Genomic DNA, 249,271 nt, shown 5'->3' with positions numbered 1-249,271 from the left:
CAAGCTCAGAGTCTATCAGTGTATACATGAAAGTAGGATTTGGTTTCACTTTGAACACCTTTTCTTCTATACTGAATTAGATATGCCATTTTGCTTTCTGATCAGGCAGCCTAAGCAAGTATCTCACCAGTTCTTTAAAGCAGTGATTCATTTTTAAATATTGAGAGTAACTTTACATTATTGGCAAGTATTGTTAACCTTGATTTTTAGTTAGAGGTAGTTAGAGACAGAGGTTAGAAAGCCATGAAACCAGAATTCACCATACCTGAAAACATCTTAGCAGATGCCCCATCTGTGAAAATGTTCCAGGACAGGTTGGATGAGGTTTTAAGCTGCCTTGTCTTGTGGAAATTGTCCCTGCCCATGGCAGGGGAGGTGGAACTGGATGATCTTTAAAGACCCTTCCAGCCCAAACCTTCTTGATGATCCTGTGATTCTCTGTCAGCACAGCAGAAGAAACAGATGCAATGTGAAATTGCTGCAAGGAGACATCCTGACAAAGACAGGGACATGGGCTGCCTCCAATAACCACTGGTTTAACAAGAGAGGCAAAGGACCAGATGCAGTTCTCTGGAACAGATTATGACCACACAGGGTAAAGTGTAGAGCCAAGAAACCTTGCTACTTCTCTTTCTGAGCCTAATTTTAGCAGTGTTTTATTTATCTGTAATAAAATACTATTTCAGGAACCAGCTTCTTGGGAAAAGGGAGGGGAGCTCTGTGTGAAAAAGGATTAACCTTCTTCCAAGAAAACATGTTTCCAGTAAATATTCACAGAGTGGTGGGCGAGGGAAGAGAGACCACCCTAGTTGGGAAGTGGGGGAGGAGCTGTGCTGGCAGCCAAGTACGGTGCAGGAGTGGCCAGGGTGAGCCCAGCTGGTGGCAGCTTTGGGAGCTGGGGAGAAGACCAAGGGTGTGAGGACCTGTGGGGCCAGGGAGTTACAGAGCCCCCGTTCACTCAGAACGCTCTTCTCCCAGGCCAGCTCTTTCTTGCCCTCTAAATTAACACTTGTCTGGCCACAACAGCTGCAAAGCATTATATGGAAAGTATTCAGAAAAACAGCTTTCTGTTAAAGGATTCAGAATTCCAATTTAATGGTTGTTTTTACATTGATTTGCATTAAATTTCATGTCTTCCAGGGGGGATGGGAACAATGTGAGAATTTAAAAGATGGACTTTTTTAGAACAAAGTGCTATTTTTTTTACTTGAAACATCTTTCTGCTTTGAAATATTCTTTATTAAAATGAAGAAGTCAGCTGAAAACAAGTGGATTTGTTTAATATTTTATTTTCTCCTTGACATTTTAACTTCTATCCTTTCATTTGCAGATGAATAATTCCCAAACATTTTCTAGGTGAAAGAAGATGTAGTCTAAACTTATTCTGTGGTTCCATAAAATGCATAATACTGGTCATAAATGCAGCATGTGTAAGTGTGTGTAAGCGCACTGAAGGGCTTTACCAGTACATGTTGTGAAGATCTTGTTTTAGTTATATTAGAAAGTCCTTACAGTAGGTTATTTTTAATTTTTTTAACTTTTTCTACTTGTTCAGAATACCCAAGGACTGGTTTTGTTTTCCTACAAGTCATGCTCCTTCCAGCTGTTACATCCAAGGCCCATTCTGTCCTAAATTCCTTCCATTAGTCTTATAAAGCCCAACTTCCTCTTCATATTAATACTGTAGTATCTTGTGCATTCATGGTTGCAATGGAAAAGAGCACCTCTACACTGGTTTTATGTTTATAAGAACTGGACTTGCTTCTTCAACTGAAAGAGATGTAATCTCCATTTCTCCAGTTCAGAAAGACACATGGATAGTAAGTCATTTTATTCTAGGAAAATTCTTGTAATGCCTTTTGTCTCATTCCAAGGGAAATTAATGCTTAAAATGTTGGAGGTCCTGTCCACAAGCAGCTCTGCACTTACCCTCCAGGTGGACTGACCTCCCCCAGAGGTCCATTGCCTCACTTTGTAAAACTAAGGAAGTTATTCTGACTTTATGGTTGAAGCAGCCTTCTTACAAGTTTAGGAAGTGTCACACAGCTCAGTGGCACCACATAAATCATTAATAGTACTAATACTTAGTAGAACAGCAGCCTGAGAAGTAGCACTGTGCCTGGGCATGCACAGCTTACAAGCATTTGTGTACATTATACAGCTATTTTAAGGCAGTTTTTGAATTGTAATGAAGGCTGAAAATGAATTGTAGTGGGCAGGAGGGGAACAGATCTGGAAAACCAAGCAAGGCTCTGAAGGAGGTTCTGATGGGTGAGCTCTGGTACAGAGTCACATAAGACACAGCACTAACTGTCCCTTGCCATTATTTACTGCTGCTCTTTTAACGTTGTGGGTCCACTGTATCTCTCATTTCTGTATGGGGAAGGTCCTGTGACCCAGTCTAAATGTCCCACAGCAATCAGCTACATGATGGTTGTACTGTTCAATCTACAGTCTATATGAGCCATAAAAAAACTGATGTGATTCTTTAATGCTGTCTGCAGATTAAGTGATGAATATTTGCTGAATTCATAAGAAAGAAACATAGGATTAGAAGGGTAGAAGTTGTCATGTTTTATGATGAAATTAGGTAGCCTTGGTGAGGCAGATTATAGTAAAGACTAATTGGGCAAATCACCCTGGTAGTTAACTAGTCAATTCTAAGAAGAAAAAGTTCCATCTTTTTCATTTACTATGGAAAATGAAATGCCATAAAATTACTTTTCAAATTTAAGCACATTAAGCCCAAAATATTTCTATGCTCTTATTATAGATGTTTTGTATTCCATGTGTCCTTGCTTTCTTCAGGTTATACCATCATACCTTGCTGCCTTGGAATTGCTGCATAGCTGAGAGTTCACAGAGTCAAGAATCATAGAGTGGTCTTGGCTGGAAGAGACTTGAAAGATCACCTGGTTCCAACCTTCCTGCCATGTACTGGGAACCTTCCACTAGACCAGGGCACTCGGGGCCATTCAGTCTGGTCTTGAACACTTCCAGGGATGTGGCCAAACCTCTCTGGGTGATCTGTTCCAGAGCCTTACCACCCCCACAGTAAATAATTTCTTCTTGATATCTAATCTAAATCTGCCTTCTTTCATCTTAAGGCCATTCCCCCTTGTCCTAAGATTTCATCTGTTCCACTCTGTGTGGGCATACGTGTGTGTCCTAATGGTGGCTGATCATGCGCTACAAAACATGCTCTGTACTTTTCCATTCAATTAATCCTTCTTTCTCTTTTCAAACTTGAACAAATTAACCAGTTCTTTAGTTCATGGTAGTACATCACTGTCTCCAGTTTCCCATCTCAGGTTCCTTTGCTGCCAAAATTTTTTTGCTCATAGAATTATTTCTAACAGTAATGCAGCCCAAGAATTGAGACTCTATCCTTTTCAAAGTTGTCAAAGAAATTAAAAGTTTCTGTCTTCTGAGTCTCAACCTCCCTTGCTTATATATTTTTTCTAATCAATCTAATCCTTAGCTACAGAATACCCAAGCTGTTTCAGCTCACTACTACTGTACAATGTATCAGGCTCTCTGGTTGTCTGACTTGTGTTGAAGGCTGAACTCTATTACACTCAACAGTACTTGTGTGTGCATTTTCCTTTTTTTTTTAATGGGAAGATATGATCCAAAAGGAAAGAATGATATATGGGACATAGGAGAAAATATTCCCAGTTGCCTATGTTTTATGTTAGCAGTAACTTTCCAAGTCTCTCAATCTGCCCTCATTTATTCTGTAATGTTCAAATACTCCATCATCGTCATTTTTTTTTGCCTGGCATTTGCAGCTATATTTTATAGCATTATTGAACATCTTTTATTCCTCTAGCTTCCATAAAGGTAGAGTTCTTCAATTTCCCTTTCAGGGACTCTGGTTCTCTGCCTATTTCCCCATTGCTACCAACCTGCAGGTGGGTCCACCAGAGGAAACTCCATGACAAACTTAATAAGTGAAAGAATACAATTACTTTACTTGATCAAAATAAGGGTTATGCCAAATAAAATGGACAAGCATGAGAGAAGTGAATACAGTTCTAGGCTGTATTACAATTAATAGCAAAGGTCAACTATAAATGCTGTAGCATCTTTACTAGGTCATGGAGAAACTTGGCCTTCCTTAGCATGTCCCAAAGAGTTCAGCTCCTCATCCCAAGGATAGTCCTGTTCTTTAGGGATAAAAAGATATGCATATGCTGATCACCTATTCCTTCTTGCCACAGGGCAAATTCATCTAGCTTACTCTCACAGCAGCGTGGCCGTGTAGTGAAGTTTCCATGCCCCAGTCCTCCTAAGGTTTTCTTCACTACCATTTCCTGTAGGCATATCCAATGGGCCCAGCTTTCCCGGTATTCCTCACTTCCTATGTTATGGTTATAATGAAGACAAAGTGGGAAACCACAGGTTTTATACTCATGATTTTAGAAGCATTCCACCTCCTTGAAGAATGCCTTCCAGCTGGAGGTAGGTACAAAGCTGGACTGAGTATGGAATGTTTGGTGAAAAAATGTATGTCAATATTTTCGGGTCAGTCATAAACTCATATATACTTGTTATGGATTATTGTTCACAGTAACAGAGCCCTGGGGGTTGGAGTGGGACAGTTTTCCTCTTGATTGTCCCAGGGTCAGTTAGGAAACCAGTAAAATCATTGATGGTTTTGGACACAAGTCAAAGGGGTAAAAGGTCACAACATCATGCTAAATGTCTTCTACAATAATGCATTTCAGCTTGAAATTTTTCTCTGTGTCCTAAATTTCTGGAAAATCATCATAAATGTTATGAATGCTTTATCAGCCTGAAGAACCTGCCAGGAAAGGTAGCATCTGGGGAAAATGCTACGCATGCATTTCGCTGAAGGAATGCACTCATATATTGTGTAGTTGGGTCCAGTCTCCTGCCTGTCTGAAGCATGGAATAGTTTTGTTCCTTACTTGAGAGGGTCCAGGGCTCTTATTTGAAGTGCTTTGACATTGTTTCAAGGTTGAACTTGTTTGGAAAACAGTCTCTATTCTGATGACAGTACAGACATATCCAGCACTGGATTGCATAGGCCTTCTGCTGCAGAGAGCTCCTGGAGTCATGCTGCCAAGGACAGAAAGTGACATCTTGGCTTCATTAGCTCAGTCTGACTTACCAGCCTGAAGTTACCCTACTGATTTTAACAGACTAGCCAGAGCAAAGGGATTGAAGTTAGACAAAAGTATTTATGATCCCAACGGAGCCTTTTGCAGACCAAGTAAATGTGAATGTAATGGCCCGGTGCAGAAATACAGCTATTTTCCAAATTCTATATGGTTTAAAATGCTAAGAAAATGCTTTTCATCAGCGGAAAATATATAGACCAACAGAAATTCAGACACATAATTCTTCAGAATAAGCTTTCATCTTACAAATTTTAAGAAATGAAGTAATGTGCTCCTTTCCCTTTGCTTCCTTGAGTCACAATGATGTATATAACATAGATAGACATTTTTTGGCTGGACTCAAAAAAATAATTGAAAGAATCTAAGAACCAGATTCCACTTCCACCCTCAAACATATACACCACTACCTGTGGGCTGAATTGCCATTCACTTTGTTCAGAATAGAGTGAATTAACTTTAGACTAAATTAGACTGCAGTCCTGAAATGAAGCACGCATGATTGAAGAGCAGCTATTGAAGAGAAATTGAGTGAAGTCAGCAGGGTCTCAGATGAACACAGGAACCCATCCACACACACTGAGTTCTTGGATAGGCACTTTTTCCTGTGGCCAGAGATGCAGAAAATGAACATTTGCAGAAATGAAAAAGAAGTAGAATATGAATGGGAGCAGAGGCATGTGCCAGAAACACCTCAGGTTTTTTACTCCATTTGAAACAGGGAGCGAAAAATAACTTTGCTGCTTGGTGCCATACAGTGACATTTCAGAAGTTGTTCAGTATACCCTGTCTAGATGAACCCAATGCTAAATGGTTCTAGCATGGACACAGAGCCCACCAAGGCTGCTTCTCTTCTGCAGCTCAAAGGATGCAAAGGTGAGGAGAGCATTCTCTCCTGCATAAGCAAGTGTGGAGGAACACCATCTTTCTCCAGCCCTCTCACAAGCCAGTAGGGCTGTTGGGCTGATCCCATTTACCTGTTCTTCCTCACTGCACTTCCTAGTGAAGCAAGGGCAGCTTGGATTTTTCAGGGACCTGCCACCTGAGGCCTCAAACTGTTTCTTTTCTGTGACATAGACACTTCTAGCTAACATCCGATTGCCCATGCCACATCATTGATGGCATAGAACAATCTGTTCTTCAATTTGTTTCAAAATAAAAATCAAACAAAGTTACAGTCCTTGGCAAGGAATGAGAGAGACAAGAATGGGAAAAAAGAGTGGAAACAGAACACTGGAGAGGGCCTTTTTAAAGGCTCTGGCCTGGAAAAGAATAACTAAGGATTCTTTTCATATCTAAAAGACAGTAAACACAATTAAGGCTTAATTTGCTTCTTTAGTTGCCCAATCTGCATCAAAGTCACATCTGTGCAAGTGGAGTTTGGAGCAGCAAGTAATGACAGTCATATACACATAATTCCTTAACGGATGCAAACCAAGCACAGGCTGCAAACCCCCTGGATGCACACTTTATGCTGAAATGGGTCTGGTCTCTCATTGAGGAGGGTCAGGCTGATGCATTTCATTTTGCTTTACAATATCATTGCATACACACTGTTTGTTTGAATGCTGGTCTGCTTTAAAAGCTGCTTTAAGACCTGGCTGTGAGCATGGGCAGCTCTTTCAGCCTCCTCTTTCCCTTGGCACTGCTGGAACAGTGCAGAGAAGCGTAGTAAATGAGAGCTAACGTGCAAAACTATACCTTAATTGCTAATCTCTGCAGTTTCATTTGACAGCTACACAAATCCCATGCTAGAACTTAGAGCCACACAGCAGACAAAGAATTGCAGGCACTTCTTAGTCTTCTAGACTACAGGGTGGCTTTGTGGTTGTTCAAAGCAATAGCAAATTGACACAGGGGAAATGTGCATAGACATGAAATAAACTCTTGATTTTTTTGGTGTTTCATGGCAAATAATAGTATCACCTAATATTGGAAAACTAAGAGTGTTTTAAAAATTGAACATAAGGCAACAACTATTTTTGCATGTGTTTATGTCATCACAATGCAAAGGCAGAAGTAAAGAGATTTCCAGTTATCCACAGCCTGTCACAGTTTAGTCGCTTTCAGCAGGCACCACTACCAACCTCGAGCTGTATGGGTGAGACTCCCCAGGCTCAGCTCCCTTTGCCTTAAGAAACAAAGTGAGTGAGTTGAAATAGACAATTATCTGATACCTCATATGTCCTTTGCAATCAGGGAAAGGGAGAAGGGATGCCTTGAAGGTGTTCCAAGGTCTTAGGTGAGCTGGGTTACTGTCTGAAGGCTTTCATAATGCAGAGACTATGCATGGATCAGAAATTAACTGGGTACCTAAATCTTTGCTCAGATAAAATGTAGCCAATTTCATTGAATAAATCCAGGCATTGGAGACTGCAGTAGGGCTTATTTATGTGAATACAGTGCTCTTAACTGACTCAGGAGCTGGAACCTAGTGAATATGTTCTGACTTATTCACTGAAGATGTTTAGACAAGGAAAACTCATCACATTTCAAAACACAGACTTGGAGAAGGCTTAACAGGAGTAATGTAGATAACATACATTTAAATGGTGTAAAGAAGAGGAAGCAAAGGTTTCTGGTTTGAAGCAAGTGCTGATGAACATAATTACTGTAATTATCAGGAAAACTATTTAAATAAAAGAAAAACAACTTTTCCTTAGAGATAATTATAATGCTTTTATTTAGCAAATGTACTGAAGAATTGTTTTTCTGTAGAGACATACAGGTATGCCCAAATTCCACAGTTTCCATCTTCTCAAACAGCTATGAATTTTTGAAATTAGTTTAATGAACAGAGGGGAATATATGTGGAGATGTCAAACTTATTTTTGTCATAAACCACATGATTCCATTTACCACTAATCCTCAAATAATTGACCTGGGGCCACCAAGAGCTTGCAGAACCCTTGCTGGTGCTTTATAGAGAACAGGCTGTTCACAAAATTTTAACTGTCCACTTTCTAGCCATTTGAAAAGAAAAAAGACATTAAATACTTCCTTAATACATACTTTTCCATACTGGCAGTTGCTGAGGTTACCACAGGATTGCTTTGGTTCTTTGTATTTTTAAAATTACATATGGAAGGGCAGTGATCTAGGACATTATTTCCCTACTAAGACATGCTTCAAACGATAGAAGACTTTCTTGAAACCCTTGTAAAATGGAGAACAGACCCTAGAGAATTCAGCATTCTACAGCCTACACTTGGCTAAAATGTAAATGGTTTTATTTTCCTGAGAATTGCATTCTGTTCTACTTTGAGTTAAACCCATATTTGCCTTCTACTACTACCTACTAGTGATGTGGCTCTCACTTGGTAAGCACTGACATGATTGTCATTTCCCCACTGTGCCAGAATTGTAAAGCATGGGACAATATAAGGGTCTGCAATAATGATACAGGGGTGTCCCATATTGAGCCATTCTTTGGTTTGGCAGACAGAAATTAAGTCTTTTGCTGAGATCTGCCTTGTATATGTATGTTTGAATGTCCTCATCTTAGGAGAATGTCCAGAGACATCCCTAGCAGCCTGAAATGAAAACTCATTACATGCAAATCAAATTCTGTATAAAAAAAGACCTTAGAAATAAACCTATCACGAGGGCTCTTCTCACCAAAAAATTAATTACAACTTTTCATTACTGAACTCTGATGAACAAAGCATAACATTCCCTCAGATGTGAGTCCCAACTCAAATCACAAAGAAGGAGTACTTATTAAGTACTGATTTTTCTGAGATATTAATTGCTTGCCCTATTCTTTAATCCCTTCTGGTCTGAAAACAATCTTTCCCCAGATGTTTTTGGAATGTTTTGGAAAAAAAAAAAAAAAAGAAAATAAAAAAAGAGAAGATATAAACTTTGGCCCTATTAGGGTTAATGTTTTTGCATAGACATATATGACCATAAACTGGTCAACTAGTAGAGGTCTTCTGCTAACATTGTGACTGAGAACAGGAAGAATACAGCCACAATAATATACAGCTGTCTACTAAAAGTATTGCATATAGACATCTTTGGCCATGCAGTCTCTTGGCCTTCTGGAAATACGTGAGCTGCATTGCTAGCATGACAAAAAAAATAGCAATGTTAAGAATTAGAAAGAGGCGAGTATAAGAAGCTGATATTGATGGGGCACTTCGAGCAGTTGCCACCATCTGTGTCAGCCCTGATCTGCCTTTGATTGACACCCCAGTTTTGTGCTTCACATAAGTGATATCTGCAAAGTCCAGAAGATCTTTCATTTCCTCGTCTTCGTCTACAGGCAACTCTTTTTGTGCCTGAGTCTGTGCCTTTTGTCGCACTTTTCTTTCATTTACCTCAATCTGTGCAAAAATGTCAGGAACGGCATCAACAAATTTGTAGCCTTTGGCTACCTTTCTGTTTTTCTTTGCTCTGCCACGCTGCTGCTGCTGCTGCTGCCTCTGAGAGATTGCAAATATCCTGTCAATGGCCTCCTCTGTCTGTCTCTTATCTGAAAACCTCAGCAGGCGCTCAGCAGTCTTCCTAAAGCTGGCTGTGTTGCGTACACGAGATAGGATCTGCTTCTCAAGCTGCTGGAAGACGGGCTTAAAATGTTGCAAGTTCTTCTCCACAATCCCTACATAGTCCTTCACTTCTGGCACTGTGGAGCTCCTAATGGCAGAGGCTCGGTCAAAGACAATTTTCTGGCGGTCTGCAATAACCTGTGCAAAGGCAGAGCGGGAGCCATCCTCGACGGGCCACAGGTACACGGCGTAGGCATGCTCACCAGTGGTCACAAAAACATCCAGCTGCGGGGAATCTCCACGCACAGTGAAGCTCTGCACGTCCACAGAGGGCCCAATGAAAAGGTAGATGGCCCTCGTGACGGGGTGCCGCAGCAGGGTCGTTACATTCACGTAGTTTGTTCCGTTGTAGGGGTAGCCCCGGGGATACATCCTCGAGGCAATGGTGGCTTTCTCACTGTGGCCGGTGTCATCCATCCAGTACATCTTATATATCCCATCATGGTGCCTAATAAAGGCCCCATGGACATCATCAACAACTGTTTCTTCAAAAGGCACATCCACATTGTGGAAGAAACTGGTTGCTGCCTCCAGAGGGCTGTCATCTTCTAGGTGGATTTGGTCCACTAGCAAGAGAAGCTGGGGATGGAGAAGTATAAGGTTTCGTTGCAATTTTCTTAGCTTCAGTTTAGGGTTGTATGCACCCACTCCTTCTCCCCTGATAAAAACCACCCCGCTTCTCTCTGTGGCGGCAACTACTCGTCCCTGACAGTCGCCAGCCAAGTCATGTTTATATTTAAGCCACTTTGAGGAACAGTCTTCTGTAATCTGCCCTTCCCATGGGGAGAAGCAGCTCTTAGACACAGCAGGGGAAAACATTAATACATTATTTAAAAAAGTATATTTTGGCCCATACAGAGCTTCTGTTATGAAAGGTACGCCATTGGGAGCAAAAGTGAAGGAGTTCTGGTCTGGGTGTTCGTGGCCAGCATTAAAGTTCCTCCACCCCTTGATCCACTCTTTGTACTTGTTCTTATGAACAATATCGTATATTGCACGTCCTCCCAGCTTTCCTGACTTGAAGGAAAGGAAAGGCCTGTTGATTTCAGCTGGCAAAGCACTTCCATAAGTTACCACTCCCCAGTCCTCAAAATAATGCAGCTTAGGAACCCCATAGTCTGGTGGAGGTACAGAGCGTAAACTTGCATCATACCTGCAAAAAAAGATGGGAAAAATGGGGTCAAAAATCACTTGACTGATTCCACTATCAGCACTTGTACAAAACTCAAAAAAACATTCACTAGCTACATCAAGGAGCAAGCCAACAATATAAAGCCCACAGTTACGCTTCCTAATAACATAGATGTAATTATCATTCATCATACTAATCCCTATACAAATTTGTTGTGCGCTTTTTACAGAACAATAGCTGAAAGCATCTGGTCTGCATTTAAAGGAAGCAATCTTTCTACAGTTCAAAAATAAAGAGTACCACTAATTTCTAACTAGCTATATGTTGTCCTAGATAGTCATAAAACTACCAACTATAACACAGATCTTTAAAAAAGTCAGATTAGACCAGGCTGCAGACACTGCCTAGACATCAGCATTTGTGCCTATTTACTGACTACTTAACAAAGAGGAGTATCTGTTTCCCCAAAATGATGATTACAGAAGTCTGTAGTCTTCAAACAGAATAGGCAATAAATTAAAAATTAATGAGAAGGCATTCTGAAAGTTAAATGTTTATTATTTGTGTCAGTTAATGTATATAATTATTTTTCTCCAAACTAGGCTGAAGAAAAATTTTCATGTTTTTTTCTTGTATGAATTGTAAGATATAAGACATTTTGTTTAAAAAGAAGCCTTAATTCCAGAAAAGGTTAAAAATACTACAATTTTATCTATGGAAGTTAAAACAACAAAAATTCAAAACAAAACTTAATCTTCTAGCATTGTTTTTAAGCAACCAAAATAAACAAAACCATATTAAGCCCACTAATATTTCTGTTAGACGGTTCTAGAATCAGATTTATTCTTACAACTAACCAAGAGTTTCTGGCAGGCCCTAAACAATACAAAAATTTCCATGGAGACACAGGAGAAAACAGTGATGGGATGAGGTTGTAGAGGAGAGATTCTGTATTTTGCAAGTAACAAGATGAAGACTGCTTGGAGCCTAACAAAGATGCACTCTAATGTGCACATCATAAGTGCAAACCAACAGATACTCAATAAAATTTTTCTTGCAAGAGAGAAAGAGCTACACTGATTCCTCAAAAATATAGTTGATATCTCCACAAGCAAAGGGAATTAATATGTGGATCTAAAGTTTCTTGAATCTTTTAATTTCTTACTTTAAGAAGATTGACATAGAAGTTAGCATAGCTGAAAATTGCATGGAAAAATATCCATCTAGCCATCTAGCATGGCATATTTTCCAAGCATAACTTGCTAATTAGTGTGCAAATCCTGTTAACACTAGCCTTACTGCTTGGATTATTTAGCTTTTAAAAGAAAGTTTATACTATTTTACAAAACTTTTGAATGAAAACTAAGCTTTAAATATTCACCTAATTCATTATAAAAGAACACAACGGGATTAAACCCCATTAGAACAGACCAAATTAAACAAAGACTACATAGAGGCAAATTTTCAGTTCCTTTGGAATGGCCTATATTCTATGAAAGCAATAGACAGTGGAAAGAAACCATAAAAACAGATGTAGGGCAAGACCAGGGTGTTCCCTGTGGCAACCTGTGCTAAGTGAAGAAGTTCTTCTGTGCCTCATGACCCTGGGTGGCACACGGACAGCCTGAGCCCAGTCTGTATGGTGCACATCTAAAAATAATGAATTATCACTAACAGCAAACAGCTGCCAGGTTCCTTTTGAGCCCACTCATTCCCTTTCATACCAGAGAAATTCAGTGTGGAGAGTGCACCACCTCTGCCCTTTGGATGGTGTGCCTGGGCCCTCCACCACTCGGTTCCTTCTAATCTGCTCTGCCAGCCAGTTCCCACTGCCATTGCGCATGACAAACTTGTCGAGAAACACCAGCTGGCTCTCCGGCCCGTAGAACCAGTTATAGTTGGAATCTGCGATGGCCACAGTTCTCTGGAAGCCTTGGGGAAAAGCGAAAAGGAGAAAGAAAAAATAAGCACACAAAGCTGCTTTTGAAGAGCATGCCGGTGAAGCCAAGCGGTGCAAACAGAAGCAGCCTTTTCTGATGTTTATAGACCTGGTTGTAAATGAGCCATAAATAGGTTACACAGGAGTGGTTTTCTTCTGCTGCAGCTAACTTGAATATTCACCTTTCTTCCTTGGCTTTGGGCTACAGATAGCCAAAGTACTACACAAAATCTAAGATGCAATCCACTTCCTCTCCTCACTCAAGTCTGGCAAAGGTAACTTTTCCCTTTACAGCTTTACTGTTTTTATGGCAACCTATACTCTGCAAAGTAATAAACCAGAGGTGCTCCAAAAGAACAAAATAATCAGCTTCACCTTGAAACCATCATGAGTTCATTTTGCTCTTAGGAACCTCTTCCAAAAGGATCCCTGAGGTCTCACATGGAGACAGCACAATTCCTTATGTACTTGTGCTGGCATACCAAAGCTGCATTCAGCCCCCCTTGCATACATGCATAGATCTGGGGTTCCAAGAGAGTTATCTAAGTTTTTTTAACCTGGAATTTGAGCAATGTAAGTTCCTAATTAAGTATCCTGCAAATAAGCAACACAAGGGGCAACAGCTTTAAACTGAAAGATGGTAGACCTAGTCTAGAAATGAGGAAGAGGTTCTTTCCTGTGGGAACAGTGAGGCATGTGAACAGCTTGTGAAGTTGTGGATGCTCCACTCCTGGCAGTGTTTAAGGATAGGTTGGATGGGGCTTTGAGCAGCCTGTGCTAGTGGAAGTTGTCCCTCATTAATAAGCAGTGATAAACAAGGATGTTACTGTTTTGATAACTGTTGAAGGTAAAACCCAAGGAAATGGTTATTTTGAAAAGAATCTAAGTAGAGTGTTGTTTTAAAATGACCTATTTAAAGTATGAAATTCATTGCTGCTTCAAAAATAAAGAGATTTATCTTCATTCAGCCAAAGGACCTACCAGGCAGGACAGTCCTGTACATAAATGCAAAGTGCTGCTTGAGCCAGGGGTGGCTGAAGTGATTGATGTCAAAATGCCTTTGGACAAGAAACATGTACTGAAACAGTGATCTGGTTGTGTAGCTGCCATAAGCCACCCCTTCATAGAGGGAGCCATCTGTGACCTCCTGCAGCAGGACTACTGACTTCTCCATGATTGCCAACACTTGCTTGGTCCACAAGTAAGCTTCCTGAAGGTAGCCTGAAAGAAAAAGACAATGGCAAAACTAATTACAACACAATAGTTCACAGATGGTGCTGTCTGTACTTCCATAGTGGGGTCCTTCACAACAAGGAATCTGCAGTCCAGAGTCTATAATACAACCTATTGCTGCAGCATCCCTGTACTTCTAAGGTGAAAAATAAAATACTGTATTTAAATGCAGCAAAGCAAGGTCACATGAGCACTGGAAAATCTATCAAACACCTTTTTTTGCCAATAATATGGGGCTATGCTTTACAACTTAAAAAGAAAATTTCCTTAACGCATTCAGGACATGCAAAAAAGGGAAGAGCCAAACCAAGACTATTTATTCCATGTCAAATTAAAGCTGTATGAAAACAAACCAATGGCCCCACTAGAGGGCTCCAATAATGCAACAATTCTCATCATTCTTCTCTGGCAGGATCACCAGCATGGCAAGGAGATCCACAGAGACTAAAAAAGTAAAAAAAGTTCACATTTGAGCTGCAGTTAACTGATATGACGATGAGCGAACTCATGCTCTATTTTAAGACCTGCTCTGTTCTACTTATATTTTCAGTTTGTTGTACAACTTAAAGGGTTATCCGCATAAAAGGTATTTTTGGAAGAGCTTTGCATGGGTAATTCCAAAAGTAGGTTCCTTAATTCCAGAATAAAATTAATCTTCCAAGCAGATAAATTCTCAGCATCCACATATACATGACCTAAGCAATTTCAGTTTTTCTAAACAAAAGCATTTCAGAGATTTTACTGTATTGGTCTGCTCTACACAAATCAGGACCTGGGAAGAAGTCATGAGAAACTTTCTCAGTGCCAGTCTGCTTTCACTAAGCCCAAGCATGAGGGCCTCAGCACCGCATTTATGTATTGCAGAAGTCAGCACATGGAATCCAGCAGAGGAAAGGCTATTTTGGATTGAGTAGCAAGAGAGGTAGGACTAAACAGAAATCAACTGCCTTGTGCTTCTACATGGCAGCTTAGTGTTCTCCCAGTTCAAAGTATCTGGACACAGACTAAACCAGACTTAATTCCACCCTATAGCAAAGCCCAGCTGGCACATGTTACACCCCACTACGTGGTGAAGCAGTGCCTGGCTGAATGAAGCACATGTGCTAAGGGAGTAGGAGCTACATTCAATCCTGTTACTCAGTGTTTCATCTCATTGCCACCAACACTGTATTTACGCTCAGCAGAGTGATGAGTAATTCAGGCATTCTACTAGTCAAGGCTGCCAAATCCTGCTCAGTTAACAGAGACAAAAAAAAAATAGCAGTGTCTAAGCAAAACAGACAACCTGAGTCTATCACTGTAATTTAAATGCCTGGCTGAAGAGAAAACTGTGATGGGGAAGGCCTGAGCAGCAGTGGCAGTGGTACTACTTACTTCCACTTCACTCACAGCTATTAAGACATTCTTTCATTACTCTTCATGGAGCTGGCAGCACAGTGGTCTGTCAGAATCAAATCCCGAATGTTTCCACTCCTGTTTTCCCTTGTGACATAAAAGGGAAGCTATGACTGCCTCAAGAATGTTATTTGCCATGGTTCAGCACAGTGTCTTTACCATTGTAATGCATTAATGTTCTGTTTACTTTGGGTGTATCTATGCTATAATGCTACACTTATAGTACACTAAAAGAATAATTACATTGAAATGAAAAAAATTAAAAGAATCAACACCCTGTCAGGCTACAAGACAAACCAGAAAAAAACTCACCTAAATTTAGAAGTATATAAGCCAGCTATCTATATCTATCAAAGCCTTACTCAAGTTTCTATTTTGAACATCTGAGTGTTTAAGTGCAAAGACTTCGCCATACGCACGTGCTCAGAATTAACTTCAATTAGTTTCATTTTTCATTTCTTTGGCAACATTTGCACTCTTTTAAATTGGCTGTTTAGTCTCTACAGGCTTCAATAGCTGAATTCTGTTTAAACTTACTAGTTGGAATTTAAACCTTCTGTGAGAAAGGTCTGCACTGGGATACATTATTTGCAATTGCTATGTATCTGAAACAGAAGGATAACATGTTCATCCCTTTTCTCCCTTGCTATTTTTTCTCCTTCAGATTATTTTCATTCATATTGGAATTACGGTTTGTTATTTTTTTTTAATTTTAGACTAACAGAAAAACCTCATTTAAGTTGCTATTTAAAAAAAAATTTTTCTCTATATCAAAAGAATAGCATTTTAATTTAGAAATATACAGTCTATTTTGACCTATTTTCATTTGAAATAATACTACTATTTTCAAATTGCTCAAGAATTCATTAGTTTCCTGCTTTTTTTCTTCCTCTTCCCCCCAGACACCAACAATTTAGTGAAAAAAAATATTGGCCAGCTTTGTGATGTTTTCATAATTTTTCACACAGCATACTTATGGTCTATACCTTAATGAAAAGTACAATCATCTCGCAAACTGTCAGCTTTCTGCACCAACAAAGGCTTAGGGAAGGCTGGAATTATATGAAATTTAGCAAAACCACTGAATAAACATAGCTTGAGTCTTCAATTTGTGGAAAGCAAGACAGAAGGATAGGCAATAACTTCCACACATGCTCTTGATACTTTTCAACATATACACATCAGTCAGTGTGTCTGTTTTGACAGGCACTTAGCAAAAAATGACCTTCCAAACCCAGCAGGCGCCAGTTTTTTGTCACATCTCTTTGGGCACTTGAAAGCTCCAGTGATGTGCAGATGTGCCTCTGTTTGGCAGGGCTGAGCAGCTTGGCAACACCATCAGCATCCAGAAACTAGATTTCCTTGACTTGCAGTGTGTAAGTAATTCCATTGGGAATCATGTTTTCAAAATACTTCTAGCACATATAAAATAATCACCTGATAAAGTAAGGATTAATTCTTATAAAAGCAGGAGCTGGCTCCATAACTTCCCTCTCTCAGCTGAAGTACCTCTGGGGTTTAAAGTCAGGATTGCTCACCTGTTTTCTCTCTCTCACTCTGTGACTTGCATTCTCCAGCAGGACAGGGACAGCCCCTCAACAGAGCAGGCAAAAGCTACAGGCCAGGGCATTCACCTTGGAAATGGGAAGGATGGTTTTCTGTCCCCGAAGCAAAGAAGAAGAGGAAACCAGGCACAAATGTTGGTTGTGGGGTGCAATGGCAGAGTTCAAAGGGAAAAAAAGTACAGCATTGCATATCCCCATAGAAAAGGCTGTTGGGAAGAAAGGTCCTAAGCTGTGGCACTTGTAACTTGATAAAGTTACACTTTTGCAGCTCCCCCAGGTGACAGGACAGAAGTCGTGGATGAAATTCCAGGTTATCCTGTTGTCTGGCTCCCAGGTCAGATCACTGGGCATTTCTGACTGCTGACTTTCACGATGCTTTGTGTAAGGAGACCAAGTGCATCATTCTACATTGATAATCTACTCTGAAAGACACTGTCCATGAATCAGGACTGGACAAACTGCATACAAGGGGATTTTTAGCTCTTACAAACTGTGGGGTAAGAATTTCAGAATCACTTAGAAAATTGAATTTATATACACACACATCATGCCTTGTACATCTGCCCAGACTTTTGTTCTATTCAGTAAATTAAATTTTACTAAGCAGCAAAAGAGCAAACCCAATACTGCTGTACAGTAAGAAGCATTTTTATCAAATCCTTAACTTTGCTACATAAGTGGCTGATTTGAGTTGATACACTTCAGAAAAAACATTCCTATGGCTTAGCACATACCTTGATTCATCAGAACCAGGCTTCCAGCCAGCAGGGCCACACAGTTGGTAGGCTGGTGGTTGTGAAGGTACTGGAAGCCCCATCCACGTCTGTATGATGTTTCGTACATGTATCCTGAGGCATTGGCAATTACTTCAAGAAATCTCTCCTGTTGAATCTTGCTAAGGTAGCTGTACAAGAAGTCATAAGCCGTGGCAAAACCAACCAAGGAGTGAGCAAGAGGGACTTCATCCCAGGGGGCATCCTTCACTAGCCTGTCAATAAATAAAGACAGCAATTAATTTTGACCTACTTAGTTTGCCCCCTTACTGTACTGTGATAAGTGTATGACTTAACATCTCCAAAGTTAGATCATTCATGTTGAATTTTAACACAGTAGTAAGCTACTTATCAAGTCTCTGAACTGAACTATTTTTCCCATCCTAAGCATGGACAACATTAATCTTCAAAGCTCAAAAGCTTTATTAGAAAGATTAAGGTGCTAAATATTAGAAAAAATGTCTGAAATATTCTGGGTTTTGCTAGGAGAAAAATAGGGAGAATATTGATTGTACAGAAATGAAATCTATTAATCTGAAGTAAGATTCATATAATTTTTGTGATAAAGTAATATGCAATGGTTTATACTCCTCCAACCTCCTGTAACAAATCTTTTTCCTTTTCCAAATGAGTCAGTTGATGATAAATGGTGCCTATGAGACTAAAGCTGTCTTTAAAGCAAGTCTAATAAAACAACTCACTATACTGTTTTTTCATGTCCCAAATGCACTCAAGGACAGAAGCAGAGAAAAGGAAACTTAGTTTTACTACAGCTTGAATTAACATTCTTAATAAACTCTGGGATTTTTTAACGATAAGATAGAAAAGAGGTAAAATGCTGTCAATACTGAAAAATTATTTTCTAGGAACTACTGGCTCTGTCCAATGATTACACCGAACCCAGCAAAATAGTAAATTTTTACCAAGAAATTTCATAATATAGGTAGTATGGAGCAAATATTCCTCTTAAATCAGGCATACATTGTGTATCAATGACTTTAGTTTTGCAGTACTTACAGTACTTCCAGACCATGGTTCTACAGAAATAAAAATGTGAAGGAATACATAGTGAAAGTAAACTTTTATAAACTGAAAAATCATCAGTTGCTTTCAGGCTTTCATGTTCTCCTCTTTCACTTTTTTTGCAATCGATTATTTATTACAGAAATGAATTTAAATTGTTGACATGAGTGTCTTACTGCAATCAGTAGAAATGTTGGTGTGCTCCTGAAGGCACACACATTGCAGTTTCAGCTACTTTATAACTCGACAAATAGGATTTCATCTTCATTTGTGTAAGTAGCAGTGTGAACAGATGAGAAAAAAATTCCCCAAAGAGTAAGATAAAATGAAAAAAATCTGCTACAGAAGCATTTATTGGCATTCCAAATGCATTAATAAAGCATGTAGAAATTATGACCATCAGCCTAAGGCACTGCAGTGCTGGTAAAAGACACCATGTGCAAGTAAAAAAAAAGACCTTTAATTTTTATTTCAGCATATTTAAATCATTGGAAGAACTCAAGTTTGGGATATTCATACTCTCATGTAAGGAAACTCTCCATATGCTTTTTGATCAGCTGAATTTCCAACAGTTTTAACTGTTCACTTTCTCTCAGCTTTGATTCCATCTTCTGCTTGCAGTGAAGTTAAACATTCTTTTTTCCTTTTTTTAAATGAAATATTTGTCTCACAGATTTAAATTAAATACATCAGTCTGAGTTATCTGGTTATTTGTCAATCTCAATTAATTCTCTATTTTTGCTTCTTCATCTTTCCTTATAATTGAAGGAACTATTAAAATGTTGTTGATCTTATACATAAAACTAAAGTTACATTCTATGCCAATTATATGCAACACTCTGGCACCATGATTCCTGTCAGGAATCCTTTGAGACAGAAAAATTCCTTTGATCAGCTATATCATGAATTCTAATTTCCAAAGTATTTTTAGTTTCATTAAACCTTTGCTTATTCAGAAATCAGAGTACAGGAAATTTCACTTTAAAGGCACCTGCTTGGAACAACTACAAAGAGTTTGATGCTAAACTATACATTAGGGTGGAAGAAAAGTACAATGAAAGAATTTGAGCTAATTTAAAATACTTAATTAAAAGTTCAGTATCCTTTTAACAACACACAAGCTCCTAATTAAATTCTGCTAAACCTATTCTGCTTAAACCTGCTCTTTACCTGACTAAATTTAAAATGGGATTTGCCAGTGGAACTGATTTATTGTAACTTTCACTGTTAAAATGCATGCTTACTTTATGTTTAGTTTCTAACAGAATACCACATCAAATTCTACAGTGTACGAGCATATAGTAGTCTCCATGGCACTGCTTCTGACAAAACAGAAAGCAGTCTTCTACATGGGAGGGGATAAATTGAGAAGTTATAACTGAATTTAGGCTCCTGATCTCTTCCAGAAAAAAAAACAAACAAACAAACCAAAAACGATACCAAAACAAACCCCACAGGCTTTCAGTGTAAAAACCCTTATGTTAGGCTCCCTTATCATACATACTGACATAGTTACCCAGCTTGGGTTAGACAAGCAATTTTGTCATAACTGCCCTCAAATTGCACTTCTGTACAGTTACGTCTTGTACAAAATTTCACAGAGGAGATTTACACAAGTAATAGAGAAAATCAAAGATGATGATTTGAAGATCCTAATTTCTAAACACACAAAGCCACAGTTAACATCTGTTCTTAAGGTGAAGTTGTTTGAAGACACAACTCTTTAGTCGCTATAAATCAGTGCTACCCCCCTTAACTTAGTTTCAAGGGAATCAAGCAATGTACACCAAACATGTGGAATATGATTCACAAGAAGAATGATCAAATAGCATTACATGGATTTGTACCTAAATTACATTCTCATTTTTCAAATGCATCCCCCAGTGTCAGACTTGGTAAATAGCCTGGCTGATAAACTGGGGGAAAGCACATAACCACAGGCATGCACTGAACGTAAGTGAAAAAAGTGTTTTCAGGGCTAATTCTTAACTACTAAGAAAAGTGGTATGTATTTATTCAAAGATAGGTAAAAACAAGCCCACACTTTGCCCTGTACAACAAGCTATTTTCTAAGCCACTCAAGACTAAAACTGAACACCAGAGAGTATGAACTTCAGCTTCACAATTAACTGTGTCTGACGACAGCAAGTAACTTCTACCTCAAGGCTGCATTAACCTTGTCAGTCTTTAAAGGCATCAGGTGTTACAAAAGCAAACAAACAAATCCAAAGTAAATAAAAATATCTATAATGGGTTCTTTTATACAGAACAACTACTTAGTTGCAGACATATGAATTTTGAGCGAAGTCAACTGTTAAAAATTCTAAAATATAGTCTGAATTCTAAAAGATAAAGGCACCCCTACAATACCTTTTTGCACTTATATACCTGTATCTGTAGGAGTAGGTATATTTGGAAGAGATGCCTATCTGGAAACTTTAGAAGATTTTGAAAGAGCAAAAAGTGCTGAAGAGGTTTGCTACTGTCGGAACACAGAATGTCCCTTGGACACTCTTGGATGTTCCGGGCCCAGGTCAAAAGCATTTGAGACCCTGGAATGCAGCCGCAGACCCCTGTGGCTTTGAACCTGTTCCATGGAACAATTTACCAGCTTTGCAGGAAGAACAAGAAATCACAAAACTTTAGATATTATAGTAGAAGTAGTCACAAAGTGAAAGGAAGAATTTTTGAGTGCTGTACAGGGGGGTTTTAGGCCTTGTACAGAGGGGTCTGAGTTTTGTACATGGGAGTCAGAAGTTCTAAGATGGAGGGATTTGGGTGTGCCCTGTCCTCTTTCTTTCTTTTTCCTAACCTCCATGTTCTTGGTGATGTTGGCACTCACAGATTGGTTTAGAGTAGAAAGTCACTGTTCAGTATAGGTGATGGGCATCGGGGAAACCTGTAAACATCTAATACGTAATATAAGATATAAAAGAGGGCACCAGCCCCCTGGGCATCGGAGTGTGCCCTTGCCTGACTGCTGAACGGACTGCAGCAGCTCAGGGAGAAATCTTTTAGATAACATACAAGAAACTACCTTGAGACCAGATGACTGAAGACTACTGAGTCTTTCTTTGGAAGCTCGGGTTGGAGGAGAAATTTTTCCACCTTTCCAGGCCACCCCAATCAGGGAGTGAGACCCAACAACAATGACAGACCCCGCATGCTACCTCATGATCAAATTCCATAAACATCCAAAGCCATATGCATTGTTCTGCACAAAAATTTGCTGTCTGGACAAATCCTGTGAATGGCATAGGATAAATACATGCCTGGGGTGTTCTTTAAAGTTTTTTTCATCTGTGTCCTATAAAATATTTTTGTTACTTTAAATATTTAGAGTTTGATATAAATCCTCCCTGAAGAAACTGGAGAAATAAAGAGATCATGGATAAGGCTGGAATTATGGATAAGTAGCATGGTTTTCCTACATGTGCTGAGAATTTTAGCATGGTGCGATGTGGTTTATCTGTTTTAGATTTGCCACCTTCTACAATGAACAATGAATATGAAGAGGGGGGTTAAGGCCCTGTTTTCCACTGATCAATTGATGGCACCAAGAACTGTCATGCATGAAACTGCATTTGTTCTATGTATACACAACACCTTCATTAAATGCAATGCCAAGCCCTAAAAAAGTATACCATTTGCATAAAATTTTGGATGGAAAGTAAAAATCACTATCACCAACAAAGCCAAGATCACTACAACCTCTCAATTTCTTGACAACATTCCAGATGCTACTACTGCCTCTTCTCTCAGTAGAAACGTGTTTCTTTAATTTCTCACTATTCACTACTAAGTAACTACTTCCTTACTGAAAGCAGGGTCACCTGGGTTGGGGCAGTCCCAGACATGAGAGGGAAAAGAATTCACTGAGAACAGCCCTACAGAGGTGAATTTTGGGGTTCATGTGGATGAAAAGCTGGGCATGGCCCAGTGATGTGCACCTGCAGCCCAGGAAACCAAATGTTCTGGGCTCATCAAAAGCAGCACGGCCAGCAGGGAGATGGAGGGGACTCTGCTCCTCTAGTCAGCCCTGGTGAGACCCCACCTGGAGTGATACAAACTGCTCTGGGCTCCTCAACATAAGAAGGACATGGACCTGCTGGAGCAAGTTCAGAGGAAGCTCAGATGCCTTGAGCACCTCTCCTATGCAGACAGGTTGAGAGAGATGGGGTTGTTCAGCCTGGAAGTCTACAGAAACCTCCTAGTACCTAAAGGGGGAGTGACATATAAAAAAGAGGGTTTTTCCATGGGCAGATAATGGTAAGACATGGGGGAAAGGTTTTAAACTAAAAAAGGAGATTAAGAGTTATGAAGAAGCTCTTGACTGTGAGGGTGGTGAGGCACTGGCACAGGTTGCCCAGAGAAGTTGTGGATACCCCAAACCTGGAAGTGTTCAAGGTTTGGCTGGATGGGGCTTTCAGCAACCTTGACTAGTCCAAGGTGTACCTGCCCAGTGCAAGGGTTTTGGAACTGGAGGATCTTTAATGTCCCTTCCAATGCAAACAATTCTGTTTCTATGATTCTTTTAGTATTTCCCTAGAAATACAAGCCAAGCGGGAAAAAAACACAATCTGGCCAGTTCAAGGAAGGATTTAAATCAAACTCTGCTGCTCAAGTGAGTTCCTTGATCAGAATCTGTGGGATGTTTAGAGTTATCTTTCCTTCACTGTGTATCCAGTTCTTAAAAACAAATTGAAGTAAATAGGAAAATAAATAACCCTCTTTAATCTGAGATTCAGAATACCCTTCCAAGCAGTGTGAGATCTGATTTTTGGCCTCTAGGTCAACAACTAACATGGTATCAGTGCATGCAAAATGAAGAATTAAGCACATCCTGACACATGCATTATACAAATAATCCACATCCTGAATTTTAATGCTCCAAACTTTCCCATGACAAATCACTGCAGAATAACTCCTGGAGGAGGAGATTGAAAGAATAATGCCAGTACTTGCTCCTCAGTACTGAAATTCTCAGTCTCACTAGGTGCATGCAAAAGAAGTGAGTGAGAAGTCTCTTCTAAAGGCTTAGAGGTGAAAATTAGTTCTAAGACAGCCCTGTAGTGCATTTCGATGCCATCTAGCTCAGATATGGTGGCCAACTGTAAGCATGGTTGAGTTTACTGCACACTAAATGTCAAGTGTGGATGCAAACGAGGCACGCAATGGGGCCAAGTGACCTCTTGATCGCTTGTGCAATTGTACAGTCTTCCCAATGCCAAAGGCAATGCCTTGGCATTCTTGCAATTGTCCTGACCCACTTCTGAGAGAAGAAGATACAGCTTTAAACCTCCCACCAGGCATGAGAGAAAAATATTCTTCCGTGGCTAGACAAAGCATACCTATCAAGAGGGAGAACAGCTTTCAAAGGGAATGCGACCACCAATATTCATTTTATAAACCAGACCAAATCTTAAATATTTTTCTTACAAAGTCTCCAAAACAAAGTAATATTTTTTTGATCAAGTGGAATATTTTCTTAATAAATGGAGCAATACTCCACAATTGTAATTTTGGGAAGAAAAAAGAAGACTCTTTGAAAAAAAAACCAACTTCTCAGCTTTTACCCTTCCCATATTTTTCTGGTTGGCTGCCAAAGCAAAAACCCCATTATCTGCCCAACCTTCATGCTTGGTCCTTTGAAAAAAAAAAATTAAAAATTAAAAAACATACTTGAAAAACCAATGATTTATGTTTCTGGTGTCTAAGGTAAAACAGGTTTGCCCCTCTTTCTTTACCAGTCATGTTTCAGCAGCAGCCAATCTCACATGCCTGTGTTCATTGCAGCTTAGTTAACAGAAAGAAAGGCAAAGGAGTGGTTAAATGTAAAAGGCTACATTCATGTCAGTATGGAGAAAAAAGACAACATATAGACAGATGTTTTAAGAGCTTACTATAAAAACAGAGTTGTACTGCTTAGGTGCTATAGGGAGGAAAGTAAACTTTAGTTTCTTGAAAATCTTAATCTACTTTTTAACCTCTTTCCCTCTGTTTCCTCATAGGTCTATGATCATCATTCTGATGCTTCTAAAGCTTCTTTCAGATCTTCTCTCATTTTTGGCTTTGATCACAAGAGAGTCCTTCTCACACAGGGTCTGCTTTTATGATGCTTCTGTGTTGACACATTAATAAATTAGAACTGACTCTGTTTTAGTTGGTCTCAGTATCATATTAAGCAGACACAGAAATTTAATAATGTTATTTTTTTAGGAGATTGCCTCTACTTCTTGTTTTAGAAAATTTTATACCAGTCATGCCACAAAGTGAGCTCCCAGTAGCTACCACAGAATGTCAGCACCAGTTTATCTTCTATATCATTTTGGATATTAAAGAAGCTCTCCAAAATTCAGCTAGCCATTTACTTTCATAGACATGCACAACTTCTATTTTTAAACACTAGAAGATAAAAACAGCATAAGGGTTTGATATTTTACTTACTAACATATATTCCAGATATCAAATTCATCCTCCTACCCTTCCTTTAAATTTTCTTCCTCTCTGTAGGAGACAGTGTATCCTCCAAGCTTCTTTTATACTAACTTTTATTTCACAGTCTTATAAAGCCCCCCTAAGTTTTCTTTGAATGTGATTGCTAGTTGATTATTGGGAGTCAAACAGATGTTAGAAATTTCTGGTGTCAGTACAGAGACTTGCTTTATTTCAACTTGGCATATATGAATTTATTTTAGTTAAATTATTATCCACACATTTAATTATTTACACGTATCTATTTTTACCTTGTAATGTGTACTGTTCAACATCTAGCACTATCTGGACACTAACAGCAAGGGTCCTATAGGATGCTCCCACACTTTTTAATAAGCAGTGACTAACAGAAGGCTACATGATTGCTAGTTTATAAGAAAGCAGCAGAAAGGACACAGATTTGTTATTCCAGAGTCTCCTGTTAGCTTCTACTTAGTTGCTACTATTTCCCTGGAATGTCTGCATGTGCTTGACAGTAATTATCTGCCCTGTGAAACCCACAGAGTCGCTGCTAAATCCCACACCTTACTGCACATTGGTAACATACTTGTCTTTAAAAATGGGGTATGAACTATGTGCAAAAAAACCCCAAAACAAACCCACAGAAATCCCTTTCTGGCCATTGTAAATCAGAACATCTCTCTTGCTACAAGAAAGGTGCAGAATTTGTGAACTTCCAAGGTGTTAGTTTGTAAGGTGGGCTTAGGAAAGAAAGTTTTTTGCTGCTTTGTCCAAACCAGAGAATCTGACTGAATTGCTATTTCTGCACAATGTGTGACTCTGATTACATCATTCCACTTAGTACGGGAAAGGGATGAGCCAGAGGCATATGGAAAGAATCACGAGCACAGATCTTCTTGGCCAAAACACCCTTCTGGTGGGGAGTGCTCTAGGGACCAGTCAGAGATAAAATGCCAGAAAACACATCAATATCCTCTGTTCCCTCTACAAAAAGGTATTACAGTTCAAATATAAGGACAAACTTACCATAAGATTTTAGAAAATATCTAGATATCTAACCCATGGAAAACCAACGGGGTTTATTTAGCTTTTAAATTTACAGGCAAAACTATTAATGCTCACCTACTTCAACTAAAATATTAATGCACATTTGTTTGCTGTTGCTAGTCCCCACAACAGTGTCGTTCCCATATTATTTCGGGTGATTGTTATAGTTAGCTGTTACCCAGTGCCCCTCTGTTTATTTTAAAATGTAAACCTACTCCAGGATGTAGCCATTAGGGATGCTCTGCTAATGAGCAGCATGCCTATCCACATGGGTTGTTATGACAAATGGCTCAACCTCTGTTAGCTGACACAAATGGGAACTCAGTTATGGGTATACTTTATTATGTGACATAAAATTACTACTTTAATAGATGAGAAAGGACCAGAGTTCTTAATTACATGCCCCTTCCATGTATATATCAATTACCAGTAGACTTTCTCATAATTGTATCCTGGGATATTTGGACTATTGAGGATTCCACTAATGTAAAGAAGAAATTTAAAATGTCAGTCTCCTTAATCTCCTAGCATTCTGAAACAAATAACCAGTGACATTTTAAACCATATTTTTTTATTCAACTACTGCACAGGCTAAAAACATACACTTTTTTTTTCTGGTAAGGCTTAAATTTTACTTAACATTGCCACAAAAACTAGAGAAAATTCATTAAGATGATTTTTTTTTAAATTCTAAAGCTATTTTAGAGTCAATGCTATGACAGCAGCAGTCAAAAGAAATCCAGATTATACTGCTGAAAGAATTAAACTGTCAATGCCAGTTCCAACATGTTGATGAATCTGTCAGTGATAAAAAAGATATTTTTCCAGAAAATTTACATGTCAGTCTTGGAACCTACACTACTGAGGAGGTCTAAGGAGAGGCCCATTTTACTTACCTTACGGATACCTCTTTGGAAAAGCCTTCTTTCCTGACGAAATAAAGAGTTATGGCAGATGACTCTCCTAAATTGCAAGGCTCCAAAGTCAGGCAACATCAAGACTGCTCCTTCTTTTCCCCCTCCTGATCAGAACACATGTGCCCTCAAATTATTTAATAAGGACAATAATTATAATATATCACCCAGAATGGTATTTTCCCAAAGTCTGAGGAAAACCAAACATGCCTAGATAGACTGGACAAAAAATTCCACCACCACTCTGACTCTCCTAGAACAGCTCACAGAACAGCCACAACTCCTATTTATAATGTTTATTCTCGTAGTCTAACCCTAAGTGGAGAAGTACATGCAGTAACATTTTCTGGTACTTTTAAATTGAGTTTCTTAGGAAAAACAGATTTACATAATCTGTCTGCCCAGTCCTTCAGCCTGCTAACCCAGCCTATTTGAGCAAAGCCAGACAGTGCAGTACATGCCTCAGAGATGTCACATTCCTACTTTTCTGAAAACCACTGTTGGACAAGGGAGAGACATCTGTTTTTCTGCCACCACTGATGGGGCTATAGCGTAAACTCCATGCTGACAGCATTCAGACATAAGTTCTCAGGAGGGAAACAAAAATGGAAACCAGATTCATGTTTCTGCCACAGCATTTGAGGAGCTGGCCAGCTGGAGGTTATACAAAGGGCAGCTTAGCCCAGCTCTATCACCTATGTTTAAAATTTCCTCCTGCACTTCCACTACTACTAAGCATAGTGCAACCACTTATTTTGCAAAGCAGAAAACCCTGATTAAACTTGATTGATTTCTGAATGGGATGTCTACACCAGAAGGGAAAGATGGGGAAAGCATGGTTTCTCTTTCACCAAAGTAATGTAAGATACTTGCTTGAGAAAAAAACAGTAGTTGGAGGCAAATAAATTACATCAAAGCCAAGTGGAAATGGGATATCTGCTTGGTTCTGATTGGTATCTGGTCAGCTGGGACAATGGAGAGCATTATAACAACGGACAGAACAACCACAATTAATCCAGGGCAGGAATCACAAGGACATAAGGAACTTAAATAAGGTTGAGAGAGAGAGAGTAAGATGTAGGAAACTGAAAAAAACAGACACAAACAAGTCCTCCTACTCAAAATACTGCTTCCCCCTCTTTCTTATTTCATTAAAACAGATGGCCATGTAACTATAGCCTTCCCAAAACAAGTAAAGAAAGAGTGTGAACAGTGAAACTAAGGAGGAAGGTGTTGACTTTGGAGCAGTCTGTCTCCTATTGGAGATGGTCACACATCCTTGCATTCACCTCTGTAAACTATATCTCTCTGTCAGTGTGCCAAGAGAAACTGTCTCCACACTGTCTCCAGAGCTAAGACTGAAGCTTTGTATTGCTATGCTTCAGTGGGAGATTGTGGAAATTACCACCACTGTTGAGACAATGTTTTTCTTCCTAAATCCCGCGTCCTCTCTTCTGTGACATGCAGGCCTGTGTGTCCCTTCTGTCTCCCATCACTTTTTTGCTCTAGCTCATGTACTTCTGTGTCATTCACCATTTTAATACTTAGTGCAGGGGAACCTGAACACTATCATAGCTTTTCAATCATGCCCATCAGGAGGATATAGATCCCAAGTTATGCTAGCTCAAATCCAGTGTAATTCCAGTGATGGCCCATGGAAGGATAACATTTATAGGATACTACTAGTTGGTTACTAGAGGATAAGGGATAGTAGTTTGAGCAATGAATCCTGCTTGAACAGCTAATGCTTCTTTTCCTGTGCTGACTTGAATCTTGACTCACACTTCTGCTGAGCTGCTGTCACCACAGAGCTGTAGAAGAGCAGCTATGACAGAAGGGAGCAGTGCCACATCCAGCTCTATCTTGCTGCCCTGCGCAGATGCCACTATCCTGGCAAAGCCCACATTCCTGCCCTCTGACCTATTCACAGTGACAGCAATCCTGGACCGTAGTCTGCAAGGTGCACCAAGTGGCAGCTGCTGCAGGGAGGTAGGGGAAATGCATCTGCCTGAGCAAGAAGAGGAGATAAATTGCAGGTGGGTATGAAAAGCAGGAGACCTTGGAGTTCCAACTCTAGAATCACTCCTATAATGAGAACATTAACTTCTGTTCCCATAGAATGAGTGTGGCACAGAGAAGACAGAGTAACTTGTAGGGATGACAACTCACATCCAGGGGAAGTTAATCCAGGAGGTGGTCATCAAAATGCCAGTTACTCACGCAGTTCCAGTAATCAGATGGACAACTATCATGTCCTAGTATGTCTTAAGGAGAGGCCCAAGAGCCATGCAGCCAAGTGAAGCTGCCAGCCTGAACTAAAGCTCAGACAGATGTCAGAGCAGACTGCAGAAGCCCAAGAGTGTCATTTTTACCTACACCTAATTATACGTTTTTCATATGTCCCCCTTTCCTAAATTCTTCCTAAGGAATAATTAGTTACCCAAAAGATATGTATGAAACTGGGAAAAAAAAATTAAAAGTAACACTTTTAGCACTTTTTGCCAAAAACCAGATATGAAATGCTTTCTTCTGATTTAGAGTGGGTTTGGATTACTTTTTGTTTTTTTACAGCAAACAGGGTGGTGCATAAAGAATCGTGCTCCTTTCAGTATCAAATTTCAAGAAGATAAGTCCAGTGAAGGTGAAAAGCTGTGTGTCACTGCTGGTCCAGATTAGGGTAAATGCATTCAGCAAGTTAGTCACTGTTAAAATGAATATTAGTACAACTGACATAATTTAAGCAATTCACTTTTCCACTCACTCCTCCAACTGTAAGCAGTTTATACAGTAAGAATAACTTAAAAAAAAAAAAAGACAAAAATCTACCAACTAGGCTGAGCCGCCATCCTCTCCATGTAATCCTTGGCCATATTGATGGCCTCCATGTTTTCAGGGAAGAGCACACAGAACATTGCCAGGGCCCCAAGGTTGTTGCCATATATTTCATTCCAGCGAGCGCTGAACTCCTTTGGGTCCCAGGGAGGAAGGTACTCCAGGGGATTTGACAGCATGGTTTGCACTGCTTCAATCAGACGAGCCGCAATGTGCTGGTGTGTGGTGCTGGCCTGGAGCCGCAGTGTCTCCACGTCCCCCTTGGAGAAGTAGAGCATGGGGTAGCTGTCATAGTTGGCGTTGACAAAAGGAACCATCGTGTCTTGGTCCTCCCTGGCGCCGCAGGCAAAGGCAAAACAAATCGCGTGTATGAAAAACACACTTGGGGCTCCCCGTGTGTGAGTCCTCATTGTGGCATCAGATCTCCAGGTCTCAATGGCAGCCAAACCATCTTTGAATTGTCCTGTGGAAGATGGACATGAAAGAATGAGTTAGAAAACGAATCTGTAAGACACTATCATTCAGGAGCCTTTCTAGGAAATATGATTCCATCTAAAGAACCCCATGTATTCTCCAGGTGACTTTCAAACCATCTCTATTTGAATATGTCAGATGAAACATCTACTGAGCAATTCACGTGAGGCACTTTGAAGAAAGCCCCTTGCTTCCCACACCTTGCCCTCTAGTAGCTGATACCAGCTGAAGGGACACAACAACAGCTCTTGTACTCAAGATTTCAAATAATTGCAATGGTGCCTAATACGAAGCAGCGCTGACTGTACTGGCAAGCGGAGAGGGGCGGGAAGGGAGGAGGAAGGGGGAGAGTGAGGAAGCTGGCGGCAGCCAAGCCTGCGTGCTGCCTTGGCTGATGTTAGCAGCTGGAAAGAGGGAAAGATGAGGAATGCTGGAGGTTTGTGCTGGGGTCACTTTATACAGGGCTCAAGGCCTCCGGTTCTGACACGTCCTCATTTTAAAAAAAGGGATAAAAAGAGCAAGTCAGGAGTCAAAAAGGGAAACAGTAAGTGGCAGAGTCTTAAAAAAACAGCTGAAATACTTTGCCTTCTGGGCATTTAAGGGTTTGCATTATTAGTATTTTTTTCCAAGGGGCTTTCCATTTTACATGGGGAGATTTACTGCCAGTTACCAAGAAGGCTGAGCATTGTATTTAAATGCATATTCTTCTATGCACATTACTTCTTGAAATGTGCTCAAATGGGAAATCTATGCAGAGGCAAATGCAATTTAAACATAGTAAGTTACTTTGTAGAAATTATCAACTATCTGGCCTAAAGTCACAGATAAAACATGGCCAAGATCCCCCTGAGGAAAGCCAGCAAATTCCTAGAATTCTTACGAGGGAAAAGGTTATGGAAAGCAGGCTCAAGTGAGACACTTTTATGTAAATAATGAACAGTAGTTTTCAATTATTAAAAGGAGAAATAGCAGCAAAGAAAACCTAAAAATGGCTACTTTTTTTTCTCCCATGGAAAACCAGTTTCATAGGATTCAGTCATAAAACTTGTAGGAAGTTGAAGTACAAAGCAACCTTTTACTTTACTCCCCACAGGTCCCTATTCCATAGCCAAAATTTTCTAATAGAAACTGAGGCTGCTAAAACCTTATTTAGAGACCCACATCCTGTTTCAACAAAGTCATTAATATGAGAAAACTTTGACAGACAAGTACCCTTCATGACTACTGTGTGCCCAGACCCTCTAGATTTTTGTGCTCAGATACTAAAATTAATTTGTGAGTAAATATCTTTGGCCAAGAAATACGTAATTTTGTTGTGAATTCATACCTACAAATATATTGTACCCTGTAACTGCTTAAATTTATCTCTTACAGTGAGCAGCATAATCGCTAAAACAGAGTGTAAGGGAAGATTACATTTTCATAGTATTTTAATGCATTTTGCAAGTACATTTTGCCCTGTTTTGGATGTAAACCAATTGTTACAGGACACATTATCACAGGCTGGTTTATTTGGTAACACTTCTACATATCTACAGAGTCTCTCCCCACATACACATACAAAAAGACACATGCACCACAGTTTATCCAGACCTACTAAAATCTACTTGTATTCTTCTCTATGCTGAAGGAAACTATACAACAGTATAGTTTGACAGGAAGGAGGTAAAAACCAGCTAAAGCAATACATTATGGTTGAAACATGATGTAATTTTTTTAATTGATAAAAAAATTGCTTTGTCATAATAATAAAAAACCCACTACAGTTTGTTTTTTTTGGTTTTTTTTTAAGCCTCTGTGATCCTTTAGAACCGTGGGCAGAGGAAAGAACGTAAAAAATACCTCAAAAAAGCCAAAAATGCCTGTAGCTTTTTCTATGTTAGCCATTTATTGAAAAAACTTCCTGGTTCACACAAGCAGAAAAAAATCCCAGCTAGCAGTAAGGACTTCATGCATTCTTTCCTTTGGTTTGATTTCTGTAAGTGTTCTGCACATCAATGACAATTAAGAACTTATATAAATTTAGGGATGGTTTTAAGTATTTCCTAAATTAAGTTATTTCTGACCAACCATTAGGGAATATACAGTAAAGTTTCCCAGAACTCCTTTGCAAATCTGAACACACATTTCCCAGCATTACACCATCATCAAACACATCCAGTGTTGCCAAAAAGTCACAGTCTGTACTCTTAAGTATTCAATAGCCTCCCACATTTTCACCCTTTATTCATGTGCACATTTCAGTGAGAAAGTAAACCCTTTTTTTTTACCTTTACATGGGAAGGAACCACTACACCACATTGCTTAGGCTAACAACAGAATAACTGGAAAACCAACCTATTGTATATTTATTCAGAGTCACGATCTGGAAGAAAGTCAATAGGCAGTGACAAAAGCAGGAGTACAAAATCATTTATTCTTGGTTAAATAATACTGACACCCTTCCTATGATATGAAGACAATAACTCTCAGCAACCACAACTCACTAAGGACAGTGAGCCCTGTCCCATAACCTTGAAGGGCTCAGCCTGGTGTGACTGATGGATGGGAGGAGGCAGTGGGAAAGGAGTGCACCTTCTTTCCATGCAAACCTCTGAACCTTGATTAACAGCATAGCTAAGGTGAAGCTGGATCTGTGCAGATAACTTTCCATATAAGCTCCAGCTTAGCAGCTGTGTGTGAACTCCTTACAAGTTTGCCTGATACACAGGGCTTGAAAGAATTGGAGTCTGGGCCTTCTGATCATTTAACGTGCACTCACAATACCATTTTTTAAAGCTAAAGGAATTTCTTACTCTCATATTACACTGCATCATTACCAGCCACATCTTCCAAGAAAAACTTTACTAAGCAACTCAACCTTTTCTGAAAACGAGGGGGTTTTATTCAGTTAGGAAACCATGATCTGATTAAGTATTAAAAATTAAAAGGAGAATGAAGGATGCTTGCCCATGGAAGAAAATGCTATTATCCAGTGTGCTTTGAAAATGTTGTCATTTAGTTCCAGAATGAAAGTGCATTTTGCATGATTTCCACTCCACTGCCAGTAGAAACAAACAGTAAAAAGCATCAATTACTCCAGAAAAAATACAGATAACTTTACCAAATAAACTATTTAAAAGAAAAGAGAGGCCCATTTATTCCTGCCACATGTGCATAGAGACATCGCTTCATCAGTGAGAGCAGAGGAGTGAGAGACAGGCAGAGGAGGAGGGAGAGGAAATGATGGCACTGTTAGGATCACCAGCTTGCACACCTGTCCTTGAAGCAATCTGACCTTCTTGTGGCTGATTGAAAACTAAAAACAGGTAAAGAACTGTGGTTTTCTGTAGTATCAGTTCCGAAGAGCCACTCTGCTTTGTAGCTGCTTTTATCTGGGACCAAACTTGCAATACTTCTTAAAAAGTAGAAGTTGCAGGTGTCTCTGCTGGCATCTCCTACGCTAGCCATGACCCATCTCTGACATGGGCACCTTGTCAACATTTACAGTCAGGAACAAATAAGGTGGGATTTCAGTTGACTAAAACTTCCACAAAACGGAGGCATTACAACACCACAGATTATTCAGGTTTCTGAATAAAAGATCTTCCCAGAGCCCAGGACTGGGACACGAACACATCAGACTCTTTGTCTTCTTTTGGGAAGCTACTATTTTCCACAAAGGCTACAGTTCTCATTATCGTTACCTGAGATACCTGAGAAACAAATGTCTGCCTAAGAAATGTGTTCAAATATTTAAAGGAAAATCTGTTCCACCATACTGACGAAAATCAAATCTTCCAGTTCAGTGTGCAAACTTTTACCTTAGAAAATGATCTCTGAGTCAGCATGGATGTAAATTTCATAAATTATTGACAGTGAAAATGAACTTTTTTACTCCTTTTTTTTCAATGCTTGTAATATTATAACATGCAGTTACATTTTGAACAACAGTGTCACTACAGTTTTGTCACAAATTACATCACAAGAACTGGTATTAAACCTAAAATAAGCAATTTTAGAACCCAGTGCTTAAACAGGTAAGAAAGTCATAGGTATTTCAACAAGAAATGGTCAACCATCAGAAACAGATGATGTCCTACCAAAACTGTGAAATTAATAGATAACAGTGCAATGAGATGTGTGTGGAATATTGTTCCATTAAATGGAGAGGGATGTGCAAATCTTTGACCCAGTGCTGGCAACTGCCAAAATGTAACACAAGAAGCGGTAGGTTAGATCACAGCAGAGAAAAGCAAACTTCTGTAGGATCTCTTTTTTCTGCACTTTGTCCAAATACCTGAAGTATCTTTTCACACACATTACAACTGACTTTGTTGCTGATGAGAAGAGCAGAATCTATAACATGGAACGTATCAATTGGAACTTTTGGTACCATTATATAATGGCAGCATTCTAAAATCATGCTAGTTACACCAACAGAAGAGCTATTTTGTTCAACAAAGTCAGTTTTATCACCAATCTAAATATTTTGCAAACGTATTTAAGAATGGGAGAGCAATTTAGTCTTCTAACTGAATCCAGTGACATTCTGGTACTAAAAAAATGCAGGGTAAGTCCATGAAAACAGAGAGGTGAAAGGGTCAATGGAGAATAATTCCCATATATATATTGTCATTTGGTTCCAGAGAACCACATCCAATACAGCATAATTAGGTGCATGATGGGGCAGAACCAATAAAACTATAAACTTATCTTTGTGCTGTAATAATCACAATCAATCTATTGACTGAAGTCCCATGCTGTATAGCTTCTACATCAACAAGCAGTACTGTTGAGACCCTTTCAAAGCTATGGGGCAGGACACCAGGGTGGGAAACTCCCACGTCCCAAGGGACAGGAGCAGTCAGGAGTCCTTCACCCACGTTTTGACTGATAAGCTAAAACCAGTGACTATATGGCTTTCCAATAAAATCCTGGAAAGGTGTAAAAATCACTGCTTAAAACTTGAAAAACACCTATTACGACCTTTACCACCAGGGGACATTACTTCATTTCTTCCTCTGGTTTTTTTCACTATGAAAAACATGCTACAATTATATAATTTCAAAGGTATTTCAAAACTTAAATACTGAAATCCCAAATATAATTCAGAATTACATCTACCATAAATAAAGTACAGTTCAGGTACCCAGGTGTTAGTACTGCACTTGTTCTGAAATGATCTGAAATACCTTGAAAGAAGTTTCTATCAGCTTTTATATCTGACTAACAGCTGCACTATGAAAATCCCAATGCAACCAGAAACAGCCAGTTCCTATAGGGATTATCAGCATATGCCATCTTGTCAGCAGTCAAGATTTAAACTTGTGTCTGTCCTTTGATCTAACACAAAATTAAACGGATCTGTGCAGAGCAGTACACAGCTGTGTCAGACCATAATTCCAGGAGAATGGAGGGTTGCATTCATTCTCCACCATGCTACAGGTAAGACAGCAACTGCAAAATATTTTTATAAGTTCACAGTAGGATCTGTAAGACATCTGTAATGGAAACTTCATTTGTTAATTCCTTCCAGTTAAAAGCTTATTTGTCTATTTTATCACTGTATATAGAAATTAACAGGGCATATACACACACACTGAATGCATAACCTTCTCTCTGCCTCAAGTGAAAACATGATTTAAATAGTCTGCATGATCTAAAACATTATTTAAATAGTCAATCATAATCTGGGAATTTACAATTTCACTCTATTTTACAATTTATCGTCCTGTAAAAAATGCTTTCCCAGTAATATTTTGGTTGCACTAACACTACTATTCCTAACCCTTAGGATCTTTTATTCCATATCCCACTCTGTAGAATGAGTAAAGAAGTAATTTTGACACCTAGAATCCTGCAGATGATCATTCCCAGCCAGTACAGACATGCCTGTTAAGGCATCCACATTCAGTGAATGAAAGCCCAATCACTTTTAACATTGAAGGCTTAAAACTATAAGCTACCAGAGAAAGATTCCTTCTAGAACACCAGCATTGTATCCTGTGCTGACATAATTTCAAAAGGCCATTTCAATAATTAAAATTAGATTTTGTTTTTTACTTTAGAAGTGTTTTCACAGATGTTAACACTATAGGAAGGTAGTTTGAGAATTTTTATCTAGGTCAAGAAGATATACTCCCTACCTTTGCTCCATTAATATCTCAGAAGCCAAGCAAATCACTCATCCACGTGTTACACTATTACAGCATGTAGGGCACCTCTGGGGTTTAGGACTATGACAGTAACAGGCACTTCAGAAACACAGAACAAAGGCTCCTGCACAATCCAGATGGTGAAACAATATTCCTTTGGCAACGACTGAGAAGTAACTTGTCTTCCTGGCCCTCGCAAAGAGACCCACTGGGGGTCAGTAAGGCTGTGAACCCTTTGGAGTCAGGTATTAGGAACGATGTTTAGGGTTTCCTCTGAGAGCAGCCTACAACGCTAAGGCACAACCACCCGCCACAAGAAGGGAGCAAGGGAACAGAATGCCTGGGGCAGACTGAAGCCTCTGTGTGGATCCAGTGGTACAGTCATGGAGCGCAGGAGGAACTGGAAAAACTTCACATGGCAACGGCAAGGCCCAGGAGGCACCAATAAAGGACAGGAAAAAATAATCCTACATGCAAAGGGTGAAAGCCAATTTAACGCTGCCAGAATTCCTCCTTGTGCCTAACCTGCCCCAGGGAATTGCATGCCGTCCATCTTCCCTCACTTCTGAGGAGGCTGATTACAACACTAGAAACTTCTGATACCAAAACAAGTGTTTTAATTTCAGACTTTAACTTTTATCCTCTTTCCAACTAACTCTATTTTGCTGGCCTTAACCTTTACTCTTCCAAATACTTGTAAATGTTTTAAGTCCCCTCATTTGTTGTTCTTGACCATGTATAATTAACAGTTTTAATATTCCCTGCTTATTGTTTTAATTGTCCTTCAATGGTCTTCAAGATGTTGCAAACAAATGATGTGATTCTGCTGGAATTTTACAAAACCAGTTCTCACTCTCTGTACCTATATCTACAAACTTGAGTAGCTGAAGATATCAAATATTTTTATTTGTAAAGCATTTCCACAGGACTTCATATTTATAGGAATTCTAAAATGCATCATATCCTTCAGTTGCTATGGGATCAAAACTCATTTTAATTATGTTTCCATATTCTTTTATGACTCATTGTTGCACACAAAACTATATTAATAGTTTATTATTATTTTCATTGCAATGGTTTTGGCTAGGGTAGAGTTAATTTTCTTCATAGTAGCTGGTACAGGGCTATGTTTTGGATTTGTGCTGGAAACAGTGTTGATAATTTAGGGATGTTTTAGTTACTGCTGAGCAACATTTATACAGTCAAGAACTTTTCTGCCTCTCCCCCCACCCCACCAGCAAGGGGGCTGAGCATGTATAAGAAATTGGGAGGGGACATTCCAACTGACCACAGGGATATTCCATAACATATGAAGTCATGCTTAGCATACAATATTGGGAAAGAAGAAGAAAGAGAGACTCATTCAGAGTTGTGGCATTTGTCTTCCCAAGTAACCATTCCATGTGACGGAGCCTTGCTTTCCTGGGGATGTCTGAACACCTGCCCACTCATGGGAAGTGGTGAATGAATTCTCTGTTTTGAGTGGCTTTTATCTATTAAACTGATTGTATCTCAATCCACGAGTGTTCTTACTTTAGTTCTTCCAATTATCTTTCTCATCCCACTGAAGGGGGTGAACAAGTGGCTGTGTGGGGCTGAGTTGACAGCTGGGATAAAACCATGCCAATCATATATGTTAAATTATTGTGACAGCATACAGGAGCACCAGCAAAGTCCAAAGATGCTGATGCTAGTCAATTTCTGAACCTAAGGAGTTTGTAATCTAAGCAATTTAAACCAACACTTGCTTTTATATTATCTACAGATAACCTTAGAGTGTGAGTATGCAGACTCCAAATGTGTACTCACACAGAAAAAACACTGGTTCATTTGTTGCAGGATAAACGTCACTGTGGTTGTAGACCTAAATTGTAGCACGCTACCTGGTAGCTGCATCTCTCTACAGATGAGTGTGTTGTTCATTATTATTGATATGATTCTGCTGCTACCTCATTATCTAGGGCTTCTCCACAGAGAGATAGAGCATATAGCTCCTCTCTCTCTATATAGATGTAATATACACATACCCAGATAAACTGCTTTTTTCAGGGTACAAACTGGGATAGACAATAAAACTGTATTGTCCTGTAGTTCCTTCAGGGCTATTATTGTCCTCAGTGCTCCCCAGAATTCCCTTAACAAAAGCCTTGAAAAAAGTGATGATTACATTTTCAAAGGCAGAAGTCTCAACTGCAGATGGAGTTAAACAGCTACATGATTCCTGCAAAATTCACTCACAGAGTGAATGAGCAATCTGTGAGCAGGTGTCAACACAACCATTAAATTATGGGTTAATTTTGAAATGTAGAATCTTATGATCTCATTTCTGACTGTAAGTTGTGCAGGCATGACTCTCATAGCAGAACTAAAACTGGACAGATCATTTTGGTAAAAAGTGTGATGAACCATGATTGCAAGGATATGATTAAAAGGAACATGATATCCATAGAAATGCTTGTGAACAGCTTCTCAAAACACTTTAACAACTCTAGCAGCCACTTCATTAGGAGGCTGAAGAAGGCATACCAGGTTTATATAAAATGTTCAGCATTTTTAATATTTCTGATTTAAAACCCCCACAAAATAAAAGCATAAACCAGGCCAACCATGGTAAAAGAACTTGTAAGTTAAAATTACATTTCTCTTGCACTGAGATACAACACCTACCAAAGTCAAATCACCTACAGTCCTTTGCCCACTCTAAAAAATGCTACTGCTGACTCCTGTTGTATACTCTCAGTCTAAGCAAGGGGGAAAACAGAAAGAAAGGTAATTTCAGACTGTGTACATAATAGTCACATTGTACCTGTGCTTCCACACCTGACCATGTCCCAAGAGTGGATGAAAGTGTCACGCCAGCACCTGATGTGAGAAAATATTTCCAGTGCTCTGTCCTTTGTGTGATTCCCAAAATGACCAGACCCCTTTGGTCAGCTCTCCATTACCAACACTTCACTTCTGCTAAACTTTTACTGCCAAAGCATTCATGAGAGAGATTTCTGGTAGCATTTGCTAAATTTCCTTTTTCCTAGCAGGCTTCTCTGCCCAGTTCTCATCCTGAGCACATAGATGAATCTGCTCAAAGTGCAGTGCAAAACGGTTTAGGGTTTTACTAATGCAGCACTGTTGCACCTCACCCTATCCCAGCTGGGCTAAGAGACATCAGTACAAAGTTTACCCATGTAAACAGAAAACTGGCTCAAAGGGAGTCAAATGCAGAATTATTTATACTAAACTATATATTACTAAATTATTTATACTAAGTATGTGGCTATAGTCTTGAACATGAACTGGCACCATGATTTAACACATTTAGGAGAACACAGTGCTGTAACTAAGCTCTTTGATCTACCTCAGCTGAACAGAGACAGCAAAGAAGGTGAGAACAGCCAGGACAAACTTGCTGCTGAGATGTCATATTTACCAATTAAACACAATTTGCTAAGAAAAAGTCATAACCTCTTTCACTCACCACACCCTTGGATTACCAAGTCTAAGCAAGAAAACAATGGTTGCAGAAAGTTGTTTTTTTTCTTTATTTTTTAATTCCTTCAGCACACCCGTCCCAAAAGGCTTTATTTCTTGCTAAATGTCCAGGAACAATAGCAAGAGTAGCAAGATTTATTTCTGCTCATTGCTATAGTATGCTGTGGGTGCCAGATGTGCAATTTTCCATACACAAACTAAGAATGTGACTGAATTTTAGTTAAATGCAATCACTTCTGAGAGAAGGGACACTTCAGTTTTTTGGACATTTACCTCCTCATTTAACCCTAGTTTTCACTGCTCAGACTGCTGGGTACTGATGAATGTGATCATTTCTCTACTAAGATATAAACTTCCTATGTTCATTCACAACCCAACAGCTGCCTGGTGATATGAACCACTTTTTACTACCTCTGATCTAGGTTTTATTTGGATTCAGTTTTAAAAAAAGCTTATGTACTTGGTGTCATTGTCCTTGAGGAAAAGAAATGGTACACACAGACCTCATGAGCCTTTAAAATGTACCAAACCAAAGATGTCACTCTAAAACCTGCTTTCAGGTACTCATTTTTACTTATAACTGTATGCAACCTATAAAAATTACATCTAACATTTGGCCAGGTAATAAAATGCATTTTCCTCACCACTGTAGTGCAGATATTTACTCACTACCTAGTTACTATAACTAATATACACTGCAATAAAAACTGAGTTTGCCTAGGCAACCAAAATCTATCAACTTTTACCAGAGGCAATCAATGGTTCAGTTTATGCATTTCTTTCTTGCAACATTCTCTATAACCAAAGAACAGGTTGTAAAGGAGACTGTATATCAATGTGTAGTGGAAAATCAGCACCAAGTGTCTTCTGAGGTCAGAGTTCACAGTAGAGAATGCAGATGTGTTTAAAAACTATTCTTATATCTTTCTTTTATCTTAAGAGCACTCAGGTGTTTCTCATGGCAATTCAAAATCATGCAAAACATCACAATACTTCAAACAAAGCAACAAAGGCAAGCTCTTACTTCGAATAACAAGAAAATGACATTTTTTTAAAGGCCCAGTAGCCCTGCCTCATCAAAATTCACTGTGGTTAGTATATTTCAGTTTCACATCTCAGTGAAGTTTACAGAGTGTCAAGACAATCCCAACCCAAAACTGCTACTTTGATGACTTCCCCTAAAAACGTTAATAATTCAGGTCACTTAAAAAAAACACGTATAAGTGATGAGACACAGTAAGGAAACTCTTAGTTGAAATAATACTTAGCACTTCTGTAGAACTACATACCCAAGGATCTACAAGTAGTTATGAAACTAATTAATTAATTAAACTTCTCAACACCCCTGTGAAGCAAGCAAGCACATTTATCTGTTTTATGAGGAAGAAAACAGAGCCATGGAGAGGTGGAGTGACTTGCCCAAGGGTACCCAGCTAGAGTCTTCCAGAGTAATAAACAGCATCTGAATTATTAACTCCCACTGCTGCCCTTCAGCTGAATTGTTCCTTTTTTGAAATACTGCAGTGAGTTATAATAATAGTTGGCATGATAAACATAATGTGGCAATATTTAGGCTGAGATTTTCTTTGTCTTTGTTTTGACTATATTAAAATTTTAGTGTTATTTAAATTGCAGTTGATCTTCTTAGTGTGACTGAAAAATCTCCAGGGTTGAGCAATATTTCTTGTATTTTTTTTCAGTTGTGACTACTTTTTATGTTGCCATTGCTTATGGCAAGCCACTCCAACTTGAAAACACAGAAAAATATCACAGCTTTATACTGCTTTAAGAGGGAGTAACAGAAGAACAGAGAGAGTGGTTACTTTCATTCATACCAAACTGAATTTTAAGAGTTGGCATGAGACACACCAAGTGATGATGCACTGCTTTCATGCAATACTAGCTATAGGAATTGCAACTCGCTGCCTGGGGCTGAGAAGACTGAGCTTCCCGAGTTGACAGCTCTGGTCCTAGGTCACTTAAAACCTTCCCAATTAAAAAAAAAAAAAAAAAAAAAAAAAAAAAAAAAAAAAAGAAGAAGTGCCAGGAAGTTGCATCGGGCAAGTCGCTCTGTTCCTGTCTCTCAGCTTGCCTAGGTGCAAGACAAGGGATGCTGCTGCTTACCTTTCACACGTGCATGTTTGGGAGGCTGAACTCGGTAGCAAAAGGCTCGGCGGCTCCCGCGGTCCCGGTGCTGCGGAGGAGCAGGGCTGTTACCCACGGCGCCCACAGGTGAAGCTTCGCACAGAAAGCGCCACGTCCCCCCCGCCCCCACCTCCTTCGGACTCGCGGGGCCCGTCCTGCGGGTGCCCCGACAGCAGCTCCGTTCCGCCAGGGACAGCCGGGAAAAGCCCGTGCCTGCCTGGGGGTGCTCCCCGCGGGACGCCCCGGCCCCGCTCCCGCTGCTCGGCCCCGCCGGCACCGGGAGCCGCTCCCGCCGCTCCCCCGGGCGCCGCACGGCCCGGGGACCCTGTGCCGGAGACAGCGCTCGGACTGAGCGTCCCTTCCCAAACCCGCCGGCCACCGGCGCCCCCGCCCCGCCCCGGGAGCGCGGCGGAGCGCAGGGGCGGGATGGAGGCGCGGAGCGCTGCCCGCTCCGCACGGGCACTCACCGCCCGCGGCCCCTGCCCGGCGCCGACCGCCTCCCGCCTGCCAGAAAGTTTCTCCTCCGCAGCCCCGGGGGACGGAGCGGGGAGGGGTGTGAGGGGTGCGTTTTTCAACGCAGGAAGAAAGTGACTCCCCACTCCCGCTCCACCTCCCGCTTCCCCGCCCTCCTTCCGTACCTCTCCCCGTCCTCCTCCCCCTCCCGCCGCCGCTCCGCCGGCCCCTCACGCCATGGCGGCACGGCGCGCTGGAACCCGCCCCGCAGCTCCCCCGGCCCGGCCCGGCCCGGCCCGGCCGCTCCGCTCGCTCCGTGCGCGCCCTGTGTTTGTTTATCCCGGGCGCGCACACGGCTTTCCTCCTCCGCCCGTTCCTCCCCGGCTCGAGCTTCAGGGAATGCCCCAGTTCTCCCTTTTAGCGCAGGACTCGTTTCTCCGCAGGGAATGTTTTGGTTCCAACACCAGAGTGCTGGCAGAGGATTCCCTGAAGCTAGAGAGTACGGCAGCGGTACCACGGAGCGGGCAGGGTGGCTGTGGAGGTGACAGCATCCCGGGTGTGCCATTCATATTTATTGTCCATCCCTGGTGCTGTCACCATAATGCATGACAGGAATAAGACCTCCCACCCCAAAGTCCCCTCAAGCCAGCAAAGAAACAAAAAGCCGATTTGTCAATCTGCTCTTGTAAGTATGGTGTGGCTACTTACATAAACGTTTCCCATGTAAAAGAAGAAAAAAAAATAAAAGTGAAACGCCGTGACTGTTCAAGTCAGCCATCCCGACATTTTTCGTAGCCACACATTTTCTTCTGAAATTGAAGATATTTCAGAAAGTAATACAAAAGAGGATAAAATAAATGATCCTTTGGAACATTCTTTTTTCCTTCTCAGTCACTGTAGCCAAGACAAAGTTTGAAGTGAAGAATTCCAAATGTTTGTTGGGTTTTGATAGCTGAGCATATTTTTTCGACTATGTAATGAAAATAAAAATATTTACTTGTGATAGATCAGGATGGTCTCCAATCACCTGAAGCTTATGTCTCACAAAGCGTATTCCTCATTTTATTAATGTTACTGAATCAGTCAGCAGGCTCGTAAGTGCTCAGTTTCCTGTTCTAAAATGCAAAATCTGTATTTTCTGAGGATGGTTTAAAATTTATTCATTGTGGTTTAAAATGTGATTTCCTGCTGTCCTATCAGGACTAATAAACTTTTGGAAGCTAGACAAAACCAGAAACTATTCATTTCCCTTCACCCTTCCATTCCTGTTGTATCTCTCAGCAATATCTATTGACAATCTCAGCCCTAAAGAGTAGGCATCCACATGTTGTTGCTGCAAACTCCAAGAGCAATGCCAGAACCTGGAATGAAGCCTTGCTTTTTTTACCAGTAATGACATGCCTAAAAGCATGAAGTGCTTCAGTTTCAGTCATGCAAACACTAGATTAATCATTAGAAGATATCTTTCTGAACACCTATTTGAATGGTATTAGGATTCACTGAATTGATAGTAGAGTTGTAAAATATTGAGGTCATGATACAAATGAACATGTGAAGAGCTGCAGACCTCACAGTCAGACCAGATGTGGTGGATAGGCTGATTCTACTGGAATTTCTAAAATTACCAGGGTGCCTAAAGTGATCAGGAGGAAGGTGTTTAAGTACTTGTCACATGTCTGCATCATTAGGTATGTAAATATATTCAATAACTGACTCTAAGTTAAATGGAATTAGCCCTTACAATTCTGAAAGGCATCATGTCTGGATGACTTTTGAAATCCTGCCCTTGGCCTGTGCATGGATCTCTCTGTATTGTAGAAAAGCTGCCCTGTGCTGCCCTGCGAGCACAAATACCCAGGCAGAGCACACCATGGCTCTCTTACAGCATGGGCTCTTGGCTTCCTGCCTCCTAAGGGATGAGGCTGGATGTGCTGCTTGGATCTTGCTCTGTTGCGCAGTTAGAACGTGGTGGAGATACCAACAGGGTGGAGAACCACAAATCCCCTCTGCCTTGTGTCCTCTTGTGTAAAACAGGGCTTGTTCTACTTTCCAGTAACTCTGAGTGCTTGTCAGGCTAAATAGATAAATTAATATTTATAGGATGATTTGGCAGTATCTAAGAGAGGCAAGATCTGTCCACACTAGATTAATTTTAGCATTGCCACTGTTAATTTTGAAATTAAAATGGCCCTGAAAAAATTAGCCTCAGGAATAGAAGTTGGCGGAAGATTGCCTTCAGCTATGTAAAAGCTGCTAAAAAGAAGATAATAATCTCTTATCCTCATCCTCTGAAAATAGCATGTAAAATGCAGTAAGAGAAATTTAGGCTAGGTTGTTCCTAGGATAAAGAGTGTTTGTAAGGAGAAGTGAACAGCACGTTTCACCCTGGAGGCTTTTTAAGTGCAAGCTGGACTAATATATTTGACAAGAACAGTTCAGATCTAGAAAGTCTGATGAATATTGCCTCAGAGCAAGGGGTGGACCAGATGACCTGTCAAGGTCCTGTTTTGTGTGATTATATTCAAAATGCTACTTGCACAGGCAAGATTACAGATTGCCTTTGATCTTCTTCTGCCCTTCACTTCTTGAGCCATGGGTATAGCTCCTCTTGCAGAGGTTGAGTTTCTCTCAGTAGTTGGCTGGCCTTGCTGCATGCCAGTGAATTCAGCGCTGACAGCAAGAAGAAAACAATTAAACAATGCAAGAATGTCAATTTGGAGCAGCAGCTTTGGGTGGGATCCATCTAACCTCTGAACATGTCATGCACTTTTGTTCTATACTTGACTGGTAACTACCTCTGATCTAGTCACGTTAGACTCTGTTTATAACCCTGCAGAGAAAAATTAATTCTTTTACAGCAGAATTCATCTGACCTGTTTTAGATGTCTTCATTAGGATGTGTTGAATCACGTCCCTAGGCTAGCTGCTCTTGCCACCAACCATAAAGTAGGTTTAAATGACTGACTCAGTAACATACCATCATATATTTTCCATTCCTCTGGTGCTTCTGTCCCTGAAATCTCGCACTCACTCTCTCCTTTCAAGTATCAAAACCCTAGTTTATTTGTTCATTTTTTTCCTATTATTTAAAAATTAATTTTATTTTATTGGAAAAAGTCCCACTGAGGTTAATAGTTTTTGTAGCTGCCATTTCCCTAAATTGCATCACGTGACACTGATACATACAGCAACCTGACCTTTTGCGTGGCATTGCTCCAGAATGGATTTAGGAAAGGAGCTAAATTTACCTATTGGAGCTAAGACCATTGACTTGGCCAGTTGGGCAGAGTATGTTTCACGGAAATTGTTTGAAAACTGTTCAGGTCAGACAATGTTCTACTCCTATGTCACATGCTCATTATTTTTCCTTGGTCTTTATGGCAAGCCACATTACATGCAATGTTTGGTGTCTGTGTGACTGGGCCAAACATATGTGGGAAATAGGCTCTTTTCCAACAATGGCAATTTTTTTTAGGTCACACTCTGAGAAATCACTGCACACCTAAGTACAGTGCATGTCTTGAAAATGTCATCAGAGATACTGTGAGCAGCCACCTCTGGGTAGCATCTATCCTTTCTTCTTTGAGAAGGAAAAGCTTCCTTCTTTCCAAGAAAGCCCAGTGGTTATCTGGCTTGCAGGGAAGGGAAACACACTTTATTTTCCTGCTGCATTGGCAAGCTGGATCAGGAGGATGTGAAGAGGGAACAAACCCAGATGCCTCAGTAGGACAGCGAGAAAGGAAGGCAGCAGGACCACACAGAGCAAGTGATATAAAGCTCATTCTGGGGCAGACACCAAGTGTCTGCTGGTGCTTCATACCCTTAGAAGCCTTTGATTCTAACTTTTAGGAGTTTGGATGTTTGGAATTTGTTTCTCTTCCTTGCTGATTGAAGATGTTAGCCTAAAGAAGGAAGCTGTATGTCATTCTACCTGTTCCACATATGCAGAGTTGACCATCCTTTTCTTTCTTGCTGTCCAGCCTATGCAATAGCATTTTATTCTTCTTTGAATTTTCTTGTGTTCTTGGGGTCTTTTTATTGTCTTCTTTTGCTTGTTTGATTGATTTTGTTTGTTTTGGTTTGGGTTTTTTATTGTTTTAAGTACCCGCCTCTTACTAAAGACCCCTGTGTTATGTGTTTGGTCTCTAATTTCCATGTAAGAAACACTTCTACAGTTGCCCTTAAGTGACAAAACTCTTCAAATGAAAAGAAGGAGAAACCAAAAATTCTCCAGATTCTTACAGTAATTCTTCAAAACAGTTGTTTTGGTTATGACCATAACCCTTGTGTTTTCTTTGCCTTTTGTCTCCAGCTGTGATTTCTGATCTTAGTGCAGTGAGCTGAAACCTTTAGGACAAGAGCACTAGGCCACTCTTCTTGCAGCTGACCTACAGAACTGCAAATCTGGATACTTGCATATTGTTCACTCTGCCCTTCTTGATCTGAGATGCTCTGCCCAACTCTTCTCCTTGGACTTTATTAGAGCCACATGAAGGCAGCTTTAATTTTCCAGTCTTATCCCTTATATGGGAGAATGTTGGCTATCTCCTATTTTCCAACCAGGGTGTGGACCAGACAGTGTCCTAACTTGGTTGTTCCTGCTATATCCTTCAAGTTTGTGACACTGTTGCATGATTCTTTCAATTTACTACTTGGACATTTGAGGTTCTGGCTCACTGCAGGCAATGGACAGAAATAGTCACAGCTCCAAAACTAGGATGAAAAGAAGTTGCCTGAAATCAGCCTTAAGAATTAGAAAAATTCTGATTCTCAGTGCTTATTTCCATCAAATTTTGGAAATTTGGAAATCTAGTCTAAGCTCATCAGGATACCTGTCTGGTTGGGGCACATTCAGTGTGGCACAAAGCAATTTCCTTCCCAGGAAAATCCTTCATCTACAGACTGGAAACACTTCTCCTTTCCCACAGATGCAGCCTTTTACTCTTGTACTTCGTGGCAGCCAAACTATCAGTAGGGTAGCTGGAAGGGGAAAACACTAGATGTTTCCTAAACAGCTATTCTTTGTATGTAAATGGGACATCTTTCTCTGCTTTACATTTCCTTTCTTTCCCTCATCCTTGCTCTCACCATGTGTTCAGCCTGGTTTAGCCTGAGGCCAGCAGAGAGGAAATCTGATGAAAAAAAAAATCCTGCAGATTTGTTAAAAAATGGGAATCTGCAGCATCAGTAATCAGAGGTAAAACACTGGTGGGTGGAGACAGATTCATGGTCCTGAGACATGTCAGGAAGACAGTAACAATAAAGCAGGTACATAGGCACTTAAATGGGAAATGTCAAGAAATACCTTGATCCAATAAAAAATTACTTCCATTATCTGTTCGGTGCCTTTTAGTAGCAGAATCCATATTACTGCTTTTCCATTGCTGTGGATGTCCACAGGGTTTAGGTTTATCTTCTTCTAGCACCTGTCCATCTGCCTAACAGGCCTGCTTGCTCTTTAGCACATATCCCTTCTTTTCTCTGCTGATGATCAAAACAGGTTGCAGAGGGGCAACTCTCCAGCAGCACGTGGCTTCTCATTTATTTGAATTGGTTGTTACTTTATGTTTTCAAATGTGTGACCTTTCTCAACATGTATGATGAGTGTCAACTTCTTTCCCTCCAAATTTCTTGGATGTTATAATCCAAGCATCATCCCCTGGGAGCACAGACTGTTAATGCTCATACTTCATCAGTGTTCTAGAGCTGACTGCCACAACCTCCCTCTCTGGATGCCAAATATGTCACAATAATGTTTTCCACTTGCAGAATGCTGATTTCAGTGAAATGCATTTTTAATGCTAGAATCCACCAATTTTATGGAGTCACTTGGTATGTGGAAAGCCAAGCAGACAACTAAGCAACTGCTGGAATTAATGAAAATTTTTACAAGTTACCTACTTATCCCCACCCCAGTTCTAAAGTTTCATAGTCCCATGTCTCTCTCCTCTTCCTTACAGTAGAGACATGTGCATGGAAAAGATTTGTCTCAGAGACTGTAGTCGAACTTGTCACTGATTCTCCATTTCTCTTTGCAATCTTCTCCCTCTGATTTACTGCATTCTATTTACTGCAGCCAAGACTCAAGGGTGAGATTAAGCCTATTTTCTTAAATTTGTGTAATCATACTCAGGTAACTTTCCCCTCCCCCCCATTTTGTATATGGATTAATATCAGTAATGTACCAGGTATCTCCAAGTCCTTCACAATAACAAGGGAAATATTAGAGGAAAGAGGAAAATCCCACATAATAGATATATTTTGGTAATTATTATTTCCCATGTCATGGCATCCTAGCCTTTAATTGATGACTGTTCATGTGTATACATTTTCTGGGCAGCTTTGAGGGACAAAACAGGGATAGAAGTTCACTGCTGCTGTCTCCAACATTACTGCAGCTGCTTCAACTGCAGCCCTCCAGTAGGTATTTTTGAGGCCTCTGTCAGAATAAGATAAAGAATTTTTAAGCTCTTAATTTAATAACACATTGTTTCTTTTTCACAAAATTTACAGTAGCATCTTCTTTCTCTGGATTAATGTAATTTACAGGCTGCACCCAGGAGTGCACATTTAATTTTTCATTGTGGGCTAAGGTTATAGGGGATGATATAGAAAGAAAACTGAAAATCTCAGGAGTTATTTTGAGATAAGGCAAGAAAATAATTGCTATATTCACCTGTACTTTTATTCCTCAGAGATTGTGGAGGCTTTAGAAATGAATTGTTTAATATAAATTTATTAGGCACATGGAGTCCCAATTTTTAGAGTTCGTTTAGTGTTGTGACAGAACAAAGTCTACTGAAAGTTAATGGGCTTATTTCCTAAAATACACCCTGAAAACACCCTCATAATACTCTCATAAACTTTGAACAAGAACACCTATTTTTTTCCTATTTTTTCCTGTATACATTGTGAGGTGGTTAATGATTTTCTTCACTCTTAAAAGGAATGTAAGTTCCCAGCCACTCTTAAAAGGAATGTAAGTTCCCAGCCTTTTAAGGGGGAATGAAATGGAGTGTTTAAGTGTTTTTACTCAAAATCTAGTAGTCAGTGGAAAGCAGAAATACCTTTCTGGCTGGAGAATCTGCTCTGGCTGGGCTATTTGAGCTGCTGTGCAGACTGCTGCTCCGTTTGTGCTGCTACCATTTTGTGTCTTGCAACCTCTAATTTGCAGAAGGGGCTGGAAGGCATCACATAATTTTGAAGTGGCTGTGATGGTTTCTCACCCCGTGCAAGTACTTAAAAGTTGTTATGGCCATGTGTGAGAGAGCCACGTGTGCACTGTGGCAGCAGGAGTGGGAGGCATGAGGGATTTTTAGAACAGTTCTGATTAAATCAGTTTAGCTGCAGTGGGACAGAAGTTAAATGTGCTGCTTCAGATGTTTGCCCTTCTGTGAACTGTGACATCTGGCCAGCTGTAAAACCTCTGTGGTCTTGCCATGGCTGCCAGAGAACAGCTGTGAGTACCCACTTCATACTGGAAAGATTTACCTTACACCTCTGTCCCATATTCAGGAAAATGGCCAGCCATGCAGGCCACAGCACTAGTCCTGTAGACAGGAATCCCCAGTTTGCCCTGTAAAGATGCTAGCAAGCTTTTAGAGCTGGAAATCACCAAGTCTGTTTAACTTCCTGGATTCCATCTTATTTTGGCTCTAATCCAGGCTCCGTTTTCCAGTTAAACATTTCTATTTATAATGCTTACCAATAAACAGGATTTGTTTCTTGCACCAAAAGCATTCAAAATAAAACCTCTTTTATTTTTTTTTCTCCTGTGACTCACCAAGGAGGTTTGATGTTCCACTTAGAATTGCAGAAAACAAAATTACAGGCAACTGGATTTATAATGGGATTTAGCCTTTCCCCTGGGGGTTCTGGGTCAGCTATGTGCTCGCTGGAAGGGCTGGTTTCTGGCCAATTGTTAACAATAGATGTCTGTGGCTACACCATTTTAGCCATTATACTATTACCACTGGCACTCTCCACAGAGGTAAGGTTCCTGTAACTTAGCTGTGTGCTTTCCCCCCTAAATCTGATGCCATGAGTCAGCTGAAATGCTATTTGCCTCCAGGCCTATGTACAGAGAGAGGCATATTTTGTTTTAAAAGTCAGTTGCTTAAATGTACTGTAAAACTTGTCTTGCTCCTTCCATGGTGCTGAGGAGGAGCAGGCTGCCCCATGCCATGCTCCCTTCCCAGGGAAGTCTGAAGCAACATCTTCTCGTCAGATCCCTGTGATGAAGCGTGTGATTCTTCTACCTTCTTGCATAGAGGTGGCTTTATTTCTAAACCTTTCTGAGAAGCTGTGCTATATATTGATGTTTCAAGTTTGTGTACGAAAGTGTGTTTTATGCTTACTGTGTTTCTGTTCCCTGTGGTGGAAAAAGGGAAGTTCAGATGTCACTTTCCCGCTGGTGGCATCTCTGCTAAGTAACATATTCTTATGCTCCGCTGTTGTTTACCTTGGCGTGATTTAATGCATACTTGGCCTCAGGAGGAAGGACTTAAACTAGATTTGGGAATGCTGGTTCCTGGTGCCTGTCATCAGAGAAATTTTCCTGGGAATTCCCTTAAGAATTGCTACTGCACTACCACAGAGATGGGACTCAGGTGAGCTGGAGAGCCCCATCAGCCTGGGGAAGGGGCAAATCCTGTGTCCAGCAGTACCCCGTGGTCGGCAAAGATAATCTGCCTGCATTTGTTTATTTAACTTCTCACTGGGGATGAAGAAGCCTTCAGTTCCCATGAAGAAGTTCTAGTCAGGAAACCTGCACTGAACTTTTCTATGCATCAAAGATTACTTCCCTATCAGTATTAAAGGCATTCATTTATTCAAGTTTTTGATAGTTTTATATGTCTTATGCTGAGCAGGTCAAATTTTGTTTTGTTTGAGGCTGTAGCAAAACCTCTCCTTACACTGCTTTGAGACAAGTTTATCTCCTCTTTCTCATTTTGCTGCTCAGCTATAAAGTAAATTCAGAGAACATTTTTTTTTTCAGAAATAAATTCTCTTTATTTTAAAATCCAGACACATGTGCTTTATACCAAAACAGACAGCAAAGGGCACTTGGTATTCATCTCTGGTTTTAAGCAAAACTGTGGCTTTCAGGGCTGTCTAACCAGACACAGTGATTTCAAGGAAACTTTACCACTTTATGTCTCCCTGACGATGCTCATGGTAGTTTTGCAGGCACTTCAGCAATTTTTCTGTCAATGGCCTCTCACAAGAGAATCCAAGAAAATTCAGAGATTTCCAAGGGTTAAAAAAAAAAAAGAAGAAGAGAAACTGAAATAAGGAAAAAGCAAAGATGGTTGGTGTCTTTACAGTGTCATATTAAATATGGCCAGCTCTCTACCAAGTTTCTGCCATGTGCATTTCCTCTCCCTGGTTCTTCATGCCATTTCCAACAGCTCTCCTCTTGCCGCAGCACCGACTGCCTCCTCATTCCTGCATTGCCAATCTCTGCTTTGTAACAGGACCTGTATAATTTTCACAGATTCTTGAAGAGTCTTTAAGTAAGAGGAACTCTACTTTTCGGGCAAGAACATCATATTCTTCCCAAGTCTTCCTGCAGCCACAGACTACAGTGGCACATGGAGTCGTGCTTACAGCAGCTTTCTGTTACCCTCTTCCTTCTCTGCTGCTGTGAGGTCCTTCTGGCAGCAAGTGCAAATGGCTGGTGACAGCCTTTGTCAGAGATGGGCATATGTATTTCTTCTGGTGAGCTTTGTGTTCAGGCTGTCCCTAGAATCTGGCAGCTTTCCATTAAAAAAAATACTGCTTCTACACTGAGACACCAGGACCCAAGGACTTACAAGATTTTTAGTCTGATTTTCTGTAACAATTCAATTAGTTTTCTTTAAAAAAATCAAGAAAAAAATCCCCAACCTAAAAAAATCAGTTCCAAATTCATAACAACAGAAGTGTGAGGGTACAAAATAGGAATCTGGACCATAAATTAATTAGAAATTATTTGCAGAAGATTACTTGACTCAGGCTAGAATTTCAAAGATGCTGTAATAAGGAATCTGAGATTTTAATCTGGGTATCTCTCTCAATACAAATCATAGCACTGTCATGAGCCAGATTTGCTGCTGAAGACATTGATGCCGATTAAAAAATTTCCAAATAAACTCAACTATTACTTTTTTCCTCTTAAGTAAAATATTTTCAGCCTATATTTTATGAGGTGAATGGCACTTTCATTTTCATTCCTCATTCACCTTGTCTTAAAGAAAGCTTTCCTCAGTTTTTTTCCCCATTTATTTTATGTTTCTCTTTCAACAAACCAATGCTTGATGCTAGTTTGGAAATATTGTTTATTACTTGCAAGTATACTGGTTCACAAGAATGTAAAAATAACATTTCACGTAAAGCCGGGGAAAAAATATGCAGACAAGAGGCCAGTATCTCTGAAACGAGGTGGAATGGTGTTTTTGTCTGATTCTGACATAAAATATTATAGCTGGTGAAGCCACGAAGATACAGAGTGAGCTGTGGTGACACAAGTTAAATCCATTCTGGTAATCATCTAGGCCTAAAAAAGTGAGTTCTTTTCTTTGAAAAAATAAAATTAAATTTCTGTTTATTGTTCTTTAATTTTTGAGGGAAGTTTATCCAAAAATCTGCCATCCTAGTGTGACAAAACTGCTGCCAAAACAAATATTTGACATGTCTTTGCATCTGCTAGCCTGTGTCAGTTACTGAGCTCTTCCAATCCTACGTGCTGGAGAACAGGTCTTTGAACCTAAATCCACAGAGAACTGGATTCATGTTTGTTTGAATAAGCAGATAAAAATCACATCTTTTCAGTTCATGCCTTGAGTCTTGCTCCCCTTCTGGCTGAGGCTGTAATTAGCAAAGATGGCTGGTTGCTATACCTTTCCTACTCTTGGGAGGTTTTCTCTGGGAGGTGGAGAATGTGGGTTTGAATCCACTCCATCAGAGAAGGGAAATGTGTGCAGGTTTCCCTCCTTCTGCAGAAGAGATCTGATGCTTGAGGTAATGCAGACTAAAGGAGGAAAAGGCATGTAGGGAACCTTATGGCTGAAGAGTGGTCAAGCATTTTCAGGAATATGAAGTATGATAAAGGTTTTCCGAATTATCAGTCTGCATTTAGTTGCCTAAATCCCATTCAAATCTCTCTTTGAGTATGATGATCTTTCTCTTTGGGACTCAGTCTTTCTTTGTCTCCAAGAACAGTTACAGTGGGAGAATAAATTCCTCAGAGCTTGCAAAACATTGGTGTATGGTGATAACCTGGGATGTTCAAGGCAACTGTTAATTGAAATATGGCTGAGGGTCTGGTTTGTGTCTTTCCCGGGGCTTTTGGTAGAAACAGCATCACCTTACATAGGGAGAGTACCTAAAATGTCCTCAAAAATGTAGAATGCAACTTGGGATGAGCTATTACTATTATATTTCTCTTGAAGGCTCTGGGCAGTACATGGGAAAAGGCAGCAGCACTTTGTGAAAGGTAGTGGTGCATCCTTAGAGAGAAGGATGCATCACTCACCTGTTCCAGCTGGACTAGAGAAACAAGTGAAACACAAATCTACACAGGAATCTGCTTTAATCCATCACTCTATTTTATGAAGCATCACACAGCATTTTCACCAATTAGCATTTGATAGGAGTTCAAGTAAGGGCCATAGGGTTATCTAAGGAAAAAGCTGACAAGCTATTTCATCATCACTGAGTCCTCATTTGGCAGCAGTGCTCTTGGAGGGCTTGGGTAGTACCCAGCAGTTGCTGAACTATTTGAGGAAAATCGTGTAAATCTATAATCCAGTGGTAAATCTGCAAGACAGAAACATACCACATCTGATTAGCAACACAGCCTGTATCACATAAAAACCAAGCTTGTGGTGAATAGCAGTACTTTTTAAAACTTTGAGCTGTTTGCTCACTGGCATCAGCATTCAAGCAGATTGCATGATTACACATTTATTTGACATCTTCAGCTGTTCAATGGATTGACTTTCAGAGTTTATTCAACTGCAGTAAAGGATATTCAGTTCCTTGATTGCTGAAATAATGTTAGTCAGAGAAAATTATTTAATGAATGCTTGAATACAAATCAAAAGTCTTCATTGAGCCTAGATGCAGTTTTTCTCCCAATACACCTTCAAGTTCATTCTTCAATTTGTCACCCCTCTCTTTTATCTCAGCAATCTACTCATAAGAGGGCTATGTTTAAAACAAAGAATCAGTTCTCTTTTTTGTTTTTCATGGCTATTGAAGCAAGATTCCCAAAAAGCACCCACTCTTAGACTTTCTTGCAGTCTAGTGTTAACAACATCATTATGTATCAAGCATTCTTAGAAATCTGCACTTGTAACTTGATGTACTCATCACTTCCAGTCTGTAAAGAATGCTGAATGCATAAAATAACTCTGAACAGTCAAAGTTTTCTTTTCTGTAACTTTTCAAAAGCCTCTGCTGCCAACAGTAACCCACCCACCCTCACAGCCGGAAAACTGATACTTCCTGTGCTCATCTTGTACTCAAAGTTCAAGAAACAAACAAACAAACAAACAAAAAAAAAACATAAATAAAACTATAAAACTTAGTTCAAGAAACAATTCCCTTTCCAATAAATGAAAAGAAAAAAAAAACAACCTACCCCCAAACAGGGTTAGGTTCTTTCCAGGTTGTCTTTTAGAACCAAAGTAAAGCATAAAAGCTATTACTCAGCTCATCTGTAAAATAACTTATGAAATGCAATTTTAAAAATTTAATTTGGAGTAAATTTGGGGAAGTGACATCCTGTCACTACATGCTGCAATTTTTTCCCCCCATCACTCAACAGCTTCTATGAAACAGAAACCCACAATTTTAGTGGTTTCAGCAAAAACAACAGGAAATCCCGTTCTGTCTCACAAGTGATTCGCAGGCAGGCACCAGGACAGCATCCTGGTCTGCAGCTTCAAACTCATATTGAACATAATACAGCAATAAATGAGTACTTAGATCAAGCTGAAAAATCAGATAGAGGCTGGAATAAAGTAGGAATCGGAGGAAAGATAACTGGAAGAGAATTGTTTAAGTGGGTGATTTTAGCTTGTCAAAGAAGTTAATTTTCTCATTTTGTCTGAGTCAGGGAAATCTATGGAGCTAATTGTGAGCATGGCAGACCAGGCAGATGTTTTCCTAATATGCAGAAGGCTTAGTGGATTTACTGGCTGCTGAGTCTATTTATGACACTCAGTTTAACACAAAGGTTTCAAAAATTACAAAATAAATGGAAAAAGAAAGCAAATATTTCGAAATATATTTACGAGCTATAAAAATCAAATGTCATACAGTTACTTTTATAAAAAAGCTTTTACTAGCTTAATAGTCTAGCAGTCTGGAGTTTCCCAAGAGTAGTTTAATCAAAGAACAGCATAAATGGGACAGACTTGCTACAGAGTTGATAATTGCTGAGGAAAAGAATCAGCTGGATCAAAATGGTAATTTCATTGGTATTTCTTGGTAAACTAGCTTTACAAAATCAGCTTAAACACCCAAACCATTCCATAAACAATGCAAAAGGCTCCAAAAGAGAATAATCACATTTTTATATATTCATGCCCCATTTTATCAATTTAAATGTTGCTTTTGTCTCAGCAAGCTGACTTTGGAAGATGACTAGAAAATATCCATATCCATTTTGCAAAAGTATGAAAAAAACCAAAACCATACAGTATTCGATAATAAAGCCAATACTGGGGGAAAAAATAGTTGCTTATTTCCAAGTTGTTGTTTTCCTTGTGTTTTTTCCCAGTAATTTCTTTAGGGTTTGCTGTTGTGCATGCTCACAGCTGCTGCTGTGGTGGTAGACCTTTGCATCTTGGTGCCCACTTCTCACCTAACCCTGATGGAGAGTCATGAATTAGGCAGGGGGCAGATATGTAGACACAGTTGGACAGCAAGGCTCTAATGAGTCCTAACCTGCACTGATAATGAATTCAGCACAAAACTCATCCAATATTGCCACTATCATAAAAAATAGACTTGAACAAACGAAACAGCCTGAGACTGAAAGAAGGAACTAGCTGACTCTACCCAATTGCTTGAGAACCACAGTCCCAGAATTTTTCTATCATTCTTACATAATTCCACCCAGAATAATAATTTTTTTTAACCCAAGACAAACAGAATATTCTCTTTAAGACCCAAAGAGTCCCAGAAATCATATGTGAAGGGTCCCAGAGGAATACAGAATGTCCTAGATCTACATAAATGCCAGTTATCAGATGTATCACCCTGCGTTCCTGTCCCTCTCCTTTCTTTGCTCCCACACCAGCCTGAGTGCAAGTGAGTGATGAATACTGCTTCCCTGATGGTGACCATTCAGTGGTGTTAGCATTTCCCAATGGCTTGGGCAACCCTCACAGGTTACATGGCTTAACTTGAGCTCACAAGAGCTCCTGCCCTGCCCTGCCTTCCTTACAGGCCTCCAGCATCCCTGGTGTGAACAAAATAACAAGGATGATATTTGAACAGTAGTTACTGTCAGTTACTGTGTTCCAGTTATCCAGATCCAGGTATCGTGACATTAAGTACAGCATTGTGTTCTGATGCTTAAGTATACACATGCATGTACTTAGGAGCTATGGATGGATTTATATCATAGTTACAACATCTCACTGGCTCGTGTGCTGTGCACTTGGTGTAGGCCAGCTAAATCAATGCCACAAGCTTTTATCAGAGGAAGACTTGGAGTTCCACCCACAAGCAAGAAGGAGAAACCACAAGAAGAAGGGAAAATGTAATATTCTCAATGAGTGATCAGGAAAGTATTTGAGTAACTGAAGACAATTTTAATTTAAACCAGACACAGGCCTGCTTGATAAACTTACTGCTCTAATTTTTAAAAATTTTCTTGAACAAACCAATGCATTAAAAAAAGAAAATCTTAACTAAGCACTTTAGGTTTTTCAATTAAAAGCACAGTCCAAGACTGAAACAGATTTCTCCCAAAATACACAGCAGAAATGTCAGGAATCATTTTTCAGTATTGACCAACAAAAGCAAAGCCAACATTTTTTCATCATGACACCACAGCAGCATCCCCGGGATGAGAGAGAAGCTCTACAGAAAGCAGAACTCCCCCTCCCACCCTGAGGTCTGCTCCCTGCCAGTGAGCAGGGCTGGTGCCAGATGCTGCAGAAGCCTCCTAGTAAACAGCAGGGTTGTGTTCTTAAGTGAATCCAAATATATCCCCCTGATTATCACCAAGGAAAAGGCATAAGGAAGAGAACTAAAATGTTATTAGTGATACCCAAGTTTGAAAAAAAATCTTTACACTGCTTAATTGTGTCAAATTTCAGCAAACACCGTCACAGTTCTATCTTACATCTCGTCATCTGGGTGAGGTAATTATAGGGGCAGAGGGCAAACCATCAGCTAGTGTAAAATCTTTTCCTATTACAGGATTTTCCATAATTAATGCTGGCTTAGAAGCTTTATCCTGAATCTTTCATTGTATTTCAAAGTCACTGCTGAAAGAAAATATTAATTTCTTAATGATAACAACTTCTAATAATTATTTAGCAGTGGAGTAAGCACAATTGCTGTGGGGGAACTCACCAGTTTGGCTGTGCCTTTGAGTGATCTGGCTTGCCAGTCTGTGGGTAGCCTGTAACAGGTGTTGCTTTTTCTTAAATGTGAAATGTTCTTTTATCTCCTGACCCATCTCTGTTTTGTAACAGTCAAAGCAGGGCTTGCACTAAAAGCTCAGGATGTGAGACAGCATACTAAAGGCAAAAAGAAAAAAATCCCAAGGCCACAAGTAGATTTATCTGATAGCAGTTATTTTTAGAAAAACTTCTAAGGTTCATTTTCCTAAACTGGAGGTCAGATGTTTGCTGTACTGAAGCAAAGCTCCCAAAAGAGTGAAGTCAGCATGAGAAAAGCATTCCTTCTGTCAATTACATGAAAGTCAGTGCTGTTGTCTGCATACTCCATAACTCAGAACTTGGAGAGGAGGAGAGTATCTGGTGGTGTTGAATGGGAAAGGCGGGACTCCTCAATATAGGTTTGCTCCACAGGAGAAAGCTTCTGAGTTTGGATATAGTTACTGCACAAGCCAGTGCAGTTTACCCCTGGCCATGCAGGAATAAAGACTAAAACTACTCTCAGTCAAAGTGCAGGTTTGCTGATTTACCTGCACTTACATGAGAGCTTTAGCCAACACAGGTGTAGTGGCTGGACGTCATGCCTGTGGCACTGCCAGAAGACATCTGAGGCCTGAGCTTGGCCTGAGCAAGAGCTTCAGTGCCATGAGGTTTGTCACTGGTTACTTGTCTGTGGTATCTAACACAGAAGACAGTGCCATTGGAGAAAACCCAAGTGGCAAACTGCAGGGTTATGTGCAGCAGCAGCTTTACTACCAGTTTTGCAGATGGATGAGTGCCTGGGGAAATGGAATGACTGTCCCATCGTGGCTGCTGCGATTGCTTGTGGTGTGCAATTTTACTGTAATTATCTTGGGAATAACAAGTCACATTACTTTGGGTCTACCCTATGGCCAAGGGACCGCTGACCCCTTCCTGAGCAAAACAGCTGTGCACAAGGCGTGCACTAACTCGCAGCTGAGCCTGATAAGGGTCTGCAGTGAAGGAAAGCCTTAGAAATTCCTTTGCTGTTTTGGGTTTTCATGAGAAAACTCATTATTTCTATGTAAGGGAAATGTTTCTCATTTTTGTTGTAGTTGAAACAGTGGTTTTTGAAAGTCCTGTAAGAAAATAGCCCCGTGTGGTTCTTTGCTTGATATGGAACTGATCAGAAGAAAATATTTTACTATAATATTTTTATATATCTAGGTGAAGATTTAATCTAAAGAAAAAAAAAAATCTTGAGAGAATGCCAAGATCCTACCAGGATGTATTAGTCTTTCAGGGATCTGTTAATTAATTTTTGTGTGGGAATGACTCGTTCTGGATCTTAGAGCAGGAGGAAGGGCTTCTGAGGTAGGTCCAAGAAGTTAGCCTGGAAACAAGCAATTGTTTGAGCTGACAGGCATTTCTGGTGGATACAAAAAAAAAAAAAAGAGCTGCATTTTGAGACTGTGAAGAAGTTACATTAAGACAAAGGCAGAGATGATACACCCCTTTACTTTCATTTTGAGGTAAACTCACCAAGATCAATCTTCCTCTCCAAACTCAGGAGATGGGTTAATCTCATCATGCATGTTCCCCACTCTTGTAAAACAAATGTTTTCTTTCATTTTCCCTGATTTTTTCTCTGGAGGTGTGACAAACATTTTTTAACCTTAAAATAAAAATCCACACAGAGACACACAAGAGGACAAGGCCTACATAGTTTTTTGTGTATGTGTGACCATCTTAATCTAGAGGGAATATGTTAGGCACCAATCCAGAGTACACAAATATCTTTCCAGCAATGTTTTTGTTTACATGTGAGGTTGCAGGTCAATTTCAATTTCAACCTGGTCAGACAAGTATTTTCAATACTTGGTGATTAACCTATTTTCACTAGTTTTCACACTCAAAAATTATCAACACTTTGTATTACAACCAGGGTTTATAGAGTGTCAATCTAAACCCACCCCATAAGCCTGCAATGCAGTCAAAACCCAATTATAGTTTTAGTTACAGCCTGCAAATGAAATTATGCTGCCTGAGTTGAAGGATAACTCTATAAAGCAGAAATGACTGAGTGGTTCCCCCTTAATGAGTTGCTCATGAGTTCTCCCTTTAATCTTTTCGGGGTGGCTGTACTTTGACATCTCATAGAGCAGAATAACAATGGCAGGAGCATTTCTGTCAGCTATTGGCTAGGAAGTAATCTTTTGGGTTCTGCATGATTTGACATGGTCTTCAGGGGCACAAGTCAATACACCTTTCTGGAGGAGGAAGGAAAGCCTGACCAAACTGTAATACACTGAATACTGCCCTTTCTGCAATGAAAATCACTATCAAATAGTCAAATCCTGTGGTAAAGATGAAGTCTCAGACCATTTGGGAAGTAACTAGGTCCTGAAGACTTTTTATAAACTAGTCCTGATTTATTGAACAATATTTTTTTATGGTTAAAATGCTGTTTATTTTTGGTTTCAGATGTATTTTTCAGCTGAAAAAATAGATGCCTTATATTTGTTAGTTGTGTTGGGCATACTTTTTCTTTTTTCTTCTAAATGGAGAACATTGAAACTAGTTTCCTGGAACAGATGAATCAGGTTTACATTATCTGATGCTTTTCAACTGACACATAGATCAAAATGCTGTTTATATGCTCAGAACAAATATCTTCTTTCTACTCAGTTATCTTTATTATCTGTTTTTCTTCCTTGTATGAAACCTCAGGGCCAGAAAACCTCGGAAATGTTACTGTCATGTATTTACACCAAATTTCCATCCAGTGTAAGAATACATTTTTTGCATAAAAACTTTAATTATAAAAATGACTCTTTGGCCTTGTAGCAGCAACTATTATTTGTAACAGCAAATTCTTAAGTAGCTTAAATCCTCAAAGCATTTTGATAAACTTAGTGTTTAGATGCTATTATATAGCATCTATAGTAACTTCATATACACTGAAGTTGGCAAGCAAAAGCACAGTTGTAAGATAAGGCATTAAATATGAAAGGTTACTGCTAACTAGCAATGCATAATATAGGTAGTTCTATGTGTTTAAGGGAATGATATATTATTGTATCATTTGAATAAGAGCACAATTTTCAGTCTGGTTACAGCAAGGACTAATTTAATTTTAAAAGGAGTTGGATTTTACTTTAAGTGATGTAATATCAACGAAAAAACATAGAACTAAGGTGCAAAAACATGAAGGATTTTTTGTTTGTTTGTTTCTCTTCAGCAACAATTACAAATGTCGCTGTTCAGGATACAGAAATCAGTATATGGCTGATTAGTGATTAGTATATCACAAGATTAGTGAAATTCATGTCTTCTATGATAACAGCTGATTCCTCCAGGGCATTCACCTTTAAAATACATGTGGAAGATGGTGTGTGAAGTTTGCAATTTGCAGTTGATCTCTGCTGGGCAGACCCATGTATCTGCAACCTGCACATTGCCAGTTCTGGAGCCCCAGACATGGCTGCCTTGAGCTTTCCATTGTGCAGATAATTTGCAGCTCTAAGCAGAAACATGAACTTCTTTGTCATGGTTCACTGGCAATTTTATCATTATATTTATACAGCAAGCAGGCTGACGACTCAAACTCCCACAGAAAGTGGCAGGGATCTGCAGGCATCTTTAAAGAGACAAATTTGGTTAATTATAATGGAGATTTTTTCTCTAGTTCTACCTAATTGAAGTAACAATAAGGCATGAAGAAAAACTTATGCAGCCATATTGGCAAACCCTGATATGATTTCACATTGCACACAAGATTCAAAAAAATGCATTATCCTCATGCATGACACAAGCTTGATTATCAAATCTCCAAAGTGTGAAATGAACTGTCTCCATAAAACATTTACATTTGCACTAATTCTTCTCTGAAATTAAATTATCTTGAGCTGCAACATCACTCAATCTTCTTTTCTTGCTTGCAGTAGTTTTTAATCCTGTGACAAACTTCACCAGTCAGAGCTTATGAGATAAATTTACATTAGGTTAAAAATTATGAAATTAGAAAAAAAAAAGTTTTTTTATGTTGTCCTTATTACACTTTCTTAACCTTTTCTTTGCAATATAGAAAAAAAAAACCTTACAAAAATCCCCTCTATAGCTCTAAAACTCCTCATGGAATTTTTTGAAGTGTGGCTTTTAAAAAAATACCAAATATAGTGAGATTGAAAGGCAAAGCATTAGCTTGAAATATGCATATCATATTTTTGGACCAAAGAACTGTTAATCAAAAGACCTGTCTGAAATGGCATTTTTGAAATTACTGTTGGAATGGCTATATGATGCATTAAATACAATTATTAACATGGTAATCTGGAAACGCGGTCACGTGGTCACAGAGAAGCGGTCATTGTCCTTGAAGGTAAAGTTCAGATTATTCAGGTAGGAAAGATAAGAGTAATCTTCCTCTACTTGGCTCACACTTAACCTTCTGGAGTGGAGAAGGATGTCCTGGAAATTGTGGTTTATGCAGAATGTCATTTTTCAGAGAGACCCCTACACCTTTAATTTCCATGTGGGAGCTCTAAAGTAACATTCCCACAGTAATGGATCCCAGTTTGGAAAATGTGTCTCATTATATCATTGTGCTTTAAAATGCTCAAATCTGTAAGGGAGCTGTAAATGAGGAGCAGAAAAGTGGAGAAACAGATGGATTTGTGAGTGAGGCATGTAGAATAGGAGTAGGGACATTGGCTTCCACTATTTTATTAACCATGTACTGTCAATATAACGTATCTGATTTCCAATCCAAACTGATTGAAGTACACAGAAGGTATTGCAGAAGATCTCCTTTGGGCAATTTTAACAACAAATGAAAGATACTTTTTCAAGCACAAAGAATATGCCAGTTTCTCTTCAGGGAATCTCAGGAGAGTTTAGATGATGAACTGTGGTGCAATAGTCTGCAATTCCAATAATACCTTCCTTGCTAGAGGTAAGATTAAAGTTCAGAACTTCCAATGCATCTTTGAACTGGTATTGAGTAAGTGAGTTAATAGTATTAAGTAACATTGAATAGGCTTTGAAATAATCTTTTTCAATGTGTCTTGAGAAGTAAACCAAGTTGTTCTTTATGCACAGATACTCACTGCAGCCAAACGACGAGAATCAATCTTAAAGTCAGCACTGCAGCCATCTACCACATTTCACTAAATATTTTTGCAGATCACAAGTTGATGGCATCCTGACTTGTACATGGCACTTACTAGTGGCCACGTAGGTGTACAAAAGCCAGGTCAGACATTGTTGATAGAGAAGCCCTTGTCAACCCCCAGCTCACAGGTGGCTGCAGTGCATCTCCAGTGATGTGGCAGCTCATTTGGTTGGGTCAGGGTGAGTGAGGTGCTGCCAAGGCTGAGCCAGCCAGAGTTGAGCTCACACAGTCAGCACAGCGCTGGCTGGGAGCTGGGCTCATGTGGTCAGCATGGTGGCAGCCTGGCTGCACACTTGGGCTCAGGGCATCGTGAGGAAAGGCCTGAGTTTTTGTAGCTTGGCAGTGGAAAGTCCTCTGCTGGTAATTAAAGCAGATGAATGGGAAAGGAAAAGCTGGAGAGCATCAAACTCGCATAACCCATTTCAATCTCTTCTAGCTAGTTATTCCCAAATAGCTGTAGCTAAAATGTGACTTACAACTGCAGCCAAAAACTTCAGGGCTTGGCAGAGCAGGAGTTCTCACAGCTTGCTGTGACAGAGTCAGACAAGGTATTCAAGAGGAGTCAGGAATTCCTTAACATCCATAATAATGAACATCTGCTCTTCCACACAAACAAGAAATACCACTCTCTGTAAGAAAGCAGAGATGTTCTCCCTACCTTCAAATTTGAGTCTGCTGTCTGGTGCACAGCTGCAAGTTTAAAACATTATTTCTCCCCTGTCCTTTAGCTTTTACAGACATGACCCCCTGTCCCAGCACTGGTTCAATGCAGCAAGGGACAGCACACGGCATCCCTCCTCGTGGAGAAGCAGGCTTTGCAAGAGCTCCACAGCTGATGGCAGGCAGCTATCCTACTCACTAACTGCCCAGTTATGCCTTATGGGTTCGCACCCTTTCATCTGCAGCTGGAAAGTTGGCATACATTTGAGGTTGAGAGGCCTTGCTTGTCCTTTAAACTGAGCTGTGGTTAGTGGGGAGCTGGCTGGGAGGCGAGTTTCAGACTGTGGCTGACCATTTTCTCTTGGTCAACACTTCCAAAGCAAACCACAGCATGACCCTGGAAAAGGAATTAGACGGGAGTTTTATGGAAATTATCTCTCTGTTGGCATTTTCCCGTGGTATGTTTGGGCTTTGTGTCTTTAGGCTGAAATAGATTGCAAAATGGCAAATATCAGAGGCATAAATAAATTGTGGCAGTCTGTGATTGTTCTGTTTTGAGATATCCATACATTGGAAGTGCATGTGTAAAAGTGGTTGCAAAGAAAAGGTCTATCACATGTCTTGCTGTAGAAATCACTGCTGGGCAAGCTGAAATGCTCTCTTGCAACAAAACTTTTACTCCTTGATCTTATGCACAAAGCAGGCAAGAGATGCTGAATGGTTAGTAAACAAAATGCTTTGCGTGTTCTTCATTCATTTAATAATTCGTTTATTCCTTTAAGTATGTGTATCAACAAAGTTCAGTACTGCAAAATGATAGATGGAGCACACGGGGGTCCTCATCACCACTTCGTAAACATTGAAATGTACTGCAGCTGCAAAGTTACAGCGAGCTGATAGGGGAAGTGTAACAAGCCAATCGGTGAGAAATATTTTTGTAAGTATAACACTCCCAATTAACTTTGCATGTTGTTTGTTTCGAATGTATCTCACCACTGAAAGTAGAAACAGCAAATCACAGAGGGGAAGTAGGGACTAGTTCAGGAACTAATCTACAGTCTGGTAAATGTTGCATCACATCTCTAACAGCACATCAATTAAACACCTCACATTTGCAAGCACAAGCAAAAACCCTGGTGTATCAGACAACAATTAAAAGCACAAACATCAAACCAATCAATGGCCACTAGTGCTAAGTGTTGCATCATATGAACAGAGTATTTTAAATGTATTTTAGATACATGTAATCTCAAAACCAGATCTACAGAACTACAAACTTACTATGAATACTGCATGTTTATTAGAAAAAAGCCATACATATCTTCCTTACCTGCTATTGCTTCCAGACTAGGGATTGCAATAGTGCTGTAAGTGCTAATACATTTACAGGACCACGTGTGAACTAAAGTCTCCTCTGCGTTTTCCAGGCCTGGCAATCTGTCCACGAAGAAAGAGCCCCACTGTTTAGATACAAAGTAAGGAACTTTGAGCTGATCTTCCTGAAAGAAAAATAAATAAATATGTAAGCTTAAAAAAAATTTTAAATATCTGTTTATCCACAAGCATTAGTTTAGGGAACTCTGGCATTTTTCTGATTGTCTGGGAAGCCTATATTGTATCTCAGGAGCAATGTGGCTTTAAAATATAAAGACAATAACAATACAATAACAATCTTCTTCCCAAAAGTCCCCAAGTTCCTGTTTATACAATTTATGGATTCCCTAGGACATTAAGGTGAACTGCAAATATTTTTTAAACCGTTTAAGAAAACCCCTTCTATTTTCCCTGTTCTTCTGTTTTGGATAGTGTGAATTGCTTGCTGTCCTTCTCTGCTGGATAGGCTGTGTTACAGCTCCAGGGGGAAAAGGAGCTTCCGCATGCTGGGTGGAGTAACTGCAAAGAATGCATCATGCCACCTGTGTTATCTGTTTCTGAGCTGAGGAATGAGTGAAAACAGAGACACAGAATCCATGGAGAGACATTTTTCTAGAAAATTGTGGAATACGAATTTTTTTTAATGTATCTTTTCAGACAACAACATCTAGACTAATTATGTTTTAAAGAAAGCATTAAAGCAGCATTGGGAAAACTGACTTTTTGCAAATTCATCTTGAGACCTGCTATACACTGCCATGAGCAATCAGAAAAAAATGCCAGCACAGAAAGATGAAAAAATGGGAAACAAAACTACACTATAGAAAATCTGTTAAAGTCATTTGTGTGCAAAGTAACTTCTCAGACCTGCAGAGCACAGAACAGATACCAGTTTGTGCCTCCAGGTTTGTGAACTTTTGTATTTTATTTTCCATTTAACCTCTCTCTTAACAGTTTTGAGAATCTGCTGGAATCATTTGTGTTTATGACAGAGGCCTGTATCTTTTGATCAGGAAGTTGTTGAGGCAGCTGAACGGACCACACCAGTAAACACAGAGCCACTCTTCCATGAGTCTGTGCTACAGTTTTTCCTCTGATTATAGATGGGGAGGGGGCGGGAGAGGAAAGTACTGATTTTGACAAATGTAGATATTAATTTCTGTCTTCTGATGTAAATAAACAGAAAAAAACCTTCTCTTTTGTCTCAAAATCAGCATTTACTGAAGTCCTGGGCTTTTTTTTTTTTAATGCCTTACACAAAGGGACAGCATGTTACTTTCTTTTTTCCTCCACTAAAACTTATATTTCCATGCCAATCCCAGGACTTTACATCAGTTATAATTAAGTTTAGATGCTCTGATGAATTAAAATCTGTTTGCCAGCTGGATGACACATGCAGAAAATTCTTAAGGCTGTTACAGCTGCTCAGGTGATTAATCAAAACAACAACCCCAGTACTGGCCCACATAAGCATTTGTAAAAAAGACATGGTCCTGTTTATTGACAAGAGGAAAGATATGAGGGTTCTGCTGTCTGAAGTTAAGGTTAGTTCAGTAGACAATTAAAAATGTAACCTGAGGAAATGAACTGATTTCTACAGATGTTTGAATCTAGAGTGGGATTTTCTTCCTTATTAAGGAGGAGGGAGTTAAGTTTTGGATTTACAACCCAAGCCCTCTGTGAAACCAAACCAGTTATATATGAGACTTGTCATCAAGTCACACAGTGCAAAGCTCCCATCATTTTGCTACTGGTTTATCTACATGTGACAGTGCAGGTGTGGTAGGCTAAATCTCGATTTAAAATCTGGAAAAAGCAGAAACTTTGACCGCATCCCTAGGAAATATCAGACATTGCTCCCCCTTCCATCCCTAACTGATGCCCTGAAGATGTCCTTATCTCACCTGCAGCACACATCATAGCCTGCAGTGAAGGACAGACCACACACCATGAATCTGTACATCTGTGAAACGAGGCCAAAGTCTCCTCTTACCGTGGCTACTCATGTGCCTGGAGGCACATGCCCAGCAGCAGGGCTAATGAGCCCTGGAAGATGCATCAGCCACTCCTGCAGTCCCCAGACACAGAATTTGCTCTCACAGCAGGACAGCAGATCCTGGAAAGTGGGCAATCCCTCTTTCTCATGCAAAAACCCCAGGCATATGTGTTTGCTCTCAGGCATGTTGGTCAGAGAGCAGGAGGTCAGATGTTGATTGTGTCAGTCGAGAGTACAAAGCCTCGAAGAAAACATCTACACTTCAGGGAAATAGGGATGCTCCCAGAAATTCCCAAGTTCCAGGGCCTTCCACAAAGTCAAAACACCTGGAGTACTTGCTACCAATTTTGCTTTGCTAACTCTAGACAAATAGGGCCTGTTAACAGAATAGACAGAATCTGTTAATAGGACCCTTGGGTAACACTGATTTGTCAGCTTATAAATGACCTTTAAAAAATACTAATTAGCAGGGAGCCAAGCTCTGAAGTTTTTCTACATTTGGTAAAGGGATGAAAGAAAGAAAGATATAAAGGAGACAGGAGTGGAAGTTCAAGCCGTTATCATTTTTAAGGGCTTTATTTAGATGATGATTTGCCATTTATGCCATAACAAGCACAGAGCATGAGGAATACTCTACTGCATCCAATATGAGTGATGGTACTGATGATTGTATGCTTTTTCCCAAGGTAGTAATACGCCACTAACTCTTGATGCCAGAAAAAAATCAATGCTCAAAATACAGTTTTTTTGGTGTAACAGTATTTGAGATTTTTCTGTCAGCACAGCTGTGCTGACCACAACAACAGGATGTCCCTGAATCCCACACCCATGCTGGGTGTGCAAATGGACAAGCCAGCCACTGGTCTGAATTCTGCTGCACAGAACCTGCCCTCCTACACATCATGAAAATATAAAACATTTCATACATGAATATTGTACCTAAATTACAACAGGGATCACTATAAGCAAATTTAAAATCAAATGTACTGCACTTCAGGGTATTGCCCTAGGAATATTGCTTTAACTCACCAGGCTTCACAACAGCACATCAGGTTGTTCCTGGAAGTACTGTTAGATTTGTGCCAAAGATAAAGAGACAAACAGAGCCAAAAGACATGAAATAAATAGCTTGTCTACGGTCACACCAAGGGAGTTAATGGAAATTCAGGGGGATATCAGCCCTGACTTCTACAACAAACCAGTCACTTGGCAATATTGTAAAAATTAAGTTTTCCCTTCTAACTACAAAATTATCATCTATATCCATAAATTAATTCTTTAATTTCTGCTCCATTCATTCATATAGCCCAAGGTTTTTACACACTGACAGCTTCTCTGTAATAATTTTCCTCGAAATCCTGGGACAAATTCCAGCTTTCCTTTTGTGTTTTCATTGATGGAACTGATCACACATTTAAAGATTAGAACCAAAGGCTCCAGCCAAACAAACACACCCCCAGTTCTGGGAGGGAGGGAAATCTTGTTTCAACACAATGCCTTGTATTTTTATTCACCCTGCATACTGCAATTTACTTAGGAGCCAAGTAACTGCATAAATAGTTTTTAGTTTGCTATTCTCTTGCTTATTTGGTTATGACTCACATACTTAAAAGAACTGCAGTTGGTACCGTAATTTCACAGTTATGTGTATCTGGCTTATATCATGCATTTAATTAAAGGGAAAAGACAAAAGCTACAAATGAAAATGGAAATCACAAGTCTCCCATTTGGTGTGTGAGAAGGCTGTTTTCTTCCCCTCTCACTGTTAGTGATGAAACACCAGTCAAACAACTAAAACCAGATTTTTGTAATTTCTTTCTGAAAGATGCAATTGCCAATTAAAGTAATACTTTCTTACTTTAATAGTATTTTGTAAAGAGTGATAGCATTGAGAGCTGCATCATGTATTAAATTTTCAGTCCCTCTCTGCACACAGCACATGGCAGGAATATCTACAGTAGTGCTGTATTTTATTGCCAATAAATGCTAAGGCTGATTAACCAGATGAAATCTAATCTGTGACCAATTTTCCAGAAATATGTGACTTTGTACAATCCTTTGAATTGTCTTTTCTCCCTTCTTAACCAAAGGGTTAATGGGAGAAGTTGCTTGGGGGAATGAAAATAAAACTCTCACAGGTTTGTAAAGGGAGTCCCTTTGAACCAGTCCTGTTAAGTTAGTGGTGCCCAGTCAACTGCAGAGATATGGATGTGATCTGTTGTTCAGACTCCAGTGAGCAGCATGGTAATGAAATAACACCACTGACCTGCCACGGCTCCCCTGGTTCAGGTTCCTTTAATCAACACAATTCATTTCTCCCTTGCTTGCTCGCTGTCACTGGTAGCGGATGTAAACGGAACAGGGGTTGTGTGTGGTAGGGGTGGTATCTCCTTGAGATACTGCAATCTCTTGTCAAGAATGCTACAGTGTCAGTGAAATGTCAAGCACCTGTCTAAAAGTCTCAATTTGCTGCTTGACAACTGCTGCGATAGAGAAGATGGATCTTGTGAGCAGTCGAGCAGAGGTGTCGTAACAAGCGAAAACCAAATCATCATCGTGGGCTCAGAAACAAATCAATCCATTACTCTTCGTACTTCCAGGAAAAGAACCACCTTCTATCTCTCTGTTTAAAAATGTGTGCTTCAAAAGCATATATTGAACATGCTTAAGAAAGCACGTTGAACAAATCCCCCAAACTTTAAGTTTTTTATGCAGCAATGCAGCAGAATCTCCAGTCAGAGAATGAACAAATTTATGGAAGATTTCTTTTTAAAGCATTAATTATTTAAATCAAATTGTAGTAACTTGTATGTGCTACTACCTCTTCCTCTCCCACCACTCCTTCCTACTGAGAAACACATTCTCTTGATAGGATATTAAATTTTTTGACTTCATTTTTGTTTATTTACAACTCAGGAAAAAGCCTAAACATTAATGATTACATTTCCTTATTTCAGTGACTGAAATGTCCTCATCTGACTATAGTTTAGAAATCAGGGTAGTGGGGGAAAATATGAGATATGTCTATTAAAAAAATAAGATACAGAGATCACATCTGTATTGTTTTAGTCCCATTGAAGAGTCCCTTTTCTCCGTTAAAACCAGGAGCTTTTGTAACACTTGGATTAAAAACATACCAAGTATAAATGCACCCCTTAGATCTTTTCTATTGGTAAGTTAGCTTTTAATCACAAAGAGTAATTATTTTAAAAGAAAAATAATATTTAGTGCATTAAAAAGAAAAGTGTGAAAAGCATCTGTATTACTCTGCAATTAGAAGAAAATGACGTATTATTTAGTAGCATATGAAATGAAAAGACTCCAGATGGAGAGTGAAGCCTCACTGTAGCTCCTACCTACATGGGACATGCTGGAGGTACAATGCTGCCTCATCACCCATCTCAGTGCTGTTTCCTATCTACTTTGCCCTTTGGCAGCAGAGGAAAGGATAAACCATAGTAACTTCCCACCTTCTGTGGGAGATATAAAGGGTGACAGCAGTGCTAAGGCCCTGCTTCCCAGCTGTGATAAACCTGAAAATCGTATTATTTATCTGAGGTAACTATCAGTAAGTCGGCACTGGGCCAGATTTTGAAGCCATCCCTCTTGTCTGAGCACAGCTGTCACCAAAATAACAACTTGTGAGGGAAGCAGCAAATTAAAATTTCTTTGTATATAAGGAAAGCACAAGCAAACCATATCTCACACAGAGAGAGAGCAACCTTCATAACAATGTAATAAAAATTCCTCCGTGTTTACAGTTGGCCACAACACACAGGGAAATGTCATGAACTCAGCAGAGTTCAGGCCCTGGACTTGCAATAAGAGGGCATGACATTTTTCCTTGTGGGATGGAGGGATCTTGTTACTAAAAAGGTTTGTGCTAAGGGAGAGCACACACAGCAGCTCCTTTTCTGAGATCCATGGTTTAGCTCCAGGTAGAGGTGCTGTGTCACTCATGCATTGCTGAGCTGGGACAGAGCAGCATTCTCCTGGTAAGACAAGAAGGACACATCTATGGGGGATGCTGATGCTGCCAGCACCCTGGTAAGACAAGCAGGTTCATTCTTAATGCAGGTGACATGAGGCTTTTTTGTAATTTAATTTATTCTGTTCCAGGAAACATCTGCAGGAACCCTTACCTCATATTTTCCTTTCTTCTCCAAGGGCTCAGATTCAGCCTTTGCAGGCACTATACCTTTGTCCCCTAGAAGCTCCTCTAAGATGAAGACAGTTTCCCAGTTGCTATAGTGATGAGCTGGGAAAATATCTGAGTGCATACTGTCACCAAAATAAACAACCTGTGAAGGAAGAAGCAGATTAGAAGTTCATTGTATATGAGGAAAACACAAGCAAACTGTATTTCTCGGAGAGAGAAATAGAGCCTTAAAATGACCCAATAAAAATTCCTCCATGTTTACACTTGGTCAAGACATGCAGGGATCCTATTAATGTCAAGTTTGGGGTTTTACCTTCAACCAGCTCCATAGCAGGAAGGCTGGCCCCACACACCCTCCTTGCTCTCACCCTCCAGGGGCATTGGAAAGGGATGCCTAACTGGGACCAGCAAAAGGAAGTGTGAATTTTTTGGCTGACAGAAATAGCTTGACGGGAAGCAGTAGAAAGACTACCAAAAAAATACACTAAACTGGAACAAGTTTTAGACTACACTGTGTCCGAGACTGAGAAGCAGGATGTTTTCTATTGCCATCTGTGTAGCAGTTGTCTTCCGGGCAGTTTTCCTTATCTCCTGTTAATGGGCCCATCAATGTCTTGCCACATGACTCAGAGATAACTCCCTCCAGGAGCCGTTTCTGTGGTACAGGTGATCAAGGACCCACCGCAGGACTCAGAATGACATCAGCCCATTGCGAGATGCTCTGCCCAGGGGGGAGGAGCTAAGCATTCCCACCTAGATATATTCTGGGATTTTTAGACAGAAAGGCAACCTTCCCACAGGTTTCCAAGAGGACACAGCTGGGGTTTCCGCTGGACGACTACACCTTTTCTACAGGACCACTGCTCCAACAGAAACCACATCTGCCACTCCAAGAGGACTGCAGCCACTCCAGTTTGGACTGCTACCAGCATGCTAGACAAAGGGGTGTCAGGTTGTATTCTGACTTTGTCAGTGGTCTTCCTTTTGTATTATTGCATGTATTTTATTTCTTTTCCCTTTTCCCAATAAATTCTATTTCTGACTTGGAGTCTCTCACTGGTTTTGCTTTCAAACCAGAACACACAGGAAACAAGACAGAACATTCTTCTTGGTGACTCAAAACTATTCTGTATCCAGGGAGGAATTTATTCATTATGAAAAATGCTGTTGCACCATCATTAGTGGCATTTTCACCTATCCAGACCTGTACTTAACATACTCCTAGTTTTTACTGATGCCGTCTTTTAATCTAGATGATTTATTTCTTCTGGGACATTACCTGATTACAACCTGATTCTTCCCAAAGCTGCTAAAATGTTTACCCTGCATACAGAAAATTTACATTTAGAAAGTTTACATATTCTACCAATAAGAAGACAAATATGCTACTTCCAGTTCTGGGCTACAAGCTGTTAGACAGCAGTAAGTGTAACCAGAACAGAAGTTTGTGACCAGTTACATCAATAAGTTTAATGAAAGTTTGTCTGGTGAATTCTTGACTGAAACAGGGTATTTTCAGAAAGATTGACTCTCACTTGTAACATACCTTAGGATCCAACTTGCCAGTCATCTTCTTCAGTAGATCATAAAGCTGGATAGCATTACCTTGGGAATACCACCCAGGCTTGTCCAGTGACAGCAGAGCCTCCTGCTCCTCATCATTTTCTGAAATCATCAAGCCAAATTGCATGCTGTTAGTGAGACCAGCCCATCCTCCTGTACTTGTGAGATGTGTGTGAAGCTGCCTGTGCACAGCTGGTCTATTTTGACATTAATCCAGCTCCAGTGTCTGGCTCAAGTTCTGGTGCTGACCGTGGATTCAGTCAAGGTGTTTGGTAGCTGGGGGTAGGCAGACATTTGTGAGAAAAGAAGCAGCTGAACCTTGCGTGCACCGGCTACAGAAGAACACCTAAGGACTTAAATTCATGGACTTTGCCACCCAAACACTGCAGCAGTGAAGGCAGGAGGCCACACAGACAAGACTGATGGAGCTGCCACAAATGAAGGTGAAACCATGAAATAAAACAGACTGTAAGAGACAGTATGTACCTTGGCATGCATAAAAATGACCTAGTTTTTAAGCACTGACATAAACCCAACAAAACAGACTGAAGTAGCTCTTAAGGGCATTCACCAGCCTTAGATCAGCACAAACAATGAGCAGCTCCAGTTATACAGTTTTGAAGAAATGATGAGTGGACAACTACCCCAATGTTGCTGATGGTGGCATTATCCAAACTGACATGTACCTACTCTGGCAGCGTCAGCAAATTAGAAAATTCAGTAGAAACTGAAACTCCCTGGTCATCACCCAGCTCTGCCATAGGCTTTGTCTCTGGCTGGTTCCAAAGCATGGATCTGTCTCAGCGTCCACGAACCTTGTTGCTTTTTCAAATCCATGTGCTACTGCCAGATGAACTTCAGCTTCTTGCTGAAGACAAAATAGCAGTCTCAATGAACTGATAAGCTACAATTTCATCAGAAATATTAATATGAATGTCCTTTGTCTATTGAACTGGTGAAACAAAAGGTTGATTTTGTTATTTTGTCTCAAACTTTATGCTAGAGACAGAAGAGTTAGAAACCAATACAGTACTTAGATCTGACTTAGGTGTAACATCAGAACTTCAGTTTTTCTCTTGCTTTATAGAATTTTTCAAAGTACTTAAAATATTTTAGGAATAAGAGGAAAAGAGCAACTTCTACTTGGCTAGAGACTGCTGAAAGCTGAAATGCAAATTTTGGAGAACAGTGAAATGCTAAGACAGCTTTATGTTTAAGAGAACTGAAGATGTACATGGCGCAATGCTTTGATCTTTGAAAGAAATTTAAAAAGAAGCAAAAAAGAGGGAAATGGGTATGAGGAGAGAGGAGTGAAACCATTCTTTAATATTACGAGTCTACAAATTTGAAGAAATGGAGACAAAATTATTCTATATTAAGGCTGTTTTATAAACTAGGAAAAAACAAGGAAATTCAAAGTTGACATTAATAATTCATGTAGAACTTGTGTGGAAATGTTTTCCTTTGTTCTTTTTCAGGAATGTAACACTAAATGCAATAATAATAATAAATATGATAGCATCCATTAAAAAAATCCTAATTTCCTGACTATTAAAACCTTTGATCAAACAACTTCTGAGCAAACAGAAGTTGTAATAACCGTAAATTTATTTCATATATCTTGTATTTTTAGACATATTTGGATGGTTGGCTGAACAAGTAGACACAATCTTCAAATGACATGGACATAGAAAAAGAAACTTATGAAAACTACTCTTTTGAGATGCTATAAAGCTTTTTGAAAATTTAAAGGATTTTTTTTAGCTTTCATTGTCTCTCCAGTCAATCAGGAAAATACTGGAGAAAAATTGAGCTTTTATGAGGTATTTTCTAAATAATGACATCGAATTTGCAAACAGAAGCCCTGTGTATTACAGCAGTTTCAGGAGGCTCCAGCAAAGATCAAAACCCTGCTTTCTACCTCTATGGAATGGCATGAGGGGAAGTCCTGGCTGCAACAATTCACTCTAATTACAAGGTAGAAGACCTCTCACTCTGTGAGAGCTATTACTGTCGCCCCTAGCTATGGGATTCATCCCACTTAACTCAAGGCGTTCGGAATTTAGGCTTCTAATGCAAAGTTACAATCTGAACTAGTTGGCCAAGAACCTGTGGTAGGCAAAAGATGGTGCAACAAGAATTTTCTGGGGTGGCAGCTCTGGAGAATGAAAGGATTTAATTAAGTGAGAAACTTCGCTTTTAGGCAATGAAATAAAGGGAAATTAATTTCCGCTTTAGAAGGAGGCAGCAAACAGCACTGAGATGTCTAGTTCATTATGGGAACACTTCGATTTTGGAAGGAACTTCATAAATTTGAGGAATTAGGAAAGGTCCTTTAAATTATTTGAGTTGTAGGGTTATAGGGATAACAACTCTGAATGGACAAATCTTGTCTTGAACCATCTCATATGGCTGTTTGTGCTCACACATCAAGGGGTGACTCTGTCAATTTTATTACTGTAATCTGAAATGGATGGTGTATCAGTTGTGAGAAGTCATTAATGAGAACAGTTTCTAATTAGCTCACTTTTGTCCAGTGACAAAACACAGCTAAGAAAATTATTCTTCAGCACCACCTTTCAAGGCTTTTTGTAGAAGCTCTGCCATGTAAAAAAATGATACACAACAACTTAAAAACCCGTCAATGACACCACTAGCTCTGGCCTTGTATCCTTCAGATGGTAGCTTTATGACAGTGCTGAAGAAATCTGCAAATTTCCTGCAAAAATGCTGCTTAAATGTGATTATGGTAGTTCCTATATTAGATATTCCAAGCTGAACATTGGCTACACTCAGTCAAGAGGAAAACTGCTGCTGACCTGCTTTTCACTTTGCTGTTATTGATTCTTAAAAGTTCATTCAAAGGTCAGAAATGCTATAAATATTCTTCCAGCAGGAAGAAACATACATAGGCGGGGATGCTTTAGGTCTTTAAAGATAGGAGGAAAAGGAGATGTCCTGACAATTTCAAACAGACTGGATAACCAAAAAGAATTTCTCTGATGATTTAGATAGAGTGATTTGCTTCCTTCTGAAGCCTCATATAACACTGAAAACCAGATTCCTGGCTGTAAGCTGAAAATGTGCCATGTCAAGAAATGTAAAGGTTCCAAGCAAGTAAAATTAAAATAATTAAACACAGAAAATCATTCTGTTAAAACACTTGCCAAAACCTAACTGTGATTCAGACCAGTCTTCCTGAGGGGAAGTTACTGTTCCTTTTTAAAAACAAACGAAAGCTTGACTCATGTTGGGGCAATATTAACATTGCTGGGATGGCAATTTCCATATAGCTTTGTCAAACAGCTGGGAAATGGTTTCTGATTCAGAAATGTATTTTCATCACCAATACAATGTAAGTTTTTTCAGATAAACCAATTCACTAACAAGACTCAATATCCTTTTTCTTGTGAGAATTTTCTTGCCTACATCTAAATGTGCACTGCAGCTTTAAAACATGGCCTGAGGAACATCTGGTTTCATTCTGAATGATTATGCAAAAAGTAATCAGTGAAGCTTATTCTCATTTAAATGACAACTGATGGTAATTTACTTTGGCAAAGACTCACTTTTTGGGAAAGACTTTGCACAGCTTGCTTAGTGCCATCTGCTCCTCTTATGGGTTATACCTGCTGAGATGGAAAGGGTCTGAACCTGGGGATCTATCCCCAGCCTGGCTGGTGTTTACACTGTTAGACCCCAGGCCATGGGATAGGGCTCTTGGTTGGGAAGCATGAGGTTAAGAGAGAAGCTGAGGTGAAGGCAAATTTATGCTTCAACTCTTATTTACCTACACTGAACCACACCTACGCCCAGGTTAATTTTCTTCAGTTTCCCACCCCGGAGGAACCACCCTGTGCTGCTCCTCTGGCTGCATGCCCTGCAGTGGCACATTGGGGCCAGGACCCGCCAGTGACTCACCAAAGAGCCTGAGGACAGCTCACATCAACTTGACTGGGCAGACACCAGGGGAAGAAAGCAATTCCAGGTGCCCAGGGGCCCTGCCAGCCGAAAGTGTGCTGGGGAAAGTGTGCTGGGTTTAACTACAAAGTGCATACAGCTCCACTACAGCTGCTCCACACACTCCTTATGCCTTTCTCAGGACAGCCTTTAACCCCTTTGCACACAGACCGAGTTAGACTGTCTGTTAGGGTTATTTGTAGAAATGTTGTTGTGTTGTCGGGCCTCACCCCCTGGTTGGGGTGGCCCGGAAAGGTGGAAAAGTCTCTCCTCCAACCTGTGTCTCCAAAGAAAGGCTCGGTAGTCTTCTGTTGTCTGGTCTCAAGATAGTTTATTGTATGTTATCTAAAAGATTTCTCCCTGAGCTGCTGTGGTCCGTTCAGCAGTCAGGCAAGGGCACACTCTGACGCCCAGGGGGCTGGTGCCCTCTTTTATATCATACATTACATATTAGATGTTTACAGTTTTCCCCCAATGCCCATCACCTATACTGAACAGTGACTTTCTACTCTAAACCAATCTGTGAATGCCAACATCACCATGAACATGGAGGTTAGGAAGAAGAAAGAAAGAGGACAGGGCACACCCAAATCCCTCCATCTTAGAACTTCTGACTCCCATGTACAAAACTCAGACCCCTCTGTACAAGGCCTAAAACCCCCCTGTACAGCACTCAAAAATTCTTCCTTTCACTTTGTGACTACTTCTACTATAATATCTAAACTTTTGTGATTTCTTGTTCTTCCTGCAAAGCTGGTAAATTGTTCCATGGATCAGGTTCAAAGCCACAGGGGTCTGTGGCTGCATTCCAGGGTCTCAAATGCTTTTGACCTGGGCCCGGAACATCCAAGAGTGTCCAAGGGACATTCTGGGTTCCAACAGTTATTGGTATTTTTTTTCCCTTTGAGGTGTGCAGTAGTATGCAAAACGGGTTCAACTATGTTGCTGCTCGTGCCTGTAGTTGCTCCTGCCTCTTCTTGCCCATGGGCAGCTCCGGTGGGCTCCCTCTGCCTGCAGGCACCTCACGTAGATGACCTCATGTGTTCAGCACACTGAAGCTCAGGTTACCAACACTGGGGGTTATTGTAAAACAAATCCATTCTATGGTCCACAACTATCACACTGATACGGCTCTCTGCAATTTAAAACAACGCCATTACAGATCCTGAGGGCATTAACATAAAAGCTGGGTTATGTTCCAGACTTGCAAACACGGTCTGATTCTGGATAGCATTTTGAGCTCACTTAAGAAAGACAAACTCCTTTTCAAAAGGGAAATCACGTCAGGAAAGTGCATCATTTTACAAGGACAAAGGGACCTGCACAGGTGGGTTCTTCCAGTTGTAAAGGAATGTAAAGATGGGATGACATAAGCTGTAGAGGTTCCCTGTAGGCATGTTCTCCATGAAGAAAGCAAACACTTACAAGATTCCTGGGGGTAAAACTTTATACCCTATGGGCATCCTTCTTAGGGTATCACCCAAAACTCCTGGGTATAGACCAATCAGCTTTGCTGTGTGGTTTCCACAATTCACTCAGGTATTAGTGTGTGTTTTGCCATCCCTGAATTACTTCTGTGCTGTGGAAGCAGCTGTGAAATCCATCTGCCTGTGCATCAGCACTTGCCAGTCCCATGTCAGTATGCAGGGAAATTATAAAGAACAAATTATTCCCTTAACGTGATGTGCTGAAATGAAAGGTTAAGGCTTCCTAGTGACTACTGATTTAGGCCATCTCCATTCTTGGCTGTCCAATGTGTTTTGTTGTCGTGTTTTTTTTTTTTTTTTTTTTTTTTCCCCATTAAAAGCTGGAAGATCACCTCCTCTTGTTGCCTTTGCATCATTCTGCTTTTTTTGGGTGAGATGGAGACTAAACTAATCAAAGTAAAAATTCAGTTTTGAAAACTGAAACATGATTTTAAAATTTACATAGGCAGTGATACATCTTTCGTTTGCTTAGCAATTCCAACGTAAGTGTGTTTGGTCATATGGAGGACTAAGTAACAGTACTACTAAAAACTGGCTCTTCTCTGGTAGAACACCACAGATAAAGCTGAGGAAAAATACAGATACCACCCTGTGGAAAACAAGAAACTTTTTCATAATAATTCATAAATACTGTTTATCACATTACTAACAATTACTTTTCTCAGGGAGGACTTCTGTCCTTCCACTATTTTGTAAGGCCTGGTAAAACCAAAGTACAAAATATTTGTACATTGTGTATTTATATTTGTGTATTTTATATTTGTGTATATTCAAATTGCTCTAGGCATATATAAAATCCACAGAATTCTCTGAGCACAAATTTTAAAAAGAAGTTTTAATTTTTTTAGTTTTACCAAAACCTTTTACACTTTTATTAAAATCTGCCTTACTGCTTAAATTGTGCCAAGCAACAGGCTATGCAGAGATAAGATTGAAGCTTTACTTGTTTACAAGAAAATCAGTAGTTCCTTTAGAGACGTCAGCAAGTACTTCTCTGAAGTTTTACTTGTTTATAAGAAAATCAGTAGTTTTTTAGAGAAGAATCAGCAAGTAAGTTTCTCCAGAAGGTTTTGATTGTTGTGTTACAAGAACTGAAAATAACAGCTCCCTACAGATTAAGTAATTTGTTTTCAAAACTGTCAAAACATTAACTTTCTGCCTTCCCAGGACCAGTGTGACTAACAAAGCCTTTCTGTTTGAAACACTGATATGGTGAAATACAAGCAAGGCCATTTTTTCCTCAGAAAAGAAAAATCACATTTTGGAAAATGAGTCTCCTACAAATTCATTCTTCATTGTAGTTCATGTGCAAATTTGGCAAGAGTTTTCCCTAATTTTATTTAATTGCAACTATAAATACTCTGCAAGGGTAAGGGGGACATAAATACATAATTTCAATTCTTCACTGCACATATTTTGTAAGGGTTTTTTTGTTCTGTTTTGTTTTTTAAAAGTGGGATCTTGGAAAGATCCCAGAAAATGTACAAAATGGTACAAAAAGAAATAAATTCCCTCTCTAGAGCAGTTTTATTCTGAATCTCATTAGTTTTGTAAAAAGATCCAGAGCCTTATAAATGAGGAACTTCCAAAATTCAGAAAAATAACTGTGTTAAAATCAGTACCATAGTCTTCCTAGAGATCTCTGTATAATTATGGAGGGAGACAGGCTTTTCCAGGAAGCATTTCCAATTAAAGTAAGTTAGGAAAGGTAGGTAATTGAGGAAAAAAACCCTGATATAAACATTCCAGGAATATACAGGTCAGTTCAAGCACCTGTTCATAGCTGTTCTTACCAGGGAGTACATGAGGTGGAAGCAGAACACGGAGGGAAACAGAGAAGATGAGACAAGGGCCATCAGTCAGTTCTGACCTAACCTGTCACTTCAGAAAAATGTCTCAATTTTTCATTTAAAACCAAAGTGAGACACACAAAGCATCTTCTTTGCATTGTGTAGTCTGTAGTCTTCCAGTTTTTCTGAACTTTTTAAGTCTCTCTAATAAAACCTCCTGAAATAAGGCATATTCTAGTAACACCTCCTGAAATAAGACATATTGAAATTTTCTTCTTGGACCATACTTTTCCCCACTGAACATTGACACTGAAGTGTAATGGGGAAAACTCCCTGCCATCATTTACCTTGGCCTTAGAAGTAAAAAAAAAAACCATCAAGGACCAAAAAAAGAACAAAAGTTCTTCAATCCTCAGTTACAGAAAAACTAAGAACATTTTTCCCTGTATCTTAATACTTCAGGTATAAAATATATATGAAAACTGGAATAGAGAATTTGATTCTGAAGAAATGTGTCCCCACAATGCAACACAGGGACCCTGCTGCAAGGGTCCTTAGCTTTTCCTTTTTTCAATTCCCTAAAATATGTTATTTTAAAGGGAATAATGATTGCGTAGGAGACATGAGCATGCATTGTTACCACACTGATTTACCTGGAATACACAATAGACTTTTTCATTAACTTTTATATGAAAACCATTTATACAACTAGGTTGATTTATGATTTATAAGTAGTTCCATTCTTTTTTCCTCTCTTATTACACTGTCTCAAATCCCTACTTTAATTTTATTGATTTATTCTGTCTAAAGTTCCATCTCCAAGTATCGGCTGCCTCTGAAGGGGGGAGGTTTTATATCAACCTTTAAGGACTGACTTAAGATTTAAGATTCTAAATGCAGAAGGATAAATTTGGGAATTAAAAATAAATAAACAAAAAACCCATGCAGCTCTCTGCCTGTTAGTAACTGTACAAGTATAGCTGCAGATAGTGGATAATAAAGCCTTACTCAGCTTAAGTAATTAAAAAGAAGAACCCCACCCAAACCCAGTATTTTTTAAGGAAATACCCAATATTTCTAAGGAAAACTGGATGCCTTAGAATAATCTGTCTTTTTTTCTGGAAATAAAAGCTAACATCTGAGACTACTGAGAGAGGGGTTCTGGCTTCTGTTGACCCAAGAATTCTTTTTATCTCGTGGCAGCTGAGAAGCATTTCATTACACATCTAAAAATCATACTGATATTAAATCCATTTGAATATGGCTGTCAGGGAAGACACTACCTTGGCATTGCTACACTTGTGCATTAAATAATGACTATTTTTATAGGTTATTCATAATACTTGGCACCTCAAGTAACAATCTTAGAAACAATTTTTAATTAGAATATAATGACATTCAATAGTTAAAGACCATTTTCTCTTAGAAAATATAGTAACTGCCACTAATAGTTTAAAATCATAGATATAAAAGAATATGAAACATAACCACAGCCACACTGGGTGGTTTTGTTCAGTAGCACACTGAATTTTTTTTTCCTGATCTATTTTTTGCCTTATATTTTGTTTCCCTTTGCTTAAGAAAATGTTAAAGAGGCACTGAAAAAGTTTGGGACCTATCACTGACTTTAGACTCTCCCCTTGGAGTCATATCTCTCTGTTCATGTATCATCAATGAATCCTAATGGTGATTCTGCAATTTTTTTGCAATGAGGATGATTTTATTACAGTCTCTACTGCATTTTCTCTTATTACTATTCTTTCTAGATAAAAACATTACAAAAGAAGGGAAGGAGAAGGTGTGAGTATGTTATGGAAGACAGAGATGTGACAAGAAGTTCACTCTTGAGGTCTGGGGACAATGTCATGGCCCTGCGGATCACAGTCATGGATGAATTCAAAGGAAGGACAAAGAGTATGACAGGGTTAGAACAACTGGCAGAGATTTAAGAAGCTGTTTAAAGTCTGTTAAGGAGCCAGGCATGTCAGGTAGCACCATAATGAAAATCAACACAAAATCTTGTTCCTGTAGGGTTCCTGTTCAGATAGTGTACAACTTCGTATTTAATAAACAAAATGAAAAATCTTAGAAAATGAATGTTCTAGCAAACAGGAAGAGTTCTTATGTGTGAAAAAGTCACTATAAATCTCAGAACAATATGACTGGGCTGGAGATGGCAAGTAAAAATGGAAACTATTCCTTTCTGGCAAAGTACATTTAGTTATCCTTTGAAGGGAAGACTAATGTGAAAAGATTTGTAGTAATGAGTCTTCTGAAGAAGTAAAAGAGAAATGATTCCTCTGCCACTTCCTAAGGCACATGGAGGACAGGGAGGTGATTCCAGATAGCCAACATGGCTTCACCAAGGGAAAATCCTGTCTGACCAAACTAGTGACTCTGTAATGGAGTAACCACAACAGTGGATAACGGTTTGACAGGGTTCCCCCCCAACATCCTTCTCTCCTGAGACCACACTTGGAGTACAGCATCCAGCTCTGGGATCTTCAGCACAGGAAGGACACAGACCTATTGGAGTGAGTCCAGAGGAAGGCCACAAAGTTGATCAGGGGGATGGGGCACCTCTTCTATAAAGAAAGGCTGAGAGAACTGTGGTTGTTCAGCCTGGAGAAGACAAGGCTTTAGGGTGACCTAACTGCAGCCTTGAAGGGAACTTACAGGAAAGATGGGGCAAGAATGTTTACAAGGACATGTAGCCACAGGACAATGGGAAATGGATTTAAATTGAGAGTAGTTTTAGATTAGATATTAGAAATTTTTTTTTTTTTTTTTTTTTTTGGTGAGGGTGGTGATGCACTGGAACAAGTTGCTCAGGGAAGCTGTGAATGCCCCATCCCTGGAAGTATTGAAGGCCATGTTGGATGGGGCTTGGAGCAACCTGGTCTACCTGAAGGTATCCATGTCCACAACAGGCAGGTTGGAACTAGATGATCCTCAAAGTCCCCTTCCAATCTATAATTACCTTCCCAGTTCCTTATCTGTGCATTTTGTATGGTTTGCAAAACCACTTGGGTGTTTATATGAAAATGTGCTTTACCTTGTTTCTCAGAACCAAGGGCACTGTGCCAGATCCCTCTATGCAGGAATTTCACAGATAAAAATCTCTTGCTACTATTATTCCAGAAAAAAATAATAATCTTGGAGCATTCAGCCTTAGTCTGGCAGTATCACAGAGGCACCTGGAATCTGTGGACAGTAACAATATATGAAGTGGTTTCACAGCAGATAAAAATCAAGTTAGAATGAACATGTTTGCTAATGAAGAGAAAAAGTCCTCGGGTTGCTAACTTTGCCTAGAAATACAATGCAGCATACATACTGAAATTTAAGACATCTGGAGCCCAAGGTGAATAATACAGACAGATTGAACAAAGCTAGTGAGGAAGAAGATGGCACATCACTTTTGTTTTTGACCTTTCAGGTTGCAAGAACTAATTCCTTTCAGAACATTAGCTATGGAGGACTTAGGCTAACCTAAACAATGCAGTGTCCCACGATCGCTTACCAGCCAAGAAATGTCCACTTTTGTATTTTCTGACCTATTATTTCTCTGGACTTGGTGGGAGAGGCAGAACTGCTCCTGAAAAAGGTGACTCTCTACCTCATGTGTAATCCACATCTACTGTTTGTTGCAGATCTCCTCTGCTACTTACCACTTTGCAGTTCTCCTGGTTGCTTCATAAACATTGGGTAAGCTGCAGTATTTGGAAACTGGGAAACTGAGGCAGAGATCAGCTGTCATATCAAACTGAAGAAGACCTCAGCCCAGGCTTTGATTATGATTCCTCTACATGTTCTCAGCTCTAGGGCTCCTTTCACTACTTGCTTCCAATAGCAGATCAAAAAAGCAAAATGTGCTTTCTGCAAAAAACAGTTCTACAGACCAACCTTAATAAAAGCTTGACATTTTGGAGAACACACAAGAGAACTCTAAAGCTCCTTAATCAAAACCAGCACATACAGATTCATGGAAACTATGCTGAAGGGAAGCTTTCTGCATCAGCTGCCAGTTCTCTCTCTGCCAGGAATGTACCATACACAATTTTATTTTTGTTTTACTACAAACTGGCTCAATTTCAATTTCCAAATTGGTTCCGAATCAAATCACAAGGTAACTCTTTATGAGGTTCTCTGTCTACTCATCTACTTCTTTTGAATTCTGCAGATGAAAACAATTACATGGAGAAAAAAGATGAACAAAACCTCATGGAGAATAAGGATGAATAAAACTCCTTACTTCTATCACGTATTGTTTACGCACATGTTATATATGTCAAAGAATGTTTTTTGCCCTGCAAAGTCATACTGGTAAGCCCTCCATTTCACAGGTAATTTTTTTTTTCTTTCTTCCAGGATTTCTGTTTGGATTTTGACATAATTTAAGAACTATAACATGAAGTTATTTCTCACAGGTTTGCACTAAGTGTTAGTGGACCAGCAAAGTTTACAAATTTGTACTACTGATCCATCCTTCAGGCACCCCATCTTCCATAGGGTCTGTGTCACTTCTTTAAGACCTTTGAGTTCCTTGGGGCTCTTGATCAGCACTGCAGGTCTGAAATTAGCAATGAGCACACCTCAGCTGGGATTCATAGTGTGAAGGCTCTGCAACAGGAAACACAGCTCTGGGTCAGTGGGCCAATGTTTTGTGTGCAGTGCAGGCACTGCAAAGCCCTCCATGGACCAGGTCTGCTGTCACTTCATTGCCTTCAGTGGGAGGTGGCTGAGGATAAATGATAGACAGCCAGAGCAGTTTCTACATACTGCAGTTTCTGCATCTATTCCTGGTACTTCACTGTTTCAAAACAGACCTCCGATTTTTACAATGTAATTCTCAGTCAATTTTTGTTTCAGGGAGCGTGGTGGTTGCTGCTGGGAGAGGGTTAATTTTCTTCCAAGTGGCAGGTAGGGGGCTGTGTTTTGGATTTGTGCTGAGTACAGTAACGAAAATAAAAATGTTTTTGTTATTGCTGAGCTTACACAGAGTCAAGGCCTTTTCTGCTTTTAGTACTTCCATACTGAAAGGAAAGTTGGAGGTGCCATAGGAGTTTGGGAGGAGACACAGCTGGGACGGGTGACCCCAACTGACCAAAGGGATATTTCAGACCATTTGACATCATGCCCAATACATAAAGTACATAAAGTGAGGGGAGGAAGAAGGAAAGGAGACACAGAGTGATCAAGTTTGCCTTCTCAAGTCACTGGTACGTGTGATGGGGCACTGCTGTCCTGGGCATGGCTGAACAACTGCCTACCCCTGGGAAGCTGTGAATTGTTTTGTTTTGCTTGAGTGAGCAGCTTTTGCTTTAACTTTCATTATTAAACTGTCTTTTAAACTCATCTCAACCCGTGAGTTTTCTGCCTTTTACTCTCTGATTCTCTCCCCAATCCTGCTGGTGGGGCAGTGAGTGAGTGGCTTGGCTGCTGGCTGGGGTGAAACCACAACAGTGAGAGGCTTGCAACTCCATATAAAAAAATTAGCTTCTTAAAATGATCCACTTCTCTGATACAGATTTGGCAAGTAAAAAAGCCAGGTTTTGAATAAGCTACCAAGGGTGTAACATCCTATTTAGAAACAGTAGTAGAGTCTGGTAATAATCTACATAAATTTATAAGCTTTCCAGTGGGACATTTATTATTCCATGGACAAAATAAAATGTATCTGTTTAACCATCTAATAATAAAATCGTACAGAACAAGTAAAATGGAAATATGTGTTCCCTTAATGCCAGAACAGCTGCTGAGTTGTGCATGGTTTGCATCCCTAGTGTTCCTTTCAGTCTTTTGAATTTCAATTTAGTTCTTCTCCCCCAGTCATGGACACTCCTGATGGACACTCTTGTATGTGCTGGGAAACAGAATGAAGGTGAAAAGACATTCATAACCATAATTTCACCCTTCTAGTCTAGAATTGTGGGTATTGAATCAAATAATATGTCTAAAAATTTAGCATTTCTATGGAAACATAAACATGAGAACTCAAGGTATTATTTCAGAATGGCTGCTACTACTGATGCAACAAACCTGTTGGTGTTATTAGCACCATGCTCTACCCAGCTGAGCTAATCTCAGGGCTAATAAGAGCAGGCTTGGCAAGCCTTGCTCATGTATAAAAATATGCATTTGCTTTTATCTTCCATACAGAAGGGTCTCCACATTCAGTGTAAAATCTTCCATAAATCCCAAGCATTTTTATGCATCACATATTAACACGCTATAAATGTAGTCTAAGTTGAGTGCTCACTGCTTTGCTTCTACATCTTGTCTGTTTTTCTTAGAGAATACAAAGGGAAAGAATCATCTCCTTTTAATAATATTTTCATGTCTTGGAGAAGAATTCCCTTAAGCCAGATAGTCTGTTTGCTGAATACAGTTTTGTCTGGAATACAAAGTGCCATTTAGACATTTGGCTTAGGTTTTGAAAACGCAGACTTAGGTTATGGCAATTTATGTTCTATGGGCACCCACTGGCAGGAGAGGGTTGGGTTGACAGGCCCTTAGCTCATTCTGCTGTAAAAAGAAGCTGCATTTTTTGGATTAATTTGGCTTCATAAGTGTGGCAGTTTCCCTGCCTTATCTCTCTGGTATAATCCAGATCAGACTGTACCACAGTTCTCCCTGCTAGTGTCCTAAAATAAAAGATGATAAAGAAACAGCACCAGAAGGTGATCACAAAACTATGACTGAGGATTTTCTGTAGATGTTGACTTTTAATGACCTCCCAATTACATGGTGTGTGTGTGTGTTTAAAGGCATTTGACATGCTTCTCTATGAAGGAAGTTTCTTTCATTAAAATGAAACACAAACCACTGGTATATAGCTCTCTTCTAAAATAAACAACTAATTAAGCTTATCACTTTCAATAGTTCGAAATAACTGCTGGATAACTATTAAATAATTTGATTAATTTCAATATAGAACACATAAAATTCATGGATCCAATTCCCTGAAATTACAAAGGACATATTAATGAACCATAAAAATTAAATCTAGCAGAATTAATTGAAATAATGTAAATTTTTCCATTATGCTAAATCTTTAAAAAGGGCTAAAAGAATTTTCACAATCAAGACTGACAAGCCCTTATTCAAACTCAGTTTACAGTTCTTCACTGCTTCTGGATTAGGACATTAGATAGCTTAGGTGAATACGCATATCTACCAGAGATACGATTCAGGGGAGGTCACTCAATATCTTGGTTCCTTAGCTCAAACAAAAAAGCCAGTGCTTTTATTTTTCTGCCATTTGTTTATCTGGTCTGCCTGTGGGCTCCTAGAAGACAGAAAGTGACTCTTATCACATCCTTACACAACAGCTTAAAGAAAAGGGGTTTGAGCTTTATCCTTCAAGGCCTTGCATATAACATGATACAATCAATAGCTAGGATTTTCTAGTAGTGTTACTGTAGTAGTTACTGTAACTCCTTTTAAAAATGAAAATTTACTCTATACATGAAGAATTCTGTTTTGGAGTACTTGGCAAATATGCTAAACATGTTTTCCAGTTTTAACAAAAGGAATATTGTAGATACCATGCTTTTGAAAGCAGCAGTTTTAACTTTCTTTGAACTAGCTTTCTGTAATATTCTTATCAGCTCTGTGCCAAACACGCTATTTAATATCAAAGGTAATCAGCTGAAGCAACCCCTGCTGTCTTTATACAGAAGCAAGTTGCAGTTTTTCACTGTTTTGATTTTTGGATGAATAACTTACTGTTCCTTTTATGCTCTGAAGTACTTTGAACACTATGCAAATATATAAGGACCTTGGCCTGACATATTTACTGTAAGTTTTTTCTTTTAAAGAATGATGGGCATTGGAGAATGCATCTCAATACTCAGCAACATAGAGATGCCTTACTTCAAACATGGTTTAATTTTTTTCTTTAGAAAAAAAACAAACCTAAATAGGGAGTTGTTTATGAACAACAATGGAAATAATGGGGACTATCTTCCTATGAAGTATTCTCATGCTGTTGCATTCACTGAAAGTCTCTTAGGGTGCAGAGTCTCATGGGTGATTTTCCAGTAGCTGGGTCATTCGTAGCTAGGCTCTCATGGACAGATACTCAGATATCAAATAAAGGGGAAGTTTGTACTGCAGCCTTTCTCTCTGTTGGTAGTGATAGGCCCATCTTTTCCTCTCCAGCCTGCTGAGGTTGTAATATCTCATAGAATGCTAGGCCAGACTCAAATGTGGTTGAAATTGCAGTATTGATAGAGGTCTGCAGTCGGGGATGGGTGGAAATTCCTACCCACATATACCATGAGACTGCATAATCCTCAGTGCTTAGGCAAACAGAGTAAATGTTAAAGAATTAGCCTGTGTCTAACCATATTAACTCTTCTGGCTAATATGGCTGAGCCAAAGGAGCTCAAGAAGGAGCACCAAACCAAATTTCCATTGGCTGGTTCAGCTGATAACTAAGTACCTCCCATGGCCAGTTTCAGGCATTAGCTGAAATCCCATCCCTTGGCCCGTGCTCCAAGTTTACAGTGAATCGCTGTAGTCAGGCCAACAGGGTGTCCTCCTCATAGAAACAGAAATAGAGCTTTGCTGCCCAACCTCCTGCTTCTGATGTGCTGTAAAATGCCTGAGTGAAACCCATCACTTGTGTAAATAAATTTGTATAAACGATGTGATGACAATCTGGCCTTACAGCACTTCTGTAACAAGTACCAGTAAAGCCCATTCAAAAAACAACCACAAACAAACAGAACAAAACACACTCACTCCACTCCTCTTCCTAAGAAAAGGAATGGCTTCCCAGCTCGGATTGCCAAGAGGAATGTGCTGTAAGTCATTCTTTGGCTTCCACATGGTCTAACTACTACAGAATCACAACTTGAAGAATTTACACCAGTTTAACTATGTCACTGCAGTAGTGGATACACACACTATCACTGCAAACTGCAGTGTCTCTTGCATTTCACAAAAGGTTTATAAATGATGCACTGCCACTTAGTGATCAATTGTGTGTCCTCAATTTCTAATTCATTATCTCTGTAACAGAACAAAATTGTCCAAAGCATTTGTTTTTATCAGGCAAAGACCATCAAATATGGCAGCCAAGGACTTTAGAAGCTATCAGAAAGAATGAAGCCTGTGACTCTAACAACCTGCTCTGCAAAAGGATGTGAGCATGTGCTGGCCCAACTTTATTCTGCTTTTTGCACCTGTTTTAAATGCTTTCAAACAGAACTTTGTACAGAACACATAAAACTCAAAATCCAAACTGTTACTGTCTACTAAGACTATGGTTATCAAAAATGAAATAAAATTAAACTGCTAGAAAAGACTTTGTTAACCCATCAGGACAGTTAAAAGACTCCCATCTTATCTATCCCATGGCTTAATTACGAACACTGATGACATGATAGGAAATGATCGCCTCAGTTCTCAAATGATTCCCAAGGTGTTGATATCAAGCTACACACAGGTACTATCTAGCAAAACTTAACAAGATTAACTGGTAAATCTCTTTGATTACAAGGTAACATCTGTTGATTTTTAAAATGTTTTTCTACAGGACATAAATACATTCCTGATATTATAATCAGGAAGCCAGAAGTCTCTGAGACAGCTGTTTACACTGTCAGAAAAAAAAAATCTGTGGAGTGGCTGATATCTTTGCAAAGGCAGTACACAAAGTGGAATAATTTTAGACTAAGATAATTTAAACAAGGGATAGGAGGTGAAACAGTCATCCAAGAAGCCTGACATTGTGGATTTTTTTAAACAATTTCTGAGCTTCTCCAGTGGATTATGAATATCTGTATGAAAACAAACCCTGGTATATAAGATGGAATTTCTTTGTATGTGTCTGCCACTGACAGCCCTACGGGCCTGCCCTAGCCTGCTTTTCAGAAAGTGGAGTCAGACACTAATCATGTTGCCAAAGAGGGTGCCACCTGAAGGAAGCATCTTTATAAGGTACTTCCATAATCCTTTTGGTTTCTCATTATAACTAAACCCAGTCAGGTTCTGTCGCTGAATATGAAATCTATATAATCATCTATACTAACCAGTTGCTTAAAAAGAAACTCCTTTTTCTCAGAAATCATGGATAAAATGAAAATCCCTGGCTAAGATTAGAGTAGGGAATTATTTCTCAGTGGTGGCTTGGGTATAGAATAAGATGCTTTATTCCCTTTCAACCACAGACCTCCTACTACCAGCTTATTACAGAACCTGTTTCTGATATTGGAGCAGGAAGAGACTCTTAATGTCATGATCCTGTGAGGTAGGAAAAGACTGAGTTTTGAAAATTAGAGTACAAAATACTTGCATACTAACTTGTTAGTTATAATCCTTTTTCTTTCCTAAATAGCTGGAAAGCACATGAAAAACAGTGCCAATACACTTTAAAGAATTGCTAAACAGCATTTCCCTTAAAAAAGGCTTTTAAGGGCCATATAGCACTGTGGGATGTTATAACAATATAAAGGCATATTGTAGAGAGATATAGGAAATGGTTATAGACTTGATAGTTCTTGAATAATGCACTGTGCAGCCAGTGCAACCTTTACATGCCACTCTGGCAAAAGCTCCCAGCAAAAATGCATTATTATATGGCCTCCTGTTACAGAACATAACCACACAGACTGATATGAAGAGGCGCCATCTCTAGAAGAATGGCAACAAGCACAGCTGCATTACATAAAGGAACACCCTGAACCATAGGAGGAAAAGATTACACAGGTGCCCTTTGCTGGTGCTGTTGTTATTCTGCTTGTGCCTCCTGAGAGATGTGAGATGAGGCCCTTTGTGGGCTTCCCTGCAAAAGGCTTCCTGAGCTCTGAGCCCTGTGGGAGGACAGTGCTGCATCCCCTGCTGTGGCTGGAGGGCCAGCTGGGAGCCCCAGTCAGCCCAGTACACAGGTACATCATTTTAAGCTAAGTTTGACACACTAGCCTTATTGCAAAAGTCCTCCTTGAGGCAACAGTAGAAGTCAAAAAGCAAAGACATGAAATTCAGAAAACCCCATCAGTGTGAAATCCCTTTCCTCTCTATGCTTCCATGTACTGCTCTGCTCTTACTCTACCTCCCTCCTCCCATGTCCCCCCTTCCCACCAGCTGGATCCTCTAGCCCATCTCTGGTGTAGTCAAACCCAGTTGCTCACAAAAGATGGCAAAAGAAAACTCAAGTAGCAGACATAGGATCACCACCATCGGAAGTCTTGCAGTCCCTAATAACCAATGATGGCCTTCAGTCCAGAAGTATGGTGTTTTTTATCCTGTTTCCTTATTTTATTTTCTAATTGGTCATTTTGGCTTATAGAATTTTCTTGTATTTTTAGAAGGGTGGAGAAGAATGAATGAAGGAGGGAAAAAGCTTCTGCACAGAACTGTTAAAATGGCAGCTAGCAGAAAATCATAACAAATTAGAAGACTGAAAGTTTCTTAAATGGGAAGCTACATTCTGCAGCAGAGGCACCTTAAGATGGGCAGAAATTCAAGTTCAGGACAAAGGAAGACAGCCTGGAAGTGTAATTGAAAACAGGCTTTGACATGTGGCATTCACTGGCACTCCAACCTTGGGTTGTTTTCAGCCTGTACAGATAGATACACATGAAGCTATACATAAGTTTTTAAGTGTGTGTTTTAAATTCAGACACTGAACAGTCAGGAATACATTTCAAATTTCTGGAAAAAAAAAACCAAAACAAAAACAAACCAGATCAGAAAAGACAGCTGTGCTTGAGCTGAAAATAAAAGATATATAAGCCTTCTTTAAGACCAAGCAGACTTCCCTGTGAATACAGACTTAGAGAAGGCTTCCAGGGAATTAAGGGTTATCTTTAACATTTCAATTATAATTTTGGATTGCAAAAGATGTATCTGGCAATGATCAGGACTGGCAGTCAGGCTAGTAATTTGATATGCATTAAAAAGTGATGTGATAAAGGGAAAGCTCTGTTGTCAAATGTTACAGAAATCTTCATGTATTGCAGATTATCATATAATTCACAACTGTCTTTTCTATTTATATTCCTTCAAGCCCTTTGTGGAATGAGAAATTATTTTAAGCTGGATGTAGCTGTTGAAAGCAAAGAAAATCCTGCCTTGTCAACATAGGATTTACGCAAACATTTTTAACCTGATCCTTAGGTCTTGTAGATCAAGATATTGTTAGTACTTTCAAGAACCATAAGAAGAATTTCCCTATGTAAAAGAACATACAACCTCGTGAATAACAAGTAATGGAGCATTCATATTATGGTAGCAATGTATGGGGGTATTTTTATGTACAGCACTGTTTTTACATAATATATCCTTTGCTACATGTTACCCCTAATGATAAAAACCATTTTGCCAGATCAAAGTACATGTAGCTGTCTTAAAATCTGCAAAGATACATATAAACTGTTCCTTCACTTAACAGAATGGTAATTTGAAAGAAAATTATGCAGAATTAAATAAATAATTATTGTGCTTTTAGGTGCTCCAGTCACACAAATCTTTTAGGCTTAAATGGTGCACATCTTGAAATGAAAATGAAATAGTGATGCAATTTTAATTGATCAATTAAAATAATTTTTCATGGTTTCTAAATGGATTAGCTCTAAAATTACTTGTCTACTGAAAAAAAAACACTTTTTCAGAGCTGTTACCCAATATCATATTTCCCGACAATGCCTCCTTTGTCATCTTGTCCTGTTTCTCGTTCTCTTCCAAATGCCTACTGAATACAATTGCCTTTTGAACTTATTCACTGAAAAGAATTTATCTTTCTCTTTAGTAAACTTCAAAACCTTTCCTTCAGTAAATCTGCAGCAGAAGTCCTGTTATAGATAAATAACATTTAGCTCCAGTACACAATGCAACACTTGCGATATTTGAAATTAGGAACACATTCCATATTTTCTGCCTTATCCTTAAGTCCACTTATAGCACTATGAAATATGGTATCATTAGAAATTTATTACAGCTCAGACCTAATCGTTGGAAGAACATGGCTGAGACTCAGACCTGAAGAAATGGGTAACAATGATAAGCAGTTACTTCAGTTCATTTTTTCAACACATTTCTTCCTAGAACAAGTTTCTTTTCCCTAAATTACCTTAGCAAAAGTTTAGTCTCTATGCTTAAAGAAAATATTTACTTTGATGTCCACCTATAGATTTTTACTATTTCAAAGGAAAAATATGAAAATTTTGTCTCCCTAATGTGCAGCACAGTGGCCAAACTCTTCTGCCTGAAGTCTGCAGTGCCAGCAGGAAGAAAGAAACTAGAAATCGAAATCTTGAATTTTCAGTGGTTCTGATATGAAAGAAAGACTTAAAAAAATTCTGAAAACCGGAAAACTGCTTCCCATCAATGTGTTAGAAGCTTCACCATATACTGTTTCAACTGCTGTGAGGAACACAGAGGTAGGGCAGCAAAATAAACATTATAGAAATGTATTATTATTTTGTGAATTTTCTCATACAAATGCTCCTACTTTTACGGTTTAAACTTCAGGTACTTATCTTAAACAAGCTCTGTGGTACTTTTAAACATGTTTCTAAAAACTTGTCCTATGTGTATAAGTCTTTGCTTTGAATGTTGTGGTTGGTCTTTCAGAAGAAACCAGTTACTGTCATTTGAATACAAACACATTAAGAAAAAAAATACACTCCCAGGTTAGTAGTTCCAAAAAAATATTTATCTGATGATTGCTTTAGTTACGTTTGTTTCCCTTATCTATTTGGATAGTGAAGTGTCCAGAACAGAAACTACATTTTACTTTGGATTAATAATGTATTAACATAATGAGTGATTGACTGACATTTGAGCCCCTTTGCATTGTCAAGATATAAACTGAATGAAAACCACTAAGTCAATAAGAGGACCCCAGATAATGCTGTTCCTGTTTGAAAGCAGAGAAAGAAACATTTTCATGAAAATTGGTCCTTACAGTGCAATGTGCTGATTATGACAATGCTACATATTATCAATGGAGAGAATAACTTGGTCTTCTCCCTCTATTCTGCCCCTTTTTTTGCACAAAAAACCCCACCTTATCAAAGTATCCTGGAGCTTTTTGGCTTTCTATTAAATTTACTGAAACTGTCCAACAGGTCCAAAAGCTGCTGGTTGGATTACTGACAGAGGGACACAGCAGGATTTCCTCAGGAAGTCAGGCTAATCAGATTGTTTAAAAGAAATCCAAAGGGAATTACATTTTATTTTCAATTTGCCTTATATAAAACTAAATCAAACAGTTGCAGAACTAAGCCTTTTTCACCCTTTATGATTTTACTCCCCTCTCTCCTTTCATACAAATAGTTTCAATTACCCTTCTGAGACTACTTTTTTCTCAAATTGTCAACTTGGCAACTATTTGAACTAATACTTTAAAAATCACGCCTAAGATACTTCTTATTTTCCTATATAAATATGTGAAACATTAAAATATAGTTTCAATCTGTATTTTTGTTGCTTGTTTCAGTTTTACTGTAGAAGTTCCACAAGCAAAATTTCTTTTGGGCTGTGATGGTGACTTTCCTGTCATAAAATGATGAACTATGGCTCAGTGTATACTGACTTAAGTTATTTTGGCTATAATTTTCAGGTAAATTAACCATAAAGGTATTTACCAAAATATGGAAAAATTAACTGTCTTCGGCAATGTTACATTGTTATTTGTAGATCAATGAACACTGCTCTTATAAACCTCCTGTGTTACAACCATAATTACCTAGTGGATAACATCGCCAAGTGTTTCAGATTGTTTTAATTAAATTAAATGACTACAGGGGCGTTTCCTTTTCACTTGCTCTGTCATTATTTAGCCGAAGTAAACACACTTAATGCTGTCAGCTTTCCATCATAAATTCATTCCTTCAGCTTTACAATTTTATTTGTACAGTTGTCCTAATTTCCTTTAAATTATTTAAATATTTCTGCTTTGTTTTTTCCCAGAACTAAATTTTGTTTTCTGTGCATGACCCTGTGAGCACAATAAAGATTCTTTTTCATTAATGATGAAATATCTGAGCCCCAATGTAATTTTAATTACTATCACAGCTCTGCCTTTTGTCCTCAACACTGTAATTTTTAATTTCTCAGTGCTCCTCAGTCTTAACAGAATTTTAATCCACTTCCCACCCCACTGCCAGTGTTTAGTTGCCTTAATTTTATTTCCTTTTTTCTTTTTTTTCTATAGAGGTAAGCAGATGAGAAGGGATTTACAGCTGCAACTTACCAAGAGTTCGGAAAGGTCTTTGGTTTGGTGTATGGGAGAAGAAACCAGGTTTCAAAGCATTTGTGATCAAAATGTCAAAATACTCTTCGAAATCATTCCTAGAAAGTAAAGTAAATGTGATTAATTAACCTAACAAATTACTTTAGATGTCATGGAATACTCTGTAAGATTTAAAAAAAAATCAGAGTATTTCTTTAAGGCACTTGCTTCTGTCACCTTTTTTTTCCAATGCTTGTTCAATGTCACTATCATTTGTCTTTTCCTGAGGTTGTCAAAAGAGAGTCAAACTCACAGTGAGTGATCTTTGGGAACACTCATTATTTGTAAAAAGATGTTCCTTGATCTCAGAAGAACATGTAACAGATGACATTTTTTCAATCTGAGATGGCAACCTATGCACAGACACGGACAAAAATTTGTAAATGAGGGATTTTCTTTTCAAAGAAGAATATCTGAAGTAGGGGGTAGGAAGTAACTGAAGACACTTAAGCACAGGTGCTCATATTGTTGGTATCCATACTGAAGGTATGCACAGGTCTAAGATTCCCCTGGCAGACAGCAGAGATCTAATTTCCATACAATGAAAACTAGACTGTAATTTCACATATTCAAAAACTGAAGCACCATTTTGATAGCTGAACTTCCTCTTCAGACTCTGCTGGCTGCTCTCACTACATCCCTGCTGGTTCCAGGAAGGTTGGACATGTGACTACAAATAAACAGCCACCAGCTTCAAGTCTTCATCTGCCAGCTGAATCCCACAACTAAATTCAGATTTTTTGAAGATCATTGGGTCCATATATACAGACTGTTATCTGAACTGTGGAAATCCCATCAGTTTAAATGGGTTTGAATGTGTCAGCATGGTATATAAGAAAACATTTCTCATCTATGATGTACTTTATTTCATTAGAAATATTTCATTGCTTAGGTGAATTGCTTAGAAATATTTCATTGCCTACAACATCCAAAAAATGATGGATACTCTTGCATGGAACAAAGAAATCACAGATGGCAAGTCCAGTATGGACACAGGCACTGAAATGTTATCAGCAGTGGAGGAAGTTTGCTGGAAGTAAACCAGTTAACTATATCACTTTCAAATTATTCATGATCTTCCATGGGACTGAGATATCACATCAAAAACTTTTGGCTTGTACTCAAAATTACATTCCAGCCTTGAAATGGAAGTCCTTTAAATTTCCTTTCTCCAATGAAATTTTAGCTTTGTCTAATTTTTCTCCACTTGTGAACATATGTAAACCTTTGCCTTTTTAAAAGAAGCAGTATCAAATATTACAATTATGTGTTTTTAAAATTTGCTTCCATGTGGAAGATTCCAGATACCGAGCAAACAGGCTGGGTTGTCCTTTCAGGTGAAAAGTATCAACAGAGATAAACTTTTCAAATTAGCATCTGATGCAAATAATCCATCCACAGGTAAATTAAGCTTGAATTTGCAAAACCAAGCATTTTCAGAGCACAACAAATAATTAACAAATGAGAGGATGAGAGGAAATGGCCTCAAGTTGCACCAGAGCAGGTTTAGATTTGATGTTATGAAAAATTTCTTCACAGAAATGGTGGTCAGGCATTGAAACAGTCTGCCTAGGGTACTGGTGGAGTCACCATCCCTGGAAGTGTTCAACTAATGTGTGGATGTAGCACTTGGTGATATGGCTTAGTGGGGAACACAGAGGTGCTTGGTTAATGCTTGGACTTAATGATTTTAAAGGTCTTTTCCAACCCAAACGACTCTGTGATTCTCTGATTTGTGTGAAAAATGGCAAGTGCTTCATATAAAAAAAATGAACAGAATAAACAGACTTTTCAGAAGAATTGGTGACTTTTTTTGCTCTGTTGAAAAACTGCTGTGTGTCAGGAGATGCGTTATCTGTGGCCTTTTTTGAAACAATGTATTCAATCTTATGTACAAAGCTACTGTTTTTATGAGACTTTGTGTTACTTTATTATGTAACACTATATATAAAGTAAATCTGTTCCACTTGCTGCCAGTGATTGGTAGAGTGGCCTGTGGTTACACTAAGTAGCTAGCACAATGGGCATGATGTATCTTACACACCTATCGTAACTTTCACCTCCTAAAAATGGCACTCTCAATTCAGATAGTGGTTGACACCACAGACAGAGCCCATGGAGAGACATCCACATTCTTGAAAGGTAATTCATCCCACTTATTTCAGACATAATTCTACAATGCAGAATGAATTGCCAAGGATAATGCCCAGTGGTTTCTCTCCACTAACCACAGATGGGAACAAAATGACCAGCTTCAAAAAGTTCCTTACTTTTAGGTGGCTAGCATTCCTGAAAAAGTGAAATACATTTGGCTTCAGTGACTATGTGATGATTGACTCATCTTTAGGTGTGCTCCTGCCAACACTTAAACTTTCAGTTAACAGTGCAGCATCCTCATGGTAGGTCAGACTGAAAAGTCACACCATGATGCTGCTGTGTGAATGAACTGGCACTTGCTTTTTTAAGTTTACATGTCTTGTATACTGATCCCAGCAGTATGTCTGTACTCTGGCTGGGAAACAGTTCTCATTTTATTTAAAAATGAAGTTTTTCCTTATATGTCCTCTCCCTACCAAAATGTGTTCTAGTTAAGGACAATTTGGTCAGATGAGCACAACTGGGATATTTTGCTCATGAAATGGTAAATGATACACTTAAGCATGAATTTCCTAGCACAGGTTTTATGAAGACAATAATTTCTTCTCCAAAAAGGAACTTCTTTAATAAAGTGAAAAAAAGTAAACAGTTACAAGGTAAAGATAATAGGAGTAAGAGGTTAAAATTTTACATGCATCTCTGTTTTTCATATTTATAATTATGTTTTTTTTATGTCATACTATACCATTTTGGGCTTCTCATTATCATATTGATTAACTGAAAGAAGTAGGAATAGAAATTAATAAAGGACTATGTAGGTGCAATTCGTAAGTGTTAATGCCAAGAATAAAATGCAGTGTTGATGTCAAGAATAAAAACCAGTTAGCCTGGTCAAATAAAGTTAAGGGCACAGATAATAAGTTTGAACCTAAACTATATTCCAATACAGCAAAAAGCAGCACAGATATGTAAAGTCTTTTTGTCTGATATGAGAGGCACAGAACAAACAAAACCAATAAAAAGTTTAGATTTTAAGAAAAATAACCCCACTTCACTAAAATCTAATGGACAGTGGAGTACTCAGTTCTTCAAAAGCTACTAGGAAGCCACACTGCATGAATCGCTGGAAAATATGATTGTAATAAATACTGTAGAACATCCTACACTTATGTGGAGAGTGATGCAGTATCCTTCTTGCAGGATATCTTTTTTGGTGTTTTGAAAGGCAACTGATTGTTTTTGATTTCTTCCTTACTGTCTTCCAGCATATTTCTACAGCTACCTTAAACAGCTGAACACTATTCGCCGAGGAACAGAAAGCTAAAATCATTGTAAGTGGCCAAGAATTTACGTTTATACCAAATTTTCATTTAGGAAATAACTAGACAGATTTACACAAAAGAGTTAATTCACAGGCATCTTGCTCATAAAGGAGAATTGCTTTTTGCCAGGAGATAAATTTGCCCCTCAAACAAGCAAGTATAATGTTCATGCAAAGCAGTGAGAACTGGCACAGTTGATGCTTCATTTTAGCATTTAGCCTAGAGAGTACAAAAGAGAAGTGATACTGGCAGGACTGGTTTTGGAAGGTAGCTCTGTCTTTTACCTTACCTGTGATTTTCTTACAGTGTTGTTGTATTCATTCTGCTGTTCCCTGGCATATCCTGATAGGCAAGGTAGGCTCACATTGAACGACTTTATTTCTTTGATTAATAATAAATTAACAGTTGCACTGTCACCCATCTCACTATTTGCACCACTGATTAATTAATTTTTCTAGGTAAGTGAAAGTTCTGCTGAATTTCGCTGAATTTGACTTGACCAACCATGCTCTTAACATTATGCTAAAAACAGCTGTTGTGATCAGCAACTACAATCTCAACCGGTTGCCAGGTGCAATGAACTGCCTGTGTTATCTTTTCTGCTGTGATGAAGCACATTTCTTGTGCACAGCCATCTTTTGGAAACCACTAATGGGAAAAAGTATTGGTAAGATTTTCCTGCAGATTTACTGCAAGGAAATGCTAGTTGCATACTACTAAGTTGCATTCACTGCTGGAGAAGCAAGAAAGGAAGTGGCTTAAATAAGACAGTCTAGCTAAAGTTTACAATAAAATTAGGAATCAGATGGTGTATAGGATATTAACCTGAAAGATAATTCCCTGGCATCTTCAATCCCATCACAATGCCTCGAAAAGGATGAAGGTTGTAAGTGTGTTGTGGGTCAGATACAGCTTACAGGCTCACAGATGGACTGCTTTGTCCCAAGTTGCCTGTAACACCCTACCAGAAAGGGGCCCAGCAGAAAACTCGGAACCAAATAATTCATCATACATAAACAAAACTCAAATTAGCTTCCCAATAATTCAGGCTTATCTCCAGTTGCTGTTGGGCAGACATAATTTGAAATGGACTTTGCACTTACCCAAGAACATGTTCACACAGAAGCCTGCAGTAGTCACTGTGAGAACTGGTAATTAACAGCAGAATCTTCCCAGCATTCTTCAGTTGTTTCAGCCACTTTTTTACAGACTCGGGACATCTTTGTAAATATTTGTCTGGATGATTTTTCACTTCTGGGAAATACATCCCACAGTTTTCTAAAAAAATGAAAACATAATTATGTTATCCAATCCTGCTCCCAAACCACTTAATCCACACAACAAATATCCTTTTATGTGCAAGCAACACAATTAAAATAAGGCAAAGCAAAGTTTAAAATTTTCTCTGGGCTATAACATAATAGAAACTAAAACCCCCAATCAAACCAAGAGGATTCAGTGTAGCAGAAATAAGTTTGCTTGACTTTTCTCTTTTATTGTGGAATTTTCATAGTTATTTTGTTTGATGTTCTTTTGCTTACAATAGTTAATAGCAAAGAAATTTCAGATTATAGTTTCGTGCAGGAAATAATTATTTCTTTTTGCCTTTGCTCAGGTTTTGGATACTCAGTTTGTGATTGTAAAATGAGCTAAATGTTTAGAAAGTAGTAAGGGCCTAAAATTCCAAAGAACACCTGTTCACTTATTCTGACACTTTACGTTAGCATTGACTGATCAGTAACATCCATTTTATTATTTTTGCATTTTTCTCAAGTAGCACTTTATCTATGAAAGGTTGATAAACTGGCAAATACTTGTATGTATTTGGAATACTAGGAACAGATGCAAAAAACTGCCCTGTTCCAATTTCAGCTTCAATAATGTTCTTTTTGCCAAATAAAACAGCAATAGAATTTTGCAAATACACCTGGAATGTAAGATTTTTAAAAGTGTGTAACAACACTAACTTGGCAGTAAAAGTTACCTATTCATTAAAGTCACCAATAAATATTCATCTTGTTAAGGCCCATAGCTGTTTTATCAAGATGTCAAATTAACATAACATTTCCCTACATATTTCCTCTGTGCTCAAACCTTCTATAATCAAAACTGTCAAGCTAGTTAAAGGTTTAAAAAGAAATATAATAATTGTAGAGACAGAAATGATACCAAGTATTTGGCTCTCAGTCTGTGTGTGTTATAATGAACATCATCATAGATTATTTTTCTTCCAGCACTTGTTCTATATGCAACTGTCTGTGGTCAACTTTGCTGAATGATTTAATAAATCCCAGACATTACTTAGCTTTCTGGTATGTGAGTAATGCTGTTCTCTAGTTTGAAAAAAATAAGATTTAAACCACTTGAACTTTAATGGAAGAGAACATGCATGTTTGAAAGAGAAGTATCAAAGAAAGACTGAAGGATGCTGGGTGCTAAACATTGTTCCATACACTACACATTCAAACATATACAAATGGCAGGGAACAAAAGTCTTCCAAAAGAAAATTCAAATTGGCTGCTATCCCTGGAATTAGACAGGAGGCAAAAATGTATTATTCTGTACTACAACTTGGCAGATTTCTTCCCAAAAAGTAGATTGGTATATCCGAGAAGAGTCTCTCAAGCAAAATCTCCCAACTTACAACCAGGCCACTCTTCCAGTTCTTTGCTGTATTTAGGCTGTGTAACACTGTGTACCAGGGATACAAGCCTGTTCCTGCAGCCGGCATTATGGGATGCCATGACATTTGCCTTGAGAGCTAGCCAAGAACAATGACATTTTTGATTAAACAAAGCAGATTTATGAAAGAAGGTTTCCTGTTGTGTTCCCTCCTTCTTTCCTGAGGCATGAATATTGTTTGGGATGAGCAATAGAGTTTCTAGGAGCAGAATCTGCATTTTTTCTCCATATTATAACTAGCAATAATATTTCATATGCTATCCTATGACAATTTTTCTTTTTGTGTTTTGGAAAGTGCACAACGTTAGATGAGAAGGAAGGGGGACACACAAACAAAGCAGGCTTAGCATTTACTCTTACAGGTACAAACAATTGAAATAAAGATGATAAAGTTAATTTATAAAACCAGTGACCTATCACTCTTATCACTCTCAGACAAAAAGATCTGTTTTACTCCTCTTTGCTCTTTGTTTTTCTGTCCTTATGAAATGCCTTCCACTGAGAGCCAAATGGTCTCTGACCATTATTTGATGTGCAATTTAAAGCCTTTGAGTTAATCTAATCAAAACTGTCTTATTTCTCCGTAATCTGTGCATTATCTTCTATGTGACAAATCTATTATATTTGGCCTTTGATCTATATCCGCATTGGAAAAGGTCAACAACTCTGGGTTCAATACCTCAGCTGAAAGAGAGTCTTATTCTAGCTTTCTATCTAGACCCTGAAGCCCAGCTGTTAATTGCAGACAAGCAATGAATCAGTTCTTGACACTGGGATCTGAAATTTGCCTCTGGGCTGTTTGCCATATCAGGCAGAGGCAGCTCAGAAGAATCCTCATTAAAGCATACTCTACTGTAATTAGGCCAGCATGGCCCAGGAAAGCAGAGTTTGACTTAATTCCTAACATACTATTTTGTCTGGTGAAGACAGTTTAGTGGCATAGAAACTCATACCTGTAAATGAGTTTAACCACCAAAGCTTGCAAGATTTGATTGAAAGCCAAATAAAATAAAAGCCAAAAAACTTGCTCATTAACCCAGGGTAGGAGCCAATTTTGATGAGTATAGTACAGCCATAGGCACCTTGCTGGCAGAAAGAATTGTGGAAGCTTTAACATGTGATGGAGAAAAAGCATCATGTCAAGCCTTCAAAATCAAATTGAATGATTTCCTAGTGACCAATGAAGCTTTTTTTCCCATTATGGCATATGTTTCACTATGTTTTTTTAAAGCAAACAAACAATAAAAATAAGAAGAAAACTCTATTAAGCAAAGCACCAGTGAGAAATCAGAAAAGAAATATTTTATCAGAGACAACAGCGAAAAGCAAAAATGAGTGATTATGCAACTGTCATACAGCTTGAGTCTTGAAAAACAAAGAAGTAATTCATCAGAATATCCACTGTTCAGGAGAAATAAGAAATTTCTCTAGCCTGTAAAACCTCCCTGACAATCCTTATGGGCCATCCAAATTGGAAAATACTGTTAAAAATGGAAATATAAGCAAATTTTAGGGAAGTTCTGTTGGTCCACAAATTCAGTGTATCAAAGTGGAGGACTTGTGGTCACTGCTAGATCTATAACTGATGGTTTTGCACTGCCTAAAATAAAAGTGCTACGTTTTTCTCTCTGTTTTATGAATATCACTTAACATACAGCTCTATGGACATTGACATATATTAATACATACCCATAAATCAGTGAAAGCAAAACATTAACAAAACAACTGTTCCAACTTTCCCCTCAAATTCTCTGCTATTTTCAGTTACCGTCAAGCAGGCCAAAGGCTTCATTAGTAAGCTCTGGCTCTTTGGCAGTGTGAACACTTACACAAAATACAAAGAAGTATTTTATAAAAAAATCAGAACAAGAAGCCTGTGACAGTCAAAATAAGAATTAACATATTTAACTCCTATGACCTTATGAGAAAACTTAATCCAATGATGTGGAGCAGGAAAGTGAATATCTAAGCATTTTATACACAACCTTGGAATGCATAATTTATATGTTACCATGGAACAAATGAACAAATGCAATTTTTCAATTTCCATTCTTGTTACTAAACAACTTGAAGTTTATCTTAAATCTCTGGAATAGCAAATTAGCAAGTAGCCTCTCTAGGGCTTCATAATAATCTTCCAAATACACTGTCAAAAACAATTATTGCTTTTGCAGTCCATCAAGTATCCTTTCAGAAAAAAAAAGATATACTTTTTAAGCTGAAGATGGAAATAGAAACAATTAAAATGAATTGTCTAGAACCACCACATATTAAGGTCCTGCCAAAGCCTCTTATCAGATCAACATCCTGGTGTATTTTCAAAGCAATATCATTTCCTCTATCTATATTATCAGAGGTTCCTTTTATGTCCAGTTTGGAGTACATTTTTTCTTGTCTTATCTGACATTTTTATTCTAACATTTAATCTGACTTTTAATCTGACATTTATCTGACATTTCCTTGACTTGCAGTTTAACTGTGTGTAACAGAGTTGTGATAGCAAGTGTGATGGGAATTATGTAGCTGGAAATGCTGGAAATGCAGAACCCCAGACCATACTCAGAGAGAGGCTGCACAATGCTTGTTGTGTCTTCCAGCGCAGATAATAATCCAGTCCTTAAGCCAACGACCCCCCTCTACTATAGTCACAAATTTACTTTATTGAAGTGTGCAGTTTGATGTTCTAATAAAATATCTTTATTTGTGGAAAAAGTAATTCTGGATTTCTTTTGTGCTCTGCATTACACCGCTTCTCCCTGGCAGGGTCAGTTCACACCCACCTGGCTCTGGACTCCTTTGGACTCAATGCCAGTAAATCTGCACTGCTAGGACACTGCAGTTTTCATCCTTTAACTGGTATTTGGATTATAAAGTGGGCAAATGTTCAAGAGGCACCTTTCTGGCAAGGTTTTAGTCCAGAACTAAAACACAGGGACAGTGTATTTCTTAGTATTGTCACTGCTTCTGAGGGGCACCTACTTGTTTAAATCAAAAATAATTTATCTGCTATTTATACCATTTAGCTAAGCAGAGAAGTATGAGGCTAAAAAAAATTCCTAGAATTCAGCCAAGAAAAATAAACTTTACACTACCAATTTGTAGCTTGTATTTAGTGGCTTTAACAACTAACAATCTCTTACAATGAAAGTAGTATTTGGAAATGTGACTTTTCTCTCTTTTAAATCTAAAGGCAATATGATACATTAGCTATTAATACCCATAGCCAAATTCTCTGCAGCTTTGCCATGAGAAAGAACTTCTAGTTCTTCCCTAATTTTTGTCTAATGTTGGCTTGTATGTAACAGTTATTAATTTGATTAACAGAGTAGAGCTGCAATAACTCTTATAATCAGCGATTATACAGACAGCTATATTAATTGTATATTCCTATCCAATGTAGCCTTACAGCACTTCAGGTTTTTAGAGTGAACAGAGACACTTTGACCATTGTTGCTGTCTTCTTCTCCTGTCTAAATAAACTAATCTAAAAACTATCATGTACATTCAACAGAAACACAAGAAAAATAACTTCATCATGAAAGATTCTGCAAAAGAACTTAAATTTCATCTAATGAAAGCACGTAGAAGAGATAGGGGGTGATGGTTAAAATTACATCAGGCAAGATGTCTTTTACTGCCTTTCATTTAAGCTGAAGTGTGTGTTTTAGGAGGAGCAGCAGAAGCAAAATGAGAGACTGAGGGAAGGAAATGTTTACATAAAGCAAGATAAGAAAAGATAATGGAGGGTGACGCAGGAATGACTGGACAAAATATGGTTACATTCTGAAGGCCTGGGATGGGGCAGATATCAGGAACAGGGAGCAGCAGGAAGAGATAAATCATCCTCTCCTTCCCCCGGGAGATAAAAACTTTTAACAACAGAATAAGAGGGTGACAGTCCTGGAAGATAGGAGGTTAGGAAGAGGCAAATGTCATAAGAACAAAAATGAAGAGTGACAGACATCAACTATTTTAAACTTTTATGTTTTCTGCAATTGTCTCAATTCTTTAGAAAGACTGAGAAATTCTTTAGAAAAAATTGTGCTATTTCTTAAAAGGCCAAAGGGTTAAACATCCTGGTCCAGTTCAGGCAGGAAGAACACCAGCTATTTACACTTCTTCATTTATTAGGAGAAGAAAAGAGGATACTAAGTTTAAAGACAAAGGAGATTTTAATATTATGGTACCAAATCTCTCATTCTCACCTGAAAAAAAAAGAGTGAAGCAGCATTTCTGTGATAAAAGAGGGGGGAAAAGGGAGCACGGGTGAATTGGTCAGTGAAGACCAGAAATTCAGAATAACACCTCAGTGAGTTTCTGCCTGTCATGAGGCTGAACTTTGCAACCTGATGAACCTGTGCTTGTTGTAGCTAAGAATTAGCTTATGTGCCAGATATATGGGTAGCTGCTTACACATCAGTATCTTTCAAGCTGCTCCTGAATATACAAATGAAACAGAAATGGGACAGAAAAGGGGAAACAAAAAACCACCCTGAAAATCAGTCAGAAGAGAGGAGGTAAGAAATGAGGCGAAATGAAAACCAAACCAGTACTAAGGACAGGTTGCATTCTATTAATAATACACACTATTAAACAGGGAACATGTTTTAGCACGTCCAATCAAATTAAAGAAAAAACTATTCCTCCTGTGTTCTCAGAAAAGTAGGTATTTTTATGATCACAATGTAAGCCCTCTGCATGTGGCACTTGAGTTTTAAACTAATCACATATTACCAGCTGAACTACAGGAACAACTGGTTCTTCATTTGCCTATTTTGCCTGTGTACCTATTAAAGAAGATGTTTACTTCCCACGTAACATTAACATTCTCAATATTTTTAGCAACATCCAGCTCTGGTCAGGCAGAAATAGATCACCTTTTCTAAAATAATAAACTATTTTCCAGTGATGACAACTCTGTGCTCACTTTGATTAATTTCAAGGGGGTGACCATAAGGTAAGGGTCCGTGGTGGGCTAGGAAAAACATGACTACTTGGATTAATAGTGGCTGCAGTGCTATATAAACACTTAATGCACTCAGGGAAACATTTTAGCAGAATACACACAAAACATCACCTCTGCAAATATTTCATGGGTCATTTCCTCTTCTACTTATTTTCTACTCCTGTGGCCTATGAGAAATTTACTGCAAAATTTAAAATGTCTTGGTAGCTAAAGATAGGTCTCCAACAAAAATGATCTGATTGGCTAGAAATTTTCCTAAGGAAGCTAAGAGCAGATGTTCTTTCTTCTGGCTTAGTATTGTAAGGCAGGAACCACCACTCTCCCTCCTTTCTGAGGTGAGTTTCCCATGACAAAGGTCGTCAGGACAGCACAGAACCTTTAGCTATATTTAAAGGGAAGTCCTAATGTCTAAATTAGAAGCTATTACTGCTCTGACATTTCTTAGCTGAACATCACCCCCTTTTTCCCCCTGTGTAGCATGGGTAGAAACAAAGACCTCTGATGGACAGCCCAGAACCTCAAGGCTGTGCAAGCTTTAAGGGCTGGCCCTAACCAAAGTCATCTTCAAGGTGAGGCTGTATCATTTATTGAAAACATAGCTTCTTAACAACATTTGTCCAAAAACTTTTAAAGCAAGCTTAAAAAGTACAATTTCCTGACAGTCCCCCCCATTTCCTATCAAGAAGAACCTCTTTCAATCTGCTCCTAATCTTCATCCTCCTCCTTGCTAGCTCTGCCTCATCTCCCACCACATCAGCAGTGTCCCGGATGCAGAACAATCAAGACTCCTAGGAATGCAATGCCACAGCCAGATGCTGGCATGGCTTTTGCATGTAGTGTTATTCCTACTGCTTACTGAGATCCACAGATACTGAAAGAGAAATCCAGGCTATTTTCATATGTTCTCTGTTCTTACTGGTGCTCCCAAATGACTGATTTAACTGCTCCCACAGCCAGAGGTAGCCCCACTCTGCAGTTCTTGCCCCATCTCATCCAAGCTTGCAAATCCCTTCCTTTAGAAAAGGGTAAGAACACAAATAAAATAAGTTACAAGAAGCACATATATGTGGCAAATTCTGCAGCCTGACTTCACTGTGACTGCTGACACATGACACTTGTAAGGAAGTTGTCTTGATGTAGGGAGTTTGAATGACCTTCCATAGTTTTAGATATACAAGTCTTGGAGAGAGTATTTATTGACTTGTTTTTTTCTTTTCCTTCTGGTTTTATGTTAATATTTATATAAATATAAATATATTTATTTGTAGCAAAGTTTCCCCAGTGCACTACAAAGCAGGAAGGATGTACTTTGGAGGTAGGACAGGATCTGTTGCTATATTTTAGAGGAAATTATTTATTTCTCAAAAGAATTCACTTCCATGCTTTACATTACCATGCTAGTTTGCAGTGTAATGGACCAGATTTATCGAACTGTATGAAACCAAACAATTTCTGAGGACACTGTCACAACCTGTGGGCTGAACACTAAACTTGTGCAAAGGTAAATATCCTTTGCTGGACAAACATTCAGTTAAATTAGTCTGATTCTCCAGATCCTCCCTACTGCACTGTGCGAATACTTAAAGTGAATAATCTGCAGGTGGAAAAATCTGCTTTTTTCCATTGTAAAAAATGTCTTCTGTTAGGATTTATGCAACACACTTATTTATGCTTGGAAGTAAAAGACTGAAAGGTGGCATAGTGATTGCTCAAGGCAACACAACCCACACTTTTTCCTCCTGTTAAAGATTTACATGGATCATTTGTTATATAAGTATTGCTATGGTATTAATATTTACAGGAAGGCAACCTATAGTAGGAAATTACCATAAAAATTCTGGAAATCTCTGTCTACATTACAACTATTTGCACTCCGCACCTACTTTCCCAACAAATTTTGCATACTTAAATAGATGCCTGTTAAACTCTACCTCTTGTCAATTCACACACCTTTAAAATATATCCCTTGGCAAAGACATCCTAAAAAAACTGCAAAACAATTCAGGATGGAAGAAGGAAATTGTTTTGTTCGACTGAATGCAGCTAAGGAGGTGGGAAATAGGATCCGCTCAGGATGCTGCCGCAGTCTAATTTGGCAAGAAGTAAAATATTCAATTATGAATTGATGAAAGTTACTTGAGTCCATTGGCTTGTGTAAAATGTGCTTTTATGCTTGGTGTGGAAATGAAGTGCATAATGAAGAAATAAAATACAGTAGACAGATATCTTACAATGACACACAGACTACAGTTGCTGATAAACTAAAAATCCTAATCAGCTGTCCTGCTTCACCAAGAAGACATTACAGGTTATCCCTGCTTCTGAGATCTCAAATTAAAATAGCTCTGAGAGAAGAGAGAAGAGTTTCAACTCTTTTTGAAGCTTTGAATGGATCAGCTACTTTGAGGCACTTTTTGCAGTAAGAAGGAAGTTCTCAGAAATGTTTTTCCTGGAAGCAGCAGCATCATCTACCTCTTATATTTGCACACATACATACTAACACACAAATATAGATACATATATATGTATATTAAAGAAAAACAATATTTTTTCTTAAAACAAGAAATAATCCTTTTCTGTCTCCCAAGACACTGTGCACTGACAAGAACAAATTATGTTAATTCCAACCTCTGGGCCTACAGCGGCAGACTTTCCAAATGGGTACAGATGGACCAAGAGCTGTAAGCAGACTCATTTTACTTCCTACATAACTAACATTCTTATACAGATGCCACATGCACACATCAAGAACAATCTGATGGGCAGTGGGAAGCTGCAAGCAACAAGTACCACAAGAATGGGTAGTGGTTTTGGTTTCCCATGCAAAACCATGACACTGGAGTAGGGAGAAGAACTCTGGGTAAATTGAGGCATTTAAAATTGCATCAGAATAACCTATCAGAAAATAAGACATTACAGAAGAGTGTGACCAGGGGAGATTTGCGACAGGCTGTTCTCGTTTCATGTTTATGACTTTCCTGTGTATACACAGTTACCAGTCATGTGCTTTCCGTGATCTCATTATTTTTATGACTTATTACAAGTAGTGTTCAACAATTACTACTCTTACTGTAGGTGATGTACCACCTGCTGTTATGCTTACCATCACATTTTAATACATAAAATTAAAGAATACATAATTTATAATATATAAACCTACTCTTTTTGCCTGGGATCTCACCCTAGCTACCTTGTTAATACAGCTCTCAAATCAAACACATACTAAGTGCTTTTCATGGTTCTTGCCTACAGAGCTGCATAGATCTGGCTGAAGAAGAATATTTTCAGTCCCTGTGTATTAAAGAAATATTAACAGGAGATGTACCAAGAAGAGCCATTGGGATAAGACTCAAAGAGCTGAAACGACAAGGAGTCAGGGCACATTCAGACTGCGCAGTGAAACTCAGTATAAAGGCGTTCATTGATCTCTAAGAAGCCGCCACAGCTGGAGGAAGCAAGGCCTCCCCGTGTGCGTATTTGTTCTCCATCTCAACAGTCCAGCCACACGGCAGTGGAGAGAGAAAGAGCAAATTCCCGGAGCAGGCGCTCATCCTTCCTAGCGTTCTTTCCCTCCCAGGTCCATCGGTCCGGTGGTGCCATCTAGCGAGGGGGGCCCCGGGAGTGGGAGCCCCGCGGCACCGGCACCGACACCGGCACCGCGGTGGCGGCTGCACCGCCGTCACCTGCAAGTACCGCAGCCCCCCTGCTATCAAGAACCGTGTCCTGGTTTAGACACCATGGCTGCCGGGAGCACAAATCCCAGCTGTTTGTTTTTCCCCGTTTCTCTAGTTATTGAAACCTTAAATTTCAAGACAAAACTTTTAAAAGATGGAACAGAATTGAAACGTGGAGTTCCACAGTCACAAATGGCAGTGGTCCTCAAACAGCAAGGATGAGAGGTCAGGGCATGGGTGTAGGGGGAAGGCTTACTGGAAAACACTGGGTGATTATTTGACAGCTTATACATAAATCTAAGGGGGAAATCATAGCAGTTTTCAAGCATGTAGAAAGCTCATGCTTGGGGCAAAAAAAGAAAAAAGGAACAACCTGTCCTCTGAGACCAATGTCAATGAGTCAAGAAGCAATAATCTTACACTTCTGTAAACCTAGATTAGAAATGATAAGAAGGTTTCTGATTTGAGTGGTACTGATGTACTGGAAAAGCTGCCAAGGAAGTTGTATGATCTTTATCAGTGCAGGTCTTTAAAAAAAGGCTAGAAAACCATCTGTTAAAACACCTAACCCACCTTTTTGGCAGTGGTGGGCTAAATGCAAGTTATTTTCTACAGTTCCTTAAAGTATTGTGATTCTATATTACCAATGAATATGCATCCCCACGTCCATCCACTGCTTTAATGAGTGATGCTAGTGTTCATGTTTATCACTGTGACATGGATAATGACACTTATAGTCACATCAGAAAAATTTACTAGTAGGCAGTAAGAGGAATGAATTCAGCAAAGAGCAGCAACACAGCTCTGGTAATCACAGTTTTTGCTAAGCTGAACAAGAAGTCTGAAATTTATCCAAACAAAAGAGATACAGACAGCTGATTTCATGGCACTTTCATTGCAGACCATCTCTTTCCCATTTGTACCAGCTCATTTGCTACAGGCAGGTTGAGAGGAGCACTTCCTAATGCTATCTTCATGAGCACAAAGACTCCATTATTTTATGGCCAAGCCATCAGCTTGAGAACAAAGAAAAAACAGCTGCTTTCCAGAAATTTAACAAGATGTACGGCTGCCATTAAAAATGCTTGAAAAATGGCACAACTAAATGAAATTATTGTCTGCAAAGCCTGTGTGCTGAGTTCATCACTCTCTTATGGAAAAGAAGAAATTAGTTAAAATTATACCTAAAGCACTGAAAAGGTCATTGCTGGTCAAGTTTTCAGCAAGAATTTTGGAGTTTAGAGTCCACAGAAATCTATTTAAAAGTTATGAAGAAATTTTTTCTGGGTGCTCTGTTTGCGATTCTATATTCTTATCTCTCCCCGTTTGATTCTTCACCTGTTTTAACATTATCCCAACAACACATCAAACAGATGAGAACTCTTGGCTTTCTGGGGCCACTTTTGTATGGATCTCTGCAGCTACTAGCAAGAAATTCTGGAAATTAAAGTCAATTTATATATTTGATATAAAATAATAGAATCATAGAATGGTTTAAGTTGGAAGGGACCTTAAAGATCATGTAGTTGCAAATCTCCCTCAAAATATTTAAGTGACTACAGAGTATCTCTTACATTTATAGTGTATTTACAGAGTATATCATAAAATGCTGTGGCTGTTTCTGTTAATGCAAACTTGACAGGACTCAGTGTTTCAGGTTTCTTGCAGGCTGGCAGAGCTGGCAGAAGGTGGCTGGGAACCCACCCTGCTCATGACAGCAGTGGGCACTCCTGGGCACGCTGTTCTCCTGGCTGGACAGGCTGCGGAGCAGGAGGGTTTCCATGCACCTCCACCACCAACAGCTCTACTCCAATTTTCTTGCTCTCTCACTACAACTGTAATGAAACAGTTTGATGAGGAAAAGCAGAAAGCAAGTGCCTGGTTACCACTCGAACCCTTGCTAGGTTGCAAGGAAGGAAGTGCTGCCATTCAAATTTCACTTTCATGGGGCTTAGCCAAACAGGATGGAGTATTTATGAAAGCAAACACTGCATGAACAATTCGTATTTGTATATTTAAAATGTTTGTAGAGGCAGTTTCCACAGAGCAACAAAAGTCTTCCCTGAATATTTATGAAGAAACCAGATGACACACAAACAGCTCTTTTGTTTTCCAGACTGTAGGACTGGTTATTAAGTTCCAAGAAAACAGACATATAAGGAGACCCACTTCTCCTTTAGTCTTTAAATTACCATTCCTGCCAAAGTCAATGACATATGCACACAATGTTTGCATTCAGCACCTTACATTCTACAAAAATCAGACAACATCCTCATTCATTTAGTTTTTTGGACTGACATGTGAACATTAATGTGAGATTATTCTGTTAATATCATTTGTTGTATGTGCTTTCTTTTATTACTACCTTTCTGCTGGAAGAAATTAATTGACTATGGAAATGTCTCCTGAATCAATGCTGGTTTTAGACAGTTTATAGTGATATAAGACATAAAGTATGTTTTTTCATTAAAACACTCCTATCAAGACCAATGTTAAATTATATCAGCAATAGTGGCTACATCACAGCTGCTTTTTCAAATTAATTTCTCTGCTGTATAAAGACTCAAGATAAACAAAAAGAATGACATGTAAAAGTAATATTTTCTTTTTCCTTTTTAAGTGCAAATTTTCAGACATTAGAAAACCATTTGAGTATCAAAGACATAACTGTCTGAAAATAGCATAGCAGATACATGCCTGAGAGATATATTCTCTCAAGAATTTGCTCACATCTGTGTTCATTACTAAAAATTGCTATAAAACAAAATCCAATTTGCATATATTATGCACATGCGTGTAATATGTATTTGCAGAGAAAGATAAATACATTTATATGGAAAATGTCATTATTACTATTATAGTTCTAAGTTTATGGGCTAGTGGATAGAATAAAACAGAAACAGTACTCAAAGAAACTTTAAATTATACATAAAGACTTCAAGATTCTTTAGAGAAAGGACTATACAGTTTTATGTGCTCCTTTAATTGTTAGTCATTTGAATTACTTATGACTTTTTCCACATGTACAATCATTCTTCTACAGAAATACATTACTAGAAGGTATGAGTAAAGCATCACATGCTGTTAGGAAAAGAAAAATATAGAGAGCTTATAATAAGAGTTTCTTGGATTTTTTATTAAACCTCATGCTCTTTCATGATTAGCTCACCAGAAACATTGTGGTAATAAAAGTCCTTCTTGGTTGTTATTTGACCATAGACGACTGTGCACTACAGTAAGATATTTTATAGCTTGATAGAAGTATGCCTCTTAAGGATTTGTTCATAGTCCCATGACAAAATTCACACTGACTCCAGTGGCATAAGGGTTTACAAGGATCTTACTCTCCCCAATGTAAGAAACAGAGCATCAAGAGCATCAGCTAATAGTACTTTATTCACTCAAAAGACACAAGCTGATTTTGCTCCTACTCTTGCTTTCATTTTCATTTCTGTTACAGATGATTACAGGAGATCAAATAAGCAAATCTAAGCATCTGGCAGACGAGAACTTGTACCTGCTTTCTTTAATCCTTCATTGAGGCGAGTGTTTTGTTTCACTGTGGGGAGAGGTTTAATGTACGCATATACAATCAGTCACTCCATCTCACCTGACAGGCAGTAACTTTTTATGCCACTTGCAAGCTCAGCAACATGCCCTGTAACATGCCAATCTAAAAACACCTTTCACAATGCTCACATGGGAAGTTTAAACTCTTCCTTTCCAGTTTGTTTAAAATATCCTTTGCTTGAGCCAAACAAAATAGATGTAAAGAAGACTGCAGGAGTCCTAGACTGGGGAAAGTATTCTGGCTTATTAAGTGCAGAGAACTAAACCAAACAGGTGGCAGCATTTCCCCACAGTGCAGTAAGACGCTTGTCTGAGTGACTTACAACCTTAGGCATGCAAGAAACACTTCAATTGATATGTACAAATTTTGCCTACAGGGTATGAGCCTCGTATTTTATCCAGTCAATCTTATTTGAATTTTAGAACATGTCCAAGTTCTAACACAGCAGAACTGGGAATGACTTAAATCAGAAGCATGCTTACATGTATTTTTCTTCCCAGCTTGACAGCTACAAATAGCTTTACATTGTATTAAAAAGTAACAAGTGCTTTCTACATAAAGCTTCCAAAGTTAGACAAATTATTTTTCTTTAAATCCATAAACGGAATGGAATGCAGGGAATGCAATCAAATACTATAGTAAAATGAAAGGATTATATATAGGGAAGATAGCATTCAGACCAAGATGGGAAGGTATGTGTGTGGCTCTTTGCATTCACTGCAGTGACACCTGAGTGTTTCTACACTGACTGAACAAAATCTGTTGGCTTTTTTTTGTTGTTGTTGTTGTTTTTGTTTTTCATGTTTGGTTTTTTTTAAAGTAAGATATAGTAAGTTTTTATAATAATTTTACAAATTACAGATGCCCTCATTACTATAATGTAATTGAATTATATTATAACCCTGGATTGAAAAGTCAGCAAGCACTGGCTCTGCGGAAACACCAGAGGGAGCAAGTTTCACAGAGGTGTGAATGCTTTTATTGCAAACTCCTGGCTACTGTGTTTCATCACTCAGAAGGATACAAAAGAATTCAGTCAGATTACCCAGAGTGGCTGGGAATGTGCCCTTCAATGCAAAGCCCTTCAATTTGTGATGGAATGTGTAACAAGGCGTCCCAAACAGCAGAGAAAGTGAGGATGTGCAACATTTGCAGTTGCAGGTTTTTATTTACAAAGTTGAAAAATCTTCTGTTACTGACTACAGGAGGAAAAGCTAACAGCCTTGAAGTATTTGCCTAATAAAGATTATTTTGGTACTGTTTTTTAAAAAATTGACTCACACTCCTCCTTCACAGCACAAATCACACTCAGTTGTGACAAACTCCTCTAAAACACTAAAAAAACTCCCAATACTCCCAATAGTTATGATCAAAGTCAAATCCACCATGAAATGAACTGAGTTACTTGGAAAATCATATTCTCTTGTCCTTCATTAGGGACTAAACTAAGCAGGGCTCAAAAAAAAAAAAAAAAAAAAAAAAAAAAAAATCAGTTGTCTTTCTGATGATTCACATCTGAAAAAACTAGACCTCACTCAGAAGTGACCTTGTGGCTTAAATGGGAACTTAAACTTTTCAGCTGCTCTTAAGGACTGATCAAGTGGCAATGTATGCCTGTATATTTAATACAGGCTAAAATTTAACAGAGCTAAAAATCCTTTTATGTCATTATACTGGGTCCAGTATGGTCAGAAGACATTGCCAGCCCCCATACAGTGAGATCTCAAGGGATTTTTTTTCACAGCTGGTGCCCTGTTGTTGTTGGTGCCCTGCTCCTGAGGGACCTCTAAGGTCAGGAATAGTCTTTACATTATGATTAGTGCAGTTTCTCCTCATAAAGAACTTTTCAGCATGCACGTCTTAGTCCCTGCTGCTCTCTCCAGTGAATGGTGCCTGATCCGAATCACTAACAAATCATTCTGTATACACAGAATGCACAGGAAGGGCTGTTTCAAACCAAATCAAACAGTTTGTGGTGGTGTCGGTGTCTGCTTTCAATCTAAGAACAATGAGTTTCAGAAAAGAGGGAGGAGGAGGAGGAGAGGAGAAAGAAATAGGACTAAGCCAGGGAAGCAGAGGGAGAAGGGGAAAAAGCAGCCTCTTGAATGAGGAGGGTTTCTGGCCAGGGAACAGCAACAGCAGCCGAAAGCAGGATTTGTAACTGGTCTGATTGGTACTGTTGCAGAAAACCAGCACATATTTCTTTCACTCCAAACACATTATGACCCCATGGGAGAAAGGCATCCCAAGGATTTGATCACCACAATTACTGCAAAAAACAAATATCTGGGTGCAAGGAGCAAGGAAAAACTGCCTAAACGTCAGTACTTCACAACATACCCTCCAGTTGTATTCAAGTAAGTTAAAAGTCTGTCAAACAAAAAGTATCAGAGAATGCTTTATTGCCCCAGGCCACCTTCTGGCAGTATTAGGAGGATTTCTAATGCCTAGACACAAAGTATTTTCCTTCTTCTAAAGTACAGGATGAAAAAAGGAAAACAATCACAATGGACTTGGATTGGAGGGTATATTTCAAAGTAGAAAATATAACTCTGATTTTGCAAACTCCACAGAGTGTTTTCTGCTCCTTCTGGTAAGCACTGTAATTAGGGAGTCAGTACTTCACCTGACCTTAATGGATAAACTTCCTAGCAGCTGGATCACTTCACTCCTCCTTTTTAAGCTCCAAGGAAGAAGCTGTCTGGCACCTCAGCAGGCTACTGAGATCCAGCAGTGCTGTCACTGCCTCCCAACTTGAAACAATCCTTTCCAGCCCTCTCACATACCACACAGGTCTCATAGTTCAACTCTCAGGCTCCTGGCGACCACAAAATATTTGGCAGTGCAAGAGGTCTGTGATCTTTCCTGTTTGGTTTTGCTCCGAGCTCCATAAGGCAAACAGTTGGTGCAATGGCACAGGAGGCTTCAAGGATTTCAGCAGAGCTCTCCCCTTGCGTTTTGGTTTCTCTCTCTGTCCATGCAGGCAGCTGGCTGGTATCCTTCAGCCATTTGGAAGTTAGCTTGCCTCTGAAATACACATTAGTGCCACATACTGGTTTTCATGCTGGAAGGTGGATGCATGCCATATGGCCAGTGACTGGATATATTTCACACTGTTTTCAAATCTACCAGCAAGACAGTTGAAATCGTCTTCTAAGGCTGATGTAAGTCACCAGGGTGATAATTCTGTGTTCAAGTAGTTATCTGGCTTCCAGACAGATTTATTTGATTCTCATAACTCTCCAAAAATAGCACATGATCATGTATAAGTTTTTTAAAGTTCTGTCAGAAAATCAGTTACCACCATTAAAAGCTGCACACAACACCTATGTTCCTTTTCGTCTTTAATCCTTCCCTAAGTACTTTGATTATTTTCAACTTCTTTTTAGAAAGAAGCTGATCTCTTTTTCCTAAACTTTGATAGCAGTTACAAAGCAGCTGGCACTGCCCAGAGTTAGATAAAGTATTCCATCAGTATTCTTCCTTTTGCATCCTCATTAAAAAGTAGTACAATAATAACACTATACATCCAATTTCAAATAACTTCATACATTTTACTGTAAGAATTCAGTTTTAAATTTAGCAAGAAAACTTATATTTAGCAGGCAAGTTTTTACTCAGGAAATCTCAGCTTTGGATTTATAAAATAGTTTTAGTAACTTCAAGCTAGGTAAACGCAAAAAAAAATGTACCTTAAAATATCAATTTGATAGAAAAGATATATGCGAATAATACTTTCTTTTAGGAGGGGAGTTGTGTATATTGATTAACTTTCCTCTACCAGTTTTCCTGCTTTATTAATGCAGAGACTGAGGCAGATCCAGGTGGGTGATTTAGAACAAGAATTTTATGCAGGTGCTAACTCTGTAAAGGGAATATCACAGAAAGCTTATTGCTAATGTGTTACTGGCAGCTGATAGCTTCTGCTTGGGCTAAATAATTAGCAAACTGAAGTGTACTGAATAAATAAAAGTTTTAAAATCCAAGCAAGTCACCTTTTAAGTTAGTTCATGCATCCCAAGAAACCCTGAGACAATCCACTGACAAAACTTACCCAAGGACAACAGAAAATATTTTCCAGTTCATGAGGTCAGGAGTAAGTTGTTGGTGATCAAGCAAACCTTTCATTATTAGTTTGTGGAATCTAGTAAGTGTATTTTTTCTTTAGTGGTTTTCTTTTCCAGAACTGGGAAGTACTGGTTTCTTTCTCTCCCTTGCTAATGACTAAGATGCAGTGCTATGCTAGACTGGCCAGAGGCAGAGGTACAAGAAGAATGTGTGCTGTCTCCTTTTCTCTAGACAATTTCAATGTGGCTTGAAAGCAAGTCCTGTCCAGGTCAGCTTTAATAAGAAAGAGAATTCTCGCCAGGGATTGTGGTTACCCTCAAGACTTCATTTAAACCTCTTGGGAGCACAAATATAAATTCCATTAACAGCTTGCTATATTTTAGCTTTCAAAACCAAAACCCTAGTGTGCTTTGTAACACAGATGAATAGCTAGGATATTGAGAATATTACCAGATTTATTAATTAATGAAATCTACACCAGCAAGAAATTGGACTATAGTTTGAATCACAAAGGGGTACTAAAGACTCAGTATGTCTACTTTTTCTTGATCCTTTTTCTACTAGGAAATATAGAACTAAAAATGAATAAATCAAGCACTAACACTCTTGTTTTATTAAAATAAGTTTTAAAAATTTTAATTACAATGACAATGTCCCCTTTTTGTTATTCCTGACAGGCACCAGAAACTTTATTTAGCTTGCCTTTGAGGAAGAAACTGCTACTGCAGTTGCAATACAAGCACCTTTGTCATCCTAATAGCTGCACTAGGTGGTTTATTATCACAGTCTTTATTCTCCTTGAAATAAGCAGATAAATTCACAGAAGTGTAGTGGCATAAAATCTAAGGTCCACAGACAATAATATCATATCTGTCCTCTGGCAGATCAACCAATATAATAAAATTTTGTAGCAGGTCAGGTGTGGACATAATCACTTTTTTTCCCCCCCCACATTTCCCAAAGCTCACTGCAACAAACTCTTTATGCTGACATTATGACTTCATGCTGGTTTTATGCCAAACGAAGATCAAATACCTGATGCTTTATAAAGCTGAAGTGATGGGAACCTCAAAGAAAGTCTTCTGGGACAAAGTTTTGGAGAGAAATCTTATCAGCACCCTATACAGGTGCTTTATTTAATGTAATGTTCTGCATGAGGCCTTAGGAACCTTAAGCCAGCATGAGTTCATCACTGAATGTGAGCACGCACATTCAGGTTCAGCTTAAATGAAAGTGTTGAAGATGTTCATACTCAGACACTAAAGATGTTTCTAAATGCTCCCTCCCTTCTACAGTTGTCCACCATTACACCAGTTTTGGAGTAGCTACAAGGTTCTACTAACGGCAAACACTGTTTCTGTGAAAGCTTTGCTTTGCTTGAGTTTCCATACAGATTACCTCAATTTCTTTCCCCTTGCTGTGGGAACATTTGCAGGTGCAAGTGGATTGCTGGCAAAGTCCTGAAACTGTAGGAGATCACAGAGAAGAGCAGTGCTGGGAATTCCTGTCTGCGGCCCAGGTCTTATAGGACAGATTTTCATTGCCTTTACCCCAGTGCCATGAAAAAGAGCCAAAACCTCCCAAAGAAGTTAATGCCAGCACTGAGGGGTCCCTTCCAGGATTGTTCCTAAACAGGAGCTCTCCCCTGAGTTACACACACACAGTCCCAGCTACATAATGTACATTTACACTGTAATTGCTGGGTAAGCAAAGAGGGAGAATGAGAAGTTTTTCTCTGGGACATGGAAATTTCCCGGCTCTGCAAGATGAAGACAGGACTTCGTCATGAATCACTGGTTTGGTAAAAACCTAGCCTAGTAAAAGGACAGTCCTTAAGGATGAGAATCACCCCACCTAAGGTTGACAATCCCTAAATCTGTGTAGGATGGCAAGGCTTCTTTTATAGTTGATGGAGACAAACGGGTGTCTCTAGCATGTTGCTCTTCCCACTGGAGTGTACACAGATGTCTAAAATAGACCATGTGAGTCACACGCTACAAATGCCCATTTCTTTCCTTTGCTCCAAAAAAGTAATCTAGACAACAGATGCCTAATTGTCAATGTCCAGAGCTCATCTGCATGAAAGCCAGTCTGGCTGGAAGGATGTGATTTGTTCAGCTGGGCTAATTAAACATGAACATCTAAAACAGGACAGACAGCAATGATTAGAATTAATAGGACTGATGAACACTGAAAGACTAGAGGCATAAGACTGCCTGAAAATAAATTATCTACTTTTCTATCCTCTTCCTCCTTTCTTTCATGAAAGATGAACATTGACTATGCAGATAAAAAGGATATGCCCCAAATCTTGACTGTCTTCTGCAAACATCCATAATCCGGGGAAAATGATGTGTCTTAGCTTAAATACAGCCAATATCAGAGGCCATGGGGATAAAAGAAACCCTTGAACTAACATTTATGCTAAGTAAAATTATGTGGGCTTATACCTTTTAGTTGCATTCACTCTTCTCATTAAACTTTGTACTATGCCTTTTGCTGCAAATCATTATCTTTTAGATAAAATTAAAATCTCCTTAAGATCAGGTTAAACTGAATTAAAAAAAAAACCCAGAGCAACTGGCTGGTTCCAGTCCTAAACATCAGGATACCTCAGCAGGTAACAACAGCTACTTCTGCTTCATTCCATAACCTGGATTAAGAAACTTGTGATGTCTTATTGGCCTGCAAAGCCTTTTGCAGACAGCAAATGGTGCAGCATATTCCCAAATGGGCACATAATAGCCTCCTTTAACACTTGCAAAAGAGAATATTGGCTTCTCTACTTCATTAGTAACTTTCCAAAACCTCATTGACTAAACATTTGAACAAACTAGGTAAATAAATATCTTTCTCTCCAGTTGATACAGAAGTAAAAATATACACCCAATGGTCATTGATGGTGAGGTATTTTAATTTCACAAGAAAATATTCAGTTGGGATGCTTTGTAACTGTACTGTACTCCCTTATTTATTGAATTAGGTTGCTTGGATCATGGTCTTGTCTGTTACGAGAAAGAAATGAAGGAGCTTCAGTCCAAAATGGCATTAATTAATTGTGTTTCTCCTTTCCTGTAAAGCAATTGGCTCAACACAATGACATTTCATATCACTTCTAAATGTAGACAGCCAAAGGCCCCATGTAATGGGAGAAGCATGTCCACTACTGTGGGGCATGTTTTTACAGGCATTTGCTCTTTTTTCCTTTCCACATCCAACTGAAGAACCTAGAGCACAATAATTCTGTGATTGTTAATGAGCAATGTGGTGCCACTGCAGCATCATCTTACATTTCCTTTGCAAAATGTCTTGTTGCCTATTAGTTTTTAATGACTTAAAATATTCATTTCACATCTTCATATCAAGTTTTTTTGTAAAAGTTGTCCTACCACAAAGATAAAGGCCTTTTTCTTCCCTTTAAAAAAATGATACAGTTACTGGAAACAAGCTTTGAGTAATCAGAAGCTCTCTAAAAAGTGTGCAAGTAATATAAGCTTATTTTTACAGTGCATAGCTATTTATTTTACCAGGAAAATAATCTACTTGGCAGAGAGGACATACTTTAAACCAACTTTTCCAGAGCTCCCTTGAGATTTATTTGAAAATATTAGTCCTCTCAGACAAAAAAAAAAAAAAAGGTAAAAAAGAACACTGATGAAGGACACATGAATTTCTTTATATCAAATATTCAGGTATTTATTGGAACTTGCATCTCAGTGAAAGGGAAATCCCTACATATGATGTCTCCAGATCCAAATGGACAGATAACAGTATTTGAAAAAGCAGAAAGCCTGAAATGACTGATACAAAGAAATAACTTAAAATGGCAAAATTAACTGCTCCTTGAAGAAAAGAAAAAGTTCAAGAAAATGCCAACAACTTTTTCACCTACCAGAGAATAAAAGTAGCTCTAGCGAAGTAGTTGAAATACCACAGTAGAAATCAGTGTGATTCCCAAATGAAATTGAAGTCTTCAGTGAAGTCAATGTGTGATGTAAGTATATGTCCATAATCATAGTCAAGGAACAAGCAAAGTTTAAACACCTTAATGCACTTGAGCCTCCTCACAAGCTCCCTTTTATCTCAGGATTCTGAAAAATGGCCATATAATTAATACCAGACCAAACAGAAAGATTTTTAATGAAGATGTTACTTAGGCAGGGCTACAAAATATGCTGAACTCATAACAGCATTTGTGCCAACACTGGAGAATAAAAAATGACTCAAAAATTTTTATCCTTTCACACCTCAGGCATGACTCAAAAATTTTTATCCTTTCACACCTCAGGCTCCATGTTAATCATATGATGAAATTTGAAGGAAAGAATAATTAGAGGCTTGAAGGTAAATGGACAATAGAATAAAATGTAACATGGCTTTAGAAAAGGTAGGTCATGTCAGACTAGCCTGATTTTTTTTTCCTTTGATAGGATACCTGATCTTCCAGACAAAAGAACTGCACAGAGAGAGATTAGATTTTATCTGAACTTCAGCAGAACATTTAGTAAGGTGTCACAATGGAGATTAATTGATAAACTGGAAAAAAAGAAAGTTAGAAAAGACTGTGAAGGTGCTGACTGAAGTGACTGTTGCAGAGGAAATGCCAATGAACTGTGCTGAAAGGGAAACCTCTGGGCTAAAAAATATGACTGTAGTAGAGCTTCTCCAGAAACAGTCTTGATATTAATTTTATTTCTAATTTTACTTTTGTGATGTCACCCCTAAAACAGAAATTAATACAAGAAGTTTGGGAAAAAAACAAACAAACAAACAAAAAAATAGAGAGAGAAGAAAAGCACCAACAGGGATAAGAGCACCATGCACAGGAAAAAAATCTGGAGCAGAATATTAAACATGGGAGTACAAAGTACAGTGCCCCTCAGCTGAGATGGGATTCAACTCATCCAAGCCATCTAAAAACTTTGTAACTTCCCAGCTCTTTGTATAATCAATAGAAAGATGTGAACAAAACCACTGATATTTTATATAATCTACTTAGACCCATGTCTAAATGGGATGAGTGGGGATTCTCTGAAGATTCTTCCATCTTTCTACAGTCATTCATAAGGTACATTTGGCAGTCTTCCTTAGGTGCCTAATTTTAAACAAAAAAAAAAAAATCTCCCCAAGGGCTATTGAAAATTTACTTTTCAGTAGCTCATCAGCCAGAAATCAGGTAAGAGAAAAACATGCAATTTTCTTTTCAGACACAGGACTCAATAAAACACAAATAACTTCTTCAGACATACTGCACAAGATAAATTCAACTGAAGCAGCATAGAGTTAATACAAGTGTAAAAGTACTAGTGGAATCTCATCTGAGTCAATATCTGGCTGTCCATATTCTGCAAGAGTCTCTGAGAAAACATCTTGTCTTGCAAGAAAACACTGCAAGCAAGAACTATATGAATAGTCAAATGTCTCATTACCCCCCCATCACAAAGGAGAAGTTTAATCTTAAAACCCACAACAGCATCAGGTTAGAAACTTGCCACGAACACATTTAGGCTGGAAACGTTCTCAAACATGAGAACAGTAAGGCTGTGGGAGTGCCTTCCAGAAGAGCTACTGAAGGCCAGAAACCTGAAGAGTTTTAAGTGACCTGGACTGTTTTATGAAATGATTGTAAGACGCAGGGCCCGAGAAGAAGAGGTGTGCCAGAAGAATCTTGCTAGCTTTATCTTGGCTTGAAAGAAGACCTCAAAAGCTAAATTCCTAACTATAATTTGGAAATGGGCTGAAATTCCCGGAGAACCTTTATTTTATACTTTAACAACATCAAAAAGACATATTCCAAGCTCTTTAAATATTTTTTCCAGTGTACCCTAGTATATTTATACAGGTTTTCAAAGGGAAATGACAGATTTGTCAATTCTGATGAGAGTAACAGAATGTCTGAATTCAAAGCTAACATTCCTTTTTATGGGGGTGTGTTAATTGATTCATATAAAATATTTGGTTGTTGGTTTTATTTATTGATTTATCTATTTATTTACTTTTTTTAAGAAAGAAACAAAGGAAGAGTGATTTGAACAATATAACCCAGATAAATTTTTCATTTGGTCAGATCAAGCAGGTGAACTTTTTATTAGAGAGCTTTTTTCACTTTTGTGTTTTCCTTGAGCTTTTCTGTTATATACACATTCCTAAACAAAGATAATAATTAGTAAAATAATATATCATAATTAAAATAAGCATTACAACTTGATTACAATTTCATATAAAATAGGAGGTTTAAAGTTTGTTATGAGATACAGCTACTTAATTTCTGATGTTCTTATGTAAGTTTGAAAGACAGTTTGAAGAGTTACATAGAAAAACATTTATTTACACAGACACCTGATGGTTTTGTTGCATGTACGGTTTAAATCACCACAGTGTAAATAAAGAGTCAATGACTGTGAATAATCAGATTTTATTTCTTCCCCTAGGAACTGAAATCTCACTTTGTCATTTTGCCATATGCCTGTCACTATTTTAGTAGTATCAAATGTTTGAAAACGGAATCTATTCTTCTAAATGTATCTTCTTGTAGCACAGATCTGGGGAAAAACATGCTGAAACAAGCATTTAATGATAAAAATACTGGAACTACAAAATAAATGTATACAAAAACGACATTTGTTAGTCTTTAATTCCCAACCTTACATTACCTCACCAAAGAAAAAGCAGACAGTTAATAAAAAATTATCGATAATAAATTACACTTGATATATCACCTATTCTTTGAAAAGTCCTTTGAAGCAAATATACATTTTCTTGAATTTATAAAGGAAATGGAAAAATAAAAAGTTTAAGTGGATTATCTAAAATCATGCTTATCCAAATAAACTTTCCACAAAAGCAAAAATACAGGTAGAAATCAAGACATCTCTTGATTTCTCTGTGCGGTTGTAACAAAGAAAAAAAGCCCAACAAACTCAGGATTATCAGTTAAACTATTCACAGGATATGTACATCTTAAAATTAATTATTTTAGCTGTATTGTTCTACAAACTATTCAGCTTGGTCATAAAGAAAATAATCTGTTGAGTAGTCAGAGTTATATGGATGCTGCAGGGACAAGGCCAACCTGCTCTAACTGCAGCCTGAAGTTTTGCTCTCATGCAATAATGCTCCCTCCATTCTCACAACAAAGTTTTTAAAGGAACTTAATTACATTTGAGATTGTAAAATTCCTTTGAAATTTCCCAAAGGTCTTCAGTTTACCCTACAACATGCACACATATTGTGCTCACATAGACTCCATATGTGTTTTCTTAGAAAGTCAGGCTAAACATTTAATGATAGGAGAACAGACCTCAAATAGTGTTGTCCAGGATTCCTTTGCCAATATCAAAAGGTGCCAAGGATCAGTATAATATTGAAATGATGATCTAATGCCAGAATTTTATAGAAATGTGATAGTTGCATATGATGATAAAGAAGAGCAAAGATTTCAAAGTTGGCAGAATAGCAGGCAAAAGTTCCCTGAAAAATCAGTGTGCAAGAAGCACGCTCTCAGAGATCAATAAACTTCAATTAACTATTTTGCAACTAGAGTGCTTTTCCACACTGCATATTAAATAAAAATAACAAAAATGTATCATGTGAACATAGTACTGATTGAAGTGGTAGTAACTGATTTTAGAATGAACCTGCTGTGTTCCTTCATGTGAAGTTACTGAGTAATTTTGCATTTTGCAGACATAAAGATATTATGTTAGGGGCAGTCTTATCCAAAACAGACAAACAAGTACTTAGACAGTCAGTCTTCACTGCTGGCTATTTGACATTAGCTATATTATCTATTAAGTCTATCTTTGATAGACAAATTCTTTTAAAAAAGAGCCAATGTGAACCTGTATCAGAATATCCTGAGCTGGAAGGGACCCACAAGGATGACCAATTCCAACTTGTAAGTGAATGGCCCATGCAGGGATGAAATGCACAATCTTGGTATTATTAGCACTAAGCAAACTGAGCTACTCTCAGGTTAAATGATGTATGTCAAACTCTGGTTGTAACATGCCAAGTGAATATGGCTTTATAACTAATTTTTGAAAAGAAGCTGTACATTTTCTAGGAGAGCAGAAAATCATTGCAAGTGTCAATGTGTTCACATTTCATACACATTCAGGCAAAAATATAGTTTGCATATTTTTAATAAAAATATATCAGGAAATATGGACTGAACTATACATGCCACTACTATCTCATTCCTGTCCGTCCACCTGCCTATATTTTCTTATTAGTTTCACAATGCTCCAATATCATGTGGTAGATTACTCAAATGCTTTAAGCCTTACCTTTAAATTTCTTTACCATTGACCAAAATCAGTTTCAAGCTTTGTGCGCCTTTCTTTCCTCCTGCTTATCTATCTGTATTTCTAGAGCATCTCATTGAAATTTCTAGGTTTCTTATGAATGCCAATGCATTTATTTTCCAAACTTGTCAAGGGCATTATGGGAGTCTGGCTGGTAACAGGCACTGGGACCCATGGGCTAGAAATATTTATTGCCATGGCTGTGAAATGCTCAGCAGCCTGATCAAGAAATGCACAGATTCTTCTCCTGAGATAACAATCTTGCTCTTCCAGCTTTTGTACGTTTGTCTGAACCTCTGCTAAAAGCTTATCAAACTTACAAGTTCCAATCTGATATTTCCTTATCCAACTGCTTTCCCTAAGCAAAGCAGATGGTCAGAAACATTTTGCAGTACCTTTCCCTCTTTGCAAACTTTGCTATGTGTAGCATTTATCATTACATAACTGGAAATAATGAAAAGCAATGCTCACACCCACCCAAGAGTGTATTTCTTTTATTTTGCTCTTTTCAGGTATGTATTTTATATTCTTTCCCTCCTAACCACAAGACTGTACCCCGCCCCTAGATCTGTTTATTTTTTCAGAATTAATTTGTGGTTTTTTTATGGCACAAAGAAGTAAAAACCTACATAGGCCAAGCTAAAGCCTGAGGTCAAGCTAACCATTTTAAGCTCTAGGATTGTTAAAGGACCTAAAATATTTCTTCAAGCTATAATTTATTATGCATTTATAGCTTGGTGCTTGTTTGAAGGGAGATGGTTGTATGCAAAGGAAATAAGAAATCACATAAGGGAGGACCATATCTGATGGATGAATGGAATTTCAGTCTTCAAGCATATGGATGAAATAAGTGTCAGTTAAGTACAGGAAAGTGAAGTTGAGGACAAAATTGCAACCAGAGCTTTAGAGAGACCACAAGTTTTTCCACTGTTGAAGAAACACCCAGTTCTCTTTCCCACAGAACAGAACATTAAATAATCTTTATTAAGATGTCATTTCAATTTCTGTGCAAAAATAAAGATTCTTTCTCCACTGAAACAAAGAAGATACCAAGAATATTTGTGTCATGATTCAGAAATTTAGAAAATCATTATAATTCTGGCCTCATGGCTTTTTGAGATGTTAGAAATAAATGTTAACTTTTGGATAATGTTACTGCAAAACAGATAAAAAACTAAATCTTGCTGTAAACAGTAAGAAGTTCTAAATATTATTTTCTCAGACTAACTATAAAAGATAGTCTGAAATTACTTACTGAATAAACACAGGGTAAAGATGTAATTATTTGATAGTTTTAGACATACAGATTTTTCTCTCTTTATTTTATGGAAAGAGATCCAGAAGACACATGGGTAATTTCTAAGAAAGACCAAATCTCTATTGAAGTCAGTATACTGAAAAATATTTAAGCATTTGAATTAAATACCATCTACTTGAAATAATTACTATAGCTAAAATAAATACAGATGATGGCAAGGGTGAAAGACAAAACAATGTACCTCAAGGGCATTCATTTGTGAAAAATATTCTAGAGGTGGTCTGGCTAATCATCATATGGTGGTATAAATAGGCACGATGCAAAATATAATTAATGAAGCAAACCTGAAACAAAAGTTCTTAAGCAAGAGCAACAACAACCACTGGTACCTAAAATATTAATAAGAATGCTTTTTATAATATAAATCCATAAAATTTATGTAACGGCACAAGCTGCCTCCTGGTGTTAAAGTGCTCTGGTTTTACACTTCAGTAACAATCTAAAATACATGCTTCTGGAATTTGCATTATGGATTTAGGTATTAAATTCTTCAAAGATTCCATTCTTCCTATGCATTTTCTATTCTCACACAGCACTGCTGTGCCAGTAAGGTTATATAATTCACTATTCTTGCCTTCAAACTCAATGCAAGTCTCCTTGAAGCATCTGTAAGTTCGTCCCCCAGTGGAGAAGCAGCCACAGCCGAAAGCAGTGAGCTTCTCAGTTCTCAGCTCCCTTGGTATACTGGAGAGGAAAGTCTCCCAAGATTACAAATCTTGCACTGAAGTAGGGTGAAAATTTCTAAGAAACAGACATAAGACAGTGGGACCAGGAAAACATGAAAGGAGAGGGGGAAAAAGCAATGATTTACTGCAAAGGAATGATGGTTTATCCTGTCCTTATACAAGCCATATTAACTACCCAGCAGTGCTGGGTGAAAGGCCAAGTAAAAGTGTATTCAACTCAAAACAATTCAGAACGGACATAAACTGAATTCAGAACTTTATACACAGAAACTATTTTATGGAAATTCATAGTTTATTCACTCCTAATTTCTGTCTTTTGCAATACTCCTGCAACACTTACCACTCTGGACTGTAGATACTGCAGTCCTAAACTGTGAATTTAAAGGGATGCTGCATTAAGGAAGTTCAGATACATGCCAAATAAATACAGGACAGGAAATGTCACTTTCATTATAAGATTTATCATAAAAATAAAGGCATGTATTCTTTAAATAAACAACTGAGGCTGAAGTTCCAAAAAAAATGATCTTATATTCCTTCCTCTTAATATGTCAGGTTCACTACCTTATTTCCATATGTTTTTTTTTTACATGCTCACATATACTTTGCACACAAATCTATCAGAATTGGCTTTCCTATGACTGTTAGCACTACCACCCATTAAGGCATCCCAGAGTTTTACTAACATTTATGAACATTTATCAGATTCCTAAGAGATACTGGCATTTTGCTCTTCCCATCCTATAAAAAACCTCAGTTCACTGAGGTAGAGAGATGCCGTGGCACATACATCCACTAATTCTGGCTGCCCCTTTCCCTGACATATTTACTGTTTTCCAAATTTATCAATAAAGAGAAACCCCATTCATGGGTACTACAACCTTTTGTTCTGCCCTTCGGGATGTCAAGCCCTCAGTCCTTGAACAATGATAAAAGCACAGCAAAAAATGAAGATCACCTGGAAAGAAGCGTGCCTCATGAAAACCTTGTGCCTCTAAATGTGGAGAAGTTCTGCAGTTTAGGAAACACTTGTCTTTCCTGAACTCAGTGTAAAAAATTCCACAGAAATGAATGGGATCACTGCCCCCAGGGCAGCAGTGCCCTAACAAGGGCATTCCCACTTGGTCTTCTCTATGGCACTAAACTAGAATTTTCAGTCAAATGTGAGTTTTAGGTTTAGAGCTGTAACTGACTTGTAATTTGAATGAAGTTAATGTTATCTCAGAAACTGGCTCATCCTTAGAATGGACAGACTAAAACTGAACTAAATCAGGCAGATTAGCAGATCTCAAAGAACCCATTCCATGTAGCAGGAGGATCAAAAAGTGCAGACAAACTACTCTCATGATTTTTGTTACTTGCCCAAAAAAATCAATAGTTAAAAGTATTTCCCATATCATTATGGATAAAATCCAAGGCCATGGAGCTGACTAAAATCTTGATACCTAAAATATGAAGTATTCTGCACTAAGTTTTGAAAAATGGTTTGAAATATCTCTGAAGCTAAGGTGCCAGAAACATGACAATTAATTTTCTATATACATTAATAGAAGTATGCAACTTTTCTGACATTGCATTTTGAAACAACAAAACAATGGCACACACAATGTCATAGCCACCTGTCTCACATCAGAGAAATATTTAAATGAAACCGTGACTGTAAAAAAGATGAATCTGCCTCAACCAAGGGATATGATGAAAATTAACATCTTGCACTGTCATCTTCAAGGTTTATACATTTCTCTGTTTGTTTCTTCCCAAAGGCTATGGCAGTGACTGAGTTTACTCCAAAACAAGGTTTTCACCTTTGACAACAAAGAACTGTTTAGACTAAATGAAGCAAAGTATCAGCATAAGAGATATAAGAATTTTGAGTCATATAAGAATATGAACTCAAAAAAGCACAGCTTAGTCATCTTTGAAAGTCAGCTACAGGACTATCATAGCCATGAAACCAGCATTCAGAATATGGAATTTTCATATCATCCAAATTCAATACTGGAACTAATAGATTCAGAAGTGGTAATGACAAGGAGGAAAATATCTTGATTTGAGATTACTCTCTTGGATTCCAGGAAACACTAATACTTTAGACTTACCCTCATTCCTTAATGTGGAAAAAAAAATCACAGGTATTGGTATTTGACCTTTACATTAATAGAAGCAGAGAAATGGATGACAGACATGAAGGCATTTGTCTAAGACCTTTCAGGAAGCTTGTTTCCCCTTTCTGAAATCTGAGTTTTGCTACAAGAATATGAATAGACTGAAAAACTCAGGAAAATTCTGTGATTTTTTTCTCATAAGAAGGAAATTTATTGGTTACAGAACATAAAGAATTTGTTCTCTACTCTCAAAAAAAGCCCATCCCATTAGAGAGACATATCAAATGAATTTTACGCTGCCCTTTAACACAGATAAATGAGAACATGGAGGTTAAACAAGTGAGAATCCCCAGTCCCCTTCCACCTCTCATATGCAGTCATTTTCTGCTGGGAAACAAAAAATTATTCTCTCCTGGAAGTGAATCAGAAGGCAGACCCATCAGTCAGGAGCCAGTACATGATTCAGCTCAGCTTTTCAATAAGTTAGAAAGTCCAAAAGTCACCAAAAAAGGGTTTTTGAATGAGAGGACTGCTTCCTTCTAACTCTTTCGAATTGCCTGCTAAGCACTCCTGTGAATCACGCCCGCTGCAAGAGGAGCACATCTGAGCTAAGAAAGCAGGGATTTTCGCTGGCAGCTGGCAAGCAGACACTCCCTCTACTGAGGGACAGCTTTCATTCAACTAAAAGGTAGGACAAACACCAATTCCTGTAGCTAGACATCAAAAAGAAATTAGATCAATGATTAAAATACATAGCAATTACAATTCTCCCTTCAGCCATAGTGTTTTCTATAAAAAGAAAAATGTTGATTATAGATGCTTCATAAAATATGCTGATTTTTACTTATATTTTATAATTATACTAGCAAACATTGAATAATTGAGAAATAAACACTATTGCAAGTTGGAAAAAGACATTCCATTCAAGTCTAGGAAAATTATACAAAAGGTTAAAATAGTACTAAGTATGCCACTTATGTTATATTCAGTGCTTGAACTGCAGAATGATTTAGCTGAGCCTTCCAATGCTTTAAATATTCCTCCATGCAATGCACACAATCAGAAAACCATTTCTGCTGTAATTCACTCACACTTCCAAGGCAATATATTTTGAATGGGGGTTTTATCCTGCTACTTAAACAATTGAAAAAAATACTACTTGGCTCCCAGATTAATCATATGCTATATTTTTACTAGCCTGATCATGTAACAAATTACTAACAATGAACATTTCCTGTGTGTTCAAAAGACTTCTGTTTAAAATATTCCAAAGTAGCCTTGTAACATTTAGAGTAGCAATAGGCAAAACTCTTGAGCTTTACAAAAAAGTGTGAGTTGCACAAAAGCAGTGGAATTTAGATTTAAAACAATTACTTAATTTTATTTCATCTGCTTTGATGTCTGCTCTTCTTGTTTAAATACATTGGAAATGTATTTGCATGAAAAAGTGGAAGAATAGGGTTACAAAAACTATCATCTTTATTTCGGAGAAGCAGCTTACCACAACTTTGCAACTGAGGCTACATTAAAAATGGTCTCTAACTTTTTTCCTTTAAACAAGATTTGAACAGATACCTTATATAAAAGTTGGGGATTTTTTCTATTTTTATAGGGAAAGAATGCTTCAGGTATTTTTCACAGGCTACAGAGTAATTTTTTTGAACAAATTTTACTCCATAATACTTTGAACTTAGGCTCTCAGCAGCCAGTTGTGGTGTTTGTCTTATTTTACCTTAATTTTAATATTTGAAAACTGTTCTTTGAAGGGACAAAAATTCACTTTCAATGAAAATTCCAGATAACCCTTACCATGCCAACTATTAGCACTGCAATCTATGGACACAGCTAGACTAAGCTGAAATATTTTCTAAGTATTCACCTCAATAAAGTAAAAATCCTCTTATCAGAGAGTTGCTGTGTTATACATTAATAGAGAAGTGCCCAGATTTGGCATAAAAAGCCACCAATGCAACTTCTTTTTTGCCTTATCTTACAGCTCATATTTTAAACTGCAGGTATGGGCTTAACTTTGACAAACACCTTCTTCATACCTGAAATTAAATAATGCATGGCGATAACTCAGAAGTATTAGCTTGATCAGTATTAAGAAGTGTACTTCACACCTAAGCTCCCTGCAGATTATTTTTTTTTACTGTGTTGTATCTGTAGTGTATTTACTTAAACACATTTGACCCAGTTGTACAACAGGTTTCGTTATCAGAAGTTCTCAGATGTGTCTTATTCTCATGCAGGAACTTACAGACCAGGACACACATAAATCAACATGCCCCAAAACATCTGTAAAAGCATAAAAGCTGTCACAGCTATAGCTCTCAATTATAGCTCATAGACTTTCTATATAGGAGAAGTGAGGACAGAATACCAATGCTGGGTTTGTTTGTTAACTTTGCAACCCAAGGAAAATCAGAATCATAAAGCTGTTTAAGTTTTGTTTCAATTAAAAAAAGTCCCTGGAATTTAAAATATAGGGCTTTTTGAAGGCAAAAACTCAGGGCAAAGATATTTCAAATCCATGCATATGTCTGGGAGAGGAAAGCTGCCTCTGGTACCAGAAGCTAATGTTGGCTTTGTCCATTTTACTGCAGAGCACCCCATCTTTCCAGTCTTCCTCTCCAGACTTCTCTCCCTAAAGCGGCTGGCTTTAAATCTTTTTTTCTAGATCCTCACAAATCTAATCTTTCCAATCTCTGAGGGCCAATGCTTTGCCTCCAAAAATTCCACTCTCCTAATAGTCTCTCAAGTCCTCTTGCTTTTCCCACTCTACATCCAGTTACTTTCCAATCCTTTGGAATAGACCAGAATCTACTAGACTAGACTAGACTAGTTCAGCTGGAAGGGACTTACAATGATCATCTAGTCCACTGCTTTGTCACTTCAGATCTGAACAAAAGTTAAAGCATGTTATTAAGGGCATTGTCCATATGCCTCTTAAAAACTGACAGGTTTAGGACAATGACCATCTTTCTAGGAAGCTCATTCCAGACTTGACTAACTTAGTACAATATATCTTAATGTTAAGTCTGCATCTCCCCTGAAGTGTCACCATCAAATTCTCTCCCACAGAAGCTTGTGGCATCCAAGTTCCCACCCAAAATAATTCTTTTCCTGATCCACTTCTTCCAACTCCACACTGCACCTGAAATCTACACACACCAAACCCCACCTTTTACCAAACTGGTCTTGTAGGCCAAGACACTGGAATTACTCAATATTGCTCAATGTGCTCACTACTTTTTGTGTTTTCACTTCTGTATAACAAAATAAAACCACCAAAGACACTTTTAGAAAGTGATTAACTCTTCTGAAGTTCAGCATGTCCCTAACCCTAGCTAGGCTGATTCGGGGCTCAAGACTGCGTATTCGGATTTGTGCTTCAGAAAAGCCAATTAATAGTATTTTTTCCACACATTTGCAGTCATATTCAGAATACTAGCTCTGTAACTGCTCACAACTGCTTTGAGGAGGTCTGTTCAATCAGGTCATTCCACATCCCAGAATGTTCTTAGAAACTCCTCAATTATGAGGTAGAGTATCCAAGAGGTCTTCTACAGGTAATCATCACCTGACAGATCTGCACACTGACCATGAGCCCTACCGCCACACTTATCCTCACGGACTATACCAATAGGAGCAGCACTAAAATCAAAGAAAGCTGGACAGCACCCCAAAGAAAGTGTCCTTCCTTTATGCCTAATTTGGTTTTGTCTTCACATAACATTAAGAATTTAAAAGCATTTACTTTAAAACACATTTTTGCATATAAAGCAGGCAATCGTATTTTAAATGTGCTATAAAAAATTATTTATGCAGAAGACCTAAGCAGTTGTTACAAAGAAAAGGCCTTCATTTTAAAACAGATGTACCAGGAATCCCTAAAGTCCAAGGTTCAAGCCTTTGTGGTCTGTAAAAGAGACTAGCATGGCTTACCATGAAAATTGATAGTTCTGCCACTTAAAACCAGCTTGGAAGAAGAAATTATGCATTTTGATAGTTGTGCCCTAAATTACTTTGTGACAAAAATCACAGGAGAATATCCTTAATAATATAAGATAGAGTGAGAGACGAATATACTAGACAATATTGTTTCTCCCAAACACAGTGCTGATTGAGCATTATTTTTCCATAACAGACAGTTAATGAATACAATTTTTAAAGATGCAGCATATCTTCCATTGGCAGTCTAAAGGACCTCCAAAGTGTATAAGGGCATAAATGAGTCAGAACTTCAGATTTTAATTTATATTTCTATTCTGCCAGGACCTAACTAATTTACAGTGCACTACAGCTTTGAGCTATGCTCTGAATTTACTTTAAGCTATTATATGAGGATATAATGAATAAAGTCTTCTAATATTTTTATGGAAAAGACTGACACAGTAAAACTAACCTTATATGGAGCTATGTTTACAAATCACCAAATTAACACCACTTTATCAAACATTGTTTGGCTTTGGACATCTTTTTTACATGACAACATTTTTCACTTGCTATCTGGTGTCCCTGTATTTTTTTTTACAGCCTCTCTTCAAACTTGGTGACTTTCTGCAAGTATATGGGACATTGCAGATCTCCGGCCTTTTCCTGGTTACCCCAAGGAAAGAAACAAAGCACAATGATAATGCTGGGGAAACCAGAAAACATCTAGACTCCAAGAATGTCTGCCTTCTGCAAAAACAACCTTTAAACCTGTACTAAGTGAAACATTAGGACATAATCTTTTAAGACTCAGGCTATGAAATTAGATAGTAATTCTGTGGAGGTAGTAATTCACAAGTACCACTGGTCAGTTTCCTGCCCCAGCATCAAAGGATATATGGATTCTTTAAATAATAGAGGTTGTCACCCCCATAATGTAGCAAAATAGGTGAAAGAAAGAAAGACTCTACACAGTGGATTCTTTTAACAACAGAATAGGCCAGGGAGAGCAAAACTGCAAGCCATGAACAACCCTTAAGCAGTCAGAATCAAAATGAGCATAAAGTGATTCATTTGTATTTTAGATGATAGCCTGGTGTTTATTAGGAAGTGCAGTAGGCAGTGCTTGAAGTCAACATCCTTGAGACACTACCTTGAGTAGCACTGTCTGGTTATTTTTAGGATGGCCACCCAGATGAGTGGCATTAAGGACATTGTAATCCACTGTTAGGCCACTCTGCAGATGGCAGTGTATGTGCAAATGTAATATACAGCAATTGGTAGGTGCTCTTAACTTGGGGTCTGGATGAATAGAGATTGACAGCTTATGCTATTCTCAAAATGGGCAGTGAATAAGAGTCAGACCCCATTTCATGGAACAGAAGAAAACAATAAGCCATTAGGTCAAGGTTTTCTAAATATAATCTATGTAACTGAAATAAAACTATTACATCCTTGTTAGCGTATTACCACTTCAGTTACCCAAGAATCAGATTCCTTTCAAAAAGCTGCAAAGGAAAAGACACAATACTGAAGTTAATTAAGCTGGTTTGCTCTTCTGGTAGAAAAAGTGTCCCAAAGTTCAAAATCAAAGACATGAAAAATGCTTGACTTCTTCCTACAACACACACATCTATCTCTCCATTCCAGTAAGGAACAGTTCGAAATTAACTAGCCTTTATAAATCTGAACCAGACCAGTTTGATTTCCTGCAGAATATCACATTTTAACTCAAGATGTCTCAAACAACTAAGTAATCCAAAGTTTCCAAATATCTAGCATGCATTGATATAATCAACCTTTTAAAGTCATAGAAAATTAATTGCAACACAGCTCATTTTTAGGATTTCATTTTACCTTTAACCACATGAGGCAACAAACGTCTCTGTTTCATACACAAGGTGCAGGTTTAAAAAAAAAATTGTGCTCATTACTAGAGACAAAGACCTGAATTAAAAATATGGACTGTGAAGCATTCAGAGTGATTTATGGACCTGCTCCACCTCTGCTCACTCTTTCAACCTAATGCTGATGGAACATCCCTATAATGCTCTTTCAATTTCCTAGAATGGAAGAAAATGAAATCACTAAAAAGGTTTGATTAGTTTTAGCTATCTTAGCTAAAGCAGATGCCAGAAGAACCTGACAACTGCACAAATGGTGGAAGGAAATGAGGAGAACACAGGAGGGGGACTAAAGGACAGAGCTAGGGCAGAAAAGCTGACCTCTTGGTGGCAAGCAGCCAAGTAGGCTCAGCTGTGAAACTCTGGCTTTGCCCATAAAGATAATTACTCTCATAATTCCACATTTACCATGTGTGTATAGACTAGTAAGTGCATATACACACCTTGCTGTTTTGATGCAAGATAATTCATTACATGGTGTGTTGTGGACTTAAAGCACAGAAATAGGGGGTTGACAATCAGCGCTGTGATTTGGGCTTTATCCACATGTGGTTTATCCTTCTGCCTCCAAATTACTTTGAATTAACAGACTACATATTACATATAATATGTATAATATGTAATAGCACATATTACACATAAAACATTAACCTGAAGCACCTGCCATTGGAAACACACATAAACCATTCCAATGATTCTAACATTTTGTGAGGGGGAAAAAAATTAGGGTTACTGAGTAAGAAAGAAGTACATATTTTGCAGAAATGTAGAGGATACAATTTAGGAGGTATAAAAACATGGATTTGATAAAAATGCTGTGTAACATCTGAGAAATTATTTAAAGCCATTGCTTAAGAGACAGATGTCAAAACTGGAAGAAAGATGTTCTCTTGGCATTTTAGCTGTTAAGGTTAACTTTTGCAAAAATGTCTTTTAGTGTTACAGATTTCTTAGGTTTATTCCAGTAATTTCTTAGGCCAAATAGTATCTTGAAAATTATTAAATTAGGAAGCAACATTACATTACAAAGAAAAAGGGATGGAACACTTATAAAATATGGAAAGTAATTAGAAAATGCTGCATATGCTGAAGATATTATCTCCTTTGGCTTCTGTTCTTTTCTTATTAAACAATATTTTTTGTGAAACAAATGACACTACTACAATTTCAACTGTGAGCCCTCTTTTCCTAGGAGCTAGGCTAGTGCTGCTTGCAAGAATAGTCATTGGGAAAAAAAGGGCAGGAATCTGGTATTCCAGTAAGCAAGGGGTAAATCTTCTATTTGCAGTCTCTCTTGTCCCATGTAGATGACCTTTTCTGTGCTAGATTAAACAATTACATATGGAATCGCAGGCTGAGTTATTACATAATGTTGTATCTGTGGGAATTGCTCAGAGAAATCTTTGGTTTTAAATAGAAATATTAGAATACTTTTAGCACTCAGGTATGCATTATTTTTACTCTTTACAAACACTTTTTCCTTTAAGAGAGGAGTCTGGAGGCAGGAAGATAACGCCTGTTGCTTGTCCCCTGTGCTGACCTAGTATGAACATATCTCTTAATTTCTCTTACTATAATGAGAAAGAATAATGCAAAGGAATATAATTAATATTTTTATGATGAATATGAATATATTCATGCTACTGGACAGTGCTGAAGCTGTCAGCACTGATATGATGGCTGGGGTGTGCTGCCATATGCAAAACCTCTTTTCAACCATGGAGATCTTGGTTTATTACATACCTTTTTCCAGCTGAAATAAGGACAATAACTTGGACATAAGGTGTTCAAAAGGTCACACAGAGAAATTGTACTGTTAGGCTGTACCAACTTAAAGCAAAATTTCATATCAGTTATTATCTCTCACAAACACATTGCTCTTCCGATTCTGGAAAAGAGTTAATGCTTCTGCTTTCATCAAAATATAATGTCTGTTGTCCTTTGCACACAAACCTTTGACAATTAAAATCAATGGAAAGTAGGGGCAAACTTCTCATATTTGTAACAACAGCATAAAACTGCTCAACACACAATCCAACAAGGTGCTATTTTCATTCTATGTAGACAAATTAATTACAAAAGATATGCCTTGTTTCCATTTTTCAGTTAAGCAGGCATGAATAGACAATGCAATAATTACATATTCAATTATGCAATACCATATAGGAATATCCTTACACATGGAAAATGAGAAAAACAAATATAGATTTTTTAAAAAGGCTGTAATGAACTACATTGCTGATAATAAAAATTATAATCTGGACAAAATTAGGGGAACCAGAAGGAAAAGAGATTAACAAGAGATGAGAGGTACATAATGGTGACAAAGATGGATAAAAGAATAAATAGTGCAACTGTTTTACTTGGTTTTTGATACAATGCCTTGTTTCTTTTTATGAGGTGCCTTGTGAAAATCTTATTTTTCTCTATTTCATCACATAATTTTTTAACTTTTAGGTTAAAACTCAAAATACAACGATAAAGATCCCAACTTATGCATTAAGATTACAAATTAAAAGCTATTTGCAAATCAGTTGAGCTGCAATTATTTATGGACTCAATTCTCAGGCAAACAAATGAAAAACAACTGCATTCTAGCCGCAGAAAAACCAGGCTGGCTACTATTAATAATGTCAACATTTTCTCCATCCAAAGCATTAATTTGAATTTTACATTTTTTCAAACTGCTAAATAAACAAAATAGATCTCCAGATAGGACAAGAAGATAATGACTTCTTTTAAGTCTACAAATAATTGACATCTGCCAATGTTATATTGCATTCTCAGGTAGAAAGAAGTACACCTTCTCTACTACCACAGAAAGCAGTTCCATATTTTAACATTTCAAATAGTTCAAATAAATAAGTAGCATTGTTCCTCCTTGGCCACTTTCAAATGTTTTAAAAGACTTTCAACTAACTTGGCACTGTCTGCCTCTCATACCACGTCTGCCTAAAGATCCTGCAGCCAAAGTAAACACCTTGTGTTTAACTAGGAAAAGCTAGTTTGGAAAGAGAAATTTACTAGGTGACCATAAGTTGGAATGGCTAAATCAGTGATGGGAAAATATTTTTAAGTTGTCTGTCACTTTTTCCAGGTTGAAGGTTGCCCTCCTGACCCTTTCTCACTATTAGTACACATACACACATACACATGTACAACTTTTAATTTGTTTTTAGTAAAAGAAAATGAAGAACATATGAAATTTACAGTCTTTCAAAGCAAAATTTGGGAAATAAAAGATTTTCAAAAAAAAAACATATTAAAGATTTTCCAACAAAAGTATTTTGGCATAAAAAGTGATTTTTAAAAAGAACCCCATATTTTGAAACATTATTGAGATTACTTTCCATTTGTGAGGGACAGAGGGAATTTAGTTACAGAGGAATAAAATGATATTTTTTAACAGTTCATTTAATCAACCTTATCAATTTTATCTCCATCCATATAAAAGCAACCAAATCTTGCATATAACTACTCCTGTTGCTCTTTCAAGGTCCAACAGCTCATTTCTCATATTGCATTAGCAGCACTTTAAACTACTATTTTAGATTTCCCTTAGGCTAATTTGGTTGATTTAACTAATCCATGACAGGGTAAAAACTATGCATAGATGAATTGGAAATCAATAGATTGAACTAGGCACTTAGTTGCAGCAGCACTAAACAATTTGGACACTTCTTTTTTTTTTTTGTTTTTTCCTTTTTTGATCAATACCTACTTTGGGCAAATCCACTAAATTAAGTCAGGCTAGTATAAAGCACCATGTTGTAGTCAATGCCACAAGCATCAAAGCTGTGACTGGTCCTCAAACAAGGCACTCATAGTATTTTCTGATCCTCCACATTTTTTGATTTATAACTACACCTATTTATCTAAATGCAATAGCTGGAAAAAGTTAAAAAGTCTTCAGGAATTAGCTTAGATTTATTTTTTTAAAGGAATTCTCATCAAATTCACTTTTAAGTCCCAAAATTTGTCTTCTAAAATATTTCTGGTAGATGCCACTACTTCTCCTAACCCATGTTTGGAGGTTCCTCCTGCCATAAATCAGCCCCAAAATAATGCTTCTATAACATTTTTCAAAGATAAGTTAAACTGTCTTCTGTGACTCTTCATCTTCTTTATGGAGGGAAAAAAAGCACCATCACACTAACCAAAAAGATAATCTTTTTTTGAATTATGTGAGCAGTCTGTGCAATTCTATGGGGCTGTTTGTGTGCTGTAAGCAGAACCTGCTCAGCTGAATCAGTAATTAAAAGCATGAGTCAGCTTTTGAGCTAAAGAAGGTGGCTCTTACACTATTATCTGCACTAGCCTTTTTAGGAGAAAAAGACTAATACTGCCTAATGTCACTTACACAAATATTTAGCTTTTCACATTGTCTGCTGTTTAAAACAGGTCTTTTGATACACCTACATTTCCAGAATACCAATACAAATTACATCTGTTTAAAATGATGAAAGACAACAGCTCTGGAGTTCTCTGTGGGAATGAGGCCATGTAGTCTTTTTTGTTGTTGGTATGTTTTTGTTCTCTTTCTCCTTTTCTGTAAATTTATGTGAATCAGAGATTATGGATATGGTAATTTCATATGTTACCTTGAGATATAAGGTTAAGGTAAAATCTCTCTTGATACAACAGAAGCGTTTATGTTCTGTATAGAAGAGGATCTTTAACACTGAAGTACTCCTCGTCTCTTCAGTCTTTACTGTTTGTAAAAACAGCAGTTGCTCTGATTTCCCAGAAAAAAAGTATTTCATATATAAGTTTAACTACAACAGATGTTCTCTGCTAAAAGGAAAATATCTGCTTTTCCAATGGGTGTGGAAGGATTTATCTTTCACTTTCTTTAAAATCGCTCAATCACTGAGTGAAGTTCTAGGAACGCACTGTAACAGACACCAAAGCTGTTCTCTCCATATCCACTGCTTCATAGAATACTCCATAATTGGTTATGCATATTTGTTACAAACCTGACCATTTGCCACATACCAACTGCCATACTTTGCAGTTCAGAAGGAAGAAGTTCTGTTCAAAATCATAAGCACATACAATAGGATTTCCAGCCTCCTCACTCATTCAGCTCCAAAGCCACTTTCCCCATAGCATTCAACAGAGAACTGCTGCATGGAAAAGGCCCTTGCCAAATCTTAGTTTTGTGTGCTCTGGCATTTTGATGGAAATAGCTTGGTGTTAAAAAAAATTCTTTTCCTTTTCCAGCCATGTTCTTTTTCCACTCTCCTTGTATTTTGCAACAGTACAACTAATTCTTTTTGCTGTAATTTGATAACTTATTTTTAGGTGACCAGAACTGGCAGTTCTACACCATCTCTTGGACACAGAGATTGTGTCTATCTATGGTATCTATGCAGGCAGGTGCAACCAGACTCTGCTTATACCCTGGTCTGGCTGCACACAAAGCTGCATTAGCATTGATGTCCCCTTGCTAACACATGTATTGTGCTGCACCAATCTAGATGGTCACATAGCTTCCAGTAAAGGCCTGTTTCACATCCACTTGGCTTTTGCAGGATTGCAAAAGTCTGGTGCCAGCTGTATAAACACGTCCGATGTGCTCAGAGGTTCAAAGAGAAAAAAAGCAGAATTTGCTTTGTGTAGCTGGCCAGAGGCATGAAATATGCTGAGGAGCACCTTTCTGTAAAGCTGCAGCTTCTAGAGAAAATACAAGCTCTCAAGAACCCAAATGCAAGTACAAAAAATCTTCATGGGGTCAGCTAGACATTAGCAATGGAAGATGTAATGCAGGACTTGCAAAGAGTTCATAAATGACAGTCAGAGGAAAAGTACAACCTGCTACCACAGACACAAATAGAAATTGGCATCTCAAATTTACTTGTGTACCTTTGGCAAGTCACAGAAAGGATTTTATACCCACTATTCTGGTCAACAAAAAAGGAGCTGCTTTGGTGTCTCTCAGTAGGACTTGCCAGATGCAAGTTCAGTCATGCATCTGTCAACAGAAACATTCTGAAGGGCTTCACGTAGGTCATGTAGGCTTTGGGCCTGCCAGATTTCCTTTGTTGATTCATATTTGCAGTCACAGGCTTATTTCTACTTCAGCCTTTCCTGTTTAAAGTCGTTTTCTGGCCTGAAAGATACACTTCAGACTAATTTAGCAGACTACCCCAACAGAACACCTTTGACAAAAGTAGAACTTTTGTCAATATGGACGAAGTTAGGATCCAAGAGACACTACTTACAGATGTAGGGGACCAGTCCAGACATGTGCTCTGGTGAACAGTACAGTCTGTTATTCTGCTCCCATTCATTTCCAAAGAAGATGAATGCTGTTCTGATGCATAACATACAAGTTAAGTTCTATATAAAAGCATCAATTAGTATTTCTCAAAATATAATTACAGTGCTTAAAACTAATTTGGAAAATAGGAAATTAAAGACACTTGAAAAAGTAAAGATGTTCATGCAACTAAGGGTAAAGTCTTAGAGAACAGTTCAAGGAATGTTCCTCCTCTGATAAGGAAATAATGCTTCTCTTTCAGAGAAATTTGCAAACAAAGATACTAAATAGAATTTTTACAAAGCTTTCTATAGCTTACCTAATTCTGAAAGATATCTCTTGGATGCCAAATGGTATAAAAGTTGAATTTTTAAGTCAGGAACTAGTTGCAATCAGAGATTAGAAAAAAAATGGTTACACATTTTCTATGCAATTTCATAATTTTATCTGGGTTAATTTTTACATTACTTTTCAAAAACTGATTAGTATTTTGTAATGAAAATGTATGATTTTTATGTATGGCCTGAAAATTGTGTTGGAATTAAATTCTGATAATTAGGTGATACTTAATAATTTTTCATCTCCATATATACAAAAGATGTCTTAATGAAAAAGCATATTTTTAAAGTTTATTTGTTTAAGTCAGTTATCCAGTCAGTCTGCATATAATACAATTTATGCATATATATGCATGAATTTTTTTCATAGGAATATATGTGCTGTATCCAAAAGACAGAATATCTAACATATTCGAACAAGTGGGAAGATGATAGGATAAGAAAAAGAATGATATGAAAATAAAACCACTGAACTAAGAAAGATGTTCTCGAAATACAAAACTAAGACAGTTCTTTTGGACATGCAGGAAAGATTGTGTCTGTACTAGCCATCTATGACAGTTTCTGGTGCTTAGATTTTTCCAAATCAAAACAAGTTAATATAGCTCCTTGCACGCTAAAATGGTAATGTACAACATTCCAATGCAGAGGAAAAAAAAAACAAATTAAAAAAAAAAAACAAAGAAAAAAAGAGATGAAAAAGAAACTCCTGACAAACAACTGAAAGATGTGATAACAATGGGTGTTCTCCTCTGTGGTGTGAAGCAAGATCAGGAGCAGTTTGTGAAGTAACCGGAGTAACCCACAGCTACATAAAGGCTGGGATAGAATGTTATGCCCTTGACAATATGCTTTGGGTAGAAACAGAAGCTACTGGGCAAGCTTCTTTGGCTTGTATTATGACAGCAGGAATGAATTATTGCAATGATCCAGTTTGGCTTTAGATACTGAAAATATTTAAAATTACATTTTGCTCAAGGGAGAATAAGCTGTAGACACATGTCAAGACTCCAGAGAATTACTGGGAAACCTGGTAGTGGTTTCTCAGATAGCAAGAAGATTCTTCAGTCCCAAAGACTATATGAATTTGAAGAAAACAAGTACTGAGCAACTACAAGAAGGAACTGGAAACGAGTGGCATATCATAAAAATATCCATATTTGTTTCCTGCTGGAAAAAGCTTCTTTCAAGCTCACAGACACAAATAAAAGAAGTGTCTTGAATTCCAAACCTGATGGAGTGGACAGCATTCTTGGGCTGTCACTACAGCAGGATTTCATCTCCAGTCTGAGTTCCTCTGCAGCTTCTTGGAGCTAAGAGCCAAGAAGCAGGTTTTTCATTTTGCATCTATACATATAAAATGAATGGGAAATTTAAAGCTTGTTTTTATTCAGCATGTCCAGACTAGGACTCAAATTGAGATGATCTTCGGTTCAATTGAATAAAAAATATAGTATTTGTGATGAGACAGACTGAAAATTCTGATCTTGGATAGCATGACAGAAATTGTAACAAAATCAGAAAATCAAAAGCCTTCACCAAGAGTAGACAGTGATTCTGTCTGAAGTTTAAGGATTGCTAACTTTTGTCTCAGGTTGCATTTCTAGAGGAATATATTTTAAAGTGACTCAATGGACAGACTATCTAGTGGTCTGATACTAAATACAGAGTTTTGTATATAGTGTTTTTGAAGAGAAATAAAATATGACCTTAATTATATTCTAGCTAAATTTTTCTATTTAAAAGCAGTGATTCTATATCAACATGGATTGGACAAGTTGCACCAAAAACATTTTATAAAACACAGCAGTTTCTTGCTACCTAAAGACCCTGTACTAGCCAGCTTCAAAAATGTATTTCCTTTTCAGTTCTGGCCTTACTTCTCAAAAAAGGACTCACCCTACTTATGCTGCTTGGCTCCATGTAACCCCTGCTTGATAATGCATGAGCATTATTACCCACCCATGCCATGGTGAACAGTGTAGGTAGAACACAATAGTAAGAGGAAGCATCAAATACACTGAGAAGCAGAGAGCAAAGTTAAAGATATGGAAATTGGAAAGAAATGCATAGAAAAAAATCACTGTAAAACTGAGATAAGCCTTCAGTTCTATACATATTGCTTGCATGTTTTATATAGGAAATGTGCAGTGTTCACATATCTAGTCACAAGCTAAATGTCTTCCCCCTTTTACACCTACTTCCACCAGCCCAGAGAGTCCTCAGGAGAAGAAATCCTGCAGCTCTAAAAGAAACAAAACCACATCCTGATGTGTATTGGAAAGAGGAAAGAGGATAGCCTGAAGGCAACAGAGATTTCCTTTGTTGTTTCCTTATGGTTTGCCATTTTGCAAACTTTGGAAAGCAACTTTAAAAAGGTGAAAGGCTGAGAAAAAAATTAGCAGTAAAGGGAAAGGGGGCTATTCTTAAAATGTATTATTTTAGTGTTAATTATATTTTATTACCCCCTGCCCCAAACTACAAACCCAACATCATGCTGAAGTCCAAAGAAATAAAATTAATCACCCTAGCTTCTATTACCTAATTGTTCTAAATAAGAACTATAATAGAAATGTAGTCAGCTGTATGATCTTATCATCCTCTATCAATGAACATACTAACAACTGCATTTTAGGAAGGTTTGACTAAAATGTGGACAGAACCTGGCCTGATTTAGTCCTTTTGGGTGGTTCTGCCTCCAGGCAGTGGATGCCATTCATCATCATCAGACACTAAGGGCCAGATGAAGAGAGATGCAGGCATTACAGATCATTCAGTACTGAACAATAATACATATAATAAGTACATAAATAATAGCACAATCAGATACTTAAGAATGGATTTCTAACTGACAGTATACTGAATGTATACATCAGTCAGCCACTGGAGAAAATAATGAATTCTTAACTCCAGCCTCATCTGAGGACAGCCGATAGCTGCCTCTATAAAAGTGGCATTCAGAGGATGCCTCACCTAGGATGAGGCTATCTGGGGCATGGGCTTAAATGTCTCACTGCCTAAACAGAGGTAATATTGTGAGTACTTCAAACACCTTCAAAACTTACGCCAGAATGTGCGGTGGCCAACAAGGCAGCAGTTTCTACAGGAATCAGTTTTACTGATGTGAGAAAGGACTCTTTGCAATAGCTACAACTACTCAAATGCCTTTCAGTGTTATATTTTCCATTATATATATGCCTTTGGCATGCAAGATTCCTGTCATGAGGACACTAAGAAAAGCTGGAGGTCTGTGTAATCATGACAATCCTTAATACCTGCCTAACCACAATACCCAGAATGAAACAAAGTGCAGGGGGAGATAATCCTAAAAGAGCCCTAAAAATAATCATACGCAGCATTTTAAAAATCTAATCCTCTCTCTGTACTTCCATATTGTAATGACCAACCAGTTTCAGAAACCATTCCCATGGGATGCACTCCAAATAGTTAAAAGATATATTGATATTCTTAAACATAGTGCTCTACAGTTTATTCTGATATACACAGGTGGGTAACAACATGCAATCAGCTCCAAACCACAGAGAATGCAGAAAGTTTTTCTAAATTTTTTGTCATTTAAAATGACAATAACTGAAATTCAGAGCAAACATTCTGTTCTAGACTAAGAAAAACAAATGACAGACCTTGGGAAAACAGAATTAAAAAATACAGTTCTTATGGACTTTGCCATTGTTTTTCATACTTAAAAAAAAAATCCACTGTTCTTCAAAAAGAGCCAGGAACATTGCAGTACTCATCTTTAAAAGGTTCTCCAAACAAAAACTTAATAAATATCTGGGATGAAGAAGGAAAGAAATGCCTTTGGGAGGAGATGACAAGCCTGAAACTAATTTAGTTGTGAGTTTCAACTTTTCCAAAGCACTAGTTTCTTACTTCTAGCACATGTTTGGCAAAAGGATCTCAGAGGGATACAGTTAGCAATAAGGAGAGAGTCAAGAAGTCTCTCAACAAGACAACAGAGATAACAAGTGATCATGCTTTAAATTACACTACTGTAAAGGATATATGAAACACATGCATTCTTGGCTTTTTTTTTTTTTCCTTGGGAAGATTTCATTTTAATTCATGGCAATTGAGTGATAGTTTACAACTTTCGATACCAGTTTTCATAGATCAAACAGCTTTTAATAACAATATGAAATACTATGTCTTTAAAAATAAAAAGCAAAGACTGTGAAAATAGTCTTCCTTAAAAAAACTCCGATGCCCTGAATTGTAAAAGCATTAAGAGAAAATAGTTTAAGCATTAATATAATTACCTGATGTTATAACAGGAAATATATGTAATTCATCTTCAGTGTGAACTGTGAGGTTTCATCAAGATCAGGTTTTCAGAAAAAACACTGCCAAATTTTCACCAGTCCAACTCAATACGTCATTCATGCAATAATTGCAACTTCTTATACCTCATGCTTTTGCTTTTTCAAAAATATTTGTTTAAAATTTGTTTAAAACAGGATTGTTCATCCTTTAATAAAAAGTCAGGAAAAAGAAGTTTCTACCCTAGTCCTGTACATACATGTTGCAAAGCAGCTCAGAGGCATTAATTCTTTCCACAGGTTTGGAGTCTGGGACATAGTGGTACAATGTACAAAATATCCTATCTGCCACTACCACAAAATTGTATGCAATTCTTGCAAATTTCTGATTGCATTTGCGCAATAAATGCTTGTTAGAGTTTGGCAGCTAAATGCCCCAAAGAGCTAAACTACACCTTCAGAGTCAAGATCTCACACCTACTTAGCTGCTTAATGGAGCACTGGAAGAGGCAGTGACAGAATATCATCACATCTACTTTGTCCTCCTAGGACAAGAACAGAAACTTGAGATGCTTCCTATGTGCCTTCCAGAGGGCACAAATACTAAATACAGAAGTCAAGGAAAAATGCTGTGCTGTAGGGGTATAGGGAGCTGATTAAGTCAGTCACCTGAAATATAATTAGATGCCATCAGGCCTTGATTATAAGCTGATGATTAAGACTAGGACAACCTAAAGTCCTTTCCTGAACATTAGCATAACTTGGAAAAAACAGGTTTTATTTCAAGTAGACATTTTAGATGTAGGCCATAAAGTAACTCCAAACACAAAACATAGTCTTGCTGATCATCACTTTTTTGCAGTTGTATGCAAGTATGCAAGCCAACTTCTCCCAACTACTAGACATAACAAAGCACCTGCATCTGAGGTGTCATACTTGTCCTTCAGGTAACTTAGGAATGAAGGATTCTAAGGAGCATTTTAATAACTTGGGTGAGAAGTTTCTGTCAGAAGTTTGAACAAACACCATGAGGCAGTTTTCCCTCAGAACAGCTGGATGGTAGTGCATCCTGCATTATCATTCCATACAAAAATGGTTTAAAAATACTGGAATTTTAACTTGCTCTCTATTCTTGAATCTGCCAAGTCTCAACTGCAACAGGTTCGTTACATCTATGACTGTTTTTGACTTTTCCTTGTCAAAAGACCAAGGTCCTGTATTCCCAAGAGACCACTTAGCCCTGTGAGATTGATAGGTACCATCACTGCGACAGCTTCTAATCAAATTCTCTAGAAACTTCAGATTGTTTTCTTAGACAATACAAATTTTTACAGTGAGGTCTTTCTCTGCTTCTAAAAGATGATCCAGTAGAAGTTTAAACATTCCAAATCAGTTTTAGAAATAATGTGACAAAACTGTCCACTATTCCAATTAAGTTTGTAAAATAGATCGTGCTTTGTCAATGCAAAAGTTTGTCTTATTTTTATTTGGCATTTTGTATCTCTACAAACTGTAAAGGTAGTAAAATTATCCTATATTGGTATTAAATAGTTTGTAAGGTTAACCAGAGATTATTTCACATATCAAATAAATTCTGCTCATGCTCCTGACAGCTCAGTTTTCCAACAGTGTTGGCACTCCCTATGTGAGTAGCCTAAATATATCTTCCCTTAAAGTACTTGCAAGCTATTGGTGCACAAACAAACAAAAGCCCCTGTTCTAAACGACTTGAGTGTCTCAGGGATATAGCACTGCAGGAAAGGCTCAGAGGGAAAAGTCTGCCATAGTTCATGTAAACATCCTGTGGTCATCAGCACAGCCAAAGGTAGAATCCAACTGTGAAAACCAATTTTTAAATACAATTTATGTACACAGGACATACCAGAACAGATCTGGATTTAGACAGGTATAAAAAGAAAGCAGGAGAAAAATATTCTAGTATTTAAATTTTGCTTTTACTTACTAATATTTAAGTAAGCAACTACATCCCACCACAGGTCTATAGACACAGGAGGTCTATTTTCTGAAACAATAAGCTCTCTCTGAATGGACCAACATGCATTCTTGGTGAACTAATATTTCAACAGACAGTGTTATGTTTATGTCCTGAAATAAGGAGAATGTTTCAAGATTCTCAATTTTATTTAGAAGTATTTCAAGCCAGTAAATGAAATAATTTCAATTAAAAAATAAAATTGTAAATCTCATTCTTGCAACTTCTACTGAATTTGCAGGTGGATCTTCTGTATATAAGGCTTAATTTTGAATCTACTACATCTAAATCTAATACTGAAGTCTATTGTTGGAAAAATGTGAAGCATCTTTTAAAGAAAGGGAAAGCTAGCATGCAGAATGAGATTGAAAATATGCAAATATAAAGACAGAACCTTGCCTTGTTTCCAGTGCAGAGAGGGATAACTAATTGGATAAGCTGTGCAATGGCAATAGAACCATTGAATTGAATGTACCAGAGTTAATGTCAAATGATGTGATGACACTAGCATAAATACCATATCAAGTAATAGCATTCATTTTAGCCACAGCTTCCCAGATTCCACACTTATTTTCTGTTAAAAACTAATTTAGAGCAACCATTATTTTCTACTGTTAAGAAGTCCTCCCCTTAATCATCATATGATACTTTTCCTTACCGCAAATACTTACAGTAGCTCTAAAACTGGAATCAACAGCTTTTTGGAGGACAAACCCAAAAGTTCTACAAGACTTTTTAAAGAGAGATGTTGCATGAGATAATAATGTAATTCAGAGTCCACATCATAATTTGGACTATGTGACATGGATAAATGAGTCTTTGCCTCCTTAGCCCATTTCCTATTCCCACTTTTACTTTTGTATGCAGCAGAATTACACTGGGAGTATTCGTGATCTGTGGAGATCACTGTCAATGGGTGCAGAAGTCATTTCACATAACCTCTAGCAGGAGTCGAATTTTCAATTTTGTTTTTTCACCATTTAGTACAGAATCAGCAGGAAAACTGGAAACAGGATGAAGTTTGGTCAGGCTATCTGTCATGAGTTTAGGAGTCCCTATCTTTTCTGGTATCTCCATATGTTTTTGTATCAGTAGTTTGGAAAGTACCTATCTGCTTCAAATATGAGTCTCTTTATATAACTCTCTTTTGGTCCTCAAAGCTTTGAATGCAAAACCTACTAGTAAAGTTCATAAAAAGAGATCATCCCTCATATTCATGTGGTTTTCCACCTATGGAGGAAGATGTCCTACAGGAGACATTGAAACTTGTGATTTGAGTCAGATAATACAGCAAAAGTTACCTATAAAACTTTGTAGCCCTGGTTTTCTGTAATTATAAAAGCTGACACTGCATTAGCACTTTATTAAAAGCAAGTAATTCTGACTCTCATATGTGACAATATACTGCTTATAAAAATTCAATTTCAGCTAATTGGAATGAAAAATGATTAGTCTATTACTAATCATCAGGAACACTTAGGCTTCATGGACTCAAGCTTATTTTGCATCAGTGAGAGAGTATAAAAAATTGATACAGAATCATAGAATCATTTAGATTTCAAAAGACTTTAGGATCATCAAGTCAAACCATTAACTCAACACTGCCAAGTCCAACCAAGTCCCTAAGCACCACATCTACAGGTCTTTTAATACCTCCAGGAATGGTGACTCCACTCCTTCCTTGGGCAGCCTGTTCCTATGCTTGACAACCCTTTTGGTAAAGAAATTTGTCCTAATATCCACTCTAACCCACTCCTGGTGCAAAGTGAGGCCATTTCGTCTTGTTGTATCATTCTCTACTTAGGAAAAGACCCACTCTAACTTCTTTTCAGATAGTTGTAGAGAGAAATAAGGCCCCCCCTGAGACTCTTTTCTCCTGGCTAAACAAGTTCAGCTTCCTCAACCACTCCTCATAGGACTTGTACCCACCATATGCACATGCACCCACCAAAAGAATTTTTCAAAGTTTTAATTTAAATAAATTAAAACAAAACAGCAATATTTAAAATACTAGACTTAATAAAACAAACAAATCCCTTATTTTTTGAAATGAACTCAGACAACTTTTTATTTGTTCTGGTGGTAGAAGTCTGGATTTCCCCCATTGGCACCTGTTTTTAAACATGCAAGTTTAAAAACAACTCTGTGCCAATTGTCCAAACCACAGCAGGTAGTATAGTCAATGAATGAGACTATTCAGCAGGCTGACTACATGCTCCAGTGGGTACACTTGAAAAAGTAGCTCAGTTACACCTATTTTTGACCAAGCATTTGGAAGATTCCCCTAATTATGGGATACCAAAGGAAGCTGCATGAACTTTTTCACCTTTGGGAAAGCAGAAGTGGTTCCCACTCTTTTTTTTCCATGGTTTCTACTTTATTCACTGTGGTACAGGGCACTCTGACAGAAACCTTGAGTCCAGAAAGCACAGAGGTAGAGAAAGATATTAAATAATCTAATAAAAATCAGTGAATAAATAGAGCATGAATTTAAAAAAATGAATAAAAATAGTCCTTTCTGGGAAAATATGACTTCTCAACATATTTACATTTCTATGTGAATGCTCTTTTTAAATAAGAACATCAGATACTTACTAAAATAGAAAGAAGACTTGCAGTAATTTTTAAAGACTAATGATCTATTTAACGTGCTTAAAAATAATTTTAAACATACTGTGAAATGACATGAACCTACAGAAAACAAGCCTCCATCCTCCATCACTCCTAAGAAAGTCTGAGTGATTTAAATCCAAATCAAATTCTTAAAGAAACTCATTGTATTGACACAACTGGGAATGCAATCAACATCAACCAGAAGGCTGAAAATGAGCATCATCAGCCAGAATGAACTGGAAACTTCTTTATCTGATTATGTTTAGGTAGCTCCAGAAAGAGTTTGTGGAACGCCCTTGTCAAAATCCAGAGCAAAATCTTTGCAATTACTCAGGCTATTCAGTGACCAGGATCTTGGAAATTTTACTTTCCTGAGCAAGTTCATGAAATACTTCTGCTCCTCCTCTCCATGCAAGTCCTGCCATCAGCTGCATGTTTGCACTTTTAAACAGAACTAGTGAAAATACAAAACTTAATATAATTAAATATTTACACTACTTAATTGGAAAAGCATTTGAGAAAGAAAGAATTAATGTTTAATATATAAACCCAGATTTGTGTTTTCAGTATCTTGAAATGGATTGGTTTTCAATTAAACCCACACATCTGAAAGGAGTTCCAAATTAAATCATTCATTTAAATAATATTTTTTGTTTTTACTTTTAGAAGCAAGGATAGGAGAAATAAAAATGAGGGCGGGATAAGGTCAGACCAACAGGATATCCAAGGAAAATGTCTTTCCAAACACTAGTACTTCTGTTTGGTATCTTTTACACAGTTACCAGAAATTCTCTAAGACGGGTGATGCCTAGTGAACATGGTGATAAACAATGTAGTGCTGTTAGAAAGCAATAATCAATAATACTATCTGTCTCAGAGGACTGTTTCATAAAAAAAATCATGTCAGTCTCAAAGCTTTCTCTATAAGCTATGTGGAACACATCTTCTCTTGAGGTTTCAACATGGTTATTCAGTGTCCCTGCAAGTTAACTCAGCTAGAATACAACTATAAATATTTAACTGGGTGTCATCTATTTAAATATATTGCTATACTAAATAGAGCTCTTGTGATCAACAGTTACTTGAGCTGAACAGAACAAACTGGTCAGCAGTCAGTTTTTCAGTGCCAGAAAAAATACAGACCATCTTTCCATAACTACTTGAAAGGAGGACATTTACTCAACCACAATTACAAGTGTTAGAAGAGTATAAAAACTTAAAGTCTATTAAAAGAGTACAACAGGACTGTAAGAGTAACAGAATTGGTTGTGCTTTGTTTGTTTAAAGAGAATTCTTTATCATATCTCAAAATATGGGTATAGATAGGTCTGCACAGCCCTACACATTACCTTAATGAGCCCCTTAATTTAAAAAGATGACATACATTCTAAAACTCAAAATAAATCTTATTTATTTTTCAATTAGAAAGGTAAATATTTCCTTCACCAAGATGTTTTCTAGTCCTGTGCAGTCCAAGCAGCTAGTGTTGGAGTAGAAAATACCCTCCATGTAAATAGAATGTTACAATAAATACAAAACAAAACAAATACCAACAAAATAAACAACCACCCAGATTTCCCACAGCTATCAAGTTAACAAATTTTCTCTTTTCCTATTCCTTTGTGTCCATATGACTGTGGGCAATAAAAAGCTGAAACTCCTCTGTATTAGTTTGGCCTGTCAGGTTCAGTGGAACACTTTGTTGCTCTGCACTCCCATTGAGGGCTTACCTGGCTGCTATTGTGGGAGGATGAGAACACTCTTCACTACTGTGTGACAGAAAGGGATAGAGGACAGCTTTAAACCATGGAGTTCACATGATTTAGGAGTTTCCAAAGTGCTATAAAGCATACCACAAACTAGAAAATCCAATTATTCCTTTAATTTCATGGCAAGCTTTCAAACTTCTCCTGGAAACTCCTAAACACCTTTCTTTGAAAACTTAAAATTGGAGACTGAAGAGTTCATTCACCAGAGATGGTGCAAGTCCTTTGCTGTTAGAGTCCTTTCCAAAACTACCACGTGTTTTGGGTACAAGTATTTTAATAGAAGAAAACTAGTCACAGACTAGGACATTCTTCAAGGTTACTTTCAAGCAGGTAAGAAAACTGGACCTGAGCCAGAGGCAGCAAAAGCACAGTGTCCTGTTGCTGACAGTGTTTTGATTTCATATTGTCAATAACAAATTACTCCCCATTTTTCAGTCTACTTTTTAAATTAAAGGAAAAAATCTCCCACCACCACATTCTTGATTCTTTTTTCATAACTGAGATAACTAATCCAAATAAAGGGAGTAAACACCCCTCCACAGATCAGGTTCCTTGAGTACCACTTTTTACCATAAACAGTAATTATAATACATAACAGCAATTTTAAGAAAAAAAGTCAGGATTAAGACTAAAGGCCAATTATTAAAAATAAGACATATTTCAAGTTAAAGCTGTAAGCTATTACTTTCAGAGAGCTCTGTTATTTGAAACTAAGATCAGGGTTTGTGCTTAGATGGTGCAATAATTAAGATCACATACTCCAATTCAAAACAATAAATATATTCACACCAAGTATCCTCAGCATCAAGAACATAACTGGCCAGTTCCCAACTACTGCAGGGACCTAGCACAAGCTATTCTGGAGTTTTGCTTCTCAGCTTTTTTTTTTTTATTGAAAGGTGCATGACAGCTCCTTTGAAGGAGCTGCTTGTTGTGGGACTCACTCAAGTCACTTTGTGAGTAACTTGCAGGGTTGTGGTGAAAGTCAATTCCCATTTCCCAAATCATGGTATCATTTCCATGCTACGTGTTTCCACTGACTCTGTGGGAGTAAGAGACCAAAGCGAAAAGGGGTTTTGAAAAGCATGCGTAGTGCACGCTTTCTAGCAACATTCAACAACAATCTGAACACCCAGTCAGCAAATCTCATGAAACACTGCAGACTGCTGCAAATGGCACTGGAGGCTTTGACTTCAGTACCATTCATGTGGTTCCCAGAGACTATATGGAGTCTTTTTATTGCAGTTAAGCTTAGGACTTCAGCTATTGCATCGCCATAACCTGAGTACCTTTAAATGGGAAGATTCAGCCAGCACACTACTAAAAGGAAAGTTCTGAAGTAGCAAAATGGATCAAATTTTATTCCTGACTATTACATTTGTGGGGATGAGGGAGTGAAGACACCTTCATTTTTAAGCAAAAACAACTTTCTAAACATGTAACTATAAAACAAAAGAATCTGAAGGTTTGTATTTTGAAAACAGCTTTTCAAATAACCTTTCTTGTTTACAATTTGCTGTTACTGTAAATAGAGATACACAAGTGTGTCTGTTGCACATATTTTTGCAAGGGTAAATACATACCACAGCACACCTTTCACATGCAGGCTTAGCACTAAATGCATGTTAGTGCTCTGCCAATATGAAATAGCCACAGCAAAAGGGAAAACATACAAAAGCAGTGAACTCCAATTCTACCTCAACTTCCCACACCCACAAAAAAACAAAACCTCAAGCCAAAGAAGTGGAGTAAGATAGCACAATAGGGTGGAGCTCAGGTTAATCACAAGGACAACTGGTTTGCCTGTATATACCTTTTGACCCCACAATCATCCCTATTTATGCAAAGACACAGAGATTATTCACCTTCCTGCCCAGAGGGAGCCAAGAGGCAGGAAGTGAGGCTGCTGGGCAAATGTCAATGTGAATTATTGGTGCTTTTGTAACATAAGTGTGCCTGCTTTGGGGGTATTTATGAATTAGGCAAGAAATTAGCACAAAACTGTGTGTGCATGAAACTGTCGCCTGCTGTTCTTAACCAAATATTATCAAATTAGCAACAACCACACTTCCCACTGAAGGCTGTATATTTAAATGCTTTAAAAAATCAAAAGCTATTTTTGGATTTACACAAACCAAGAAAGGGGCTGGAGCTGTGTTTTTTCAAGGAGGAAATAAACTTTATGCCCATATATTTGCTACCTCTGTCAAAAGTGAATGACTGTATCCTCATTTGAGTTTATAGAGACTAATTTTTAAAATAAAACACCTTGATAAGTTACACAAAAAACCTGAAGACAGAGTTTCTTTCTCTGAAAGATTAAAAGAAACTGAATACATATGTGGGGAGTAGAAATACCATCTCAGATATGCAAACTCTCTGAAAATCACTGACCAGGTCAGGCGTGCAAGCTTAATGGAGAAAACAGGCTTTAGTCTGAAGACCCCTGCAGCAAAAATGGTTATTTACAAAAATAGTACAAGAACAGTACAAGAATGGTTATTTACAAAAATAGAGGATGGCTAGGAAGAAGAATAGAAGAAAAAACTGTTCAACAATACATTGAATAAATTATTGCACTTATTAGTGTAAGTTAAAACATTAATCCAGTTCTCTACTAAGCAAAGGTATTAGCACAATTGGAAGCAGAACAGACTTGATGGTCCATTGGTCCCTTTCAGTACAGTAACTTGTGTTCTAGGATGTTTGCCATAATACATAAAAGCCAAAAAAGCTGAAGAGTGTGGAATTAAACAAAGACGTGGAGCAGGTAAAATTCAGCCCACGTTAACCTGTCATTCCACAGGACAGCCACAGGGTTCAGGGCCACCAGCTCAGTCTTTTTGGTTGGAACAGTAACAGGTGCTCCTTCTGTACCTACCATGCAGGAGAATTGACAGTTGTACACATTATTTATTAGTCTACCTATAACTCTGTTTCAATACAGAGATAATTTATATGTAGGTATTTTTTTCCTAAAGCAAAGTGCACTATATATTTAACTCTACAGTTTCATCCTTAATCAGAAAAGTTGTTTCTTGTCTCTTACTTTAACCTTCAGTTTTAAAAGATCATTCAGAGTCACAAGGGCTGAAAATTAATGCCTATTTCGGACTGAACTTCAATAAAGTGATGCTGAAAAAAACCAAAAGAAGTTGCACTGTTTGAGTACAGTCCATTAAGCAAGATCAGTTTAACAAAATCTTTTAAGAGCTAAAACCATACCCAGGTTTGATCCACCAACACTAAAACCAGCATCGGTTTAAATTTACTAAACTGAAACCCCCAAACGTCATCCTGTGTTAACATTTGCAAAACAAAGCAGGGTGGATTTCAGTACATTTGTTACAACTGGACACAATGAAATTCTCATTTTGTAAGGTGAATTCACATGTCACGATTTCATAATACAGAAACATTACCTGCATTATATGTGTAGTAGTATACCTCAAACATCAAAACAGAAGTCCAGAGACATAACATTAAGATAATCTCCTAAAATAACTGCCTAAAAGTAATCAGGTTTTCTGACAACTCTTTTATTAACATCTTAATTGATTGGAAGTTCTTCACTTGTATCCCAGTGAACAAGTGGGGTTACTCCTGAAAGTAACAGCTCACCAAAGTTCAAAATGTGCATTCCTTTCCTTAAAATATCTACAGAGACATTTAAATGAACACTTGGAATTACTAACCTTATTTACTAGTTCATGATTTTCCCAGTGTTACCTGTATCAATTCTAAAAACAGAGGGGCCATAACATTTTAGAAAAAACAAGCTATGAGAAATACAATCTCATAAATAATAAGAAATCCAAGAAAATAATGAGAAAAACCTAACAAAAAAATCCCTTAAGAGAATCTAGGATGACTGCCCAAAATAGCTCTCCCCCACCCCTAAAAAACACACTTATACACACACAGGTAATTACTGCTTACTGATTTTGGGGGAGGAGCTTATGTCCAGCAGTCACCCAACTAAGGGGAAAACCAGATAAATACTCAAGGGTGGCACTTGAAATCATCAGTTTCTGCTCACTCACTAGTGGCAGAACTCCTCCTCAGTAGAGGAGGATTCACTCCTCTACCACTCTGCACTGGAGCTCCACAACATTTTGGTATGTCATGATTTAATTTTATTCTCTTTGGTTTTGAAGGTAACTTCTTCAGGATGCCTGTTTTCTGTCTGGGGAGGGAAGAGGGTTGATATTTAAGGGCCAGTGACAGCATCCTCACTGCCACTAGGGCTCTTTGTAAGGCTACAGTTTTCAATCAGGTTTCAACCAGGTTTCAACTTTGGTGAGATTTTTGCCACTGATGCTGAAAGAACCAGGACTTCATCCCTTCATCCTTCATTTGTTATAGCATTACACAGAGGCAGTGAGATCATGAAAGTGTTTATGTATTTTCACTGAAAAATTTTCTTCTTTTCAGGAGTTTTGGTATATGGAACTCCTGAACTTACTTTGGAGGTCTAGTTAAAATAGTCACTGTTTCTGAATACTTTTGTCTTGAATAGTCTGCCATCCAATCAAAATTATTCTTTTCCTAAGAGTGAGACTATTGCCTCTAATCTATCTATGCAACAGGTCCATCATTCAAAGTCGTAGCAATGCTGGTTCCCTTTTTCTTAGAGCATTTTTCAAAACTAGTGAAAGCAGATGGAAGTAACAACAAAATATTGTTACTTTTAATACCAATAGTTTAAGAAAACTCATCTATTCATGCTCCAAAACCAGAGCTAAACAGCTTTTCTTTACAACAAACTTTTTCTACCTTTTCTAACACAGAACAGATTTGGAAATATGCATTTACAAATATCTTTACTGCTGCTGTTCTGTCTGAACATTGTCCATGGTGGTGATGGATATTTTTCTGAGCGATATCAGAAACAATCCAGCATCAAGGGGCCGCATTTTCTACCATACAATGTAAAGAGTCAAGGTAAGTTTACTGTTTTTTAATAATAAACTAACACACTTATTCCTAGAGGTTCAATACATGAACAAAAGCTCTTTGCTTGAACTACTGGTATTCAAATTTCACTAACAATTTAGGTTTATTGAAATGATTTTAGCACTGCAGAAAGAATTTACAGTGGCTCTGGAGTTGCCTCCTCCTGACAAAGATGCACACCTGTCAGACAAATGTTTTACACAATAAATACCAAAGGCATACAGAGCAGAAACAAAGCCCCAGATCTCTGCTTCAATAATGGGAGGAACACAGCATGATTGTGTTCATATTGATGTACAACATGCTAATTATGAATTTCTTGATTCAGCACTGGGCTTTCTAGCAACAGACCCGTCACCTAAAACCTACCTACATTCAGGAAGAATTTTTACATATTTTGTCATGTTATCTGTACTCAAAACAGATCTTAGGTGTGAATTTAAATATATATATGATACACATGGGTAAATAAAGACCCACTTAAGGCCTAGAAAGACAAGATAAAATTATATATAGTTGTACAAATGTGTCATAAACTTCTATATTGTTTTTCATGAGTGATTTAAGCTTATGTTTTAATTATCAGGATAAGCACATAGCAATATAATTTTAGCTTTAGTATATTTAAAAAAAACCTCTTCATTGCATAAATCAGTCTTATGGCAGTTTGGATAGGCAATACATAACTGCAATACTACATTGTTTCTTTCATTTTATTTCTGGTTATCCTCTCTGTCCCTTTAAGTTGAACAGATGGCAATCCCTAATGTTTGAAACCGTTCTGTTCTGTTTTATTTTTCCATGCTTAGCCAACATCTTCTTTAAAAAACTCAAACTCAAAGCTTCTGAACCATAATGACTATTCAAATTTGTCATCACTAAAATTAATAGTGAATCTTCCTTGTAAACATCCTACCTTACCCCCTGAGAACAGCATTATTTTCTTTCAGACATCATCAGGCTACACAAAATAGTTTTATTTTCTTGCTGTATCCCATCCACTTTTAGTTGTAGTAATCACACTTGGGCAGAAATCCGGAAACTCAATGAGGGTCTCAGAAAACAGCATTAGCAAATAAGCTGTTCTTCACCAGAAAAAGGACATGGGCAAATCTGCAGAGCAGAATTGCTGCTCAGGGCACTGCATCCACATTACCTTCATTCAGGGGGTTTAGATTCAGAATAGCTCTGCTGACAGATCCTATGGACTGTCTGATCATGCGCAGCATTCATGGAGCCCAAAGAAACTCTGGTCTCATACCAGCACTGGCCCCAACCCACATCCTCCAAGAATCTCTGCAGTAAGAAACAAGAGAGAGAAGCATGGTTGGGAACCTTATCCCCAAAATATTCTCCTGGGCTGTACCAAAATATTGTCATAGTTTCATCCCTTGTCTTCAGCACAAGGACTTCTGGGAACCCTAGCACTCCCGGATCAAATTTAGGGACATGCACAATAAACAGCTGCTCTGAAAACTTATTGACTTGACTTCTCACTGAGTTAAATGCACATTTCCTCCCTCCTTCCTCATTAACTTTTCTTGTGTTTTCCCATTACTTTACTCAGAATAATTTACATATTTAGAACTACTTTTAAGTGAAGTATAATATTTACTTGGCTATTCTCTACCATACTTCACCCACTTCTCCTAATAGTGGCTCTTCTTTCCCCCTCTATAGAAAACATTTGGGGAGGGGGAAACCAGCAACAAATTAGGCAAGAATCAGGGTAGACAGAAAATGGTGTGAAAGGGGGAAATGAATTGTCCTGAACTAAGTTTTCACTTTATATACAAACACAGAATCTAATGTGAGTGAAAATTCATATTTAGAATGAAAATTATTATATCAAAACCTGAGAACTATAAAATGCTCTTGATTTAGGAAATGTAACAGAAGACTATATACTAGACCTCAATAACAGGAACAGCCTACATTTTTGCAGACATTCGAGTCCAGTCATTCAAAAGTGTTTGACAAATTTTGATTTGGAGAGCAAGTACTGCAGGAGGACTGTTATTCTTGAGTCTGGAAAACAAGCATCCTATAGAGAGTTTTTAGAAGAATTTAAAGAGGGAAGACTGCTGGAGATCATCACTTCTAATCTGAGATGATCTCGGAAGAATAAAACAGGAACCTACAAAACCAAATGAATTCAGTTTTTGTCTAGTGAGTTGTTCCATTTGCAAGCAGCTGAAGTAGCAATGGGAAGCTTTTCATCATAGCTTACTTTTCCAATTTGATCACTAAACATTGGCTTCTACAGATATAGCTACCAATAAATTACCTTTTTGCTTTGTATAGCCTTGTCAAAAAGCAGTCTGGAACTGAAATCAGTCTAAACCCAAAGTGGTGAGTTAGGACGACATAAAACAGACCACACAATTTCTGTTGGCAACCAAAGCCTATTAAAGCTTCATCTAATTTGGTGGAATTGTTTAAAAAACCTTGGTCTTGACAGCTTTCCAGAACATAATTTTTTAACCAGTATCTCTTTGGCTTGAAATATTTGAAAAGCCCAAGTTGAAAACAATAATTGAATGAGGTCTCACTATTCAGCAATGTTTAAATAAGCCATTACTGCAGGTTACGTTGAAGTCTACATATTTAATTCAATACATATATGGGGTTTGACTGCACTAGAGAATGTAAAACAATTTTGCATCAAGGCATGTGCTGAGATATGTAAAAGAGTAGCCAATCAATACTTCAATGTTCTTGGTATAAATTCTACTTCATTAATAGACTTAGCAGTCCTTTTCTCAGAGGAATAACCACTGCTTTTAGATGGCACAATTAAAATTACAATTATAATCTAAAAGCAGCACAACTTTGGAACAATACAGCTCACAGAAAATCTCTGTAACAGCATGAGTGCTGACAATGCCTTTAATATCTTAGGCAAAATTGGCAGGACCCACCACTCAGTGAACCTAGGACTGATATTTGCATCTAAAATATGGTAAAAGTAATAAGGAGATACACTCTGAGCTAAAGTCTGATGCAATTTGCCACCAAAAAAACCACTAAACCTGTCAATATATCACAAATAAATCACAGACCACTTGTTTTCTATGTGTAGGATTTTAAAAACTATCTTCCTTTTCATGGCCTTAAGGATGAGATAGGAAGATGTGCAAAATAAGTTGATATGCATTTGTGCTGATTTTATGCATCAGCAGAAAAGAAAATGAACTCTCTGCATCTTCTAGATAAGAACAATTTCCCTGTCAATACAGGAAGAAGGCAACCTTGCAGATCTAATAACCAACCAAAATCAAATGTATTTCATAAGCATTCCTCTATTATTAAAAAAAAAAAAATACATAGAATAAGTTTCCTCCTTCACCTCACTTTTGGTTCAACAAGACTAGCCACATATTGGAAAATGCAGTTTATTATCTAAGAGACAGCCGAATAGTCATTGTACAAACTTTCATGTGTACATATATGTAATACATACACTGATCTTTTTGTGAGAAACTGAAAGGAAAAATTGTAACTGATGCAACTGTTAATCAATTTATAATGTTTTCTAAATATGCATTCAATAGAATGCGTTGCCATTATAAAAAAAAACAGAATTCAGGCTCTTTTTGCATCCTTCAGTTTTTATTTTTAAAATGACTTCTTAAATTAACATCCATCACAGATATGACATTTTGTTCTATAATGCTGCAACTTGTTGCATACTGCTGAAGTAGTCTCACAGCATCTGTGTTAACCTTGTATGTAATGTCCAACAAATAAGCATGCTAACTCCAACATAAAGCTGCAGGCTCCTCCAAAGCACACACAAACTAAGCAGTGAGCTTGTTTGCTTATTCCTCTATTCGTGACATTTGGTTAAGTAGCTCCACCTGCTGTTTTGGTAACTAAGAAAATGAAGCAGTATTAAAAAACCCCATAACAATGCCAGAATTCTCACAGCAGTAAAATGAATTATCAGTTGTGACCTTGCCACTGTGTGAAATTTTTATGGCAGACAAAAGTCTTTCAGACAATATCTGAAAATGTAACATTAATATATTTACAAAAGAACTAGTGCCATGGGCCACTTTTGAAAGTAGGGGGCAGGGAAGAACAAAATTCTCACTACTTAACTGTAGCACCAAGTTGTTTCTGAAAGGCTGCTGCACCTGCACAGACAGCTTCCTGTGATTTCACTCACCAAGTCTGATGACCTGCTAAACCTGTTACCTGTCTGGGGTTTTTTTCCTTACTTAATAATCTGCATCTACTTGCACAGCACTTTTTAAGCTCTTTGATGACCCTGAATGTATTGAAGCAAAAAAAAAAAAAAAAAAAAAAAAAAAAATCTAGAGTCCCTATATCTCACGTTTCCAACAAATTTGCACTTGTTACTTGTAAGGGCTGTGAAACACTTTTACTCTGAATGTCAGGTTCTCAGTGACAAACACAGCAGCTGAAGCTTGACTTACATGAAGTTGAAATTAAATTAACCCTTCATGCATTTTACCACCATGCTACATTGCCTGCAAGTATGTTGTAGATGCCCTGGTTGATCTGGTTTCCTCTCTCTCACAGGTGTGCAGGTAAGGGGGGAACAAGGACCCCCTGGTCCCCCAGGCCCCGCTGGACCAAGAGGACAACCAGGTCCTGCAGGAAAGCCAGGGTTTGGAAGTCCGGGTCCCCAAGGTCCCCCTGGTCCCCCAGGACCACCTGGGTTCTCTGCAGTCGGAAAGCCAGGAGTGCCAGGTCTACCAGGAAAGCCAGGAGCAAGAGGACTAAATGGTGAGAAAGGAGAACCTGGACCTGCTGGACTCCCAGGAGCAAGAGGGCCACAAGGGCTCCCCGGCACTCCCGGCCCCGCAGGACTGACTGTCCCTGGCAAGCCTGGACCACAAGGCCCTCCAGGAGCTCAGGGGCCAAGAGGACCCCCTGGTGAGAAGGGAGAGCCAGGTATCCCAGGTATAAATGGACAAAAGGGAGAAAATGGATTCGGAATTCCAGGCCGCCCAGGTGGCAGGGGTCTTCCAGGCCCACAGGGACCCCGGGGCCTCCCTGGTCCTGCTGGGATAGGGAAGCCTGGTGAAAATGGCCTGCCAGGTCAGCCAGGTCTGAAAGGTGACCGAGGTTTTCCAGGTGCACCTGGAGCAGTTGGTCTCCCAGGTCCCCAGGGTCTCCCAGGTGAACCTGGAGAAGTTGGCATTGGCAAGCCTGGGCCAATGGGACCACCAGGAGCAGCAGGTATCCCTGGAGCCAAGGGACATCCTGGACCTGCAGGGTTGCCTGGATCCCCAGGACTCCCAGGTTTTGGAAAGCCAGGATTGCCAGGGATGAAGGGACACAGAGGGCCTGAAGGTCCTCCTGGCCTTCCAGGACCTAAAGGAGACCAAGGTCCAGCTGGTGTGCCAGGAGAACCAGGGCCAGTCGGGCCACCAGGGAACATGGGCCCTCATGGACTCAAAGGTTTGCCTGGTGAGAATGGCCTACCTGGGCCCAAAGGTGACATGGGCCCTGCAGGCCACCCGGGATTCCCAGGGGCCAAGGGGGAACGAGGCCTACCAGGATTAGAGGGAAAACCAGGATACCCAGGTGAGCAGGGTCTTGCTGGTCCTAAGGGACACCCAGGTCTCCCAGGTCCAAAAGGCGATGCAGGCCCCGCTGGGCTACCTGGGCTGCCTGGTCCAATGGGTCCGCAAGGACCTAAGGGAGTGCCAGGGACTAATGGTGAGCCAGGCCCCAGAGGGCCTTCAGGAATACCTGGGATCAGAGGTCCCATTGGACCCCCTGGCCTGCCAGGAGCCCCTGGAGCAAAGGGTGAGCCAGGAGCACCAGGACTGCCAGGCCCAGCAGGCATTTCCACGAAAGGCTCAAGTGGCCCCATGGGACCACCTGGACCCCCCGGCCCTAAAGGCAGCAATGGTGAGCCTGGCTTGCCCGGCCCCCCAGGTCCTCCTGGTCCCCCTGGCCAAACTGTAATCCCAAAGATGCCCGAAGGCTATATTAAAGCGGGAGAGTCTCAGGACCTATCAGGGATATCTTTCATAAAAGGAGGAGTAAACCAAGCTCTGACAGGGATGCCGGTGTCTGCTTTCAGTGTCATCCTCTCAAAAGCCTACCCTGCAGCAACAGTCCCCATCAAATTTGATAAAATCTTGTACAATAGGCAGCAACACTATGACCCTAGAACAGGAATCTTCACCTGCAGAACCCCTGGACTGTACTATTTCTCCTATCATGTACACGCAAAAGGAACAAATGTTTGGGTTGCACTCTACAAAAATGGTTCACCAATTATGTACACCTATGATGAGTACAAGAAAGGATACCTTGACCAGGCTTCTGGCAGTGCTGTCATCGATCTCATGGAGAATGACCAAGTATGGCTCCAACTGCCCAATTCAGAATCTAATGGTCTCTACTCCTCTGATTATGTTCACTCTTCTTTCTCAGGTTTCCTGTTTGCTCACATCTAATATCCCTCTTACCCAGTCCTGACACACTCTCCTTCAGAACATGTTAACCAGGTACTGCTCTGATTTGTCCTTAGCAGGTCAAGCAACTTCAATGTTGCAACAGGAATGGAGGAGGGAGTGAGAAAGTGGAAGAGAGTGGTTCAAACATAGTAGAATAATATTGTATGTTTTTAGAGAATTGTCATAAAAGAACTGTTTTGAATGATGACTGTCTGACAATGCAAAATAAAAATTTTATGAATTAATATAATGCACCAGTCTCTGTCCTTTTTTCCTTTTTTTCCTTTTTAAAAGGAAAATCAGAATTTCTAGCTATCACACCTCATAACACAATAAAGGATGCTAGATCATCTTCACTATAATTGAATTAACTGAAGACATTTTATTCCAAGAAAAAGGCCTCAAATACACCACAGTCACCTCAACAGCTGGACAATACACTTCAGGAACATTCTACATCCAGCTTCATCTTTAAGCATTCCAACAGGACAAGAGCAACAACTCTAATAAACACAGTTTTCATTTAGTTCTACTGTTCTTATTATTTAATAACTACTTGGAGATAAGTAGATTTACAAATTATTACATGTTACTGAAGATCTAAAGTTTCACAATATGAAAAAGCAACCAGATTTGAAGCCTCAAAATCCATTTGGCTTTCTTCAATGCACACTGATGCAACAAACTAGTTCAGTATTTTTAAATCTCCTAACATTCTGTAACATTCAGAGTACCACAAAGCAACACTGACCAAATCCAAACCTTAAAAACGTATCCTCACAAGCATGCAGACACTTTACCACCCCAAAAGTGGAGATAATCCTTGCCCTGATTTTCCTGAACAGTTCATTCCTTTAAAACAAAATAGTGTGAGGAATTTATTTTACTTATTTGGTAAATTTGTCAGATGATGGCAATAATTAGTCAGTAGACACAACCATATTTATCATACAAACATGTCTCACAAAAAGTTGTCATTTCATCAATTTGTTATGCTACTATGACAAGTTAGCTTACAAATTATGAAACCTTAACAATTTGATCACACATTTCTTCTAGTGACAGTTGCCATTCACGTGCTTTAAAAGTTTTATATACATCAAAACCTTATGAACCCTTAAAGCTACTATACTCAGCGTTTTTTTTTTTTTAACAGAAGGTTTTAATCACTTGCACTGGAAGTATGTAGGCCTATGTTTAAAAATGTTGTGATATTACCATTTCTTCATGAAAGCAGAGCTTGAGGCTTGTTATGTTGTGTACATTTGGAATCAGCAATATCCTAAATACTTGATAATACACTGGAATGAATAAAAAAGCTAGGATACCTTTTGCTTGATGGTTGACCCATCATTAGCAAAACTATATAGTGTTTTGGAAACTGTAAAGACCTACCATGAAAGTAACTTGAATTTTTTTTCTTCCTCTTTTTAAGTGCTGCTGGATAAGGAAACCTGTGGTTTAGGCTATAATTCAGTAAAATAATAAATTAATATTAGTTCAACAGTGCTTCCCGGTATTTAAACATAGCATGTCCTGCTGTCCATACACTCTACCAACTTGGAACTTTTGTTTCAGAAACAAATACAAGGATTGGATATGGGAGCTGGAAAATATGACTAAGTAGTAGGCTTCTGGTTACTTAGTTCGCATATGAAATGTATCCCAAAGCACATGCCTGAAAATGTTGGAGATGCTTGGTGCTTAGCAGCTCAGGACCACGCTGACCTGTGATTCCAATTAACTTACAAGAAATTGGGCCCAGGCAGCATTTTTAAAAGCATAGTTCACTAACCCTTATCATCCACCCATCCATCCATCTATCCACTTAAAATCATGTTTTGTCCTTTATGTCTTTGTTCCTCAAACATGTGTGACTTCAAATAAGTCTACAGCTTGGAACCTCATGACTGATTTTTGAAGTATTTTCATAATTGCTCAGATATTAAGTCACTAAGAAAACAACTCTTAAAACTGAAAAGCTAGATATGATACAGCAAATTGTGGCAAAAGCACAACTTACACTTTGATTTTAGCTTTGGATTTTCAGTTTAGAGGAGACCTTGAGAAAGTCTGTAAAATTTTTATGTTTGATTTTTAGCATTTTCTCCACAAGAAGATCAGCAATCTCTCTAAAGATAAAGCCCTTCCAAAAACACTATTTCTTCTGAATATTTGTTGTCACAAATCTCGGATATTAAAGGAAATCCAACATGAAATTCAAATGAAAACTTAAAAGCCTGTAATAGTATAAAATCACTTCCGAAGAAGTACTGAAATTTCTGAAGCCTTAAGTGATCAAAAACATGAAGCACCCAAACAATCCCTTCTGTACTTAGTTGGAAAACACAGCAAATAAATCTAACAAATTTACTTTTCACTTGCCTCTTTGGTACAGTTTTCACAATTAAGACAAATTTATCTCACTCATCACTCCTACATCAACATTAGGAACTACTAATATTTTGCACAAGATTGTTTTTCCTTTGGCCAGAAAAGCATCTTTGCTTTTTGTTTCTTATATCTGAAATTGCATATTAAAGATAAAAAATACATATAATAAATGTCATCTTCTGCCAAGACCATAAACTTGAGTTCAAAAACATGTCCTGTTATGGGCAATTTATGAAGTCTGCTACCATACCAGCCATGATTTTTTTACTTTTGTAATGAAATATTATCTTATAAACTGATTGAATATATTACAAATATATAATTTTAACTATATAGCTACAAATACTACAGTTTTCAGAAGTGTTAGGAAAATTACAGGGAGAGTCAAGTCTTCAGGAGAGAAAATAGCCTTTAAGATAAGAAATGTTATAAAATTCCGCTTTAAGAAGTTATATTTGGCAACATTTCCCTAAAAAAGCCATTGATTTTTCTGTCAAAAAAACCCCATCAAATCTGAAATTTTTCACCAGGAAATAATTATACAGTACTTCAAGCTCTTATTAATGCTCTGAAGAGCACACTTTGATTCCATAATACATCCACATAACTTGATAGTGTAAAATACATTGCCCCATGATGTTTTCTTTAAAATTGCTCTTTATTATATCTATAAAACAGCCACTAAATTCAACACAGTAGAGATAATATTAATCACCTTACAGTCACAAACTATTCCAGCAATAAGAATGAAGTATTGAGAATAAAGTGGATTCTCAAGTGATGTAATGCTTAGCTGGGATATCAGTTGCAGAGAGCTCTCTTGCAGGTATTACTAGGTAAGAAATGACCACATTGCAAATACCTGTGTTCATTGCCATCTGACCATGCTTTTCTGATAGTATTGTTTCATAGATTTTCCTTTATTTTTCATTTTTTGGAGTTATTTTTCACAATGGAATGTCTAAAATAACACAAGGCTATTTGGGAACCCCCTTCCTTTTGCAAGCCTCAGTTCTTCATTTCTTTACAAGGAGAAGAGTGGGTTAATACTCTTCATCAAGCTAAGTCAGGACAATCGTGCCTATCTGAAAGAGCCACCCAAGAAAAATATCATAGGGCAATTATCTAAGGCAATTACCATAGCTAAGACAATGAAAAGCAAAATCCATCAGACACCTGATTATGATCAAAAAAAAATCCTGTGAAAAAGAGAAGGGACATAGAGACACAAGGGCATACTGACAACAAATCAAAGTGAACTGCAAACACTCAGTGGATTTCAAAAAATAAAGCGGTCAGTCGTTCTGCTCCGCCACTGACAATGGCACCGCTAGGACGGCGTTTTGAGTTGGGAACTTTGCGTCCCCTCAACTGACCACTTAATAAGTTTGCCTTTGAAATTTTACCTTGACTAACTGTTAACGAGCACTTCTTTTCTCTGAAGGGTTAAACCCTCTACAAGGCATGGAGTTAAGTCAAAAAGCTGTGGTTTTAAGGCCAGATTCTGGGCTATGAAAGACACTGGGGCTTCCTGGTATGCAGATGATGGGATCCAGATTTGAGAGTTTCCTAAGGAAGTTATGAAAAATAAATCACTTTGTCAGCAGTGATAGAAGATTAGTACCCTGATTCTTGTATCACAGAAGGACCTGAAGCAAAAAGAGATGCTCCATGGGAATATCACTGTTAAGTGATACAGGAAGAAATTATCTCTGGTTCTTCTGACTCCCTGTTCAGTGCTTTAGCTCACAGAATTCACAGAATGTCTGGGTTGGGAGAGACCTCTTCAAGATCATTGAGTCTAACCCATGCCCTATCACCTCAACTAGATCATGGCATCGAGTGCCATATCCAGTCTTTTTTTAAACACATCCAGGGACGGTGATTCCACCATCTCCCCAGGCAGTCCATTCCAGTACTTTATCACCCTTTCTGTAAAAAACTTTTTCCCAATATCCAACCTATATTTCCCTTGATGCAGCTTGAGACTGTGTCCTCTTGTTCTGTCAGTTGCTGCCTGGTGAAAGAGGTCAACCCCCACCTGACTACAACCACCCTTCAGGAAGTTGTAGAGAGCGATAAGATAGCTACTGTACTATGTTATTAAATGCAAAATAAAACCACTGTGAAGCCTTTCAAAGTGATGCATGACAGAGTGTATAATTTTCTTGTATTACAATATTGGAGTAGTGCATATAATCTGTATTGTTTCCCTTCTGATATTACTGATCTTTATCTGATAAAACTTGTTCGTATCACTTACTATGCTTTCCTCTATTTTTAACACTCTTATGTATGCATGTGCCTCTGACAGAAGCTAGAAAGGATGAAAACATATTGCAAATTTTATTTGCAGATTCCAGATTTACATATAGAAATAGGTACCTGATTGACAAGTATAAGCATAAATGTCCAAGTGTACACACAAGCAGACACATATAAATAAAACTGAGCAATTACTTGTATGACTTCAAAGTTTAGACTTTTTTTGGATCTCATTAATTTCCAAAGAACACTTTTAAAAATTACTCTTTTTGCTGCATGATCCACACCTTTAAAAAAAGAAAAAGAGCTGTCATGGTTTGAAGAAAAGAATGAAAGAATTAACAAAAATCCTAAAAAAATTTAGTACAGTTGATTAGTGTTGATTTTGTATTAGCAGAAAAGAAAAAATATATTTATTTTGTGTATGAATGAGTTCCCAGGATAATTCATAACTACCAATCACACTCTAAGCCCCAATGGAAATATAGTAAGAAAACAAAACAAAGCAGTTTGGGACTATCTTGCTGGATTTTACCATTTGCATCTTGGTATCAATTTCCATTTTTGCTTGGAATTGCTCTGAAACAATTTTGTCAATTACATTTGAAAGGAATACAGCAAGTGGGACAGCTGAGGTGAACAAAAAGTGAGTTTTAAGAAGGTGCAAACTACACCTTGTGTCTAGTGAATGTTGCATCAGCCAAGGTAATTCTAACGTTAGTTCAGAATTCAGATCTGAGCTGCATATAAACATTTTACAGGAAATATTGTTAAAAATCATTTCAATTAACTGTGTGCACAAAAAAGAGTTAGCCTTTATTATCAACTTATTAATTTCTCTGCCTGAGAGTAACTCTGAAGTTATGTCTGTGAAGGAAGGAAAATAATTTGCTGAAGAGTATACAAGACGTTTTCCAATTCTAATTTATATTACACTATTACAATGCTGGTTTTGGGTGGAGAAACACTGTTATTAAAAAATAGTCCTCTGCAAATGTTAGGAAGCTCAAAACCTCTGTATTGTGTCAATACTACTAATCAAGAGTGCTAAAAAACCCATCAAAAATTAATACTGGAATTTCTTTCCCCAATTCATTTGGGTTTTACATACCATTACAAGATCATAAGGAATAGATTCAAAACACAGTTCAAGGACGTCCACATTACTGCATCAATCGCAGTAAGAAACCATTTGTCCTTCTAAAATGAGTTGAAATAGCAATAAAAATTGAAATATTGAGTAAAATAGTACATCAGAAATGTTATTAAAGATACCAAAGCAGTGAAATGAAACAGAAATAGTTATGATAAAGATGTTTTATTCCAGGAAAAACATGTGTTTACTATACAACTATTTATAAACTTGAAAAGTAAAAGCTGTGCTTAGTAGCCTACAGTGTACTTGCAAACATATTTGCTCTGGCAAGCACACATAATATTTTCAGCTGTTATAGTGAGTGTTCAGTGAATGCGCTTACCTTTAAAAGCTGATATTTTATAATTATGTTGGATAGCAGCCACCATGTCCTTCCAGAAGTCATATTTTTTCTGACCATCATGCTGTAAGTGTCAAAAGGAACCTAGTCATTATATAAAGTACCAGCTATTACAAGCTTTCATATTGAAACAGTGACAGAAATGCCATGAATTAACAAAATTATAAAGACAGTAGGATTCAGGACATCAGGATTCAGTAGTACCCAGATTAACTGTGGGTAACTGCAGACAAGTTATGTCCCTCTTAGAGGGTTACAATGGGAGGAGGAAGGGAAAAGGAAAAATGTTTAATATTTGTGAGGAACTCTAAAACATTACAGCCAAAAGGGGCATCAGCTAGAACAGCAACTTGCAGAACGAGCATCCCATCCCACTGACATTTGGGAAAAAGAAGTGCCTAGGGCTGCAGATACTGAACTTAATTAGCATGTTGACATTATCCCCAGCCTGGCATTCATACCACTTCCACCTTAAGAACTGGCAAATCCCTTCACTATGATTTAGAGGAAATGCCCTTCTGCCAAGAACCCTATCCTAAACATGGTATAAAATACTCATCCAGAAGCCTGGCTGAGCAGCACTTCACGGCATTGTGCTCTGAAGACTGCCAAACCAAAGTTCTGGCAGGGGGAGGTGATCCACGGCTGTGAACAGTCTCTCACCATTCCTAGAAAGCTTCCCAGGCACAGCAGAGCTCCAGTTGACCTCAGCTTTCCCTTCAGCCTCTCACGTGGGAGAGGAAAACCTCAACCAGCTGAGCCCCACAGCACTCTCAAACACCACAAATTTTAGTAGTGATGAATGAAACAGATGCAATTACACAGCTAGCCAGTATTACAGAGCAGAGGATTAGCTACAGATGCCGGAAGAGGTGCTCAGTTACACACTATTTTGGCAGCAGTAAAACAGGTGGTATAGTCTTTGAGTTTATGTGTCGTGGAAAGTATTTCTGTAATGCTGTTACAGACCTTCCACATCAGGATAAATTTCAAGGCAACTGTTAGCATTTTCAGGGCCCTCTGTGTATTGATACCTACACTGATACCTGAATAATGAGCCATTTTTTAAGCATAAAGTGTTTTGTAGAGAGGGAAACATTCAGAAACTGACAAAAACTCCACATCAGTGATCCACTTATCAGTGCCAAACAAAAACCAAAAACATGTAGCTTATATATACTGAAGTAAACTGCTATTTCAGGCCAAACCTGCCATGGAGGCTTCCAGAAAACAGTCTGCCTTTACTTTCATAAGCAGCAAGTCACACAAACAAGGTCTTTTGTGCATATCTGACAAGCATAGTTTGCTTATCATCCATCAGCTCTACAGGTTAAGAGCAGGAAAGACATGGTGCTATGGCTTTCAGAAGTTTTTTTTAATCCATTCCTATAGCAAACTGCCACAGAAATACATAAAAGAGCTAATAAAGAGAAAAGATTTCATATGTCAGCTTCAACTAGCCAAAGATGTTAACCAAGGGTGATTATTCAAAGCTATGTACAGAAGATACTGGGGACCATCTGTCTAGTGGCAATGCAAGTAGCCTAAGCTAGCACTCTTCTCGAGACAGACAGATTTAACTGTCTTCTCCCCTAACACTCCATGTGGCTGACTTAGCCCTTAGATTGGAATTTTGCAGTTTTTTTGCTTGTTTCTCTTAGAAAAAAAATCAGTGAACTGTACCAAAAGATCCTCAGAGTGCTGTTTTGAGGACAGATGGATACTAGTTTAAAACTGAGTATACTTCTTTCAAAACATTTGAACTCAGAGGAGATTAAAATAACTTAAACTAATTTCTTGCAGAACTTCAGTCATTGCATACAAGACATAAACGAAAACTGACCAATCCCAAAAAGCAGAGAGAAAACTGTATGCATGGCCATCCAGTCCACCATGATTTTGGTGTGATTACAAAATGTAATTTTATTAGTTGAACAACCAAGACAAAGCATTGTTTTGTTTAGCTCATCAGTGTGAAGACCAAAAATGCTAAGAAGCTCCCATGCTTTGTCTGAAAATATCTAAGTTCTGGCTCTGGACACAGCAGAAACAGATACATTTTTAACAGTGCAGGGCAGTCCAGCATCCAACTCATGTCCAAACCCATTTTGAACCCAAACACAGCAATTCTTGCATCTGCTTCCAGTAGAAGCTTTCCTGAATCTATAATGTTGTCTTGAAATGGTAAGAAAATAGCACTTTGTAAACAGGCACACAGGACAGGACACAGAAAGCTCTACTTTCTTTTAGAAATGTAGAAGAAGAAAATGTGATGGTTTCTAATCCTTAGGATGCAGCATTTTACAGGCATGAGTTCTGGGCTGGAGAGGCTGACCATCTCCTGCCTTTCATCTTTCTCAAGTGGCTGATGCTAACCATCCAGGGAATTACTGTAGCCCTCCTGTTGAAACAGGGCTGACATCCAATAAAATACTTGAGAACTGCCAGGAGATAAAGAGCTTGCATGACCCACTTCTCGTAGCTCTCCGGAGAAACGGCACAGGTTTAATTCCCTCTGGCTGAATACAACACTGATCCCAGGGCAGTGCTCCAGCCTGTGAACTAGTAACTGGATGTGAAAGCTTACTACACACATGCTTTCTGTCTTAATAAGTAGGTGATTTGTGCTGAGTCTAAATTAAATATAAAGTAAACACAATACAGGTGTCACAACTGCAACAGGTTTCTAAGCTGTGAACAGCTTAGGGGAAGGAGATTAATCAGGCAGAAAATTAAGAGTCTTACGGAGCACCTGTCCTCCATGCTTCCCTGATAAGCTAGTTTTAGCTAACTCTTCATGCAGCACTTGGACTTAGGCAGCAATCTACTCAGCATGCTATTTTGGAGTGAAGGCTAAAGCAGCAAGCCACCGAATATCCAATAAGACCCCAGACACTCATCTCACAGCTTGGATTTTCACTCTGCAGACAAGGTTAAGAATTGACAATTTTCAGGCCTGCAGCACTTTGGTACCTCTGGCCAGAAGAATACCTCAGTACTCTTTTGACACCAACACAGTTACTCTACGAGAAGAGCCCTATCCTACCTCTAGCTGCATGCAAGTTAAACCTTTTACACAACAAAACAATTATCACTAAATTTCAAAAGTGGAATTTAGGACATTCTGTCTAACTAAAAAGCACTAAAAAAGGTTCAAGCAGTTGTATTTTCCATCTTAAGAATTTAATTTACTGTTTAGCAGAGGAAAAAAAATTAAAAGATACTATGCCAGAGGTGTATTTATATGTTACACAGATCAATGTATTTAGGACAAAAATCAATCTTAAAAAAGGATGAAATGAAGGTTCATTCACTCTTTAACAACTTGCAAATTAGCAAATTGTGTAATTCAGGAAACTTATACTATATTTATTTCAAGCACAATCAAGCATAATTAAAGGAGACTTTAAGAACTACATTGTGCATACCCCAGGGTAAACTTGAGGAAACTACGTATTTCCATTAGTATCCTAGTTATTTGTGCCCTCTGGTGGAAGAACTTTTATTTTGAACATGCCATGTAGCTAACAATTATCTTCAGAGACAACTTTAATACCGTAAGTCCAACACGGAATAGTCCAAATGAGAAAAAGACCTTGATGCTGTTCAATACCCAATTTGTATGCGTTTAATAATGCATGCAAGAGATGTGGCTGTGGAAGAAAAAGATAATGCAATACATAATTTTCAAACAATCCAGTTCTTACCTGATCTAAGCTGTCCACAACCCTTGCACACAAGAGAGCTCCTGGCAGGTCAAAATAATTATCATACAAATAGTATTTAGCTGAAAAAAAAATATTTAGAAATATACTTTAAACACCCCTGTATTGTATACTGTAATCACAAATAAAAATTACATTTAAATAATAATATAAGCTCCTATTTGGATTTTACTGGTAATAAGCATTATCAGTTTCCCAATGTTCATTAAGAAAGGCTAACTTCTGATTGTCATAACTGGCAACTAAAAGTTGTTTATCTATATGAAGGCAGTAAGATTTCAATAAGACACTCAATAATAAAGAAAAGGGGGAGAACCATGAGTTTTAATTCAGGACAGTATCTTTCAAGTCTTCCAAAATATCTATCTCCCTAGCAGTGAAAACACAAGAAAAGTGTTTAAGAAGTTCAGAGACATTTGGACAGGTCTGACACACTCATGTCCTTTGCACACACATGCTGCGGACAAGTGCCTTGGCCCAAGGGGAAGCATGCTCACATTATTACATCAGTCCTCAAAACAGAACTGTATCAGGAGGGTGCAAATGTCCCCCCAGACTATGGTCATGCTCAACAAACTCTCTTCAAGAAGTGAAATGACTTAACAAGCGATTATTTTTTTTTCATAATCTTTTCTGTGTGGTCTCTCAGGTATATTCAAGTCAGCAAAATGGGGATTAACATTCACAACAGAGACCAAGTGCATGTTTCAGTTAAAAAGAAAAGCACATTTCCTAAATGACCAAAGGAAACCTCTCTCTTCCTCCATTTTGCAAAACATTACCTGCAGTTTAGAATAAGCATTACATTTGCAGTCAGCAAAATCGCAAGGAAAATATCTCCATTACATAACAAAATACACCTTAAGTGATCACTTCCTGTGTGTTACTCTCAACTGCCAAGATCAAACTAAAACAGAGAGGAAACACAGAGCAAGAATGCGACCTAGCCACAGCTCCCTCAAAGTGGCTCCTATCTTAAACACAGGAACTTCAAATGCAAGGGGAGAAGTTTTGTTTCTAGACTTGCTTTGTTCTTTGCACCTGCACCTAGGCCTCCAGTAACAGGACTGGTGGCAACAACTCAACAATTAAGAAAAATTTAAGATTTGTCCTAAATGAGACAGGATATCAGTCAGCAGGTATTGAGCAATTGTATTGTACATCACTTGTTCCTCTTGGGTTCCGAGGTTCTGTCTCCTTATCATTACAATAATTATTAGTACTATTATTAGCATATTTATTATTATAACATTTCATTTCAATTAAAAATTGTTCTCAACACATGAGATTTACCATTCTTTCTGATTCTCCTGCCTACTGGGCCTGGGTAGGGCGGGAGTGAATGAGCAGCTGTATGGTCCTCAGCTGTTGGCTTGGGTTAAATCATGATACTGGTTGTATCAGTCTACTTCATCACGAGACAGACTATAACCAAAAAATGCTTATAATGTCAGCTCATTTCTCTAACCATAAAATATATACCATGAAATAAATTTAAGATGATTTCTAGTACTAGAAGTTAAAAAAATATAAAAACAAAGTCTTCCCCAATACATTTACCTGTTCCAGCAATTCCCAGTTCAAGTATTTTTTACAAGTCTGTGTTAAGAACTAACAGCACGAGGCATTGAAGGGAGGAGAGCAATTTCAAAGAAGAGGATTTGCTAAAGTATAGCTACCTGTGCGTGAAACCATTCCACTGACTGTATTAAAATGCTTCCACTCCTTCCTTCCGTATATCTCCAGGACCTCTTCGACTGTCATGCTCTTTGTACCATGGCTTGCCCTATTTGATGCATTAAGTTGTTTATTAAAAAAAACCAAAACAAAACAGAAAAGAGTTGAAAACATCCAAACTACTACTCGTGCAAAGTAACACACTGCAGCTGAATTACAGTGCATGCCAGCTGATCAAAACTGACTCTCTTTATAGCTTAGAAGTTTCCCAGGACCTACTAAGCTTTTATCATATACATTCAGTTCTCGATAAAGGCCTTACTACACAAAGGTCTGGGTGGCTGGGGGCACAGCTACTGTGCCTCACCTGCTAACACAATCACTCTGTACTGCTCGAATGTTTTCAATTGTGTCAGGACACACGCTATACTTGAGCTATCAATATACACTGCACAATAAAGCACAGTGCAGAAAGCCTATACATCATTCTGAAGCCTGGTAACATCACAGAATGCAGGGCAGAACTATGGAAAAGTGCTAGTTTGAGCCCTGCAATAAGCTTTTTAATACATAAGTACACACAAGCCTTTTTAGGCATTAAAAATTAACTACTCAGACCATGAATTTGGGTCCCATTTTGAAGAAAATGTAGGCAATGCCAAGAGAGGTAACCCTGTACCATGCTTCCCTTTAATGAGGTATATACCCTGTTATCTTGAATTCTGCATTTAGTACTCCAAAATTCATGCTATTAAATGAATTTTAGGATACACAGCAATGACTCAAAAGCATTTCTTTCTTCTTTTAATGAGATCTGACTTTCCTTAGCATCTTCAAGCTCCTTCAGGGAGGGAACAGAAAAAAAAATACAGTCTGTCTTGCATTCTGAACTACACAGCTTTTCAATCTTTAACAAAATTAGGGAGAAATAGGACTAGGATTGATATATTTTAGATACATTTACTTTTCAGATTTTTGATTCCAAATAGCAGTCTTCTATATTAAAAAAAACAAAAGGAAGGAAAGAAAGAAGAACCAAGGATCTACTGAAAGTGACGACTGAAAGCAAAATAGCTTTTAAGAGGAAATCCCCCAGAATTCTGAAAGTGAATGTATCAATTTCTGTGGTTAATTTATCTCAGGCTGTTTAAATTATAAGTTGTAAACTTGCAGAATTTTGAATGTCTATGGCACAAAGAAAATAGACATTCCAGTCATTAGTATTAGTCATTAGTACTGCCCCCCAAGCCAGGTTACTCACAATCCAAAGAAAAACCTTACCCAGGATTTTAGCAGAACTGGACAAAGAGTACATTGGTAGCCACCAAAAAAATGAATTCACTTTCAAGATCAATGTGTCCTCAGAGTCTCAGATTTTATTAAAAATTAGATATTATTTACTGCCAGCTAACATTAAAACATTACCAAAAGATTCCATATGTAACATTAAGAGAAACTAAGCACCACAATATCAGAGTATTTAAACCTCTATATCAAATAAATGAATGCATGCTGAAATAAGTCTTTTAAATATTTATAAAATTGAGAGATGGCATTTAGGAAGGAGATAAAATGTTAGTGTATTTAACAATACAACTTATATTTAACAATATAGACTTATTGTCAATATTACCTTAAAACTGTTCCATCTTCTGCAAGTTTCAGGAAGTTTCCTTCTTCAATGTCCAACACCAAGCCTTTGCAACTAAGAATAAATTTAAGGAAGAAACAAAAAATTAATGCTTTCAGAGGACTGTCTTCTTATCTATCAGTGATATGCAGTTACAGATGCTACGGTGCTTCTGTAGCTAAGATGCTACAGAAAACCAAACAAGTCACAACCCTTCAAATACTTCCATGCTTGAATAATCCTCTCTATATGAAAGTGCATATTATTACAATTAGGACTAGATTTTCCTTACATAGCAAAATCCTACTAAATAAACCCAGTTCCACGTCCAGTAAATTTAGAGACTGTTGTATAGATTGGTTGGAAGTTTAAAGTCCAAACATATAAAACTAAGAAATGTGCTATTTAAGTCACTTCTATTAAAGACTTTTTTTTTTGTGGCAACTCCTCTAGTTATTACTTGACTGATTACACCAGTTATTACAGAAAAGAGGGGTAGAACATTGCTCTAAATGATGCAACTCGATAATCTAAGAACACATGAAGCAGAAGCATTACCATGTTAGCCAGCACAAACAAGGGGAAGAGTTGACAGTGTTGGAGACACTTGGCAAGAATTTCTAATTCTCCCTAATAAATCTTTATCTTCCAGATTTGCTTAGGTTCTTTGAAAAATTAATTCAGAGTTCAGTGGTTAGAATACAAATGAATAAACGAGACTGAGGAAGCACTGACACCTTCATCCTCTATGAGGCACCCAAAAGAAAGAATATATATGAAGGCAGCAAGCAGATGCCAAACTTTCATGAATGACTCCTGGGCAAGAAGCAATGACACACTTATTACCAGGATGGTGGACTTGCAGGTCCATGTTAATGAACCTCCTGCTTCAATAAGAGACCAAACCCAAGATATCTAGAGCTGAAAAAAAGGTTTTCTTGCATCATAGCCTCAAAATATGATAAATAGATACATTGCTTGTCTCATGGAAGTTGAAATCACTCTCACTGGAAACTGTCTAGTCAAATAATGAATTGTAAAAAAACATTACACAAGAATACATACATTACTTTAAAAAAATCCATGTGTATCTATATCTAATGATTATTTGGCCTTCAAGTCTCCACCCCCATGGCCTAGATAATAACCTTGTAAAGTTAAAAGATCAAGATTCAAGTTAAGTTCCTGCTCAGAGACCACTGAGTTCAGAGCAGGAACTTGGGTTTCAGTCTTTTTCATCACAGCTTTGTGCCTGATATGCTACCTCCAGGCATGTCACCTTTCTGTGGCTTCTCAGAAGGCTATTGGGAGTAATCTGCTTTACACAAACAAAAAAACTTCTGTTGAGATAAAAATGACTGAAATCTGATGGGTACTGTTGAATAGAATGTAGAAGACAAAGATGATACATAAAATAAGAGAGTGAGACTAAAAGGCTTGTGTCCAGACATCTGGAAGCACAGACAAAGAAAGCTTGGGTGCTCAGTTCTCTCTTCAAAATACCATGTTAGTCATATTTCATGACAAGTACTTTTTAGAACAAGTGTTTGAAATTGTAATTTTGGATTTATCCATTGGGCCTGATAATCATAACATCAACTGCCTAATAAATGAAGCTGGTTTCTGAGCTTTGTATAAAAGTTACAGTATGAAGGAATGACATTATTTTCAATGTACTCACCAGAAGTCTAAGCTGTCTGGAGCTAGAGTCAGCAAGTCTTCATCATATCCCTTCTCTGTTACCAGATACTGGGCAAAACTATCATATATTAGCTACAAATGAAAAAAACATTGCATTCATTATATCCATTAAATGAGATCAAAGACACCTCTTCCTTGAGAAGTGGCAAGTATTAACACCTCCAAAGCAAAATCGAACCATGGAGCTAGGGGCTCTGTAACACTGCCTCCACTGGGAAATAGTGCCTGAGGCTATTTCTCTCATGACTGGAACACATACAAGAGTTATGGTGCAATGTGCTCACCCCAACCCAGATTACAACATTCTACTTTACAGTCCTTGTGCTTCAAGACTGTTGGGAAATCAAGATGGTAAGTACTTAAGGGTTGGTCACTATTTCCCCCTCCCCAATCATCCTTTTTGCTTTATTCTTTTTTTTTTTTTTTCCAATTTTAAATGTTGTGGTTACTGAGATTCAACAAGCAGCTTCTAAACCAGTAAACATTTATCCTTAAGGGCATTTTAAAAGTATTTGAAGAAATTTATTCTGAAGAAAATAGGCAACTAACGAATAAACAGTTATTATTTCTAAGTTCAAATGGCCTAGCATGATACTCAGCAATTTATTAATGTACTGTGCTGGTAAAGTTTTACAAGAAGCTCTATGGAAGATGCTGCCGTGTCCTTAAAGACTATACAAAAATAGTAATTGCTTCCCTTTTTTCTCGTGGTTCTTTCATTAAAGTTGTTCCCTCGCCTTTTTTCTTTAATTAGAACAGATGCTGTTGGAATTAGTATGAATAACGTCTGAGAAAAACAAATTATGAAAGCCAGTGCTGACATACTAAGAACTACATCCTCAGCTGGGCCTGTCAGCCTTTTAAAGTATTTCTTATTTCCAAGAGATAAGGAGGCATGCAACGGGCATGTGTCAGTCCGCCTCTGTCTGCTGTGAGAAGATGAAGAATGCACCAAGTTTAGTAAGTTTTGGGATTTTTTTCTCCACTTTGTTCATTGGTTGGTTAGCATTTTTTAAAAAAAACTCCTATAGTTAGGAATTGTCTAGTGTTTGCCTTCATCAGACAGAATTTTTATCAGCAAGAACGGGCTTGCGTATGGCAAGAATACGGAAGGTAAACCTAGTGTTACACAGTTGCCACCTTGAAATTTAAGAGCTCATAAATTTTTTTTGTTACTGTTGAGTCCTCCTTGGTAAGCTAGATGCCTCTCCACTTAAGTTCACACAGAGCTAAGGGAAGCAATACACTTTTTCAGCACAGGATGTCTATTAATAAATGAGACAGCTCATAAACATTTGTTTCCATACCAAATTCTGAAATTATCTTGCAATTAACGTGGGAGTCCTGTGCAGTGCAAAATGCACTGTAAGTGAATGGAGGCAACGAAAGGGGGAGAGTGAGACACCATGAGCATCCGCGACACAAGATAGCTCCAGAACGCAGTCCTGACATCAACAGAGAAGGACGAGTCAATGGAAGATTACCAGGGAGTTTAAAAACGAAAGTGACAAGGGCGGGACCGCACAGCACAGGCAGCACTTTCTCAGAAAGGGACCACAGGGCTAAGTCAGAGGTGCCGGGTGCCTCTAAACTCGGCGTTTTATTGTAAGCACCAGAAAGTTCGCAAAGGTCTCCTGTCCAAAGTGCTGCGGGCTCCTCGCTCTGCAGCATCTCTGGATTTAGCGGGCGGGCTCTACCTTTTCCTCAGGGCCGCTACGGCCAGGAAAGATGAACCATTTTCAAGGAAGGAGACATGGCTGTCCCCTCCGCTCGGGTAGAGAGGCCTGCTGAGGAAGCGCCCGGCGAGACATGCACTTGCGATTCTCTTATCTTCCGTGGACGTCTGACACAGCCGGCCCCGGGCTCGCTGCCCCCGCCGGCGGGGTCCCGGCCCCGCGCCCCGGGACGCGGCGCTTTGCCTTCGGCGGGGCATGCGGCGGGAGCGGGGCGGAGCGGGGCCCCTCCCGCGGCTCCCCTCGGCCGCGCCGCGCCGCGCCGCCCGCACTCACCCGTGCGCTCTGCGGGAGGTGGTACCGGCAGAGCGTGTGGTCCAGGTCGAAGCCCACCACGTCGCACTCAGCCAGGGAAAAGTGCTGCTGCATCGTCGAACCGCCGCCGCCGCGGGCGGGCGGAGGACGAGGAGGAGAAAGAGGCGGGAGGAGTAAGGAGCGCGGGCGGCGCTTCCTGCGGAGCCGAGCCGGGCAGAGCGGAGCGGGGCCCGCGGGCCACCCTCGGCCCGCTCCGCCCCGCCCCGCCCCGCCCCGGCGGGGCCGCCCGCACCTGCGGCACAGCCCCTTGGCGAGCCCGGGGATGGAGGGGCGGGCGCAGGGAGGATGGCCGGAGGCGTGTCCAAGCGCTCGAATTCGAAAAACATGCTTCCCGCCGCGGCTTTGTGCGCTTGGGAGCAGGCGTGGGAACGGAGGGTTCCCGCTCGTCTGGCAGACCGCGAACGCGAGCCTTCGGGGGGTGTGTGCTGGGACCTGGTGAGCAGGGAGCAGGCGGAGAACAGGAGTCAGCCTTGGTTAGTGATAGGACAGCCGGTGCCACACCGCAAAGGCCCTGCAGGGGACAGTTAGCATATGTAAGTAGGAAAGCTCTACTTACTAATTCGTAAGCGCAAACAGCACTTGCGATGACACCAAGCTGTGTGATGCAGTCGACTTGCTGAAGAGAAGAGAAGGGAAGGGATGTCATCCAGAGGGACCTTGACAGGCTTGAGAGGTGGGACTGTGTGAAACTCCTGAAGTTCAGCAAGGCCAAGAGCAAGGTCCTGTACCTGGGTCAGGACAATCCCAAGCACAAGTGCAGGCTGGGCAGTGAATGGAAGGAGAGCAACCTTGAGTAGAAAGACCTGGGGGGTATTGGCAGAGGAGAAGCTCAACATGACCCAGCAATGTGCACTTGCAGCCCAGAATGCCAGCTGTGTCCTGGGATGCACCAAAAGAAATGTGGGGAGCAGGACGAGAGAGGGGATTCTGCCCATCTACTGCGCTCCTGTTATGTCCAGCTCTGGGGCCCCCAACATAAAAAAGATGTGCACCTGTGAGTCCTGAGGAGGGTTATGAAGATAATCAGAGGACTGGAGCACCTTTCTTATGAAGACAGGCTGAGAGAGCTGGAGTTGTTCAGCCTGGAGAAGAAAAGGCTTCAGAGAGACATGACAGCAGCCTTCCAGTACCTAAAGGAATCTACACGAAAGCTGGAAAGGGATTTTCTACGAAGGCGTGTAGTGATAGGACAAGGGCTTTAAACTGAGGGTATGTTTGGATTAGATGTAGGGAAGAAATTCTTTCCTATAAGGATGGTCGGGCACTGGAACAGGTTGCCCAAGGAAGTTGTGGATGCCTCATCCCATGAATAGTTGAAGGTTAGGCTGGATGGGGCCCCAAGCAGCCTGGTCTAGTGGAAGGTGCTCCTGTTCATGGCAGGAGGGTTGGAACCAGAATTCCATAGGTAATTCCATAGCTACCTTTTAATTTATTGACAGTTTTGGTAATTAAAAAAAAATAAAATAAGAACAGTACAGTCTATGTCCAGAATACATAAACAAATGAGCTTTTGATAGGTACCTGTTGAATAAATAATGCTGTAGTGCAATTAGAAAAAAAAGTGCTGTCTGAAAGAAAGTACTGTATTTGGAGAAAAGCAAGCAGATGAGAGTTGCATTGAGGTAGTCTTGTTCTCAGTGGTTGAACTTGAATATAGCTAAGGCTAGACTCAGAACGCTAAAACAACTGGGCTTGACAGCCTTGTTGGAAGGACCTCCTTATTCTTCAATTCTTTTCTCTCAGTAGACCAATGATGGCATCAAAACTTTGTTTTGATTCACAAAACATTAAAAATTCTATTGTAAACACATATATTGTAAATACATATATTGTAATATATTGTAAATACATATATTTTCTTTTTAAATTCTTGTATGGCTATAAATAGAATAATATAAAAGGTAATTGAATTGAGAGCAGTTGTTAAAAAATATTGACTACAAGTAATCTTTTCCAGTTTTGTCTGCCTTTGCACAGCTGTAAGTTCTGTGCTTTGTAGGTGGATAAGTTGGAGTTTATAACCATAGTATTGTGCACCAGAAATTTTGATTATATCAAATTATGATTTGATTTTTGCAGGATCACTCAATGATACTTTGGTATTACAGAGAAAAACACTTTTGAAAATACATTCAAATAGTAAATAGATACAATTTTCTTATATATTAAGAGCTACAATGTACTTATATATTAAGATTCAGTTTGCTGTGTTCAGGTTGACACAGATGAGAGAAATTTACTAGCATGACCTCTCATATGCATTTAAAAATTCCACTGAGAAGTTCAGTATCAGATTAGGAAATTAACTAGACAGGAAAATATATAGAAACTAGGAATAAAATTCAAAAATGCTAGTAGTAGGGCAGGATGAGCATTTAAGATGTCACAGCAAGATAAAAATAGATTACACATAATTTTACCAAAGCCCGTTGTACAGCAGCTTCTCTCTAGGGTTTTCAGAATCTTCCACAGACATTAATATACTTTCTAATGCTGCTCTGTGTATGTATATATATATATATATATATATATATATATATATATATGCATACCATATAATATATACTCCATACATTATATATGTATACATGCCGTAAATTATGTATAAATAATGATACATACATATGTTTCAGACATATGTTAAAGAAATACATATATGCATAAGCACATTTTAAAAAAAATTGACATGTGTGAAACTTGAGCATCCAAAAAAGGTACATCCAGGACCTCACACACAACAGGGATAATAACTATCCAGATGATGCAGCAGCTGAGAACTTGTAGCACAACACAATTTACCTTCCTAAAGCTGCTCACTTCAGAAAACACAGAGCAAATTCCTGTCCCACTGAAGTTGATGGCCACAATTTTGATTGACTTCAGAAGGTTCAAAAGGTCACCCACAGTTAGTGTTTCATGCTGTTCTCACATAAAGTTTGTCTGCCTTGAAGATTATATCAGTATAGCTATCTTATTCCAGTTACTTTTTTTTTCCCCCTGAAAAAGATTCAGGTAGTTTCCAAAATTGTGTTTAGGTTATGGCATTTTCTTGCTATACCAGTAAATCATTTTATACAAAAACTCACCAAAAAAGCAACTTAACACACTGAAGTATTGAAGCATCTGAATAGATATTGAAAACTATGTATTCATTGATAGAGCCATTGGATGGTTTGGGTAAAAAGATCATCTAGTCCAACCATCTGGTCACTGAATTCATTGTTAGCTGAATGTTATCTTGAACATGCAGATTTTGTGAATGCTGGACAATTATACTGACAGCAATGATAAGCTATCATAGAATTTACAACACAATAGTACTAATCATACTTATCTTAAACCACTTTGTGCAGGGAACAATATTTACCCATGGAGGGATTCAGCAAGTTAAATTTCAGATACATGAAGCTGAAGATTAAATCAGAAGTTTGACAACAAGAAATAGAGAAAATACTAATGAAGAGAATTGCTTTTCAGTTCTGGGGAATGAGAAGATAAATGAGAGAATAACATTTTTTTCTTCAGTATTTGCAGCACAAACCTGGTAATAGTCTTGGCCATCTACTTTCAGCACATATACACCACATTTTATTTCTTTTTCTTTTGTCTTAAAAGTATTTTGTCTCTCAGTTTCTTCCTTTCAGATGAATTCTTTAAATATACTGACATCCCATTCTAGGGCCTTTCTCAGAAAGGACCAGTCTTTAATAAAAATCCTCTGCAAAAACTGAAATACCTTAATGTGTTCACAGCACTCTTTCAGCCCTGTCCTTCAGGTTTGATGGTGCCATGACACACTCAGAGATGTCCACATAACTGAAGTTGAACTGTTGGGCTATCAGGTCTTAACTGAATTTCTTTTAGGTTGCCCCATGGTTAATTTATGCATCACAATAGTTTCTTTTATGTTGTAGGTATATGGTAATTGGCAAATTGGGGAAAATCACAAATCCTGTCCTTGTAGGGGAAATTAAAAACTGGTCACTCTGTACAGAGATAGAATTGCTTGTGGTGCAGCACACCTGAAGACCAGAATCCCTCAGGCTGGGGCTGCAAGGCTGCCTGGAGGGACATTCCCTCTCCAGCCCTCAACCCCTGATGCACAGCCCCTCATGGAGCCAGCAGGAGAGGGCAGTAGCTTCTGTACACCCTCAGCACCCTGATGTTTAGCAACCTGCAGGAAACGTGTGAACTGGGCGATTTGATGTGTTAAAGCCTTTTAGAAACACAGAAAAGGAACATTTTGGTTTCCATCGTGCTGCATCATGCCTGCTTTCCATGCAGAACAGGCTCCTAACACCATGTAGCTTTAAATGATAAGCTATCATGTAGCTTTAAAGCACAAGAGCGTACTAACGTGCCCTGGAGAGCAAACGGGACACAACTGAGTGTGGTAACGTACGTAAAGGCACTGTGAGAACTGTGTAAAGTACGTAAAGAACTGTGTCAAAATCCTAGCTGTCCCCCAGAAGTTGCAGGCCTCTGAGCAAGACAAGCAGTGCGGCTCCTCGCTTTCTTTGTCCTTAAGGGGGCAGCAGCACAATACATTGGAGCATCCTTCCGAGTTAGCGGGGAGCCATCTGCGCCTTACTCTATTTCACTTCCCTTCAACTTCTTGTCCTAAGACTGTGTAGGTTGAATTTGTCCCAGCTATGCAGTTGTAGCCGTTTGTCTATTTTGGCAAGGGTTATAAGGCTTTCCAGTTAAAAAAAAAAAAAAAAAAAAAAGGGAGGGGCCCTCATATTGTTATGGAAGAGTATGTATCAATGATATGTGAAAATAAGGAATTGAACAAATACAGATCATTTCCATTTTAGACAAGGAACACCTTCTTATGCAGAAGTAAGGTCAGAACTTTCTATATTTTTCTCTGTTGGTTTTAAAAAAATGTATGTAAATACTTTCGTAGTAATATTAGTCAAACCAGAAAGTGTTGGGGTTTGTTTTTTTTTTTTTTTTAAATATATTTAATTTTAGCACCCTGATAAGAGTTGAGCCTCAGGTTTGTACTTGATTTAGCTTTTAACCCATGTAGTTTTTCAGTGCACAGGTGTAAGAATGCCTCTCAGCCCAGCATCCCCACCCTGAAGCATCCTATGATGTTTCAATGGGATTCTTTGTGCATTTAAACAGGATTGCTGGATTTGGTTCCTTGATTTTAAGTTTAGGACTCTAAGAAGGAAACATTTGTTTAGGAACCATCACAGTAATAAACTCAGGATACACAGAAGTAGGGCTATGACTTTTTTACAGAGTGATACTTTGGGAGACATAGGTCTATCAACACTAATTTATTTTAGGGATAACCTTTGTCTCAGCAAGACAGTGAAATCTGTCAAGAATATATTTTCTTTGAAAAACGATCTCTAGCACTTACTATTTCCTTAGTAGACTCTTAAAAGTTGAACAAAATACTATATAATTTTCAAGGCATCCCTCTGTGGCACACAGGATGCCTTGTTACTAGGTAGAGAAGCTTGGTGAATTTACTTAAGTATTGATCAGGATTTAATATTTGATTAAATTCCAGTGACTTCACAAGTTTTACTGTTTATTGGGATGTTTAGAGGCCTTTTTATATGGTACAAAATATGGACACATCAACTTTCTAGTGGAATTGCACACATAAAATTTATAGTGTCCTGCTGGGATTAGGACATCTGATTACATCTGGCACCTCAGTACTATATTCCCTACGTTCTGTCTAACCAGCATAGAAATGAAAATCAGGATGCTAAAGAGACAAGATTCCCAAAACTAAACCCAGTAGTTCATCAAAAGGTTAAACAGACAGTAATCCACTAGGTGCTCAGAGTCTCTCAAAAGCCTTCTTACTGTCCTTATCATCTCTCTCAGATCTTGTAATCTACCTCAGGCTGTTCCCACGCAACATGAAAGAAGGAAATGAAAATCAATTTTTTTTCAGAATAATTAATAACCAAGACTGATTGCTGGACCCTTAATGAGTATATATTTTAAACCTCTGCATGGTTGTTTAAAAGTACTTTGAAAGATTTTTCTTTTTGACCTGGATGAATGTTATATTTAGTCAAAAGAAATTGTACTAGAAATATGGACTTTTAGGGAAGATGTGCTTCCAAAATACATATTTTTGTATTTAATAGTGAGAGAACAGTGAAGTTTCTATGATTTATGTGACTCTGCCTTATTTTTCCTATTTGTGTGGTTTTTTCTTTTTCTTTTGGGCCTACTCTTTTGTTTACAATGTGAAGTATAAAATCCAGAGGATTACTCTGTTTTCAGTCCTCATTTTCCATTCATTTGTGATGTATTCATGGACAGATAATATAAATTACTTATGGCTTCAATTTCTTCATGAGTAAACCAGGAATATATCTAATTCAGACATTCTGAAGATTTCTGAGTTGTCCAAGTAGGTTGCAGGCTTGCATTTCAAGCCTGACATTTGCTGGTTATTGCATAAAAAATTCTAATGTATTCCAAAACACAGTCTGCACAAAACAACAGAGCTATCGAACAGCCGGTGGGATATGCCACAACTGTAACACTGCAGACTTGAAGATAACAGAACTAGGAAAGACCCAACAACAGCCATCTTCTGCCCTTGGACAGGATCAATCCAGCTACAAACACCCTTAGAAGTCAACTGTCTACTTCTTTAAAAGTACCCTTTTGAAAGAGCTGCTGAGGCAATTTCTTTCAGTGTTTAATAGTCCTTACATGCAGAACACAATTTTCTCTCTCCCTTCATTTCAAAACAAAGTCTCTGTTGCTCCAATGCATCTTTTTTTTCCTTGTGTTGTGTCCTATTCCTAACAGATGCACCAGACTTCTATCCATTTGAAGGCTGCTGCTATGTTTTTCCACAGACTCTTTTTGTTTAATTGTTTAAGTTCCTTCCTTAAAGGCTGATGGGTTATGAGACTGCTTGTCTTTGATTCTCAATCTGGATGACGTTCATTCATCACTCCATTATCAAATTGGTCATTATCAAATTTTCTGGAATACAGGATCGAAAACTGGGCATATTGCTCTAGTTTTTTTCTTACTACAACTGAGTACAGAAAGATTTAACCCACTGTAACATAACACAGAAGTCTGTGCTTTCAAACTAACATACAAGTTACATAATTAATTACAATCCTTGCTGTGTTAGGATTTTCAAGACCGGATCCTATTGCTATGATGACTAGATAAGTCATTTTTTTCCTTCTTTAAATAGAAACCTTTTTTTTAAGGAGCATTTGATCTTCTGTTCAATGCATATTTTCTTCTGTATATGTTCATTGCTGATTATAATGGCAGTGATATTTCTTGGGGCTGCAATAACTAAAAGCTAATATTAATGCTTATAAATCTAAAACACAAGTGCTTATTTTGAATATAAATTGCATTTGATGTTTACTGTTCTGCTTCTAGAAGGTGTCTAGTAGTGGTCTGATGGAAGGATAAAAAAAAGTATGCTGCATTTTGATAAGAAGGAGGTGATGTAGAGGAATGTATACTAAGCATGAAGAAAAGTCCATCATGCTGATAAAACTGTTTAAATATCTGTATTCTGTTTCTATATATGTCTGTGAAGCAGGTCAGTGCAACCTCTTCTGTTTTTAGGAAAACCGTCTGTCTGCATTTAGCTACCTTCATGTTACTGACAGGGAGGGAGACAATTCTGACAAGGTTAAAAGTTGTGGAAGCAAGGGCAAAGGAATATGAATTTGGGAAAAAAATTCAAAGAAAGAAGATTAATTATTTTTTCTACAACAACAGAATTCTTTATCAGAAGTCTTTATTGAAAGTGAGTATCACCAAAGCTGCTGGGTTTCTATCCCCTTTCCCTGTGTTTATAAAGATCATGTCTTGCATGTTGGGTAATGTTCTTTGTACAGCTTCTCATTGTACAGCTGTGAAAGACATGCAGAAAGAAAAGAGGAGGCAGGAAACTATACAGAATTTTTTACATATTTAGAGAGAGAAGAATATTGAAACAAAAGAAAAGGAAGAACAGTAAGAAGATACATATTTGCAAGATAAGTTGCATCAGTTTGTGGAACTTTTGGTTTTGGACACACAGAAACAGGTCAGACTGATGCTGAAACACAGTAAAGAAGTAACTTCATATACCGCATTTTTACTTTTACAGTAAAAATATTCTAAATATAAGTCAAAAACTAATTAAAAACGATGATATATGAACTAAGGGTAAAAAGGTAATCCTACTCTCAGTTAAATCAATGAATATCTTGTCACTTCTTATCAGTAAGATAAACATGATTTTAAGACCTTTTATGCTGGATCAAATATAGAAATTAGTTATCTAAGTATTGACATTTGTTGACCTTCAGATTGTACCTATGTATCTGAATATGGAGGTAAGATAATGTTTTTTAAATAAGTTGTGCCCTTGGCCATGGCTAAACTATGGTGTTTAAGATTTTAGTTTCCAGAGTTTAACACATACCTGTCTGCTACTTCCTAACATAATTTTGAAGTGTATCCCAGCTTTATAACTTTCTTTCTGCCGATCCTTTCCTTTTCATAGGGAAAATATATAAGTGCATGTCCTGAGGTTGCTGTGGGGCACTTTCCTTTCCTTTGGTTGATAAAGTGTCTTGCCTTTTGGGTAATGTTCTTTATACAGCGTCTCACTGTGAAAGGCAGATACTGCAGAAAGAGAACAGGAAGTAGAAAACTATTTAGAAAACATACAGGAGAGAGGGACACAGTCGGGAGGGTGGGTGGACTATGCACAGGATTCATGTAGTCACAGAAAGTGATTACAGAACCAGTCCTTTTCCTATAGAGAGATTTTAGATATATAAAATCCTAATGTATGCACAGTTCATGGAAATGAGTTTTGCTTAAATATGATCTAGCAGGAAGAATAAAAGTAAGATGGATGAGAGAGGGAGATGCTGATCTCTCGTCCCTGCGATCGAGTAACAGGATTTGTAGAAATGGTTCAAATTTGAACTATGGGAGGTTCCAACTGGATGTTATGTAGCATTTCTTTACTGAGAGGGTGGTCAAACACTGTAATGGTCTTCCCAGAGAGGTAACTAGCACCCCAAGCCTGTCAGTGTTTGAGAAGTGTTTGGGCAATGTCCTTTAAAACATGCTTTTACTTTTGGCCAGTCCTGAAGTGGTCAGTCAGATGATCATTGCAAGTCACCTCCAGCTGAACTGTTCTGTTCTGCTCTGTTATTTTCTATTCTAAAATTAGCAGCTAGTTTTTCTACTGGTTTTGCATATAATTTTTCAGTAAACTAAAGTAATTAGTATGTCCCTTTATATGGTATATTAGTGTATTCTAATAGTAAGTTTAATCTCTCTGTGAGGTGCTGCCTTTTTGAGGTAAAGTGAAGGTCAGGAGAGAGTGCTGGTTTTATTTTTGTTAAAAAACCCCAAATACTTTCACTCGCAGGTGAAACAATGAGTACAGTACTTTGATACACTGCTGCTTTACATCCATCTCTCTTTGGACTTCTCTGCTTCTTTTGATGCGATTCCAGCTTAAGATATAAATGATAAATCATGTTCACAAGTCATCTATGTTGCAACATGTAGACTTTGATAGAGTTATGTGAGAAACGATCTTGACCCATCATAAAATCTTCATAAATAAATACACATTCTAAATTTAAAAAAAACTATTCATAGCAGAGTCAGGTTTGGAATACATTTTCTTAAAAGAATGGCAAAATCATGTTTACTGATAATTCTTTGTTATCCACTTGCCATATTTTTTCCCACACAGAAATAAATTTGATTAGAAGTATTTTTCATGCCTTAGAGAGCTACAGCTCTTTGGTTTTATTCAGAGAAGCTGTTTCATAGAAAGCAAATTAAGTTACAATTTTTAACACTATGGGCTGTATATCATTTAGAATAATGTGCAATGAAATGAAAAATAATGGTTGAGGTCTGGTCCCATTGCAGATAATGGCAAAAATCACATTAAATTTGAGCAAAGTGGGATCTGTTTGTTTGAACAAATAGAGGAAGTCTCTATTCTGTCAATCCTTGACAGAACCTTATTCCTCTCCGTTAATTTGTTGTCAGATGTAGCGTGTTTCAGGCCCAAATTTGGCTAATAAATAAGCAACCCTCATCACCAAAGCACTTGAAAGTATACTTTTAATGTTTTTCTAGAGTAGAGATAGATTACTGGATCAGTCTTTTGGAAATAAACAGCCAGAGTTTTCTCATTACAAATGCAAAAAGATTTCATGTTGGAAAATGCAGAATCAAATATAATTCTATGTCTTCATGGATTTATGGTTTAAGATAATAGACAAAACTAGGAAAGTGATTAATCAATAAGAGTAAACAATTTTGTCAAGAGTAAAGTTACGCACATAATTTATTTTCACTGAAAGAAAAAGGAAATGTGCAAATTAGAGAAACAAAATGGAAGTGCTGATTAAAAGGAATATAAAAAAGCTACAAAGTGGTAGTAATGTGTTCCATTTTAATGTGCAAATGGAAAGAAATATAGCTGAAAAGACAGCTGTAATAAAAAAAAATCACTGTGCTTTATTTCAGCCTGTTACCTTAAAAAAATTACACAACTTTAAAATGGTTAGTCATTTAAATTATTCCCCAAGAACAGATTTAAAGCAATATGCTTTTGGTTTTCCGCTAACTTCTTTAAAGATCACATTATTTGAATATTTTACTTTGCTGAAAGGTTTGGCTTGCTTTATTGTAATGCATTATGAAGGTTTTCTAAGCAAGATAACAATGTCGAATATTTAAACTAGCATACATTAAATGAAGCAGCATAGCTTCTGTCTTGAAAAAGACTATACTGTATGGAAAGTGATGCCACAGGCATCATAGATTATTTAATTACAATTCTTGTATTTTTATGCCTTAATTTCTCATTTCCTTACATGGAGTTTTTTTTTCCTTTTACAGAATTCAACACAATTATGAATGAAAATGTTTGTTTCTGTTGTGATCTCATTAAGAAAAATCACTGTCTTTTTCAATTTCCAATTTCAGCTGACTCATATTTCATAAAAAAACTGTTGATGGATATTGCCTTGGAATATTCTTTTTTCCCCGGAAGAGCTGTTCAGACTACAATTCTTCTCTGCATGACATAGGGGAATGGTTTCAAAGACCATGTATCATCAGTACTGAAGACTGAGTCTCAGTGATGTTCACTCCTTGTCTCTGAAATATGAACCATCCTATTTGTGTGTTGAAGGAGGGTTAATTTTTTTCTGAAACTCCTAAGTTTTTATGTATTTATGCGAATAGTTCCATACAGAGCACATAAAAATCAATATATCTGTAATGAAAACTCATACAAAATAATTTTTGAAGGCATGTAACACAAATAGAACTTCTATCAAAACAAGGCTTTTGAAATACTGTGGATTCAAATCTTATCTGTACTTATTTTATGCAACTTAGACTGATACGTTAATTTGTGCAGAGCAGGACCTGATTCTAAGATCACTTCAATTAATGCCAGTGCTGCAGATTAGTTTTGTACTAAGTTTACTAAAGGATACAATGTTAGCACATTATTCTTCTGTCCATTCAGTCAACTAAGAGAAATATGTTTCACCACCGTGTTCAAACAGGATTGTTTTGTAGAATAAGGCCTAAGGGATATTGACTGTAAGTTAATTAGAATTTGATTTAATGGATTTAGAGGACTTCAAATTAATTGTTTAAGCAGGTGCAAGGCTCCTTGCAAGAGTCTTACATATACTGGACTTTATAAGCAATATATAGAATATAAAAAATAACTTCAGATCTCTGTCATCTTCAAACCTATAGTGTCAGTGTTCACTCATTCCTTTATGGAACAAGGAAATATACACTAAAAGCAATGGGAAATTACCTAGCATGATGGGGGATCATATTGCTTGATTGAATAGATTTTCTCTGTTTTCTAAATTCTAAGTGAATATAGTCCTGTCAGACACAGCTTTTAAATGATCAATCTTTATTTCAAGGTGTTGTATATTTTAAGAAATTACTTACAATATTAGTGTTTTGGTTTTTTTGTAATGTAGGGACCAGAATACTAAATTTCAGTATTCATACTGTAAATGTGCCATTCTGGTTATAATAAATTAATCTCTTTTGCTAGCTAGTGCTGGCTGCATGAAGGAGGTGAGACCCTTGCATTCTTCTTAAAGCACTTTTGTCCATAAAATTAATCAATATTTCTGATTAAGTCTTTTACAGTCACTCTACCTCCAGTGGCTTATTTTTTGGAACAATTTCTGCTCTGCTATTCAGACTTCTAAACAAACTAAATAAAGATACAGAAGGCCAAAGAGCAATGCAGAACTCTTTAGCCTCATTTTGCTAAGAAAGGAAAATATAGTGGGATGCAAGACAAAATAAATAAGTGAAGCCAAGGAATAGGTAATGCAAAGATCATTCTATCAAATTATATGCAATACAAATGCAAAGGACTGGGACAACAGTTTATATTGAAAAGCCCCTGAATATACATGATTACCCTCATTTGTTCCAAACTGTGAATATGAAAATCAAGATTATGGGATTTATCAGATTTTATTTTTTTCTGTTAAACCAGCAAGAACTTTTTTATTACATGCTAATTTTCTTTTCTTTCCTGTGATAAAATTATATAGTCTTTAAACCGTTAAGAGAACTTTTTTATTTCCAGAAATGCAGTGAATCCTCAATAAAGTCACCAGGATGGGAACAAAGACCCTTGCAGAAGCTGCTGCAGTGTGGTCACAACAGCTCACTTACTGTCCCGTCCCACATGGGATAGGAAATCTGCTCAGTGGTTGTCAGCAACTCCAATCTTCTCTCTTTTTGAGAAGTCTTTTAAATCTGATTAATGATTTTAATGGCTATTTTTTAAAGTCTTCTTGGTTAATACACAGAACTGGTCCTGAAGAACAGGATGAAAATAATGTGATTTACAGTTATTGATCACTTCCAGAAAAAGTCTCTGTTCTTCTGAAGCCAAGCAGGGACATAGATTGAGGGACAAGATGAATTTAATGCCTGGAGCTCTTTGAGATAAGGTAGTCATATACACAACTATTTGTAGGCTTAAGCCCTGTTGTAGCTACAGTTATAAATACTTATCTGAGTGGTCTCAGTGAATGCGGTGTGATTTCTAATGTGTTTGTATATTGGTTCCTAAGTGTAAAGGTGGGACTTGATCCTGAAAATGGTTGTGCATTGTACAGCTTGATTCTGTATGATGCAAATGGCTTTGTTGTCATGATGAAACCATTCTGGGAAGTAAATGAATTTGCAAAATTTTGTCAAATTAATGCCCAAGTTGCCAGAACCAAAAACCATTACAGGAAAAGTCAATCAAATATGCAAACTGAAAATTTCTAGATTACTTCATAGTAGTTTCAAATATTCTCTGCTTTCAGTAAATGTAGATAATTCTTTAAACAAGACTATTGAAGATAGTTTCTTTATCAATATAGGCTTTTCTTTCCTTTGGATAGTATTATTCACACCAAGGAAAAACAAGTATCTCTTGGATATATGTGTTCTTACTGTTATGTGGTTAATAACTGCTGGTGAAAAATTATCTCCAGTGGTGCTTCAGAAATAAAATAAGATTATCATAATCTGCAAAATCAGCATACCTTTTTTTTTTATCAGATCCTGAAGATGATGAGTGATGACTTGACATGTATGGTACTTCCTCCTTTATTTAATTTCTTTTGCAGCATTGCAGAAGTGTAAATAGTTCCCCATTCCTCTTCAGTGGAGATGCACCTGATACTAACATTATCACTTTCAATGGAGATACCTTTTAGTCATCCCACTAAATGAGAATGAGAGATATGAGAATGAGAATAAGAGATATGATGAAAGCAAGTGACTTTGTTTTCTGTTATTTAGTTGTTTTTTTTTCTAGTAAAATAAAACCACAGAAGTCAGCTTCCTGAAGAAAAAAAAGGACAGGACAGGACAGGACTGGACAGGGAAAGGAAATGGAAAGGAGAAAGGAGAAAGGAGAAAGGGGAAAGGGGAAAGGGGAAAGGGGAAAGGGGAAAGGGGAAAGGGGAAAGGGGAAAGGGGAAAGGGGAAAGGGGAAAGGGGAAAGGGGAAAGGGGAAAGGGGAAAGGGGAAAGGGGAAAGGGGAAAGGGGAAAGGGGAAAGGGGAAAGGGGAAAGGGGAAAGGGGAAAGGGGAAAAGGGGAAAGGGGAAAGGGGAAAGGAAAGGAAAGGAAAGGAAAGGAAAGGAAAGGAAAGGAAAGGAAAGGAAAGGAAAGGAAAGGAAAGGAAAGGAAAGGAAAGGAAAGGAAAGGAAAGGAAAGGAAAGGAAAGGAAAGGAAAGGAAAGGAAAGGAAAGGAAAGGAAAGGAAAAGGAAAGGAAAGGAAAGGAAAGGAAAGGAAAGGAAAGGAAAGGAAAGGAAAGGAAAGGAAAGGAAAGGAAAGGAAAGGAAAGGAAAGGAAAGGAAAGGAAAGGAAAGGAAAGGAAAGGAAAGGAAAGGAAAGGAAAGGAAAGGAAAAAGAAAACTATAGGACTCAGGTTTTTTAATCACCAGTAAGTTTTAGGTCCGTGTGTGAGTTTTCGTTGATCTCAATAAATAGACTTTGATCTGTAAGAGTTTGCCTCTTACTGAAACGCCACCACTGTGTGCAGACAGGCTACAGCTGTATCTTCTGTGCTTCCTGCTCCTGTTCCAACCATTCCGTGTCCCCCAGGCTGTGGTGATTTCCAAGATTTACAAGGCTTGGGTTGCACTGCTGTGATATGACGGCCAACCCTTCAGCCTGCTTTGCCATAGCCACACAGTATCCAGACACCCATGATTGGTCTCTATGCTGGATTACAGATACTTTAGAAATAGGAATATACTGGTCAATGCAGTGTCATTGTTTACAAGCTGACTGGAAAACAGCCATTATTTTTATATAGGGTTGATTTAATCAGCCAGCCACCTAGAGAAGTGCTTGCATTAAATATACTGTTATATTACTGTAAGCCATATATATTTGGTTTTACTTGTTAAAAGTGCCTATCCCAGCTGGGGGAAAAAAAAAGCCATAGGGTTTGTTTGAGGGGCGGGTACTTGGCAGGGAATGTGCCTGGGTGCGAGTGAGGGCAGGAGCCACAGGTGCACTCCTGGTGAGGGCGTCTGCCAGTCTCAGGCGAGCAAAGGCTTCCCACTGCGAACTGAAACCAGTACAAACGGGGAAACAAAAAGAAATATTCATTCAAGCTGTCCACGTCAGACTGCTGAGGAAGCAGGCAGGTCAGTTTGGTTAATCATTGCCAAATCAGACATTCACCACTGATCATATGACCAGACCACATCTGAGATAAGAAAACACCCATCCCGAGCAGAAGGAATTGAAAAGCCTCCCTTATTTACGTGCTCTGGCTTTATTGTTTTGCTGTAACAGAAGAGGCTCACACTTTGCTGTTCTCAGAACTCAGCCCAGCACAGCTGTTGTGTTGCTTTCCTTTTTCTGAAGAGGAAGTGAAAAATTCCCTCCATACGTGTGCTGGCATTTGAATGCTTAGGTTTCACTCCCTAATTGGGAGCCATCTGTAATGAGTGCTCCGTGGGACGCAGAGAGGAGCTTCCAGCTGTGCCAAGAGTTGTTTCATTTTATGCCAAAGGAGAAAGGGGAGAAGAAGTCTGCCAAAAGCTAAGATGTGGATGGTGCAAAAATTGGTCTGAGGGTCTTGCAACCAGGAAAAACAAAAGAAAAGCAGTGGAAGCAACAAAGAATCAGGATGGGAAACTTCTTCCGGAAGCACTGTCCCTGTTTGGAGTCTTACCTTCCCTGCTTATTTGTTGGGAGAAATGGTGAGCAGGAAGACAAAGGAGGCCAGGTATTCGCCAACCTTGCTGTGATAAAACCTGATGTCCAAGCCGGACAGAAGGACTTAGAGAGTAAGATAAAAGAGAAACCTTTACCTCCACTGCCTGGCCAGGATCTAGCAAACATTTGCAACTTTGTGGCACTGTTTGATTATGATGCTCGCACTGAGGATGACTTGAGCTTCCGAGCTGGGGATAAGCTGGAAGTGCTGAGTGCATCCCATGAGGGATGGTGGTACGCCAAGCTCCTCCTGCCAGAGGGGTCAGTCTGTCCTGGCCGCAAGCTCACGGGCTACATCCCTGCCAACTATATAGCCGCTGACCAGAGCATCGAAGCTGAGCCGTGAGTAACCCACGCTGTGTGAAATGAGACTCTTTTCTGTTTTGTTAAATGGGTTTGAGACAGGACGTCACAGCCTCTTCTCTTGCTGGGTATTACCCTGCCACCCTCAAACTCTGGTGGTCCTAGAGGTGGTAGCCCTAGTTGGCATGTGCAAGGAAAAGACACCGTGGTCAGAGGAAAATAAATTTCCAAAGGCAGAGTGTGGAGGGGTTTTATTTTGTTTTAAATAATTTCCTTCAGTGATATACACTAATCAGTTGTTTAAAAATCACCTGGGAAGATCAGGTTGGTTACTGCTGTGATGATTCATTAATTTTATTTGTAAAAGAGTAAGGGTGTATCAGAGTACCCAAAGAGTAGAAATATATGACCCCTGCCCTGAATAACCAGCTGCAAAGTTACTAGTTAATCAGTTAAAGCAAGCTACCTTTACACCTTTTTATCTTCTTCCAAATGATGGGTGAGTCCCTAACAGATGAGTTTCAAATGGTTTCTTCTAGACGATGTGCATCTTCTCTGGAGGCAAATCTGCTCTCAGGACAAAATTAACTGCAGCAAGTACTGCAAAGGGCAAAAGTGGACATAACAACAGAGAACAGATGAAGTTATTAAATTGTCACAGTTTAATTATCCATCCCATTTTCTTCCACCCCTTCAAAGCATGCCAGATCTTATTAAATATTCTGAAATAGATCAGGAATCACACAGAATCAGTTACTTAGCTCCCTAGTAATGGTAAGTAAGGTCTGAATCAGCCTTTCCTGCACAGTTACTTCTGTGTGTTGAAGACAGAGTCAACATTTGCTGAAATAGGTCTGACTGCAATTCCAGAGGTATATTTTGGAAAAAATTATCACTGTGTAAAAAATGTCATCAGCAACATTCATTATTAGTCTCAGAATGAATGTTGACTTTAGAGGGATGGTGATGCAGCCTTTCAGTTAAATCTCATTTGAACCTGAAACATCATCTTCGACCTGATCTACCCACTGGACTGCCACAGGCTGGGAAAATTGGCTCAGATATGATTATGCCAGTCTTTTACCACCTGTAGGATTTTTGCTAGAGGCATTTTAGGGCAACTCTAAGATTAACCTGAAGACCTTAATTTCCAGAGTTTCACCAGCTCCTTCTATTTCTGTATTCAGGCAGACAACATTTTCAATGGTCATGTTCAAAAAAATTCTTCCAACTGGAGAAATTAATCTGCAGGGAAAGTATTTTCTGAATCACTAGATAAATGGTGTTAGGCTCTAATTTAGCTCAGGTTGGCCTTTGCTCTCTTTCAAGAGCTAGTTTTCTTAGAAGTCATCAGATTTCTTCATGCTGTTAATGCTTTGAAAGTAATTTTTCTCAGTTATACAGCATCTCAGCTTCTAATGTCCTTATCTTTCTATATCTGGAGCTTCAAATACAAAGTTAAGTTTGCCAAAGTACATTGTTGTGTAACCTCTGGTTTTTTTACTTGTTACTTGTTAAACAATTTATTTTTTTTTACTTTTTTGATATACTTTTCTCTCTTTATAGTAAAGACTAAGTTACAAGAAAACATTTTTCTCTACAGATTGTTAGAACACTGGAGAGGAAACAATGGAGAGTTTTTCCAGTTCTCAGATGAAGTAATTTCTCCAAAATGAGCTTTTTATTTCACAGCAAGATTAATGTGGCTAAAACATATTGTCTTTTCTCACATTTCTTTCTAAGTCACTTGGCTTTAGTGGTCTTCACATACGTACAAGCCTGTCAGCCCACACACATATAACAATAGAGTAACTGAGGTTAGAAGGGACCTCTGCAGGACATTTGAAGAGTCATCTCAAATCAAACATGGCCAAAATAAAGCTAGACCTCTTTGCTTTGTTGGGCAATCCAGCTGAGCTGTTCATCCTCAAGGTGAGGATTCTTTATCGCCTTGTATCAAATTGAAAGATCCCTTGCTACAATTTTCTCCAAGAATTCTTTCACCCACTCTCTGTAGTTTACACCTCTGTTATCCTAGTGAAACAGTAAGAACAAGAGTAATGATGGTTTAAAGAACCACCCTTTGTTTTCCCTAAAATAAAAATTTCAATTAGAAAAAAGGTTGTTCTAGTGTCTCTTTAATTAAAATTCAAAGTTTAAATCATCCTCTCTACCCCAACCTAAGTTTATCTTCAGTCATCTCTCTATTTTGGTTTTAATTCCCTTTGGTGTTGGTGAATTTTTCATGGCCAAGATATAGACATTTGTGGAAATATGCAAAGTTTCTAATGCATCATTGCATCCTGTATGGCAGTCCTTTATGGTCCCAGCACAGAACTGACAAAGAATGGAAGACTCATAATTTTGTATTCACCTACCAAAATGCACATTTACCATATATTTGCAGTGTGGTTTTTATGCTTGCAATATTTTCCAGGCACAGTTGATCAACAGTCTTTGATTTAATTGAATGCACATTTTGTAGCACCAGCCAGCTCCTGTACATCTGCAGAGACAACAGGAATTTTATTTCTGGATTACATCTCCATCTTATTATACAGAGAAACACTGGAGATTCTTTTCAGAGAAACAGACTTAATTCATGGTGTGACTCTTAAGAAGCTTGAGAAGAAAACCAGACTGATCACATTCTTTAGCAGCTGATTTCAGCATGCTTGCCTAGAAACTATTTTAAAATTTGCCTTCGTATGCATACATGGCTACTCCATAAAGTCACTGAAACAAAGAATAGAGGGGCATGAAAGGTTCTACAGTGGGAAATGACAGGGTCACTCTGTAAGTTTAGCCAATAAATGCTTGAGAGCTGCCTGCAGAGTAGTCAAACTTCTTTTGTTTATCATTTCAGTTTTGCCTGTGACCTTCAAGAGGATTAACAAACAAATATATCTGGCCCTCTTTTATTAACATATTGACATGGTCTTTCTTATAGAGACAGAGATCAGATAGTCCATCTGGCACTGTATTGTCAGTTCTGGCAGAGAATAATGCTGGGTCATTGCTTGTTCTCAACAAGTGCTGCAGCAGACCCCAGTTTGTCTCCTTGCTGAAGTGTCTGTGAATTTTTATCAGAGAGAAAGGCATGCTTTTTTTTTTTTTTTTTAACTTTTCCTTGGTAAGAAACAGAATGAAGTAAAACAAGAAGGAAAGTAAGAAACTTCTTTAGATAACTTCTTTTTTCTTCCTGGGTGTCTCTGACTGTCCAATATGACAATATGAGGTAGAGCTGATAAGGTAGATCAATGTCTGGGGGAAAGGGCAGAAAGGATTTGCAATATCTCATTTGGGAAAAACAAAAAAATAAACACTATTCATAGCAAAGGCAATTTTCATGTATCCTTGACTATCAGAACTGAGAAAGAATGAGATTTCTTTACTGTGTTGCTCTCCTTTGACCAAAGGTTATTGGTAGAATTTGTATGCTACAGTTTAAGGGGGCATTTTTTATATTTTGCTAGTATGTTTATATTATAAATATGGAACTACATTATATAAAAAGTCAAACACTTATATGTGCATTATTTCTTTCTAAGAAAAAAAATCATTTTGCTTCCTTCCTTTGGCTTAAGTAATCTCTTTGTAGGTGGATGACTTGGATGAAATTAGTAACAATCTGTGTGAATAGGGGGAAAAAAGGTAAATCCATGGCCTGACTTCTGTCTGCTGCAACATTTCAGTCCAAACATGTGCTGCACAAGATGAAATGCATCCAAGAAGCGCGCACCTGCTACAATGAAGTCTGTTTTGGACAGACTGAGGAAACAAGGCCTTTAATTTTTATATTTACCAGTAAAGCATCTTCTCATTGCTGAGCTCTTCTAGCACCTGCTGTACTTCTTATACCAAAAACAACCTGTCAGGTGGAGAGATCATGAAGGAATTGTGTTCAGTATCTCTGGAGACAGGTGTGTTCTCCTGGCCCCACCTGGGGTAGGTGGGACAAGGCAGTTGGGGAGTGGAAGCATTAATCTGGCAAACCATAGTCACATAGTGAACTTTCTCTTCATGAGGAGAACAATCTGGTACCCTGAAAACATTATTTTATATTATATCTGACCAAAAGCAGACACAAACTATGCTAATAATAAATTAACAACTGTGGGGGTACTTGGTGCTTCTTTCTGCGTCACAGGTAGAAGTCAAAACCATGAGCCAGACAGATTTTTCATTTCTAAGGTAGTTTGAATGAGGTTATATCTGCTGCATCCCATGAATTTGGAATGCTCTTTTTTCTGTGTTTAGAAATATAACACTTGGAAAACAAAAAATGTTATTGGAGATAGAATCATATAATTTAATTTTTGCATCCTACAAAGGATGATCAGAAAGAACAACTTGACAAATACCAAAATCTGACTTAAAAGATAGATCTTCTTGGCAAAGAGTGTGACCTTCCTGTCTCTGTGCTCTTTTTCTGTCTCTGTTATTCTGCACTACAAACAGGAGCCATAGCAACATTTTCACCTGCTCTTGTTTTTTTATTGCCAGTTGTTTAAGCTAAACAAGAAAATGACATAGTGCAAATTGTTCTGGACAAAAAATATAGCTCAGCTCTGCAGTCAATTTTAATGAAGCAAAAATGAAACACCTTACTGCTGGAGTGATGTGAATTCTAGTTTTGATAGAGGAAAGAGAGATTGTACTTAGAGGGAGCTCTTGCCTGCCATCCTGATGGACCTGTTGTCTGTTTATTGAAAGACAACTTACAATCATAAAATCATAGAATCACTGAGGTTGAAAAACACCTCTAAGATAATTGAGTCTAACCATTAACCCAGCACCACTGTGTTTGCCACTAGCCCCAAGAGCCCCATCCACATGCCTTTTGAACACTTCCAGGCATGGTGATTCCACCAGTTCCAAGTAAGCTTGTTCCAGTGCTTGCCAATCTTTTTCATGAAGAAATTTTTTTAAATAACCAATCCCATTCCTTGGCACAACTCTTCCTCTCTTCTTGTCATTTGTTATCTGAAGGAGACTGACTCCTACCTCACAACAGCCTCCCTCCAGGTAGTTGCAGAGAACAATGAGATCAGCTCTGAGCCCTTTTTTTTTTCTAGAATAAACAACCCCAGATCCCTCAGCTGCACCTCCTCCTTGTGCTCCAGACCCTTCCCCAGCTCTGCTGCCCTTCTCTGGACATCCTCCAGTACCTCAGTGTCCTTCTTGTAATGAAACAGTCCAAAACTGAACACAATTCAGTTTTGGCACCATACCAGTGCCAAGTACAGAGGGACAATCACTGCCCTGGTCCTGGCTGGGCCACATCATTGCTGATAAAGGCCAGGATGCCATTGGCCTGGCATTGGCCATCATTCATTCCACGTGTTCATGCCAACATTATTGACACAAGACTGCTGTGCTGAGGGAAGCAAATCCGTACAAATTCCTCGTAGATTGGGTCAAAGAAGATCGTAGCGATTACTTTTAACTTTTGTCAGTTTCAAAAATATTTTTTATCTCTTATATCTTATGTAGGTATTTCCCAGCTGGTGGAAACTGAGCCCCAGACCTAATCAATGAAACCTCACCAGTCAATTCCACAGTGAGCTTTTAAACCACTGTCTGAAAGCAGAAGTGTCTAGCAGGTTATTTTTGTCAATATCCATAGTTCCTTCACCTTCTGTTACCTGACTCAGCTTTAACTGTTTCATACAGTGACTGAATTTCAGTTACTATATGTGAGCAATAAAGATTTCATTGGGGTGACTTGTTTTAGACTTCCTGCAAAGTGAGGCTTTTGGGGTTTCATTGATTCATGTGGGTCATTTTTCAAAGTGGCATTTACAGTCAAAATGTCTAGAGGATTTTTTTTTAAGTGAAACCTTTGAGTCTACTGAATACCTCAGAAAACTGAATGTAATCCACTGCGGTTTGTGCTCCCTCTCTCTTGCTCTCATAGTTCCTTATTGTGTCACAGTACAAACTCCTGAGGACACCACCAGAACCACCACTAACCCTTGTACTGAAATGAACTTGTAAAAATTGGTCATTGCTAACAAGACTACACAAAGTTCTAGTATATTGCACATTCTTAGAACCTGCCAAGTACAAAAGTCATTCTTACATATTTTTTTGGTAGAAAAGGTGTCTATCACCAAAATAGGCATTTAGTATAAAACATTGAAAAGCCTATATGTGAAATTCCATATTTTCTTTCAATTGATATACTTTATCTATTGGGGGAGGGGTGTTGTGTGTGCTTACATGCGTACACACACACAATATAGAGAAAGTTTATAAGACCGATATGTTTAAGATCATGCAATACATGAGATGAGGTGTGTATTGCTAAGCTAGATCATGGTTTTGTGAGATGAGCCTTGTGAGATGAGGTGTGTATTGCTAAGCTAGATCATGGTTTTGATGTTTTTTGATACAGGAGTGCCTTTTCTAATTTACACAATGAAATACTGCAAAAAGACCATTAAATTAATAATTTAACTTCTTTAATGACGGTTAAGCATTCCAGTGCTGTCTTCAAGCACATATCAAACTTTGACTTAATCTCTGCTTATTTCTTAAATATTCAAGGACTATACTGAACACAGAAGTAAATGGTTTGCCAAACTGTAAAATGACAAATTTTTTCAAGTGCCAGTACTATTTATACATCCATGTGCATATCCATGTTCAGAAAATGTGTCTCTGTGTTCAGAAAAGTGGAAAGAGTTATGGCATTGTAGATGAGTAGTTCATGAAAAATTGTCTAATTAAGGTCACCCATTTTCTGGTAATGTGGCTTTCTTAACATATATGTCTTTGTCTATTCAAATTCTGAGAAATTAGGAAATTTTATCCTACCTTGTCTTTATTCAAAATTAGTGTGAGTATTATATATTATAATCATTACCTACTAGTTTTCATTACCTTATTATGAAGAATATGGCAATGAATCATGTGAACACAAAAAAAAAGTCCTTAAAACACATCCTGCAAACACAGCTAGTTAGCTTTCCCTAAAGCTTAGTGGCCTTTACAGTGCCTTTTAGAGAAAAAATTAAAAAAAAAAAACAAAGGTCACGTACTGGTCATAACAACTTGATACTCCTGTTTGGTGGGGTTTTTTTTCTGACTCAGTAGGAATAAACACTGTGCATGCTAGCATAGATTAGTTATGTTTGAGTAATGTTGTTGGTAAAAACATTGTCCAGGTATTGTACAATATTTCCTCATAGCTGTCTTTGATGGCTCTCTGCCCAGGACAATACAGAACTGTGCAGAGCTGAGTGATCTCTGAGCAGGTTTAGAACTGAGAAATAGTAACCAAAAGTTCAGCCAGGCTAAGAAGTCCTAAAGCTGTGCTCATTTTAAACAAACTAGGTCAGGTATTTCTGTGAAGAATTATTTTGTCACATGTGAAAAGCACTGTTGGTTATAGAAGACTTTCTTTGTGTAGGATTCTATCTGTACTAAAGAGATTAAGACATAAAAACATAAGAGATACCCTACAAGGTCAGACCAATGGCTTTATCTAGCCCCATTGCTTTCAGAAATGATTTTGTGAAAAGTGCACAAGCCCATCTACTTTCTTTGGTCTCTTACCTTTGTGCTTCACTGCAAGCTGGAACTGTTGTATAAGCAAAGTCAAGGGTACATCACTGCCACGTCTAATCATGGAACTATTGCTAAGTCTTCTTAGCAGAACCATAGGTGTTGACACTGCACTACTCTTTTTCTGTTGGTCGGCAAAGCTATTAGGACAAAAAACAACCCCACCAAAAAACTCTCTCATCTCTGCAGAAAGTTTTATATTTCTAAACAAGTATTTGGCTTTTTTTTTTTTTTTAGATTGTTGATTGCTTAGTCATGAGTGACACAAAAAAAAAAAAGATGCTGAAAATAAATAGGCACTAAAGGAATTGGTAGCACTGCACAATTCAGGGACTAGTCCTTTACAGATCTCACCTATCTGCCTCATCTACACTAATGCCCCTAAGTCAACCCAGGCTGCAGGCATCAATGACTTTACTCTCACAGATTTATCCATCAATTAGTTTTGCTCCCTACCAAAGATGCAGTGCTAAACCCAGAATATATCCTGTTATTATCCTAAAGACATTATGTTTCAACATGAGGCTATAACAGACACGGCAGATTTTCATACTGAGCGGCCTTCCAGCAGCATAGTTTAGATGACACAATATTTACCTGCACTTTAATTTTAAAAGAGGTTAGTAGAGAAAATATAATTCATCAGACTCAGGAGCTTTTCTGTAGTAAAATGTTTTGTTCTTTTTCAAGCTATGTAAGCAAGGTATGCATAGCACAGACAGAATATAATTTATTTAATGATATTTTAAAAAAAGGGCAAAACAATTTTCAGTTATTTTTAAACAATATTATATAGGATAAATTTGAAGGTCCTTCTTGTGTTTAAAATTTAAAAATAAGAGATTAAACTTCTTTACATAAGAAGTTTGTCCTTCATCAAAAATTTTTTAAATGTTGACATTCATATTTTCAACTCACATCTGTGTAAAGAAAACCATGAGTGTTATAAGAAATTAGAATGGAAATTTACATCTGTGCTGTTTTCAGTTCTCCAGAAAGGCCTAGAGATCATCTGGAAATAGCTTTTTAGAAGATCAAAATATTGATAATGAAGTATTGCTTTTCTCTGTCACTTAAACCACATAGAAATACATACTTTTTTTTTCGTGCTGGCACTAATCTTAATTAATAAAAACTGGAAAAACAAAGCTGTGATTTAAATGATAAGTGATAGTTCCATAAAGGATTGCACTAATTGACATTCCACTACTTTTGCACAGAGTACTCTATAATACTTTATATTATAAATTTATCTGCAGTAATGTCAGTAAGAATTTTTCCTTAGCTTTCTCTCACTAAATTAGATATATTTCTAGCTTAATTAACATTTTTATTCCCGTATTTCTAGCATAAAAATTTTGCAGCACAGCTTTTTAAACCTCACTGCAAAAGAAGAGGAAAAAAAAAAGAAATCCAAGACTCACATGTGGGAATGAATATGTACCATGGATTTCAGAAATGTTGAGAACTCACCAACCCCAGTTTTCCTTTTGAAATTACTGATCTTTTCATTTAGTGGAAGTCTCTGTAAGGGAGCATGGAAGGAGTCTTTGCTTCTCTAAGGGTGTGTAGTGAAGGGAGCCATACACAAGAACATGCAGACAAACCTGAGGGGCACATGAGGATGGTGGTGGTGATGAGGAGGAGCTGCTCAGTTGCATTGACAGAGAAGGTTATGTGCAGTGTGGGAACATTTCTTTTTCAGGATTATCTGAAGACCTTGCCAGCAAGGAAAGGGGGAACAACAAACACACAGACACCAAAACTGACAAGTTAATGTTAACAAAGACAATAAATAGACATAAACTCAGTCACACTAGCTGATGAGCTACCAGGAAATAACAGGCAAACTCAGACTATGCAACAGATAAGAATGTAGACCTGGGGGTTCAGGATGTTATCCCAGAATAACAACTTGATAATAATAATAAGATAATTGTTAATTTTCTGAATATGTGCAAGGAAAGAAAAGAGAAAATGAGATTGTGTTATTACAGAGTTAAAATGCTTGAAAAATCACCCAGAAACTTCCTGTGATGCTGACATAACATCAATACATTACATGGTGTTGTAATTTCTTGCAAAACAAATCAGTGTGAGGGTCCTGGTGGTCCATATCATACACTGATATGGAGTTTGATGTGCTCCAGATTTACTTGTGGAAGTCAAAGGTATCTTTATTGTGTCACCCTTCACATCTGTCACCCTGAAAAGGTTAGTCTGAAAGGTTGGAGGCCCTTTATTTAAGTAATTCGTCCCCCCATGAAAGAACCATTCTGTCCTTTGGCTTAGAGTCACCTGAGGATGCCAGACTGCACAGCTCTTTATGAGTCCCTCTGGGAACAGAGTGTCCTGGTTGTCCTCCACTGAAAGCTGACCTGGCAGAGGACACAAGTCCACCAGACTGCTGGCAATAGTCTAAGGTGAGAACCCAAGTCCAAGAGAACCCAAGTCCAAGAGAGAGCTCTGCACAAAATGGATGAAGATATCTGCTGTGCCACCAGTGTCTTGGGCAGGCACAGTGGCTTTGTGCTTCTCAGGGCTTCTGTATTATTTTTGTACTGTATTTCTCTGTTAGAAAAGAAAATAATTTCCCTGGAAGGATTTTCTCAAGAAAATCAATTGAGTGTTTTTGGAAGCTGTAATGGTTTAAGTGAATGTATGATTGAAAATTTTCTTGTCTATTTGAATTTCCCATGGTGTTAAAACAATTCATGTTATTTGTGTTCTCTGTACCATGTTAACATTAAGGCTTCCTCAAGGTTTCCACTTTGTTCCTCAGTTATGAACAGCAGAATTATTGCTACTTTTACAGTATATTATATCAGTGTAGAAGTACAAATGTATACAGGTCCTACTAACATTGATGCAAGATTTTACAATGCTATTTGAAAGACTCTAGGCAGCAGAAATAGGGTCTCAAGAATGTATTTTAAGTTTGGGGTTTTTTTAAAGAGGTGATTATATGGCTGTAGTTCACACCCCAAATCCTAAAGCAATGGATGTTAAAGACAGTGGTAGCCTTTCATTGACTCCAAATGTAAGTCGTTGTTTCAGAGCAAGCTTTAAATGCAGTGGAACCCTTATTCAGGTGCAAAACTACGACAGAGAATAAACGTTGACAATTGACTTAAATGGGACTTGTGTAATCACTTAAATGGGACTTGTGCAATGAAAACATCACAAAAAGCAATATGATATCACTTTCACCTACTCTTTGTTTTCTCATATAGAAGAACTTCAGATTAAATAATACAGCATTCAGATGACTAATATTTTGGGGAATGAATACAAATGCTGGAATTAATTACACAATAGCAAAACAGGCACTTACAAAATGAGATGAATTTATGGATATTTCAAAAAATGAATGCTATCAGATTGTGATTTGTTTCCTGTTGTGCAGTGAACCCAGTATTGGGTAATCTATGCTAAATTACACAGCTCATGCCCTTGGCCTTATAATACTATTCCTATAGGAGAAGCAGCCCCTTCCAGTCCTTACTGAGTGCAAGAGTGGCCAAAGGTGCAATGGTTTGTCATCCTGCAGCAGACTCAGAGCAAATCAATTTCCATGTTTCCGGCATGGTCAGCTGCCATTATCAAGTGCTGAAAAATGAATGTAGTATCATTTGTAATCCCTTACAACAGTACAGTCATGGCCCACCGTATCCTTGCGGGAGAGGTTTACACACAATGTGTCACAGAGTTTTAGACTAATGCACAAGTAATCTTGGTGTTTGTATTTGCAAGATAGTAAATTTGCTTTAGACTGGAAGAGGAAATGCCTGCCATTGTGATGGGCTTAAACCAACTTACTGTTGAATTTTCCTTATCTAAACAATCCTTCACAGTTACTTTACTGTAAAAGCCTGTGAAGCCCTGATAGGCCCTTTATTTAGGGTACTCTATTTAGAGTCCTTTATTTAGGACACAGCTCATTATTTATTATGCTGAAAACAGTGGCATAACACAAAACAAAGGTATTTCTTGGACCAAAACAGACTTTAGGGGCTCAGAGTCCTTTTTGACACATCTATTGCCCTCTTCACATGGGAAAGTAATCTCCTGCAGTTTCTTCATCTCTGCCCTAGTGATTTGTTACTGGAGCCTGGGGTTCCTTTTGTGTGTCAGATACACATAAGGTCAGTCTGCCAGGGTAGGTGAGAGTTTTACATTTGCAACCATTGGGATTCTGTGGAGTAAGCTACTGTTCAGTGTTAGAGTCCAGTTGTCAGTGATTAGTAAATTGAAACCATCTTTTTTAAAAAACACTACACAATGAAAGTGTGGTGAATCTGCTCCTTCAGTCTAGAAGTATAAAGACTTTTTTCTGGCAATAACCTGCAAATTCCCATCTTGCTACAAAGAAATGATAGCAAAAGTAATGACTAATTATGGTGGTAGGTTCATAGACATTCAGTCCCCAAAATATTACCTTTGTTCAATAAAGCGCTATGTTTTCCATATGACAATATTTAATCATCTATGCACATTGTAAATTCTAGCAAGATAGTGACTATAATATATTAGAATCATAGGTTTAAATTGCCTTGTTTTAGCTAAAGGTCCCCTTTTACATGGATGAACGTATCACTTGTGTTCTAGTGCACATATTCATTATCAAATATGAATGGCACAAGAGAAAGGAAAAAATGTCTCCTTTTACCTGGAAGAAAGAAGCAGAGAGGTTTCTCAGGAATCCTTCATTTTAGCTTTGTATGAAATCAAAATATGCCCTGAAATAATGTGAAGAGTATTGTTTGGTTTTGTCTTGTGTTCAGATAAAGTAATCACTTCTGAACAAAATTAAAAGGAAAAAAATGGTTATATTTTGTTGGAACTTCTATTTGAAAATAAAAGCAATAAACCTTTAATTTTAAAAATTTTTCAAATTGAGTACTTGCTCATACTGGACTATAATATTTTGTTTAGAAAATAGATGGAGAAGTATAATTTAATTCTCTTTTCCTTTTTTCCTTCTATGCCTACTCTCATATCTCCTCTTATATTCTGCCATCTCGCCAATAAAAATCTCTCAAGTCTAACATAAATTTAGTGTTTCTGGAAAAACACTAACCAGTCAGCTATATCTGCTGACAAGAACACTAAGAAAACGTTATCCAAAAGCCAAGAGCAAAATGGGATCTGTTATTTTCCAAAACTGTATTTCACACTGCAATGGTTATTCAAAGAAAAATCACAATGTTGATCTCGAAGTGTGGATAATACAGCAAAACTTAGAGCATGTTATGACAGACAGTCACTTTCAAACATACAGACGGACTTTTAAAAACATAAGCAAGTGGTGCTCTGTTGCTTTGATAGAGCTCTGCTGCTTACTTGGTGTAGAAATGAGGCTTTATTTTACACAACTATTTTATATACATCTATTCACATGTTCTGTGTTTTTCTCTGTGGAAAGAAAAACAAACTTATTCCATCCACTGTGAAAAGACTCAGAAGCTCCAAGTCCCACACACAATGCATACAAGATAGTCTTCATTTTAGTTTGTGATAAGTTATTCAACAACAGGGTTCTGAGCAATATACATGACTCAGTTCTTTCTGTATGAAGCAAATTCATTGTAGTTGCCAAAGGTTAAGGGTGATACCTGACATAACTGTTCCCGAAAACTTGAATTTCTGGTTTCACTTGGAGGGAATTAGATTCTTATTGTGGTAAATAAATAATCAGAACTGTGCTGAGTCACTGTACATAAAGAGTTTAAATGATTTTTTATTTCAATTCCAAGTCAGGTACTCTCTGCAATGTGTTAAGATCTCAGATGATTTACTTATGTAGACAGAGAAGGGTGCTGTTATATAAATGTTTTTGCACAACCTTTCCTGACTCACTTTTTGCTGATGGTACTTTGGTGAATGAGGTTTAAAGCAATGACTTCTAGACAATAAATATGTGATGAAAACTAATGTCAAATTATTCTTTTGGCAAGTACAAAAATGAGTAGTGTGATGAGCTAAGAAAGTGACAGAGAAAAGACCTGTGTAGAGCAATCCTCACAGTGAGAGTTAGTCTGTGAAATTGTTTCAAGAGCTGTTCCATAAAATTGTTTTCCCAAGTAGGACTGAAATGGCTGCCAAAGGCCAGGCTCCCTGTGGGAGCAGGGTAAGATGAAAACCAGCATTTGCTGAGCAGCGCAGCAGCTCAGCAGCAGGCTATAGCTTTTGGGCACTGAATGCAGTCCTCAGCTTTGTCTTTCTTTACTCATCATTGTCTACTAACTCTGACTTTCTTCTCTCAATCCATCCACTTGCTAATCTTCTATGGTCCTCTCAGCTTTGAATTTTTACTGTCCTGTTTTCTCCCTTCCTTCTGTAATGTCCTATGGCTTCCTTTACCATTAGCTTTAAATTCCTAACCTCTTAAATTTTGTACTTCCATAGACCCTTCAGTTTCTGATAATAAATGACAGTGAGAGACAGACAGAATTAAAAATTATCCCAGGCATGCCTGTAAAAAGAATTAAGGAGGAAGGGCTTTGCCTGAAACCCAATCTTAGGTTTTCTGGATTCTGCCCAATTAAAGTCTGTTAGCCCTAGAGAAATCCCTGACTTTTCACTGTTTAGATTCTTAGGCCATTTATGGGAAGGTTTGTGTTTTTAAAAATGCTCTTGAAAGGAATCTTGCTGGCATGTTTCATCTTTATGATTTAACCAGACTAAAGATTTTTCTGGTTTTGTTTAGTTTTATCTCATATGTTTTGGGTTTCTTTTGGTTTTGTTGTTGTTTTGTGGGAGTTATTTGGTTGGTTTTTTTTTTTTTTTTTTTTTTTTTTTTTTTTTTTTGGGTTTGTTTTTTGGTTGTTTTGTTTTATTTTTTTCCCATGGAAACTCTCATCAGGTTCACTGTAGGCTATACAGGGAAAAATTGAAGTAGACTGCCCTCATCTCCCACTCTCTTCTTCATGCACACACCTCATCATATGTAAAGCACATTTTTTCTTAATTATGTTATATCTGGAAGGCTTTAATCTATGTAGTGATATTTCCTAACTTTTTGAAAAATCAGCTCTTGAAGCAATGCTATTACTTCATTAGTCTTATAATTAAAACAACCTAATATTTTCTATCAGAAGAGCTTGTTTAGTTGCTTTTAATTTTTCCAAGCTTTATCTGATTGGGTGTGAATTTTCCAGCTTTGATACCAGGCACAGGTGACACACAGGCTGCCTCTTTCTCTGCCTGAAAGCAAAAAAAGTGGATCAGAACAATACAAGAAATCTTTTCCTCATGTACGTTGCAAAAAGGGCTTGATATTTAGTAGGGAAGATTACTGCACCAAAAGTGTGTGCTTTTTTACTGTCTAAGAAAACTTTACTTCAAAATGACCAGGGCTTTGAAAATAAAATTATATTTATAAGTAGTTACTGAACACATTATTAATTTTTGACAGTCGCGTTATCTATTTTTGATATTTTGGGAAAACCCTAAAGGGCTTGGAACCTTCCTGTCAGCATAGAGAGGACTTGCTGGTGGCTCCATTGGTAAACTTCTGCCCCTGTTTCTGCACTATTCTTTACCCACAGCAGACTGCAAACCTGACATGGATTAAAAGCTGGTTCAGCAGCCTTCTTTGTCCTGCATGGATGACAGCAGAGAAGAGTGGTGCACACAAGCCTGTTCAGGTTTCCATGTGCTGAGTAAGGGCAGTGGTCACAGGGTGGTCATATGATGAAAGTAGTTGAATCCCTGGAGGATCTCTCTGTCTCTTTCTCTGTCTCTTTAGCTTTCCATGCATCTCTCCTTGTCTTCTGTGGCACAGAAAGTAGTGCCTATTGCTGTCCAAATACACCACTACATACTGAAAAATGTTAAATTCCTGAAAGGCAGGCCCTTGGACTTTTCAAGTTGGGCATCCAAAATTAGTAGAAAATACTCCACGTAGTATTTTCATGTTGCCTTAGTCCCTTTCTGGGCTGTTTCTCCAGTGCAGAAAGTATATTACAAGGAAAAGAGCCACAAAAAAAAAAAAAAAAAAAAGTTTGTAAAACATTTGGGTATTACAATAATGAACACTGTAGTAGAGGCTGCTAGGAAAGAAGCCATTCATGTAATTTTGTAACTGGCATGGAGAGCAGATGCTAAACAAAGTAAATTGTTTAAAACAGTAAATGAGCTCTATCTATGCAATGACAAAACAAAATAGAGGGTAACTATTCAGTGAGCAGCATTCATTTTAACACTGTAGGGAGCACTGGATATGACCATGTAATTAAAGATGGTATCACAGTCGATCTTCTGAAAATGGCTGAGTGGATGCCATGAAAGCAATATTAATATTATCATCTCCTAACTTTGAAGTACATCAGTGTGCAGTTACAGCTTTCTATGACAGTAGATTTTGAGGCATTTTAAATGTAAACTTCATATGCTGTTGGTGATTTTCTATATTTGTTTTAGCTCTTACACAAGCTTTCTTCATTCTAGAAGAAACTGGGTTTCAGTATAGATAATATCTGTGTTTTTTTTTTTTTAATTTTTTGTCTTCACCCAAGAATTTTGCTCTAAATGAAGTAATTCTTTGCTTTTATCAGTCAAAGAAACCTATTCTCTTCACCCTAGTACTACAGACACAGTTAACACACTTGAGTTAATCTTCTGGAGGGCCAGATAACCTTTTGTCAGCACTATTTGTTCCCTAATGGAGACTTCTGGTTGAGAACTACAGGAATCTCAAAAAACCCTCTCAGCTGTTGACATTTAGCAGCCTCAAGAGACTTACCCCAACATAAAAATGTAAGTCCCAGTTGTAAACACTTAGGAAAAGTGAGAAGCAAGATGCCCTTATACCACAAAGTGCTGATCCAGGATAGGACTGTGCTGTTCATTTTAACATTTTCAGTAATTTTTGAAAATAAAGTTATGTGACTTATTTGCTGTTATTCATTCTGTTGTTTCTCCTTGCTATTTTCAGCATTTTTTGTCCCCTTTCCTCCCTCTTCATTCCTGTTGTAATGATCACAGCTTCTATATGTGGTTGGACCTTACTGCTGACTCAGTCCTCAGGGCTTTTGCTTTTAACTGAACATTAACAAAATGAGGAGTATGTCACAGACCTCTGCTTTTAGCCTTATCTCACCTCCAGTGACCTGCAACTTGAATGAAAAACTGAAAGAATCTTCCCATATCCCAACTACAACTACTTATTAAAGGAAATTTGGTGACTTCAGATATGACATTGTGGAGTTAATTCTGACTTTTCTCCAGTATATATTAAATCTAACTAATGGTAGAGGATAAAAGTGGGAAACTGGTGAGCCTTAAAGGAAATGGGTGAAAAACTTCCGCATCATTTTCTCTGCTGGTTTTCAGTGGGAGTAACAAAAGAGCACTGAGGGATCTGCTGGGATTTCCAAGAAAGTTAAAGACTGCAGATGTTATTTCAGGGTCCGTGTTTAGCTTGGTCATGAGCATCTTACCCACGTCCCAAAGAGGGATGCTCACAGATTCCTTAATCATAAATTTAGAGTTTCTGTTGGAATACAATTGTGAAGGAGCTGTCCAAGGAAATGTCCAAAGAAATATTTTGTCTGGCCCATGAGAGGAGTGCTTTGGCTAAGGCTCAGCACACACCTTGTGTTAGAGTCAGGATTCAGCATGTTAGGGATTCAGAAGAGACCAAGAAGAAAAGTTGAATGTAGCGAGGTGTGGGGTCTGTGAAAGGGGTGTCCAAGGAACGGCAGGCTGCCAAAAAAATATTTCACCTGAGAGCATTTTCATCTGGAGCATGGCTGAGAATCCTTTTTTTTGGGAGGGGATTAGTTCTGAGTGTTGGATAGAGTTAATTTCAGGACAGAAAAAGCCCATAGTTCCCAGATTAGTTGAGATCTTCTGTAAAATCTTCAGTCTCTATCTCAAATAAGTGCATTGCACAGATTTGATTGGAGGGGGATTTTGTATTAATGAGAAGGAAAAAAACTCATTTGCATACTCTTTCTTTTTGTTATGGGAATATTTGTGGATTTTGTTTTTTCCACTGGGGCTTTTGTCATTTTCTAGGCATGTTACCAGGCACTGGAAATGTTGCTAGTGATACAGCATTGGAGAACTATGCCTCCACATTTTTCTTTGCTTTAGCTCTTGGCCCATGTTACTCCTCTTCTACTGTCCAGTTTGAAAGTTCCTGCCATATCTTCCTGCTATAGGAAGTGTAGGAGTGACTGGAGTGACTACTTTTATTTTAGCAGATTTTTATGTAGCAAAGCACATGGAGACAGAAAGCAAAGCCAGGTAAATGGGGCTTTGACCTTTAGATGGAAATCAGTAGTGCATTGCACCATGGAGGATAGAAAGCTTCTCAGGAAAGGCAGTGGTGGAGCCAGGTAGCACTACCAGCTTCCCTTGAGTTCATGACTCCATCTTAACTCAAACTGGGCTGAACAGGTAGGCAGGAATGAGTGTAAGGTGACGTGATCTCTGTTTCTTGAAAGAATTGCCCTTCAAGTATAAACACCAGCATTCAGCTAGATGAAGATTTTTTTTCTTGGACAAAGGTCTTTAGAGGTCTCAGCAGTAATATTGTCACAGTCAAGAAACATGCCATGACAAAACCTGCTATGATCCATGATGTGATATGGTGATGATAAACATGCTAGTGGAAGTGATGGCCAAAACAGAGATGGTTACTATGCTCTCAATAACCATGACAAATCTCACTGGTATTCCAGTATTGAGCATCATCTGCAACAAGTGAGGACTGTATTTGTTATGGACCTATATGAAGATCATGTTTTCTGGCTCCAAAGTCGTCCTATGTGTCCTATTTGTTATGGACCTATATGAAGATCATGTTTTCTGGCTCCAAAGTCGTCCTATATGTGGTGGCCAAAATGACCTGGAAGTACCCTGGAATTTTTAATGAACATATTCCCAATAGCGATGAATGATGGTGTAAGCAAGGGATTTAGAGGAAGCTGCTAGAAACAATCCCCAAAAAACCAGATCTAGCATCCTACACTTAAAAGGGAGTTGGGATGTTGAATGCAGTGCTGGCCAAGACAGCATGTTCCTGGGTCTTGCTGACAGAAGAGGCACTATTGCTGTGCTAGCCAGATAGCTCCTGCTAGAAATGGGAAATTGTGTCCAATTTTGAATGTACTCATTTGTGCCATATCTGGTAATCTACTGATCCAGCACCAGCAATCATGACCCAAAGTGGCCTGGCTGTGAGCTGAAGTTCAGGCTGATACTGTGTAAGAATTGCTAATTCAAACTTCTCCTGAACTGTCTGGTGCCAATACACTGCACTGAAGTCAGAGAAGTTACTTAACTAGCTCAATGGATAGTGCTTCATGTTTAGTTCTTGTTTGCCAAGCGTTCTGTTAAAACTTTCATCTGTCTTTGAGCTATAAAACATGAATAGATTTACTGAGGATTGGGTGTTGTTTTGGTCTGACCTTCCTGTCCTGCAGAGCAATATCTTGTGGTGAGCAATTACTTTGATTCATTATTACTTTTTAGAGCACTTTTTCCTCTAAGATACACACTTTTGGATGAAGTAAAATATTAAGCCTTTTGAAGCAGAAGTTCAATTGCTAGAAATTGAAATAAGCTCTTCAGGCTTTATAAAAGGAATTTAAACTTCCATTAAACTGAAAATAGTACTTTAAATTCAGATGTGCTTTAGTTAAAAAAAATAGTAAAATAAATTATTTGCTTTGAAGTTAAGAGATGTTTTTTCATATTCAGTATTACTTTTGGTACTGTATAATTATTATTGTAAACCAAATGGCTTTGAACTAAGAATCAAATATTCAAGTGCTATTAAAATTAATTTTCCCTGTATTTTTCTGAAACAGTTTAATCAGATCATATAAAGTCAGGCAAATGAGGTAATACACAATATGTATCCACTTTTCATCCTCCATAATAATTGCTTCAGTTACACTTACCTCCTCTAATACCGTTGCTCTAATTATATTATTTTACAAGTTAGGGTCTTTTTAACTGCTAGGTTTATCTGGATTCAGAATCTACATATTATGTATCCTCTATATAACCTTTAATGCTAATTTCATATTAAGTGAAGTTTTTCCAACCTAATAAAAATAAGCATATAAGCTGAAATGTTTTGAAATCAAAGAAGCAGATACTTATGCTAAATGTGATGCACTTATGTGCATATTATTTTCCCAAATCATGGTTTATATTGTAGACATGGTTTTACATACACAGAGTAATAGTATATTAATTTATATTTTCAAAATACCAACCAAAAGTTTCAAAGCAACAGTTTCCTCTAATTGCATAGATTGTATTACTGATCAAGTTTTCAGCTTTAGAAGTTTGAGTTACTAACCGTGTATGTTCAAATGTTGAGTCACATAAAGACTATATTTTGACTATGGCTATGAAATCCAGTCTTGCTAACAATGCACTGGAAGCTCTTTTGGGTTGGGTACAAAATTAAATTCTTTTGAAAAGGTACTATCCTTGTAACCCAAGAAGAAAGGAGACAAAAAATTAAACACCTCTTCATATACACTCCATTAGTCACTTTGAATATGATTGAGTGATAGCTAATACTTCAAGGGGAAAAATATTAATTTTTTTTGGCTCATATAGTTTGTTAGATTTCAGATGTTATTCTCAGAGCTGGTATATTTAGAAATTTCAGAAAAATTCTAATTTAGATTTTAAGGCAGACATATTTTCTTTGCAACTTGAATAGAGTTGAACTTGGACTCTCCTTCCTTTGACAAGAACCTTAGTCAAGGATTTGAACATTTATTGATTACTTAGTTTTCTGCAGTCTAATGAATGAATTAATTAAATTAATTAGTTGAGTTAATGAACACATTTAACTAATTAAAATTACTTCTAACACATTACAGCTTTCTAGTGAGATTACTTTGCTTGCCAAATATGTATCAAGACCTATTTTATCCAAATCATCTTCAACTCAGCGGACAGGAATACAGTTTGGAAAATCTGTCTTTAATTTTCTTTTGTTAATAAAGCATATTCAGCATGTGTTAGTGCTGTCTGTATTTGCCTCTTTTTATTTCCTCTTTGTTAATACAAACCCATTTATCAGTCCTCATGCTTGATCAGCTAAGGCATCACCCAGTATTCTCATTTATTTCCTCCACTCCTCTTGATGACTACAAGCCTTGCAGATACTAAAACAGTTTGTTGATGACTCTGTCTGTACTTTTCACTAGTAATTTACAAATCAAGTAGGCAACTTACTTGTGGTGCATTAATTTATATTTGAAGTTTGTATAATAGTTTTAGCTATGATTAATTTAAAAGGAATTCTCCTATGAGCTTATGGCATCTTTCTGATACGTATTTATCATCACTTGCTTCAAATAAGAGGTGGAGATAATCTTGGAAAAAGCTTTGCGTGTTTGCTGGAAGGAAGCTGAACACCACCCCAGCTGAAAATGCTGACTCATCTCTGTCTTATTTCTCTTTAATTTAAACTCAGCACAAAGCTGCAAGAGACCTAAATCCTATCTTCAGAGGAGCAAATTAAAATTATTGCTTGAACAAGCGTTTGTGACCTACAGGGTTTAGTGAGGAAAAAAAATGTTTTAAAAGCCATAGATCTGAGTAGATTTTCACAGAACACAGGTGTGGAGATATTTGTAGTGACTTGAGGGATACACTGGTTTTGTTTGTCAAAAAGCAGCAAAGCTGAAAAATTGCCAGTAACTCGTTTGAGGTATTGAAGTGGCAGTGGAATGGGGAAGCAGGGTGATTTACGCCTTGGAATCTGAGAGCCCTTCTGTACTTTGAGAGATCTTATGTCTTTTAAGATGTTGGGTTGCTAGCACACACCTGCACCTCTACCTAGTTCAAGTGGCATCAGTGGGCTTGGCATCAGTTTCTGCCCTTGTAGCCTTGGCAAATTTTCTTGGTGATTTTTTTCTGGCACAAGGCCAGTCTGTCACTTCTGAATGCTTGTTGCTTTGAAAGCAGTAAGACTTTTCATCAGCAATAAAATCCAGATTTCACTCAAATGTGTAAGTGATGTTTTCTAGCAATAAATTTGTTCTGTAGTTCTTGTTGGCTTTTTTCCTCCCATACTATTGACATTTAATTAACATAGCACAGATTATCTCTTAGTAAATATGCAGCATGTTTATAAAAGCTAAACTGTCTTCCTGGTATGTTTCACTGAGTGGTAAAATTAATGGTTTTTATTTGTTCAGATGGTTCTTTGGCTCAACCAAACGAGCAGATGCCGAGAGACAACTGTTGTACCCTGAAAACAAGGAAGGAGCCTTCCTAATTCGAGAAAGCGAAAGTCTAAAAGGCGAATACTCACTCTCAGGTATATGCTAGTTTTTCATCTGAAGCAATGTTTTAAAAATTTTTCTGGTGGTCTGGGCTTTTTCATCTTTGAGAACAATAAACTGTGGGCATGAAAATGAAATTAAATTCATAATAATGTTTTTTTTTCCTCCGGGAGATATATAAAGAAAACTTGGCAAAAGTAATTTGAGTTTATATTTTATAAACTTTATCAATATACTCAGAACAGAAATTAACTTTTTTATGCTTAGTACTTCCAGTGTTCTAGCTGCCATAGTATAGATAGTATTTTCATGACCAAAGCATAAAAAATTACATTAAAATTGTACACTACAGCTCTGATTAGTACACAGAACAAAAATAAAAGTAAAAGCATGTTGACAGATATCTGCAATTTAAGAAAAGGAGATTTCTGTTAAAGCTCAGATTTAGGTGTATATTTATTTATTTTCAGGGATAAAATCATAGGAAGGTCATCAAAGCTGTGCTTTAGAATCAGTGATGTTTCATTGAAAATTTCACTGCAAACATCAGCAAAAAATAGATGGATGATTATGATGCATTTTGAAATTTATTTAAGTGCTTTATTTGAATCTGAATGATTATGAAATTAGGACACATTTGTTAATAATTTTACTCACATTTAAGTACACAATTTTTTTCATACTGTAGGTATTTGCCATTTTAGATAGTAAATGTGATTGTTCATTGGTTTTTTTTCTGTGAACATTTCCCATCCAACTTGTCATACAACTGCAAGTCAGGTGTAGAGTGTTGTCCTTGAGATAACAGGGCTATACACCAAAACTTCCTAATGTGTTGTACCTATATTAATTCCAGAGCCAGGAAAGGCTTTTGATGTTTGTGAATAAACCATGAGTAGTCACGTGCAGAATCATGTCAATAAAATGAGAGGAACCTTGTCCATAACCAGATTCTTTCATATTGACTCCTCTTTTGCCAGGATGATTATGTGTAATTTACCTTCTGAACATTACACAGAAACACAGCTTAATATTGTGAAGAAACATATTTTTGGTTTCACTTTCCCAATTATAACTAAAGTGTATGTACCTGCAATGTCTTGTGGTAATGTGAGGAATGCTTTTTATTGCCAAGAAATGTGAAATACAGGGGTGTTTATTGAAAGAAATGTGATATTTACAGTGCTGAGAGAGTTTACTTCACAGTTTTCAGTTTGTCCTCAAGGAAGTTGGTCCTTGCCATGAAGTGCTTAAAGGAAAACTACCTTTAACAAGGAATCAGACTGCTCCTGTGACAGAAGTAGCCCCTTTGTGTGTGCATATTTTTGTCCAGGGGCTGTATTACAGCCACAGACCTTTCAAAATGCTTTCTCTACACGTGCCGACTTATTGCTGTGTTACCTGTTTCAGCTTCCTTCAAGTTCATCAGTGAGCTGATTTCATCCAAGGACTGGGCTAGACTGATGACAGGGTGGTGTTATGCAGGGAAGGAAAGACAAACCTGTATTATCTTCTTAATGATGGCATGTAAATACATGGCACATTACTAAAAATCAATGAAAAATCTTTTGATTGTGCACCTGGGGGTGGGAATGCAAATTCTTTTTATTATTCTCTCTCCTTTTAGGAAATATTTAAAATATTAATTATTTATCCTGCATCCTCACCACTTCTCTAACAGGAAAGTAGAAGTATCTTGGGTAAACTAGAGAAAAATCCAAGAGAATTAAATAGATATTAGGCCAGCATTTGTAGATGACCCTTTGATGCTGCTGTTTAGTTTTTTTGTTACAAATTTTGGATAGAAAATTTATTCCATCTGATCTAGTATATTTGATTCAATTATGACAGCTTGTGGTAGACATTTAAAAAAAATTATAAGCTTATTTGGGAAGAGGAGATTTGATGACGAATGATAAGAGCAAGATATGAAACCAACAGTGTTTGTTTCATGCTGGCTTGCTTGTTTAAGGAAGGTAAGAGTGGCACTGAAGAAAATATAACACAGAGGCAAGGTTCCAGCTGCAGGAGCTAGCTCTCCTTCATGTAAAAACATGGGTTGTCCTCTAAAAAGGTATGCATGAATATATGTATCATCTCAGATTTATTAAACATTTGTGCTCTTTTAGGCAAAGAAAGAGGATAAACTGAAGCAATCTGCAGACACTATTGGTAGCATCATTTCCCAGTGCTGCTATATTCTTTAGCAGCTTCCCAGAGTTGAACATAATTTATCCTTAACATGATAGTTCATCCCAAAGAGCTAAATATTATTTGCTGCTTACTGAATTGGCTTGGCTGAATGGCATCTGTTTGTATTGTGCAAACTCTTTTGCTTCCAACCTAATAGTATACATCATGGTCTAGATGTTTTATGTCCATAATCTCATTACTTACTGTCTTCTTCTTGGAAAGCTAGTGCATTCTAAAGCAAACAATGTAATGGTTTGTGTTGTGGGAAGCATTAGTAGGCAAGAAGGTAATTCAGTTCACCGGGTTCTATGGGGAATAGAGTTTTCCTGCACCTTCCTTGTTTGTGCCATCAGTAGGAATCATGAGACACTAAAGCTAAGGCAGAAGGATGGCTTCTATCTCCACGGTAGCTGATACACTGACAAGGGAGAAATAACAACCCTAATATGTCCCTAATTTCTGTTTCAAATTTTTTCAGTCCAGAAACATTAGACCTCAAAAGTCCCATCTTCTGTAGGTCTGACTGGTTTTGCTCTAGCTTTTATTGCTGTTTTTGGTTTCATTGAAGAGTAGATGATAATAGCACGAAGAGAAGGTCTTTCTGATAGCTTTCAGAATTAAGGTCTTTAAGACAATATTTTAATTCTCCATCCAGCATGTGATTTAGGTAAAAAAGAAGTTGAAGAGAAAGATTTTTTTTTTTTTACCCAAGAACCCATAAACTGATTTTATGTATTTCATGCTTGATTACATACTCATATGGACAATGATATATATAAGAGATTTAATGTTAATTAAGGAGACAAATTATCTCCTTAGTAAGGAAAAAAAATTAAAAGTTCAGTCTTTCATGAAAATTACATTTTTTACTTCTAACTTTCCTTTTTGGGAAAACTCTCAATTTGTAAGATTTGGATAAAAAATAATTATTTAAATTAAAAACAGAAATTCATGTTCAGAAAGGTTTTTATCATCTGTGAATAGTGAAATGGAAAGATCATCAAACCAGATAGGCCCCCGACATGTATTACTATAATTTTAGGGTGTTTGACATTTTAAAAATAGGTTTTCCCATTTTAAAAATGCACATGTTGTCGACAGATTTTTATGTTGATGACTCCAGCATCTGGTGTGAAATGCATTAAATTTTAAACATGTTGGTGCCATCTTAGATGTTGCCTCATTTTAATTAAAAACCATAATTTAGATGTGCTCAGCTTAATTGAGTGTCATTGCCAATGATAGCAGGAGGCTCTGTACTTAGCCCACCACTGAATAATGGTATCTAAAAGACTTATTGCATTAAATAACAATGTAAATAGTTTGTGTTTTCTTCAGCTATTTTTTCCATGCTCCTAAAAGAATATTGTTCCAGCACAGGAAAAACAGGTATTTGTTTAAGGCAGCAGACTCATAGAACTGGCAAAATCATGGCCATACTAAAAAGATGATTTTGGATCTGCCTCTGCACCTGTTCTGTGCTGGTGAGAGTGATCCCATGAGTCACCCTTCTCCCATGTCCACTCTGGACATGGAGGCAGAGCAGAGGTGCTGGTGGCAGTGCTGCATGGCGAGTGCTGGGGGAGGGCTGTTCCCAGGAGCTATGTTGGGACACATGGTTTTTGGCAGTAATGGAAAATTAGTGTCTCCATGACTCATTTGGTGAAGGTGTGGACTCTGCTGACACCACCATAAATTTTTGTGCCCTGGGGAAGAAGTAGTAAATTATTTTATTCACATTCTTCAGGTGGCAAAATCTACTTCTGCTTAACCCATCACATGAAGATGTATAGCTAGGAGAGGATAACCCTTCTGCTAGACTGAAACTATGTAGAAATCTAATGGGGAGCTGTAATTCTTTTGGAAAGGTCAAGCTGAGGAGAAAACCTCTGCAGTCTTCAAACCCAGTTACTGTCAAGCACTGTGAAGCTGAACTTACAATCCTGTCCTGGTTAGTAGTCTGGCATGGATGTAGAGACGACTGGAATGGGTTATGGATAGTTCTTTCCTGAGTGATATATGCTTAGTATAATTTTGGCAGAGGAGCCACACCATGCTGCAGAACTTCAAGTGCGTGCTGCAAGACTTGTACAGCCAATTCAGCTCTAAAATAAAACTGAACAACCCCCTGTCTAGTACTGCACTAAACTCAGCTACTTATTATTACAAGATGATATGAATGCAGAAATTTTTCTTCAGTTTCTCCACATAAATCACCACCTGACCTGCATGCTGTCAATCATAAGGCTTTTTAAAAGCCTCATTTAAGAAATTAGACCACATTCTTCAAACCAACTCTTGCATTATTCATATTAGCTGCTTCACAAATAATAGTTAAAATACTGCTAATAAATAAATCAGGTAGTCAAACTACTATTACTTGTGATATACAACTGAGACTGGATTAACACAGTCATCCTGTTGCCCTTTTGTTCAATGCATCATAAAGACTAATTAGTTTGTCTGGATTAATTTTCCTGTGAACTTTGGAAAATCGTTACATTTTCAGTCTGTTGTTACTGAAGTGCTCTTTCCTTCATTTTGCTTCAGCACCATTTCCAAATTACACATCACAAAAACATTCATAAATTTTACAGTTAAAAAGTAGTAATTATGGGTGTTAATTCAAAAAGAAATATAATTTGAAAAATGCAATGTAATATGGATTTTTTTTACAAATATTCTCATTCCTGTCCTCATGCAGAATTGTAAGTTCCCAGATTCCTAAAAATACTACCTGAGGTGGAGTATTTTGAAAAGCTCCTGTCTGCACTCTGGTGGTCTTGGATGACAATCACACAGTACAGTGCAAAAATATTTGATCATCCACAATAGTATTTAAGGAAGGAGAGATTTCCTCTTTTATTTCATCACTTAGATGGTGAGAGAAATTATTCTTCCTATCATCTTTGCTTGTTTCATGCCACCAATTCTATATTTTTTCTACATACAATATGCAACCATGTATTCTCGTTATTATCACCAAGGCTGTTGTCAAGATGCATGCAGTGGTACAGTATAAAGAATCTATCTTCTAGGTTTATTGCGGAACACTGCTAATGCTAGAGCTAACAGCTGTGGAGTTCTTTAGAGCTGAATCAATTACCCTTCTGTATGTAATTTAAACTCTCTACTGCCCATTGAACATGGACAGTGATGTCTAAATAATGGAGGGTCTAGGAAATGACACCCACATAAGTGATTAAATACCTTTTCAGCTCTTCTGAACTGCCCTTTCTGATGATTCTGAGCCTGCTATTGCTTCTACTGCTATTCCTTTGTAAAGATGTCTAAATGAGTGGTCTTCAAACTTTTTTTTTCTTTTGTTTTTGGTGTGTGTCTGTGTGTGTGTGTGATTTATATACATTTTTTGTCTCTCTCTTGTGCTGGTCCATGTCTAGCCCCAGCATTCAGTGGCTGAGCCTTTTTTCTGACACATTTAGGGAGCGCTCTAATGGTCACAGGGAGGGACACTTTGGCTGTCATGATATGCAGATAAGTGACTTACAGGAGGTGAGGAATAGTCTTATTGATTAAAACACAACAGATTAGAATAAAAGACATTCCACTGAAAAGGAATTAATCAACTACCTGAAACACAGCATTATTCATCTGAATTTTATATATTCCAAAAGCACAAATTTCAAAAAATCCCTTGGAAGATGTGAGTACTTTTCAGAGAACCGTGGCTATGTGGAGGGTATATCTGTTTCCTCTAAAATGCCTGCCAGCCCAGTAGCTGCTAATTGGAATGTTAACACTAAAATAAAAGACGATAAAGGAAATATTAAAAACTGACTAAATGATTGCTGACAATTAGATGCTTTTGGCTGGTTTTGGTGTCTTCAAACATGGGAAACACGAGCTGCCTCACAGAAGATATATTTGTGTATTTTTACATCAGTTCTTTTGGTGGAGAATCTCCAAATTTGAATAGCTGAAGACTGATAGACAAGATGCATTAAGCCATCTGAACAATGGGCTTTGGTTTGAAAGAGGCTTTTTTTATAGCTGTCATATTTGGAACTAAAATAATTTATTTTAAGGTCCTCATAAATATATTTAGGAACATTATGATTGTTTGGGTATAAATGGTATTGTACCACTTCAATAATTCCTGGACAATTAACGTATTTAAATCTTTTTAGTTTTTGATGGTACATCTGTGAAGCACTACAGGATCAAATGGATGGATGGAAGCTTTTTCCTAACCAAAAGGAAAACTTTTAAAACTTTGAATGAGTTGGTTGACTATTACAGCAAGAACAGTGATGGCCTCTGCGTGTTGCTCAGACAGCCATGCCTAAAGGTAAGGCGTGGATGCTACACTGTACAAAGTATTTTTTGTGAGCTAACTCATCAGCTATCTATCAGAATGTGTTGACCCCATATCTGCTTCTACCATTTCAGAATGTTAAGGATCTGCTTGTTTTCAGGAAGTTCTGGGTAGTGTTACAGTTTCATTCTTGAGGTTGACAAATTAATAATAAAGTACCATGCCATTTTGAAAAAAATCATCAAATGTCTGGGGGGTGGGGGTGGGGGGAGTATGCCAAATAATGATTTATGAATACATTTTTATAAATATACATGGAGATGAAATCTCCAACTTCATAACTCTAGCTGTCCATATGTTATTATTGAGACAAAACCACAAGGTTCTGGCAACCAATATGTCACTGTTCAAAAAGCTTGCTAGAGGGATGATTTCTAATTTTTGCTTTTAGTGGGAGGATATTTTCTTTAGTGTATTTCTTATTTGTAACAAAGAGCACCCAGTATAAGGGTTGTATTTTATGTTCTCGGCTCACTTTATTGTATGTGTATACGCTAAGGAAACATTATGTATATGTGTTCCAGCTTTACATGACGTAGTTAACAATGATTTGTATATGTTGTTGAAGTCTCAATTATTGTATTATTTATTTTCTTTTATGAGATACAAACTCCTGCTACTTTTGATTTGTCTTACAAAACTGTTGATCAGTGGGAGATAGACAGACGATCTCTGAAATTTGTGAAAAAATTAGGATCTGGTCAGTTTGGTGAAGTATGGGAAGGACTGTGGAATAATACCACCCCTGTGGCAATCAAAACATTAAAACCAGGTATGTGAATTATTCTTAAACGTTAATAATATGAACTATTAGCAAGAGTGCTCCTTTACTTATTAAACACTGCAGCAAAGAGCTGTATATGCTTAAAATCTGTATATGCTTAAAATCCACACACCTAGACATGAAGATTCGTAAAGCTCTAAGTCCAGATAGTCTTTGTTATTTTGAATTAGAATTTTATACAGTTTTTTGTTTCTAGATAAACTGAATTAATTCAACATCTGTGTCCCATAAAAAGGCAACCACAAGGGTTCTAACTATTTTTTACAGTATTGTTTGTGTGGAAATGAGTAACTGTACATTAAATAACCTGTAGGTGAAGTAATTGACTTACAAGCAGTTTGTCATCACTAGAATTTTTCTAGTGATTAGGTGCTATATTGCAGTGATTTCTTTGGTAATACAGAATATTTACTATGCTAAGTTTGTACTTAAGGAGTGCTTGAATCAAATTTTGGAAGTTTTTGATACACAACTATATACCCAATATACAATTTATACCCACTATTTCCATGTAATATAAGATTGTGACTAATACAGCTTTTAGCATTTTTCTTAATTATGTTTCATTAACTTCAAGTAATTTCTGCATTTTCAATTGACAACATAAAATATCTGCCAGCAGATGGCAAGAACCTCATAGATAAGAGAGGCAGCCTGGATGATATACATGTTTTTTAAAAAGAGATAACAACATGAGCTGTGGTTAATTGAAAAAGCTTGTGTTGGGCACTAAAGAACCTGATTCAGGAAACAGAACAGATTCAGACCTTTGATTCAATAGAACATCAGGATGCTTGAGCACTGCTTGAATGGTCTCCTGAACAGGGAGGAATTTAAGCATATAAGGCTCTCTTGTATCAGGATATCCTTTGTGGTTTGGGACATGCAAACTCAAAGAAAATAAGCACCTTTTTTTTTTTATCTGCTTAACTGAAAATATAAAAACTGTTCAGACTAACGACCTTCTATAATTCATATGAAAGACAACAATTTTTTCAGTGAACAGGTGCATCTCCCTAGTGACTCAGCAAACAGAAACCAGCTTGAAATCTCTTTTTCATTGGAATAAGACTCACTGCAAACTTATTATCATGTATAGACTAGCGCAGTATAATGGAAGAAACTCCTTCAACTGTGGTTCTTTTTGTAGTATCATAATTCACCTGGGAAAAGGGGCTTGATTAATCAATACTTTTTCTATCTCATTTTTTTCCACTTAGTTTGACTCTTGCTAAGGTCACCAGCAGTAGTTTCACTGATTGCATGCTGGGTTGTATTGAGTTAGGGCAGACAGAAGCCCCACCTGGATTCAGTGCTTCGATAGGAGAGAATTTGTGACCTAACACTGTGCTAAGAAAGCCGTGCATAGCACACAGTGCTGCTCAGAATGAAGACTTTGATTCCCAAAGCTGTCTTGATAAGTTATGTGGTTAAAGCTGAATTTCTTATCACTGTACTTTGTGAACTATCTCATTCTACACAAACAGTTCAGTCACAAATGTAAGCAATTAACCTTGTAGTATCACTTCTCCAGGGAATTATCCTCTTCTATACATTGTTTTTCACTGTATAGTGAAAGGCATTTGGAGTGCCTTACAGTAATCAGCGCATTGGTTTTCCATGACTTATTCTCATTGTTACTCATGAGGAATAACACTTCCCTAATTAAAGACAAACCACAATACCCACACTCTAATTTGAGTAATAAATGCTTACCTTGGTACTAATAAAATTTCAGCAGAGGGTTGGGTTGGTAATTTCATTCACCATAACATAAAGTTGATAAATGAATGGAAAATATAATAGTTAATGAGTAATCAAGAAATACATTGTGCTGATGACTGAAGCTTCCAATATTCAAATAAGCAATGTTTCAGTCTTCAGGTGTAACACACTGTAAAATACGCCTCTCCTGTTACTTGGCTCAAAGATCTAAATCACTTGTCTTTCCACTGGGGCAGGAGGGGGTGTATTTTAAACTACAAGACTTCTCACTAAGCTGTTTTATAGTGTAAACTCTCTGGGCAAGGAAGTCATCAGAAAAACAGAGGAGTGTGTTAAACTCAAAGTGATCTGGAAATATAAGGGGCTGAGATGGAAAGGGTTCTGCTAAAAAGGCTTTACCACCAGAGAAATTGTGAAATGGAACAATGCTCTTATTACCAAGCAGGAGCAGGTTGATCAAGGGTAATCACATGGTGAACAATAGAGAAGAGTATAATGCAATCAGAATGTCATAGATTTATAGGTCTTAAAGCCAAGAAAGGATTTCTGTTACTTTGGATTTTTCTGTTGAGCATTATTTTGCAGAGTACATCTGTTCTAGACCATATATAGTTGGAATACTTTGCTGTTATATGCCATTACACATCATTCCTCTACTGAGATTAGCATTTATATTTAATCAAAACACAGCTTGTTCTTGACTACACAATAATGAGAAGTCCTCTAGTCCTAAGACGAAGGCACTGTAAGAATCTGCACCTAATTTCACATTTGAATTTGCCTGATGTCTTCTCTTTAACCCTTGCTATGTCTTGTAATAAAATAAAAGCCTATTTGAATGTATTAGTTGTTCTTTCCATTCTGGAGGTAAACACAGGGTGAGTTAAACCAATTTTCGGTTGTCTTTAGAAAGGCTAAATGCAGTTTCATCTTATTTAGAGTCCTTCTCATTTCTCAAGCAATCTTTTTCTGGACTTAAACTAATCTCTAGCTATTGCTACTAAAAGGCTTAAAACCAATGATTCCAATGGCATCCTGGCCTGTATGAGCAATAGTGTGGCCAGGGGGACCAGGGCAGTGATTGTTCCTCTGTGCTCAGTGCTGGTGAGGCCACACCTCAAATTCTGTGTCCAGAAAAAGAATTCTCCACACCAAAAGCAAAACACCACAGTCACAAAACCAAAGTTAACAATTTGCACACAATCCACCCCTTGTCCCTCCAGCAGAATTGCAACAATTGAAATTCCCTGAGATCATTCCACTTTTTGCTGTCAGATATCATTGTCAATATCTTGCCCATTACCTCTCCTTATTCCTTTTACAATCTGTTGATCAGTGTGACTGCAAACAGAAAACAGTAGTAATGTGATGCTTTTTGTTCAGATAATTCTCTTATTTGTTCATTGGTTCACTTGTCTCTGCTTTGCAGACATCTGTGACATTTTTCCAGCCACATCATAGCCATGAATGTGTGAATGAAAAAACAAAGCACAAGAACATATTTGCCTTAAGGAACATCTCTGACTTTTGAGCTACTGACCCATAGTTTTCAAAAAGGTGCAGGGATCAGTAGATAGGAAAACAGTCTAGAAACCAGCAGTTGCTATTTCTGGTTTTGGCTGTGCACAGCACTGTCTTGATGCAGGTCCCTGAACATGTCATTTCACATTTCTGTTTTTATTTCCTCACTGAGACACTGTTTTTTTATATTTAAGTGGAAATCATTGCAGCAGGGATTTGCACTTTATCCTGCGTTGAGTGTGATGAATTTTCTAGAACCTATTGTCTGGGCTAGCTTTCTTCTCCAGCTGCCAGCATGTGAAGCAGACATCTATCATCACCAATTAATTGTATCTGATAAAGTTTCTTGTGCCTGTTGAAGTTGACACATACATTTGTCATTATCACATTGTAAAGCATCTCCCAAGTTTCTCTCTGCATGGAAACTGTCCAAGCATGATTTTTTTTTTTCAGGAGGCTTTTCCAAAATAGTGTCTGGGTTGGTACTGTCAGTGGAGTTTTTCATAACATTTTCATTTCTCTAATTTGTCATCTCTTTAATACATATGCAGTGTACAAAGCTTTGCACTCAGGGAAGTACCCCCGTTTCCCTGAAAAAAAAGAGATTTTTTATTCAATTTAATTCAGTATGTGGCCTTGCACTGATATGTAAGTTTACTTTTGTATGGTAACAAAGCTGCTTGAGAACATCCAGAAACATATATTATTCATCTGTTAATATGAATAGGCTATTTTAGTTTCTTGTGTTGCCAAATACTTAGTTTTTAAATTTTATTTCTTACTAATGAAATTCTTCAGAAGATCATAGTTATATGCTTAATGCAGTCTCCACATAAATGAATTTTCTATAAAATTTACTTAGAGGGCTAGGTTCCTCTGAAGTACAAGGGTACTTTGAAGCAATTTGCGAAGGTTTATTGGAAAGTTGCAAATCAAGGATCTTGTGATGGGTTTATCAAATACTTAAGGGTCATTTACATTTAGGCCAGTAGAATCTGGAAAATAACTAACCTTCCTCTCTTACTCATTTCCAGGTTATCAGTTATTCCACATATCTTAGAATGTGAAACTTCCTCAGATCTAGAACAACATATTTTCAAAGAGAAGTTAATCAGAACTGATGTATCTGTTTTAAGTAGGCTTAAGTTGGAGGTGATTCCTGGCAAAACAGCACAACACAGAACTTCTCAATGAAAGAGATTCCAACATTTTGTTCTGAAGAATGGCTTTGACATTTAGAAAAAACATTCTTCATTCAAAAAACAGATTATCAATTCTGTATTTTCTTCAGGTCCTGATAAATTTACTCCCAAACTGGTATCTTACATAAAAAAAAAAACCTCCACTTGTTTCAATAAAGGCTTATGCTAACTGTTTTATGACCAAGTTGTTTCTACTTACAGTAACCTGCTCTTTATATTGTGTTTACCACTTACAGATGAAAATGTACATTTCATTATAAACATACATATTCAACGACAAGTTAAACCCCCCTCAGTTGTTTGAAACTCCATTTGGCATGTGTTTCCTGCCTCAAAGGGATATACTGTAAATTCTTTGCCACTATAGTGAGAGGCTTTATCCAACTAATTTGTAACAAGCATGTTTGGTTGCTTTTAGAGGCAGTTTTTAATTTGCTTATTCAGTTGCTGAAACCCAATCTTAGGCAGAACACTCATAAAGACACTTAAATTTTTGTCAGTTGGCATTCAATCTTAATAATATAAGATCTATAGGCCTGTGGGGGTTTTGGGTGCTGTCTGCAGGTAAAACTGAAGGTTACACATCCTCTGTAAAACATGCAGGAAATACTTATTGATCTTTTTCTGGTTTTTTATCATTATTGTCACTGTTACTTGCTTTAACACTGTAGAAAAGGATTTGCAGCTATTCAGCTAATGGAATACTTCCTTCTTGATCAATTTATTGAAAGTTGTCATATCTGAAAAACATGTTGCTTGGTTTCAGTTTGTTGGGAGAAGTTTATAGCATGATTAAACTGAGAAATTCCATGTAGGTAAACTTTGATGGTGGGAACAAATCAGACTGTCAAATTCTATGGAGTGAAGAAACCCTGTATAATGATCCATAGAGGGTCCATGATTTGGTAGACCCTAAGTGAGCAAGTAGTTTATCCTTTTTAGGATCAACTTGTCAAATTTTGGCACTGATGCTAAATCATTAGTCACGCTGATGCATTTGCTTTTGGAGGCAGAATGCTTCACACCATGCAGCTTCTCTGTAGATTTTAGGTTGATTTTCATGACAATGCATATATCTTGAAACAAGTAAGCAAATGGGGCAACATTTTAAATCAATATCAAAATTAGTCCAAACACTATAAAGACAACCCTAGACTTTTAAATTATTTTTTTAATCTAGAATTGGTGAAAAGTTTGAGTAAATCTGTAAAATTGTGCTGTTCTAAACAAGAAAAGAATGTAAAGTAAGCATCACAGATATTTTATGTTTTTTCCATCATAATCTCTGCTTTATCCAGACCAGGTGTGATCATTTACTCTTCGTGCAGGCCCCCACTTTCCTCTCATAGTGATTAAAGAAAATGAGTATAGCTTGTGCCTGTTGAGGAGATGTATTATTGGCTGGTTGCCATTTATTGATGGTATGGAAATAAAAATACTTTGACCATTCCTCCTAATGACATCCTATAAGGTCTCGCTAAATTGGGCAATATGGGATTGCCAGGAGAAGTATGACGAAATGGAAGTGAGGAGTACCTGTTCCTTGCAATGTAATCTTTGCTCTCCCAAGTAGCAATGTCAAGTGGCTCTTTTTTCATAAAGTCTAAGTCAGGAGCATTTCTGAATCATTCCTCTTGTATTGATGCAAGGATAAGAAATCACACATCATTCCAATGTTTTAGGAAATAGGCTGGGGCATTTTTCAGGAGGTGGCATTCAAGGTAGGTGTTGGGTGAACAGGCTGATTTTCTCATCCTTTTTGTAGAACAGATTTTCTGTTGGAATTTTATTGCTGAGCCATTTAACATCCTTGAAGAGTTTAACTGAATTTAAATATCCATGTTTAGAACACAATCAAACTCCCAAATGAACTTTATAGGTTACCTAATATTAAAAAAACTAGAACATAAAGACTCTTACTCTTGCAGTCTTGGCTTCTCAAATTACTTTGTCTGCTTACTGAGTAAGATGAGTTTGTTTTTAAACATGGCATAGAGCAGAATAAGTTGGATAACTAGATATTTTCCTCCTTAGTCTTAACTGTAACATTTTCTTAATTAAAGTATTTTGATTTGGGAGGAAGGAGATGTGTGAGTAGTTCAATAATTTCACATTTGCATGTACAAGCATTTTGAAGGAGATATTATTCACCAACTTTCTCAAACATCTGACAATATCTGATCACTACTGGATCATTCATCTAGAAAACTCTGCTTCTTTATTTGTGCATGTTTTCCTAATCAATCCCCTATTCAGGACATATAAGCTTTAATCCTATATTTGCCACGACTTTAGCTTCCTGTGCCATTTCTGATTGCTTCTTCGACATAGTTTCTACATTGGTTTACTATGTATAGGAATAGAATATTGATCTATATATATGATATACATATGATCTTATGTAACACTTAAAAAGTTGGCTGTTAAAACACTTTGGTATTTAAGGGATTGTAAAATTAATGTTACATCTGTGCATGCATTCGTATTTCTGATAAGGTTGTTGTTGCATGCTCATTATAAATAGCTATTTGTTTTTGTATATATAAAATGCACACATCATCTCTGCATGTTCTAAACTGATTTCAGTGCTTTCAGGCTTTAACTGGTGAGGCTGAAAATATAGTGCAACAAATTTTTATTGCAGCACTAGTTTTCTCTCCAAAATTTTATGTTCATTACCTAGACATTCTCACCTCAGTTTCTGGTCCTTTCATTAACCAGTTGTTTGTTTAAAATGTATCCCTTAACATTCTAGCCTCACTTTTTTTTTCCTGTCTGGGGGAGTCCTGGGGGTGGTTGATTTTGGCCTTTATATTTCTGGTGGCTGGGACACATATTTTCTCCGTCCCTACACAACTGGTATGTTTTACTCATTCAATGTTTGTTTCAGCTGCACTGTCTCTTTTCTGTGGGAACTGTGAAGATTTGAGATGTTAATGTACTTTCAAAGACAGAAAACAATATCAGTTACTCCCTTAAGATTGCCAGTAGAAAGCCCTGTAATAACCTCAATTTTGTTATATGCTGTTGTTTCAGGTTCAATGGATCCAAAAGACTTTCTGAGGGAAGCACAAATAATGAAGAACTTGAGACATCCAAAGCTTATACAGCTTTATGCTGTCTGCACTTTGGAGGACCCAATTTATATTATTACTGAGCTGATGAGACATGGAAGTCTCCTGGAATACCTTAAAAGTAAGCAAATGACTCTAAACTAATTTTAAGGGTGCTGCAGTTTATTAAATACACTAACATAAAAGATAGAAGTACAACACCCTGGTTTAATGTAAAAACTGCATAATTTGCCATGTGTGGGGGTGAGAAAAGCAGAAACGTTTATGAATTTTTGACAACTAAAATATTTAAAAAATAGGGAATAATCACATCCATAGTCTGATTCTTGCCTTATAATGGCCCATATTTTTTCATCCAGTTCTAGGAGTAGATGGGAATATACACAAAGGAACAGAAATATAAGTATCCAGAAGGATAGGTCATCATATTTGACATGAAATAGAAGCACTTCCACAAAATGTACTTAACAGCTTTGAAAACTATTACTAGTCAGGGATAGCTTTTCACTGCAAATTTGTCCCTTGCCTATCTCATTGGGGCTTTTATCTCAATAGCACTTCAAAGTGCTCTTTTGAAGGCAAATAATAATTAAAAATAAAATTGTACAGCCTGGAACAGACTAGCATAATGATTGCACTTTTAAGTTCATTCCTGTTACTGGGAAATGCTTGATTCTAGTGTTGCTACCCATTTTCAGTTTAGCAGATGTCCGTGAGATGCTAAATGTTTTTAAAGCTGTAATGATTTCTTGAAGACAAAATGTTTGCCACAGTTGTCATGCTGAATTTCTTCTCTGTTTACAGCCCATAAAGCAAAGGCCTGTGTAATACCACAGACAGCATTTTCCATGACACATGCCTTCCCCCATCTTCTCTGCGGAGCCATTTTTAAATGAGGGTCTGTCCACGCACAATTACAGCTAAAGAAAGAGACACAGAGACAGCCCTACCAGGAACTGCCCAGAGTGGGTCTGCCATGACCTTGGGCCAGATCATCCAGAGTTCTGTAGTCATTTGCTGGCCAGAGGTAGCAAGGCACAAATTGCCTTCAAATTCTCATCTTTGGTGCCTTTGGGTACAGACTGCATCTTATCTGATTGAAAGAGCCTGGCACATCAGGAAATGATTGCTGTGCATGGAAACATTTATTGCACTGGAGAAACTGCTCTGGGAAAGCCAGGATGAGCCACAGCTATTGCAGAGATGAAAATAGGGGTGTTATTGTGCATAGAGTAAATATGTGCAGGGCACATCACTGCTGCAGCCTGTGTGTGGATCAGCTGCCAGCATATGCACAGCAACCTGCTCCTTACCTAAGTGCTAACTACTGTAGCTCTTCATCAGAGGCTGTGGAAAGTCAGCTGGTTTCCAGGCAGCCATCAAGAGATACATAAAAATGTCCAGTTGAAACCCAGTCTAGTGGTATCCCTCCTTATCTCATGACCAATGAACAGGGAGGTGTACAGAACTAAGAGGTGGAGGCAGAGATCCAAGGGTTTTGATAGGTATTGTGATCAGAGAAAAGTCATTGCTGTCAGTGAGACTAACAAGGAAAGAGATTTGAAGCTTGTATAGAGCTCTATGACTGGAAGTGATCTATATCAGCTGGAGTACGCAGCTCCTGGTAAGTTTTCTTGTGATTCAGACTCTGCAGGAAACAGGAAAATATTTCCAGAAGGCTTCTGTCTCTGTCTGCACTATGGGTAAATAAAGTAAACTAGAGTGGAGGAAAGTCCAGAGATATTCTTTATTCCTATTCCCCTTCTAGAACTGCATGGTATGCTTTTCTAGCTTTGAAAGTCCCTAATATTTTATTCACAGTTACTATCACAGTTCCCCATAATGACAGCTACTTAATAATGATGGACATGGGAATTCCCTGTGCACACTGTAAATGTACTTTGGGAGAGTTCTTGATGAACACTGCTATGCAGAGTTATTGAGCTGCCACCAGTATGAGAAAAATGCACCTGAAAACTTTTCTTTGTTATTGGAAGTGAATGAAATTGTTGTAAATGTATGAGTGCTTTTATCAATTCTGATGGGCCTGGGGCTTGTTCTGGCAGGTATGCAGTCTTGAAATTCAGTGAATTATTGTGGAGGCAATGCCCTCACTGGAGAAAGTGCCGCTTATTTATTTTTCTCTTTTTTTTATTGTCAGATATCTGTCAATGAGAATATTTTCCTGTCTTTTCTACATGAGTGACTGTGATAGATTGCTTAGAACAGGGTGCAGACCCCAAGACTTCTTTAATATTTTCTTTAATACATTTTTTATATGAGGTTGAGGGTTTTGTCAAAAAATATTAGTAAAAAAGGACATGGAGGTGCTACATTTTCTTGATCAGCTAAAAAACAATCCATGGGATTATTTATAAATTTATAGATTCAGCAGTAATATTTGATTTTGAGTGTGGAAGTTATATAAACAAATCTATATCTATAGCTAGCTAGATATAAACTTAGAGCAGCCTTCCAGTACCTAATGGGAGCCTATAAGAGAGCTGGAGAGAGACTTTTTTACAAGGCCAGGTAGTGACAGGGCAAGGGGGAATGGCTTTAAACTGAAAGATAGTAGGTTTACATTAAGTAATTCTTAGAAATTCTTCACTATGAGGCTGGTGAGGTACTGGGATACTTTGGAGAAGTTGTGCTTGAACTTGTGTGCTCTGTCTGGCCCTGGAGTTTTGGAGGTGTAGTCAGAAATATTTATGAGACAGACATACATGATTTACACCTTAGATCCCAAAGAGACCTGTGATTTCATCCTCTGTGCACAAGTTGAACCTCCTGGTCAGCTGAGGCTCTTCATTAAAGCTTTCCCTTCTTTAGCTCCAGAATGGCTGCAGTGCAGACCCAGCTTACAGAGAGATCCTCCAAAAAATACTGCAGCAGCCAGGGCAAGAGTGGCCTCTTCCTCTCCCTCAGCCCACAGGCTAAAGGCATAGGTCAGCCCAGTCTGGTACTCCAAACAGGCCCTAATGAAAGAAATGGTTTTTCAGCTGCCACTCCAGTGTTAGGGGTAGATCTTATCCTTGTCCTTTAGCATGGTGCACCTGAGTGCCTGCAGGGAATAAAACAGGGCGGGGTTAGCTGTTCTAACTCCTATTCTGCACTGAAGCAGCTCATTAAACACAAGGCCCTTTTCCTCTGGCAGTACCTTATTTTGCCTCTTTGAGCAAGCTTAAGTCAGGCTGTCCTGGAGCATCAGCAGACCAGTGACAAACCTGTGCTCAACTTTGTTGATATCCTTGTCTGCTCTCACTAGCAGGTAGTTCACAACACGTGCAGATGAAGTCGTGTGAAAGGGAATATTTAAAGCTGACTGACACAGGCAAACTTCCAAAACCCAAATATTAATACAAGGTGCTTGAAAACATTTAATTATTTTCCGATTAAATACAACAGGAGCATCATTTGTGGATTTATATCTTTGTCTAACAAGATGAATAATAAATGTTGATGCCTGCCAGTTATCAGAACTGAAAATCTTCAAAGTGTTGTATTATTCTGTGGACTGAATGGATTTTTACACAGCCCTATTTTTGTCCCTCTTTCTTTGAAAAGTCTAGGCAGTATGAAACATATGTGTAGGAGAGGAAAAGACATTCTGAGTCAACAATAGAAGTAAATAATCTTAGTGTTGTAGTTTTTAGCCTCAGAAAGGATGTAGAGTAAGACACATACAGGACAATTAAATTCTTTTCTTAATTATGTCAGAGCATCCAGATGAGCAGGAAATTCAAGGCCTGGAGATTGCAGAATACATTAGTAAACAATGGCATTTCACACTCTTCATAAGGTGGAATGACAAGGTTACATCAAATAAAATGCCAGAACTGGGGGCGGCTACTTAAAACAATGCTAAGACATGTTATTATTGCAAATCAATTAAAAATAAGTGAGAGAAAACTGCCAGCTACAGAAGTTTTATTTCTGTAACACAGAGGCAATACGTAAAAGTCACCAACCTGATGACAAAGAACTGCCAGTAAGACTAGCAGCAAGGATTCAGCTTTTTGATATTAAGGTTCTGAAACAAAGTTAAAATTATTTTGAGTGTTAGAGGCTACAGAGGTAGAAAGACATGCTTCAGTGCTGCAGCATTTGGGATTGTGTGAAGTGGACCTTGAATGTAATGCTGATTTGGTTTACAATCAATTACCTCCTGGTTTAAATTCTTTGCATTGAGAAGGTTGGTTAGCTGTCCCCAAAATGCCAAAGGCCCTGAATTTGTACTCTAATGTGTTATACCCCAATGAATTTTTTTTTTTTTTTTGTTACCTGTCTTACAATTTTTGGCTGCAGTTTTTCATGGCCTGAGACTTTCCTTCATTTGTATAGGAAAGTTGCTCTGCTCAAAGTTCTTCTACTTCATTGTTTGAACAATGATCTTTGATTGCCAGATCTCAGTTTCTGGAATTTGCTTATCTTCGTGTGGTGGGAATGACATACACATTGCTTCAAAAAGTTCTACTGGAGAAGGAGGCAGCTTGAAAGCATCTCAAGGAGTCCTACTCTTGAATAGCAACAACAGTGATAAGAGTCTGAAGAAGTCAAGTGGACTGGAAAGTGAAAATGAGTTATACTTGACAGCAGATGGTATTTTTCCTAGTCAGAATCATTGGAGAACAGGGAACAAGGATAATTGTGTGCTTTTCCATCTTTAGTCAGCTCTGGCTATAACCACAGGGTACTGATATTAACTCTTACAGTTTGGAATAGTTTTATGAACCTGTCAGAATAGTGCATACTATGTTGCTATCAGTAGATAAAAGATTTTCTCTTTGGACTGCGTCAGCAGCTCCTTCCTGGCTTAGATTAACTCCTGCATGAAGTATCTACTCTTTTAGAGAAGATGGGACAAGCATTGTTACTCAGTTATTGGGAAAGAAGTAATGTCATTCAGTAATCCCTGTCATTTGTCTGGGATGTTACTTTGCATGGTTTTGTTTATTTGTGCTGGCTTATTGAACCAGGCAGGTTTTCAGTTATTTGTGTCTGAAATCGGTATCTTCTCCTTGTTCTTATGTTGTTCTTGTCATCTCCTTTTTAAACAGAAGATGGAGGCTCTCAAATCTCCCTGACACATCAAATAGATATGGCTGCTCAGGTGGCTTCTGGGATGGCATACCTTGAATCTCAGAACTATATCCATCGAGATCTGGCAGCCAGGAATGTTCTTGTTGGTGAGCATAATGTTTACAAAGTGGCCGACTTTGGACTTGCAAGAGTTTTTAAGGTAGGTTGTGAAAAGGTTAATTGTCCCTACTTTTAACTCTGGAGAACAAGGTGGAAGAGGCCAACTAAAGAATGAAAGAATGAATTGTAGTCCTGAATTGATGAATTAAGACAAAAGCAAGTCCAGGGAGAAAAGGACCTATAACATGTTCACTTGTATCTTCTACCTGCATTATCCCATGCAAGGTTAGAAGTTGTCCTGTGCCTTTGTGCCAGCCTGAAGAAACCTGGTGTCTGCTTCCCACCCAGCCACCCAGGAAGGATCCTGGCAAGCAATACCCTTTGCTGGACAGCTTTATCCACTATGTTTGCAACAGGGGGAGCAATGATGGAAAGATTATACACCTGGGCCTGTAAGAGAATGCATATAAAAATGTATTGACATATATTCTCTCGTTGTTCACTTCCCCACTGCCTCCATGGTGCTTGTCATTGCAGGTAGTAATCATTAAAGGACCATATTCCTCTCCACAGTTCACAGCAAAGTTCATAAAGTGAGCTCTCAGAACTTTAAATCTGATGCAGTTGCAAATTCTTTGCCACTGCATCTTTTTTTTTTTTTTTTTCTCTAGTCCTTGAAGGCAGAGAATGCCAAGGATCACTGCCCAAAGTATCCCTATGAAAGAGCTGTAGTTTAGAAATGAGATTTCCTACCTCTGAAAATGATTTAATCAGTGTTGGAGAGCTTATTTTGCCATATTTTATGGATTTCAATATGAGATCCATAATTTTTGAGTCTGTGTTTTTTGGGTTTTATTATTTATTTATGTTCTTGCACTGAGAAGGAAAATTAGAGAAAACAGTCTTCTGCTTCTCATTTTAGTTTTCCATTCAAGCATCAGAAATTGAAGTTCATAACAGAATTGGATTTATTACATATTGAAGTATAGAATTATGCCTCAACAAAGGCATCAAGGGAATTTAAAAATTATTTTAATTTAATTTTGATTCTTCTAAATAAGCCTAAGTTCATATTACAAGTTTTTTAACATTAAAAATTATATTTTTAAATGAGCAATGCTCATAATGGCTATGTTTCTTGTTTCTAAAGATTAGTGTTATGGTCAAGAAGCCAACTGTATAAATATAGAGATATAAATCAATAACAATCAATATTTTCAAAACTATTGAGCATTGCAGCTGGGAAAAAACACATTCTGTATTTAAACAATCAAAAAAGCAAAATCTGGTACACGTACATCTGGATTTGCATGTGAAAAACTTGACCAAGGCTTAGGTGTGAGTTGTGTACACTAAATTACGTGTAGGAACTAAAGAGAGAAGAAATGTTCACAAAATTTAGATGTCTGTGTGATAAACCTTTAAGGACATGATTCTACAAATTTGCAGCTCAACAATTTTTTTGTGTCTTTCACTGACACTTCTCATTAATTAGCTGACTGGAAACTAATATGTTAATTTGAATCAGTCAGAGTTTATCCTTTCTTCCCCAAAAACCTGCTTAAGTGACTCTTATCAAAGTCAATGGCCCTTCAACACCACAATAAATCACAGAAGAAAGGTTCTGAAATTCATTGGCTCTTGCTCTTGCCTTCTTTCTTTACTGTAGTCCAGACGTGGAGACATTTGGTCTCTAGGGTTAGCAGGATGCTGCCACTGCCACTCCTGACAGACTTGCGAAATCTTGCATTCTGGGTCCAAAATTCACAGCAGCAAGTCATAATTAATCAGGAGCCACTCCAAAGCTGTGTGCTTGCTTGAAATGATAAATGCTTTAGAAAAGCCTCTGATGAAGCCTCTGCATTTTTCAACTGCAAAGCTGAATCTAATGGCAGACTTCAGAAAATGGGCACTTACATGAAAAACATGAGTTTTGTTAAAAGATAAGATTAAGCACAGATTAAGCTTAGTCAGATGCTTAAGTGCTTTGCTGAAGCACGTCTGAAACCAGGCTTGTTTTGCTTTACCCACGATAGGTAGAAAGTGAGAAAGTATATGAAGCTAGGACAGAAACAAAACTCCCAGTGAAATGGACAGCCCCAGAGGCAATCCGCTACAACAGATTCAGCATTAAATCAGATGTCTGGTCCTTTGGGATACTCCTGTTTGAAATAATCACCTATGGGCAGATGCCTTATCAGGGTAAGTACGTTTACCTAAGGAATGGTGTCTAATTTTTTTCTTGATTTCAGAACGACCCAATAAAGAAAAGTTGAATGCCTATACTATGGGCATGTTAAAGGGTTAAAATTTTAAAGAGAGAAAGAAGGTTGTTCAGATGAGGTCCATTTAGTGGATCAGACCTTCTGGCTTCCCCAGGCCCCCTGGCAGCTTTGCAAAGGCTGTGGTTAGCACACATTCAAGCTTCCTCTTGATGGAGTCAATCTGCACTGCACAGGCACCTAAGCCTGCTGGCTATTTTCCTCCATCATCAGATCAAAGATGCCAATTCTTGGAACATGAAAAAGGGAAGAAATAAAGGAAGGGTTTTTTGTTTCCCCAACCTGCCCTTTTTCCTTTTCTATTTTTTAGTATATCTCATAGAAGACTAGATTATGTGTGAAGCACTGCACAAGCATTTCAGGAAGAAGGTGTCTGAAAAATAAATTAGGTTGCTTTTACCCCCCTCCCTCATATTTGATTGTTGCAGTGAAAAGTCTTCATAAAGAAAAGGATCACAAGAATTAAATAATTAAAACGAAAAATGTCACCAACCTCAAAAGTAGTTATAGTAGTCTGAGAGCAGCTACTATTTCTAGTACTGTGAGAAATGCTCAAGGAACTGTGCCTCCAATAACACAAGATATCAGTGAGATGATTGACTGTGACTCATTTTGTGCTGGTGAGTAGAACACAAGGGAAGAACTAAAGCAAAAAAAAGTTATGCTGTGTCTGTACAGGCCTGAGGGGTAGTGCGTTTCCCATAAACTACATTTCACAGGGTCCCAAACTGATATTTTCTGTAAAAGAAAAAATTGATTTTGCTTTTTGATTTCCACCCTCACCTCCTGCAAAATTGTTCTGAAGAAAAAAAAGCAAAGCAAAATATCCTGAAGTCTTATATAAACTATAGTTGTGTGCATATGGACACACACACATAAATGAATCATTTTAGTATAAAAAATATGTAACACCGTGGCTCTGGATATTGTCTGAAAACCCATTCAGTATTGCCCCTTTGCAAAGGCATAGTTTATCTGTATCTTGAAAGTAGAAAATGTCATTTTACTATTTGCTTACTTGGTATTACTTTCAGGAGTTTGTTCTCAGTAATCAGTTAGAAGAGTTTATGTTGATTTGTGGTGGCAGTGGATAATGTGCAGAGGAAACATCATCAGAGATCTAGGGAAAAGAAGTTAACACAATTCAAGATTTAATTTAAAGAGTAAAAAATTGGAAGAGAACAGGACTATAGTCTTAGTATATAAAGGTATAGCAAAGATAGGGGAATGGTTTCTTCTCCTTAACTGGTGATGATGGAGCAGGGGGGATACCATTGCCCAGCTGCCCTCAAGAAAACAGGGCTGACTTTAGGAAAAAGTTTCTAAATGTGAGGAAAGTTCAGCAGCAGCAGGTCAGGTTTTCTTAGGAGATTTTGTAGTCACTGAGACTAGAGGCATTTAGGAACTATTTAAGCTAAATAGATGTTAGAAAAAATTTGACAAATCCGAATGGTGGAAGAAAATTCTCATATGCAGACAAACCTATTTGTGATGCCTTGCAGCTGGCACAATGAGGGTGAGGTGGCTGGGAAATGTTGGAGGTGATTTTTAATTGCTGGTAAGCAGTAATTGTCCCTGGAATTGTTCAAGGCCAGGCTGGAAGGGCTTTGAGCAACCTGATCTAGCGGAAGGTGTCCCTGCTCATGGCAGGGGTTTTTGAACTTGGTGATCTTTAGGGTCCTTTCCAACCCAAACCATTCTGTGGTGATTCTGTGCTGAAGAGAGAGGAACACACGGCACCCAGAAGCAGATCCTGAGTAGCCTGATGAACTCATTTTGGCTTGCAGGTATGCCAGGACACCAGGTGATCCAGCTGCTGGACAATGGGTACAGACTTCCTCAGCCAGAGACGTGCCCAGCGCCACTCTACAAGATGATGGAGCAGTGCTGGAGTGTGGAGGCCGATGAGCGGCCCACCTTTGAGGACCTCAGCGAGCAGCTGGAGAGCTACTTCAACAGTGAGCTCTATTCCTTTGCCGAGGCTCAGGCCATGGTTCATGAACCCTCAGGATGCTCCTGAAGGACATGTCCTAGCCAATATGGCTAACGGAGGCTGTGGAGTCAACCTAACCCCAGGTGTGGGGTTATTTGGGGGTGCTGAAGAATTCTGGTACACTTCATCCCCTCCCTGATCTTCAAAGACTTAAATTTTTTTGCTTAAATTATTTTGCAAGACAAAGCATCAGGAAGCTGGAGGGTGGGTGTTTCTAAAAAATAGTCTTCTATTTATTTTAAAATGACATGTTGCAAGAACAAACAATTGAAATGAGTAACTATTGTAGCTTTTTGTCATTTCTTTATTGGAATAATTATTTACTGTTAGACTTTTTCATTCCTATCAGTTTGTTTGGGGGAAGGAATGTGATGGCTCTACATAGCAGGATCTGTGCTCCCAGAGTTCTTTCATTGTAAAAAATAATAAAAGTAATCCTGTGACTGTGATGGCTCTGATTTATCAGAATCCAAATTAATTGCCTTGCTTAGAATTGAAGTACATGTGCTTTTGCTATATCTGAAAATAAATAGATATTCATGGGAGAAAGGGAATTATTTTGTTTTGTAGATGCACAGGCTGATCCTTTTATATTTTGTCTACTGTACTCCTTTTACAAGAATAAACAAAATCATTATTTTGAAGAATTATTAGAAGCTGTTTGTTCTTAATATTGTTAAATATCTATGTGTTATTGTCCATCGAACTGTGAGGGTTTATTTTATGGTTCTTAATTTAAGGGATATTGGAGGAAAAGATATTTTAACGTGAACTCAAGACCGTCTCAATGTTTTAGAGTGACAGCCTTTTCAATCCTGCTTCCCCAAATCACAAACCCTCTCCAAAAGGGCAGGTCTAGGTATTTTGCAAAGTAACTCTCAATCCTTTTTTCTGCCTTCTTCAGTTTCAACTTTAATACAGGAGATTTAAGTAATAGATGATTAATTTTATTTTGTTCCATGGAGAAATGGAGCCCAGGTGCTTCTTCTAGGAGTCTATATAGCTAGCTATAGATGTTAATCTTTTTTTGCCCTTTCACTAAATACAATATCAGTTCTGTTAAAATCTGATATCACTGTGACAGTTTTATTTTCTCAGTTGTGAGGCACACAGAACCAAGTTTTAATTATTCACTTATGATTAGTCAGTTAATTATTTAACAACATAATTTAGGAATTAAGAGCTGTATTGTGTTAACATAGTGTGAGGTCAATACAAGTGTGCTGCTATTTTCCTCTAATATCAGAAAGATCCATTACTGGATCTGGGTGACTTTTATTACATCTTTTCCATATGATTATCTTCACTTTATATTTCAAATCTATTCATCTTGTTTGCTTGCCTTGCTTCTAATTTTTAATTTCCTTTACCCCTCCTCTACCTTTACAAGTCAGCACACTGCTCATTTCTTTCATACACACCTCTTAAGTACTCATTATTCAAAATCCCTTTCCTTATTTATCATTTTTCTCCTCTTTCTCACTACAGTGGCTTTCCAGCACTGTGTCTATGTTCAACTTAATTTTCTGTGCGGTGTTTCTCTCTACTAACCGTCTTTATACTAATTAAATTTGTAAAGCATAATACAGCTATAATTAATTAGCTGTCATAGCATCCATGTGATTTTGGAATGTAATCATCCACTCTGAAAGAAGAAGAGGTTGAATGGCTTTGCCTAGCCCATCTGATAAGAATTGGCATGGAAGGACCTGGGAGATTCCAAGGGAAAGTCTCCTGCTGTCCTCTGTCCATGCTTGTTTGAGATTTGTGGTAGCTTCTGGCTCATGGCCTCAACAAGATGTTATTTATGATTATCAAACTTCCATCAATCCATGCATCTCTCATCTAGCTAGGAGCTGTGTTTCACACTGTTACAGTATGAGGTTAACCAATCCCGCAGAATGGGTTGATGTGATAATAGGGATGCTCTTCTGTGGAAAGATCTCTGCATCAAACTTGTGGTCTTCCTGTTAAAGCAGTATTTCTAACATGATTTTTCAGTCTTATGACATTAAGAATGTCACAAATAAAAGCTGAGTTTACCCAATCAAAAAAACCCACAACAAACAAACAAACCCCCAAAAAACAAAAAAAGGCCAAACCAAACAAAAAAACAAAAAAAAAAAAACCTGCTGATGAAAGAGCAGCACATCTGTGTGCATTTCACAGGAGACAAGCGACTAGAAAAAAAAAAAATTGACAGCTGGGAAATAGGAAAGTTTTCAGAATTCCAAATTACACCAGTTTGGTCCAAGCTGTTCTGTGCTGGCCTCTGCCCTTGGGTGGAAGTCAACAGGATATTGCAGAACTCCACTGAAGTGACATCAGTAATTCTGAAGAAATCCCATTTGTACAATGAATATATTCCAAAACCAACATTTATGGAGACTTATTTGTGTCCTTAATTTCTCCTATAGTCAAAGGAGAGAGAGGCTTCTTGAGATGATGAATCAGTGCCCCAAAACTTCATTTCTCCTCTTCAATTCTCATTTCTCCTGGGCTCCATTTCTTCATGGAAGCACCCTTGGCAGAGTTCTCTGTGGTTGCTGCTGTGAAGGAATCTGTCAGAGATGAGACCCTTTGCTGGGAGGGTGTGTAGTAATCCACCCGCTGTAAACTGCAATCAGCTGTTTCAAGCTTCCTCTACCAAGTGTGGCCTCAGAAGCCACCTTAGGCTGAAAGGAGTAGAAGTTGCAAGTGAGCTGCAACCTGCTGAGCTGTGTGAGGAGCAGGCACCTGCATGTGATGGCCTCCAGGTGATGCAGCCTGGCACACTGGGCTGCTGCTGGCAGGCACCTTTCCCTGCTCTTGCGTCCTGCCACCCTATCTCGTCTTTCTCTTTGAGTGCTTGCAAAGAGAAGCTCCTTAATGGAGTTTGGGTCTGCCAGCTGCCTCTCCTATGTGCTGGCTCACTGTGGGAGACCTGCAGTGCTGTCTGAAAAGCAGCAGGTAGGTTCACTTTGGTGTGTCTCATTATAGGCACTACAACAAGTAAATTAATTTTGTGTTCATCTTTGAGGCAGCCTGTGCATGTCTGGCCTCCCCAAAATGGTGAAAAAGTGTGGTGAATCTTTGTCTTCCAAGCCTGAGCTTTGTTTCCACCTCACTGCTATGTGTCCTTGGACCAGTGCACTTTCTTTTCACATAAAATTGAAAAGCAAGGAAAAGCAGGAAAATAGGCTCTTCATTTTTCTCTTGCTCTAATTACACTAAATCTGGTGCCTGGTAGACCTCCTTTGCCACTCTGAACAATCCAGTGGAGGCCAAGCTTGGGAACTGCAGGTGCTGGTCTGAGATCCACTGGTTTCTTTTTCTGGCTTAATCCATGCACTTGCACTCACTCCCTCATTTTGCCTGTCTGGAAACTGTTGCCATGCAAGGGAAATACTGCCACTCTAATATGAGTTCTAATTTTGGATTTTTGTTTTTCCTTGGGCTAACAGGGGAACAAAGGAGACAAAAATCGCTAAATGCAACAGAATCAGTAAAGCTCTGGAAATAAAAAGTAATAGGGGAAATTAATAATTGGTTTTCAGCTCTTTCCATATTTTTGCAATCAAATGGATCCATTATTAAGAAAGACTGGAGGAAGAAGGCAGCAAAGAGTGATAAACCTTCACAGAGTTCAATTTGCTTACAGGCAATGCAACAAGCAAAACTGTACCTTTTCAAGCCCATTTCCATTTTACAATAATTTTATTTATGTGACAGATAACAATTACCGTCAGAAGTCTTTTCTATGACTTGTTTTAAATTAAACCTCAAGGTTATCATTTCCAGTTATAGTGCACAGCAAGATAGGTTTAACAGATCTCATTCTATTCTTGAGGCCTTTTATGTTCAAGGCTCTGCTAGAACTGTCTATTGCACTTGTTTTTACCTGATGGATCATGGAGGGAAAATAATGGATTCAGTTATGAGAAACAGTAATAGATTTTTTTTGAACTGACATAAATTTCTATGTTTAGATAGAATAAAAGGATCAGGAAGAGATAAGTTGAATTTTCTACAATAGACTGGTTCTTGTGAAATTCACTTCACATAAATTGTACTGAGATGTCTTTTATGTAATGTTTTATTTATGTAATTCAGTTATTCTTTGACAACTAAATCATTTTATGTGGTTTTACAAATGATAACTTAGAAATATCCAGCCATAAAGAAAGATCCTCTATTTTTCTTAAAGTCTCCATTCCTCCAAAAGTTATGGAACAATGCAATTAAGAAGTATTAGAGAGTCCCTGATATTTATTTTTTTACTTCTATTGGAGAACTCATTTCACCTAATCTGCACTCAAGAACATATGCAGGGGTATTAAACATGATAGGGTAACAGGGAACCTTCTGTCTCTCATACTGCTTTCTTTTACTGTCCATTGTATGCCATACTTGCTCTCCAAATTACTTGACTATGAGTGGAAATTTTCCTTGTGTATTTTTGTAACTTACAGCAAACAAGGAACTGAACCAGTCGAGTGCATTATTTTGTGGTGGTTCAGACTCAACAAATTATCAGCACAGAGAAATGGAGCACATGACTTATTCAAGTGATTGCTCCTTGTGCTCTCTCTCCCACATGCTTCTGTTTCATGACTTTAAAAATTGCTGTAGCAACACATCCAGCCATTGTGACTGGTCAGCTACTTGTAGTGTATGGGTCTTGAAGCAAATAAGAATGCTGCATATAGGAGCTGCTCCACTGTGCTTGAAGGGGTATAAGTGTCTGGTATATTTTTATGGAAAACTGTGTGGCTTTCATTCTCTTCCAACAAGATCTGGGCCAGCATGTGCCTCAGCCACTGCTGCAAAAGTTTGCTCGGAAGAGCTGTCTATGCTTGAACTAAATACTGAACCGGAGTATATGAAAAAAGACTTAATTCTATCCATGCTTACTATTAGCAGGTCCATGTAATTTATATTTTAGTCTCAGGCTTCTCAGGAAATACTAATGTGAAAGAAAAAAAAAATCAATGGCATGTATAAGCAAACTGCGGAAATAACTGAAAAGTACTTTGGCATTTTAATCTTCACACCTATATTAGGCTGAAGGAGTCAGTCTGGCCTTAGTTTGGTATAGAGAAAATTAAAATGTATGTTTGAAGCATTCAGTAGCCCAGAAAAGAATTTTAGCTAATTTCTGGATCTCAGCATCACTAGAATTGAAAA

General features: G+C 38.0%; 4 protein-coding genes and 1 long non-coding RNA gene across 12 annotated transcripts; 3 read left to right on the top strand and 2 right to left on the bottom strand.

Annotated features, from left to right (window-relative positions):
* Positions 1 to 7,797: 7,797 nt before the first annotated feature.
* DSE (dermatan sulfate epimerase) lies at positions 7,798 to 42,775 on the bottom strand. 6 transcript variants are annotated; one of them, XM_068184296.1, is made up of 7 exons: positions 42,713 to 42,775; positions 42,225 to 42,294; positions 29,998 to 30,466; positions 17,693 to 17,946; positions 13,747 to 13,986; positions 12,551 to 12,758; positions 7,798 to 10,847 (listed from the first exon to the last, which is right to left on the bottom strand). In XM_068184296.1, the coding sequence occupies exons 3-7, from the start codon at positions 30,411 to 30,413 to the stop codon at positions 9,083 to 9,085; spliced, it is 2,883 nt and encodes a 960-aa protein (XP_068040397.1). In that variant the 5' UTR covers positions 30,414 to 30,466; positions 42,225 to 42,294; positions 42,713 to 42,775; the 3' UTR covers positions 7,798 to 9,082. The 6 variants fall into 6 exon arrangements, with proteins under 6 accessions (XP_068040397.1, XP_068040400.1, XP_068040398.1 ...); XM_068184299.1 differs by lacking the exon at positions 42,713 to 42,775 and having other exon boundaries at positions 42,225 to 42,374; XM_068184297.1 differs by lacking the exons at positions 42,225 to 42,294; positions 42,713 to 42,775 and adding an exon at positions 30,678 to 30,699.
* Positions 42,776 to 54,263: 11,488 nt separating this feature from the next.
* Positions 54,264 to 182,142, bottom strand: NT5DC1 (5'-nucleotidase domain containing 1). Its single transcript, XM_068184295.1, has 12 exons — positions 181,879 to 182,142; positions 179,850 to 179,941; positions 178,172 to 178,243; positions 176,541 to 176,647; positions 174,844 to 174,923; positions 171,119 to 171,200; positions 100,214 to 100,388; positions 95,653 to 95,750; positions 73,191 to 73,309; positions 71,628 to 71,786; positions 65,446 to 65,614; positions 54,264 to 54,497 (listed from the first exon to the last, which is right to left on the bottom strand). The coding sequence occupies exons 1-12, from the start codon at positions 181,969 to 181,971 to the stop codon at positions 54,379 to 54,381; spliced, it is 1,365 nt and encodes a 454-aa protein (XP_068040396.1). The 5' UTR covers positions 181,972 to 182,142; the 3' UTR covers positions 54,264 to 54,378.
* Positions 110,423 to 111,559, top strand: LOC137469901 (uncharacterized). Its single transcript, XR_010996772.1, has 2 exons — positions 110,423 to 110,538; positions 111,335 to 111,559. It is a non-coding gene; the product is annotated as an uncharacterized lncRNA (long non-coding RNA).
* Positions 157,553 to 165,446, top strand: COL10A1 (collagen type X alpha 1 chain). 2 transcript variants are annotated; one of them, XM_068184293.1, is made up of 3 exons: positions 157,553 to 157,700; positions 158,378 to 158,526; positions 163,087 to 165,444. In XM_068184293.1, the coding sequence occupies exons 2-3, from the start codon at positions 158,388 to 158,390 to the stop codon at positions 164,979 to 164,981; spliced, it is 2,034 nt and encodes a 677-aa protein (XP_068040394.1). In that variant the 5' UTR covers positions 157,553 to 157,700; positions 158,378 to 158,387; the 3' UTR covers positions 164,982 to 165,444. The 2 variants fall into 2 exon arrangements, with proteins under 2 accessions (XP_068040394.1, XP_068040395.1); XM_068184294.1 differs by lacking the exon at positions 157,553 to 157,700 and having other exon boundaries at positions 163,087 to 165,446.
* Positions 182,143 to 197,012: 14,870 nt separating the features above from the next.
* On the top strand, positions 197,013 to 244,618 carry FRK (fyn related Src family tyrosine kinase). 2 transcript variants are annotated; one of them, XM_068184292.1, is made up of 8 exons: positions 197,013 to 198,050; positions 219,767 to 219,888; positions 226,195 to 226,355; positions 227,034 to 227,154; positions 234,651 to 234,809; positions 239,749 to 239,934; positions 241,871 to 242,032; positions 243,900 to 244,618. In XM_068184292.1, exons 1-8 carry the CDS (start codon positions 197,620 to 197,622, stop codon positions 244,130 to 244,132), a joined length of 1,575 nt encoding a protein of 524 aa, XP_068040393.1. In that variant the 5' UTR covers positions 197,013 to 197,619; the 3' UTR covers positions 244,133 to 244,618. The 2 variants fall into 2 exon arrangements, with proteins under 2 accessions (XP_068040393.1, XP_068040392.1); XM_068184291.1 differs by having other exon boundaries at positions 197,016 to 198,050; positions 226,986 to 227,154.
* The last annotated feature ends 4,653 nt before the right edge of the window (positions 244,619 to 249,271 follow it).

Source organism: Anomalospiza imberbis, chromosome 3 (genome assembly GCF_031753505.1).
Source record: "Anomalospiza imberbis isolate Cuckoo-Finch-1a 21T00152 chromosome 3, ASM3175350v1, whole genome shotgun sequence".
Taxonomy (NCBI): Eukaryota; Metazoa; Chordata; class Aves; order Passeriformes; family Viduidae; genus Anomalospiza; species Anomalospiza imberbis.
The sequence above is the reverse complement of the archived record's forward strand: the minus strand, read 5'-3'. Positions and strand labels throughout refer to the sequence as shown.

Coding starts and splice junctions, on each gene's coding strand:
- NT5DC1 (XM_068184295.1), bottom strand. CDS start 181,971: ATGCAGCAGCACTTTTCCCTGGCTGAGTGCGACGTGGTGGGCTTCGAC. Junction 171,201..174,843: donor TTGTGGACAGCTTAGATCAG/GTAAGAACTGGA, acceptor TGACACTTACAG/CATGATGGTCAGAAAAAATA. Junction 65,615..71,627: donor AGAAGAAAGGAAAATATGAG/GTAAGGGTTCCT, acceptor TTTTTCTTTCAG/GAAGATCAGCTCAAAGTTCC.
- COL10A1 (XM_068184294.1), top strand. CDS start 158,388: ATGCATTTACAAATATCTTTACTGCTGCTGTTCTGTCTGAACATTGTC. Junction 158,527..163,086: donor ATACAATGTAAAGAGTCAAG/GTAAGTTTACTG, acceptor TCTCTCTCACAG/GTGTGCAGGTAAGGGGGGAA.
- FRK (XM_068184291.1), top strand. CDS start 197,620: ATGGGAAACTTCTTCCGGAAGCACTGTCCCTGTTTGGAGTCTTACCTT. Junction 198,051..219,766: donor CAGAGCATCGAAGCTGAGCC/GTGAGTAACCCA, acceptor TTATTTGTTCAG/ATGGTTCTTTGGCTCAACCA. Junction 219,889..226,194: donor AGGCGAATACTCACTCTCAG/GTATATGCTAGT, acceptor AAATCTTTTTAG/TTTTTGATGGTACATCTGTG.
- DSE (XM_068184296.1), bottom strand. CDS start 30,413: ATGAGGACTCACACACGGGGAGCCCCAAGTGTGTTTTTCATACACGCG. Junction 13,987..17,692: donor CCTGGTTCTGATGAATCAAG/GTATGTGCTAAG, acceptor TTTTTCTTTCAG/GCTACCTTCAGGAAGCTTAC. Junction 12,759..13,746: donor GTACAGGACTGTCCTGCCTG/GTAGGTCCTTTG, acceptor CTTTTCCCCAAG/GCTTCCAGAGAACTGTGGCC.